Source organism: Mustela erminea, chromosome 5 (assembly GCF_009829155.1).
Source record: "Mustela erminea isolate mMusErm1 chromosome 5, mMusErm1.Pri, whole genome shotgun sequence".
NCBI classification, from domain to species: Eukaryota; Metazoa; Chordata; class Mammalia; order Carnivora; family Mustelidae; genus Mustela; species Mustela erminea.
This window is the reverse complement of record NC_045618.1, coordinates 51,787,378-52,073,343: the sequence shown is the minus strand read 5'-3', so window position 1 is coordinate 52,073,343 and position 285,966 is coordinate 51,787,378. Positions and strand designations below refer to the sequence as shown.

The 285,966-nt window shown below is 42.1% G+C and overlaps 14 protein-coding genes, 1 long non-coding RNA gene, 3 other non-coding genes and 2 pseudogenes across 32 annotated transcripts; 9 read left to right on the top strand and 11 right to left on the bottom strand.

The window, feature by feature from the left end:
* Window positions 1–13,578: 13,578 nt before the first annotated feature.
* Window positions 13,579–14,571, top strand: LOC116589926 (olfactory receptor 11H6). Its single transcript, XM_032341662.1, has one exon. It carries the CDS (start codon window positions 13,579–13,581, stop codon window positions 14,569–14,571), a length of 993 nt encoding a protein of 330 aa, XP_032197553.1.
* A 5,237-nt stretch (window positions 14,572–19,808) lies between these two features.
* On the top strand, window positions 19,809–20,789 carry LOC116589925 (olfactory receptor 11H7). Its single transcript, XM_032341661.1, has one exon. The coding sequence runs from the start codon at window positions 19,845–19,847 to the stop codon at window positions 20,787–20,789; it is 945 nt and encodes a 314-aa protein (XP_032197552.1). The 5' UTR covers window positions 19,809–19,844.
* A 19,362-nt stretch (window positions 20,790–40,151) lies between these two features.
* On the top strand, window positions 40,152–40,762 carry LOC116589924 (annotated as a pseudogene).
* A 3,324-nt stretch (window positions 40,763–44,086) lies between these two features.
* Window positions 44,087–45,056, bottom strand: LOC116590087 (olfactory receptor 11H6-like). The gene is given in 3 exon segments (XM_032341750.1): window positions 44,087–44,883; window positions 44,886–44,942; window positions 44,945–45,056. Coding segments are annotated over 3 exon segments (966 nt in total).
* Window positions 45,057–70,968: 25,912 nt separating this feature from the next.
* LOC116589923 (olfactory receptor 11H4-like) lies at window positions 70,969–71,918 on the top strand. Its single transcript, XM_032341659.1, is given in 2 exon segments — window positions 70,969–71,767; window positions 71,770–71,918. Coding segments are annotated over 2 exon segments (948 nt in total).
* A 23,090-nt stretch (window positions 71,919–95,008) lies between these two features.
* TTC5 (tetratricopeptide repeat domain 5) lies at window positions 95,009–113,817 on the bottom strand. Of its 2 annotated transcripts, XM_032343158.1 has the most exons (10): window positions 113,736–113,817; window positions 110,012–110,144; window positions 108,342–108,553; window positions 107,830–107,980; window positions 106,681–106,772; window positions 104,724–104,780; window positions 104,026–104,172; window positions 103,636–103,850; window positions 98,959–99,103; window positions 95,013–96,017 (listed from the first exon to the last, which is right to left on the bottom strand). In XM_032343158.1, exons 1-10 carry the CDS (start codon window positions 113,784–113,786, stop codon window positions 95,898–95,900), a joined length of 1,323 nt encoding a protein of 440 aa, XP_032199049.1. In that variant the 5' UTR covers window positions 113,787–113,817; the 3' UTR covers window positions 95,013–95,897. The 2 variants fall into 2 exon arrangements, with proteins under 2 accessions (XP_032199050.1, XP_032199049.1); XM_032343159.1 differs by lacking the exon at window positions 98,959–99,103 and having other exon boundaries at window positions 95,009–96,017.
* Window positions 113,818–115,037: 1,220 nt separating this feature from the next.
* LOC116590086 lies at window positions 115,038–117,738 on the bottom strand (annotated as a pseudogene).
* Window positions 117,417–125,771, bottom strand: CCNB1IP1 (cyclin B1 interacting protein 1). 2 transcript variants are annotated; one of them, XM_032341657.1, is made up of 4 exons: window positions 125,665–125,771; window positions 123,820–124,152; window positions 120,294–120,627; window positions 117,417–118,260 (listed from the first exon to the last, which is right to left on the bottom strand). In XM_032341657.1, the coding sequence occupies exons 2-4, from the start codon at window positions 124,114–124,116 to the stop codon at window positions 118,058–118,060; spliced, it is 834 nt and encodes a 277-aa protein (XP_032197548.1). In that variant the 5' UTR covers window positions 124,117–124,152; window positions 125,665–125,771; the 3' UTR covers window positions 117,417–118,057. The 2 variants fall into 2 exon arrangements, with proteins under 2 accessions (XP_032197548.1, XP_032197549.1); XM_032341658.1 differs by lacking the exon at window positions 125,665–125,771 and adding an exon at window positions 125,583–125,612.
* Window positions 125,772–128,217: 2,446 nt separating this feature from the next.
* Window positions 128,218–131,747, bottom strand: LOC116589920. The gene is made up of 3 exons (XR_004285451.1): window positions 131,368–131,747; window positions 129,932–129,997; window positions 128,218–128,498 (listed from the first exon to the last, which is right to left on the bottom strand). It is a non-coding gene; the product is annotated as an uncharacterized LOC116589920 (long non-coding RNA).
* Window positions 128,807–128,954, bottom strand: LOC116592262. The gene has a single exon (XR_004286425.1). It is a non-coding gene; the product is annotated as a small nucleolar RNA SNORA79 (small nucleolar RNA).
* On the bottom strand, window positions 131,104–131,179 carry LOC116592265. Its single transcript, XR_004286428.1, has one exon. It is a non-coding gene; the product is annotated as a small nucleolar RNA SNORD126 (small nucleolar RNA).
* A 5,288-nt stretch (window positions 131,748–137,035) lies between the features above and the next one.
* Window positions 137,036–146,287, top strand: PARP2 (poly(ADP-ribose) polymerase 2). 2 transcript variants are annotated; one of them, XM_032343156.1, is made up of 16 exons: window positions 137,036–137,173; window positions 138,194–138,346; window positions 138,653–138,723; window positions 139,329–139,379; window positions 139,599–139,695; window positions 140,107–140,182; window positions 141,082–141,184; window positions 141,925–142,084; window positions 142,368–142,506; window positions 143,787–143,850; window positions 143,928–144,062; window positions 144,441–144,568; window positions 144,720–144,819; window positions 145,218–145,316; window positions 145,558–145,682; window positions 146,001–146,287. In XM_032343156.1, exons 1-16 carry the CDS (start codon window positions 137,131–137,133, stop codon window positions 146,158–146,160), a joined length of 1,704 nt encoding a protein of 567 aa, XP_032199047.1. In that variant the 5' UTR covers window positions 137,036–137,130; the 3' UTR covers window positions 146,161–146,287. The 2 variants fall into 2 exon arrangements, with proteins under 2 accessions (XP_032199047.1, XP_032199048.1); XM_032343157.1 differs by lacking the exons at window positions 137,036–137,173; window positions 138,194–138,346; window positions 138,653–138,723 and adding an exon at window positions 138,735–139,100.
* A 4,277-nt stretch (window positions 146,288–150,564) lies between these two features.
* TEP1 (telomerase associated protein 1) lies at window positions 150,565–188,841 on the bottom strand. Of its 3 annotated transcripts, XM_032343154.1 has the most exons (55): window positions 188,552–188,837; window positions 184,415–184,999; window positions 183,112–183,294; window positions 182,669–182,803; window positions 181,767–181,928; window positions 181,189–181,350; window positions 180,799–180,876; window positions 178,901–179,025; window positions 178,544–178,701; window positions 175,335–175,444; window positions 174,526–174,616; window positions 174,107–174,296; window positions 171,401–171,569; window positions 170,590–170,748; window positions 170,332–170,409; window positions 169,215–169,345; window positions 168,878–168,937; window positions 167,823–167,981; window positions 167,068–167,244; window positions 166,725–166,845; window positions 166,004–166,128; window positions 165,095–165,208; window positions 164,883–165,000; window positions 164,535–164,729; window positions 164,241–164,416; window positions 163,987–164,143; window positions 163,698–163,877; window positions 163,239–163,331; window positions 162,843–162,975; window positions 162,549–162,699; window positions 162,161–162,294; window positions 161,854–161,942; window positions 161,490–161,604; window positions 160,808–161,048; window positions 160,490–160,613; window positions 159,539–159,663; window positions 159,314–159,413; window positions 158,948–159,103; window positions 158,590–158,802; window positions 158,184–158,337; window positions 157,867–158,079; window positions 157,102–157,262; window positions 156,753–156,866; window positions 155,675–155,782; window positions 155,177–155,309; window positions 155,020–155,096; window positions 154,785–154,917; window positions 154,515–154,651; window positions 154,248–154,372; window positions 153,056–153,199; window positions 152,805–152,904; window positions 151,549–151,654; window positions 151,239–151,444; window positions 151,012–151,116; window positions 150,565–150,790 (listed from the first exon to the last, which is right to left on the bottom strand). In XM_032343154.1, exons 2-55 carry the CDS (start codon window positions 184,973–184,975, stop codon window positions 150,668–150,670), a joined length of 7,887 nt encoding a protein of 2,628 aa, XP_032199045.1. In that variant the 5' UTR covers window positions 184,976–184,999; window positions 188,552–188,837; the 3' UTR covers window positions 150,565–150,667. The 3 variants fall into 3 exon arrangements, 2 of the variants coding, with proteins under 2 accessions (XP_032199045.1, XP_032199046.1); XR_004285756.1 differs by lacking the exons at window positions 150,565–150,790; window positions 151,012–151,116; window positions 151,239–151,444; window positions 151,549–151,654; window positions 152,805–152,904 and having other exon boundaries at window positions 153,104–153,199; window positions 154,454–154,651; window positions 188,552–188,840; XM_032343155.1 differs by lacking the exons at window positions 150,565–150,790; window positions 151,012–151,116; window positions 151,239–151,444; ... (6 more) ...; window positions 155,020–155,096; window positions 155,177–155,309 and having other exon boundaries at window positions 155,689–155,782; window positions 157,131–157,262; window positions 188,552–188,841.
* Window positions 188,842–199,488: 10,647 nt separating this feature from the next.
* KLHL33 (kelch like family member 33) lies at window positions 199,489–208,526 on the bottom strand. Of its 6 annotated transcripts, XM_032343149.1 has the most exons (7): window positions 208,362–208,526; window positions 207,328–208,100; window positions 202,789–203,713; window positions 202,506–202,673; window positions 201,853–202,401; window positions 201,305–201,370; window positions 199,489–199,664 (listed from the first exon to the last, which is right to left on the bottom strand). In XM_032343149.1, exons 2-6 carry the CDS (start codon window positions 208,079–208,081, stop codon window positions 201,331–201,333), a joined length of 2,436 nt encoding a protein of 811 aa, XP_032199040.1. In that variant the 5' UTR covers window positions 208,082–208,100; window positions 208,362–208,526; the 3' UTR covers window positions 199,489–199,664; window positions 201,305–201,330. The 6 variants fall into 6 exon arrangements, with proteins under 6 accessions (XP_032199040.1, XP_032199039.1, XP_032199042.1 ...); XM_032343148.1 differs by lacking the exon at window positions 199,489–199,664 and having other exon boundaries at window positions 200,778–201,370; XM_032343151.1 differs by lacking the exon at window positions 199,489–199,664 and having other exon boundaries at window positions 200,778–201,370; window positions 208,390–208,526.
* Window positions 208,527–220,425: 11,899 nt separating this feature from the next.
* OSGEP (O-sialoglycoprotein endopeptidase) lies at window positions 220,426–226,850 on the bottom strand. Its single transcript, XM_032343141.1, has 11 exons — window positions 226,332–226,850; window positions 224,762–224,881; window positions 224,404–224,579; window positions 222,525–222,620; window positions 222,339–222,388; window positions 222,115–222,193; window positions 221,469–221,534; window positions 221,270–221,360; window positions 220,979–221,054; window positions 220,781–220,879; window positions 220,426–220,627 (listed from the first exon to the last, which is right to left on the bottom strand). The coding sequence occupies exons 1-11, from the start codon at window positions 226,687–226,689 to the stop codon at window positions 220,588–220,590; spliced, it is 1,251 nt and encodes a 416-aa protein (XP_032199032.1). The 5' UTR covers window positions 226,690–226,850; the 3' UTR covers window positions 220,426–220,587.
* Window positions 226,851–226,958: 108 nt separating this feature from the next.
* APEX1 (apurinic/apyrimidinic endodeoxyribonuclease 1) lies at window positions 226,959–229,972 on the top strand. Of its 3 annotated transcripts, none has more exons than XM_032343142.1 (5): window positions 226,959–227,065; window positions 227,372–227,497; window positions 227,700–227,884; window positions 228,684–228,876; window positions 229,203–229,972. In XM_032343142.1, the coding sequence occupies exons 2-5, from the start codon at window positions 227,440–227,442 to the stop codon at window positions 229,718–229,720; spliced, it is 954 nt and encodes a 317-aa protein (XP_032199033.1). In that variant the 5' UTR covers window positions 226,959–227,065; window positions 227,372–227,439; the 3' UTR covers window positions 229,721–229,972. The 3 variants fall into 3 exon arrangements, with proteins under 3 accessions (XP_032199033.1, XP_032199034.1, XP_032199035.1); XM_032343143.1 differs by having other exon boundaries at window positions 226,982–227,034; XM_032343144.1 differs by lacking the exon at window positions 226,959–227,065 and adding an exon at window positions 227,073–227,222.
* Window positions 229,973–230,587: 615 nt separating this feature from the next.
* PIP4P1 (phosphatidylinositol-4,5-bisphosphate 4-phosphatase 1) lies at window positions 230,588–233,653 on the bottom strand. Of its 2 annotated transcripts, none has more exons than XM_032343146.1 (7): window positions 233,328–233,653; window positions 232,824–233,014; window positions 232,349–232,455; window positions 231,800–231,905; window positions 231,543–231,595; window positions 231,353–231,443; window positions 230,588–230,895 (listed from the first exon to the last, which is right to left on the bottom strand). In XM_032343146.1, the coding sequence occupies exons 1-7, from the start codon at window positions 233,488–233,490 to the stop codon at window positions 230,752–230,754; spliced, it is 855 nt and encodes a 284-aa protein (XP_032199037.1). In that variant the 5' UTR covers window positions 233,491–233,653; the 3' UTR covers window positions 230,588–230,751. The 2 variants fall into 2 exon arrangements, with proteins under 2 accessions (XP_032199037.1, XP_032199038.1); XM_032343147.1 differs by having other exon boundaries at window positions 233,349–233,651.
* Window positions 233,654–246,446: 12,793 nt separating this feature from the next.
* PNP (purine nucleoside phosphorylase) lies at window positions 246,447–255,283 on the top strand. The gene is made up of 6 exons (XM_032343145.1): window positions 246,447–246,679; window positions 249,540–249,709; window positions 253,248–253,351; window positions 253,556–253,731; window positions 253,848–254,038; window positions 254,624–255,283. The coding sequence occupies exons 1-6, from the start codon at window positions 246,669–246,671 to the stop codon at window positions 254,848–254,850; spliced, it is 879 nt and encodes a 292-aa protein (XP_032199036.1). The 5' UTR covers window positions 246,447–246,668; the 3' UTR covers window positions 254,851–255,283.
* Window positions 250,690–250,839, top strand: LOC116592053. Its single transcript, XR_004286285.1, has one exon. It is a non-coding gene; the product is annotated as a U12 minor spliceosomal RNA (small nuclear RNA).
* Window positions 255,284–268,678: 13,395 nt separating the features above from the next.
* RNASE10 (ribonuclease A family member 10 (inactive)) lies at window positions 268,679–272,785 on the top strand. 2 transcript variants are annotated; one of them, XM_032343139.1, is made up of 2 exons: window positions 268,679–268,971; window positions 271,208–272,785. In XM_032343139.1, exon 2 carries the CDS (start codon window positions 271,213–271,215, stop codon window positions 271,858–271,860), a length of 648 nt encoding a protein of 215 aa, XP_032199030.1. In that variant the 5' UTR covers window positions 268,679–268,971; window positions 271,208–271,212; the 3' UTR covers window positions 271,861–272,785. The 2 variants fall into 2 exon arrangements, with proteins under 2 accessions (XP_032199030.1, XP_032199031.1); XM_032343140.1 differs by lacking the exon at window positions 268,679–268,971 and adding an exon at window positions 268,984–269,180.
* The last annotated feature ends 13,181 nt before the right edge of the window (window positions 272,786–285,966 follow it).

Genomic DNA, 285,966 nt, shown 5'->3' with positions numbered 1-285,966 from the left:
AACAAAGCTGGAGGTATCATAATTCCTGACTTCAAGATAGAGCATAAATCTGTAGTAATCAAAACATTATGGTCCTGGGGGAGGAAGCAAGATGGTGGAGGAGTACCATACTGAAATATCATTAGGTCCCAGGAGTTCAGTTAGATAGTTACCAAACCATTCCAAACAGCTACAAACCCAATGGTAGATAGAAGAGAAGAAGAGCAGTAATTCTAGGAATGGAAAATTGGCCACTTTCTGGAAGGTAGGACATGCAGAGAAGTGAATCTTAAGCTACAGGAAGTTAGACCGTGGGGGGAGGGGCTGGCTAGTGACAAGCAGTGGAGCTGCAGAGCACAAAATTAGAACTTTTAAAAGTCTGCTTCACTGTGGGATGTTGCTCCAGAGGCTAAGTATGGGGTGGAGTCCTCATGGGGACAGTGTGGTCGCAGGACCCACGGGGTCACAGGAAGACCAGGGGTGTCTAAGTGTGGCAGAGACCCCAGGTATCAAAGTAGGGAAGCCAGCTACAGAGCCAAGGAGTGAGCTCTCAGCTCGGGGTTACCTTAAACCATGATCCAAGGCACAATCAAGCCACAGGTCTTCAAGCAGGGACCCCACAGGTGGCAGATCCGGGGAGACTCACCTTCTCCCTCCAGAAGCAGCAGCTCAGGAATGTGCAGCAGAAATCTGCTGGGTTTAGAGATTCCAAGGGGGAATGTGCACTAGAGATAGAAACACTCGGTCACAGGCCGGATGAGCATGGAGTGTAGCTGGAGACCAGGATGGAAGGGATTGACTGCTATTCTCTGAGGGCACACTGAGAAGTGGGGCCCCAAGCTCTTGGCTTCTCCATCATCATTCCTGTCCCCCAAAGCTCTACGAAAAGCATTCAGGGAACTAAAGCTCCTGAGAGCAAGCCTGAGCAGATTACTTAGCCCGTACCCTGGAAAGGGTGGTACAATTCCGCTTCAGGCAAAGATATTTGAGAACCACTGCAACAGGACCCTCTCCCAGAAGATCAGCAAGAACATCAAGCCAAGACCAAGTTCACTATCAACAAGAACCACGGGAAAGCAACACATAGAATTCATGGCTTTTCTCTCATGACCCTTTAGTCTTACAAAGTTAATTTTTTTTTATTTTATTTTGTTCTTATTCTATTTTTTTAACCTTTCCTCTTTCCTCTTTTAATATTTTTAACTATTTTATCTTAACAATACCTTTTTAAAAAATCTTTTTAAATTTTCATTGTTAATAGTCATATTATTTTAAAAGTCATATTTATGTATTATGTTATGTATTTATGTATTATGTATTATGTTAAAAGTCATAATTAACCTTATTTTTGTAAACATATAGGTTTCTTTTTTAAAAACATTGGGATAAAATTTCTTTTAATAGATCAAAATATACCCTAAATCTTGCACATGGCTGTGTTCTAGTCTCCAGCCTAATCACATTCTCTCCCTTTTTTGCTTCTTTTTCCAAACAACTTATCAATTCCTTTTTAAAAATCTTTTTAAAATTTACATCTTTACAGTCATATCCATCCCTTCATCTGTTTATCCTTGTTTGTGTGTGTGTGTGTGTGTGTGTGTTGTGTGTATATGTATGTATATATATATATATGTGTGTATACACATATATATATATATACACACAGACATATATTTTTTTCTTTAAAATGATGGGAGATAATTTCCTCTAAGATACCAGAATAAACACAAAATCAAGTGGATGGCTCTCTTCTATTCAACAGCCTAATGTATATTTTTTTATTTTTTCTTTTCCCCCTTTCTTTGCTCCCCAAATTTGGGTCCCCTTTGATTTGGTTAGCATATATTTTTCTGGGATCTTTGCCACCCTTTTAGTATTTTATTCTCCCATTCATATATTCTTATCTGGATAAAATTACAAGGCAGAAAAACTCACCACAAGAAAAGAACAAGAAGGAGTACCAATGGCTAGGGACATAAGCAGTATGGACATTGGTAATACGTCAGAACTAAAGTTCAGAATGATAATTATCAAGGTACTAGCTGGGCTCAAAAAAGGCATGGAAAATATTAGAGAATCCCTTTCTGGAGAAATAAAAGAACTAAAATCTAACCAAGTTGAAATCAAAAAAGCTATTAATGAGGTACAATCAAGAATGGAGTCTCTTACTGCTAGGAAAAATGAGGCAGAAGAGAGAATTAGTGATATAGAAAACAAATGATTGAGAATAAAGAAGCTGAGCAAAAGAGAGACAAACAATTTCTGGACCACAAGGGGAGAATTTGAGAGATAAGTGATACCATAAAATGAAACAATATTAGAATATTTGGGATCCCAGAAGAAGGAGGGGGCATGAAGGTATATTGAAGCAAATTACAATAGAGAATTTCTCTAATATGGCAAAGGGAACAAGCATCAAAATCCAGAAGGCACAAAGAACCCCCCTCAAAATCAATAAAAATAGGTCCACACCCAGCCACCTAATAGTAAAACTCACAGTCTTAATGACAAGGAGAAAATCCTGAAAGCAGCTCAGGACAAGAAGTCTGTAACATAAAATGGTAGATATATTAGATTGTCAGCAGACTTAGCCACAGAGACCTAGCAGACCAGAAGGAGCTGGCCTAATATATTCAGAGCACTAAGTGTGAAAAATATGCAACCAAGATTACTATATCCAGCTAGGCTATTACTGAAAATAGGAGAGAAAAAACTTCCAGGACAAACAAAAACTAAAGAGTTTGTAAACACCAAACCAGCTCCAAAGGAAACACTGAAAAGGGTCCTCTAAGTAAAGAGAGAACCTAAAAGTAGTAGACCAGAAAGGAACACGAGACAATATACAGTAACAGTCACTTTACAGCCAATACAATGGCACTAAATTCATATCTTTCAATAGTTACCCAGAATGTAAATGGCCTAAATGTCCCAATCAAAAGACACAGCATATCAGAATGGATTAAAAAAAAATCAATATGCTGTCTACAAGAAACTCAGTTTAGACCCAAAGACACCTCCATATTTAAAGTGAGGGGGTGGAAAACAATTTACCATGCTAATGAACATCAAGAAAGATGGGGTGGCAATCCTTATATCAGATAAATTAGATATTAAGCCAGAGATTATAATAAGAGATGAGGAAGGACACTATATCATAGTAAAAGGGTCTGTCCAACAAGAAGATCTAACAATTTTAAATATCTCTGCCCCTAACATAGGAGCAGCCAATTATATAAACCAATTAAAAACAAAATCAAAGAAACACATCAAAAATAATACAATAATAGTAGTGGACTTTAACACCCCCACTCTCACTGAAATGGACAGATCATCCAAGCGAAAGATCAACAAGGAAATAAAGTTTTAAAAGACACACTGGACCAGATGGACATCACAGATATATTCAGAACATTCCATCCCAAAGCAACAGAATACGCATTCTTCTCTGGTGCATATGGAACATTCTCCAGAACAGATCACACCATGGGTCACAAATCAGGTCTCAACTGGTACCAAGATTGGGTACCAAGCTTAAGATCATTCCCTGCATATTTTCACACCACAGTGCTCTGAAGCTAGAACTCAATCAAAGAGGAAAGTTGGAAAGAACTCAAATACATGGAGGCTAAAAAGCATCCTACTAAAGAATGAATGGGTCAACCAGGAAATTGAAGAAGAATTTTAAATATTCATGGAAACAAATGATAATGAAACACCACAGTTCAAAATCTTTGAGACACAGCAAAGCAATCCTGAGAGGAAAGTATATAGCAATACAAGCAATACATTCTCAAGAAGCAAGGCCTCAAGTACACAACCTAACCCTATACCTAAAGGACCTAGAGAAAGAAGAGCAAAAAAAGGCCTAAACCCAGCAGGAGAAGAGAGATCAATGAAATAGAAACCAAAGAACAGTAGAACACATCAATGAAACTGGGAGCTGGTCCCTTGAAAGAATCAATAAGATTGATAAACCCCTGGCCAAACTTACCAAAAAGAGAAAGGGCCCAAATTAATAAAATCATGAATGAAAGAGGAGTGCTCACAACCAAAATCAAAGAAATAGAAACAATTATAAGAACATATTATGAGCAACTATATGCCAGCGAATTTGATAATCTGGAAGAAATTGATGCATTCCTAGAAACATACAAACTACCAAAACTGAACCAGGAAGAAACAGAAAACCTGAAAAGACCCATAACTAGTAAGGAGATTGAAGCAGTCATCAAAAATCTCCCAACAAACAAGAGTCCATGGTCAGACGGCTTCCCAGGGGAATTCTATGAAACATTTAAAGAAGAATCAATTCCTATTCTCCTGAAACTGTTCAAAGAAATAGAAATGGAAGGAAAACTGCCAAACTCCTTTTATGAGGCCAGCATTACCTTCATCCCAAAACCAGACAAAGACCCCATCAAAAAAGAGAATTACAGACAATATCCTTGATGAACACAGATGCAAAAATTCTCACCAATATAATAACCAATAGGCTTCAACAGTTCATTAAAAAGATCATTCACCACGACCAAGTGGGATTTATTCCTGGGTTGCAAGGTTGGTTCAACATCTGCTAATCATTTGATGTGATACAATGCATTAATAAAAGAAAGAACAAGAACCACATGTTACTCTCAATAGATGCTGAAAAAGCATTTGACAAAGTACAGTTTTGATCCTTTCATGATCAAAACTCTTCAAAGTGTAGGGATAGAGGGAACATATCTCAATATCATCAAAGCCATCTATGAAAAACCCACAGCAAATATCATTCTCATTGGAGAAAAACTGAGAGCTTTTCTGCTAAGGTCAGGAACACGGCATGGATGTCCATTATCACCACTGCTATTCAACATAGTACTAGAAGTCCTGGCCTCAGTAATCAGACAACAAAAAAGAAATTAAAGGCATCCAAATCAGCAAAGAAATCTAACTTTCACTCTTTGCAGATGATATGATACTTTAAGTGGAAAACCCAAATGACTCCACCCCAAAACTTCTAGAATTCATACAGGAATTCAGGAAAGTATCAGGATATAAAATCAATGCACAGAAATCAGTTTCATTCCTATACACCAACAGCAAGACAGAAGAAAGAAAAATTAAGGAGTCAATCCCATTTACAATTGCACCCAAAACCATAAGACACCTAAAATAAACCTAACCAAAGATGCAAAGAATCTGGTCAGAAAACTATAGAATACTCATGAAAGAAATTGAGGAAGACACAAAGAAATGGAAAAAACGTTCCATGCTCATGGATTGGAAGAACAAGTACTGTGAAAATGTCTATGCTACCTAAAGCAATCTACACATTTAATGCAATCCCTATCAATATACCATAAATTTTTTTCCAAAGAAATGGGACAAATAATCCTAAAATTTATATGGAACCATAAAAGATCCCCAATAGCCAGAGGAATCTTGAGGGGAAAAAAAAGCCAAAATTGGTGGCATCACAATTCCAGACTTCAAGGTCTATTAAAATGCTATAATCATCGAGACAGTATGGTACTGGCACAATAACAGACACATAGATCAATGGAATAGAATAGGAGCCCAGAAATGGATCCTCAACTGTATAGTCAACTAACCTTCAACAGAGCAGGAAAGAATGTCCAATGGAAAAAAGTCTCTTCAACAAATGGTGTTGGGAAAATTGGACAGCCACATGCAGAAAAATGAAACTGGACCATTTCCTTACACCACACACAATAATAGACTCAAAATGGATGAAAGACCTCAATGTGAAACAGGAATCCAGCAAAATCCTGGAGGAGAACACAGGCAGCAACCTCTTCAACCTCAGCCAAAGCAACTTCTTCCTAGAAACATCACCAAAGGCAAGGGAAGCAAGGGCAAAAATGAACTATTGGGATTTCATCAAGATAAAAAGCTTTTGAACCATGAGAGACTATGGACACTGAAAAACAATCTGAGGGTTTTGAAGGGGCAGGGGGTGGGAGGTTGGGGGAACCAGGTGGTGGGTATTAGAAAGGGCACGGATTGCATGGAGCACTGGGTGTGGTGCAAAAACAATGAATACTGTTACACTGGAAAGAAATTTTAAAAAAAAGAGATAAAAAGCTTTTGCACAGCAAAGGAAACAGTCATCAAAACCAAAAGACAACTGGAACACTGAGAGAAGATATTCACAAATGACATATCAGATAAAGGGCTAGTATCAAAAATTTATAAAGAACTTATCAGGGGCAACTGGGTTTTTCAGTCGTTAAGCATCTGCCTTCAGCTTGGGTCATGATCCCACCATCCTGGGATCTAGCCCTGAATCAGGCTTTCTGCTCAGTGGGAAGCCTGCTTCTCTCTATCCCATTCCCCCTGCTTCTGTTCTCTCTCTCACTGTGTCTCTCTCTGTCAAAAAAATAAAATCTTTAAAAAGGAAAAAAAAAAAAAACTTAACAGACTCAACATCCAGAGAAAAAATAATCCAATCAAGAAATGGGCAGAAAGAAAAAAAAAAAGAAATGGGCAGAAGACATGAACATGAACAGACATTTCTGCATAGAACACACCCAAATGGTCAACAGACACATGAAACCGCTCAATATCACTTGGCATCAGGAAAATACAAATCAAAACCACAATGAGATACTACCTCACACCAGTCAGAATGGCTAAAATTAACAAGTCAGGAAATGACAGATGCTGGCGAGGATGTGGGGAAAGGGGAACCCTTCCACACTGTTGGTGGGAATGCAAGCTGGTGCAGCCACTCTGGAAAACAGCATGGAGTTCCTCAGAAAGTGGAAAATAGAGCTACCTTAGGACCCAGCAATCGCAATACTGTGTATTTACACTAAAGGTACAAATGTAGGATCCAAAGGGGCACGTGCACCCGAATGTTTATAGCAGCAATGTCCACAATAGCCAAACTATGAAAAGAACCTAGATGTCCACCACCAGATGAATGGATAAAGAAGATGTGGTATATATATGCAATGGAATACTATGCAGCCATCAAATGCAACAAAATCTTGCCATTTTCAATGATGTGGATGGAACTAGAGGGTATCATGCTTAATGAAATAAGTCAATCAGAGAAAGACAATTATCATATGATCTCTCTGATATGAGGAATTTCAGAGAAAGGGCGGGGGTTCACTGGGAGTATGGAGGGAAAAAATGAAACAAGATGGGATTGGGAGGGTGACAAACCATAAGAGGCTCTTAATCTCATGAAACAAACTTAGGGTTTCTAGGGGGTTAGCAGGTAGGGTTAGGGTGGCTGGGTTATGGCCATTGGGGAGCATATGTGATATGGTGAGTTCTATGAAATGTGTAAGTCTGATGATTCACAGACCTGTGCCCCTGGGGCAAATAATACATTATATGTTAATTTTTAAAATGTGGATGGAACTAGTATGTATTATGTTTAAAAAAAGATAAGTCAGAGAAAGACAATTACCATATGATTTCATCCACATGTGGAATTTAAGAATGAAAAAAAAATACAGATAAACATCAGGGAAGGGGAAAAGAGAGAGAATCAAACCATTAAAGACTCATAATGACAGAGAACAAACTGAGGGTTGATGGAGGGAGGTGGGCAGGCTGAAGTTCTAAATGGAGGATGGGCATTAAGGAGGGCAGTTGTGATAAGCACTGGGTGTTATATGTAAGTGATGAATCACTAAATTAAATTTTGATTTATGAATCACTAAATTATTCATAAGACCAGTATTACACTACCTGTTAACTAACTAAAATTCAAATAAAAATTTTTAAAAGAAAACAAAGCTAAAAAGAAGGAATTTATCTTATATGTAATAGAGTTTTAACTTGACAGAGAAAGACAAATAGCATATGATCTTCTTGGCAGAATCTAAAAAAACAAAACAAATGCATAAAAAATGAAAAGCAGAATCAGACCTATAAATGCGGTAACTGGTGGTTACTAAAGGGGAGGGATGGAACAAATGGGTGGATGATACAGTATGAAATGAATAAGTCATGGGAATAAAAGTTACAGCATAGGGAATGTAGTCAGTGGTATTGTAATAGCATTGTATGGTGACAGATGGCAGCTATACTTGTGAGCATAGTTTCACATATAAAGTTATTGAATCATGTTGTACACCTGAAACTAGTATTATACTGTGTGTTAACTAGCTAGAATTAGAGTAAAAAATTAAAAATTTAAAAAATAATTTTAAAAAAGAGTGGAAAATTACAAATACACTCCTGAGGCTCTTGAACCATATCAATCATATTATAAATATACAGATATTTACAAAATATTCTCATATCTAGTATCTCATCTCATTTTCATATCAGCCCTATGGAGTACACAAGGAAAAATTATGTGTCTAATATTTAAAATTTGAAATGAGCCCACCAAACTCTCACAGCTATAAGTGAAAACACTCAGGCTAGGACCAAGATTTTCTGTGTCTTATTTTTCTTTTACCACCTTGTCTTTAGGCTCAACTCTGCTCCCACCCATAAAAAGTACCCTGCTTTTATCCCAGGTCACCCCATTTCATATGATGCCTGAATAACCTTCTTCACCACTTCCCAGCCTCTCCCAGGCCTCTTTCAAAAGCCTGATGCTTAAATGCAGTCCTGCTTGTGAGATACAATCACCTGTAATTCAGCTTCTAGTGCCAGTTATCTCTACAAATATTCCTAACTCTCTCTCTAAACCATGATCGATTAATTCCTGATCCTACTGAAATCCCTCCCAAACTTAGATGCTATTTCATACACCCATTCCTTAACCCAGACTTGATCCTCTACACAGTGGTTCTCAAACATCAGCATGCAACAGAAACACATGGCAAGTTTGTTAAAACAGATTGCTTGGCCCACACCAAGTTTCTAAGTCAGAGAGGAGCCCCAGAAGTTGCATTTTAACAACTTTTCAAGTCCCTGTTGGTACAGGGACTACATTCTTGAGAACCTGCTCTATCCTTATACAACCTCACTCCTAAACCCAGTAGTGTTCTCTCCTGGAGTTCTTGTTCCCTCAGATTCTCTGCCTCATCTTGTTTTTCTCCTTCTCCCGATACCAATGTAAGAATTCTTACTTCTGGGATGCCTGGGTGGCTCAGTTGGTTAAGTGGCTGCCTTCAGCTCAGGTCATGATCCCAGCATTTTGGGATCGAGTGCCATATCGGGCTCTCTGCTGAGCAGGGAGCCTCCTTCTCCCTCTGCCTCTCCCTGCCACTCTGTCTGCCTGTGCTCACTCTCTCTGGCAAATAAATAAATAAAATCTTTTTTTAAAAAAAGAATTCTTACTTCCTGCCTTGAGCCATTTATAGTGCTAAACCTTCATTTTTACTAATATTGCATGAGTTAAGTCAACAAATTACAAATCTATTTTTATAGAAGACTAAATTTTTTAAACAAATGTGTTCAAGCTACACTTAAAATTGACAACGGAAATTCTTTACCTTTTGTTGGATACAAAAACAATTAAATAAATTACATATAAACAGAAAATTTTTAGAATTTAAGTGCTTAGAGGTTTGGCACCAAGATAAAACAGATTTATCTTGGAAAGAGAGCTCACCCTCCCAGCCCCAAACCCACTATCCCCCCCTCCCCCATCTCATACTCTCTCTCTCTCTCTCTCTCTCTCTCTATTAACCTGTCCCATTCACTCCTCTCCTCCTTCATCCCTCAGGTAGATGGGGTCCTTAAAGGAAGGATAATTCCACCAAGAGGACAATTTTCTCTGCCTCTCTTGGGTGTTTATTCTGACCTCTGTGCCTTTCTAATCAAACCACCAGGGGAAATATGCACAAATATAGGCAGAATTGGGTGCATGCCCAGAGATACATGAACACATGCTTTCCAGTGAACATGCTGAATGATTAATCCGATTCAGGAAGGACGTGTAAATTTTTAATAATGACTGGCATGAAAGATACATTTCATTTAGTTCAGAATACTAAAGGAAGGAAGTCTATGGGGCCACAAATACTGCTCTCCACTCATGAATGAGCCTTTAGGTTATTAAATGAGGTACTCTTATGGCTGAAATTTCTCTCACATCTTCCTCTTGGAGCCAGAAACACCATCAGGTATGTAAGGAAAGTCTGCCCACATCAGTGTGTCACTACTCCTATATACCCACTGCTGTCAGACTCTAAGAGCATGCTGGTTCTCCTGTAAATCTATCCTCTCTTTGTTCCTTTGTTCTTTACTAAGAACATGTTAGGTCCTGCAGTTCTCTTTTCCTAACACACTTCTGTTTGGGGTAATATATTCACATTAAGGACTCACTCTAGTATCACAAAGTTCCCACTATACAACTCACTTAGGGAACATAGGGTTCAAATCCCTTGGATGTTTTGGGGTGCCACTAAACCTTCAGTCAGAATGGAGCCTGAGTCTTGTACCACTTTGTTTCTAATATTGATCAGCAAAGTTTTGGTTGACAAATATCCTTCGTCAAGGGCAACTAAAGCAGGATGTTCTTATTTTTCAGAATACTTAATAAGTAACAAGTGGGAAATGGAAACCAAGAGAGTCATAAGCAGACTATCTTGTCCTTTTTCATTTACCAAATTTATCAAATTACCAAATTTACAAATTAACCTTAAAAATATAAATATTTAAAGGGAAAAGAATCCCTGCACTTCTCTGGGCAAGAGGCTTAAATCTCTCAAATGAGTGGCTGGGGTTATGAAGGAGGATCTGGCTTCCTTATCCATTCAAATAGAATGGACTTTCCATGCTCCTTGTTTCTCCTCACCTCTCCAACTGTTCTTTTGTTGTATCACTTGAGGTGAGTAGAAAGAAGTGGATTTAAGTTCACCCTTTGAGCTACTAATAGGTGCACTTTAATGCGGAGGAAGAAGAAATAGATGCAGTAAAATTTCAAATAATCTGAGAAGTCCATTTATCCCTTTTTCTGATCCCATATTCCACAGGTAACTAAAATTTCATGGCAGCACAAATGTCAAAAGATCCTGGATATCATGAAATCAGAGGACCAGGAAGGAGGTAAGACTTATGAGGTCTGGTTCCAAGTCCAAAATCATGAACTGGATTTATATTTCTTTTCTTGGTGACAAAAACTTCCTGGCTTGTGATTAAAGTAAATCAATTCATGTCTCATGTCTCTGTCTACTGTCTTGAAAAGCCAAAAATATCTCATTTATGTCAAAGTTGGCAATCATGTGACTCCTCTCATTACACTGATTTATCTAAATTATTATGAGCTGTAATAAATATCTTTTTGAGGCCCACAGTATGTAATTGGGTATGTGCCATGAAACACTGTTCAAGACACTACAGATGTAAGTGGCAGTCTTGATTGCTTTTATGTCGTAAGTTTCAAAAGGGGAAGAATTTTATTTTTCATGCTTACCATTGTGCCCCAGGCCTTAGCACACTGCTGGGAATATAACAGTGAATAAACATGTGTTTAATGCCAGTGAGTAAGCAAGTGAATAATGTGCTATAATTTAAATTCAACATTCAACTTTTTTTTATTATAAGCCAAGTAACTATATTTTCTGACCAAAAGTGACAGCACATGGTCTGACAAATACAAGTATAGTTATGGGGGGTATATTTGAAATTATAGCTCTCCTAGAAATTTTGATACATACAGTCATAGCTATAGTCTATTGAACTAACTTACCTGGACAAAATTTAGATTTTCATGAAAGTCATGTTTAGTCAGAGTCTTTTTTCATCATTTTCATCATTTTAAAAATATCATTAATCAAAACAGATATACAAAGTTGCCTTAGCAATAAAACCTTTACCTTCTCAGTTTGCTCCAGGTTTGATCAAATACTGAGAAGTAGACCTCATGTGCTCTGAAGATTATTTAAATGGCATAAAGATGCAATTTTGTGAGTATCTTAGCAGTAACATTAATAAATAATATGGCAAATTATCTTACATATGTAGTCAAGATATCACTAAATTTAAAATATTTAAAATAAAATGGTGGTTTCACCCAGCCAAATATCTTGAATTTTAACCAGGAAACTTTAAGACAAAGAAATAAGAGTGGATATGGGGCACCTGAGTGGCTCAGTCAATTAGGTGGCTGACTCTTGATTTTGGTTCAGTTCATGATCTCGGGAATTCTCTCTCTCTTTTTGCCCCCCATCCCTTGCTAGATAGATTAGATAGATAGATGATATAGATAGATGATAGATAGATTAGATAGATAGATGATAGATAGATAGATAGATAGATGATAGATAGATAGAGAAAGAAATAAGCCTGGATCAATAATTCTAGAGAAGTTGTTAGCAACATCCAAATTTATACTCATGTCTCAATTCCTAACTCAGCCAGTATGAGGACAATCTTTCTGGTCTCGGCATATCCTAAGATGACCTTTCTAATTCGTTATTTAATTGAGGTAAAAGCAAGATGATGAATGGAAAGTTATGGTGTTTAAGGCTTAATTCCCAGACAAAAAAAGAGAGAGAGAGAGAGAAGGAAGTGCACTGTTTTGTATACTAGACAAAATTGGCATATCCAGCTACCAGTTACCTCAAAACTCTAGCCATGATGTAGAATAGTGCAGCTTAGGGGGAAACAAGCCAGGAAAAATGGTGGTATCCAGGAAAAAAAAAAAAGTAATGTATATGGGACATAATAGCTTCCATCTGTTATTTAAGCCCCCTCATCATCACCATAATAGAAGAGGAATGAGACTTATTTTGTATAGCTTCAGCAAAGGAGAGTACTAGGATCAATGCATAGAAGTAATAATGGAGACAGATTTTGCGCAACATTAAGTACTTTGAAAGAACCAGATTTCCTCAGGAGGGAATGAGCTAAATTGTTCTACAAATCCAGATGCCACCTAAAAGAATGTAACTTAGGGCTACATAAATAATTTTCACACCATTTTACAGAATCCTGAGGTTTCTAGAGCACCTCCCTCAGAAACAGAAAAGCAAGGGAGCTCAAGACTCCCACCACATAGTTCCATTTATCTGCTTTTTATTGGACTTTAGTATGTGAAATTCTGAGTAAGAAAACAATTTTTTGCTTCATATTTCTATTCAATTTTGTTTCAAAGTAGAATATATCCAAAGTGTATACTTACATGTAGGATATCCAAGAGGCAATGATTTTAACATGTAAGATGATACGTTACTAACTCAGGCTTACAGGAATATTTGAAACGAAGTGAGGTCTGCTCTAAACCAATCTCTAAATGAGGAGTGTATCTAGGAGCTACTGCCTATTTTTGCACGTTTAAGTAAACCCCTTAAATTTCTCTGAGCCTCAGTTTTCTTTTTTTTTTCTTTTTTTTTTTCTTTTTTTTTTTAAGATTTTATTTATTTGACAGAGAGAGAGATCACAAGTAGGCAGAGAGGCAGGCAGAGAAAGAGGAGGAAGCAGGCTCCCCACCCAGTAGAAAGCCCAACGTGGGGCTCAATCCTAGGACCCCAAGATCAGAACCTAAGCCAAAGGCATTGGCCCAAATCACTGAGCCACCCAGGTGCCCTGAACCTCAGGGTTTTTTTATTTGTTAAAGAGAAGGATGAAGCACACCTCCCTACAGCTCAAAGAGTCATTTGGAAAACCAAATGAAATAATGTAAAATAAAAACACTTTGTACATTAACAAGTATATTGTTAGCAAAACCTAAAAATGTTTATTATTATTCACTCCTTAGTTACTTCTGTTTCTCTAACAGTTTTGGAATCCCAGAATACAACAATGCATTTTGTGACTGAATTTGTCCTTCTGGGTTTCCCTGGTCAAAGGGAGATGCAGAACTTTTTCTTCTCATTCATCCTGGTGGTCTATCTCCTCACCCTACTGGGGAACGGGATTATTGTCTGCATAGTGAAATGGGACAAGCGTCTTCACACACCCATGTACATCTTCTTGGGAAACTTTGCCTTCCTAGAGATCTGGTACATTTCCTCCACTATCCCAAACATGCTAGTCAACATCCTCTCTGAGACCAAGACCATCTCCTTCACTGGCTGCTTCCTCCAATTCTATTTCTTTTTTTCACTGGGTACCACAGAATGTTTTTTCTTATCAGTCATGGCCTATGATAGATACCTTGCCATCTGTCGCCCACTACATTACCCCTCCATCATGACTGGGAAGCTCTGTGTGATCCTGGTCTGTGTTTGCTGGGTGAGTGGATTTCTCTGCTATCCAGTCCCCATTGTCCTCATCTCCCAACTTCCCTTCTGTGGACCCAACATCATTGACCACTTTGTGTGTGACCCAGGCCCACTGTTCGCACTGGCCTGCATCCCTGCTCCTTCCCCTGAGCTCATCTGTTACACCTTCAACTCACTGATTATCTTTGGGCCCTTCCTTTCCATCCTGGGATCTTATACTCTGGTACTCAGAGCTGTGCTTCGTGTTCCTTCTGGTGCTGGTCGAACTAAAGCTTTCTCCACATGTGGGTCCCACCTAATGGTGGTGTCTCTATTCTACGGAACACTTATGGTAATGTATGTGAGCCCAACATCAGGGAACCCAACAGGAATGCAGAAGATCATCACTTTGGTATACTCAGCAGTGACTCCACTCTTAAATCCCCTTATCTATAGTCTCCGAAACAAAGACATGAAAGATGCCCTAAAGAGAGTCCTAGGATTAAGAACTAACCAAAACTGAGATGTTTTAGAGGGTATTATGCTAAGCAAAGTACGTCAGTCAGAGAAAGACAAATATCCTATGATTTCATTCATATGTAGAATTTAAGAAACAAAACAGATGAACACAGGGGAAGGGAAGGAAAAAATAAAATAAAAACAGAGAGAGGTAAACCATAAGAGACTCTTAACTCTAGAAAACAAACTGAGGGCTGCTGAAGGGGTGGTGGGTGGGGAGATGGGGTAACTGTGTGATGGGCATTAAGGAGGGCATGTGATATAATGAGCACTGGATGTTATATGCAACTGATGAATCACTAATATCTATTCTTGAAACTAATAATAGACTTTATGTTTACTAAATTGAATTTAAATTAAAAATGGAGAAAAAAATAAAGAAAAGCAGAATTTGTCACTTCTGACCTTAATTATTTATAAAAGCAATAAAAAATGGCTTCAGTAATTCATGTTCTGGATCATACTTAAGTAGAAGATACATTTTTCCACAGTTCCTTAGCAGTTCAAGTTCAGCTCACCAATGAAAAAGGCTAAATAAAATACTGTAAACATGCATACTTTTCTAAGTAATTACATTCTGTTATTATATGTATGTTATTTGTCTTTGATGTCTCTTCACTTGTTTAATCTTAGCTGGTGTAAAGAATGAAATGCATGCATACCTGGAGCCTTTCAATAGGTGCGTGATCTTCTAAGTTCAGAAAATATTCTTTAAAAACAATGGACCAAAGGGCTGCAAAAAAATTAATAAATCCACCCAGTAAAAGACATTTGCCATTGTGTAAAGCTGTCTTTCACACCAAAAACAGAGTAGGCTTTATACTTCCATTACGTAAAGTACAAACTCTTCCTCCATTCAAATCCCTAATTCACAACACTGCCCATTCAGTCCCTAACCCTTGCACTTCACAATAATCCAGGATCTATAAAGAACTCCTTAAACTCAACACACACAAAACAGACAATCATATCAAAAAATGGGCAGAAGATATGAACAGACACTTCTCCAATGAAGACATACAAATGGCTATCAGACACATGAAAAAATGTTTATTATACTAGCCATCAGGGAGATTCAAATTAAAACCACATTGAGATACCACCTTACACCAGTTAGAATGACCAAAACTAGCAAGACAGGAAACAACATGTGTTGGAGAGGATGTGAGAAAGGGGAACCCTCTTACACTGTTGGTGGGAATGCAAGTTGGTGCAGCCACTTTGGAAAACAGTGTGGAGATTCCTCAAGAAATTAAAAATAGAGGGGCGCCTGGGTGGCTCAGTGGGCTAAAGCCTCTGCTTTCAGCTCGGGTCATGATCCCAGGGTCCTGGGATCGAGACCCACATCTGGCTCTCTGCTCCTTGGGGAGTCTGCTTCCTCCTCTCTCTCCGCCTTGCCTCTCTGCCCACTTGGGATCTCTGTCAAATAAATAAATAAAATCTTTAAAAAAAAAAGAAATTAAAAATAGAGCTTCCCTATGACCCTGCAATTGCACTACTGGGTATTTACCCCAAAGATACAGATGTAGTGAAAAGAAGGGCCATCTGTACCCCAATGTTTATAGCAGCAATGGCCACGGTCGCCAAACTGTGGAAAGAACCAAGATGCCCTTCAATGGACGAATGGATAAGGAAGATGTGGTCCATATACACTATGGAGTATTATGCCTCCATCAGCAAGGATGAATACCCAACTTTAGTAGCAACATGGACGGGACTGGAAGAGATTATGCTGAGTAAAATAAGTCAAGCAGAGAGAGTTAATTATCATATGGCTTCATTTGTTTGTGAAGCATAACAAATAACATGGAGGACAAGGGGAGATGGAGAGAAGGGAGTTGAGGAAAATTGGAAGGAGAAATGAACCATGAGAGACTATGGACTCTGAAAAACAATCTGAGGGTTTCAAAGGGGCGGGGGAGTGGTGGGGGGAGGTTGGGGGAACCAGGTGGTGGGTATTAGAGAGGGCATGGATTGCATGGAGCACTAGGTGTGGTGCAAAAACAATGAATACTGTTACACTAAAAAATAAATAAATAAATAAATTGTAAAAATTAAAAAATAATAATAATCAATCTATATGTTCTCCCAACTGGACATCTTTATTCATAGCTTTCCCAAATCAACTGTGACAATACCACTTGTAATATGCAATAATAATGTCTTAAACATATTTTTATGCCTCTTAAGAAGCTATAGGACAAAGTCTCAGTCAGAAAATTACTAAGAGAAAATTATACCAAGAACAAATTCCATCTTTGTGCCCAAACACCATGTTGAAACAGGAAAGCCATTAGCTGAAAGGCCAATCTTCTTAAAATCAAAGTATATCCTTTTAGTTATGGCCATGCTGGAAATGAAATTAGGTGTTCCAGGAAGACAGGCTTGCTGGTTCTAGGTGGTTAAATATTCTCATAAAGCATTTCTCAAACCTTTTTACCACCAAAGAGTTTTTGGCAGAGAACATGGGGCATTTGGGGGCAATATTCCTTTTAAAGTCAAAGTTTTATCTTAAAAATAATCACTAATTATACTTTCTGTTCCATGTACATATTTGGTGTAATACAAAATAATTTTCTCTAAGTGAAACTGTCCCTTCAGGAAGACATCTAATTAGGGGCTGTGTGTATCCCATGGCACAGAATCGCATACTCTGTTTGAGAAGCACAAACTTGAGATTATGAGGTCTCCAGAGAGGCAATGTAGCACATTACCCACTAGTCACTTTAGGCCAACTTATCAGAAATACTAATGAAATCCCCGGGCAAGAAGAAAAGAAGGTCCCTAGGGAAAGGAATGGAAAGTTTAGGATCATATGAAGACATACCTCAGAATTCTCAACAATGGCTAAACTGACACATAAATTAAAACTAGTACATAGCTTTAGCACACTCTGTTGTAAATAGGCCACTAGAATCTTACAGTGCAAGGGAAGAGAAATAAGTCATGCAAAAAACTCTCACACAGGGCTTCCACATCAAGGGCAGTGAATGAGAGAATCTTTGTGACCTCCCTACGAACTCTCCCCAGGACCTGGGAAAGCTTCCCAGTATATAGGAAACATCATCTCTGATGGACTATTATGCACCAGAGGTAGGCCTATTCACCTCTTTCACATTTGTTCATTGAATATGCTCAAGAGACTGAGTATCAAGGAATATTGGTTACTCACAATTCAAAGAGATGAAATTTTCAGAGTATTTAGATCATCCTGGAACTTCCCCCAGATTAGTGCACTAAATGGTGCCCAAGTCATCCAAAGATATTTCCCTTCTCAGGAAGTGGCTGGAACACCACAAGTGATGTTATTTACATAGATATTTTGAACAAAACAGTATGGAACTAGTTCCACCCACTGGGACCAAAATCAAGAGAAAACAGGGATTTGTTTTGTTTTGGTCTTCTCTCAGCTCTCCCCTCTTTGTCCATTCCATTACTCATCTCCATCTTCAGAAGAGGTGGCATTAAAAAAAATTTTTTTAAGGACAAAATCAAATCAGTGTATATAATGAGTAATATTCACTGAGAATTTAATGGTGAATATATTAGGAATTGCCTCTTATAATCATGTTGAAAATTATTTGTGAAATTTATTTACCATGCTTTTCCTATAGCTAATAGTTATTCTGTGAGGTCTTTTTTTTTAAGAGTAGTCTATAGCTCAGATACATAGACCTAAGTCTTAAATATTTTTATTTTTAGTCAAAGTCTGTGAATCTGATTCAAGTTATTGTTGTTATTGCTCCAGGTAGTAAGTGATGCTCGCTGCATCATTGCTTTCTTGTCTTGTTGAGAAGAGAGTTCTCTTGCTTGGAAATTCAGAGTTCCCATAGTGGGGAACCATTTCTTTCTTGCACAATGATGTGTTCTATGGAACCCTGAACCAAAACAATGATCAATGCAGTTTAGTTTACTTCTTCATAATCATCCTAGTTCAAAAAATTAAAAAGAATTTATCCCCATCTTTCAACGTCATTCTCTTGGTTTCTTGTCCTCAAGACTATAATGTTCTTTGACTTAACCAGTCCAGTAGGAAGATTATGTTTGCTTCTAGATGAATAGGTTAATAGTTCACTTTATGCATTATTCATTTAGTGAAACTGCAACAACTGCTTCATTATAAGTACATTTATATTACTTAATATAACCTCACTAAATAGAAGGATTTTTTCCATTTGATTATGTTCAGTGAGTACTATAAATATTCTATACACACCACTTCTATCAAAACTGTTTTTAAGGAAAATTTTAAGGAAATATCTTGTTAAAAATTTTCTGAAATCTACCATTGTACTCTTTTCTCTGAGTTGTATTTGATTCTTAAAAAGACATCTTTGAAAAAAAAAAAAGACATCTTTGGTGATGATGTTGTAAAGGGAATAAGGGCAAGTCTTGTTTTCTATCAGAATTGGGAGTATTGTAAACTAAAGTAAAATCTTCCAAACAGTGAACTTGAAGAAAGATTTGTGACAGCAATGAGAAGAGCTTTAGAAGACAATCTCCTGGTGATTTTCATTTTCTTCCCCAATATGCTGCCAATGTTATATTGATTTTTAATGAGATATTTTAAATGGACATGAAACATGATAAATTATCGTGTGAAATTAATCATTAGGTGAATTATAGTGACTTTACATGGCTAAAAACAAAGGATTAAATACAAAATTGTAAATGAGCTTTAGTGCAATGTAAACGTCTTTAAGAAATAGTAGTAAGAGTTTACTATCTGGATATCTTTGTTGATTTTCTTCCAGCATCATGAAAAGGTGAGAGAAAATAAATGTAATGGAAACAGCTCAAGAAAATTGTGGGGGAGATTGACAGGGAGAGAAACTGTAATAATGTGAAAGTTTAAACCACTCAAATCTATAGAATGTGTCAAATACACACCTATTTTTAAATGATAGCATATGTGTACTCACATTTTGAAGTGAACTGCACTGTTATATATGAACAACTTTCACTGAAAAAAATTAAATATAAAACAAACCCTTTTTGCCTCTAACTCAAGTATTTCTTTCTACCAAAAGAAAGGTGAAATTTAACTGATTGTCAGTGGGCACAAATAGTTCAAGCAGCCTAGAATTGTACATTTACAAAGAATCAGGACGAAATGGCTCACTCAGAACAGAGCAGGATTTATTCAAGTCTTGTTGTAGGATTTTTAATACATTTGTCTGATCACTCAAATTGCCTGTCCTAAGAAAAGTTTCAAAGGTTTCAGTAGCAAAGTGACTTACCACTATCTATCTGTCTTCTCTCCACAGTCTGGATACCATGAATAAGTCAGGGATATCTACTGTGACACAGTTTATCTTGTTGGGCTTTCCTGGTCCCTGGAAAATACAGATCACCCTTTTCTCAATGATTTTGTTGATCTATATCTTGACTCTAACTGGGAATACAGCCATCATTTGTGCAGTGAGATGGGACCATCGGCTCCATACCCCTATGTATGTGCTCCTGGCTAACTTCTCCTTCCTAGAAATCTGGTATGTGACTTGCACAGTCCCCAACATGTTGGTCAATTTTCTTTCCAAAACCAAGACCATATCATTCTCTGGTTGCTTCACTCAATTCTACTTCTTCTTTTCACTGGGCACAACTGAGTGCTTCTTCCTCTGTGTCATGGCCTATGATCGGTACCTGGCCATCTGCCATCCACTGCACTATCCCTCCATTATGACTGGGCAGCTCTGTGTCACTCTGGTGTCTCTTTGTTGGCTCACTGGTTTCCTTGGACATGCAATTACTATTTTCTTCATTTCTCAACTACCCTTTTGTGGTCCCAACATTATTGATCACTTTCTGTGTGATGTGGACCCACTGATGGCATTGTCCTGTGCCCCTGCACCCATCATAGAGCATGTATTCCATTCTGTGAGCTCTCTTATCATCATTACCACCATTTGGTACATTCTTGGGTCCTATGCCCTGGTGCTCAGAGCTGTCCTTAAGGTTCCTTCTTCAGCTGGGCGGCAAAAAGCCTTCTCTACCTGTGGATCCCATTTAGTTGTAGTGTCTTTGTTCTATGGAACCATAATGGTGATGTATGTGAGTCCCACATCTGGTGACTCCGTTGCTATGCATAAGATCATCACACTGATATACTCTGTAGTGACACCAGTCTTAAACCCCATCATCTATAGCCTACGCAACAAGGACATGAAATTTGCCCTCCGTCAGGTCATTTGTGGAATGAAAATAATCCAACCTTTGTGAAAAGGTTTTGTCAAAAACAGTGATTCATTTTCTGAAAGTCAAACAGTAATCCTCTTCTTTCAACCCAAATGGACTTGGCTTTATTCATAACCATGATGGTCCTGTGTTGCAAGGCAAAATTCATCATGTTTTTTACTGTATTTTGATGCACTTATAGTTTCACAAATGTGTTTCCATGGAAAGAGATTTCCTCCCCTTACAAAGAAAAAAATAACTCTTAAAAATCTTAATATTTATTTCCAGGAAAGTTTAGACTTTTTCAGTATGCAATTTCTGTCCATACAACTTTGTTAAAAGATATTAATTATGTTGGTTATTTGCTTATATGGCTGTCTAATGTTTTGCCAAAAAGACACATAACACATAAAATGCCTTTTGTCCTGGATTTTTGGCAGAATATTCTGGTTTTCCTACAGATCATACAAATCTTTCACCTTTTATTGGATTTTGGCAGACACCCCACACATCAATATTGGTACAATATTGGTACACTATTGGTAACTTCGGTTTCACAGTTCTTACTCATTACCCTCATCAACTGTATACAAGGGGAGACTGGAAGTTTGGTATAAGCCATGAGGAAAAATATATTTGGTGAGTTGTTAGTATGTAATTACCACAAAGAAAATGGGCCATAACAGAAGCAAACTGAATTCCCACCTGTAACAGAGCAAATATAGAATACTCACCTTTAGCCTAGTTAGGGCTTATGGAAAGTAACAAACTTAGACCATCTTGAAAGGGATTTCACCCAAAAGCACTACTTGGAGAATAAAACAACCCCAAAAGTGAGTCTATATGGTGTGCATCACCAGAATCCAGGGATGAAAGAAGTCCTAAGTAGTCAATCAATGAAGAATTACCTATACCATAGAACTACAGTTTAGAGAGCACCCCACACCACCACCAAAAAAAGCGCTCCATGAGAGAAAAATCAACATACAAATTTCTGTCAAATAATAGGGCAACAATATCAGTCAAGGAAAAGCTTTTCACCTTTACTTTTCTCCTACCTGGAACCTAGAGTAAACAAAGGCAGCGTAGTCATGTGGGAGAAGAGGAGTAAAAAGGCAGAGGAAAAGAAATACATCAAGCCTGAGTCAGACCCAGTCTTGAGGAATAAGTTTTAACTTGGATAAAAAAAAATTAAAATTTTGGCTTTAGACCTTCCAGATCTGGATAAATAAAACCCTGTATTAATGCTAAAGATAATCAGAAAACTACCACATTGGCCCAAGGTATTAATCACAGATGGAGAAAATTGAACATCAGAAAATATTTGAAGTAGAAGTGGTGAGAAAAATTAAAATTCCTTTGTATTTATACCCTACCAAGTCTAAAACAAGCAATTAAATAATTAAAGTAAAAAATATTTTTTAAAATGCTATAGCCTAAAAAGAAGAAAACCCTCACCTGAAGACCAAAAGATATCTCTCTGAAAGTGTTATTGTGCAATTGGATAGGACTATATTTCAAGGTAAGTAGAGGGATCAAAAAAAGGTGGGAAAAGAATCATAAAATTTACTTGGGAGGCTATTAAGGACAAGTTTGAACTATCTACTACAGTTTTGTCTTAATTCAGCACTAATATTTCAGTGATTCAACTGAACTCATTACCTAAAGAAGGAACAAAAAGTATTTTGTATAAAATAGCTCACACGTATCTTACTACTGCAATGTATTAGAGGTTGAATATGTAGCTATACTTGTCAAACCCCTATTCTTTTGTTAAGATTTGATTCAGACAACACTTCCACTAGAAAGCCTTCCAAACATCTTCAGGCTGTGCTATGTGTCCTTCATAATGCATCTAAAATACCCTAAAAAATAAAATAAATTTCATCATTGTACTTACATTTTTTGAGGTGAGTCTATTATGTGTCTGTCTCTTCCCCCAGAGTGGAAGCCCTTTGAGGATGAGGAGAGGATCTTATCTTTTCATTCCCAGCATGTTACAGGATAATTGACAGACTTCAGTAAGTGTGTAAAGAAAGGAAGAGTTTTGGGGTTTGTTTTTTTTGTTGTTGTTGTTTTTCGTTTTGTTTTTTTGTTTTTTTAGAGAGAAAGAAAGCATGGTGGGAGGGACAAATGGAGAAAAAGTAGCAAGTAGACTCTATGCTCAGTAGGGCTCCATCTCACAACACTAAGATCATTACTGAGCCAAAACCAAGACTTGGATGCACCCAAGACAGGCACCCCAGAAAAGAAGAGTTTTTAGAATTGGATGAGTGAGTTAGTTCTTAAATCAGTCCTCACTAGTATTAAATATATTTTAGTCACAAAACCATTAACTGGTTATTTACATTTTTTAACATTTAAGGAACTTATCTATTTTAAAAAAGCAAATGCATATACATATAATGGTTTTGATGTCTTTAAAATGATTACATTATACAGACTATGTCATAGTTGCTATTCTCCTAAAATTTTTTAATTTTCTATGCAGATACAATATAAATAAATATGCCTTATTTTTTTTAAGATTTTATTTATTTATTTGATAGACAGAGATGACAAGTAGGCAGAGAGGCAGGAGAGAGACAGGCAGAGAGACAGGAGGAAGCAGGCTCTCCACGGAGCAGAGAGCCCGATGCGGGGCTCAATCCCAGGACCCTGGGATCATGACCTGAGCCAAAGGCAGAGGCTTTAACCCACCCAGGCGCCCCTCATTTTAATATTGTTTTCTTGTAGTATAAAATGGTAATAATTACTTTATATAATTAGCAATAATTAGTAATAATATAATTAGTATATTATAATATAATTAGTATATTAGTACTATATTATATAGTACTATATTATATTATAATATATACTATATTATATATATTAGTACTATATTATATAGTTATATAGTATATTAGTATACTAATATACTAATATATTAGTGTATTATAATAATTAGTATTATAATATAATTAGTATATTAGTACTATATTATATAGTACTATATTATATTATAATATACTATGTTATATATATTAGTACTATATTATATAATTATATAGTATATTAGTACTATATTAGTACTAATAATATAATTAGTAATAATAGCAATAATTACTTTATATGTAAATGGTCTAAATGCTCCAATCAAAAGACACAGGGTGGCAGAAAGGATTAAAAAAACAAAAAGGCCCAATCTATGTGCTGTTTATAAGAGTCCAAAGACACATACAGACAGAAAATGAAGGAATGGAAAAACATTTACCTTGGAAATGGAAGAAAGAAAAAAAATAGCAATAATTATATCACACAAAACAGACTTTAAAACAAAGACTTAACAAGAGACAAAGAAGGGGATTACATAGAAGGATTAATCCAACAACAGGATATAACAACTGTAAATATATATATATATATACCCAACATTAAAACATTTAAATACATAAAGCAAATATGAAGAAAAATAAAAGGAGAAACTAATGATAATAATACTCTAATAATAGAAGATTTTAATACTCCACTTACATCAATGGATAGATAATCTAGGCAGAAAATCAATAAGGACACATGATTCCCTTCATATAAAAGTTCAAACTCAGGCAAATGTCATCCGTGGTGATAGAAAATAATGGTTATCTTTTGCGGGGTGGGGAAGAGTGCAGAAGGGAACATTCTGGGATGCTGGACATGTTCTATACTTTGAACTAGATGGTGATTAAAAATTTACTGAGCTACAAAAAAAGAAAATCAATAAGGAAACAATGCCTTTGAATGACACATTAGACAAGATGGACATAACAGATATATACAGAACATACTATCCCAAAACAATAGAATACATTTTTTTCAAGTGCACATGGGGCATTCTCCAAAATAACTCGGGTGGTGGGCCACAAAAAGTCTCAATAAATTCAAAAAGACTTAAATCATTTCATGCATCTTTTCCAACCACAATGGTATGAAACTAGAATTCAATCACAGGAAAATATAAGGAAAGAACACAAATACATGGAGGCTGAATATCATGCTCCTAAACAATGAATGGGTAAACCAAGAAATCAAAAAGGAAATAAGAAAATTCATGGAGACAAATGGAAATGAAAACAATGGTCCAAAATCTTTGGGATGCAGGCAAAAACTCATCTAAGGAAAGAGATTTAGCAATGCAGGCAATACAACAAGAAGGGTACCAAATAAGCAACCTAACCTTACACCTAAAGGAGTTGGAAAAAGAAGAACAAAGCCCAAGGCCAGCAGAAGGAAGGAAATAATAAATATTGGAGCAGAAATAATTGATATAGAGACTAAAAAAACAATAGAACAGATTGATAAAAACTGAAGCAAGTTCTTTGAAAAGGCCAATAAAATTTAGAGACCTTTAGCCAGATCCCATCAAAAAGATAGGACTCAAATAAATAAAATTAGAAAGGAACAAGAAGAAATAATGATTGACACCACAGAAATACAAAAGATGATAAGAGATTATTACAAAAAATTATATGCCAACAAATTGGACAACCTAGAAGAAATGGATAAATTCCTAGAACCACATGACTTTCCAAAACTGACTCGGGAAGAAACTGAAAATTAGAACAGACCAATTACTACCAATGAATAATTAAAAAAAAAAAAAACCTCCCAACAAACAAAAGTCCAGGATTAGACAGCTTCACAAGTGAATTCTACTAAACATTTAAAGAGTTAATACCTATTGTTCTCAAACTGTTGTGAAATATAGAAGAATAAGTAGAGCTTCTAAATACATTCTATGAGGCCCCATAACTGTTATACCAAAACCAGATAAAGACACACACAAAAAACAAAACTGGTTGAATATCTCTGATAAACATAGATGTAAATATCCTCAATAAAGTATTAGCAAACTTAATCCAACAACACATTTTTTTAAAAAAATCACTCACCAACAGGAAGCACAAGATGGTGGAGTAGGAGACCTAAATGTTGCTATCCCAGGAATTCAGTTAAATAATTATCAAATTATCATTATATATTAGAATTATCATTCTGAACACCTATGAACTCAACAGGAGATCGAAGTACAGAAGAGCAGCAATTCTATGAGCAGAAAAGTGACCACTTTCTGAAAGCTAGGATGTGTGGAGATATGAATCTGAGGTGATATATGGAAAGAAAGACCATAGGGAGAGAGGCCAGAGCATAGCAAGCTGTAGAACAATGGAGCACAAACTCAGAAATTTTAGAAGTCTGCTCCACTGAGGGATGTCACTCCAGAGGCTAAGCAGGGGTTGGAGCCCTTGCTGGGATAGTGTGGTCTCAGGACCCTTGGTGGCACAGAAAGATCAGGGGTGCCTGAGTGTGGCAGAGCTCCCAGGTATCAGAAGGGGAAGCCAGTTGCAAAGATGGAGCCAAGGAGTGGGTTCACAGCTTGGGGTTGCTATAAACCTTGATCCAAGGCAAAGTTGGGCCATTACTCTTCAAGCAGGGATCCCACAAGTGACAGATCTAAGAGAATCCCTCAATCTTCCTCTAGGAGGAGTGGCGTGGGAGTGTGCTGCAGGAATCTGCTGGGTTTGGAGACTCCAAATGGGGCTGTGTGCCAGAGATAGAAATGCTCGGTCACAGTCTGGGTGAGCATAGAGTACTGCCGGAGACCAGGGAAACAGGAGGACAGACTGCTTTCCTCTGAGGGTGCACTGAGGAGTAGGGTACCGAGTTCTTGGATCCTCCAGGTGGGAGACTGAGAGGCCGCCATTTTCATTCCCATCTTCCAAAGCTGTACAGAAGGCATTCAGGGAACAAAAGCTACCCCTAGCAAACCCGAGCAGATTGCTTAGCCTGGCCCCTGACAAGGGTGGTACAACTCCACCTTGGGCAAACACATTTGAGAATCACTGCAACAGGCCCCTCCCTGAAAAGGTCAGCAAGAACCTTCAGCTAAGACCAAGTTTACTGATGAAACAGAACTGCAAAACACCAGTGCTAGGGTAATATAGCACTTAGAATTCATGGGCTTTTTTTCCCATGATTCTTTAGTCTTTCAGAGTTAATTTTTTTTTAAGATTTTATTTATTTATTTGACAGAAAGAGGGATCACAAATAAGCAGAGAGGCAGGTGGGGTCGGGGAGTAGGCTTCCTGCTGAGCAGAGAGCCCAATGCGGGACTCAATCCCAGGACCCAGGGATCATGACCTGAGCTGAAAGCAGAGGCTTAACCACTGAGCCACACAGGCGGCCCTCAGAGTTAATTTTTAATTTTCTTCATTTCTTTCTTTTTCTCCTATTTTTTAATTTTTCTTCTATCCTTTTTCAACTACCATCTTATCAATTTCTTTTAAAATCTATTTCATTTTCATTTTTACCATTATATTCTATCCATTCGTTGTATTTAACCTTATGTTGTGTGTTGTGTGTGTGTGTGTGTGTGTATGTGTGTGTGTGTGTGTGTGTGTGTGTGTGTGTGTGTGTATGTTTTTCTTTCTTTAAAATTTTGGGAGGCACTTTCTTCTAAAAGGCCAAAATATAACCAAAATCTAGAGTGTGGCACTGTGTGGCATTCATTGGCTTGATCATATTCATATTTTTTTCCCCTTTCTTTCCCCCCAGTTTTGGGACTCTTCTGTTTTGTTTAGTGTGTATTTTTCTGCGGCCGTTGTTCCCTTTTAGCATTTTGTTCTCTTATTCATCTATTCTTCTCTGGACAAATAACAAAATGGAAAAACTCACCTCAAAAGAAAGAACCCAAGGCAATACCAACTGCCAGGGACCTAATCACTACAGACATTAGTAGAATGTCAGAACTAGAGTTCAGAATGATGATTATAAAGATACTAGCTGGACTCAAAAAAATAGAATATTCTAGAGAATCTCTTTCTGGAGAAACAAAAGAACTGAAATCTAACCAAGTCAAAATCAAAAAGGCTATTAATGAGTTGCAATTTAAAAAAAATGGAGGCTCTACTTTGGAAAAGTGTGTGTAGATTCTTTAAGAAATTAAATATAGAGCTTCCCTATGACCCTGCAATTGCACTACTGGGGATTTACCCCAAAGATACAGATGTAGTGAAAAGAAGGGCCACCTGTACTTCAATGTTTATAGCAGCAATGGCCACGGTCGCCAAACTGTGGAAAGAACCAAGATGCCCTTCAACAGATGCATGGATAAGGAAGATGTGGTCCATATACACTATGGAGTATTATGCCTCCATCAGTAAGGATGAATACCCACCTTTTGTACCAACATGGACAGGACTGGAAGAGATTATGCTGAGTGAAATAAGTCAAGCAGAGAAAGTCAATTATCATATGGTTTCACTTACTTGTGGAGCATAACAAATAACATGGAGGACATAGGGAGATGAAGAGGAGAAGGGAGTTGAGGGTAATTGGAAGGAGAGATGAACCATGAGAGACTATGGACTCTGAAAAACAATCTGAGGGTTTTGAAGGGGTGGGGGGTGGTGGGAGGTTGGGGAGCTAGGTGATGGGTATTATGGAGGGCATGTATTGCATGGAGCACTGGGTGTGGTGCATAAACAATGAATTCTGTTATGCATAAAAGAAATTTTAAAAAAATAAAAATTTTTTAAAATGGAGGTTTTCATTCAGCATAATCTCTTCTAGACCTGTCCATGTTGCTAAACAATGAATACTGTTATGCTGAAAAGAAATTTAAGTTTTTTTTTTTAAAAAATGGAGGTTTTTACTAGGATAAATGAGGTTAGGATAAATGAGGCAGAAGAGAGAATTAGTGATATAGAAGACTAAATGATTGAGAAAAAAGAAGCTGAGAAAAAAAGAGATAAAGAACTACTGGATCATGAAGAGAGAACTCAAGAGATAAGTGACTCCATAAAACAAAATAATATTAGAATAACTGGGATCCCAGAAGAAGAAAGAGAGAGGGGGAAGAAGTTCTATTGGAGCAAATTATCATGGAGAAATTACCTAATTTTGGGAAAGGAAACAGGCATCATTATCCAGGAGGCACAGAGAACCCCAATCAAAATCAATAAAAATAGGTCAGCACCCTGTCATCTAATAATAAAACTTAGAAATCTGAGACAAAGAGAAAATCCTGAAAGCATCTCAGGACAAGAGATCTGTAACCTACAATGGTAGAAATAATAGATTGGCAGTAGACCTATCCACAGAGACCTGGTAGACCAGAAAGGATTGGAAAGATATATTCAGAGCACTAAATGAGAAAAATGTGCAGCAACATTACTATATCCAGCTAAGTTTTCATTGAAAATAAGGAGAGAGAAAAAGCTTCCAGGACAAACAAATATTAAAAGATTTTGCAAACACCAAACCAGTCCTACAGGAAATACTGAAAAGGGTCCTCTAAGCAAAGAGAGAGCCTAAAAGTAGTACATCAGAAAGGAACAGAGACAATATATAGTAAGAGTCACTTTATAGGCACCACAATGGCTCTAAATTCATATCTCTCAATAGTTACCTTGAATGTAAATGGGCTAAATGCCCCAATCAAAAGACACAGCATATCAGAATAAATTTTTAAAAAACCATAAATATTCTGTCTACAAGAAACTCAGTTTAGACCCAAAGACACCTCCAGATTTAAAGTGAGGGGGTGGAAAACAATTTACCATACTAATGAACATCAAAAGAAAGCTTGGGTGGCAATCCTTATATCAGATCAATTAGATTTTAAGCCAAAGACTATAATAAGAGATGAGGAAGGACACTATATCATACTCAAAGGTTCTGTCCAACAAGAAGATCTAACAATTTTAAGTATCTATGCCTCTAACATAGGAGCACCCAATTATATAAACCAATTAATAACAAAATCAAAGAAACACATAAAAAATAATGAGTCAATTATCATATGGCTTCACTTATTGGTGAAGCATAACAAATAACATGGAGGACAAGGGGAGATGGAGAGGAGAAGGGAGTTGAGGGAAACTGGAAGGGGAGGTGAACCATGAGAGACTATGGACTCTGAAAAACAACCTGAGGGTTTTGAAGGGGCGGGGGGGAGCGGTGTGGGAGGTTGGGGGAACCAGGTGGTGGGTATTAGGGAGGGCACAGATTGCATGGAGCACTGGATGTGGTGCAAAAACAATGAATACTGTTACGTTGAAAAGAAATAAATAATTTAAAATAATAATAATGAATACTGTTTTTCTGAAAATAAATAAATTAATTTAAATTAAAAAAAGAAAAGAAATAAAAAATTTTAAATAATAATAATAATACAGTAATAGTAGCAGACTTTACCACCCCCACCCTCACTGAAATGGACAGATCATCTAAGCGAAAGATCAACAAGGAAATAAAGGCTTTAAATGACACACTGGACCAGATGGACATCACAGATATGTTCAGAACATTCCATCCCAAAGCAACAGAATACGCATTCTTCTCTAGTGCACATGGAACATTCTCCAGAACAGATCACACCCTGGGTCACAAATCAGGTCTCAAGTGGTACCAAAAGACTGAGATTATTCCCTGCATATTCTCACACCACAGTGCTCTAAAGCTAGAACTCAATCAAAGAGAAAATTTGGAAAAACTCAAATACATGGAGGCTAAAGAGCATCCTACTAAAGAATGAATGGGTCAACCAGGAAATTAAAGAAGAATTTTAAATATTCATGGAAACAAACGATAATGAAAACACCACTGTCCAAAATCTTTGGGACACAGCAAAGGCAAATCTGAGAGGAAAGTATATAGCAATACAAGCAATACATTCTTAAGAAGCAAGGTCTCAAGTACACAACCTAACCCTACACCTAAAGGACCTAGAGAAAGAAGAGCAAAGAAGGCCTAAACCCAGCAGGAGAAGAGAAAACAAGGAAATAGAAACCAAAGAACAAACTCAACCACAAAAGGAAGTTTGGAAAGAACCCAAATACATGGAGACTAAACAGCATCCTTCTAAAGAATGAATGGGTCAACCGGGAAATTAAAGAAGAATTGATAAAAATCATGGAAACAAATGATAATGAAAATACAACGGTTCAAAATCTGTGGGACACAACAAAGGCAGTCCTGAGAGGAAAATATATAGCGGTACAAGCCTTTCTCAAGAAACAAGAAAGGTCTCAGGTACACAACCTAACCCTACACCTAAAGGAGCTGGAGAAAGAACAAGAAAGAAACCCTAAGCCCAGCAGGAGAAGAGAAATCATAAAGATCAGAGCAGAAATCAATGAAATAGAAACCAAAAAAACAATAGAACAAATCAACGAAACTAGGAGCTGGTTCTTTGAAAGAATTAATAAAATTGATAAACCCCTGGCCCGACTTATCAAAAAGAAAAGAGAAAGGACCCAAATAAATAAAATCATGAATGAAAGAGGAGAGATCACAACTAACACCAAAGAAATACAAACTATTATAAGAACATACTATGAGCAACTCTACGCCAATAAATTTGACAATCTGGAAGAAATGGATGCATTCCTAGAAACATATAAACTACCACAACTGAACCAGGAAGAAATAGAAAGCCTGAACAGACCCATAACCAGTAAGGAGATTGAAACAGTCATTAAAAATCTCCAAACAAACAAAAGTCCAGGGCCAGACGGCTTCCCGGGGGAATACTACCAAACGTTTAAAGAAGAACTAATTCCTATTCTCCTGAAACTGTTCCAAAAAATAGAAATGGAAGGAAAACTTCCAAACTCATTTTATGAGGCCAGCATCACCTTGATCCTAAAACCAGACAAGGATCCCACCAAAAAAGAGAGCTATAGACCGATATCCTTGATGAACACAGATGCGAAAATACTCAACAAAATACTAGCCAATAGGATTCAACAGTACATTAAAAAGATTATTCACCACGACCAAGTGGGATTTATTCCAGGGCTGCAAGGTTGGTTCAACATCCGCAAATCAGTCAATGTGATACAACACATCAATAAAAGAAAGAACAAGAACCATATGATACTCTCAATAGATGCTGAAAAAGCATTTGACAAAGTACAGCATCCCTTCCTGATCAAAACTCTTCAAAGTGTAGGGATAGAGGGCACATACCTCAATATCATCAAAGCCATCTATGAAAAACCCACCGCAAATATCATTCTCAATGGAGAAAAACTGAAAGCTTTTCCGCTAAGGTCAGGAACATGGCAGGGATGTCCATTATCACCACTGCTATTCAACATAGTACTAGAGGTCCTAGCCTCAGCAATCAGACAACAAAAGGAAATTAAAGGCATCCAAATTGGCAAAGAAGAAGTCAAATTATCACTCTTCGCAGATGATATGATACTATATGTGGAAAACCCAAAAGACTCCACTCCAAAACTGCTAGAACTTATACAGGAATTCAGTAAAGTGTCAGGATATAAAATCAATGCACAGAAATCAGTTGCATTTCTCTACACCAACAGCAAGACAGAAGAAAGAGAAATTAAGGAGTCAATCCCATTTACAATTGCACCCAAAACCATAATATACCTAGGAATAAACCTAACCAAAGAGACACAGAATCTATACTCAGAAAACTATAAAGTACTCATGAAAGAAATTGAGGAAGACACAAAGAAATGGAAAAATGTTCCATGCTCCTGGATTGGAAGAATAAATATTGTGAAAATGTCTATGCTACCTAAAGCAATCTACACATTTAATGCAATTCCTATCAAAGTACCATCCATCTTTTTCAAAGAAATGGAACAAATAATGCTAAAATTTATATGGAACCAGAAAAGACCTCGAATAGCCAAAGGGATATTGAAAAAGAAAGCCAACGTTGGTGGCATCACAATTCCGGACTTCAAGCTCTATTACAAAGCTGTCGTCATCAAGACAGCATGGTACTGGCACAAAAACAGACACATAGATCAATGGAACAGAATAGAGAGCCCAGAAATAGACCCTCAACTCTATGGTCAACTAATCTTCGACAAAGCAGGAAAGAATGTCCAATGGCAAAAAGACAGCCTCTTCAATAAATGGTGCTGGGAAAATTGGACAGCCACATGCAGAAAAATGAAATTGGACCATTTCCTTACACCACACACAAAAATAGACTCAAAATGGATGAAGGACCTCAATGTGCGAAAGGAATCCATCAAAATCCTTGAGGAGAACACAGGCAGCAACCTCTTTGACCTCTGCCGCAGCAACATCTTCCTAGGAACAACGCAAAAGGCAAGGGAAGCAAGGGCAAAAATGAACTATTGGGATTTCATCAAGATCAAAAGCTTTTGCACAGCAAAGGAAACAGTTAACAAAATCAAAAGACAACTGACAGAATGGGAGAAGATATTTGCAAACAACATATCAGATAAAGGACTAGTGACTAGTGTCCAGAATCTATAAAGAACTTAGCAAACTCAACACCCAAAGAACAAATAATCCAATCAAGAAATGGGCAGAGGACATGAACAGACATTTCTGCAAAGAAGACATCCAGATGGCCAACAGACACATGAAAAAGTGCTCCATATCACTCGGCATCAGGGAAATACAAATCAAAACCACAATGAGATATCACCTCACACCAGTCAGAATGGCTAAAATCAACAAGTCAGGAAATGACAGATGCTGGCGAGGATGCAGAGAAAGGGGAACCCTCCTACACTGTTGGTGGGAATGCAAGCTGGTGCAGCCACTCTGGAAAACAGCATGGAGGTTCCTCAAAATGTTGAAAATAGAACTGCCCTATGACCCAGCAATTGCACTATTGGATATTTACCCTAAGGATACAAACGTAGTGATCCAAAGGGGCACATGCACCCGAATGTTTATAGCAGCAATGTCCACAATAGCCAAACTATGGAAAGAACCTAGATGTCCATCAACAGATGAATGGATCAAGAAGATGTGGTATATATACACAATGGAATACTATGCAGCCATCAAAAGAAATGAAATCTTGCCATTTGCGACAACATGGATGGAACTAGAGCGTATCATGCTTAGCGAAATAAGTCAAGCAGAGAAAGACAACTATCATATGATCTCCCTGATATGAGGAAGTGGTGATGCAACATGGGGGCTTAAGTGGGTAGGAGAAGAATAAATGAAACAAGATGGGATTGGGAGGGAGACAAACCATAAGTGACTTTTAATCTCACAAAACAAACTGAGGGTTGCTGGGGGGAGGGGGTTTGGGAGAAGGGGGTGGGATTATGGACATTGGGGAGGGTATGTGCTTTGGTGAGTGCTGTGAAGTGTGTAAACCTGGTGATTCACAGACCTGTACCCCTGGGGATAGAGTATTATGCCTCCATCAGAAAGGATGAATACCCAACTTTTGTAGCAACATGGACGGGACTGGAAGAGATTATGCTGAGTGAAATAAGTCAAGCAGAGAGAGTAAATTATCATATGGTTTCACTTATTTGTGGAGCATAACAAATAGCATGGAGGACATGGGGACTTAGAGTGGAGAAGGGAGTTGGGGGAAATTGGAAGGGGAGGTGAACCATGAGAGACTATGGACTCTGAAAAACAATCTGAGGGTTTTGAAGGGACGGGGGGTGGGAGGTTGGGGTACCAGGTGGTGGGTATTATAGAGGGCACAGATTGCATGGAGCACGGGGTGTGGTGCAAAAATAATGAATACTGTTATGCTGGAAATAAAAAAAAAAATAGAGTTACCATATAAAAAAAAAAAAAAAAGAAACCAAAGAACCGTAGAACACATCAATGAAACTGGGAGCTGGTCCTTTGAAAGAATTAATAAGATTGATAAACCCCTGGCCAGACTTATCAAAAAGAGAAAGGGCCCAAATTAATAAAATCATGAATGAAAGAGGAGCTATCACAACCAACACTAAAGAAATAGAAACAATTCTAAGAACATATAATGAGCAACTATATGCCAACAAATTAGCCAATCTGGAAGAAATGGATGCATCCGTAGAAACATATCAACTACCAAAACCAAACCAGGAAGAAATAGAAAACCTGAACAGACCCATTTCCAGTAAAGAAATTGAAGCAGTCATCAAAATCTCCCAACAAGACCCCAGGGCAGGACAGCTTCCAAGGGGAATTCTACCAAACATTCAGAGAATGTTTGTATTCTTCTGAATAATAACTCCTGAATATTCTCCTAAAACTATTCCAAAAAATAGAAATGGAAGGAAAACTTCCAAACTCTTTCTATGAGGCCAGCATTACCTTGATCCCAAAATCAGACAAAGACCCCATCAAAAAGGAGAATTATAGACCAATATCCCTGATGGACATAGATACAAAAATTCTCACCAAAATACCAGCCAATAGGATCCAACAGTACATTAAAAGGATTATTTACCATGACCAAGTGGGATTTATTCCTGAGCTGCAAGTTTGGATCAACATTTGCAAATCAATCAGTGCGATATAATACATTAATAAAAGAAAGAACAAGAACTATATGATACTCTCAATAGATGCAGAAAAAGCATTTGACAAAGTATAGCATCCATGATCAAAATTCATCAGTGTAGGCATAGAGGATACATACCTCAATATCATCAAAGCCATCTATGAAAAACCCACAGCAAATATCATTCTCAATGGGGAAAACTGAGAGTTTTTCTGCTAAGGTAAGGAACACAGCAAAGCTGTCCACTATCACCACTGCTACTAGGCATAACACTAGAAGACCTAGATTCAGCAACCAGACAACAAAAAGAAACAAAAGGCATCCAAAATGACAAGTAAGAAGTCAAACTCTCACTCTTTGCAAATGATATGATTGTTTTTGAGGAAAACCCAAAACACTCCACCCCAAAACTGCTAGAACTCATACAAGAATTCAGGAAAGTGTCAGGATATAAAATCAATGCACAGATCCACATCACTTGGCACCAGGGAAATACAAATCAAAACCACAATGAGATACCACCTCACACCAGTTAGAATGGCTAAAATTAACAAGTCCAAAAATGACAGATGCTGGCAAGGATGCAGAGAAAGGGGAACTCTCCTACACTGTTGGTGGGAATACAAGCTGGTGCAACCACTCTGGAAAACAGCATGGAGGTTCCTCAAAAAGTTGAAAATAAAGCTACCCTAAGACCCAGAAATTGCACTACTGGGTATTTACCCTAAAGATACAAACGTAGTGATCCAAAGGGGCATGTGCACCCGAATGTATACAGCAGCAATGTCCACAACAGCCAAACTATGGAAGGAACCTAGATGTCCAACAACAGATGAATGGATAAAGAAGATGTGGTATATATATACAATGGAATATTATGCAGCCATCAAAAAATGAAATCTTGCCATTTGCAATGACATGACTGGAATGAGAGGGTAATATGCTGGGCAAAATAAGTCAGTCAGAGAAATACAATTCATCTTCTCTCATTGATATGTGGAATTTAAGAAGAAAGACAGAGGGTCATAGTGGAAGAGAGGGAAAAATGAAATAAGATGAAACCAGAGAAGGAGACAAATCATAACAGACTTTTAATATTGGGAAACAAACTGAGGGTTGCTGAAGTGGAGGGCGGTGGGATGGATGGGGTGGCTGGGTGATGGACATCAAGGAGGGTATGTGCTATGGTAAGTGCTGAGAATTGTATTAAGACTGAAGAATCACTGACCTGTCCCCCAAAACAAGTAATACATTCTATGTTAATTTTTTTAAAAAAAAGACAAGAAATAAGTGTTGGCAAGGATGTGGAGAAAACCCTCATGCACTGTTGGTCGGATTGCAAAGTGGTGCATCCACTGTGGAAAACAAAATGGAGGTTCCTCAAAAAACTAAAAATATAGGGCACCTGGGTGGCTCAGTGGGTTAAAGCCTCTGCCTTCAGCTCGGGTCATGATCCCAGGGTCCTGGGATCGAGCCCCACATTGGGCTCTCTGCTCAGCAAGGAGCCTGCTTCCCTCTCTCTCTCCCTACTTGTGATCTCTGTCTGTCAAATAAATGAATAAAATCTTTGAAAAAAAAACTAAAAATATAACTACCATATGATCCAGTAATTCTATTCCTGGGAATATACCCATAGGAAATGAAACAGTATCTCAAAGAGATGTCTGCACCCCCATGTTCATTGCAGGATTATTCACAATAGTCAGGACACAGAAGTATAGTATCCCTCAGTGAATGACTATATAAAGAAGGTGTAGTACACATTTATAATAGAATATTACTCAGCCATGAGAAAGAAGGAAATTTTGCCATTTGCAACAGCCACTTGACAGCATTATGAAATAAGTCAGACAGAGAAAGACAAATACTGTCTGGTGTCACTTATACATGGAATCTATAAAAAAAAAGTTTCAAGCTTGCAAAAACAGAGTAGAATGGTGGTTGTCTGGGGCTGGAGACAGTAGGGAAAATAGGGAGTTTGATAAAAGGGTACAAACTTCAACACACGTTGGTGGGAATGCAAGTTGGTGTAGCCAATTTGGACAACAGTGTGGAGATTCCTTAAGAAATTAAATATAGAGCTTCCCTATGACCCTTCAATTACACTACTGGGCATTTACCCCAAAGATACAGATGTAGTGAAAAGAAGGGCCATCTGTACCCCACTGTTCATGGCAGCAATGGCCACATTCGCCAAACTGTGGAAAGAACCAATATACCCTTCAACGGATGAATGGATAAGGAAGATGTGGTCCATATACACTATGGAGCATTATGCCTCCATCAGAAAGGATGAATACCCAACTTTTGTAGCAACATGGACGGGACTGGAAGAGATTATGATGAGTGAAATAAGCCAAGCAGAGAGAGTCAATTATAATATGGTTTCACTTATTTGTGGAGCATAAGAAATAACATGGAGGACATGGGGAGATGAAGAGGAGAAGGGAATTGAGGGAAATTGGAGGAGGGGGAGGGGTAAGGAGAGGAGTAAGAGTAAGGAGATAGTAAGGAGAGGAGGGGGAAGGGGAGATGAACCATGAGAGACTATGGACTCTAAAAAACAATCTGATGGTTATGAAGGGGTGGGAGGTGGGAGGTTGGGGGAGCCAGGTGGTGGGTATTATGGAGGGTACATATTGCATGGAGCACTGGGTGTGGTGCATAAACAATGAATTCTGTTACACTGAGATTAAATTTTTAAAATTTTTTTTTTTTTGGCCAAACTCTCTCTCCCTTTATTTTTTTTTTATTTATTTTTATTTCCAATTTTTAAAAGGGTACAAACTTCAGCTATAAGATGAATAAGGTTTGAGAATCTAAGGTATAGTGCAGTATATAATTGCTAATACTGTATTGTGCACTTGAAATTTACTGTAGTAGGACTTAAATGTACTCACAAAAAATAAGAAAGCTGTAAAGTGAGGTGGTACTTATGTTTAACTAGGTGGAACGAATCCTTTCACCACACACAGATCAGATCACCATGATGTATACTTTAAATATCTTACACTTTTATTTGTCAATTGTTCCTCAATAACACTGAAATTTTGAAATTTTTTCCTTCCAAAAAACCCTCTGAGAACCAGAAAATCCCTGAAAGTATTTAGAAAGTAAGTAGCTCCTAAGACCCACTTTTGTGTGAGATTATAGCAATGTACTCTGTGGAAGTTCCAAGTCACAACACCAGCACCACTCACTTTCTCCCTGGCATTTCAAAGAAATGTCATTTGGTCTGTTGAAAGTGTCTTGCCTAGAGTAAAATGTGCACTCAAGTCTCTCCCAGAGCACATCAGAGAGAGAGAGAGCAATACACTGCTAAAACCATGGTTGCTTAATCTGGACTCAGCAGGACTACAAATAAGACTGGCATTTTGAAAATGTGGGAGAAGACCTGGTCAAATGAATCAATGTAAGCATCAGAGGCAATTCAGAAGAGGTCCTCCATCAGGGAGTGAGGGGTCATGGAAATCTGGTAGTTACAACAAATGCTTCTGAAGTCCTCACCAGCAAGACAGTGGAATCCCGTGTGGACCTGCTGGTCTTGGGGGAACTACCAGCTTTCCCTTTCTTTTTGTTAAGATCCACATTCAAGAAGAAGAGAAAATAAGCAATTTAATAACTGCTTTGGTCGGGGGGGCGCTGGATGTCTAAGTTAAGTGTCTAACTCTTGATTTCAGCTCAGGTCATGATCTCAGGGTCGTGAGATCAAGCCCCATGTGGAGCTTGCATTTGATGTGGAGCCTGCATAAGATTCTCTCTCTCCCTCTGCCCTCCCCAAAATAATAATAAATAAAAATTAAATTAAATCAAGTTAAATTTAAAAAATCACTCACCATAATCAAGTAGAATTTTTTCCAGGGATGCAAGGATGGTTCAATATTTACAAATCAATCATTGTGATACATCATATTAATAACAGAAAGAAAAAAACATTGGATCATGATAAATGGACTCAGTAAATTCACAAGATACAAAATTAATACACAGATCTGCGGCATTTCCATACACAAATAATGGGGTAGCAGAAAGAGCAGTTAAAACAATCCTATTTAAAAGTGTACCAAATCAAAATAAATAAATAAATAAATAAATAAATAAATAAACGTGTACCAAAAAGAATAAAATACCCAAGAATAAACTTAATCAAGGAGGTAAAAGACCTGCACTCCTAAACTACAAAATGATTAAAGAAATTAATGATGATACAAACAAATGGGAAGATATTCCATGCTTACGTACTGGAAGAACCAATATTGTCAAAATGTCCACCCTATCCAAAACAATCTACAGATTCAAAGAAATTCCCATCAAAATACAAAAAAACATTTTTCACAGAATTAGAACACACAATACTAAAATTTGTATAAAACCACAAAATACCTCAACTAGCCAAAACAATCTTGAAAAGAACAAAGCTGGAGGTACCACAATTCCAGATTTCAGTATATCCTACAAAGCTAGTAATCAAAACAGTATGGTACTGGCAGAAAAATAGACACATAACAGAACAGAATGGAGTCCAGAAATAAAGCCACAATTTTATGGTCAATTAATCTACAACAAAAGAGGCAAGAATATATGATGGGGAAAAGACAGTATCTTCAACAAAGGATGTTTGTAAATCTAAACAACCAAGAGCAAAAGAACAAAATGGATGATTTTCTTACACTACACAAAAAAATAAACTCAAAATGGATTAAAGACCTAAGTGTGAGATGGGAAAATATAAAATTCCTAGAAGAAAACAGCCAGTAATTTCTTTGACATCGACCTTAGCAATATTTTTCTAAATATGTCTCCTCTGGCAAGGGAAACAAAAGCTAAATTAAACTATTGCAACTACATCATAATAAAAAACCTTTGCAGAGCACAAGTGGTGGCAATGCAAACTGGTGCAGCCACTGTGAAAAAGAGTATGGAGTTTCCTCAAAAAAGAAAAAAGAAAAAAAAAAGAAAGACCACATGATTCAATAATTCCATTGCTGGGCATTTACCCAGTGAATGAAAATACTACTAAAATGTGTATGTGCCTCTATATTTTTTGCAGTATTTATACTAGCCAAGATATGGAAGCAATTCAAATGTCCATTGAATAAAGAAGAATCAGCATACTCCCAGGAGCCACTGCTCTTCCTCTTCTCCTAAGTGGCCTGAGGTGACCTCTGAAAATGGTTCCCTATTTGCTTGATCCAGAAAACCCTACAAAATCATGCAAATCAAGAGGTTCAAATATATGTGTTCACTTTAACAACACACATCAAACTCCCAAGCCATCAAGGGTATACACATACAAAAATCCACCAAGTATCTGAAAGATGTCATTTTGCAGAAGCAATGTGTGCCATTCTGTCACTACCAACTGGAGTTGGTGGGAATGCCCAGGCCAGACAGTGGGGCTGGACAAAGGGTCAGTGGCCCAAGAAGAGTGTTGAATTTTTACTGCACATGCTTAAAAATGGAGAGAGTAATGCTGAACTTAAGGGTTTAGATGTCGATTCTCTGTTCATTGAGCATATCCAGGTGAACAAAGCCCCCAAGTTGAAGCATAGAACTTACAAGGCTCATGGAGGGCTCATGGTCAGATTAATCCATACATAAGCTCTCCCTGCCACACTGAGATGATCCTTACTGCAAAAGAGCAGATTATTCAACAAAAAAGGAGGTTGCACAAAAGAGAAAGATATCCCAGAAGAAACTGAAGAAACAAAAACTTATGGCCCAGGAGTAAATTCTGCACAGAATAAATGCAAATAAAAATAAAAAATAAAAACAGAAGAATTAGTATATACATAAAACAGAGTATTATGTAGACATAAAAAGGAGAGATCTTGTCATTTGGGAGAACATGGATGGACCTAGAAAGTATAATGCTAAGTGAAACAAGTCAGACAGAAAAAGACAAACACCATATGATTTCATTTATATGTGGAATCTAAAAAACAAATGAATAAACAAACAAAAAGCAGAATCACACCTATACAGAGAACAAACTGATGTTTGCCAGAAGGGAGGGATATTGGGCAAAATGAAGAGTGAAAAGGAATGCAAGATACAGGCTTCCAGTTATGGAATTAATAAATCACAGGAATAAAAAATACTGTTTAGGGAAGATAGTCAATGGTATTGTAATAGTGTCATATCATGACAGACAGACAGTTAGCTACACTTGTGGTGAGAATAGCACAATGTATAGAGCTGCTGAATCACTATGTTCTACACCTAAAACTAATGTAACATTGTGTATCAACTAAAATTTAAAATATATAGTTTTCAACCCATGAACAAGTTATATATTTACATTTATTAACATCTTCATTTTTCCTTGGCAAAGTTTTGTAGTTTTCATCATATGTCTTTCACATTTTTTTATCAGACTTATCTCTATTTAATGTTTCTGTGATTTGTAAATGGCATTTTTAATCAACTTCTGATTGTTACTTGTAATTGCATATAGAAGTAAAAAATTTTCCTTTATGTACCTTGTATTTTGAAATCTTGAAAAAACTTATGTAATACTTCTAGTAGCCTTTTTTTGCAGATTTCACCAAATTTTCTACATAATCATTTCATATCTGATGAATGGCAATCTTATTACTGTCAATCTAGATGCCATTTTTTCCTTTAACTTGACTACACTAGCACTTGAATAGAAGTGGTGAGAGCAGACATCTTGTCTTATTCCTGATTTTAGAGGAAGATCATTCATTTCCACAAGTATGATTTTAGATACAGATCTTTTAAAATGTCTACAGATCAAAGAAGTTGTTTCTGTCTATCCCCAGTTTGCTAAGAACTTTTCTCAGGATGGGTGTTAGTTGGAATATAGTTTCATATTTACAGGTGTATTATGTATTACTTTGATTTTTATGTACCAACTGGGGTATTTAACTACATTATCTAATACAGTTTAAATAGCGAGGTATAAAATTTGTTTTAAAGGAAATTCATAACTGGAGAGTTGACTTTTTACCAATACAAGGTCTTATGAGTCACAAATCTTCATTTTATTCTTTTGTTTTTAGTTTTTTAAAGATTTATTTAAGAGCTAGAGAGAAACCAGTGTGAAGGGGCAGGGAGGGTCCTAAATAAACTCAGGACTGGGCAAATAACCCAACACAGGGCCCAATCCCACGACACTGAGATCTCGACTTGACCCAAAAACCAAGAGTCAGATGCTCAATCAACTGCATCACCCAGGCTCTTCATTCTTTTCTTTTTAACTTAATATTTCTCTTCCTTCCTTTTGTACAATTTTGTTGATACATCAAATCCTTGGTGGAACAAAGAGGAATATATTAAATAAATAAATTTTTTAAAAGATTTTTTTAACTTTTTTTTTAATCTATTTATTTGACAGAGAGATCACAAGTAGGCAGAGAGGCAGGCAGAGAGGGAGGCAGAGAGGGAGGCAGAGAGAGAGGGGGAAGCAGGCTCCCTGCTGAGCAGAAAGCCTGATGCAGGACTCAATCCCAGGACCCTGAGATCATGACCTGAGCCGAAGGCAGAGACTTAACCCACTGCCACCCAAGTGCCCCAAAAGATTTTATATTTAAGTAATTTCTAAACTCAAATGGGACTGCATATTACAACACCAAGATCAAGAGTCACAGGCTCCATCACATGAGCCATGAGGCACCCCAATAAATGCATTTTTAATTAAACATTTTGGTAAATAAGTAGTCCTAAGTTAAGAATTGCTTAGAGTATGATTTTTTATTGAGATGGGATCTTTACTTAATTAGAAATTTTATTAAGCCTTATCCTTAGTGTATACTATTGAGCAGGCCTCCCCAGAATTCAGATAAAATACTCTTCATTGTGACCTCAACCTTCTAGATATCTAATACTGACTATGTCTCCAACCTCATGTACCATTTTCTTCTGCATGGCCAAAAGTAACCTTTATTGTCTTTGAAAACTCCATAATATACCGGTACTTATGTGGAATTTAAGTCCCGTAGGTTTCTGCATAGTGTATTCCCTTAGTTTAAAATATCACCTCACAAAAACTCTCTCTGACCATCTGATCTAAATTATGCCTTATCCTACCACTGCAATTTTTGTATACTCCATTTTTCCTTTTATATAACTTAGTATCTTTGATATTATAGATCTTTGTGTTTATCTGTTTATTGACTATCTCTCATAAATACTTAAGTTTCACAAAGGAAAGATATCCTAGAGGTAAATAAATGGATGGATTAAATGTACCAGCCCCAGATGCCAACTGATTATTTGATCAAAGAGTTGGGCCAAATCACCTGGAACTGTCATGAGATTCATCTGTTATCTTCACCTCAGTCTCTTAGAATTGCTGGCTTTTGTTCTGTCTGCTTTCACCTCTTCTGGGCTGACGGTCAACTCAACCTTCCTTCAAATGAAACTAACGCAAATTGCAATGCTCCTAAGACCTAACCTTTGCTTTTTCTTAAGATTTATTTATTTGAGAGAGAGAAAGGATGGTGGGGTAGGGAGGATCCTCAAATAGACTCCACACTAAGCACAGAGCCTAGCAGGGGGCCTGATCCCAGGAGACTGAGATCATGACCTAAGCAGAAATCAATAATCACATGCTTAGTCTTTTAGAAGTCAATTAAATTTAAAAATTTGGTTCAGTTATGACTTATAGATTGGCACTAGTTTCCTTTAACATGAGCAAAAAGGTGAATGCTCTTCTACTAGAAGTAGAGATCATTTGACTAGAAAAATTAAGTGTAAGAATGGATTCAGGTATTAAAAGTCAAAAAAAAATTATGAGATTAAGGACTATATAAATGACCACAGATAACAAGCAAGTAGTTATTGGAGGTGAGGGTAGGATAGTCCAAAGTTAAGACACCCAGGTCACTTAATTCAAGTAACCATCTATCAAGCCCTGATTTGAAGGCAAGATCTTGTTTAATTGGGCATACTATTCTCCTATATTTAACTAGGCATAAATAGATGAATTTCAGTCTGCATCTCTAGACACAAATGAATAGAGACCTACTCTGAGTCTGCATCTCTAGGTACAAATGAAGACCACTTACGTAGAAAGAAATGAGAAAAAATTTTATGATCTTTGTCCACTCATGAGTTTGCATTTGCCTTGACTAATTCCTGTGCACATATGAGTTTTTCTCAAGGCAGCTTTCATGTCCTTATTCTGGAGACTGAGGATCAGTGAGTTTATAGGTGGGGTCACCGACGAGTACAACAAGGTTACAATCTTCTGTATCCCACCTGGATCTCCAGAGGTTGGGCTAATGTACATCACCATGATGGATCCATAGAATAGAGACACCACAGCCAGGTGGGAACCACAGGTAGAGAAGGCCTTACATCGGCCAGCTGCTGAAGGGACACGCAACACTGCTCTGAGAACCAGGGTATAGGACCCAAGGACGAAGAAAAAGGTGATGAATATAATAAGAGAGCTCAATATAGAACAGAAAATCTCAATTCCAGGCACAGGGATGCAGGACAGGGCGAGAAGAGGCCCAGGGTCACATACAAAGTGGTCAATGGTGTTGGGGCCACAAAAAGGGAGTTGTGTGATAAAATAGATAGGGATCGGATAGCAGAGGAAAGCTGTGACCCAGCACAGGGCCACCAGGTTCATGCAGAGATGGTTGTTCATAATGACAGGATAATGGAGAGGCTGGCAGATGGCCAGGTAATGATCAAAAGCCATAAGGGGCAGTAAGAAGGTCTCAGTGGTGCCCATGGAGAAGAAGAAGTAGAACTGGGAAAAACAAGCTGTGAAAGAGATGGTTTTGGTCTCAGATAGAAAGTTCTTTAATGTATTGGGAATAGTTGTGTTGATGTAACAGTTCTCCAGGAATGAAAAGTTGGCCTCCAGAATGTATATGGAGTGTGAAGCCTGCAATCCAGCTTCACTGCACAGACAATGGCCCCATTCCCCATCAGGTCAGGATGTAGGACACCAAGAACAGCATGAAGAGGATGACCTGAACCTCCCTGGAGCATGGAAAACTCAGGAGTATGAATTCAGTCACTGTGCTGACTCCTGACCTATTCATGGATTCCTAAGGGGTGGAGAAGAAAAGTGACAATGACAAAGATGGTCTTATTCTTTCATCGTCAAGATTATTCCCTTTGTGGAGATCCCTAGCTCCATTAGATTCTGTTATTCCATTAGATAATAAGATAACTATACTGCTGAAGACTATGAACTTTGGAAAGTTCTTGGTATGATCAGACGTTGAATCTTTATATTCTCTTTTTTTTTTTTTTTAAAAGATTTTATTTATTTATTTGACAGAGAGAAATCACAAGTAGATGGAGAGGCAGGCAGAGAGAGAGAGAGAGGGAAGCAGGCTCTCTGCTGAGCAGAGAACCCGATGCGGGACTCGATCCCAGGACTCTGAGATCATGACCTGAGCCGAAGGCAGCGGCTTAACCCACTGAGCCACCCAGGCGCCCCATATTCTCTCATTTCTCTTTCAGAATTTCCTCATGTTCTGTGAGAAGCAGCTTGGAGAAGGTAAATGACAGTACTCACAAATGTAGCTAGGTATAAAATTCAAGTATTTCTATCTATAGATTAAGAGATATAGACCCTTGTTAGTGGATACAGAATTTCAATTACTTAAATCTTTGGAATTAGAGACACAAATGTTAGGCATCAGAAAAGGGAGAAAGGTAACAACACACAAATCTTTATGCATTTCACTGTTATTCTGGATCAGTGTTGGTGTCTTAAGGTCATCTGAACAGCTGGACAAACGGCATCACACGTACCATCTATTCTTCAGTGTTCATTGTGGTTTGTTAACTCAATGAAAATTTGAACTCCCAGACACCTACATAAAATGGCTTTCATATCAGTTCCATCTTCTACCTGCTGAATTAAAATACTTCTGTAAAACCTTGGTCTAGGTTAAATCTCTACTTATAGGCAGAAAACCTGAGCAATGTATCTGGTCTATTATTTAAGGTTTTTGAGGGTTTTGCCTAAAGTGTCACTAAGTGTCCTAGAAGGCCTCTGTCCTTCTGGTCATGGATAGATGCAGAGGCTCACAAACATCAGATACTCCTAAGCAGAGGTCTCTGGGAACCAAGAACAGTGCTGAGAGCCATAAACTGTCCCTCTGGACAAAGAGTCCCCTTCCACTTCTTCACCCCCTTTGTCACACCCATCCTACTCTAGCTGTGGAAGATTAGTGTTGTTGTGGGAAGTTGAAGGAGAATCTTTGTGAAAACTTGCTTGTCTGAGACTTAGATGTCGTGTGAGTTGCATGGTGAGAAAAACAAAACAAAGCCTATGAAATTGCCTACAATTCTGTTGTTAGTAGTTTGGTCTTACTAATTTATTTTAGGATCCCTTCCATTAATGAGGGGCAGTCATCATTTGGGCCTGAATGACCCAAGTGACATGATTGAGTGATGATATTTATTCATAAAATATAATGCAGAATAAAGATCCAGTTGCCTTTAATAAAAATATTCTGGCTGAGAATGTTTATGTATGAGTTATAAAATGCATTACTTTCCAGGTTGTATAATGCCCATAGCTTTGAGGATGATTTTGATTATTGCAATTAGTGACATAAAGCATTGGAGTCATTCAGAATTTTTCACATCACACTTCACTGTAAGGCTCCTCTTTATGACTAGATCATGTTTGGCAAAACCAAACTGTGAGTTAATTCTTCTGTAGCAGGAATTCAGAGAAATGCAGAAGCCAAAGAAACCATGGGGAAAGAGATGTAAAAGGAGGAAGTATTTGTTGGTGATTGTGTATGAGACTTACAAGGCTTTGTAAGCCATGTGGGAGTGAACCCACCACCCTGGAGTATTCAGTCATGTTCTCCCTCCTCGAGATACCTGATCATCTGCTCTGTGGCAGAGCCGAACATGGCTAAAGTCAGAGAGAGCTGAAGCTTTTTCTGCCCTGCTCTGCACAGCCACTTTGTCAGTCCTTTCCAGATGTCACTTCACTCACATGCTATTTCCCCCACAAACCTGGTTCTGACTGGATGCACTTCGGGTTAATAAGGACAGACTTTCATACTTCCTCATCCTCACCTCTCTCACTTCCCTGACTTCCAGCCTTCTCAGTTATAAAGATGAACCTCCTTACATTCTTCATGTAGTGGGAGGTGCTGCTGTTTCCACAATCACATAAAAGAAGGCAGAGCTAAAAGGCACATCTAAGAACTGTCCTATACTTGTAGGTCTTCTGAACCTACCTCCTTACAGATTTGGCAGGTGTGACTTGAATCTTCTTTTTTATCTACAGCAGAAGGAGGCATGATGGAGGGCATGGCATCCTTGGTAGAGAGCAGCCCAGAGAGGGTGCTTGCTTTGCTGGACACACAATACTAATTTAGAGCAAAATTGTCATATTTGTTGCACAACAAGAGAATTATCTATGTTTCTGTGAAATCTGTATCTGATTCCTCCTAGGGGATATAGTCTCCTGTGAATTCCAAAAGTGAGAATTTATAAGAAAGGACTGTTAGTTATATCCCTAAGATATATTCCCTCAAGAGCCCCTTGATTGGCCTTTGTGACTCCAGTTTCCCCATGGTGATCAGATACTCTAGTGCTATTCTTAGAGCACACAGTTACTTACTTTGTTGTATAAACAGATTACTTCTATGATGGTGCAATCTCTATAGCATCACCAGCTTAGCTGAAATGCAAGATTTTTGTTTATCTTCTTATTCTTTTTTATTCAGTTTTATTTGAATATTTGAGTCATTTTTTGAGTTTTACAGTCTTATCTGTCAATATCAGTTATGACATCAAAGTTCTCATTCTCGGGGTACCTGGGTGGCTCAGTGGGTTAAAGCCTCTGCCTTCGGCTCCAGTCATGATCCCAGTGTCCTGGGATCGAGCCCTGAGTCGGGCTTTCTGCTCCACGGGGAGCCTGCTTCCTCCTCTCTCTCTGCCTGCCTCTCTGACTGCTTGTGATCTCTGTCTGTCAAATAAACAAATAAAATCTTTAAAAAAAAAAAAGGTTCTCATTCTCATTCTCATTCCTGTTGTCTCACTCCATGGCTTGAAGAGTGCTATTCCCTTTTTCTGGTAACAGGCTCTCCAAATCAGGTCTGTATTTCTAGTAGGACACTGATAAGTAAATTCCATTTCATGTTGGACAGGTCTCAGGAGCAGGGACAACAGGGTATGTGATGAAATGCCAAAGTTCTAGAGATACTTCCCATTCTAGTCCTTGAAAGTATTTCAAACTATTTATAGCAGATGTCTGCAGAAGCAGATATGAACGCTGAAATTTTCTGGCTTCTTTTAAGCAAGACATTAAAAGAAGTGTCTGAAACTTTGGGTCCCCTTTTTTCTCTTTCTTTCTTTCTTTGGGTGTTGTTGACATACTACGTTATTTTAGCTTCAGGTGTAGAATACAATGATTTGATACTTATATATATTGCAAAATGATCACTACAATAAGTCTAATTAACATCTATCACCATACATAATTACAAAATATTTTCCTTGTGGTAAGAACTTTTTTTTTAATATTTTATTTAGTTGACAGAGAGAGACACAGCAAGAAAGGGAACACAAACAGGGAGAGTGGGAGAAGGAGAAGCAGACTTCCCACAGAGCAGGGAGCCTGATGTGGGGCTCGATGTAGGGCTCGACCCGAGGACCCTGGGATCATGACCTGAACAAAAGGCAGATGCTTAACAACTGAGCCACCCAGGTACCCCTTGTGGTAAGAACTTCTAAGATCTACTCTCTTACCTAGCAGTTTCCAAATATGCAATACAGTATTATTAACAATAGTCACCATGCTGTATATTACATCCCAGGACTTATTTATTATATAACTCAACATTTGAACCTTTTGATCCCCTTCACCTATTTCACCAACCCCCATCCCTCGCCTCTGGCAACCATCAGTATTTTTTCTGTATCTATGAGCTTGGTTTCAGGATTTTTTTTTGTTTTGATTTTATTTGGGGTCCCACATAGAAGTGAGGTTATAGGATATTTATCTTTCAGTCTGATTTGTTTTGCTTAGAATAATGCCCTCAAGGTTCATCCATGTTGTTGCAAATGACAAGATTTCCATCTTGTTATGGCTGAATAATATTCCACTACTACATACACACAGTGTTTTCTTTATCCTTTCAGACACTGATGGACATTTAGGTTGTTTCCACTTCCTGGCCCTTGTAAATTATGATGCACTTACATGGGAGTGCAGATATCTCTTATAGATACTGATTTCATTTCCATTAGATATGTACCCAGAAATGGAATTGCTGGATTGTATGGTAGTTCTCTTATTATTTTTTTTGTTTGAGGAAACTCCATACTGTTGTCCATGGTGGCTGTACTAATTTACATTCCTGCAACAGTGTACAAAGTTTCTCTTTCTTCACATTCTCACCAGCATTTGTTATTTCTTGTCTTTTTGCTAGCCATTCTAACAAGTATGAGACTATTCATCACTGTGGTTTTGATTTGCATTTTCTTCATGAGAAATAGACTTGTTAAATACACACTCATTAAAAAATATTCCCCCATTTTATTTTAATGAATAGTGATATAATAGTAATAAGGAAGGTAAATAGTAAATGAAATCTTATTTATTGGGGACTAAATGGTCCTAATTACTATTGAAAGAGAATGCTAAATTTATTAATATGAGTACTGTATATAAAGAGCATTGGATCATATCTCAGATTGACCTCTCTTTGTATTATAGCTCTGTCATATACTCAACTATATGATCCTTTGTATATTATTGAACCTCATTAAGCCCCAGATATTTAACTATAAATATACTAGTTCTATCCTGATACAGTTGTGAAAACTAAAAATAATAATGTATATAAAGGGGTGCCTGGGTGGCTCAGTTGTTAAGCATCTGCCTTTGGCTGGGGTCCTGATCCCAGAGTCCTGGGATGGAGCCCTGCATCAGGCTCCCTGCTCGGCGGGAAGCCTGCTTCTCCCTCTCCCACTCCCCCTGCTTGCATTCCCTCTCTCACTGTGTCTCCCTCTGCCAATTAAAAAAATAAACTCTTTTTTTAAATGTATGTAAAATACTTACTATGTGTAAATATTCAACAGATGATAGTCTTCCCCTTTTCCTTTATTTTGCATTAAACTTCATGCAAAATTTTCTCTGGAAGAAATATTTCTGTTATTCTGTTTTGTAATTTCTTACATATATGAAAGAAAAAATTCATGCATATATATATATGTGTATTTATACTCTGCCTTTTCCGCTAAACAAACAAAATATGTAAACAAAAGCTTTAAATCTAAATGAATATTTAGATTTAGATGTAATTGTATCAGAAAACCTATGTTTAAGAAAGCTTACACAAGGGCGCCTGGGTGGCTCAGTGGGTTAAAGTCTCTGCCTTCAGCTCAGGTCATGATCTCAGGGTCCTGGGATTGACCCCCACATCGGGCTCTCTGCTTAGCAGGGAGCCTGCTTCCCCCGCTCTCTCTACCTGCCTCTCTGCCCATTTGTGATATCTCTCTCTGTCAAATAAATAAATAAAATCTTCAAAAAAAAAAAAAGAAAGAAAGAACGCTTACACAAGAAAGAAAGCTATAATAGCTAACATCATACTTAATCATTAGAAACTTAGTTTTCTACTAAGATCAGATACAAAGCAAAGACATCCCCTGTCACCACTTCTTTTCAACGTTGTACTGGAAGTCCTTGTCAATGCAATAAGACAAGAAAAGAAAGTGTATACAGATTGGGAAGGAAGACATAAAACTATTGTTTTTCACAAATGACATGATTATCTATGTAGAAAATTATCTATGTAGAAAAAAGCTAGGTTCTAGCAGGATACCTAGAGGCCAGCCACAAGGAAGTTATGGCTAGCTCTCAGGAGAGTCAGGGACCTGTCCTGGCAGCGCCCCACAAAAAGCCAGATCAAACCAGGCAGGGCCAAGATGCCAAGTGCCATAAAAGGAAACCCCTGACCAAATTAAGGAGAAAAACCACAAAACCCTGCATCCCTGCCCCAGGTAATGACTATTCCACCCGCTACTTAACAACTGTCAATAAAAAATAGAAACCAGGGGCACCTGGGTGGCTCAGTGGGTTAAAGCCTCTGCTTTCGGCTCAGGTCATGATCCCAGGGTTCTGGGATCAAGACCCGCATCGGGCTCTCTGCTCAGCAGGGAGCCTGCTTCCTCCTCTCTCTCTCTCTGCCTGCCTCTCTGCCTACTTGTCATCTCTGTCTGTCAAATAAATGAATAAAATCTTTGAAAAAAAAAATAGAAACCAAACCTCCCGAGTATACATATTCCACCCCTCAATTGCCCATTCTCATATCTCAAGAGAGTACTTTTTTGCTCTAATAAACCTTGCCTCTTGTGTTGCTTATCCACTGTTTTGTGGGCATGTCCTTGAATTCTTTCTCAGTACAAGACCAAGAACCTTTGGTGACATCTCTGGGGATGGGCTGGGTCAATGCCCCAGAGCCCATGGTCTCCCCATTTCACCCAGCAACAGAATCAATTAAAAAAAAAATCCTGGAACTAATAAGTGGTATTAGGGTGCAGGCTACAAGTTCAATATGCAAAATCAATTGCTTTCCTATATACCATCAATGAAAAAGGGGAATTTAAAATTAAAAACATGATAACATTTACATTAATACCTCAAAAATGTAAATATTTACATATCTAACAAAATATGTGTTAGAACTATAAAGAGAAATACAAAACTCTGATGAACAAAAATCAAAGTACTAAATGAATGGCAAGGTACTCAATGTTCATTAACAGGAAGATCCAATATTGTCTAGATGGCCCAACTTGATTTACAGATTCAATGCAATCCCAATTAAAATTCCAGAATTTTATGAACATCAACAAACTGATTCTAAAATTTATATTAGAGGAAAAAGACTCAGAAAAGTTGACACAATATTGAAGGAGAAGAACAAAGTGGGAAGACTAACCCAAACTGACTTTAAGACTTATTATAAAGCTACAGTAACTAAGATAATGTGATACAGGCAAAAGAATAGACCAATTGTTCAGTGTAACAAAATAGAGAGCCCAGAAATAGATTCCCAGAAATACAGTGAACTGATCTTTGACAAAGGAGCAAAGGCAGTATAATGGAGCAAAGACAGTCTCTTCAGCAAATAGTACTGGAACAACTAGACATTCACATGCAAAAAAGAGAAAAATTCAGCTAGATTTGAACTTTTAAACTTTCACCAAAATGAACTCAGAATGGATCACAGACCTAAGTGTAAAATACAAAACTATCAATCTCTTAGAAGATAAATATGAAAAAACCTAGATGACCCTGGATATGGTCATACTTTTTAAATATAATACCTAAGACATAATCTGTATAAGCTGGGCTTCATTAAAACTTAAACTTTGTGGAGCATAACAAATATCATGGAGGACATGGGGAGATAGAGAGGAGAAGGGAGTTGGGGGAAATTGGAAGGGGAGGTGAACCATGAGAGACTATGGACTCTGAAAAACAATCTGAGGGTTTTGAAAGGGCGGAAGTTGGGAGGTCGGGGTACCAGGTGGTGGGTATTATAGAGGGCATGGATTGCATGGAGCACTGTGTGTGGTGCAAAAATAATGAATACTGTTATGCTGAAAATAAAAAATAAATTAAAAAAAATCTTTAACTTTTGCTCTGTGAAAGACAATGTCAAGAGAATTAGAAGACAACCCAAAGAATAGGAGAAAATATTTGCAAAAGATATATCTGACAAAGAACTGTTATCCAAAATATACAAAGAACTCTTAAAAATGCAACAATAAGGGGGCACCTGGGTGGCTCGGTGGGTTAAGCCTCTGCTTTCAGCTTAGGTCATGATCTCAGGGTCCTGGGATTGAGCCCCATATCTGGCTCTCTACTCAGTGGGGGAAAGCCTGCTTCCCCCCTCTCTCTATGCCTCTCTCTCTATGCCTGCCTCTCTATGCCTACTTGTAATCTCTGTCTGTTAAATAAATAAATAAATAAATAAATAAATAAATAAATAAATAAAATCTTTTTTAAAATTGCAATAATAAGGAAACAATCCAAATAAAAATTGGGCCAAAGATTTTAACAGACATTTCAAAGAAGACATCAAGATGAGAAGTAAGTATGTGAAAAGATGTTTCACATCACATGTAATCAGGGAAATGCATATTAAAACAATAATTAGGGGCACGTGGGTGGCTCAGTGGGTTAAGCCTCTGCCTTCGACTCAGGTCATGATCTCAGGGTCCTGGGATCAAGCCCCTCATCGGGCTCTCAGCTCCGCAGGGAGCCTGTTTCCCCCCTCTCTCTGCCTGCCTCTCTGCCTACTTGTGCTCTTTCTCTCTCTGTCAAATAAATAAATAAAATTTAAAAAAAAAAAAACAATAATTAGATGTCACTACACACCTAAGACGTCCAGGTGGCTAACAGACACAAGAAAAGATGTTTGACATCAGGGAAATACAAATCAAAACTACAAGAATCTACCACCTCACACCTTTCAGAATGGCTAAAATTAACAAAACAAGAAACAAGAGGTTAGGCAAGGATGCAGAGAAAGGGGAACACTCTTGCACTATTGGTAGAATGTAAACTGGTGTAACCACTCTGAAAAATAGTTCTATTTTTAACTTTTGAGGAAACTCTGTACTATCTTACAACCCAGCAATTGTACTACTAGGTATTTGCCTAAATTCAAAAATACAGATTTGAAGGGAACATGAACCCTGATGTTTATGGCAGCATTATCATCAAGAGCTAAACTATGGACAGAGCCCAAATGTCCACCAACTGATGAATGGATAAAGAAGACGTGGTATGTATATATGAATGTGTGTATGTATATATTTCATTCCATACAATGGAATACACACACTCACGCATGCACATACACACACACACACATACAGTGGAATATTACTCAACGATAAAAAAAGAATGAAATCTTGCCACTTGCAATAACATGGATGTGGACTAGAATATATTATGCTAAGCAAGTTAGAGAAGGATAAATACTATATGATTTCACTCATATGTGGAATTTCAAAATCAAAACAGATGAACATATGGAAACTGAAAAAAAAAAGGAGAAAGGGAAACAAACCATAAGAGACTCTTAACAATAGGGAACAAACAGGGTTGATGGAGGGAGGTAGGTGGGGCATGGGCTAAATGGGGAATGGGTATTAAAGAGGACACTTGTTACAATGAGCACTGGTCATGGTATGTAAGTGATGAATCACTGAATTCTACTCCTGAAACCAATATTGCACTGTATGTTAACTAACTAGAATTTCAATAAAAAATTTGAAAAGAAAAATCTCAAGATACTACTACACACCTATTAGAATGGCCAAAATCCAGATCACTGGTAAGACCAAATGCTGATGAGGATATGGGGCAATAGGAATTCTCACACATTGTTGGTGGGAAACAAAAATGATACAGCCACTTCAGAAAACAATCAGTGATTTCTTATAAAACTAAGCATTATACAGACTATCCAATGGAAAAAAGACAGTCTCTTCAACAAATGGTGTTGGGAAAAATGGACAGGAACATGCAAAAGAGTGAAAATGGACTGCTTTCTTACACCATATGCAAAAATAAACTCAAAATGGATTAAAGAATTAAATGTAAGACAAGAATCCATCAAAATCCTAGAGGAGAACATGAGCAGAAACTACTTTGACAATAACTATAGGAACTTCTTGCTAGATATTCCTCCTAAGGAAAGGGAAACAAAGCCTATTGGGACTTCTTCAAAATAAAAGCTTCTGCACAGTGAGAGAAATAATAAAAAAAAAACTGAAAGGTAACCTGTGGAATGGGAGAAGATATTTGCAAATGACATATCCAATAGAGGGTTAGCATCCAAAAACCAAAGAATTTATAAAACTTAACACCCAAAAAAACTAAATAATCCAATTTAAAATGGGCAGAAGACATGAACAAACATTTTTCCAAAGAAGACAAACAGATGGCCAATAGACACATGAAAAGATGCTCCACATCACTTGACATTAGGGAAATACAAATCAAAACTTCAATGAGATACCACCTCACACTTATCAGCATGGCTAAAATTAACACAAGAAACAACAGGTGTTGTCAAGAAAGAGGAACCCCCTTATACTGTTGGTGGGAATGCAAGCTGTTACAGCCACTCTGGAAAACAGTATGGACAGTTAAAAATAGAACTACCTTACAATACATCAATTGTTCTACTAGGTATTTATCCAAAGGACACAAAAATACTAATTTGAAAGGATACATGTACCCCAATATTTATAGCAGCATTATCAACAATAGCCAAATTATGGAAACAGCCCAAATGTCCATTGACTGATGAATGGATAAAGAAAAAGTGGTGTATACATATATACCATGGACTATTACTCAGCCATAAAAAAGAATGAAATCTTACCATTTGCAACAACATGGATGGAGCTGAGAGTATTATACTAAACAAAATAAGTCAGAGAAAAACAAATACCATATGATTTCAATCATAGGTGGAATTTAAGAAACAACAGAAATAAACATAGGGAAGAAAAAACAGGCAAACTAAGAAACAGACTCTTAACTATAGTAAGTGAAAGTTACTGGAAGGGAGGTAGGTAGAGGGATGTGTTAAACAGGTGATGGGGACTAGGGAGGGCCCTTGTGATGTTGGGTGTTGAATATGTGTTGGGGCCAGGTGTTGAATAGGTGTTGAATCACTAAATTCTACACCTGAAACTAATATTACACTATATGTTAACTAACTGAAATTTGAATAAAAACTTAAGAAAAGGGGTGCCTGGGTGGCTCAGTGGGTTAAGCCACTGCCTTCAGCTCAGGTCATGATCTCAGGGTCCTGGAATCGAGTCCCACATCAGGCTCTCTGCTCAGTGGGGGGCCTGCTTCCCTTCCTCTCTATCTGCCCGCCTCTGTCTACTTGTGTTCTCTGTCAACTAAATAAATAAAATCTTAAAAAAAAAAAAACTTAAGAAAAGAAAGAAATCAGGTATCAACAAAAAACATGGAGGAAACCTTAAATGCATATTACTAAATGAAATAAACCAGTCTGAAAGGGCTACAAATTGTGATTCCAACTATGACATTCTGGAAAGAGCAAAACTACAGAACAATAAAAAGATTTATACAGGGTATGAGGTGAAAAATCACCCACACAGAGGCATTTCCACTGCACTTCCCAAGATTCAAACTCTACTACTTAGGTTTGCTACGTACATTCAGCAGGAGAATGTCAGGGACAGAGAAGGAAACCTTAAAAGCATTCAGACAACAAGGGTAAAAATTCAAACAGTGAGTCGATGTGGCTGCCCATGCCTCCTACCTTGGGCTGACAAGAGTCTCTCCCTGGAGGTTGACCTGGGGCTTAGCAAAGCCAGCTCAGTCCTCCTGCACCACAGGCAATTCCCCGCCTCAAAGCCAACTCCGGAGCCTGGCGGAGAGCCATGATGTCTGTGCCTGAGCGTGGGCCCTCTTGGCGCCTGCCCGGAGCACGTTTTGGAAGCACTGGTCCCCATCTGCAGCCAGTTAGCTTCTGCTGTGGGCACACCTGCTCTTGGCACTATGGAGGCCTGCAGGCTGTTGCGCTGCTTCCTCGTTTGTTATTAAGGCACTGTGATTTACAGCCCTGAAGAGTATACTTTTTCCCCCTCCTTTTTTTCCCCTGCAGAAATAAATTGTATTATGGAGACCCAGGGGGCAAAAAAATTAATACTTGCCAAGGGTGGAGGCAGAGGAAAGATAAACAGAAGACAGAGGAATTTTAGGGCAGTGAGAATACCCTGTATGCTATCATAAGGATGGATATGTCATTATACATTAGTCCAAAACCACAAAATGTATAATACCAAGACTGAACTCTAAGGTAAACTATGGATTTGGCGTGTTTATGATGTCAATGTCCATTCATCCTTGGTAAAATGTACCATTATGGTGAGCGATGTCAATAATGGGGGAGGCAATGGAAGGGGGGAGGAGGGGTAGGTGTGTGTGTGGGGGGGGGGGGTGTCCATCCATGCAGGGGATATATGGGAAATCTCTGTGCCTTCCTCTCAATTTTGTTGTAAACCTAAAACTGCTCTAAAAAAAAAATGGATGTCTTAAAAAAAAATGCTGTCAGACTTCTGTTAGAAGATATAGTAGGTATAAATAAACACCCAAATAAAAAACACAAAAGCTTAATAAAACATATGACTTACCGTAAGGACCTATTTAGCCAGAGCAACTCCATCTTGGGTAAATAGCCATTTTGTTGTTTGTGCAGTAAAACTTAAATTGACCCTGCCCCCACCCCAGAGAAACTTACTTAGAAGCAAGCCTGGGAAACCAGTAAAATACAGTCAGCTGGTTCCTAAAAACAGAACCCAGAATACAAGGCCAGGTTGGCCAGTTCCTGATAACAGAGCCCAGATTACAAGGACGAGTCAGGCCAGGTAGAGACATCCAATCAGTAAAACACACATACTGTCTCCCTAACCACCAAAGAATGTAAACCCCACCTTTTGGGTGCCAAACTTGAGTGCCAATTCTGACCAGAGTAATAGGTCAGTTCAAACAGATACTAAAGGGTAAATTGTAATTCAGTTGGCCACCTACGTGTGACCTAACATGACTATGCAACTTTCTCTCTGTGTTCCAATCTCATTGGCCACCTATGTGTGGCCAGGCTTTTGCTCTATAAAAGGTAGTCTGTAAGATGGGGAGGGGTCACCCTGTTCAGAGGCGGCCCTGACCGGTCAGTCAATTCTTAAGCCTATACACTGGGGGTGGTCACTCTCTTCAGAGGTGGCCCTGACGGGTCAGTCTGACTTCTAATGCTTAGCGTAGAATAGAGCTTTGCATAACTTTCACCTTGTCTCAGTCTCGTTCCCCTTGCCTATCAATCTAATTTCTAATACTTATCATAAAATAAAGTTTTAAATAACTTTCACTTTGTCTCAGTCTCATTTCGTTTAATAATGGACCTAACAATACCATGACACATAAGAAACATAGGTTGGGGTACCAGGTGGTGGGTATTATAGAGGGCATGGATTGCATGGAGCACTGGATGTGGTGCAAAAATAATGAATACTGTTATGCTGAAAATAAATTTTAAAATGGGAAAAAAATACATGAAAATAAAAAAATACAATAAAAAAAGAAACATAATATTATGAGAGACAATAGATAGTAAATAAAATTTCAATTTCAGAATAAATACCTTTGAGCACCCTAGAATCTAAAGTGAAATAGAAGGCTAGATAAATTATATTGTTCTACTTATATGAGACAATATGAATTAGAGAAGAAAAATTTTACATAGGATGATACTTCAAAAAGAATTTATTCAATTAGGTTCCCCGTAGTTTTATTTAAAAATTTATTTTTACAACTTTCCTATAAAATACAATATATAGCATAAAATGCACAAAACATATGTGTAAAGTATAATGAATATAAAGCAAACATCCAATAGCCACTACCAAAGACAAGTAGGACTTCTCAAGAACTCTGGAAGTCCATTTGTTTTTTATCACACCTAATTCTCCCCCTAACTTCTCTTGTAAACTTCTTTGCTTTATACTTTTTTTTCCATCCACTAAAAAATAGATTTACCTGTTTTAAAACTTTATACAAGTGGAATATTTAATATACTCTATTTTTAAAATGTATTTCTTGGGGCACTTGGGTGGCTCAGTGTGTTAAAGCCTCTGCCTTTGGCTCAGGTCATGATCCCAGGGTCCTGGGATGGAGTCCCACATCGGGCTGTCTGCTCGGCGGGGAGCCTGCTTCCTCCAATCTCTCTCTCTGCCTGCCTCTCTGCCTACTTGTGATCTCTGTCTATCAAATAAATAAACAAAAATCGTAAAATGTATTTCTTTTTACTTTATATACAGCCAAATTCACTGTTTGAATTAACTTCTCCTTGATCAGATTTTGCTTATGTATTTTGAAGCTCTGTTGTTGGGTACCTCCTACCTTTGGAAATGTTATATCTTCTGCAAGAAATGACCCCTTTTGAACCCTCCTCCACTGTTGGTGGGAATGCAAGCTGGTGCAACCACTCTGGAAAACAGTATGGAGGTTCCTCAAAATGTTGAAAATAGAACTGTCCTATGACCCAGCAATTGCACTACTGCGTATTTACCCTAAAGATACAAATGTAGTGATCCAAAGGGGCACGTGCACCCGAATGTTTATAGCAGCAATGTCCACAATAGCCAAACTATGGAAAGAACCTAGATGTCCATCAACAGATGAATGGATAAAGAAGATGTGGTATATATACACAATGGAATGCTATGCAGCCTTCAAAAGAAATGAAATCTTGCCATTTGCGACAACATGGATGGAACTAGAGCGTATCATGCTTAGCGAAATAAGTCAAGCGGAAAAAGACAACTATCATATGATCTCCCTGATATGAGGAAGTGGTGATGCAACATGGAGGCTTAAGTGGGTAGGAGAAGAATAAATGAAACAAGATGGGATTGGGAGGGAGACAAACCATAAGTGACTCTTAATCTCACAAAACAAACTGAGGGTTACCGGGGGAAGGGGGTTTGGGAGAAGGGGGGTGGGGTTATGGACATTGGGGAGGGTATGTGCTTTGGTGAGTGCTGTGAAGTGTGTAAACCTGGCAATTCACAGACCTGTACCCCTGGGGATAAAAATATATGTTTATTAAAAAAAAAGAAAGAAATGACCCCTTTTGAATCATATAATGTCCTTTTCTCTGGTAATGTTCCTCATTATGAGGTCTACTTTGTCTAATATTAATGTAGCTACTCCAACTTTCTTTTGCTTAATGTTTGAATAGTATGTTTTTCTAGTAATTTCCTTACTATTTTTAGATTTTATTTTATTTAGTTTATCATTTTTATTTGAAAGTAGATTTCTTGTAGATAGCATATTGTTGGGTCTTCTTTTTTTTTTCTAATTTATAATCCCAGACTCTTCATTTATTTAGATCATTTATGTCTAATCTAATTTTGGATATTGTTGGATTAAAATTACCTTCTTGCTAATTGCATTCTATTTATTCTATCTATTCAGTTCTTTTTCTGCCTCCTATTGTGTTAGTTTTTATGAATCCACTTTAACTCCATCATTTCCTTATTATTTATATCTTTTTAAAATATTTTAAATTGTTGTTCTAGGATTAAAAATATTGAATCAAAATCTAACTTCAAATAATACCACTACTTAAAGTGTTGTGAGTGAGATTTACACAAGTATATCCCCAATTCCTCATCTCATCCTTTGGGCGATATTTTTTTTGTCATAAATTCTGCTTTTACTTATGCTATAAACAAAAAATATTGCTGCCATATATTTTTTTTATTCCATTCCCAATGCTTTTCATATCTTTGGTGGACTGTGTCTGTCTGGTGTCACATTACTTCTGCCTGAAAAAATTAAACATTATTCATAGTACAAGTCTACTTGGCAGTGAATTCCCTCAGTCTTGTTTTTATAAGAAAGTATTATATTTCTCCTTCATTTTTCTTCTTGGTGTGATTGTCAAATAAAAAGTATATATATTTAAGTTGTACAGAGAATTATTTTAGAGTATACAAGATGATGATTTAATATATGTATGCATTGTGAGTAAATGAGTACCACCTCAAGTTGATAACACATTTATTGCCTTTCACAATTACACTTTTGTGTGATGAGAACACTTAGGATCTATTCTCTTGGTATATTTCCAGTGTGCAATACAATACTATTCATTATAGTCACCACAGTGTATATTAATGTCCCCGAACTTAATCACCTTATAACTTAAAGTTTGTACCCTTTGACCAACATCTCCCCATTCCACTACCACCTCCATCCTTGGCCACCAGCCCCTGACAGTCACCATTCTGCTCTCTGGTTTCATGAGTTCAACTTTTTTAGGTTCCCCATATAAGTGAAATCACCCAATATTTATCTTTCTTTCTTTGGCTTATTTCACTTAGCATTACATCCTCCCGTTTCACTCATGTTGTCACAAATAGCAGAATTTCATTCTTTTTTATGGCTGAACAATATTCCATAGTTTTGGCCCTTTGGGTCTTTTGTGGTTTCAAACTTTTCATACAAAGTTTAAGGTTGTTTTTTCTACTTCTGTGAAAAAATGCCATTGAAATTTTGATAAGGATTGCTTTAGGTCTATAGATGGCTTTTGGTAGTATGGACATTATAATAATATTAATTCTTCTAATCCATGAACAGGATATCTTTCCATTTATTTATGTCTTCTTCAATTTCTTTCATCAATGTCTTAAACTTTTCAGTGTACAGATCTTTTCTCCTCCTTGATTAAATTTATTCCTAAGTATTTTTACTTTTTGATGGTTGACAGCAGGAGTGCTCCTAGCCCGTGACTCAATTAAAAGGCCATTTCAGGATCTACAGTTGGACCAAGCTCAAAGGGTCTGCCTCAGGAACATGGACTTGGCATATACAACTAGTGGCTAAAAGGGACTAGAACTGGGTTACAGGCCACTTCAAGGTCCACAGCCAGACTGAGGTTGGCAGGACTGCTACCTGTTGCACAGGCGAATGTGGCTTCTACCAGGTCCTTTGGTGGATGGCTGGTGTTGGTGGGGAGACCAAGACCAAATATGGTTTAGCAAAGTCCACAGGGAGATGGGGCTGTTTCGAAATCTGTACCGAGATTAGATCAGTGAGTTTGCCACCTGGGCAGGGGTCTGCCTATACAAAGTGGCCCTAGTTGATCATGAGATACACTGGGGTTTCACAATCTCTTTTCTAAATCCCAAAGCTCCCACAAAGGCACTTTTGTCCATGGATGGCTGCCAAATTATTGGTTCTGAGGGGGAATATGAGGCCAGCTTTACCAAAACCAAAGAAAACCACACTACAAGGGGAGCCTGGGTGGCTCAGTCAGTTGAGTGTGCAACTCTTGGTTTTTGCTCAGGCATCATCTCAGGGTCATGGAATCGAGCTTTATGTCAGGCTCTGTGTTCAGTGTGGAATCTGCTTGTCCCTCTCCTTCCCCCTCTGTCCCTCCCTCTCTGCTCCTCCCCACCCTCTAAAATAAATAAAACCTTTTAAAAAGAGAGACTATTCAAAAAGAAGACTACTGCCAATATCCCTGATGAATATACAGGCAAACATTTTCACCAAAATATTAGAAAACCAAATTCAACAACACTTTAAAAAAATCATACAGGGACACCTGGGTGGCTTAGTTGGCTAAGCCACTGCCTTCGGCTCAGGTCACAATCCCAGCATCCTGGGATCAAGTCCCACATCGGGCTCCTTGCTCAGCGGGAGCCTGCTTCTCCATCTGCCTCTGCCTGCCACTCTGTCTGCCTGTGCTCACTCTGACAAATAAATAAATAAAATCTTTAAAAAAATAAAAATAAAAGGATCATACACCATGATCAAGTGGGAATCATCCCTGGGATACAAAAATAGTTTAACATAAGTAAATCAATATATGTAATATACTACATTAACTAAATGAGGGATAAAAACCACATGATCATCTCAATAGATGTAGAAAAAGCATTTGGCAAAATATGACATCCTTTCATGATTAAAAAAAAAAAATTTTTTTTTAAACTTAAAAATGTAAGTGGAGAAAAAACACACCTCAACTTAATAAGTCATATATGATAAGCCCACAAAAAACATCGTACGCAATGGTAAAAGGTCAAAACTTTTCTGCTAAGGTCAAAAACAATGTCAGATATCCACGCTTGCCATTTCTATTCAACATAGTACTGGAAGTCTTAGCCAGAGCAATCAGACAAGAAAAAGAAATAAAAGGCACTAAATCAGAAAAAAAGGTAAATTGCTTTTGCAGATGACATGATCTTATATAGAGGAAGTCCTAAAGACCCCACCAAAAAACTATTAGAACTCTCAACAAGTTGAGAGAAGTTGTAGGATACAAAATCAAGATATAGAGATCAATTGTATTTATATACACTATGAAATATCTGAAAAATAAATAAAGAAAATACTCCCATTTACAATAACATCAAAAACAATAAAATACTTAAGAATAAATTTAACCAAGGAGGTGAAAAATCTGTACACTGGAAACTATAAGACCTTGATGAAAGGAACTGAAAAAAGAATACTGATAAATGGAAAGGTATTCCCTAATCACAGACAGAAAGAGCTACCATTGTAAAAATGTTCGAATGACTGTCCAAAGTCATCAAAAGATTCAATGCAATTCCTATCAAAATTCTAATGGTGTCTTTTTACAGAAATAGGAGTGGGGGGAAGCCTAAAATCTGAATGGAACCCCAAAATATCCTGAATATGCAAAGCAATTCTAAGGAAGAACAAAGCTGGAAGCATCACATTTCCTGATTACAAGCTACACTACAAAGCTATAGTAATCAAAACAGTACAGTATTTGCACAAAGACAGACACATAAACCAACAGAACAGAATCAAGAGCCAAGAAATAAACCCTTACAAATATGGTCAACTAATATTTAACAAAGAAGCCAAAAATACTCAATGGAGAAATAGTGTAGAATGTCCTTGAATATCAAGTTTGCATCCAAGCTACCTCAGTAACCAGCAATGCAGATTTTCTCATTGATCATCACTGTCACCTTTGCCTAAGAGTCACATTTTGAAGATCCTCAGAAGAAACCTCAATTTTTTTAAGAAAAACAAAATGTCTTCTCCCATTCCGTGGGTTGCCTCTTTGTTTTCTTGACAATTTCCTTTGCTGTGAAGAAGTTTTTGATTTTGATGAAGTCCCAAAAGTTTATTTTCACTTTGTTTCCTTTGCCTTTGAAGACATATCTTGAAAGAAGTTGCTGTGGCTGATGTCGAAGAGATTACTGCCTATGTTCTCCTAGGATTCTGATGGATTCCTGTCTCACGTTGAGGTCTTTTATCCATTTTGAGTTTATCTTTGTGTACGGTGTAAGAGAATGGTTGAGTTTCTTCTTCTACATATAGCTGTCCAGTTTTCTCAGCACCTTTTATTGAAGAGACTGTCTTTTTTTTTTTAAGATTTTATTTATTTATTTGACAGAGAGAAATCACAAGTAGCCGGAGAGAAAGGCAGAGAGAGAGAGAGGGAAGCAGGCTCCCTGCTGAGCAGAGAACCCGATGCCGGACTCGATCCCAGGACCCTGGGATCATGACCTGAGCCGAAGGCAGTGGCTTAACCCACTGAGCCACCCAGGCACCCCAAGAGACTGTCTTTTTTCCACTGTATATTTTTTCCTGTTTTGTGAAAGATTATTTGCCCATAGAGTTGAGGGTCCATATCTGGGCTCTCTACTCTGTTCCACTGGTCTACGTTTCTGTTTTTATGCCAGTACCATGCTGTCTTGGTGATCACAGCTTTGTAGTAAAGCTTGAAATCAGGTAACGTGATGCCGCCAGTTTTATTTTTGTTTTTCAACATTTCCTTAGCTATTCGGGGTCTCTTCTGATTCCATACAAATTTTTGGATTATTATTGCAACACACACAAACAGATAATCATATCAAAAAATGGGCAGAAGATATGAACAGACACTTCTCCAATGAAGACATACAAATGGCTATCAGACACATGAAAAAATGTTCATCATCACTAGCCATCAGGGAGATTCAAATTAAAACTACATTGAGATATTACCTTACACCAGTTAGAATGGCCAAAATTAGCAAGACAGGAAACAACATGTGTTGGAGGGGATGTGGAGAAAGGGGAACCCTCTTACACTGTTGGTGGGAATGCAACTTTGGAGAACAGTGTGGAGATTTCTCAAGAAATTAACAATGGAACTTCCCTATGACCCTGCCATTGCACTCCTGGGTATTTACCCCAAAGATACAGATGTAGTGAAAAGAAGGGCCATCTGTACCCCAGTGTTTATAGCAGCAATGGCCATGGTCGCCAAACTGTGGAAAGAACCAAGATGCCCTTCAACAGATGAATGGATAAGGAAGATGTGGTCCATATTCACTATGGAGTATTATGCCTCCATCAGCAAGGATGAATACCCAACTTTTGTAGCAACATGGACAGGACTGGAAGAAATTATGCTGAGTGAAATAAGTCAAGCAGAGAGAGTCAATTATCATATGGTTTCACTTATTTGTGGAGCATAACAAATAGCATGGAGGACATGGGGAGTTAAAGAGGAGAAGGGAGTTGGGGGAAATTGGAAGGGGAGGTGAACCATGAGAGACTATGACTCTTAAAATCAATCCGAGATGTTTGAAGGGGTGCGGTGTGGGGGTACTAGAGAGGGCACGGATTGCATGGAGCACTGGGTGTGGTGCAAAAATAATGAATACTGTTATGCTGAAAATAAATAAAAGAAAAAAAAGCTTTGAAAAAAAAGAAAAACATAAGACCAATGATTTTAAAAATCTCTTCTGTTTGCACTGATTTCAAATTCCCCACTCTTAGAAAGGGAAATCATAATGGAAACTGACAATTTGATTAATTCAGTCTATTAAATGGCTCCTGCCATCTTGGATTTCAGTCACGCAAGACAGTTCCTTGCCTGTTACCAACCATCTTGTCATTACAGTGGAAGACTCCAGAAAAATGCAGTAGATTTAACTTTAAAGTGACCAACAGAATATAGTTTCATATTTCTCTGTTGCAACATCACTTAAGAATTTATTCATAAACATACTCAGTTTCAGAATTTGAGTCATGGGCAAAACTTCCATTTATTGCACCAATCTCCACAGAGGATGATTCTTTTATGGAATGTAATCTCTGCAATAGAAAGTCTCCTGAGGTATTATGCTAAGTGAAGTAAGTCAGAGAAAGACAATTATTATATGGTTTCACTCATATTTGGAACATAAACAATAGCACAGAGGACCATAGGGGAAGGGAGGGAAATCCAAAGAGGGAGAAATCAGAGAGGGAGATGGACCATGAGAGACTATGGACACCAGGAAACAATCTGAGTGTTTCAGAGGGGAGGAGGGTGTGGAGAGGGTGTAACAGAGTGGTGGGTATTGAGGAAGGCACATGCTGTGATGACACTGGGCGTTATACTAACTAATGAATCACTGAACACTACATCAAAAACTTATGATGTACTATATGCTGGCTACCTAAACATAATAAAAAATACCAAAAATTTTTAATTAATTAAATAATTTTTTTAAAAAAGGAAACCTCCTGAAATTTATTCAATATTTCCCCTGAATTCTCTGTTTAGCTATGAAACAGAACTAATCTACTAGGAGCTAATCTTCTAAAACCTGGATGAACCCCAAAGACTGAAAGAGGATGCACTCCAAGGGAAACGTGAGGAAGCTACTGAAACCACTTGGGGCGAGACATTAAGTTTTAGAGGAATCCCTGAGAGGGATTAATCCTTGCAATTAAACACTGCTTTGCATGTTAAAATGTCTCAGTAAACTCCTAGAAAACAAGCTTCTGAAGCCTCCAGAAATTAAGGAAGTCCAGTGAACCACATATAATGCCCTCACCTGGAGTTTTCATCATCAAAGCCAATGAGGAGATGATGCCTTTATGTTCAACTTTATGTGTCCATTCCTCTTTCCTAGCTGAGCCAGGAACCCCATCATTGTATGTAAGAGAAAAGGACTAATTGTCCATATTATAACCACTGCTGTGATATACTACAGACTGCTTTTTACTAATTAGACATTGTTCCTCTGTAGTAGTATAGTGTGAACATTCCATATGTGAAGACAGGACATTTGCATTCATTGGGTAAAAAAGTCATGTACCCTCTGGGAAGCTTATCTGTAAAATGAACAGAGTAAGTTATCTGAATCATTTTTCCCCAATTCTATCATTCTTTTTAATTACTAAGGACCATCTTTCTGAAAATAATCTCTTTCCAGGAATAATCAGGTGTTATATTCTTCTCTCAGACTACCTGAGAAGACAGTATATCAAGTGAGGAACATGTGGAAGGAGACGATTTAATCAAACTACTATTCTTGGGGTGGCCACCCAAGAATGGTGAGTTGATTGGTTGGCTGGTTGATTGGTTGGTTGGTTGATTTCTTGTACTAGAAAGGAGGGTATGAAAAAGCTAGTCCCTTGGATTGTAGCTCATACAGTGATTTATGAATGACAAAAACATGAAAATAGCATTTTTTATGGTATAAAATGGTGTATTTTCCATTCTAATATCCCACCTATTCTTATCAAGTGTTTTGGAGGCTTTCAAGGGTGGAGTTATGCAAAATTTTATGGAGTCAGTTTAGCCCATCAGTGGTTAAAATAAAAATTGATTACTCTGGCTTTTCCATTAAGCTCCCCACCCTTTGATTATCCCATTACTTACCAACACTTTGACCAAAGATTACAGGAAAAATAATGTTTCCGCTAATCAGTTTTACAAGGTATGGTGTTAGAAAAAATGAAGGTAAGTGTGAAGTTGTTGGTGTATAATGGAGAGTGTTTTGAACTGTTATTTGCCCTAAGCAGTCATGGTCCATTTTTCATAAAGAAGGACAGGAAGCATAGATTTCAGGACCCTGGTTTCTAGTTTGACTCTGTGAACCTGGACTCCATTCCTGACCAGCAGAGAAACGAGTTTATCTATACTTCATAAATAACAGTCTGGAAATTACCTAGTAAGCACCTAATTCAGTGAAAGTGGAAAACAAATGTCTTTCAAGTTCAACATTGATGGAAAACTGGGCAAATTTAGAATATGGATTCTCAAACCTCCTTTTTATGCTTTCTTCAAAACCACCAACAAGGGACTAGTAACTTTGAAGTCCAAATCTCGTCCTTATTTGCCTTCAAATTTCTTTATCTTCCATTCCTGATGATTATAACTGGTGACTTTTAATAGATAATACAAGAGGTCTGAATTTAATAAGAAAACTCAATATTGAAAAAAAAAAAAGAAAGAAAGAAAACTCAATATTGAAACTACCATTTCTAAGACTCTTAGTGCTGTCCATTATTCATTAAAGATTACTCTGTTGTTTAAAGACATAAATCGCGGGGTGCCTGGGTGGCTCAGTGGGTTAAGCCTCTGCCTTCCGCTCAGGTCATGATCTCAGGGTCCTGGGATCGAACCCTGCATCGGGCTCTCTGCTCGGCGGGGAGCCTGCTTCCTCCTCTCTCTCTGCCTGCCTCTCTGCTTACATGTGATCTGTCTGTCAAATAAATAAACAAAATCTTTAAAAAAAAATTTAAAAAATAAAAAAATTTAAAAAAAAATAAAGACATAAATTGGAACTTTTTTTCCCCCCCCTTGGAGAGTTTAATTCACATCTGGTATCTTAGAAAGCTTTCTCTTTTTTTTTTTTTTCATTTATTTATTTTCAGCATAACAGTATCATTATTTTTTCACCACGCCCAGTGCTCCATGCAACCCGTGCCCTCTACAATGCCCACCACCTGGTACCCTGACCTCCCACACCTCCCCCGTCACTTCAAACACCTCAGATTGTTTTTCAGAGTCCATAGTCTCTCATGATTCACCTCCCCTTCCAATTTACCCCAATCCCCTTCTCTCTAACTCCCCATGTCCTCCATGCTATTTGTTATGCTCCACAAATAAGTGAAACCATATGATAATTGACTCTCTCTGCTTGACTTATTTCACTCAGCATAATCTCTTCCAGTCCTGTCCATGTTGCTACAAAAGTTGGGTATTCGTCCTTTCTGATGGAGGCATAATATTCCATAGTGTATATGGACCACATCTTCCTTATCCATTCGCCCGTTGAAGGGCATCTTGGTTCTTTCCACAGTTTGGCGACCATGGCCATTGCTGCTATAAACACTGGGGTACAGATGGCCCTTCTTTTCACTACATCTGTATCTTTGGGGTAAATACCCAGGAGTGCAATGGCAGGGTCATAGGGAAGTTCTATTTTTAATTTCTTGAGGAATCTCCACACTGTTCTCCAAAGAGACTGCACCAACTTGCATTCCCACCAACAGTGTAAGAGGGTTCCCCTTTCTCCACATCCTCTCCAACACATGTTGTTTCCTGTCTTGCTAATTTTGGCCATTCTAACTGGTGTAAGGTGATATCTCAATGTAGTTTTAATTTGAATCTCCCTGATGGCTAGTGATGATGAACATTTTTTCATGTGTCTGATAGCCATTTGTATGTCTTCATTGGAGAAGTGTCTGTTAATATCTTCTGCCCATTTTTTTTATATGATTGTCTGTTTTGTGTGTGTTGAGTTTGAGATAAATTGGAACTTTTTGTTCAATTCTTAAAAAACTCTTAAAAAGTACATGCCTAATGTAGGGGGTTTGGGGGAAGAAAAAAATGAAACAAGACAGGATCAGGAGGGAGACAAACCATAAGAGACTCTTAATCTCACAAAACAAACTGAGGGTTGCCAGGGCAAGAGGGGTATGGACAAGGTGGTCAGGTTATGGACATTGGGGAGGGTATGTGCTATGGTAAGTGCTCTGAAATGAGTAAGCCTGGCAATTCACAGATCTGTACCCCAGGGACTAATAATACATTATATATTAATATAAATAAATAAATAAAAGAATTTTTTTAAGTATATGCTTATCCAAATATTTGAAAATGTCCTCTTCCTTTCAGAAAGTAAAATTAATTCTACTAGATAAAACAAAATTAATTCTACTAGATAAAATTTTACTAGATGAAAGTGCACATACGACCCTATTCAATCTCAGAACCCTTTGTTTTTAACATCCAAAATTACTTACTAATTGAACTAAAACTTTGTACTGAAAACATCATTTTCTTTATTTTAACTTGGTAGTATCTGAATATGAAAAGTAAAACAGTTCATTTTTTGTAGCATGTGTAAAAAGCATGAAAATAAACACTTGCAATTGGAGATAATTGAAACTAATATCCTCACTTATCCTTTAGAGGAAGATATTTGATATGGTTGGTCTTTTGTGTATTTTTAAGGTGTCGCCCAACTGTTAGAGTGATATTTTTTTTTTAAATCTTTAAAGGAAAATTTAAGAACAGCCTTGAGTCTTGAATGTAGTGATGTCTATAACAATTAATTCAGTTGATTAGACTATTCTGAAAATCCCATGTCCTGGAGTAAGTTTTATATCCATGAGTAAGTCAACTAATTTCATTCTGTTGTCAAAGGTTTAACCCATCCTCACATCAGCTGTCCTCAAAATATTTGTCTTTATTCTTTTTTTTTTAACTAATTCATTTATTTTCAGAAAAACAGTATTCATTATTTTTTCACCACACCCAGTGCTCCATGAAATCTGTGCCCTCTATAATACCCACCACCTGGTACCCCAACCTCCCACCCCCCTGCCACTTCAAACCCCTCAGATTGTTTTTCAGAGTCCATAGTCTCACATGATTCACCTCCCCTTCCAATTTACCCCAACTCCCTTCTCCTCTCTAACACCCCTTGTCCTCCATGATATTTGTTATGCTCCACAAATAAGTGAAACCATATGATAGTTAACTCTCTCTGCTTGACTTATTTCACTCAGTCTTTATTCTTTTAAACAAGGTAAGCTGAGTAAGAGAAAGTGGATGACTTTGTGCATTGAAGACCCGTAATCAACATTAGGAAAACAAACCAGAATCATAAAATATCTTCTTAAGGATCAAAGAAATCAAAAAAGAAAGAAACTTGTCCAGTTGTACCACTGATGTAGGAAATTCTTGGCTGCTTTGGATCCCAGCAAAAGAACACTAAGATTTAGAACCACAATCAATTCAAAATAAGGTAAGAGGGGCACCTGCATGGCTCTATTGGTTAAGCATCTTCCATCAGCTCAGGTCATGATCTTAGGGTCCTGGGATGGAGCCTAGTGGGGAGCCTGATTCTCCCTCTCCTCCCTGCTCATGCTCTCTCTCTCTCTTTCTCAAATAAATAAATAAAATCTTTAAAAGAAAAAAAAAGATTTATTCCCACATGGTCTCAAAATATCTCATATTTTCCTGTAGAGTTTGAGGTCCCTTCTCAACAAAGGTCCCTTCTCAACAAAGTCCTTGAGACATTTAGGAAGCAAAGAAACTTTGTGTTACACTCATGTCTTTCTTCTTCGTAGGTTTAAGACCCATGAACTGGTCAGCAGCACACATTCACATAGTAACTGAGTTTGTTCTTCTGGGATTCCCTGGTTGCTGGGAGATACAGATTTTCCTCTTCTTGTTCTTTTTGTTGGTTTATGTCTTGACTTTGCTGGGGAATGGAACCATCATCTGTGCAGTGAGATGGGACCCAAGACTACATACCCCAATGTACTTTCTTCTGGGAAATTTTGCCTTCCTTGAGATCTGGTATGCTTCTTCCACTGTTCCTAACATGCTAGTTAACATTCTCTCCAAAACCAAGGCCATCTCATTTTCTGGATGCTTCCTCCAGTTCTATTTCTTCTTTTCCCTGGGCACAACTGAATGTCTCTTCCTGGCAGTAATGGCTTATGATCGGTACCTGGCCATCTGCCACCCACTGCACTACCCCACAATCATGACTGGGAAACTCTGTAGAATTCTGGTGTCTCTCTGCTGGCTTATTGGATTCCTTGGTTACCCAATACCCATTTTCTTCATCTCCCAACTCCCCTTCTGTAGATCCAATATCATTGATCACTTCCTGTGCGACATGGACCCACTGATGGCTCTGTCTTGTGCTCCAGCTCCCATTACTGAATTTGTCTTTTATACTCAGAGCTCCTTTGTTCTCTTTTTTACTATTATGTACATTCTTCGATCCTATATCCTATTGCTCAGAACTGTTTTTCAGGTCCCTTCTGCAGCTGGCCGGAGAAAGGCCTTTTCCACCTGTGGTTCTCACTTAGCTGTGGTGTCACTTTTTTACGGGACAGTCATGGTAATGTATGTGAGTCCTACGTATGGCATCCCATCTTGATGCAGAAGATTCTCACACTGGTATATTCAGTAATGACTCCTCTCTTTAATCCCCTCATCTATAGTCTTCGCAATAAGGACATGAAACTTGCCCTGAGAAACATCCTGTTTAGAATGAAAATTAGTCAAAACTCCTGAGGCAAAAATGTCCACACTTCCAAATTCTAATGATGAGTAAGTTGAAAATGTGTAAGTTTTTTAATGGACTTTTAGTTCTTACTCAGAGTAATTAAAAGCTTTTCTTTTTCCCCCAGAAGTATGCTCAGTTTAGAAACCAATGTGGACTACTAAAACCTAAATTCACTGCAATGTCAACATGCAGTGTAATTTTTCTAAAGTTCTAAATAGTGGAACTACTATACTATAGAAGTCAAACTTTCCTGAAAATTTTGCCTTCAGATTTAGGACAAGTCTAATGATTTTTACCAAATAGTTAAAGGTGCAGTGACTTTTGTAACAATTTTGTTTAGGTGTAATTGATATAGAAAAGGACTGCACGCGTTTAATGTACATTAAAAGGGCAGTAGATTTTAACTAGGCATGAGACCTTTCTATAAGTTTTAACAGACACTCCTTTCTTACCCCTAGCCTAACAATATTATCTAAACAATCTTATCCCTGTATTAAAAGAGAGGAGAAAAAACTCTCTTGGCCAGTAGGAACTCTTCCAACAAATTTTCTTAGATGTATAGTTCCTCTCCAAGTTTGAGATAAAACTTGGATACATGCTAAAAAAATCATTTGTTGATGTTTCTCTTAACAGATCGATTATTACACGTACCTTATTGTAGCATTATTTACTTGGTCACATGTATTTCCCCCTGAGAGAGCTCCTTGAGAACAGGAATTGCCGTTTTCCTTTCCAGATTCCCAACACACAGTGGCAGAAAAGAAAGCAGCCCCTGGAACTAGGGAAGTGGTCTGGCAATTATCACGTAAGTCTTGGTGTGGCCAGGAACCTGCCTAGCACTGTCAGCCAGGCCATGGTGTATAAACATGTTGAACATAAACAATTACACAGAATGGCACCCACAGACCAGGCCACTATGTGAACATGATGGATCAAGACAAAAAAAGACCACTCCACAATCACGTCTGAGCAAGAACAGTCCCAACTATAAAAAATGATCAAACATCCCCTTCTTTAGGCTAATATTAGTGGCTGCTGTCTCTTTACCAAGTAAAGCTTTAACCCAACTGCCTTTTAGATAAAAATTAAGATACCCAATCATAGACTTTTCTTTCACTTTCTGACGACATCCAGAGAAAATCTCTATTTCTTTCAATTCTCCCGTGTCAACTAACAGAAGCCCAAATCATATAATAAATCCCTTCTAACACCTTCCTTTTGGATGCCCCATGTTCCTCATGACATATGTTCTCCCTTACTGCAAAAAGCCAATAAACTTATTTTTGTTCAACTACAGGTGTGTTCCTAATGGTCTGTGAATGAGTAGGAATCAACAGTACTATGACGCCTAGCATAGAGTAAGAACTCAAAATGTTTGCTTAATACTTTTATCTCAATTTTTTTACTTATGAAAATAATAGGTAGTTGTAAAAAGGCCAGCAATAAAGAAATGTATAAAATGGTGGATTTCTCATCTTCACTCTCATCCTCACCAGTCCTTCACTCTATTCCTCAAAGTCAACATTCTCAATTCCTCTGTCCAACATTCAACACACTTCATAGTATGGCTATACCGAACCTATTTTGTTTTCTTTTCCTTCCCAAATGAACCCTCAGCTCTAGTGAGGCTCAACATCTAACTACTTCATTCTCTACCACCTCCACACTATTGCCTAGGCTGCTCTTTAAACCTGAGAAGCCTTACTTTGTCTTTTTCTATGAAACCTGACACTTAGACTCTTAGGGTCTTATTTTATAAAAAAAAAGTATATGACTTATATCTTGAAAATAAGACCTTAAAGATTAAATGAGACAATTTATATAGGGACCAGACATAATAAAAGACACATAGGAGGTTCTCAGCACATGTTTGCCCACCCCCATCATTTAAATCCAACCATGGATAATTGGCTGGTTATTCTATCAGATTTTCACTATGCTTATGAAAACCTCTGTTGCCAAATAATATACATATAAATTCATAGTTAATGCTTAAAGTGCAAACTCTAGAGTCAGAGTTTCCATATCCTGCCTTATCTGCTAGCTATGTGACCTTGGGCAAGCAGCTTAAATGCCACAATTTCAGCTACTTCACCTATAAAATAGGATGATAATAATAATAGCTATCTCATAGGATTATTATGAGTCAATATTTTTTTTAAAAATGAGTCAATACTTTTAAAGCTCTTAGTATTATGCCTGGTGAACAGAATTCAATAAATATTTTTAAATCAATAAAATATAACAGTATCTTTTAAAGTCAGTACATATAATTTTACCTCATTCTAATAGACACAGTGTGTTCCATTATATGAACATATCCTAATTTGTTTATCAATTACTCACTTAAGATACTTTATTGTAGTCAATATTTTATAATTAAAACAATGCTGCAACTAATATCCCGAAATATAAGACTTTATATAGTCATATCAGTATTCCACAAATTAGAGAAAGGATGGGCACCTGGGTGGCTCAGAGGGTTAAGGCCTCTGCCTTCAGCTTAGGTCATGATCTCAGGGTCCTGGGATTGAGCCCCACATCGGGCTCTCTGCTCGGTGGGGAGCCTGCTTCCCCTTCTCTTTCTGCCTGCCTCTCTGCATACTTGTGATCTCTGTCAAATAAATAAATAATCTTTTTAAAAAATGATAAAATAATTTTTAAAAATTAGAGAAAGGATTTCTGGGATACAAGAAATGTATATTTTTAATTCTGAGAAATATTGCTAAATGAGATTTCCCCAAATACTGTTATCTTTTCAACAAACAGTGCTGAGACAACTAGATATCCCGCAAAAGAATAAAATTGGACCCCCACCTCACACCACATGCAAAAATTAATCCAAAATGAATCAGAGGCTTTCATGTAAGAGCTAAAACTATGAAACTGCTAGAAGAAAATATAGATTTAAATCTCTGTGACCTTGAATTGTTCAATTTTTAAAGATATAACACAAAAAAATACATGCAATAAAAGGAAAAATAAATTGACTTCATCAAAATTTTTAAAATTTGTGCTTCAAAGGTTACTATCAAAGTACAAGATCACAAAATGGGAAAAAATATATGCAGATCTGGAGGACATGGGGACTTAGAGTGGAGAAGGGAGTTGGGGGAAATTGGAAGGGGAGGTGAACCATGAGAGACTATGGACTCTGAAAAACAATCTGAGGGTTTTGAAGGGACGGGGGGTGGGAGGTTGGGGTACCAGGTGGTAGGTATTATAGAGGGCACGGATTGCATGGAGCATGGGGCGTGATGCAAAAATAATGAATACTGTTATGCTGGAAATAAAAAATAAAAAAAATAAATAAAAAAAATAAAAAATATATATATATGCAGATCTTGTATATGATAAGAGGTCATTATCCAGAATATATCAAGAACACTTACAACTCAACAATAAAAAGATAAATAACTTAATTTTTTAAATGCCCAAAGATCTGTCTATACATTTCTCCAAATGAGATATACAAATGGCCAATGAGCACATTAAAAGATGCTCAACATCATTACTCATTAGGGAAAGGTAAATCAAAATCATGATAGGATACCATTTTATACCCACTAGCACAGCTAGAATCAAAAAAGACAGACAACACCAAGTATTGGCCAGAATGTGGAAAGATGTCAAAGTCATACACTGTTGACCAAAATGTAAAATGGTACACTTGCTTTAGAAAACAATTCATCAGTTTCTCGCATAAATATTGAGTTGTCATATGATCCAGCAATTTCCATACATAGGTATAAAACCAAGAGAATTAAAAAACATACTTTTGCACAAAATGGGTAAACAAATGCTCATAGCAGCATTATTTGTAATAGCCAAAAAAGTAAAATAACCTAAAGGTCCACCATCTGATGAATGGACAAAATGTGGTATATACATAGAATGGAATATTTTTCAGCCATAAAATTATGGCTGACATCAAAAGAAATGAAATCTTGCCATTTGCAACAACGTGAATGGAACTAGAGCGTATCGTGCTTAGCAAAATAAGTCAAGCGGAGAAAGACAACTTTCATATGATCTCCCTGATATGAGGAAGTGGTGATGCAACATGGGGGCTTAAGTGGGTAGGAGAAGAATAAATGAAACAAGATGGGATTGGGAGGGAGACAAACCATAAGTGACTCTTAATCTCACAAAACAAACTGAGGGTTGCTGGGGGGAGGGGGGTTGGGAGAAGGGGGGTGGGGTTATGGACATTGGGGAGGGTATGTGTTTTGGTGAGTGCTGTGAAGTGTGTAAACCTGGCAATTCACAGACCTGTACCCCCGGGGATAAAAATATATTATATGTTTATAAAAAATTAAAAATTAAAAAAAAGAAATTCATAAAAAAATATGGCTGAAATAAAATATGGTTAAGTATGATATTTGCTACAACATGAATGAACTTTGAAAACATTATGCTAAGTAAAGCATGCCAGATACAAAAGGTGACATATTGTATGATTCTATTTACATAAAATGTCCAAAGTAGGCAACTCAGAAAGATTAGTAGTTATAAAGGACTAGGCAGGAGAAAGAATGGGGAATGATTGGTAATGGGTACCCAGTTTGGGGCAGAATGGTGAAGATATTCTACCATCAGATAGCAGTGATAGTTGCACAACCTTGTGAATGTACTAAAAACTACCTACACTTTAAAAGGGTGAACTTTAGGCAATGTGAAGTATATCTCACTAAAAAACTTGTGTTAACATGCTCATTTTCCCATAGCCTCCTCAGCACTGGATCTTACCACACTTTCTCATTTGTTTGCCAATGAAAGGTGAGGTAGATACTGTGTTAATTTTCCTTATTTGAATTGGACATTAAGTACTACAAGAACTTAGAGAAATGAGATACCAGTGAATGCTGTAAACAAATGTATTGAAAGGAGGATGTTGTGGTTAATCCGTGGCTTGAAGATAGGAAGAAGAGAGAAACAATATATATTTGTAGATACTACCCCCTCCAGGAGATGGAGCTTAACTCTTTTTCCCAAAAGGTGGTCTAGACTTAGTGACTTGATTCCAAGGAATATAAGAGAAAGGGGGAAATAATAACTTTACAATGGAGAAACCTAGCAAACACAACACTGACCACATGATAAAGGTTAACATCATGAGAGTTGTCATGTGGATATAATGTCTCCAGATATGAAGTGACAAGAAGGATATTTCACCTCTGTGGTATCTTTCCCTAAGACCTGTAATCACAGTCTAATCATGAGGAAAAAATATCAAACCCAGACTGGGGACCAGTCTACCAGAAACCATACTCAATACTCCTCAAAACTGTCAAGGCCATGAAAAACAAGGAAAGACTTTGAAACTGTGACAGTCCCAAAGGAGAGAGCATAACTAAATGTAATGTGGTACCCTGAATTGGATCCTGGAATAAAGAAAGGGCATTCAGAGAGAATTGATGAAGTCCAAATAATGGATGTCTGTTATTAATAATATACCAATGTTGGCTTATTAGTTTTACCAAATGTAACATATAAGATGTTAACAATGGGGAAGATTGGGTGACTGATATATTGGAATTTTACGTATTCTTTTTAGTTTTAATTTTATTTTATTTTGAGAGAGAAAGAGCATGGGGGGGGCAGAAAAAGAGGGAGGGAAAATCCCAAACAGGCTCCACCCTTAGTGCAGAGCCCCCACACAGGGTTCCATTCCAGGCTTGATCTCACTGCCTGAGATCATGATGCCAGCTGAAATCAAGAGTCAGATGCTTGACTGAGCCACGTGGGCAGCCCGTATTATCTTTTAAACTTGTATAAATATAAAAGGATAGCAAAATAAACAGTTTCTTACTTTTTAAATTTTTTTTAAATGGCTTATCTGATACTTTTACCACCTGAATAATCTCACATAAAATGCCAAGGTCCACATGAAAATATACTGATGTACTGACAGCGTGCATGGATTCAAAATGAAAGCCTCAACTTTGGAAAACAGGAAGCTTAAGACTAGTTCATTTGTAACATTTAGTCAGTTTTATTACTTGAATCCTGAAGAATATTTATTAAGATGAGTACAACAACCTCAATTCACACTTGAGGAAAATTTTAAACATTTTCTAAAATACTTAATAAGAGAAATTTGATTAGATGTTACTACAATGTTAAAAGACCTTGTGAAGAAAATTTTAACATTACATTATCAATGACAGAAAAGGATGAGCCGAGAGATTTAAAGAATAATTATATCAGGGCTCCTTTGAGTTCAAGCCCCACACTGGGTGTATAGATTACTAAATAGATACATACATACATACATAAACAAACTTCAAAAAAAAAATAAAGAGAGTGATCACACCCTGAAGCATGATCCAACGAAGTTGGATTTTCCAAAATTCTGTTAAATAGCCAGAAAGGAGAAAAAGCAATAGATACCTTCTGCCATTTGCTACCATGTATTCATGCAAAGCAATTTTCTCATCAATGATGGATACCTAGAATTTGAAGAGTTTTAATATTTAATATGTTTTAATATATTATAAATTGTAATCATATTATATAATTTTTTTCCTTATTACATAAGAAATATAATGAATTTTTTTCACCAAAATTTATAGAACTGACTTTAAATCCCTTCAAGTTTATTCCAGTATGTCACACAAACATCATTTTCTTGGGGTACAATTTTCTAAGCATTGCCATAATGGACAGCAAATCAGTTCAGTCAAAAATTCTCTATAATGTCTTGGGGGAATTGATCAGATTCAATTCCTCCTCCCAGAACTGTTCATGAAGATGAATATATTTATAGGTTTAAAACTTAATGAACTCTCTGGAAGTTGATTCTACATCAATACAATTTGTCAATATTATGCTGATTCCTATCTCTTCTCTAGTCATTAAACATACTGTCCAAGGCAACCATCTCTATCCTTCATAATAGTACTTACAACAACCACTAATTCAATGCCCTCCTTGGTTTAATAAGATCTTTCTTGTATTTCTTAGAGTAACATTTGCCATCATTTTGAGCTTTGACTTTGGCTGCTTATTTCTTCCCAGAGACTTGCAAGATAATTAATATTAAAATAAATTATCACACTGCTCATGTCCCTTGTGCGGAAAAGGAAATCATCACTCCCTATTGATGGAAATGCAAATTAGTGCAGCCACTGTGGAAAATGGTGTGGAGTTTTCTCAAAAAACTAAAAATAGTATTACCATATGATCCAGCAATTCCATTACAGGGTATTTACCCAAAGAAAATGAAAACGCTCTTTCAGGGCGCCTGGGTGGCTCAGTGGGTTAAGCCGCTGCCTTCGGCTCAGGTCATGATCTCAGGGTCCTGGGATCAAGCCCTGCATCAGGCTTTCTGCTCAGCAGGAAGCCGGCTTCCCCCTCTCTCTCTGCCTGCCTCTCTGCCTCCTTGTGATCTCTGCCTGTCAAATAAATAAATAAAATCTTAAAAAAAAAAAAACGCTCTTTCAAAAAGGTATATGCACCCCTATGTTTATTGCAACATTATTTACAATAGCCAAACTATGATAGCAGCCAAGTGTCCATGAATGGATGAATGGATAAAGAAGTAATAGAATATTACTCAGCCAGGGGACACCTGGATGGCTCAGTCAGTTAAGCATCTGACTTGGCTCAGGTCATGATCTCAGGGTCCTAGACTCGAGCCTCGAATCAAGATCCATACTCAGCAGGGAATCTGCTTGTCCCTCCCACTCTGCTCCTCCCCCCACTTGTGTTCTGTCTCTTTCTCAAATTTGAAAAAAAAGGGGGGGGGGATATTATTCAGCCATTAAAAAGAAGAAAAGAATGAAGTCTTGCCATTTGCAACAACATGGATAGACCTAGTCAGGCAGAGAAAGACAAATACCGTATTATTTCACTCATACATGGAATTTAAGAAACAAAACAAATGACCAAATAAGGAAAAGAGACAAGTAATGGTTATGTCTTATATATGAGCAACTGCACATCAAACAGAAATGGTTTACTAAAAGCCTAGATTAACATGGTTTATCCTCAGTTACATATTTTTTATACAAAACAAGTATAAACATTACTCACACTACATTAAAAATCAAATCTAGGGACGCCTGGGTGGCTCAGTTGGTTAAGCAGCTGCCTTCGGCTCAGGTCATGATCCCAGCGTCCTGGGATCGAGTCCCACATCGGGCTCCTTGCTCCGCAGGGAGCCTGCTTCTCCCTCTGACTCTGCCTTCCACTCTGTCTGCCTGTGCTCGCTCTCACTCGCTCTCTCTCTGATAAATAAATAAAATCTTTAAAAAAATAATAATAAAAAAATAAAAATAAAAAAATAAAAATCAAATCTAGGGGCGCCTGGGTGGCTCAGTGGGTTAAGCCGCTGCCTTCGGCTCAGGTCATGATCTCAGGGTCCTGGGATGGAGCCCCCCATCGGACTCTCTGCTCAGCAGGGAGCCTGCTTCCCCCTCTCTCTCTGCCTGCCTCTCTGCCTACTTGTGATCTCTCTCTGTCAAATAAATAAATAAAATCTTAAAAAAAAATCAAATCTAAACACCTAAGGAGAACAAGGCACTATACACATTAATCTTATTAAATTTTAGCCCTTTCTACATTATCTTTATATGGGTTTAAATAAGAACATGTAAAAGTGCTTCCTTATTTTGCAATAATAAGTCCACAAAACAGCCAAGTATAGTGTCAAAAACACTAGACCTGGTTTCAGAAGATTTAAGCCCAGGGTTACCACTCACTAGCTATATACAACATTCATCTTAAAACTCTCAACCTGCTATATCCGATACTAGAGCAGATATTCAATCAATGTTTATAAATTTAATCAGGAACTAAGTCTAGGAGAACCCAGTGAAGAAGTGAAAGAGCCCTCCTCTTTGCTTGCCAACTTATGAATTTGGTTATAATAACAGGTAAACAAATAAAATAAAGGATAGAGTTCTCCCCTCACCAATTGTTCAATCATGGCAAGGCAAAGAGGAAATGGCCTGCACCCGGAAATGAGCACAAAGAGAAGGAAAGCCAACAGGGCAAAAAGACTGGTAGACTTATACTCTCACTAAGATTCTTTATCCCCTGGGAAGCAGTTTTCTCTGATCCCACTGGGAAACCATGCAATCTGCCATGCAGTGGGGCCATGACATAAAATCCCAGTATTCTAGATCAGCTTCTTTATTCATCTGATAGAATTCTGGTTATTATTTTCTATAGCCATCATGACCTGAGCATAGATAAGCTGGACCATGAAGCCATTTATCAATGGCTCATCTATCAATATGAGCCTATAAAATATGCAAAAAAAAAAGTGAGAATCTGATAGCTTAAACCTGAAGAAAAGATTAGATATGTGGGTATGTGGGTAGCTCAGGCAGTCAAGTGTCTGTCTTCGGTTCAGGTCATGATCCCAGAGTCCTGGGATCAAGTTATGACAGACTCCTTGCTCAATGGGGAGCCTGCTTCTCCCTCTGCCTTCTCTGCCTGCTCTGCCTACCACTCCCCCTGCTTATGCGCGCTCTTTCTCTCTCTCTCTCTGACAAACAACTAAAAAGGAGAGAAAAAAGATAGTTGTGATTTAGTCAGAAGACCACTGACTAACTTAATGGTATTTTATAATGAATCATGTCAAGAAAATTATATTCAACTATTATTTCATATTCCAAGGATGTTAGAAATACAATGGCAGATGAGGTATGTAATGATAGCTGATATTTTGTAATAAAGATACTTTCTGAAAGAAAAAAAAGATTTGTGTAAGCAAAAATAGAAAAACACATGTTCAGAGAATTGTAGTCAACAACAGAATAATGTATATTCATTCAAAATTTATTGTTTACTAAAAACAAATAGCTAGGGAAACAATTTAGACAGACATATTTCAGATACAGCCTACTTAGAAGAGATCAAAATCTTTTGGGAGATATTGATAATGGTTTACAAATCACTTATACATTAGATAGTAATAAGAATATATAAACACAGTTGCTTTAGTAATAAGAATATATAAATATGGTTGCTTTATCTAGAACACAATTCTCAATGAACACTGATAAAATTGTATAGATTGAGATTTCCATGTCTTTCTTGGGCTTATCCCAAGATACAGCCTTATAGCTGGTGCAGCCACTCTGGAAAATAGCATGGAGTTTCCTCAAAAAGTGGAAAATAGAGCTATCCTATGACCCAGTAATCGCACTACTGGGTATTTACCCTAAAGATACAAATGTAGTGATCTGAAGGGGCACGTGCACCCGAATGTTTATAGCAGCAATGTCCATAATAGCCAAACTATGTAAAGAACCTAGATGTCCATCAACAAACAGATGAATGGATAAAGAAGAGTGGTATATACAATGGAATACTATGCAGCCATCAAAAGAAATGGAATCTTGCCATTTGCAATGATATGGATGGAACTAGAGGGTATTATGTTAAGCGAAATAAGTCAATCAGAGAAACAATTATCATATGATCTCCCCGATATGAGGAATTTGAGAGGCAGAGTGGGGGCTTTGGGGGTAGGGAAGGAAAAAGTGAAACAAGATGGGATCAGGAGGGAGACAAATTTTAAGAGACTCCTAATCTCACAAAACAAACTGAGAGTTGCTGGGGGGAGAGGGGCTATGGAGAGGGTGGTTGGATTATGGACATTGAGGAGGGTATGTGATATGGTGAGGGCTGTGAAATGTGTAAGCCTGATGATTCACAGACTTGTACTCCTGGGGCAAATAATACATTATACGTTAATAAAAATAATAATTATATATATATATATATACACATATATTTTTTTTAAAAAAGATACAGCCTTATAGGCACATTTACCTGTAGGCTGACAACAATCCTATCATTCCGTAGAAAGGTTACAATTCAACCCTCAGAGAAGTTTTCCATCCTAGATTTCAACTGGCCTGGCCTAAGAACATTGGTAAAGGGCACTCAAAGTCAAGTCTCCTATCACTTTGCTTCTCCAAGGATGAGCTGGAACAAGGACAGTTCCCTTCAGCAGTATCCATTTGTTCAGAAAGAGGTCACATAAATGTTCTTGGGTATGCTAGAAGGAGATTAATTTATTCTCTAACATAGCTTTAAAATAATACTTTAAAAAATGTTTTTAAATGTCATTTAAAAATGTAATCCAAGAAGTCAACCCAAAAAGGCTACATAACTTTATGATTCCAACTGTATGACATTATAGAAAAGGCAAAACTGTAGAGACAGTAAAAAGACCAGCGGTTGCTAGGAGTTAGAGGAGTAGGGAAGGATGAATAAGTAGAGTGCAGAGGATTTTTAGGGTAGCAAAACTATTCTGTATGACACTATAATGATGGATACAAGTCATTATACAATTCTCAAAACTCACAGAATATACAACCTCAAGAGTGAATCCTAATGTAAACCACGGATTTGGAGTGACAATGATGTATCAGTGTAAGTTCATTGACTATAACAAATGTACCATTCTAACGCAGGATGTTGATGGTTGAGGAAGTGTGTGTGTATGTATGTGTGCATGTGTGCAGAAGGTACATGGATACTCTCTGTACTTTCCACTCAATCTTGTTGTGAATGTAAAACTGCTTTAAAAAATGAAGATTATTTTTAAAATAATCATTAAAATGTAACCCAATAATAATTATTGGCCAAGACTACACAATTAGTGTTTACTCTCTTTTAGGCAGTGACAAAAAGCAGACAAAGTAAGCTTTCCACAAGTCTTTTTGTGGTACAGAAGCAGCCTGTAGACCAAAATATAGAGGCTCAATTAGTAAGTTTTCCTTGAATAATAATTTTTTTTTCGTCTACTCATTTCTGCCATCATTCACTTGGCCCATTTGGGAAACCTCAACCAAATATCTTCTTCCCCCCTTTCCGCTAGCAAGAAGAAAAAACTTCAGGCCCAGTGCAGTAGTTGGCAATATCTTGAAGTGGTTGGCACTGTTCGAGCTGCCTCTGTGAAAGAAATGCCCAAAGGATTCCCATCCCCCCAGGCCTAATCCAAAGACCGAGTTATTTTAACAGATTGAAAAGAAACTTGAAGAATCAGAGTCATGGCAGAAGATTCTGAGGTCCCCAGGTACCAGTTTGGGACTCTGCACCAGCTCTGCTTTGGTTGATTAAAGCAGGAGTTGGAGGCCCCTGAGAGCCAATTAGAAAATAAAGTCAGTGTGAGGAAGAGAAAAAATGATTCCAGAAACTACCAATTAAATGTGAATGGATCCCACATCACCAAGGGACCATGACTCAAACTGTTGCATCAGCCAAGTTTCAGTACCAATTCCCCAAACATGATGAGGGAGCAAAAGGGAGGGAGCCAGAGGAGTTTCACACACTGGCAAGCGTCCACTTCTTACCCCAAGTGCATCCATACATGGCAAATTAAAGTGTAAATGGTATCTCTTGATTAGCCACGTAGAAAACCCAAAGAACATGCCATGAGGGCAATAGGCCCTGTAGGCTGGAAAGCAGACCCAGTGGAGTTACACAGGGTGCTGCTGACACAGCAGCCCTGCTACCAACTCTGAATCACACCTGTCAAGTCAGATCACACATGACTCATTGACCTTGGTGTAGCACAACACTACTGCCATGATTACACTCCCTCACCCCGTGCATGTAAGATACTTGATGATTTTCACACATGTTCACAAACAGCACTTCATTCATTGTCACAAAATCCCTGCGGGTTTTGTCCGGTGTGTGTTAGTATTTCCATCTAGGAATTTAAAGAAGTTAATGCTGAAGTTCAAGACAGGTGCCTAATATCACACGGATTTGCATACTTTAAGTGATGGGCCACTATGCTCATATATACATAGACTATCTCTAGAAGAAAATATGAGAAAGTGGAGCAGTTACTACAGCAAGGGAACTAGGGGTCAGGAATGGAAATGAAACTTGCTTCTGTTACTCTTTTTATGACTTTACAATTTTATAGTCTTGTATATTTAACTTCCTGAAATTAAATGAAAAAGAAAGATATAATTAAGGAGTAGAAAACCACAATCCAATTCTCTTCCCACTGCATAATGCTGCCTCCCCTGCAGGGTAAGAAGCCAGAGTAGCTTTCTTTCTCTTGTATCCTCCCACTTCTTCCCCATTCCATCACCTCCATCCACATATACATACACAAGCACAATTTTCTACGAGAAATTTCCCATTAATGCCTGCTCTGTGCAATCTTCCAGGAACTAAGAATGTGCTGAAAACCAACCAAGTGATAAGGAAAGTGAAAACATGATTCTTGCTTATAGATTGAGTGATCCTAATGATAGTTTTATTTGGAAAAAATATAGCATCTTTGTTCAATATTTTAAGAGAATAGAAATATAAACAAACACTTCAGCATAAAGGATCAAGTATAGGGGCACCTCCGTGGCTCAGAGGGTTAAGCCTCTGCCTTCGTTTCAGGTCATGATCTCAGGGTCCTGGAATCAAGCCCCGCATCAGGCTCTCTGCTCAGTGGGGAGCCTGCTTCCCCACCTCTCTCTCTCAGCCTGCCTCTCTGCCTACTTGTGATCTCTCTCTATGTCAAATAAATAAATAAAATATTTTTAAAAAATAAATAAATAAAGGATCAAGTTTAGAAAGAATGAAGGCCACAAAACCTGCCAGTACTAGGGACTGTGGCTCCCTAATACTCAACAGGCTGGCAAGTCACTGACTGAAGGGGAAGAACTCTCTTCCCTGAATATCAGGGGAGATTCCTCCACTTGATGTAGTGAGATGGGCTCCCACAAGAAGAAAAGGTGAGAGGACATATGACACAATGGCGATTGCAGCTACACACATCTAGAGACCAAACAGATAAAACTAAATTGATAGAGAACTGGAAGATATTGCCCATCCCACCACTTGCAACAATAATACTCTGTATCTACTAATCATAGATGCAGGTAGAAGGGTAAGCAGGAAAAAAAGTGCTGGAGCACTTGGGTGGCACAGTAGGTTAAGCATCCAACTCTTGGTTTTGGCTTAGGTCTTGATCTCAGGGTCATGATATTGAGCCCCCATTTAGGCTCCACACTCAGTGTGGAGTCTGCTTAAGACTCTATCTCCCTCTCCCACTGCCCTTCCCACACACACTTGTGCACCCCCGCTGCTCTCTCTCACTCTAAAATAAATGAATAAAGTATTTTATTAAAAAAAAAAGAAATTAAATTTTTTTAAAAAAAGAAAATGGTGACAGAATCCTGACACCAAGAGGCAGTCATCAGTTTGGACTACAACTCTTCTAAAGTTTGTTCATCTGTTCCATTTAAATTTATTGAGTACTTGTGTCAGGGACAGTGCTAGGATCTAAGACCATGAAAATGAGTAGCTTCAAAAAGCTCATAGCCCACAGGATTTAGCAAATAAGTAAAATACAATGTCATAAGTGCTCTGAGAGTATAAAGACAGACATATTAAAATCTGCTTCCAGTGAGCCCAGGAAGTTTTTATAAGAAATGTAACATTTAAACTGAATCTCAAAGGACAGTTAGGTACTCTCCAGTGGGGGGGACAACACATCTCAAGCAAAAAGAATCACATGTGCAAAAGTACTGAGGTATGAAAGAGCATGGAAAATTTCCAGACATTAAGAATATGTTGAGGGTGCCATGCATTAGGATTATAAGAAGAAAAGAGCAGGAATGAAAAAATATAAATAAGCAGACAAAACTTGAAGGCTGTGGCCATGTGAAGGAGTATCTTGCTGGAATTATAGAACTGTTGAAATTAAAGAACTGTTGAAAGTTTTTAAATAAGGAAATAGGGTAGTCCCTTTAACCACCACAATATTGTTCCAAGACCCCCAGTGAATGCCTGAAATCCTGGAGAGTACCAAACTCTATATACACTGTTTTTTTCCCCATATATGTACATGTATGATAGTCAAATTTGTAAGTGAGGCATTGTATGAGATTAACAACAGTAACCAATAATAAAATAGAACAATAGAACAATTATAACAACATGCAGTAATTAAAGTTATGTGGTCTTTCTCTCAAAACATCTTATTGTACACAACTTTCTTCTTGTGATGATGTGGGATGATACAATGCCGATGTGATAAAATGAAGTGAGGTGAATGACACAGGCATTGTGATCTAGTGTCAACCTACTAATGGCCTTCTGACAAGTCATCAGAAGGATCATCTGTTTCCAGACAGTGACGGATGAGGGTAACGGAAACAGCAGAAAGCAAAATCGTGGGAGCGGAAACTTGGATGAGGGGGGACTACTGTAATGTCAGACTGTCAAACAGTCTGATGTCAAACATCAGACTGATGTTTGAGAAAGGTGAAACTGTTGGCAACATTTGCCATTTCTGAAACAGTAGCAGAGCACATTAGCAGAATAGATAATCCTATAAGATCTGGAGCCAGGATCACAGGGGTCAAATGATAGCTGCCATACAGTTGGAATATCAGTATAGTTGAGTGTTGTCCTGCTGGTCTCTGCCTGTCCTATACCACAGAGGACATAAGTTAACTCATTTAAATCTCACAACATTCCTACAGGGTAGGTAGTGAAATTATCTTTATTTCACAGATGGGGACACTGAATCTCAGAGAACTAAGAAACTTGACCACAGCCTTTGGAGCAGAATAATAGTTAAGATGTCAAGTCCCGGGGCTCTTGGGTGGCTCAGGTATTAAGCGTCTTCAGACCCTGATCCCAGGGTCCTCGGATCGAGCCCCACATTGGGCTCCCTGCTCAGCAGGAAGCCTGCTTCAAACCCTCCCTTTCCCCGTGTTTGTGTTCCCTCTCTCACTGTGTCTCTATCAAATAAAATCTTTTCTTAAAAATGTCAAATGCTGGCTCTGTGGCTTACTAGCTCATAAACTTGGACAAAGTTACTATTATGATCATTATTATTAAGAAGTTTTAAAATGGGGAAAAAAGATTTCAACTATTGAGAAAATAATGAAAATAGTAATTCATTGTAGGGATGCCTGTATGTCTCAGTGGGTGAGCAACTGACTCTTGATTTGACTCAAGTCATGATCTCACCATTGTGAGACTGAGTTCCATGTTGGGCTCTGCATTCAGCATGGAGTCTGCTTGAGATTCTCTCTCACACTCTCTGGTCCTCATCCCCACTCACACATGCACACATACTCAATCTTCCTCTCCAAAAAAAAAAAAAGGTGGTCGGGGGGGGGGGGGCGTCTGGGTGGCTCAATGGGTTAAAGCCTCTGCCTTCGGCTCAGGTCATGATCCCAGGGTCCTGGGATCAAGCGCCACATCGGGCTTTCTGCTCTATGGGGAGCCTGCTTCCTCCTCTCTCTCTCTCTCTCTCTGCCTGCCTCTCTGCCTGCTTTTGATTTCCGTCTGTCAAATAAATAAATAAAATCTTTTAAAAAAATAAAAATAAAAAACCATTGCAATAATCAGACAAGAAATGCTGGACTACTGAATTAAGATAATACAAATGGAAAGAAAATAAATGAGATATTTAGGAGGTATGATTAATATATCCAATGACAGACAGCATATAAGAAATGAAGAAGAAACTGTCAGACTTCACAAGTTTCTGACCTGGATAACTAAACACACGTGAGGTCAGTTGCTAATATGGAGACAACAGAGGTGGATGCCAGAGATAAAGAGTTGTTTCACAGATTTTGGATTTAAAGTGTCTATGGCGCATACAGCCTAGTAAGCTGGTATAATTTTATCACAAGTGCTTAGAGAAACCATCTGGAAATAAATATTTGGGGAAATTGGTAATTCATTTGGTAATTGAACACATAGCTCTGAATAAACAGTGAAAGCAGAATGTTTCAAGGAAGAGAAGCCGCAGGCCACAGGTAGAACTCCTAAGGCCACCATTGTTTAAATATGGGAAGAGGAAGTGTACATGCAGGAAGTAGGACTCAGGAAGATTCTGACCTCACACCAGGGCTATGCTCATCCACAAATCAGAAACAGTGCTTATACTGGCAGCGTTCACTGCGCTCATGGTTATTCTCTCAGATTGAGCACTCGGCATTTTGTTTCACCTCTCAGTTCTTCCCCTAATCACTATAATTAGGCCTCTTTTCCATTCCCTGCAGTACCTAGTTGTAAGCTTCAACTTCTGCAACCCTTGGAGGATCCTCCTCCTGGCAGTTCCGTGTTGGATTGCACTGTGTCAGCCTGCTGAGCTGGAACTACATTTCTAAGTATCCTCTGCCCTTCACAGTTCTGGTTTGGAGTGGGCCAAAAAAAGCAATTTTCACAGGACCTACAAGGTGGAAATCAATCAGTAGTCATTACTCCGAAGGTCGTTGTGGCAAGAGGTGGTGACAGACACAGAAGTGTCAACAAGTTCCAATTTGTTCTCACTCTCCCCTACTCTGCCCTGCTCTTCTTTATAATGGACGGGCAGGCCAGTGGTGGGCAGGCCATGCAGACTGTGTTTACAGTGGAATAGCCTCCCAAAGACACCTCCCTAACTTCCCTCTGCAGTCCCATTTCAGGGGCTGGTTGTGCTTGGCTTCTCTGACTGGCTGGGGACTCCTAACTTCCTCCTGCCCTCTGACAAGTGTAGAAGGTCTAATTTGTATGATAAATCCTTTATCCCGTAACTCATAAACGTTCTGCTCCCAATTATACCATGGACTGATATATTCCATCCTCTAATTCCCTAATTTTGACCCCTATATTTCATATTCTGATAAAGAATAGCGCAATTTCCACTGTCTTTTTTTCAACATTTTATTTATTTGTCAGAGAAAGAGAGAGAGAGAGAGAGCACAAGCAGGGGGAGCCACAGGTGGAGGGAAAAGCCTCCTGGGCAAGGAGCCCAATGGGGACTCAATCCCAGGACTCTAGGATCATGACCTGAGCCAAAGGCAAATGCTTAGCAACTGAGCCACCCAGGTATCCCTCCGATTTTTTTGAAAGGCTAGAGACCACATTGACCTACAAGAGGAGCAACTACCAGAGCAGGAGCCCTGCATTATAGGCTCTTCACTCCAATAGAATACAGTTTCAGCATTATTATTCTGCATACAATGTGTCAACACCCTCTACATTAGTTGAGTATGTCCTTCTTTCCTAATCCACCATCTATCCAGCCAGCCAGCTGTCATTGAGTCAGGCAATGTCTAATCCTCCGAGGTATGTGATAATGTCTAAAGCTCAAAGGTAAGTATGAATTCGAGTCTATCCTTAAAAAGTTCAAACTATATAACCAAATATTTCTAACACAATAAAACATATGTCATATAATATAGAATGTACAAAGTGCTGTATCATTTCCTAAACATATGTTCCTAACTTTTTAATATGGTTTCCTCAGTCCTGGATGTCCTCTGTTACATTTCACATCAAATTCATAAGTAACTAACAAATATTTTGTTAAAATATGCTTAATATCTGTATGTTGGCTAATTGAATTTAAATTTTAAAAATGTTCAATATCACAGATAAAGTAATATAAATTTAAAAGAATGAAGTGTCATGTTGCCTATCAGATATAAAAAACCATACACCACGTTATGAATACCCATTCTTGTAACAGTTGGGAAGGGAGAAAATCAATAGTATGAAGATACAAATAAAATTAATAAAATGGAAAAAAACTACAAAATATGGGGGTCAAGTTCTTTCAAGAGTTGTAAGAGACAAACTGCTGAAAGAAAAGATACAAAGTATGAATAAACAATATCAGTGGACAAAAAGAGAACAAAAATTCTCATACCACAAAGAATAAATAAATAAGGAACATAATACAAATAATTTGGTAAATTTGAAAACTTAAATGAGATGGATAAATTCCAAAAAAATATAAACTATCACAATAAAATCAAGAGAATAAGAAACATTAAAGAATTTAAATCAGTAGTTAATCTTTCCATTAAAAAATGCCATGTGGTAGAAGACATGAATAGACATTTTTTCCATGAAGACATCCAGATGGCTAACAGACACATGAAAAGATGCTCAACATCACTCATCGTCAGGGAAATACAAACCAAAATTACAGTGAGATATCTCCTCACATCTGTCAGAATGGCTAAAATTAACAATTTAAGAAACATATGTTGGTAAGGATGCAGAGAAAGCGGAACAATTTTGCAGTGTTGGTGGGAATGCAAACTGATACAATCACTCTGGAAAACAGTATGGAGGTTCCTCAGAAAGTTAAAAATAGAGCTGCCCTACACTCCAGCAATTGCACTACTAAGTATTTACCCAAAGGATACAAACACAGTGATTCAAAGGGGCACCTGCACCCCAATGTTTATTGCAGCATTATCAACAATATCCCAACTATGGAGAGAGCCCAAATGCCCATCGACTGGAGAATGGATAAAGATTCACACACACACACACACACACACACACACACACACACACACACACACACAGGAATATTACTCAGCCATAAAAAAGAATGAAATCATGACACTTGCAACAATGTGGATGGAACTAGAGGGTATTGTGCTAAATGAAATAAGTCAGTCAGAGAAAAAACAATATCATATGATTTCACTCACATCTGGAATTTAAGAAACAAAACAGATGAACAGATGGAAAGAAAAAAATGGAGACAAACCATAAGGGACTCTACCTACAGAGGACAAACGGTTGTTGGAGGGGAGGTGGGCAGGGGATGGGCTAGATGGATGATGGCGATTAAAGAGGGCACTTGTTAGGATGAGCACTGGGTGTTATACATAAGTGATGAATCACTAAATTCTACACCTGAAACCAATATTACACTATAACAGGAATTTTAAAAACTAACTAGAATTTAAATAAAAATATGAAACAACAACAATAAAAAAAGTCAGGTACTGATAATTTTATATGCAAGTTTTACCAAGAAAAAGATAAACTGATTTAAAATAAACTTTTCAGGATGCCTGGGTGGCTCAGTGGGTTAAGCTGATGCCTTCTGCTAAGGTCATGATCCCAGGGTCGTGGGATCAAGTCCCGAATCGGGCTCCTTGCTGGGCAGGGAGCCTGCTTCTCCCTCTGCCTCTGCCTGCCACTCTGCCTGCCTGTATGCTCGCTCTCTCGCTCTCTGGCAAATAAATAAAGCCTTAAAAAAATAAAATAAACTTTTCAAATAAACGTGTAGAAGAAATACTCTTTACTCATTGTATGAGGCTAGCATATGTTTCATATCAAAACAAGACTAGAGGGGCACCTGGGTGGTTCAGTGGGTTAAGGCCTCTGCCTTCGGCTCACGTCATGATCCCAGGGTACTGGGATCCAGCCTCGCATCGGTCTCTCTGCTCCGTGGGGAGCCTGCTTCCCTTCCTCTCTCTCTGCCTGCCTCTCTGCCTACTTGTGATCTCTGTCAAATAAATAAATAAAAATCTTTAATAAAAAAAAACCAGACTAGATTATGTGCTTTTTATATACACTTGATCTTAGATTCTACACCTGTTTTGAGTATTTGCCATGAAAAGGAGTTATAAATTATCCAATGCTTTTTCTGCATTTAATGAGAAGGCAAATAATTTTTCTCCTTTAATCTGCTAATGTGGGAAGTAGAACACTCAACTTTCAATTAATAAACCAAACTTGCATTCTTGGTACAAACCTTCCTTAGTCAGGATATATATTTTTGTATATACTGCTGGACTCACTTGCATACAATATCTGTGGGTCATGAGTGAAATTTATTAGTTTGTGAGTTTACCCTTTTTATTAAATATTGAAAATATTTCCTTTAAGTATAGAAACAAGACCAGAATGCTTGTATTCAGCATCACTTGTATTCAGCATACTGGAGGTCATAACTACACAGAAAAGAAAAGGTAACATGTAAAAGGACTGGAAAGGAAAATACAAAACAGTCATTATTTGTATGCTGAAAACCCAACAGAGACAACAAATTATTAGAATGAGAGATTCTGAAAAGGTCACAGCTATGAAAAATATATAACAGCCAGTTGGGGGCGCCTGGGTGGCTCAGCTGGTTAAGCATCTGCCTTCAGCTCAGGTCATGGTCCTAGGATCCAGCCCTGTGTCAGGCTCCCTACTCAATGGGAAACCTGCTTCTCCCTCTCCCTCTGCAGCTCTCCCTGCTTGTGCTCATGCGTGCTCTCCCCCTCTCGCAAATAAATAAATAAAATCTTAAAGAAGAAAAAAAAAAGCCAGTTGTATTTCTATTCCCACACATAGCAAATGTAACTTTTAAAATGACACTATTTACAATAGCACTGAATACTATTTAGGAATAAATTTAATAAAATATATATGAGGTGCCTGGGTGGCTCAGTTGGTGAAATGACTGCCTTTAGCTCAGGTCATGATCCTGGAGTTCCAGGATGGAGTCCCCCATCAGGCTCCCTGCTCTGCAGGAAGTCTCCTTCTCTCTTTTACCCTTCCCCCTCTCAAGCTCTCTCTTTCTCTCTCTCAAATAAAATCTTAAAAAAAAATAAAATATATGTAAGACTTTTGTGGAAAAAGTATATAATTATATTTTAAGACATTGAAGAAGACTTAAATAAATGAAGAAAATCATGGATAAGAAGATTCAAAGTTATAAAGATGTCTATTTTCCTAAACTGATCTATATATGGAATGCAATCCCTCCCTCCGCCCATTTCCCCTCCCCCACTTCTCATTAACTCTCTCTGGGCAGTGGGGGGAATAAGTAGCTCCAGGTGGTGATGATGCAGTTGGTCTGGGGACCAGTCTTTTGAGAACCACTGATATTAAAGAAACTCTTACACTTAAACATTCAGGACATGTGCAGAATATTAATAATGTGCTACCCTGACAACAAGCCCAAACATCCTTGAACAGTAGGATGACTAAACTGTGGCACAATCATACAACGAAATATTTTCCAGCTGTGAAAACAAATGAGCTCATGGAGAGGCACACAAGGGGTTCTAAGATACTGGGGATGTTCTAGTTTATAAGCCAGGCGGACATTTTCACAGGTATTCTAATTACTCTCTAAACTACGTACACATTTGCATACTCCCCTGAACATGTACTTCATCTTAAATCTTTTAAGTTCTGTTTCACTCTACTGTAGAGGTCGTTTTTAGTCAAACAGGCTTGAGCTTTAGAAGATAGAGAGGCCCACAGCCACCCCTAGGGCCCATCCGGCGCCCCACCTCAAAATTTCCATAGGCCCTCACTGACCAATGTGCTACTCAAAACCAGGCACAGCTAAGAAAAACAGAATTCCATGGGCCACATTACCTCCTCACCTTCTCGCTTTAAATACAGCCCCCACCCACTGCCTCGAGGCAGACAGCCCCTCCTCTGCCCTCCTGCCGGCTGCTCCCTAGTGGTGTAGTCAATAAACTTATCTCCTTTCCTGCCTCAGGTCATTCTTTCACCACCTGCGCCACCAGCTTCCAACCGATGGCCGCCCCACATCTGGGGGCCCCCATCCAATGAAAACACCCCATTTAGGCACATTTTTCTACTGTCTGGTCCTAACACCAAGTATGTAAAATCACACCCAGGACTTAGGTAAAAGGGCAAGTGTGACTGGCTCTCATCTCTCTACTGACTCTAATGCACACACATCACACCACCCCCACAACCTCCCCAGTTGCTTTCAGCCTTTTCTCAACGCATTTTACATCCCTTCAAATTCCTGATTGCTCTCCCATGCCTGCCTGTAGGTCTCAAAATCAACGCCCAGAACTGCACACAAAACTCCACGTGTGGGGCTGTGTTGAAAACTCCCTGGCTACTAGATTCACTGGTACAGTCGGAAAACAGAGCTTTTTGCAACTGTGCACATGGACTACTCATACTAACTTTATCTACTAAAATTCCCAGTAAGTTTTCGCACATGATGCTAAAGAGACACCTATGAAGTTGGCCTTTTGGGACCAAAACAATGACTTCAAGCTTTTATCTTAGATTTGCCCCTTGTAACTTCTTCAGTTTTATCATCCATTATTATCATCCATTTAGCTTATTTTTATCACCCATTCTCTGAGCAGTCCTCTGAGTTTTATATTCTTTATAAAATGAATGAGTCACCAATGATACTCAAGCCAATGATCAAGAGCTCAACAAGACCGTGGTACCTGAGTGGCTCAGTCAGCTAAGTGTCCCACTTGGTCTTGGCTCAGATCATGATCTCAGGGTCTTGAGATCAAGTCCCAAGTCAGGCTCCACACTCAGTGGGGTCTGTTGGAAGATTCTCTCCCTTATTCCTCCCCCTACCGTCTCCCTCTCAAATAGATAAATAAATCTTAGGAGGAAAAAAAAACCTACTACAAAACATCACTATAACCTAAAGGAACTGAATACCTAGCTCCCTCTGGTCTTGCAGCCCAGTAACACTATTAGAATATTACTGTCCTCTTGTACCATGGTGAGGGCCACCCCTAGGGATGACAGAAGGATGAAATGGTAGGAACCTATTTCCCAGTGACTTTGTGAGGTTACCATTCCTGCCTTGGGCTGCCTGTTGTCAGAATTCTTTTAACTGAGAGAGAAATGAACTATTTTATGTGAAGAAAAAAAAGGGTGGTGTGGGGTGGCAGGGGAGAGTACAGACTGAAGTGATCCTAAAACCAAAATCCAAGCTTGGAGAGAATAAAGCCAAACTACAGTATTATTTTTCTCCAAACAAATTTAATTCTGTTCTAGCCCCAAAGAAGGGGAAGAACCTAAAGTTTAAAAATAAAAATAAAAATTGAAAAAAAAAACAAGCCATTAAAAAATTAAGCCCCCTTCCTCAGCAATAAATACTGAAATGATATATACACATGAGGCTTAGGAGGGAGGCAAGAACAAGAACCTTGGGAACACCATCCCATGGCAAGATCCCACACTTCTACCAACTCCATGCTCTTTGCCTAAAACACAGAAGAGCAATGAAAGAGGCTGCAGGGATTACACCAAGGAGTGTGTGGCCTCAGGGAGAGCTTGAACAGGATAAAAGGAGGAAAAGAAGAGACACACAGTGTCTCACAGGGCAGAGGAAAGGAAAAGTCATCATCTCAAACATCCCCCGCGGCCTGGATGAGTCACGGGGTGTAGGTGGTCCAGTTGCTAAGTGCCCGTGAGCTTCTCCTCTCAACCCGACTCCTTAGCATGCAAGTCCGGTAAGGTCATTCACACTGGGGCCGAGATGCCACTGTGGCAGCAGCCTGACTGCTGGAGCCCTGAGGCTTCCCATTCACCACCAGCAGGAGGGGTGTCTCCACACGAACACTGGAAAAGGAATAGTCCTAGAAAAGACAAACACACAGAGGCTCGTTACAGATCCTAAGATGGAAGCAACTTCAGCACAGGAATACACCAGTGGGGCTTTCTCCCCATTCCTTCCCCTCAGGACATACACCCTTACCTCTATCTCACATTAAAGAAACAAAGCTGAGCTACCATAGGGGTGTCATTTTCCCCAAGTTTTCAATCTTCAGAAGGAAGATCTGGGGAAAGTAACACGCCAGTAATACCACTACAAGAATGGAACAATTCTCTGAAAAAAGACAGGTTCTGGCAAACAGCCTAGCAAAAGGGCACCACCACCAGCTCTCACAGAATCTGCCCTTCCTGTTGTTTCCTGACAAAACCAGATACACAGAGGGACACTAGGCAGCTCAGTCAGTGGAGCATGAGACTCTTGATCTCTGAGCTGTGAGTTCGAGCCCATGCTGGATGCAGAGCTTACTTAAAAATAAAATCTTAGGGGGACGCCTGGGTGGCTCAGTTGGTTAAGCAGCTGCCTTCGGCTCAGGTCATGATCCCAGCGTCCTGGGATCGAGTCCCACATCGGGCTCCTTGCTCGGCAGGGAGCCTGCTTCTCCCTCTGCCTCTGCCTGCCACTCTGTCTGCCTGTGCTCGCTCTCTCCCCCTCTCTCTCTGATAAATAAATTAAAAAAAAAAAAATCTTTAAAAAAAAAAAAATAATAAAATCTTAGGGGCATCAGAGTGGCTCAGTCATTAAGCATCTGCCTTCAGCTCAGGTCATGATCCCAGGGTCCCGGGATCAAGCCCCCCATCAGGCTCCCTGCTCGGTGGGGAGTCTGCTTCTCCTTCTCCCTTTCCCCCTGCTTGTGTTCCCTCTCTCACTTTGTATCTCTCTGTCAAATAAATAAAATCTTTTAAAAATATAAATAAAATAAAAGAATCTTAAAACAAAAACAAAAACCCAGATACACAAAGCCACCAGTAAAAATTCTGAGAAACTCTAAGTTCAAGTGTTTGTAAGGCCCGAAATTAATCTGCCAAATATAAATTCGAGTTAACTCTCCTTTTGCATCAGCAGGAACAAACAGAATGTGTAGTTTAGACATTCTTCTAATAACAGAAAAGAAAGCTCCCTTTACCAGTTCAAATGTATTTTAAGTTATAAAACATGTTAAAAAAAGATCTTTATCCAAAAAATACTTTCCCACCAGGAGTGTGAAGGCAGCCCTTTTAAGTCAAAGTAATGAGGTGAATTAAATCAAATTTTTTTAACATCCTAACAGGAATATGGGCAATAACCAAAAAAAGAAAAAAAAAAGCTGATTTATAAAAGGAATATAAATAGTCAATAAACATCTGATAAAATGTCCAACCTCACCAATAATCAAGAAACCAAAGCAAAACAATACTGATGCTGTATTTTTCATGTAAAAGCAGCATATAACGTTTCAAAGGTTTCTCCCCAGAGCTGAGAAAACTACAAAGAAACACTCACTCACATCTACTGTTCGTAAGAACTGGTACGACATTCCAAAAATTAACTCGGCAATATGTAGCAAAAGTCCTAGAATTCTGCATACCCTTTAAAGCCAGAATTCAACCTTAAAATTCATTTAAGTAAATAATCCTGAATACAGACAGATACAAATTTTTTCACTACAGTACCTTTATGACAGGGAAAAATTAGAAATAATCTATATCTGGGGGCAGTGTATTTTTTCTGTAAATGGCCAAGTAACAGTTTAGGCTTTACGGGCTCTACAGTCTCTGTCACAGAATTATTCAACTCGAACACTGCAAAAAGCAGCCACAGACCATCATGAACAAATGAGCGTGGCTAGGTTCCAAAAAAATTAATTTGTGGACACTGAAATATGGATTTTCTGAATTTTCAGGTATCACCTATTATTATTCTTCTTCCAATTGCTTTTATTTGAAAATACAGACACTATTCTTGTCTCACAGGCCATATGAAACAGGCAGGGAGCCAGATTTGGTCAATAGGCCACCAGCTGTCAACCCCGAATCTAAATGTGAAAAATGGTTAAACAGCGACTCATGTAAGATTTCTGTGATGATGAAATGAGCCAGTACAGGCAAAAAAACTCTTAACCCAGCATCTAGCAGTCAGTTAAGTTTTCAGTAAATGTTAACTATCATCATCGTCCTTATCACCACCTCTGCGTGTCCATTTAAAACAATGTTGTAGAATATGTAAAAACACAGGAAATGTTCACAAACATTACATATACTATTCCGCTCTTTTTAAAAATATACATATGAATGTGCATATACAGATTTATGAAAAAAAAGACTGGAGGTGTACAGATGAAACCACGAAGAGTAATAACATCTGAGTGATAATATTTTGGTCCAGTTTTTAAAAAAAATGTTGTTGAGATAACTGGCATCTAACATTGTGCAAGTTTAAGGTGTAAACATGTTTATTTAATGAATTTATATCATGGAATCTGATGACCACCACGGTGCTAGCTAACACCTCTATCGTGTCATTGCTTTTTTTGTCATGGGAACAATTAAGATCCAGTCTCTTGGCAGCTCGGAAGTATATAATACTATGTTGTTGTCTGTAATCACTGTACTATGCATTAGGTCTCCAGGACACATTTATCTACTGCAAGTCTGACCCTTAAACAATATCTCCCTAATATGCCCACTCCCACAGCCCCTGGCAACTACAATTGTAGTCTCTGTTCTCCTAATTTCAGCTTTATTACTTTCCACAGAGAAGTGATATCATACAGTATTTGTCTTTCTCTGTCCAGTCCTTTTTTAAAATTCTTTTTGTTTACCAGTAGTTTCCTTTTAGTAAAAAAAAAAAAAAAATTACATGTATGCATACGTATACACACATATATATACATATATATGCATTATTTTACATATTTGTTAAAGCAAATAAACTCGGCCCCACTTTCAGAGCCTATGAGCTGGGAACAAATCCTGGCCATCACTCACTTTTCCTTTGTGCTGAATTTGGTGAAGCCGGAGGTTGGGCTCAGGAATGGCTACAGAGTCCCCAATGAGCACTCCCCAACTCTGTACCATGTTATACACCATCACTGCATAGCAAGGTCCATCTGAATCTACCAGGCCAAATGTACTGCCAGGTTAAGATGGGTTAAGGGAGGGGTGGGGAGGAAAGTGGGCAGGAAAGAAGAGCAAAAACAGTGGTTTTAAAATACCAACAAAATAAACAAATGCTTTCTCAGTTACTTAGAACACTTATGACAGGTAACCATCATCCACAACGCACATCTGAGTCCTCATTTTTCATGCATATATAATATCTTTGATAAAGATTACGCACAAGACTCATCAGTCACTTTGCCACACACTTGAGATGTATGCACGCTGGGACCATTCAAAAAATACTAATAATGAACCAGCTCAAAATGTGGCAGCTGCAACTTTATTCATGGTCTATCAATTTAACCATCATAACCTTCCAATTCTCTAAGCATCACCACCAATGTCACTGAATCCCACAAACTTTCAGTGATTACAGATCATGTGTCAAGCTTTGTGCTTAGTGAGAAGACACTGATCCAGCTGTGAGTAAGCTTACAGTCTAGCAGGAGTGAGACACTTAAACCATCACTTACAAGACAAGTGTGAGAGGTGCTAGAACAGTTTCTCCCTCATGCTGAGTTCAGTGAGGCCAAAAGTGGGACCATGGGAACCCAGAGGAGAAAGCAGGGGAGGTTTCCTTGAGAAGGAAAGCCTCAAACGGAATGTAAAGGATGAAAAATCATCTGGGTTACAAAAAGAAAACTAATCCTCAGTAGGAACAGAAAACCTCTGGGGGAATGGGAATAGGGATTACCTGGGAAGGAACACAAGAGAACTTTCTGAGGTGCTGGTAAGTAATGCGCTCTATCTTGACAGGTGTTTGGGTTACATAGATGTATATTAGTCAAAATTTAGCAAATGTACACTAATACTTGTATATTTCATTCTACATAAATTTTACATAAAAAGAAGAAAACTAAATACTGAACTCTAGTTAATGATTACACGCTTAAGTATTTAGGGGAAAGTATGTTGATCTTTGCAATTTACTCTGCAGTGCTCCAAAAATAAGATGGATTAATAGATTAATAAGGGGACATAGAGATACATGAGGAACCAAGTAAGGTATTAGTGGTAAAATATGGGTGGTTGGGTATGCGGATTTTTTTTGTTAAGATTTATTTTTTAAGGGGTGGCTCAGTGGGTTAAGCCACTGCCTTCGGCTCAGGTCATGATCTCAGGGTCCTGGGATCGAGTCCCACATCGGGCTCTCTGCTCAGCAGGGGGCCTGCTTCCCTTCCTCTCTCTCTGCCTGCCTCTCTGCCTACTGTGATCTCTCTCTGTCAAATAAATAAATAAAATCTTTAAAAAAAAAAAAAAAAAAAGATTTATTTTTTAAGATTTATTTATTTGTCAAAGAGAGAGAGAGAGCACAAGCAGACAGCGGCAGAGAGAGAAGCAGGCTCCCCATTGAGAAAGGAGCCCGATGTGGGACTCGATCCCAGGACCCTGGGATCATGACCTGAGCTGAAGGCAGCCACTTAACCAACTGAGCCACCGAGGCATCCCTGTTCACTGCAAAATTCTTTTAATTTTGCTGTGTTTGAAAAGTTTAAAATAAAATGTTGGGGGGGAAATGTGAGTTGTATCAAGAAGCAGCCAAAAAGGGGCACCTGGGTGGCTCAGTGGGTTAAAGCCTCTGCCTTCAGCTCAGGTCATGATCCCAGGGTCCAGGGCTCTCTGCTTGGCGGGGAACCTGCTTCCTCCTCTCTCTCTGCCTGCTTCTCTGCCTACTTGTGATCTCTCTGTCAAATAAATAAAATTAAAAAAAAAAAAAAAAAAGAAGCAGCCAAAGGATTATCCAGACAGACATGAGCTGTGTGTAAAGGTATGGAGGCATGAAAACAGCCGTTCTGGAACTACAAAACTATGCCAAGACAGGAACAAGAGGCACAAGCGGGAAAGTGAAAAAAGAGAATGGAAAGAGGCAGGCACAGAGCAGATTATGAAGGACTTTGCATGCTAAGCTAACCTAAGAGTTCAAACTTTATCCTGAAAGTAAGCACAGGAGTAAGAAGGGATTTTATACAGGAAATGGCATCTAACATTGTGTTGCTTCTCTACACTGTGAAAATATTTCTCCGCACTGTGGAGCACTGGACAAAAAAACAAGGAGTCCAAAGACCTGTCTGGAGAAGCAATAAGGGGCTACATTGTGTCCACAGAGAGAGGGCGGGGGGGGGGGGGGATGTATTGGACTTAATGAGTGCCATAATGCAGGAGAATGGAGAATTCCAGAACAACTTCCAGAAGTCTTAATTAAGTGACTGAGCAGAAGTGCACCACTGATTGACAAGGAAGTCAGGGTGGAGAAACGGTTTAGAGAGAAAGAGAAAGCAAGCAATTTTGGACATAGTGAGTTATACATTTCTGTTGGGAGCCCAGAGGCAGCTGGATATAGGAATTCAAAACTTAGAAATGAGGCTTGGACTGGTGATACACCTGTGAGCATTATGGGGGCAGCCACAGCCTTGGATTTATATGACATCACCAAAAGAGAGGACCTCTAAAGATGGGAAAGAACTGGGGCTCATGCCACCACTTGGTACACCCAAATTCATAACCAACACTGCAAGCAAGCCCAGCACTCTGCTAGTGAATCCAATCAAAGCCTCAGAACCCTCTACACAGTATGCTAGGCAGCCACTGCTAAGCGACAGAAGCTGGCACCTATTTGCCATCCTGGTAAAGGGAGAAAGAGGAAAGGACAAAAACAGCATCTTTCTGGACTTAGTATTTAGAAGTTAAGAAAAAGAGAAACCGAGGAGTGATAAAATATTTCCTCGAGACCCCCTAAAATCCACATTTGTCCATCTCTCCTTCTCATTCCTCTCAGTTTTCAGGTCTGCTCTAGTTAACTAAACTTTTCTCTACTACTTTCTTGCTCTTCAACTCGTGCATCTCTAGAGAATGCCATGGAGAAAGTTCAGGCATGTAACAGGAAGTATTTGGATTTGGATGAAGCAGAAAAGATATGAAAAGGAAGAGTGAGAAGGAAGTCAAAATGTTGTAAAGCCACGTAGTGGAAGCCACTGGACCAAACACTGGTGATGCTAGACAAAATAAATTCAGTAGAAAACAAAAAAAGGAAACCAGTCAACGAGGGATCAGAAAATAAGGATAATGACATGGACTAAACTGGAATTTTTCAAGAGTTAAAAATTTTCTAAGTGAAGGACACCTTGGGTGGCTCAGTCAGTTAAGCATCTACCTTCAGCTCAGGTCATGATCACAGGGTCCCAGGATGGAATCATGTATTGGGCTTCCTGCTCAGCGAGGAGCCTGCTTCTCCCTCTCCCTGTGCTTGCTGCTCCTCCTGCCTTTGCTCTCTCTCTCTCTCTGACAAATGAATAAAATCTTTTAAATAAATAAATATCTAAGTGCCTTGATGGCTCAGTCAGTACAATGTGTGACTCATGACCTCGGGGTTGTGGGTTCAAGCCCTGCACTAAGAGTGTACAGAATACTTAAAAATAAAATCTTTTTTTTTTTTAACTATTTTTTTTTTAATTTATTTATTTGACAGACAGAGATCACAAATAGGCAAGATCACAAGAAAGGAAGAGAAGCAGGCTTCCTGCTGAGCAGAGAGCCTGATGGGGGCTCCATCCCAGGATCCTGGGATCATGACCTGAGCCGAAGGCAGAGGCTTTAACCCACTGAGCCACCCAGGTGCCCCAAAAATAAAATCTTTCAATGAGTCACTGAACACTGTATCAAAAACTAACAGTGTAGGGGTGCCTGGGTGGCTCAGTGGTTTAAGCCTCTGCCTTCGGCTCAGGTCATGATCTCAGGGTCCTGGGATCGAGCCCCACATCGGGCTCTCTGCTCAGCGGGGAGCCTGCTTCCCCCTCTCTCTCTGCCTGCCTCTCTGCCTACTTGTGATCTCTGTCTGTCAAATAAATAAATAAAATCTTTAAAATAAAAAAAAAAAACTAACAGTGTATTATGTTTGCTAATTGAACATAATAAAAATAAATAAAAATAAAATCTTTAAAAAATACATATTTTCTGAGAGAATGTTCTTAACTCATTCTCTCTGCTAGACTGTAAGCACCTTCACTTGGATCCTTTACATTTCACTCCCTACCACACATATACCAGATGCTCAAAAAATATCTGTTGAATAACATCTAAGACTATCTCCCCATCAGGCCTTAAATTCTAACCTAAAGCTAACCTTCCAGAACTGCCTAGGCATACCTAAGTCCCAACAGAACGGAAAACTCTCCCTCTTCCAACTTCTGGGATCATGAAAACACAAAGAGGCAGGAGAATTTCTAGGTTTTCAATACTAAAAACAGTATTCAAATTTCAGCTATGGATGCAGGACTCCAGAGCACCAAGATCTGGGGGGGAGGGGGGGACACAGGTGATGACAAAATCTGGGGAGAGATCTGTGAAACATCTCCTAGATAATACCTGCTCATAGGACAGTCAGAGAGCGAAGCAGAACGCACTAACCTGTGACCACCAACAACTTCCTCACTGTCAGAGAAGGGCCAGGAAGTAAGACCCATTAGTTCAAAAGAATGAAAAAGAGGAAAGACAAGAGAAACTCACAAGGGGACTTTCTCCTCTGTGGTGAGGCTGAACACCACCTTTCCTAGGACCACGGCACCACTGTTCACCCCAGGCTGTAGGGCACTCAGTGGCTTGAGCTCCAGGGTCAATTTCTGCCCAGAGGCTGATTGGTAGCGCCCATCGCCACAAGGGCCTAGATGGGCTGGGCGCAAGCTTCCCAGCATGCTCTGCAACTTTTTGGTCTTCACTTTTCCCTGCAAAAAAAAAAAAAAGAAAAGGAAAAAGATAAAAAGCTATAAACTAGTTACTGTGAGAGTCTATTCCTACCCACTTCTGTAGACAGAGTCACTACAAATGAAGCTTATTTTATTCTTATTGTATTGACCCCCAGGAGAAGAAAAGCAGGATCCAGACTTTTGACACCTTTACCTTGCTCTCAAGGAGGCTGGTTAATCTATTCAGGAATTCCAGAAGTTGCTGCTCTCGTCGCCGGGGCTCTGGCCAGGCAGGGTCCAGTGCTGCAGCCCGAGAGAAGCCCTCCAGAGCCTCCCCATAATTCTCTTCATATTTATGTAACTGCACAAAAAGTAAATGGAAACCTCCCAATTACATGTGTATCTAACACAAACTATGCCAGGGGGAGTAACAGCACAATGTGCTAGGAACCTACAGAAATAAATTGTTTTCTTTCTAGTGGTTTCCCTGATCTATGAGAAACAGCCTAAAGAAAGAATAATGCTTTACATCCCTCCTCCTGGCTCAGGGGATCACAAATCCTGAAGATGGAATCGTTTCAAAGATGCTAACTTCCAAATTCGAAGCTAGTTACGCTGCATACAGTGGGTCATTCTATTTTTGTATTTATAACAAACATTTCAGAAGAGTCTCCTAAACTGTTCCTCCATCCTCTGTGTACCCTCCTGCCTCCTCGGCCCCCTCCTCTTTCCTGCCATAGACTCGACCAGATCCTAAAGTCAAACTGGGCCAACCCTCCCTTGAAATAATGTGGCTTTTCTCTCATAGTTTGTACTCAGCCCCGTCCCTATGAATACTCAGTTATTATCCCAGGCAAAGACTTAGATGTCACCTAGGTGACTTGCAGATGACCACCACCCCACAGGTCTTACCGTTGCCCTGTTCAGATGAAGATCAGGATTGCTGCAAGCTGTCCTGTCAACCTTCTCCTGTAGCAGGAGAAAAGGATGATCAGTGGATCCTGTCTCATTCTTACGGATGGCCATGCCCAACACAGCCTAGTCCTCTCCCCCTGCAAAAATTTGAGTTTCTTCCTTGTCAAAATGTTACCTATACCCATACTGTTATGCAGTAACTGGCTGAGTGGTACATTACATAGTCCCTGACACCTTAAGGAGGTAAGGGTTTGGGTGTGCGTATGAAACTTTGAATATAATTTATCCATGCAATAGTACAAAAATAAACGTATAAATGCATTTTGATTAAAAAAAATTTTTTTAATGTTGATATAATGGTATAAATGAGAAAAGCCTAGAAAAGAAATGTCATCAATTAAATGCATTTCCTGTGCCCATTAACCCCGCTCCAGATACAGGTAGAAGCATGTTTCTACATTCAAGCCCCCTTCAAAATCCACTGAAAATCAAATTCTGATTCTCTAATTTAAATAGATGACCAGAAAAACCACATGAAAGTGCAGAGAGATGTGAAGAAACTGCTATGTCCATGGCCACGTTCAGCTTATTTTTCTGATTATGTTCATTGCCTAGCACATTATAAAAGTAAAAACAACATGGATTAAAACTGTTTAAATGGGGACACCTGGGTGGCTCAGTCGGTTAAGCTGCTGCCTTTGGCTCAGGTCTTGATCCCAGAATCCTGGGATTGAGTCCCGCATCGGGCACCTTGCTCGTCAGGGAGCCTGCTTCTCTTTCTGCCTCTGCCTGCAGCTCTGCCTGCTTGTGCACTGACTCTCTCTCTTTCTGACAAATAAATAAATAAAATATTTTAAAAAAAAAAAAAACTGTTTAAATGGTTGGTTCAAACATGTTTAAAAATACAGGTTGGGTAAAGAAATCAAGAGTTAAAAGCAACAATTTAGTGGAAGCCAAATATAAAATTTTTAAAGAATACACCGTTACTATTTTTGAAAATGTAAACATCCACCAAAGTAAGAAACGAGACTAAAATATAACTCCTCTGCCTTCAAGTTCCCTGATGGAAAAAACGTCAGTCCCTCAACTACAAACATGAACAGAAGGTAGCTATATTCTCTATTCTGTCACACAGAACAAATAAGTAATACTAAGTTAAAAGGCAATTATTTAGGTCAAGACAAGCAAGAAAGCAAAAAATGAGAGATGAATATGAGACCCAAATAAAAACTGCTTAGAAAGCCAATGTGAACCTTCTTATAAGGAGTAATCAAGAGCTCAAGCCTGAAGGAATCCCCCATGTAAGCGACTGTTGATAGAAAAACAGCCTGAAAGGCCTAAGCAGAACATGAGCTCCACTGGATTGATCCTGAGGAAATGATGCAGAGTAAGCTAGACGCTGTTTCCTATTTTAAAGCTTTCATTTTTAAGTAATCTCTACACCCCACATGGGGCTTAAACTCACAACCCTGAGATCAAGAGTCTCATGCTCTACCAGCTGAGCCAGCCAAGTGTCTCCACTGTTTTTGATTTTAGCCTATGGGAAACCCAGAGTCATAGTGTCTCGTGGTTAATTGCAAGATAACACTTCATTTATACTTACGTATTAGAGCTTTCATTTTTCTTTAAACACATATACAAATATTAATAAACATTATTTTTAATATAGACTTTTTTCCCCACCACAAAAGATGAACACATTGGGATGGGTTCTGGGATTTGGTCATAAGTGCCCGCAGGAAATCCAGGTAATTCAAAGAGCTATCTAGCACTGAGGCACCCTTTAAGTAGCTGCTAATACCCCAGTTATAAGAAGAAATAAGTCACCCCGCAGACACAGCTTTGCAAAACCATGCACAGTTGATGCCACTGATTACTATCCATGTTGCTTGCTAAAGAGCCACACAGAAATCTGAATGACACTCTTGCTTCTGTTGTGACCATAAATACTTACTGCTTGGGCATAGGCACTGAGGGCTTGCTGGGAGATCTTAGGGTTCTGGCCAGTATTGAAGTAAAGAGAAAGATATGCATTCCCCAGAATATCTGAAAGATAAACAAACGGATTCTGGTTCCTCGTGTAAGGGGCTTGGAAGTCACCACTCCACCCTGGTGGACTGAAAAACCCACAACTCTTCTTGGATCCATAAGACAGGGAAGAACACAGGGCAAACTACTGCCCCTAAAACTGGAGACAGACAGGCAAACATAGGTCCTATGGCTCACCAGGGCAGAAACTCACGAGGCGCAGGAACCAGTGCTGAGGTAGGAACACCTCAACTGTAACTGACGAAGAGCTGAGGGTTCAATGTGACCAAGTCAGGGAGTCAGAAACTCCTGGGGTCCCAGGCATAAGGAGGTCCCCACAATATTGTGAGATTTACCTCCAAAAGCTCAACCAGATTCGTACAGCAAGTATCCAAGAAAAATCCCCTTCTTTCCCCTACTTCCAGCAGGGGAAATGGGAGAAAGAACTGTTACGAAATATGCTACAGCACCCTGTTCTTCACGAGGCCTGCTCTCAGAAGAAACTAGCTAACTAGAGCCTAACTAACCTAAGGAAGGAAAATTTCCATCTGGCTGTAGCCATCCATATGGGGGAGGGGAGGCACCCAGCCGCAGCCCACTCAAGCCACCCTGCCCCACCTAAGTAGGGGAAAAACCCTGAGAAACACAGTGGTGAGTCACCTCAGAGCCCAGGTTCAGGATATGACCTATTTTGGTTACCCTGAAAAGACTCTCTGAAAGGTCCCCCATCTGACAGACCCCAGTGATAACACCGTATTTAGTATACTCCAAATTCCACTGGGATAAAGAGGTGAACACAGAGCCAAAGCAGAAACCTGAGCAGATTGCACAAAAGCCCTGCCTTGCTTATGTGGAAACATAAGGGTCCTCTCTTGGACGAAAAGATCCAAGAGTTCCTAGAACCGTGGTTCATCAAAATACCTATCAGGCTTCTTCAAAACAAAGATGCCCAGGCTTGACATTAAAAATCAGACCCAATAGGTGGGCTCCAGAAGATTCTGGCATGTGTGGCCATGTTGAGAACCACTGCTCTAGAAACTTGTGGGACTGTGGGAGATCTTTCAAGAGCACTCACACCAGGAGCGGCCATCGTGGACATCCATCTGCACAGCCAACTTAGCCTGTCGGACACTGTCCATGACATGACGAGAATGTTCATCTCCAGTGTCAGTCCGCAGCTGGCGAAGCACCATGGACAGGTTTTGAAGAGAGACCTTGTTCTTGCACTGCAAACAGAGAAGACACATACACAACCTTCCTGATTCTAATCCCCTTTCCAGATCTTTTCTATCTTAATCTTCGAAATCTAATTTCTCATCTTGATTCTTAGCACTGTCTACAAGGATCAACTTGGCTGTTAATTTTTCTTCACTTCTCATCTACCCCTGAAACGGATCCCATCATCTTCTTCCTTTCTCAGTCTCTATCCCTGTTTTCCTCAGCCACGTATGCTCCCCGACTCTTCCTCCCCTCTGATTCCATTCTTCTAGTTCTAGTACAGTCCTATTCTGGTATTCACATCCTAGGGAGATTCACAGAACCAAAAGAATGTCGGCCTTCCCATCTGTGTTTCCCCAGATGGCTCACATGGGTCAGGGCTCCTGAGAAGCAGGTGTGGGCAGCCGCAATATCGCCTTTCTTCCAGTACACCTCTCCCAGCTGGTTCCAGGCTTCCACCAGCTTGGGCTCCAGCTTCACAGCCTTTGACAGAAGCTCCTCAGCCTTAGGACTGTAGTCTGGAGTCACATTCAGTGCCTTCCCAGTCAGCATCAGAACCTGTGCCTTGCCCTGGACAGAACCTAGGAGAAAGGGGAAAAGAGGAAATTGGAAAAACCCAGGCAGTCTTAGAGAAGACCAGAGCACTTTTCTCAAGAAATAACCTCAGATCAGCCCCAGGAATGAAATAGTTGAAGAAAATCTTTATGAACAAACCACTTATTGAAAGCCTATCAAGGCAGAGTAGTATGTTAGGTAATGGGGAAACAAAGAAAGTATTATCCCTACCTTGGAAAGGTTTACAATCTAGTAGAGAGGACAAAGCATATTCATGGAAGATTAAAACAACAATGAAAAGAGGCATACGCCAATAAATGGGCTTTACCAAGTGAAAAGGAGGGGCACCTGGGTGACAGTTAAGCATCCGACTCTTGATTTCAGCTCATGTCATGATCTCAGCATCATGAGATCAAGCCCCACATCAGGCTCCATGCTCAGCAGAGAGTCTGCTTGGGATTCTCTCTCTCCCGCTGCCCCTCCCTCACTGACTCCCCACCCCAAACAACATGCTTGCTCACTCTCGATCCCTCAAATAAATAAATCTTTAAAAAGGTTTTAAAAAGAAGTGAAAAGGAGAAAAGACAAGATCCTCCAGTTAAGAAAATGATGTACACAAAGACAGAGAGGCAGAAACCCATGTGGCATGTTCAAGGGAGAATAGATAGTCCAACCTGAAAGACACAAAAAGTTCCTCTGTTTTAAGTAAGTAGTCAGAGATAAGGGTAGAAGAGAAAAAAAAAAAAAAAAAAAAAAACAAAGAAAAAAATGGTCAATGAGATCTGAATACCAAATTAAGGTGTTTAGACTTCAAGCAGTCAATAGTAGGAATCTTTGAATATACTTGAACCAGGAGGCAGGAAAAAAGGTAAGATTAAATACAGGAAGTAATATTTAGAAAGATAATTGCATGATCATTACATATATTAATTTGAAAGTAAAAGAAATTAGAGGCAGAAAGGTCAGTTAAGAGATTAAGGGCTCCTGAGTAGCACAGACAGTTGAGTGTCCATCCAGCTCTGGGTTTCAGCTCAGGTCATGATCTTGGAGTCTTGAGATCGACCCCTGAGTAAGGCTCACTCAGCCAACAGGGAGTCTCCTCCCCCTCCCCCTTGCCCGTCCCCCAACTAACACACACACACTCTCTCTCTCTCTCTCACACACACACACACACAGACACACACCCTCTCTCTTTCCCCCCTTCTCAAATAAGTAAATAAATCTTAAAAAAAAAAAAAGTAGTTTAAGGAACAGTTATGTTCTTTTATTTCATGGCATCTGCTATAATCAAACTTCAGAAAACATACTTTAAAGGACTAAAAGGTAGCCATCCTACAGAGGGGCCCTCAGAAGAAATACTCTGTTGTACCATCCTGTAGCAACCACAAATGGGATACAAAAGGGTTTACAGAGGGAGGGAGAGCAAAACTCTACCGCATTTCGGTGAAGGGCAGGGGGGGTTGTACGCTCCTTGCCACTCATACCCACTACTTCCTCCATCTGCTGCAGGGTCTTCTCCATCTCCTCCCGCACATCCTGTTGCTTCCTTCCAGCATCCTCAACACGATGTGTCTCGAAATAGCACTCTCGAAACGAATACAGCTGATCCACCAGTTCCTGGGAAGCATAGGAATGGTACCATTAAGAGGAGAGAATGCCAGACACGGAAATTGGAAACTGGCTGGCCATACCAGCTCTGTTCTAGAAATACGGATCTGCTCTCTCATTGAGGAATGACACAAGAGGCAAGCAGACAGGTCTCCCAAAATGCCACAGATCATGAAGAAAAGTAGCCAGGTCCCAGACCACTCTGGTGTGGTCCCCTGCCGGTCTCAGCACCATGATGATTGTTTTCTCTCCTTCAGCCCTAGCAAGGCTTCCAGCATGACTAAGCACTTCATGTACCACAGTCAAGAGGAGGGAAACACTTTGCAACTTGAGATAAAACAGAGTTAATAAGGTAATAAGGTTATTGGTCCCCAGAGCATAGAACTTCGAAATGCACCCTTAAAACTGGACTTCCTAACAAAAACAATCCTATCCCTGATTTTTCTTATACTAGTACCTGACCTTTGCAATGATGATGACCAACACAAGAGAACCATTGCTTTCCACAACAAACAGATCAATTTAAGTTTGAGGAGCTTGGTATTTTTACAGGATTTTGTTTCTTTAAATATTTGTGGTTTTTGTTGTTTTGTTTTGTTTTGTTTTTGTCAAGTCACCTTCTGGCTCTCTTGCATTTGACCCAAGTAAATGTTCCCTTTCCTACTTTTTTTTAAAGATTTTATTTATTTGTTTCAGAAAGAGAGAGAGCATGAGAGGAGAGAAGCAGACTCCCTGCTGATCAGGGAGTCTGACATGGGACTTGATCCTGGGACTCCAGGATCATGACCTGAGCTGAAGGCAGTTGCTTAACGAACTGAGCCACCCAGGCACCTCCTCCATTTCCTATTTTAAATGCCTCTGTCTCTGAGTCTTCCTGTGACAACAAAGCCTTTCCACTATCTATTCTTTACTGAAACTGACCAGCAGCAAAAATACGTAACACAGTTCTCTCACATCTTAACTACCTCTACATCACATCCTAAACCCATCTACCTGTCTCCTTCTCACTAGGACTATCCAGGACTAAATCAGCACCATTACTTGCCTGGACTGCTGCAATAGCTTCTAACCTGGTCATCTTGTTTCTACTCTCTCCCATTCTCCTCACTGTAGTCAGGACGACTTTACAAAAATGTACATCACGTTTCCGTAGTGTAGTGGTTATCACGTTCGCCTCACACAAAAATATACATCACATCACAAACTGTTTTCCACTATAGAGAGAATAAAATCTAACTCCTAATCACAGCCTAGAAGACTGTATGATCTGACCTCACACTACTATTCACCCTGCCACAAACTTCCTCTCCCTTCACTCTCACATGCTCTCCCTTCTACAATAATCAAGCCACACTGGCTTTCACTCAGTTCCTCAGATCCAGCAAACTCAATCCCACCCTGGGGGTTCATACCTGCTATTCCCTCTGCCTGGACACTCTTTCCCTAGATCTTTGCACACCTCATTCCTCATTATCATTTAGACCTCAGTTCACTATAAACTTCTTAGAGAGGCTCTCCCTGACTACCCAAACTAAAGTAACCACCTCCTCTTCTGCCCACTGTTAATCATACTTATTTTTCTTCACAGTCCCTATCAGCTGAAATTAGGTGGCCTATACAGTAACAGTCTGTTGTTGTCTCCACCCCTAGAATGTAAGCTCCATGAAGGGAGGGTCCTAATCTCCCATCCCCCACGTTCAGAGCTATACCTGAGCGCCACAGAAGGGCTTAGGACGTGACAGGCTCTCATTAAAAAAGTTGATGGAATGGCTTAACGAATCATCCCTGTCTCTAACACTCATGTGCTACACTTAATTTAAAACCCTGCCCACAGCAAAGAAAATGGACAGTACCCTCTGTAGTAGCAATTTTTCTCAAATATTCTTTGTGTTATTTTCAGGACTCAGCCTGCAGATTCTGATTTTAGAAGTTTTAGCAGAACCCAAACACCTTTTAACAAGCACCGCAGATGACTGTAATGAAAATGGCCTGTAAAACACACTTTGAGAAATAACCTTTTATGACATTCCTTCTGTCCTAAAATGACAAGGAAATACCACCATTCCCATGGATAGCAGTATCACTATCCTTTTCCTCTCCTCTACTCCATTCCCCCATTCCATTCCTGCACCATTCCTGTCCACCCACCCCAAGATACCCCAAGGTACTTGCTTAATCCATCTACCACAAATGAGCCCAGGAAAAGAGAGTTCTCAGCAAAACTTGTAACACAATTCCTTTTGCCCTGAAATCAGCATGGCTGTAAATTAGGAATTTTAGTGAGGGTTTCATTGTCTGCTTCTAGTCCTGAAAACGAATGTGCAAAATGAATATTTGGCTTTGTTGTTTTGTTTTGCTGGAGTGAACATTTTTAATAACTTCTTGTCTCATGGAAAAATTAATATATGTAAGTTGCTAAAATTCATGCAAGTACACATAAAAAAAATACAAGGTAAGAAGTTCCTCATTATCTCCCAAACAATCTCAGGGATAACCACTGTTTAGTATACATATACTAACATATATACACAATGCTTCCAATATGGAGCCAGGACTGATTTCAGCCAGTCACATTAGGAATTCCCCAGTCACACTAGGGAACGAAATTAAATTAATCTCAGTCAAGTGGAAGTAAAATAAAGTTCACACTCTAAAAGGTGTTATTATCTTAGTCTCCTCAAAAAAACAAACAAATCTCACCAATGTTTAAACTTTTGTATTACAAGCCTTTAAGCAGGTTATAAACCTGCCACAGGTCTAATGTTTATTCCAGAGGGAGGCATCTGGCCAGCTCTGTCTGAAGGGCATGCGACCCTTGATCTCCAGGTGGTGAGTTTGAGCCAAATGCTGGGTATGGAGATTACTTCAATAAATAAAACTTTTCAAAAAATAAAAATAAAAAATAAATTCTAGGCTGTCTTAGAACACAAAGAACTCAGTTTCTGAGGTTTAAGGAAAATCTTGGGTCACTGAAAGAAGGTAAAGAGCAAACAAGCAGTTAGTGGCTACCTACCAAGTACAAAAGACTAGTCCTAGTCACAACGGCAGTCAACTCTGAACTGGGTGGAATGTGGACCCCTGGGCATCAGATGCCAAACTGGGATTGCAAGTGTGCAAAAGAATCAAAACTGTGGAGTCCTGAGGGGACTGACCAGGATACTACTGGTGCAAGCTCTTACTCTGTTTGTTGCCCATTTCAAAGCAGGTAAGCAGCGAAGAAATGGCCTTTGTGGGAATCACAACACATGATAATAGCCCCTGCAGATCTACCACACACATGTGTAGACAGACTACTTGTGACGGGTGAACGGAGGGAGAAGAAAAACCTCCCTAAGAACGTGCAAGAATAAAGTTAGGAGCAACAAATCCTCTTCCACGCGGGACTGGAACTGAGTGTAGTCAGGGCGGCAGCGCTCCTCCCCCGGCCCGGGGGGCTCTCCTCTCCCACCGCGGCTGCACCCTCAGGAGTTGTTATAGTAACCGCACTGACACATGCAGCGTCCTGCATGCGCCACGGAATTCGCTGGTACTACATAAACTGGGCTCCCCGCTTCTTCCCGAGTAACAAAGGCAAACACAGATTTTAATCTATGGTCCTACCTGCAATTTCTGCAAGACCGGCTTGACTTCCTCGTCTTCATCAGCCATCATTTCCCAGCCACTCTCCGCTTCTCCGCCCCCAACTTTGTAACCACAGAGACTCATATCCACCCCACCCCCCCGCATCGTGGAGCCAGAGCGACATCTAGGGCACTGGAGGCTTATCTGCATCTGAGTAGAAAAGCCGGTGGATTAATGGGTTTGGTTTGGGGTTTTTGTTTTTGCTTTTTATGTGTCTAGACATTATTTAATTAAAAAAATACATGGAGTAATTATACATTTAATAAATTAAAATGGAGGTTTCTGATTTCAAGAAAAAAAAACCAAAAGAAGTTTTCGTATAAGAATTACTATAAAGTTATAATGCAAATACATTTTTTATTGTAAAGAGGCATAACATTTCCTTTATGGGCAACTTGTCATTTATCCATCGTGTAATATCAAATACACATGTACTCCCATAAAATAAATATGATTCTTTTGAGGGCAAAAAGCCAAATCAAAGACAAAATTGAGGAAAAACTTGAATAGTAGACTATGAATTCTACAGAAGACAAAAGCTCTGAGTTTAAATGTCTTTAAACTCCCTAATTCCTGACAGAGTTCTCAGAATATAGTTTCTCAGTTAATGAGTAGCAAATTGACTTACTGGTTAAATTAACAACTCTGGAGCTTCCTGACAACAGTATAAAATAAGTGGATAATTCGGAGTAACTAGCTTTTGGACTTTAATTTAGTTACTTTCAAACAACATAATTTAGTAGCAAATGTTTAAACAGCCATTAGAATTGCTAAACTGTGAAATCAGCATTATTCATATCTGATCGGGTATACAAAAATCATCAATTCTTTTTTTTTTAAAAGATTTTATTTTTATTTGTCAGAGAGAGAGAGGGAGAGTGAGTGAGCACAAGCAGACAGAATGGCAGGCAGAGACAGAGGGAGAAGCAGGCTCCCTGCCGAGAAAGGAGCCCGATGTGGGACTTGATCCCAGGATGCTGGGATCATGACCTGAGTCGAAGGCAGCTGCTTAACCAACTGAGCCACCCAGGCGTCCCAAATCATCAATTTTTTCCTGAAAAAAAGAAAAGGTAGTAGAAATCCCAAAGAATAAAAAACAGACTACTAATTAGGGGTCACATTTATGAACCTAGCACCATCATTCCAGTCTTAGGCCATCCCAAGTGGCTAGGAGGAAGAGAAGAGATAAGCATGTTGGAAAAGCATAGTTCTTAATTTGTGGCCCATTGGTACTCTAAGCCAACACAGGATCTAGCAGAGAGGAAAATCAGAGGCTGGAATTTAAAACAAAAAAACTTTTGGCTCTGAGGGTAAGGAGGCACTCAAGAACAACAGAATCAGTATATCCAGAAGGCCATGCTGGAGTCCACCTCGTGAACTAGGGAATTCCTTCTTTACGTCCAAGTCCTTTTAATTTCTATAAGTTTTTTTAATCAGGTGTGCTATGTCATAATTCTGAGCCAGATACATTCCAACCACATTACCAAAAGTACATCCAAGCAGGTACTAGAGCAAGGTTATCTGCTAGAAATGTGCAAAGGATGGCTAGAAACTGATTTTCATGAAACAGCACTGCGGCAAATCAACTTAACCTAATGCCTGTAGCTCAAAGAAGATGCTCTATAATCACTTTTGAGTTTATAAACTTGTTCTTTTCCCAAATCCTGCAAACTTCTAATATTCTCAGGTTGATTGCATGTATCTTTTTGTTCCATATCTTTCTATTTATACCAAGATTATAATACCATCTTCCGCACCAAAAAAGGACAGGTTAAGACAGTGTATGCCTGTGTTGTAAGTTTAAAACCTTAAGGGAAATGTAGTACAATTGTAAGGTAATTTGTCTGAATATTTTCCAAACTTGACAGTTATTTTCTATATCAGAGGGATTTCATCATTTTGAACAGACTATATTAATAATTCTGCTACACTCAGAATGGTATCATGAAAGTCATAACTAATAAACTAATAGTATATCAGTACATTAATAGTGCTAACATATTGATAGACTATGTCTAGAAGGATAAATAAGAAACAATGACTATCTCTGTAAAAGGAAATGCGGACCAAGAGTTGTCAGTAGGTAAAGAAAATGCTTTTGCTGTGTACACTTTTGAACTTATCATGTGCATGTACTACCTATTTAAAAATAAACATAAATTTTACATAAAATATTAGTTGCTTCCACATAGACTATCTCTAAAAGAGACACAAGATACTGACAACAGTAGTCACTTTCAAAAAAGTGAAGTGAGTGACTGGGGGACAGGGTGAAAGCGAGACCTCACTCCATGCTTTGTTTTACACTTTTTTTGAATTGGTGTCATGTGACTATATTAAACTCTTCAATAAGTAACTAATTAAAAGTAGCATGTAAAAGTCCTAAGAAATTCTCTCTACTTTTTAATTATAGCTTACATGTATTTCAAACTGATCCTATAAACCCAACACAAGAAGTTTCAAAGCAGAAGTAAATCATAAATAAACATAAAATTATTTCCCCACCATTTTCTAACAAAATTTAAACTGCAGAGGGAAGAAAAATACTTTGTAATGTAATATATAAAATATGTTAACAGCTATGAAATGGGAGGAGATATTTTAAAACTTTTTAAGTGAAGACTTTTCATCCTCTTTCTGATATACCATTTTAACTTTGGAATAGAGTAAAAAATGTTTTTGAAAAAGCTTTATATTCTATACTACTAAGGAAGAAAACAGTACTTGCTATCCAATTATGTAAAGCAAAAATATTCACTTGCTTTTCTATGACTAAATATAAAATATCCTCAAATACATTCAGTATGACTTTATTACCCAAATATCAAAGGGATTTGGTATTATAGTAATTCTACTATAATTCCTCCTAACCCAATAGAAATAAATAATAAAATTCAAGAGTTAGAAAAGGTCTATAGGATAATTTAATTCAGTCCCTCATTTTACAGATTCAGAAGCAATCCCAAAAAGTTTAAATTCAGATTCAAAACCAACCTATGGGGAGAAAACATAGTTAAATCCTAGATGTTCTGCTTCTGCAACCAGTATGCTTTCAAATCATGCCACTAAAATGATGTACAGTAACTGAAAGTATTTTTCAAATTTCTTTTGGGCTTTATGTTTGTTTGTTTGCTTTTTAAGATTTATTTAAGAGAGCACATGTGCAGGGGAGGAAAGGCAGAGGGAGAGAGGAGACCTGAAGCAGACTTCCTGCTGAGTGCACAGCCAGACCCAGGGCCCTATCTCAGGACCCTGACATCATGACCTAGCGAAAATCAAGAGTCAGACACTTAACCCACTGAACCACCCACGTGGGCCAGCTCTACAGTTTAAATAAGTTGTTTGTGATAGTGATCATAAATGCTATTTAATAAAGGAAAACAAGGAATAAGTCTTTAAAGGTATTTTAATTAATATAATCTCTTGAGATAAATAACATATTGTAAATTTTCTGTGGTAAGAGTGCATCCTTAAATAAGGCACTCTGTCAGAAGGGAGGAGTCATTTCATTTTAAAATAAATGCCAAAAAATCAACTTTACAAAATAATTTTATCAATGTAAATCATTTTTTTTCTTTTTTTAATTTCTTTTCAGTGTTCCAGAATTTATTGTTTATGCACCACACCCAGTGCTCCATGCAATACATGCCCTCTATAATACCCACCACCAGGATCACCAAACCTCCCAGCCAATGTGAATCATTTTTAATTGTAAATATAGACTTAACATAAAAGCATGAAATTGTATTCTTATTCACCAACATGAGCACACTCCAAACAAATTAATACAAGGGCAAATACAAAAATACATACAAATAGATGTACATACCCAAATAACAAACTACAAAGATTCACCTGCCACTTCCTGAGACCAAAGTCTCTGCATAAATATACTGGAAAATACAGCAAAATATCAATATAAAGGAACACAAATACACACACACACACACATATGCGTAAATACCAGAACACAAAGTGACATGTAGACCTATAATATAGGTGCTTATGTACATATACATAAACACCTAGTTCAGTCAGAAATAACACAGACAGAAAACAAACAGTCATCTACAAAACATGAAAATTCAACAGTCACAATAAAATTCGGCTCAATACAATGCTCATACTTTAAATAATGGGGGGGGCCAGACCCTAAAGGGACTCCTACTGGCACTGAGTTTCTCATAAGTTGAAAATGTAATAACACACAAAGGTTGGTGACTCCTATCCTAATCAGAATAAAGATTATTTGCTAAATGAGATCACTAATAGTGAAGAGAGAAATAATTCTGTAAAGTGAGCTAAATTCTTTTTACTTTAAAGGCCCTGCTCGAGATTTGCTGCTGCTCTAATTCACGACTTGGGGAAGCAAAACTAAAAAAGCTGTTGCTGGGTTCAGGTGCTGTGGGAGACCCCACAAAAAATGGTCTGAAGTGAAAATCTCCATCTCCACCACCCTGATTTCGAACTGGTGAACTGTCCAAAGGAAACTTGGAGTTGTTCCCTAGAAAAAAATAAGTGAAAAATTTAAGCATCTATTTCTTCACAGATCTTTAGAAACAAAACACAATATTATTTAAGAAATCTTTTTTATTTAATAAATATTTTAACAGAACTCAACTCGTATGAGACTGTAAAATATAAACCTAATTTTGGATAAAGGGCTATGATAGCTCCCACTCCCTCCATGACCACAGTATATACCATATCTTCTGCTGTGACACAGTTTCCAGTAGCCATGACCTCATCACCCAAAGTAATTTGACACAATGAAATGTGTTTTTAGTAATGCTAGAACTTATAATTCATAATCTTATTCATTGTCTATGTAATCTACTTCAAAGGAATATAGTGTGTGTATAAAACCATTTGACCCAGTGCTTTAAGAATAATTTTTCTTTTGGGGCACCTGGGTGGCTCAGTGGGTTAAAGCCTCTGCCTTCAGCTCAGGTCATGATCCCAGAGTCCTCGGATCAAGCCCCGCATCGAGCCCCACATCGGGCTCTCTGCTCAGCGGGGAGCCTGCTTCCTCCTGTCTCTCTGCCTGCCTCTCTGCCTAGTTGTGATTTCTCTCTGTCTAATAAGTAAAAAAATAAAAAAGAATAATTTTTATCTTAAAGATTGCCATAAACACTCTAGAAAATATATGACAACTATGAATAATTGGCATATACTCATGATCCAAGATCAATTAGAATAACCTTAAGAAAAATCAGACAATAGATCTGATTAAATAAGCATCTAACAACTTCAACCGAGCCGTTCTCTGGCTTCTACAAGTTTTAAAGGGAACATGTAACTAACTAAAGGAAGAGTGTGGACTATATCTTCTTTAGGCCAACAACTGTAGCAAGAGGTGAAAGTAAAAAGTTAAGTGTGCATAAAATGTGGAACAGGAAAGAACTAGTAAATATGAAAGAAATCAAAATAAATGTGGATCATAACAAGTAAAAAATATCTACAGTATTAATATACAATAACACTTTGACTAAATTATAATTATGATTAACTGAAAGTTAAGCAAAAATTCATTTTTGTTTCAGTTCTTCTAGCTGATAAACTTCATCTCATTACTTCCTGCCTTTTCTAGGATATCTCCTCCCCACTAAATCTTTTTCTTCAGCCTGTAATTCAAAAAACACATATTTAGGAAAGTCAAGTACAAGAAACCTCACTTTTTTATATGCCAAAACTAACTTACATTAATAGCATTACAAAAATCTTTTGGATTCTGTTATATCAAGAGTAGTATAAAGAGAAGGACTCAAGAAGAGATACGATATTCATTGCATTTGCCAAAGCACCTAGAAAGCAAAAAAGTACTGGCATCTTCCTAGATTGTACACTTCCAGAAAGCAGGGATCCTATCTGGATAATTCTTATATCTCATTGCCTAGGATTATGTCTAGCAGTTAGCACATGAAATATGTCTGATAAATATTTGGTAAATGAAAAAATGTGAAACAAACAACCAACAATAAGTTAAGAACGGTGCACTCAGTATTGCCATGTGAAAGAAACCAAACATGGCCTTTTTGAGTGTGGGCTCTGAAGACAGTTCTTTGACCTTAAATTTACTTAAATTTTACTTAATTTACTTAAATTTTACTTAAATTTTCTGTGCTCAGTTTTCTCATCTGTAAAATAAGGATAATAATAATAATAACTACATCATAAAGTTTTGAAAATAAGAATACATGTATAACTGTAACAGTGTCTAGTATTTGGTAAACAATCAATAAATAGCAGCTAATATCATTATTATTACTGCAAGGAAATAGCTTTCCACTTAAAGTACCAATATGAAAACTTTTACTTTGGAGAGATTTTTTTCTCTGTTTACACTGAAGATGTAATTTAATCACAAGCAAATAAAATAGATAAAAGCAAAGATGCACATGTTGAGACATGGATGAAGAATCTGGAGCTTACCACCATTTTACGCCTTTGGAGTCTCCACTACCTTCCTGGAACTGTGCAGAACACAGTGTGAAAGATTTAAAGAACAGTTATTGGATATTACATATCCCTTCTTACCTAATGGAAAGCCAAAAACACCAGATTGTGCAATCATGGAAGGCTCAAGGGTACTTTCTTGGTTAGCAATAGTGATGTTTCGCAGCCTAAGGCTATCATAGAGGCCTTGGAGCTTTTGATACTGACGATTTCGCTCCATAAGTTTCTCAGATATGTCACTGAACTTCTTCTTATATTCTTCTAGCACCTTCTTCATAGAGGTGACCTCCCCCTTCATAGAGGTCAACTCTACATCCTTGCTCTGTATTTGCTGAGTATATATCTTCTCCATCTGTTTCAGATGGCCTTCGGCCTTGCTGAAATTATATTCTTGATAGAGACGCTCCTGATGTACCTGTCCCAAGACAGGAAAAAAAAGACTTTTAAGGTAATAAATATAGTTATATATTGTAAAAGTTTAAATGTAAAAGAAAAAGAAAGACTTACACTGGGATGTTATTAATTTAGCATTTAGAATCGGGTTAAGATGTACAATAGGATGGTTATTATAGTAAATAATACACTGTGTCACTAAATGCATAGGAAAAAATTCTGAAGGAATACTCTCAAACTACTACAAATATACTAACAAAAAAAGGATTTGTCTAACCTTAACAAGTGACATGTAGTCTTAAGGTTTTTAAGAAATAATTTCATATCTCAAGTAATCCATACTACAGAGAGCAGATTATAAAATAGCCTCCAATTAACCCTACCTCCTTGTACTTAGATCCTCCTTTTGAATGTGGACAGAAACTATGACTGGAATACAGGAAAAATGACAGAATGAACACACTACATAAGACTATAAAGTCTGCCTTAGCACATTCTCTCTCTTGGCTGGCTTTGTAGAAGCAAGTAGCCATATTACAAAGGGCAACAAGCCAAGTTACCAAGAGCACTTTTTGGGCAATAACCAGCAAAATACTGAGGTCACACTGAATATAAACATAGACTGTACAACCTTCACAAAAATTGACTCAATACGAATCAAGACCTAAATGTAAACACAAAACTGTAAAATTGCAATATGATAACAGAGGAGACAATCTAAATGATCTTAGGTTTGATGGTGACTTTTTAGATGCAACACCAGCAAGCACAATCTACAAAAGAAAAAATTGATAAGCTAGACTTCTGTTCTGCAAAAGACAATGTCAAGAGAATAAAAAGACAAGCCACAGACTAAGAGCAAATATTTGTAAAAGACGTTATCTCATAAAAGACTGTATACCCAAAACATACAAAGAACTTTTAGAACTCAACAGTAAGAAGCCCAATTTAAAAATCAAACTAATAAAAGATAACTGAAAAAAAGAAAATTCCTGTAACATCTGAGTTAGATATATAAAGAATTCTTATCAATACGAAAAAACCTATAGCAATTGAAATAAGCAAACTGAAACAGGCAATTCATAAAAGAAAAGTTCATAAAAAAATACAAGAAAATGTTTTCATCTAAAAGTCATCCAAGAAAGGCATATTAAAAGATGAACAAGATTCTACTTTACTCATGCTAATTGGTGAGTAGAAAGTTTGGAGAATCAAGCACCATCATACACTTAAGGGAACACAAAATAATATGGCCTAACTGGAGGGCAATTTTAAAATACTGCAATTTTGGGAACGTCTGGCTGGCTCACAGCATGCTATCTTGATCTTAGGGTTGTGAGTTCAAGTCCCACATTGAGTATAGAGAGCACTTAAAAATGAAATCTTTAAAAAATAAAATAAAATAAAATACTGCAACTTTTAAATTTTTTTATTTTTTAAAAATCTTTTTTTAAGGGTGCCTGGGTGGCTCAGTGGGTTAAGCCTCTGCCTTCTGCTCAGGTCATGATCCTAGAATCCTGGGATTGAGTCCTGCATCGGGCTCTCTGCTCAGCAGGGAGCCTGCTTCCTTCCTCTCTCTCTGCCTACTTATGATCTCTCTCTGTCAAATAAATAAATAAAATCTTTTAAAAAATCTTTTTTTAAGATATTATTTGTTTCGGGACGCCTGGGTGGCTCAGTTGGTTAAGAGCTGCCTTCGGCTCAGGTCATGATCCCAGCGTCCTGAGATCGAGTCCTGCATCAGACTCCTTGCTCCACAGAGAGCCTGCTTCTCCCTCTGACTCTGCCTGCCACTCTGTCTGCCTGTGCTCACTCTCTCTCTCTCTCTCTCTCTGACAAATAAATAAATAAAATCTTTAAAAAAAAAAGATTTTATTTGTTTCTCAGAGAGAAAGAAAGAGAGCATAAGCAGAGGAAACAGTAGAGACAGAGAGAGAAGCAGGGTCCTCACTGAGCAAGGAACCCAATGTGACTCATCCCAGGACTCTGGGATCATGACCTGAACCTAAGGCAGACACTTAACGGACTGAGCCACATAGGCATCCCCAATTATTTATTTATTTATTTAGGAGAGAGAGAGAGAGAGAGAGAGAGAGAGCGAGAGAGAGAGAGAAGAGCATACAGGGGAGGGGCAGAGGAAGAGAGAGAATCTTAAGCAGGCTCCACACTCAGCTTGGAGCCCAACTTGGGACTTGATCTCACGATCCTGAGATCATGACCTGAGCTGAAATCAAGAGTTGGATGCTTAACCAACTGAGCCACCAGGCACCCCAAAATACTGCAATTTTTACAACTTTGAAATGTATTCATCCACTTTCGGGAATTTAAATTAGCAAAAAATTAAATGTGGAATTTGATAAGAAAGCTCAACCCCACTTTTTTTTACAACGTGAAAATAAATTATGATGCAATACAACTATTAAAATTATAATTATAGGATAGTTAACTTTAAAATACTTAATAAAATATTCATAAGCATAATGTCAGCTTTAACTGATATTACCCTTACTTTTAGACAAAATACATATTTATGCACAGAAAAAGTCCAGCAATACACAAACAAATATATCAAACAAATATATCTGAGTGATGGAATTATGGTTCATTTTTTTTTCTTTCTTTTGGATTTCCAAAAATTAACCTATTACTTTAAAAAAAAAATTATTAGGGTTCCTGGGTGGCTCAGTCAGTTGAGCATCTGCCTTTTGTTCAGGTCATGATCCTAGGGTCCTAAGGTCCTAGGATCCAATCCCAAATCAGGTTCCCTGCTTAGAGGGGAGTCTGCTTCTCCCTCTGCCCCTCCCTGATGCTTGTGCGCATGCCCTCTCTCTCTCTCTCACGCACACACACACTCTCTCTTTTATACTCTCTCAAATAAATAAATAATTTTTTAAAAATTTTATTTAAAAGAATGTTTTCTATATATTCATAAAAGATGAGGGATGCTTCAGCGTCTCATTTGGTTAACCATCTGCCTTTGGCTCAGGTCATGATCCCAGGGTCCTGGGATTGAGTCCCCCATCAAGCTCCTTGCTCAGAGAGGAACCAACTTCTCCCTCTGTCTGCTGCCCCCCTGCTTGTGCCCTCTAACAAATTTAAAAAAAAATAAGATATTTTAAAAAAAATGAATACAAACACAATGAAGGAGAAACATTAGAAACTTCCACATATGCTTCAAATCACACTCTCCAGAAAAACAAGCCTAAGCACTAACCTGATATGTCCAGAAGGCCAGTGCACGGGAGCTAATGTCCAACACAATTTCCGGTCGAAGTCCTGCCAATACCATGGCTTTATATTCCTCTGATGGACTGAGTTCTGTGCGGACAATGTCTAGCTTTCCAGAAAGAGTACTATTGCAGGCAGGGCAGATAGCTGGTGACCGACTAAACTCACCACTGCCATGCTGATCACAGAAGATGTGAGAGCAGGCAGTGACCCATGCATAACCAGAGAGTTTGAGGCGACACTTGCGATAGTTACAAAGCAGCATGTCTTCACACAAAGACATAATAGAGAGTGAAGTCTCCAGATGCTGAAAAGAAGCCTAATAAGAGGTAAATGAAAAGGTGAAATAAGTCAAATTTCAATGAAATGAAATAGAGCATGTTTTCATTTTATTATGATAAAATAATGTATTTTATTGTTTGCATTTATTATAATCAATATATTGATTTCAGTGACTCAACAATATTAACTGTGCTCCTTTATATAAACCTCTAGAAAGTCCATGAAAAAAAAATGTAAAGAAAAAATTAAAGACACAAAATGATCCAAATCTTACTAAAACCAAAAATAATATGCACATGGAAAATAAAGTTTAGGAATATTTACAAAGTACAAATAAAAATTAATCTGTGCCTTTTGCCATTCCTCACTGCCTAAACAAAAAAGCCAAATTTATACCCATCCATAGTTTGCCAGAATATTTCAGTACCACTTCTCACGCTTGGCAGATATAAGTCCAGGCACCAAGTTCAGCCACTCTTTAGGAAAAAGTGTTTTTTAAGTTACAGTTTTACGTTTTTCATATACACTGATTTCTCAGATTCTTTACTTGTGTTGCCTTACCTAAAAAAGAGTAATAATATGTAGTATTAAATGGAAAATAACTTAATTCGTTCCAGCAAATGACCATTATGAAAACTGAAAATCTGAACAAAAGCTGTTTACCATCAAATAATTCACCTATTAATATAAATACTATTGAATGCTATACTCTCAGTAAAGAAGTTTGTGAAACTAGGGTACCTGGGAGGCTCAGTTGGTTAAGCAACTGCCTTTGGCTCAGGTCATGATCTTGGGAGTCTCAGAACCGAGTCCCGCATCAGGCTCCCTGCTCGGCAGAAAGCCTGCTCCTCTCCCTGACCTTTCTGCTCTCTTGTGCTCGCTCTCTCTCAAATAAATAAATAAAACCTAAAAAAAAAAAAAGTTTGTAAAACTAAATAAATACTCATAAATAAATAAATAGTCTTCTGTTATTTTTCAATATAGTGTCCACTCTCACTGGTTTTACTAAGCCAAACTGGACAGCAATATTCTGGATATACCAAAACCATACATTGTATGAAATAACTTTGACACACCAATTACACACCAAAGAAAACGTTCATATTTAACACATTTATTAACCGACAAATTCTGTCAAGAATGTTGCCTTGATTCCAAAAGGGGGAAAAAAATGTTGCCTTGGTCACATGGGTCAATGAGGGCACTCTGACACCTTTACGCCTAAGTACCCACTGAGTTAGTCTCCAACGATAAATGGCACCTTGCAGCAGGAATTATGAGGCCTATTTTACCTCCAGCTGGATAACAGGCACAGGGGAAGCAGAAGAGCTGGGAAGTTTTAAAGCTGAGAGCTTTCTCAGGCAGAGCGGAAGGTGCAGCTAATTCCAAATTTTCCCCGACTCGGGGAAAAGCCAATTCGGCAAATTTTAAGTTACTGAAGACCAAGTTTTTAAGAATTGGACTCACAGAAAGTTCACTTGAGTTCTTTCTGCTTTCTGCACTCTATAGAGAAAATAATAACAATAATAATACAAATAATATATCCAACCTGAGGGGCCCAGAAAAAGCGCGGGAAAACGCCGTCGCCTCCACAACTCTAGCACTACACGGGCGAGGATTCGCAGTACCTCTCCAGTACGACACAGAACGCATGCGTGGGGTGGCCCTGGCGCCTGCTGGGTGGGGGGCACAGGGCTTCCGGCCGCGCAGGATCCTGGGACCGTCAGGCTGTGGCACCTGGATTCAGGCACATATCCCCATGCACGCGCGTCTCAGGCGCTGTGAGGGCATGAATCCCACTGAGCATGGTCCGGGTTTCCCACATGGGAGCCCCGTGGATAGGCCACGGAGTACCCTTTACTGCCCTCAGCTGGCACAAAAAGTAACATCCTAGGCTATCCTGGGTATAACATTTGAGGTCAGAGGCTCCTGAGTAAGAGCAGGATAGGGACAGCTGGGAAGCTAACAGGGCTAGCTTGTGCGCCTGCGTATATGCGGGTGTTTGTCCTGGGAGCTCTTGGGGAGGACCGGCTGGGCAGCACAGACTTGGCTAAGTTGTCTCAAGGAAAAGTCCCAGAAATTTGAGATACCTGTACTTGGATAGTTATCACCTCCATGTTGAGGTAGATTCTGCCGTTTTATTTTTTAATCCATCTTGATAAAGACATCTTTCTAGCTTTTACACATCTTCTATATACATTTAAAGAAAATAGAACTTTTCCTTCGTTTAGAATCTGTATTAGGAACATTCATTACAGCGCCTGTAACGAAGCGAGAGGATCAGGTGTCAGCTTTTTTGAGGTGATCTGCCTGCCTTTTTTGAGGTGTCAGCTTTTTTGAGGTGCTCTCCTGGACCTACTTTTATTGTTTAAATGTTTGTGCCTGTTTTACCCTAATGCTATTACCTGTCACTTTCTTTTCTGTTCTTTGTAAACTGTGTGATTTTCTGCTCAATCTATATGAGTTCATTAGAATCCATATTGAAACTAAACTGAGAAGGGCTTGAAGGGTTCTCAGAATACAAGCCTTAATGCTGTCTTTTGTGGCCAGCCACCTGTCCAGATGATGTGACCCCATTGTGAATTAGTAAGACACAATCCAATGAATCAGCAACACAATGGATACCAAAGCTCTGCAAACCTTTTTCTGGGTAGTGAATTTCTAACCCGTTCTTCTTCAGACAAAAACCTATCCTAATTAAACAATTTTGTGCTAGTTTTCGGTCTACTTACTGCTTGCTTGTTCACAGTAATTAGAAAAGGTCATCTTGACCTCTGCATACATTTCCTAAAATGTCTTGAAAGTTTAGAGTGGTAACTTAATTCCAGTGTTACAAATTGGATTCAAACAAAATTGGGGTTTCATGTGTAAACTCCTCACATCTATTTTGGCTATCTGAGCCTTTTGTGCATTTTCTGATTTTTAACAATGCCAAATGTAGTACAACAAAAGAGTACAATCTCAAAGTTAGAAAACATAAAGCATTCAAATTTAGCCAGAACCTAATTTTGTGATCTAACTTACCTTTGTACTGCAATATGATCTCTTCTACTTCTTCATTAAGACAACTGATTCCCGAAACCTTAGTGTTCCCCACACAATTTTCCCACTAACTCAATTACAAATTTCCAACCCATTTGGCCAGAAGTTTGTAGGAGTAACATATATATATGTGTGTGTAGTATGTATATGTTATGTATGTATGTATAGTTTTTTTTTTTGCCAACATGTTTTGGCAGATAGAATAAATGGGCGCAGGGTGCTACAAAGTCTTAATATCGCAGTAATCTGGAACACCAGGACCTGAACTAGCCTGCTTCTCAGTGGCACTGTGTACTTTTCTGTTATGGCATAGACAAACCCTTCACTGGCTCTTTTCTAGAGGGCTCCTGGGGATGAGACTACTGAACTCAATCAAGGCTGAAATACAAAGACCTAACGACCAAAAAGAGCTTTTTAAAAATTTTTTTATTTTTTATTATTAAATATTAAGCATACAAAAAATGTGTGAAGAATGAACATCACTCAGCTTTTATAAAATGAAATCTTTCTCACATTTTATATTATTCCTCACATAGCCAGATTGTTTTGGTAGCCATTCTTCATTGACTCTTAATGGGTCAGGCATCATAATTAAGTAGCAAGAGTTTAATTTTTTTTAAGATTTTATTTTTTAAATAATCTTTATACCCAAGGTGGGGCTTGAACTCACAACCCTAAGATCAAGAGTCATAGGCTTTACCAACTGAGCCATCCAGGCTCCCCAAATACTAAGTGTTTTAAGTAGACTCTGTGGTACTCAGATAGTTTAATGTACCTATACATACAATTTCCATCAGAGTCAGAGTGAAAATTGAAGTCCCAATTATTACATATAAATAAATATCTTGCTGAAATGCCATTAAAATGGTTGCCATTTTCCAAGGACTTAAAAAGATTTTTGCGGACGTCTGGGGGGTTCAGTTGGTTAAGCAGCTGCCTTCGGTTCAGGTTGTGATCCCAGGGTCCTGGAATCAAGTCTTACGTCGGGCTTCTTGCTTGGTAGGGAGCCTGCTTCTCCCTCTGCCTACTCTGCCTGCCACTCCCCCTGCTTGTGCTCTCTCCCTTTCTCTGAGAATTAAATAAATAAATAAAAATCTTAAAAAAAAAAATTAATGGAGGTTTCAAATCACTTCATGTATTTTTCAGTATCTATTCTGGGCCAGGCATTACAGATAAGGAAGCTTTCCCACTTTCATGGAGTTTAGAATCTAAGAATGATAAAAGCAAGTATTTCACTCTTTCCTTTGGTGTCTCTTACATTTGTGCAAGTTGATTCTATAAGGCATTTCTGGTGAGAAAAGTCACGTTCCATCTTTAATTTGAAAATCATCTACCTTCATGCTGGAAAGAAAAAGACATTTTTAATGCTAACCTGAAATATATAAACAGCTACTCAGTAGAAAACTGATCAGTAGAAACTCATCAGTAGAAAACTAATTAAACCACTTAAAATTTAATGATTTCAGAGCATAATGTTTCAGTAACTCTTAGAATCAATTACTAGACCTCTTTCTTTCATAGTCCTAGGTCAGTGCTATTCAAACACTTTTGTGGTCAAAGGTATTTCTAAAAACTACATCCTCATGTTTTCATATCAGTTTTATTTTTCAATCACAGGTACATTCTTAATCTATCACCACCTGCTTCATAAGTGTTTGACTCCGCAAAAATCAGAAGACACTAATGGATGGCCAACGCATCCCCATGGTGCCCTGAGTGAAGACAAGTCAGCTTTGATATATGATGGAATAAAATCCCACTACCAAAATCTCCAAGCAGTGAGAGGAACAGCCATCAAAATTTATCTCCAACCATTTTAATAAATGCTTTAAGGAACATTTATAAAAATAAAGCTATTGGGGCGCCTGTGTGGCTCAGTGGGTTAAGCCACTGCCTTCGGCTCAGGTCATGATCTCAGGGTCCTGGGATAGAGCCCCACGTCGGGCTCTCTGCTCAGCAGGGAGCCTGCTTCCTCCTCCCTCTCTCTCTGCCTGCCTCTCTGCCTACTTGTGATCTCTGTCTGTCAAATAAATAAATAAAACCTTTTAAAAAAATAAAAATAAAAATAAAGCTATCAAGTTGCTCTTAATAGGAATCACTACGTCTAAATTTTTAGGTCAACTAAGAGCTGGAAGAGCCAGCTAGATAGACAAAATGAGGAATAAGATGATAAATAAATTGGTACCAAAACAAGATCAATCAACTAAATAAAATGTTACTGGGACAGTTATATAGAGATATACCCTATAGTCCTTATCACTATACTTTGCCTAATTCTAGAATGCAATTGAGTTTTGTGTGCTGAAGATAAACATAATGAGGTATAGACCAACTGGCAGAAAGATGCATGTAAGCAAAAACTGCACAGGACTTTGAAGATAAAACAGCTCACATTTTTGAGTGATTACCATATGCTTAAACAATGTTCTAAGCCCATGCATTTATTATGTAATCTTCAAAGTCAAGTACTATTCTTCTGAATCCAGTACTATTATTCTCATCTTCTAAGATATAAGGGTACTAAGACCCAGAGATGTTAAGAAACTTGCCAAGTTTACATAACTGATTACGTGACAAAAGATGGGTCTGAACCCTGTCTGACTCCAGAAACCATGTGTAATTATTATATTATGCTACCTCTCAACATCCTTAATTGACTTTTTTAAAAAACAAAATTTTCTGTAGCAACATAGCAGCTGGCCATGAAGTCATAAAGCTGAATTTTCAAAGATTCATATATATGTCAAAGTTTCTTGATTTCAGATAAGCCTTACCATAACAGAAAAATGTTGTCATCATCTATTGTATATCCAGGACTTAGAGCACCCAAGAATTCCAGCCTGGGAAAAGAAGTGAGACTCAGATCTAGTTTCAGTCTCCTGAAACTTCATTTCTGCAAAAGACATAGCCAAAACTAAAACCTACTTCAAGTGCTGATGTTACTTTGAATTACTACGAATTACTGAATTATTTGAATTATTAGCATTTCCTATATTTCCTGCCTCATATGTACCCCATTCTCTGCTGAAACATGCAGGCACAGGTAAAGGATAGAAGCCTGTTCTGCGTAGGTTCAATTATACAATACCTGAATATAGTAAAGTCAGAAAATAAAAGTTAACAAGATCACCCTTAGAATACAATTCTATAGGAAACAATAACCCCTGGTATTTGAATATATCCTTTAAGATAATTTCTGAAGTAAACATAAGTATATGAAAATGTTTAAGCATGAGTGCCTGGGTGGCTCAGTGAGTTAGGCCTCTCTGCCTTCAGCTTGGGTCATGATCTCAGGGTCCTAGGACCCAACTCTGCATTGGGCTCTCTGCTGAGCAGAGAGCCTGCTTCCTCCTCCCTCTCTCTCTGCCTGCCTCTCTGCCTACTGGTGATCTCTATCTGTCAAATGAATAAAGTTTTAAAATCTTAAAAAAGAAAATATTTAAGCATAAAAAGGGTTACACATATTGCTCTATAACTTGTTATTAATATATCATGAATACCCTAACATTTCAAGAAAGATAAACCTGTATCATAACTTTTAAATGTCCATATATTGTCACATTTTATGATCTTGGCAAAATTGACTTAACCAACTCTGGGATTCTCTTAATCTTTTTTTTTAACATATAATGTATCATTTGAGATTCTCTTAATCTTACATATAAATTAAGAAAATAGTGATAAGTTTAAAACTGCCGAGTAAAATGGTTGACAGAATTAAACCAGTTATCAGTGTTTTTTCTGTAGTGTTTGAATGTTTAGATTAAGGATTCTTGACCCTAGTTCTGCCTATCTCAAGAAGATACCACAAAAGATCAAAGCACAACAAAGTGTTGTAGTGTCAGATCTGTAATTCAAAGATTTAAGAACTACCTGGGACTGGAGGCTAGAATCCAGTAAGAATTCCAAGAAGCAGAATTCAACTCCAGGTATTTGCCCTAGCTTTAGTCTCTCAGAGCATGTGTTTAATCCGGGTGATCAGCTGAAACACGGACTTACGATGCATTTCATCATAGCAAACTGTAAATGGCTTATGAAGGGCAAACCACAACCAGCTCCTCATCTTTAAACCAAGCAAACCCTCTTAACGTAAGAACTAAGGTTTTTTCAAACTACCAAATTCTAGCTACTAAGAACATGGGGCCCCAAAACTTAGGAGGAGATTAAAAATCCAAACAAAGTAAAAATAGTTTTTTTTTTTTACACTTACCTCTGGTATCAAAAGAATCAGCTTCTATCTAGAAATTAGTTGAACTACACGATCTACCAACTACCTGAATACCAACTTTCCAGATGTATCATCTCTGGAAAATAAAAAGTAAGCAAGTAAATAAATAAAAGTTATGATTACATGACTTGAATGCACACCAGCCTACTCCCAAGTCACACCCCTATAGCCTCAAGGAAAATTAACCTCAAGGAAAACTTCATTCTGTATATTAACTTCTAGTCAGTAATATAAATTGACCCATCTATTCGGAGAACATCATGAAATGCCCAATCTCAGTATCACATTAGGGCAGGACTCTTACACAAAATCAACTTTTGTATGAATTTAAAGTTTTGGGACACCTGGGTGGCTCAGTTGGTTAAGCGTCTGCCTTAGGCTCAGGTCATAATCCCACAGTCCTGGGATAGAGTCCCACAACAGGCTCCTTGCTCAACGAGGAGCCTGCTTCTCCCTCTGCCTGCCTCTCCCCATTCTTGTGCTCTGTCTTTGACAAATAAATAAAATCTTTAAAAAAAAAAAAAAGTTTGGGGGCACCTGGAGGGCTCAGCCAGTTAGGTGTCTGCCTCCAGCTCAGGTCGTGATCCCTGGGTCCTGAGATTGAGCCCACATTGGGCTCACTGCCCAGTGGGGAGTTTGCTTCTCCCTCTCCCTGTGTCCCCTCACCCCTGCTTGTGTTCTCTCTCTTAAATGAATAAATAAAATCTTTTTAAAAATTGATTAACTGATTAATTTAAAAGTTTGGGTAAAACAGTACAATAAGACTAACCACACTCTGAAAGGATACAAGTCAACAGTCTCACAACAAGAAAACAGGTATGGAAAAAGGAAGGAGCTGTGTGCTGGCTGCAACCAGAGCTTGACAGCCATGGGGAAAATTCAGCAATATGGGGCATAAAAGGCATGGGATACTGCAACCTCTCCAAGTCCATACAGTGTGTAACTACAGAAAACCCTTGTAACCAGTCACTAAATTCACAAAATCCTTAAAAAAAAAAAAAAAAAAAAAAAAAAGGTAACCCATAAGATAAATAAGAAGGTAATCTGAGGCCCCTGCTGGCTCAGTTGGTAGAACATGAAACTCTACCTCAAGGTTCTGAGTTCAAGCACCACTTTGGGAGTGCAGTCTACTTTTATAAAAATGAGAAAGTAATCCAAAATAGTTAACATTTTTTTTCAAAGCATGTTTCAATTTCATTTCATCCAACATTGATTGTATTTAGCCTTTACTCTTGGTAAAAATTAATCACAATCAACTAAAGAAAACCTTCCTCTGACAAAGCAAAATTGTAGCGTCATTCAGAGCCCAACGTGGCCACAAGATGGCAATATAAGAAAAAGTATAATTTCTTCTTCCAACATTTGGTGTAATCTAACTTCTAGGTGAAACAGGCCGAACACAAAATTCATCACTGCAGGCAAACTTCAGACTATTCCATGTTCACCAGATTACTAACTAGAAAGTTTCTTATATTGCATTTAATGATAATTTAAAACTTACTACTAAAAATATTACAATTATATTTTTACCATGTTCCTTTTCATGCATCAATGTGAAGATTTAAAAATCTATAACCTCAGATATAATCTAGCTAGAAAGACAAGATTCATGAATATCAGTGTCCATGGGGGACACCAAATAAGCAGTAGAGCAAGCAATGCTAAGAAAAAGAACCACTGGTCACAGATGTCTTCATGAAGAAAAAAGGTACAGGTCTTGAATGAGCCTTAAAATTGTACTTAAAATAATACCATATTGTATAGTTTAAAGTTGCTAAGAGAGATCTTAAAAGTTCTCATCACAAGAAAAAAAAAATTGTACTGTCCTATAGGTAACACCACATTCATTCATTAAAATTAAAATTAAGTTAAAAACTAACTTCCTGGGGCACCTGGGTGGCTAAGTGGGTTAAAGCCTCTGCCTTTCTTGGGTCGTGATCCCAGGGATTGAGCTCCACATGGGGCTCTCTGTTCAGCAGGAAGCCTGCTTCCTCCTCTCTCTCTGCCTACTTGTGATCTCTATCTGTCAAATAAATAAATAAAGTCTTTAAAAAAAAAAACTAACTTCCTCAGTCAGGCACATTGTAATTGCTCAATCAGTAGTCACATGTGGCTAAGGGCCACGATATTGAACAATATAGAACATTTTCCACAGTAGTCACATGTGGCTAATGGCCACGATACAGAACAATATAGATCACACAAAGTTCTGTTGGACAACAGTACCTTAAAGGATGAGTATAACTAAAATATACTGACAGAAAGGAAACAGTAGCTATCATTCTTAAAAATTCCTACTTTCTATCAAGAACTGTACAAATCACTTCACTCAAACTTTACAATCTCATATTTACATGGAAATTTGAGGCTCAGAGGAGTTAAATAAATTTTTAAGGTCACCCAGCTATTAAGAGCTAGGATTTAAATCCAGTTCTGTCAATAATCCCAATTTTCACTTCACCATACCACTTCCTACATGAAATAAGAAGCAGAGCTACAGAAGATGGTTGGTTTGCTTTGGCACATATAGAGAATGCTCTAGAGGCTCAGTAGGTCAGAAAGAGACTGAGGTGTTTTAAGTACCTGAGATATGCGATCAAAGTGTTATTTTAACTCCTGTCCTAGAGTTGAATACTGTTTTAATTATGTAAAATGTTTTCAGAGGAGTAGCATATTAGATTAACCAAGGAAATAGAGACAGGAAATAAGCATTGAAGTGCAAGGTTTCTAAAGCTTTAACACTGTCTCCCTCAAAATCCCATGATCCAAGTATTCCCTACCAGAGAATAATTATATATATAATAATTATATATACACCTAAAGGTGCAACTTCTCTATTCTCACAAACCTAGATTCTGGTCTCTGTATCCTTGGCACATAACCTAAAGTTTAGCACACAAATCCTGATGTTAAACACATGACCCCTCTCCTAGGATGAGATGCTCCCTGAAGGATTCTAGCTATGCTTCAGGAAATGTCACTGTACCATGTGAAGGCCACTTCAGATTTACTGAGCATTTAGGGAGCTTAAGCAAATATTTTGTAAATACTTCATAAACTATCAATGACTCACTCATTTTGTTCCCTGTGAGAAGTAAATGCTGCCAAGTGCTGGTGCTCATGGCCAAAAGGTACATTTTACATTATGTAAACAGATGCTTCATGAAGACCTGATACAAACTCCAAATTGATAACACCAAATCATTTGATGCTTCTGCTTTAAGATTACTACCACTGCTCAGTTTTACCCTGCTCCATGCCAATTACTCAGTGCCCACTCTGTGTCTAGCATTATAGAATACAACAGGAATTTAAAGAACCTATTCTTTTTTAGATAGAAATGACACATAGACATGGGTGAGACAGAGAGAACACTTAAAGGCCTATCTTAGTCAAAGTTCAAGTACTTGCTTTATGATCCCATCAGCCTTTAGCCATTCCTACTGAGAATGTCCAAATCCCAGCCCGCTTGATCGTTAGGGCATCTATAGCAGATGTTACAGATGCTTTCACAGTGCCACTTCCGGACTGGCACCCAGGGGTCTGAAGACCCAGGCCTTCCTTCCTCCATGGATTCTGTCTTCAACCTGAAACAAAAGGAAAACAACACAAAACTTCATCTAGGAAGTAAAAGCGGACCTGTCACTTGTCATGGCTCTCTTTCAGGGATAGCTCTGTAAGACGCTGCTATCAGAACAGATTCCAAGTTTTGTTTCCCACTCACTGTCAGCTACTTTAGAAATAGTGATTGTTTTAACCTCTGAGAGCAAATAGAAAATAAAAGTGGGGAGTCCTTTATTGCTCAATCAAGACATTTATGGTGTTGGTTGGTTTCTAGTCATCACTGTGTACAAAATAAATATAAGTAACAGGAAACACTGCATGTTTAGTCCTTATAAATATATCAAAACCCACCTGAATGTAATATGTGACAAATGACCCATACACACATATGTTGGGGGAAAACAACAAGATTGTAAACTACCTAAATGTTGACCAATAAAGGTTAAATAAATTACGGTATGTACATACATTAGATTACTGTATAACCATTATAAAGAATGGGGATGGGTCCACCTGGATGGCTTATTCCGTTAAGCCTCTGCCTTTGGCTAAGCTCATGATCCCAGGGTCCTGGGATCAGGCCCTGCATCAGGCTGTCTGCTCTGTGGGGTGCCTGCTTCTCCCTCTCCTGCTCCCGCTCCCTGTGCTTGTGCTCTCTCTCCATCAAATAAATAAAATCTTTGCAAAAAAAAAAAAAAAGAATATGGATATTCTTTATTTACTCATTTGAAAATCCTAAGTGGGAAAAGGTAGATAACTGGTAGAAAATGTAAAGAAGACGGGAGGGTGAAATACATGTATTTGATTATACTTACATAAAATACCTCACAAAGGATACAAAAGAAACTGTTAATGCTATTCCTGGGGAGGGGAATTAGGTGGCCTAGGAGACTTCATGATACATGCTTTGATCCCTTTTTAATTTTGAACCATGTGAATTTATTATTTTCAAAAAATAACATAACAATAAAACTTGAGAATTACAAGGATTATGAGAAGTCTACAACCATCTATTACCACATTTCATTCCACGTTATTTCTTTCACATCTTGTACCTGGAAGAATAATGAACACCTACATTGTATTCAAACTGATATAGATCAAGGAGGAAAATGGGAACACTGAAGGTCACGAGGCAAAACGTTTTTATAAGAAGAAAGATATCCAAAATAAATGTAGTGCTTACTTCTAGAAGGTATCTTACATTTATTATAATACCAGCCTTCCTACAGTTTGATTTTCCAAAGGGGAGCCTCATCATGGTTTACTGACTCACCCAAGGTCCCTGGAGGAGTAACCTGTGGTGCTAGTATTTGATAGGCTTGTCCTGAGCTAAGACCCCTGATTTTTCTTTAGTGTATCTTAGGCTTTTTAGGGTACCCTCACTACAGTTTTTATATTTTGATGAACAAAGCTCTTTAATTCCAGGAAATCAAGTGTATCAATCTTTTCTCTTATAATCAGTGACTTTTGTCATAAGAAACCCCCCTTCCTTACCTCAAGGTCCAAATGGAGACTTGTTAAGCTTGTTCAGTGCTTGGCCCCACTCCTGACCCAAAGTCATCACATTCCCCCCCTCCCCCTTCCTCATACTCTGCTGTTCTTCAAAAAGGGGCGGGGGAGAGTAGTCTGAATTAGGTTATGAGGCCCCTCAGCCAGGGTACCTCACCTCAGCCATTGAACTCACTTTGCTGGCCGTGAGTCTGTTCCAAGCTCCGGCTAAGGAGGCATCCGCCAGGCCCTTCCGCAGGGGGTTGGGTCCATGGCATCTCCTGCCCAGTCTGCCCTCGCGCGGAGCCCCGTTCTCTGGGAACTCACCTCCCCGAAATCAGGGAGGACCCTGTTAGGGCCGCTCTATGGCCCTAGTCTCAGACCTTCCCAGGGGACATGGGGTAAGAGTGACACAAGGCACTCAGCTCGTGGCCCCACCGATGAGCTTCCCTCCGCCCTATGGGAAACGGTGGCCCCACCGAGCATTTATAAGGCTCCCGCATCTAAAGACATTTTACAATTATGGTGACTTCCCACAACGCGTAGCAACATGCAAATATCGCGGAGAGTACCGCCCCTGTCCCAAGCACGCGTCTTCTCAGCACGCACGCACGCGCGCTATGTTCCCGCCCTGTGACTCCAGGCGGGTATTTCCAGGGGCGGGTTTGCTGACAGGAGCGTTCAGGCTTCATGGCTGCCAGACGGCGGGGGACGCGCAGCAACGGGGTCGGAGGTTCGGTGCACATTGTAGGGGGCGAATACTGGGGGGCGGGGAGTCTGAAGAGGAGCGGGGCCCTCTGCTCTAGCTCCACCCCTTCCGTCACCCCCTGACCCGTCCTTGGCTATCACGCTAGTTTAGGTGCTGAACTTTTTAAACTTCAGTTTTCAGAGCTTTTCGGATTACAGAATTGTGTATAAGAGCTTGTGGACCTGCAGTAACTAACACAGTGCCAGCACTATTTTAAATACTTAATGTCATCTAATTGAAAATATTTATTTATTAATATTTATTTATTAATAATATTTATTAAGATGCATCATTATTTTATGTATCACTAAGAAAGGAAAAAAAATGCTTCCAGTTAAAACGTGATTCATTGTTTATATGTCATCCATTGTAAGATGCAGCCCAGTTTCAAAGATAGTAAAATTCAGGTCTTAGAATTGAGGAGTATTACACTCTCTCTGTGTTATGTTCTTATGTGCATCCATCCTACAATTGTGTAGGTCCATCCTACAAATTAGGTGCTATTGTTGCCCTCCTCTGGATTTTACAGTTGGGGCGACTGAGGTACAAAGAGATGAAGTAAATTCTACAAGTTTCCACAGCTGGAAGAGACCCAGCTAGGCTCTAAACTAGAGACAGATTCCAGAGCACTCTGTTAACCATTATCTCATACCACGTTGGGTAGTTTGAAGATAGGTATTGGTAAAGTTTGGGGATGCAAGTAAACAGAGATAAACAGTCTATATGACACTCATGCCTCAGGCTATGAGCTCACAAGAGCCCTGGGGCTCCATCTTATTTTATCTTATTCTATTTTAATTTGGCTAGAATAGCAATTTAGGATGTGATTTCTCAGACTATTGCCAAGAACACTGGTATGGCAGTTACTATTTCTTTGTAAATTTACAAAACCATCTTAAGCCTTTTCCTTAAAAAGATGATGTTTTTTTCAAAGTAGGATTGTGTTCAGTGGATACTCATTCTTTCTTTTGGTTCTTTGCCTATTTATGCACATGGCCTCTGTAGCATTAGATGAAGCTGGACGAGTTCATAATGGCAACACAGCTATAGAAGACCCTCTGCCTGCAAAGAAAACTCGAAGATGCCAGAGGCAGGGGGTGAAAAAGGAGCCTGTGAATGGAGGAGAGGCCAATAATAACAAAACAGAAGACAAGCAAGGTCAGCTTCAAGTGGTAGGCCAGAGAGGACATGGACTAGCAGGATTGCCTATGGGAGGGGTGAGGACAAAGGATGCCTTGTTCTTTCAAATCTTACTTCTTCCTTTCTTAAAGATATGATTAATTTTCTATCCTTTGGGCATACCACAATACAAATCTCCTTTCTTGGAATCTTCAGTTTCATGTAATTTAGACAGATTGAGACCTGGACAGATCAGGATTGCTTGGGATGGGCAAAGTTCATTATGACATGATAGTTATTTTTTATTCCCATACAAGTAGCTGTAGTATATATCTCCTCCCTCAGAGTCCGTGAAGACCTTGCTGTTAAAGGGCAAAGCTCCCGTGGATCCTGAGTGCACAGCCAAGGTGGGAAAGGTAAGAGATTCCTTTGCCCATCAATTTCTCAGAGAGCAGTTGTTCTTTTGCTACTGGGATTCCTGTCTGGAACGCTACTAGTATTCATTTTAGGAATCCTCCAAAACGCTACTAATGATTAATTTTCTCAAAGATTAAGAGATGGGGGTGCTGGAGTTTGGGGTTAATAATCAGGATTTTTTTTAACTTCTGGGGTTATCATCAGCTTTCCGCACCTCATTCTCTTTCTCAGGTAGCAAATTATACCATTATCAAGGATGATGAAACATCTTTGTTCTCATGAGAAACTGTGCTGTGGTATGGCATGAGTTACGAATGTGAAAAGGATTTGAAGAATACAGAAGAAAGGCTTCCTCTGGAGCAAGTTTCCTTTAAGTGTTAGAATCATTTGTTTTTCTGTAATTACAAAAAAAGCCAACATGTTTTTATTATAGGAATAATAGGTTATATGTAAAAGAACATGCTTTTGCAGTTCTTTCTTGGAAGGTAGATATTGGTGGCGCTGGAGAATGACACCTTGAGACAGAAGAAAATTTAGAGCATTACTAAGGCTCTCATGAGGACTGAGACTACACTAATGTCAATGTTTTCCTTCTCTCTCTAAGGCCCATGTGTACTGTGAAGGGAATGATGTCTATGATGTCATGCTAAATCAGGTAAGGGGAGGAGCTGTTCTATGTATGGGAATTTTTTTCTTGGTAATTACAGATGAGCATGTCTCAATGCCCAGATCTTTAATTCTTAAGTCCCTGATATTAGCCTTATAGTAGCTTTTTCCTTACAGCAGTTACTAGTACCTGTGACCAAGGAAGACATCAATTTATGTGGCTTCCATTTGTAAACCTGTCTCATGTTCGGTGTTTCTCTTATCATAGACCAATCTTCAGTTTAACAACAACAAGTACTATTTGATTCAGCTGTTAGAAGATGATGCCCAGAGGCACTTCAGCGTTTGGATGAGATGGGGCCGAGGTAATGACTCTTATTATTGGTTTTCTCATTTGTCATTCAGAAAGCCAGAGACAGCTTAGTGAGTAACCAGAAGATCCTCTGGGTTTAAATTGGTGGAAAGGAGGCTTTATAACCTAGGAGGGGCTCGCAAAAGGGAAATTGCAAGCATCTTCATTAATAAGTTCCCACTGGAAAAACTAAGAGCAGCCTGTTGAGGCAGGGAAGTGTCCTGCAGTTGGTCTGCTAATGCTGTTCAGGAACTGTGGCAGTTAGCAGGTAACTAATACCAACAGGATCAGTCCGCTTGACCCATTCACCTTTCCCTCTCCCCTTCCTGCCTATTTGTCAGATGCTTAAGTGGGGAGACTTTGAGAAAATTCTTCTTGGATTGGGAGGCAGGAAACCATCTTATGTGTGGAATTTATTTTGCAGTTGGGAAAATGGGGCAGCACAGCTTGGTGGCTTGCTCAGGGGACCTCAACAAAGCCAAGGAAATCTTTCAGAAGAAGTGAGTTCTAAGAAATGAGTATCAAAAAATACCATTCTTTTTCTTCCATGTATCTTCTTTAAGAATTTATAAGAAGTGTGATTTGGCCTCAATGTTAATGTGTTTCCACTGTGACATTCTATGAATAGAATACCAAACTGCATCCTTAGTTAGTGATTACATCACCTGGAACCTTGAAATTAACTAAAAACAGGGGCGCCTGGGTGGCTCCGTGGGTTCAAGCCTCTGCCTTCGGCTCAGGTCATGGTCCCAGGGTTCTGGGATTGAGCCCCGCATCAGGCTCTCTGCTCCACAGGGAGCCTGCTTCCTCCCCTCTCTCTCCGCCAGCCTCTCTGCCTACTTGTGATCTCTCTGTCTGTGTCAAATAAATAATAAAATCTTTAAAAAAAAAAAAGTACTTAAAAAAAGAAATTAACTAAAAACAGAAGAATCTAATATATTTAGCATATGACCAACCATTAAGGAAATTTGGGAAAAGTGGGTAGGATGCGAATATTCAGTTAGAGCTTTAAAAATTCTTTCACTATGATATAGAGACAGAACTTTCTGGTCTCTGGGAATCTTTCAGAGAAAGAACTCAGAAAGGGATCTTTTGTCTAAAACTCAAAGGCTTTTGTGGTATTTTGGGGCCTTTGGGAAACTCAAGAGTCCTTTTTTTCCATTTTTTATTCCCATTGACTCTAGAGCCTTTTTTTCTTTTTTTCATTTAGGGTCCTAATTTAGAATCCAGGATTTTTGGGAATTCAGATATAAGAGTTGTAAGAAATAGTTGGGAGGAAAAAAAAGAAATGGTTTGGAGATGTTCTAAGGAAACAATTATAAGCCCATTCCTAGTAGTAAGAGTTTTCTTACTTGTAAGATTTTTTATAAGACTTTTCTCACCATTGTGGATCCCACAGATTCCTTGACAAAACAAAAAACAATTGGGAGGACCGTGAGAAGTTTGAGAAGGTGCCTGGAAAATATGATATGCTAGAAATGGACTATACCACCAATACACAGGTAAACTCCAGCTGTACATTTGGGGAGAAAACTGCTTCCTCTGAACCAAGGTGAAGTCTAGCAGAATGGCTTAGATCAGGTCCCAGACTAGAACAGATCAGACAAGAACTGAGTCTTGCTATTTCCCACCTAAGCAAAGGAAACAGTTCCCTCAGGGGTAACTTTCACGGATCTTTGTAATCTTGAAAGGACTGTAGATTAAAGGTAGAATATGCTTTCTAGTCTCGTTATTTAATATGGTTCTTTTAAAATCTTTGGTCCTATTTCCAGAAGTTTAATGTATGGATTGAGAGAGGAGTAATATATAGTCACACCATGAAATAGCATTTAAAGTTGTCTTCACTTCTGGTTATACACCACATTTAAAAAAATTAATTTCAACAAGTTGAGTTGGAACCAGGATGCTGAAAACTGTCACAGTATCTGAGAAATTTAAAAATCTTAAGTCTTTTTAAGATGAGAAGATCTGAGACCTAATGGCTATCATAACATACTTAAACATAACAACTCATTAGGGGAGCCTTTTAGACTTGTTCTGGGAGTTTAACTGTGGGAGGCATAGGGAAGAGTAGAAGGTAGAATCACATCAAGTACTCTAACCAGGTTAAAAATGGGATGAGCCTGTGTTCAAGCAGAAGCTGATTGGTGTTCACCTGCCAGGGGTACTGTAGAGCCAGCCCTTGCAGGGACCTTAAAATAGATCCTTCCAGATTTTGTAATTCTCTTTTTTTCCATTGTAGAGTGAAGAAGAATCAAAAGGGGACTCTCTTAAATCCCCTTTGAAACCAGAATCACAGCTAGATCTTCGTGTGCAGGAGCTGATAGAGTTGATCTGTAATGTCCAGGCCATGGAAGAAACGATGGTAGAAATGAAATACGACACCAAGAAAGCCCCACTGGGTAGGACTTCAGATTCTTTTTTTTTTAGGACTTCAGATTCTATCCCACATTCTCTCTTTGTATTTCCTAGTTCCTTTAATAGGATATTTCATCACCTTCATGATTTAAAGCTTGTCGATACTGTGAATGAAAGAAAGGAGATCTGGGGTGAGAGGTAGTGTTGGGTAGGAGACACTGTTTTGAGAGCTGAAAGGTGGGAGTCTTTGTCGATTAGGCACATGAATACTCTTTTCAGGATAGGACCCTAGTTGTGAGTTCTGATGATCTCTGGATGGGCCTGCAGGGAAGCTGACAGTGGCACAAATCAAGGCAGGCTACCAGTCTCTAAAGAAGATTGAGGACTGTATTCGGGCTGGTCAGCATGGACGAGCTCTCATGGAAGCTTGCAATGAATTCTACACCAGGATCCCACATGACTTTGGGTAAGTCCTGTGCTGTTACACTTCTCTTTGGTCTTCTACCTACCTATATCCATCTACATCACTCAACAGTAACTATAATCTTTTTACTCTCATTTCTAATGAAATGATCATCTTAGATAGATACAGAGCCAAAATGATTTATAGATAGCCTGTGTAGTCCACTTACAAGTTTGGGATGCCATCTCCTGACCTGATTATAACCATATTTTCTGACGGAGTAGAAATTACCAAGAAAAGTAGGCCTAGATATCCAGCCAACAAGTAAAATAGCTTCAGGTGTGAAACTCCCTATTCCCTATTCAAATGACAGTAGGTATAGAAAATACATTTTATCTTTGTTGATTCTATATTCTGGTACTTTTTCTGTTTTTATTCTTTTCTTTCTTTATAGCACTCTATGACCTAAAAATAACCCTGAGTGGCCAGCAGGTCTACTTCTGTTTCTAGACAGGACTGTATCCAAGCTGTTACTTTTTGATGTTGATATATCTTATTTAAAAAATAAGATTTGGGTATTATCGCTAACAAGAAATAACAAGGGTTGGAGAGGATGTGGAGGAAAAGGAACTCTTGTATACTACTGATAGAACTGTAAATTAGCACAGCTACTATAGGAAACAGTATGGAGATTCTTCAAAGAATTAAGAGTGGAACTACCATATGACCACACCATACCACTTCTGGATATTTATCTGAAAAATATGAAGACACGAATTCAAAAAGATATGCATCCCTGTGTTCACTGTAGCATCATTTACAATAGCCAAGATATGGAAACAACCTGTGTGTTCATTACAGATGAATGGATAAAGAAGAAGTGGTGTATATATATACACAATGGAATACTACTCAGTTATAAAAAAAGAGTGAAATCTTGCCATTTGCACATGGTTGGATGGATCTTGATGGTATTATGCTAAGCAAAATAAGCCAACAGAGAAAAACAAATACCATATGACTTAATTCATATAGATTCTAAAAAAAAAAAAAATTAATAGATACAAAGAACAGACAGAGGAAAGGGGTTGGGGGTGGGTGAAATGGGTGAAGGGGGCTGCTATAAGGTGAGGGATAGTAACTGAACTTGCAGTGATGACTTTAAAATTACAAAGCTGTACATCTGAAATGTATTAAGGGAACCCATAAAAAATAATTTCATTTCTAGTCCCAGATGTCAGAATCTATACAGTGTGTGTGTTTTATCTTTAGTCTGTTACTTTTAGTCATATGCCTTTGGCCACCCTCAGGGAACTGATTATGGATTATATCTCTGTCCTTAGACTCCGTACCCCTCCATTAATCCGAACAGAGAAAGAACTGTCAGACAAAGTACAATTACTAGAGGTGAGACGTGTGAATTGGGAAGTATTACTCTGTGGTTCCAAGTCCCTACACATTGATCCTATATCTCATCTTGTCAGGCTTTGGGAGACATTGAAATTGCCATTAAGCTGGTGAAGACAGAGCTGCAAAGCCCAGAACACCCATTGGACCAACACTATAGAAAACTGCATTGTGCCCTGCACCCTCTAGACCATGAAAGTTATGAGTTCAAAGTAAGAAAAATGATCATTTATTTTCCTACTTGTAAGACTCATGCTCCTTACCCCATTGTTCTGTGACTACTCTGGTTAAGAATGAACTTTTGTTTGTTTGTTTTTTTTTTTTTGGAGAGCAGCAAGCATGGTTTATTGAGTGATAATACTAAGCTCCCAAAGGAGGGGACCCAAGAGGGTTGTCCAAGAGCAAACTTTTGTATAGAGCAGAATTTCAGTTTACCAGGAATTAGGGAAAGTAGAGCTCTTTCTCACTGTCTTGTGAGACCATTAGGGAGCAGAAAGTCTCTGATTTTTACCAGAAGCCCTGAGGTTCTTCAGTTTGGTCTGGTCTCTTGTAGATTCCACACCAGCCATTTCTTTCATTTCTTCTCACAGGTGATTTCCCAGTACCTGCAGTCTACTCATGCTCCCACACACAGGGACTATACCATGACCTTGCTGGATGTGTTTGAAGTGGAGAAGGAGGGTGAGAAAGAAGCCTTCAGAGAGGACCTTCATAACAGGTCTCAGTTTAGCTTTGGGTTTGGGAAGACATTGCTTTGCCAGAAGTGCAGTTATGGAACTTCTGGAAAATGTGAGAAAATGGCTTTTTTATCCTTATGGCCTATCTCTGCTGGAGAGCAACAGAGTACAATAATAATACTTGTTCTCTAGGATGCTGCTATGGCATGGTTCCAGACTTAGTAACTGGGTGGGAATCCTGAGCCATGGGCTTCGAATTGCCCCACCTGAGGCTCCCATCACAGGTTACATGGTGAGTAGAATCCTGGAAGGAGGCACAAGGGTAAAGGATACAATAATTTTCTTAGTCCTTTCCCCCCCCTCCCTTTTTTCTTCTAGATTAGGATTCCATAGTACCCTTCCCAAGAAGTAAACCAGCTCACTGATAACCCTGACTTTTTTTTCTTTTTTCACACCATAACATTTCTTACTATGTCCCTCTTTCTTTAAATTCCTAAAGATATCCTTTCTACCCCCTCAGAAAGCAGAGACTCACGAATACACCTGCTTCTCTGGAAAAGAATTGCAAAGGGAAATGGAGAAAGGTCTATATTGTGTTTAAGATCATGAAGCACAGGGTCAGTGGTACAGGCCTTCTTGCTAACACAGCGGGTTAAGCAGCTGACCTTCAAGTTTGTTTATATATTTCAGTTTGGGAAAGGAATCTACTTCGCCGACATGTCTTCTAAGAGTGCCAATTACTGCTTTGCTTCTCGAGTGAAGGATACTGGACTACTGCTTTTATCAGAGGTGAGATGAACATATTTATGATCTCTAGTTTATTATTAGTTCCTGTTTTTCCAGAGAGAAAAGTTTGATTCCGAACCAAGAGGTTCACCTGGGAGAACTTGAAAGGGGAGCCAAGGGCAATTTCCATTCCATTCCTGTGCAGGAGGAGGGGAAGAAAGTAGTGATGGGATTTTCTGTTTGGACTTAGAGCCATCCAGTTCTCAGGAAGATGTGGGTGTTTAAAGATCTTTTTGCTCTGCAGGTCGCTTTAGGTCAGTGTAATGAGCTATTAGAGGCCAATCCTGAGGCAGAAAGATTACTTCAGGGCAAACATAGCACCAAGGGACTAGGCAAGATGGCTCCCAGTCCTGCCTCCTTCATCACCCTGTGAGTACTCAGAGCCTGTAAAGCCAGAAGACTTCTTTTGGCCAGATAAGACTCTACTTTCGGGGTGCCTGGGTGGCTCAGTGGGTTAAACCTCTGCCTTCACTCAGGTCATGATCTCAGGGTCCTGGGATCAAGCCCCACATCAAGCTCTCTGCTCAGCAGGGAGCCTGCTTCCGCCTCTATCTCTATGCCTGTCTCTCTGCCTATCTGTGATCTCTATCAAATAAATAAATAGTTAAAAAAAAAAAAGACTCTCTACTTTCTATATTCCAGCTTCTCAGAGGCAGATATTGACACGCTTTTTTTTTCATTTGGCAGGAATGGGAGTATGGTACCCTTAGGACCAGCAAGTGACACAGGAGTTCTGAATCCAGATGGTTATACCCTCAACTACAATGAATTTATTGTCTATAACCCCAACCAGGTCCGTATGCGATACCTGCTAAAGGTTCGGTTTAATTTCCTGCAACTGTGGTGAATATTAAATAAACTAGATAAGGTCTGATCTTCAAACAAGAAAATAAGCAGTGTTGTACTCTTGAATTTTCTGATCTTTTATGTAATAAAAATGGCACAAATCTACCACTGGCTTCTTTGGGCTTTATTTCTCCAACCACGTATTTTCTTCTCATGTTCATACTTCTTCATCTTCAGGACAGGAAGTACACATTGCTCTATGTATCCCATAGCTAGCTGCAAGTTACTCAGGATCCTGTTCCTAACAGCAGAATAACCTCTGTGCCTTGAAGGACACTAATGGTGACTGATGCTTTTCCCCATTTAAGTAAATTTTTCTGCAACGTGGAGTTTGTTGGGTATTACTATTAGAAGGGTAGAGACTGGGCACCTGGATGGCCCAGTTGGTTCAGCAACTGCCTTTGGCTCAGGTCATGATCCCCGATCTCCTGGGATTTAGTCCTTCATTGGTCTCCCAGCTCCACAGGGAATCTGCTTCTCCCTCTAAGCTTTTCCCTTCTCATGCTCTCTCTCACTGTCTCTCTCTCAAATAAGTAAAAAAAAAATCTTAAAAAAAAAAAGGGGGGGGGGGTTGAAACAACTGCAGACCAGGTCTCCCACCACTTATCCTAGGACTCAGCAGATGTCCAAAAATCTGCAAGCACTTAGAGGACTTGTCACTTAAGTCTAAATACATCTCAGGGAGGAAAGGAGAGGAATTAGAATGAGTTTTGAGCTGCCTGCTCCACCTAAGAAGTACCAAAGTCCACGTCAGACCAAAGACTTCCTGATTATTCATAAACACATGCAACACAAATATATGTACATAGATACATGCACACTTACACACACATAACACATACTTACTGAGATAACAGTGAAGGTTATTTAAATGAAAACAGTAGCCTGTAACTTTTTAGAGACCAGATTACCAATATCTATCTAAGTTTAAAATATACATACCCTTTGACCTAAAAACTACAGACGTACATGTTTGTATAGATGAAGTCAGTGCAGCATTGTCATATGCAAAAGATCCCTAGATAAGGAACTAGTTAAACATACTCACTCACTGAAATACTGTGCTGCTGTTAAAACTAGACTATACACACCTCCAAAAAGTAGAAGAGAATACTTCCCACCTCATTCCATGATGCAATATGAAACCAAAATCTGGTAAAGATACCACCAGGAAAGAAAACTCTAGACCAATGTCCTTTAAGAATACAGATGTGTGGGGTACCTGGGTGGCTTAATGGGTTAAAGCCTCTGCCTTCAGCTTGGGTCATGATCCTGGGGTTCTGGAAGGTTCTGGGATGGAGCCCTGCATCTGGCTCTCTGCTCAGGGGGGAACCTACTTCCTCTCTCTCTGCCTGCCTCTCTACCTACTTGGATCTCTGTCAAATAAATAAATTAAAAAAAAAAATACAGATGTGCAATAAAATGCTACCAAGCCTAAACCAGTAAAGTAAAAAGAATTCTACACCATGACAAAGAGATTTATTAAAGGAATATGAGGTTGGTTCAATATATGAAAATCATATGACTATCTTAGGACATATGTAGGACAAAAGTCATATGACTATCTTATTAGATGCAGAAAAGGCATGTGGCTAAATCTAGCACCCTTTCATGATAAACATTCAGCAAAGAATGGAAGGGAACTTCAACCTGAAAAAGGACATCTATGAAAAACCCACAGAAAGATTGAAATAGATGAATGACTCCATACATACTGGAATGACTCCATACATTCTGGAAAGAAATGATAAATAATCCTTCCAAAAGGATTTCAATTAACATAGAAGGCTCGAAGGAAATAGAAAATCATTAGAAATGGGGTGCTGAGTGGTTCAGTCAGTTGAGCATCTGACTCTTGATTTCAGCTCAGAAGCCTACTTGGAATTTTCTCTCTCCTCCCTCTGCCACTGTCCCCCTGCACCCTCCCCCAAACGCCCCCAACACACTCTTTCTAAAAAAAAAAAAAAAAATCACAGTAATAATTGCTATAGTCAGGATCAACGGACGGATGCTAAAATTAGTGGAACAGGATAACTTTCATAGTTTCAAAAACCTACTTCAAGATTTACTGATTACTATGGTGATTTTAACATAGGAGCATAAATTCTTTGGTAATTCTCCCTCCAGGAGGTTTAGTCTCTCTCCTTTTAAGTGGGGGCTGGGTTTAATGACTTGCTTCTAACAGAGAATGGAAAAATAACAGTAAAAGAAAAATAAAGTGATCAAAATTGGGACACCTGGGTGGTTCAGTCAGTTGAGCATCTGCCTTTGGCTCACTTCATGATCCCAGGGTCCTGGGATTAAGCCCCATTTGGGGCTCCCTGCTCAGCGAAGAGCCTGCTTCTCCCTCTCCCTCTGCCATCCCCGGACTCCCCCACAACTGTGCTCTCTGACTCTTATCTCTCGTCAAATAAATACAATAAAATCTTTAAAAACAAACAAACAAACAAAAAAAAACTCAAAATGTTTAAACTATCTAAATTAGGGGCACCTGGGTGGCTCAGTCATTAAGCAGCTGCCCTCAACTCAGGTCATGATCCCAGGGTCCTGGGATTGAGCTTTGTATTGGGCTCTCTGCTCAGAGGGAAGCCCGCTTCTCCCTCTATCACTCCTCCTGCTTGTGTTCCCTCTCTTGCCGTCTCTCTGTGTCAAATAAATAAATAAATAAAATCTTAAAAATAAAATAAAATAAAATAAATTACCTAAATTAATTTTCCCTTCAACTCCCTTGGGCACATGTTTACAGTTACCCAGAGTCTCTTATTGTCACTCATAGCAATTATACTATGACCTTGCTGTACACCTATAAGGTAAGAAAGACAAAAATACCTCAGGCGGGCCTGGCCAACAAGGCTGAGTCTACTGAGCAAAGGTCAAGTTAGCCTTTTCTTAACTTTCTCCATCCCCATCCTCCAGCCTTGGATGGGGTGCTTTTGTAGAATTTTTAGAGCTTGGAAGACAGACGTCTAGGGCTTCCTCCTGTCCTTGGCCCATGCTCTCAGGAGAGCAAAAAGCAAAAGACTGAAACCAGCAACTTTCAGGATGATGCTGTGCCATGGTTCTCTGTAGCATTTCTGGGTAGTATTATAAATAATAAATTTCAAATAACCTTAATTTAGATTCTGGTCACAAGGTATGTGGAGGAGGTGGTCTAGAAGGTACTTTTAGAGCCCTTGCATGAGACACATGAGAGAAGATAGAAGCATGACCCATGATTAAAACATCAGTTGATGGAATTTCTTATATCTTTATCCTCCAGCTGAGGGAGACCATGGGGCACTAGTAGAAATAAGGGGAAAGTCTCTCAGATGATCTGTCCACAAAAACCTGGAATCAGGGCAAAGTAAGAACAAAACTCAGTACCCCTCAACTCCCCAGTTCCTCAAAATTAATTTCTTTCTCTCTCTCTTTTTTTTTTTAAGATTTTATTTATTTATTTGAGAGAGAGAGAGAGTGAGAGAGAGCATGAGAGGGGAGGTCAGAGGGAGAAGCAGACTCCCATGGAGCTGGGAGCTCAATATGGGGCTTGATCCCAGGTACTCCGGGATCATGACCTGAGCTAAAGAGAGTCGCTTAACCAACTGAGCCACCCAGGCACCCGTCAAAACTCATTTCTAATCAGAGTGCAGTGATAGTTCTCTGAGAAAACCCTACCAACTTAGAACAAAATCTTGTAAGCCTGGCTTCTCATATACGAATCCTTGAGCTTTGGGACATAGAAGACCTTGAACTTTTCCCTAACTCTTAGAAAGAGTCTCAGGAAACTTCCTCTCCCATAAGATAAAACTATAGGAAAACAAGGTTTTAGAACTTAAAAGGATCACAGTCCATGGTGAGTCCATGGGTAGGATTGTTCCATCTCTCCATTTGTTTTAATCTTCATGAACTTCAATTTGAGAGCTACACTTTTGGGGTTTCTTCCAAGAATGCAAATTACTATTACTGACAAATATGTGCAAGTCAAGTGGCTGCTGCTGCCTAGTCAGTGGCTGTGAAAGCCAGGAGTCCCATTCCACTCAGCGGCCTAGCTTCTCACTTCTCATCTGGGCAGTCAGTTCCGCACAGAAGAGGCAGCTTCTGTGGGAGGAACATAATGTTTCTCTCTAAATGCCCTGACTGGGGGGCACTTTCAACTCACTCCTCCTTTTCTTAATCTTTCTTGACTGAGATGTCTTCAGCTCTCTGTTCAAACTAAGTGCCGGCCAACATCACTCATTCCTCCCCCTGCCAGGAACGGCATCTCAGGACCCTCGGACCAGCAAGTGACACAAGACTTCTAAAGCCTGATTTCAAAGAATATCTATGAAAGAACTGGTTCCCTTTCTTGCAGTTCTAGTAAGGACTAATGTTAAATCAGGACATCCATATTCCTCTGATCCACATCCACATGAGAACACAGGCAGACTGCACTGGAGATTTTCTGACACTTTATTTTAAAAATTGAATCAAGAAAGGAGCCACTGGTGTCTTCCGGCTTTGCATCTCAAGCACAAGTGGGTGGGGCATCTTTACTCCCAGGAGAGAAAGTACACGTTGCCCAGTGTGTCTCCCACTGCAAGCTTCAGGGTAGAGTCGGGGCCCAGCCAAGGTTCCAGGCAGCTCACAGCCGCTTCACACTGGAATAGACCCAGCTACAAAGAGGAACAAAAGATGGGGAGGTGAAGGATACAAGCCTAGGGCCTCCTTACTAACTCATTTTTCTCTCACATTAATGCCTTTTATTTAGAAATAGGTTAGTTGCACATGATAGCAAGGATAGAAGAAAACAGAATTTTGATCTTTTGTACATTCTTTGCCCAAGTTTTCCCTCTGTGATGTTCTTTTAGCCCTCCTTGCACACATACACACTTACCAGCTGCATACTGGGTCTCTCCCACAGCTTAACATCTCTGTCCTTTGAAGCTGTCACCAGCAACCCAGGCAGGACATGGAGGGCTGTGACCGAGCCCGAGTGAATCTTGGAGGGGAAGGAGAAGTGATGTGCTGAGCTTTCAGTGGGCCTCCCTTTGCCAAGGAAGCATCCACCTGTCAGACAGAAGGCCTCCTCCCCTCTATTTGTGACCCATGCCTCTAACTCACCTTTCTACGCTGCTGAGTCCTCAGCTGTGAGGGTGGGGACCAGCTATCTGTGCTGCTGTCTTGCACAGATGGGGCCGTCTCTGGAGTTGGGGTTTCAGGCATTTCTGTTTTCTGCCAGAGGTTGCTTGTCTCCCATTCTCCTTCAGGGGTGCACTTGGCGAGTTTCCACAGCAACCCATCAGAGCTGGCACACAAAAATGAGGACTCTGCCATTTCAAGGACAGAGGTTAGAGCTAGGTTTCTGGCTTCATAGGACCCACCGTCACCTACAAGGCATCTCCAGACCCGTGGGTCCTCCCATCCCACTCACCAGATTCCGGTTTGGCTTGGGTTACCAACACGTAGGTCCCAGTAGGATTCTCCAGGTTTGGCTCAAACTCGAGGCTCTCTTGAAACTCTCCTGACTCCTTTTGCCTCTGTGAAAGGATGGCTCATTTTGTTCAGCCTACTCATAGCACTTGACACTATACAGCCAAAGCAACTGTTTTAGGCTCTGGGCTAGTCAGCACTTTTTTTTTTTTTTTTTTTTTTAAGATTTTATTTACTTATTTGTCAGAGAGAGAGCACAAGCAGGCAGAGGGGCAGGCAGAGGGAGAGAGAGAAGCAGGCTCTCCTCTGGACAAGAAGCCCAATTCGGGACTTGATCGCAGGATCCTGGGATCATGACCTGAACCGAAGTCAGCAGCTTCACTGACTGAGCCACTCAGGCATCCCTGGTCAGGACTTTCTTAACTGTGATTTAGACATCGTAAAGAGCGTGAACGCTTTTTTTTTTTTTTTTTTAAGATTTTATTTATTTATTGTGTGAGAGCAAGACAGAGAGAGAAAACACACAAGCAGTGGGAGCAGCAGGCAGAGAAAGAAGCAGGCTCCCCACTGAGCAAGGAGCCAAGGACTCCATCCCAGGATCCCAGGATCATGACCACAGCCGTAGGCAGAGCCTTAACCAACTGAGCCAGCCAGGCATCCCTAAGTGCACGAATCTTAAATGTACATCTCAAGGAACTTCTGCATATGTATACATCCGTGCAATCATTGCCCAAGTCAACATGTAGAACATTTCCGTCACCCTAGAAACTTGCCTTCGTGACCCTTCCCAGTCAATACCAGAGCTAACAATATTCTGAGTTTTGTCACCGTAAATTAGTTCCATTTGTTCTTTAACTTTATGTGAATGAAAGCATGTAGTATGTACTCTTTTGTGTCTGACTTCTTTCACCCGATGTCATGTCTATGAGATATGTCTGTATTGTTCCAGACACTAGTACTCACAGTGACAAGACAAGAGAGACATGAGAAAAAAAGCAATTAAGAAAACTCCTACATTGATGGTTTCCTGTGATTTTTTTTTTTTTAAACACTGGAATCCTTTTTTGTATCAGTAAAATATTACAGGGAAGCTGAAACCCACTATAGAACGCTCTGAAGTAGAGCCACTCCAGTTGAAGGAAGAGAGGGGAATTTGGAACCAATGCCTTTACCCTCCTCTTATCCTCAACCATGGCCCCAAGGTTTTAAAAGTGTTGGTCGTGGACAAATGTTTTAACACACTCAAATCAGACTTACTAAGAGATAAAGGCCTCTAGTTTCCAGTGACTGCAGGACAAACACACCATAGTCCTGATGGGTGGACAACAACATAGCACCTTCCGAATAGCGGCAGCTCCTGGTTTATAAGAAAGAAAGAGGCTGAACCCATGAACATCTCTCTGTAAGACCCCAGGGTTTTGTTCTAAGTTAGACCCAAGTTCAGGGTAACCACTAACCCACTTTTCCTTTTTCTGTAGCCTGAGCGGAAACAGCTTTTTGAATCCTACCAGATTTCAGAAGGAGCCTCCCCTGGTTTCATGCACTGTAACCGCAAACCCGCATCGGCCAAGATGAGGGAGTGACCGTCTGGAGCTAGGGCCACACCTGTCAGGAACCCTAAGTCCTCCTGCAGAACTCGGTTCAGGTGAAGACTGCAACTCAAAAAAGGTACAAGGACAAAGAGAGACCCTATTTTAGTTCACCTCTCTCAGGCTCCTTGGCTCCCCATGAATTCCTCAGGAGAGAAGTACAGAATGCGATCAATTACTTTCCCTACAAATTCTCTTCCTCTTTGTGTTTTTCTTATATCAGTATTCATCATCACCATCCCCTTACCTGCTCAAATGAGGCATCTCTTGGCTTCTTGTCTCTTCCTTCCCTCCTGACCTCCAACTGATTAATAAGCACTGTGGATTCTACTTGCCAATACCTGCCTAAATCTCTATCCCTCCTTCTCATCCCACTGTCTGGCTCGGGGCCCACACTATGTCTTCCCTGGACTAGAGCAACTGCTGTGAAGGTGGCCTCTCTGCCTGTAGTATCTCTCTACTACTACCCATCTTGCATAATGCCACTGGAGTCCTCTTCCTAAACTGCAGCTAACTATTCTCAAAATCCTTGACACTGTGCCCTCTACAGCCTTCCCCCAGTTTATCTTTTCAATCCAATTCCCCAAACCCCCCACCAGCACTCTCCCCAAGAACCCAACGTCTCAGCTGTGCCAGAATATACCATGCACTCTCATGCCTCCTTGCCTTTTGTTAATACTACTGAAACACCATTTCCTTCCCTTAAGGGTCCAGAGAACTCCTACTCACCCTTAAAGCCCAACCTCAAATAGCAACTCTTTTGTAAACTATAAATTTCTCAAATTCTGGGAATTATAGATCTCTTCCTTATAGCACTAATCACTCTGCCTGTTGCCGGTGGTTGACTTCAGTGCATATTCCTCTACTGTGCTTCCTAAATTAAAAGGTAATTTCAATCTGGTTCACACAGCCTGGCTCAGAGCTTAGCCTAAAGTAGACACTTGATAACTATTTAAGTTGACATGAAGGGGAGCCAAAACAATTTCCCAAGGACTTTTTCCCACTTACTAACATCCTATTGACCTAGTTCAGAAGTAGGGGTGGAGTGATTTGCACAAAATCTATAAGGAGACCATCGACATATCACATTGACCCAGCTGCCCCATCTCACCTGAAATTTCTGGATGTTGAACCCTCCTGCAGGTCCACGTGCCACTCACTGACCTTTTCATTAGCACTGAGAACAATCAAGGTATGTGCCGAGTACCACACCAGAGCATTGATGTGGCCTGGAGCCTGGGGAGCATGACATGTTCATCTCAGTATTCCTGAAGAGCCAGGGTTAACCCTCATTCCCTCCCAGCCACCTACGCACACCAGTACATGTACAGCTGGGGCAGAAGTCACACAGACAAGCACCGAGGTTGATCCAATTCACCTGTGCTGTGGCCACAGCCTTAGCTTCATGCCACAAAGTTAGTTCCCCAGTTCGATTCCCAGATGCTGCCACAGAACCATCGGGGGCCCAGGCCACAGCAGTGATGGCTACAGGACTCCTGGGTGTGTATGTGTCATCTGGAGAAGGAAGTAGGTGATGCATTAGAAGCTGGACCACTCCTGGGACACAAGGAGATATCAGGCCACCCTTGACCTTCATGGTCCCACTAACACACCCCTCTCTATACTGCCTCTCTCCATGCCTTCTCACCTGCTTCCTCGGGTACCTGCCAGAGCCGTACAGAACCATCCTCTGAGGTGGTCAACAGGAGGCCTGAGGTGTCTGAAACTGCAGCTGCACTGATTGGGCCACTGTGTCCCAGGAGCGTGTGTGTCTGAAACACCTAGGAGGAAAGGACGGAGGTGGGAAAGCAGGGGCTCAGCGTCATAGTTGTCCTGCTCTGCCCTCTCCACTCCATCCACCCCAGTCCTTTCAGGGAACTCACCAAGAGCGGATGCCACAACCGTGTGGCCCCATCCAGTCCAACAGTCACCACTAGAAGCTCTGACCCAGGCTGCCCAGCTGAGAAGGCACAGAGATGAAGTCAGAAGAAGGGGAAAAGCAGGGGGGAAGGGAGGAAAAGGGAACTGGCATTTCCTTACCTGCCCGGGGCTCGAGGGCAGCCGCACAGTGGCTGATAGGTCCTGAGTGAGCAGGGATGCTCGTCAGCTCCACACCCTGATGGTCCCACACTTTCAGTGTTCCATCTCGGCCCACAGACACCACATGTTCTTCCTATTCCAGAGCACAGGATCAGACCAGAATCGCACCGAGCAGGACGAGAGGAGTATGCCTCCTACCACAGAGGTGAGGGCTGAGGACTAAAGGCCTAGGAGATGTCCAAGAGTGTGGAGAACTTGGGGACACAGGCTGGGTGGCTCAGGACTGCAATCCTGCACACAGTTCAGACACTGAGCTGCCCTCTTCCTCCCCTCACACCAACCCTCCATCTCAATACCCTCATCCTGCTCTAATTCAGGCCCGAGTATCTCATTCTTTATACTTCTTTTGCCTTTGAGATTAGATACCCAATGCACCCATCTCCCAAAGCCTCCTTAGCCTTCCCAGGGCCCCCAGTGAGTTCTCTGCCACCTCCTCACCACGGCCACCACGGCGCTCACGGCACTCTGATGACCTAGGAAGTGGCCAAGCTGCTGTTGCTGTCCTGGGTCCCACAGCCCCACAGAGCCATCACTGGAGCAGGAGACCTGCACAGTCAGAGGTCAGAGGAGTGGGATTAGCAGCATGCCTCCAGCATTTTTGTACATTGACAACGCGGGCACAGGGTGGGGTGGGCATTAAGGTTGGTGATTAAGAACATTGGCTGTGCTGGGTTCAGTTCCAAGGTCCACCATCCTTTACTTTGTGACCTGTGGCAAGTTCGTCTCTCTGCGCCTTGGGATTGTCATCCAGTCAACAAGGATAGTAACAGTGTCACTATTTGCTGTGACTGCTGCGGGGCTGATGTACCTGCACCTACACGAAGGGCTGCCTGGTACGTACTGAACACTGAATACATAGTGGCTGTTGTCCCTGTTATTCACAAAATGTCAGTCAACAAACCAGACAAAGGTGAACAGCCTGCAATACCAAGGAAAGATGCAGCTGCCCAGCAGGCAGGGGCAGAGAGCAGTCTGTGACAATTCTAGTCAACTGATTCTCACTCCTTTCTCATCTCTTCCTGAGAACAAGTGTGGGAACTGTGCATGGGAAAACTAGGCTTCACCAACCTTAAATGCATAATCTTAGGGGTTTGTTTTTGTTTTTGTTTTTTGCCTTAGGACCAAAGAAAATACAGCAGTATCCTCTCACTGCAGGGATAGGTACCCTAAGCCTTTGGGGAGACAGTTCTGTGTTCTTATTAAGAATCAGGGCTCTCTTATGATTAGTGCTTCAGCCTCATCACTTATACGACCTTGAAATGTTCTTTAATCTATCTGAGCTCAAGATCCTCATCTGTGAAATAGAGATAGTACTGTCTACTTCACACGGAGTTGTAAAGACTAAATGAGGCAAGATGTATGAAGAGCTTAGTTCAATTCCTGGCACATACTTGCTCAATAAATGTCAGCTATTACTATTATTATAAACAGGTGTTGGAAGCAGGATGACTTGGGCCATGTGGTCCTCCCCCAGGAACCCTGCTGGGCTCTGTCCCACCCCCACCCCTTCCCTTACCAGTAGGTTGTCTCTGGTCCAGGCACAGCCAGTGACCCAGTCACGGTGACAGGCAGAGAAGGAGCAAATCAGAACAGGGGCTCTGGGCATCCGCACATCCCAGCAGAAGAGATTCTGGATAGGTCCCAAGACAGGGAGCAGTCAGGACCAGAGGAGGGAGTTAGGAACATCAGGGCCATTTCCGGCAAGAAAGTTTAAAGGAGTAGGGAATATTAGGGAAGGGGTGGTAGAAAGAGGTGGCCTAGGGGGTGTGGTAAAGCAAAATGCCTCGGGAGCCATGGGAAATGGACTGTTGAGGAGTCCAAGACTCAGAGGGGCTGTGGGCTCAAGGAGGGAGCCCGCGGCTCACCCGGTCCCTGCCCCCGGTAGCCAGCCTGCCTCCATCGGTGCTGAAGCTACAACAGCTCACAGGACCCTCATGTTTCCGGAGCTCAGTGTCACGGGGAAAGTCTTCTACTGTCTGTGCCAGTGTCAGCAACTGCCTTGGCCAGAGCCGCACTGTGAAATCTTCTGCATTGGAAAGAGGGAGAAAGAAAGATTCCCTGAAAGAGGACGTGAGACAGGACCCCAAAGACAAAGGCAAGCATGCTGGATGAGGGTGATGTCCAATGGCAGTGAGTCACAGGCTATGGAGTACCCGAGTGACAAGGGTCAGTCATTGTATGAGGTCACAAGACAGGAACACCAGGCACTCCCAACTCTGGCTCTTCAGCTGCCCAACTCCATGCTACACCTCGGACCCTCCTCTTCTCCTCTTCCACTATCACTTGGACCAAGTCTCCTACCTGGAGAGGACTAAGACCATTCTACATTTTCACCTCAACATCTCTCTCCTCCTCCTAAGGGAAACCCATCCCCATACACAGCAAAGTCTGAGACCCCTGGGCAGAAACTCAGAGGATTCCAGCAATTAACAGAGGTCCCAGAATCAGGGTTAGAAAACAAGAAGAAACAGTGTAGGTTGATGATGCAAGAGAAGTGCATTTACAAGTACTTTGAAAGTTTTAAAGATAATTATATGTGTGTGTGTGTGTGTTTCCTATACACATACACATATAAATTGAGGGAAGGCACAAGCATATTTGAAAGGAAGCTGCCCAATGCCCAGCAGTACCTGAGGCAGAAGCCAAGAGTTCTTTGGAGGTGGCCAGCCCCAACACGGGCTTCTGGTACCTGGACAAGAGCCAGAGGGACTGAAGGGAACCTCCTTTCAGAGTCCAGCCTTGCAGGGACCCATCTTCTGCACCACTCACCAACACCTCAGGGCTTAGCCAGACCAGTGCAGACACTGCCACATCTACTGCCTGACACTGAGCCCCCTGGGAACCTGGAGTATGAGGAAAAAGCAGAGTGAGACACTGGGAAAGGGAATTCAGGGTGGGGAGGTTCTTTCCAAAGGCTCGAACACCCCATCCCCTCTCTCTTCAGCACCTGAAGCAATTTTGTAGATCCTGATGCCATCTGCTCGGTACCCAACGGCCACCTGATCACCATCCAGGCTGAGAGCCACAGAGAGGGCAGGAGAGAGAGAAAGGGAACCCAGGCACCCCCGGGGCTGACCCAGAGATCCAGACCACACCTGAACCTGAGGGCCAAGAACAGGACTTAAAGATACAACACTTCTACCCCCAGAGCAAGAGCCAGCCCCATTAAAGTCCTCCTCCTCCCTAAAGGGCTCCCCTCTCAGAAAGCAGCCCATGCATACACTGCACCCCTCTCCCTGTAGCTTGCACCAGCGAAGCCCCTCCACAGTGTCCCCAACAAAGGCTCCACCCTCACCCAAATACCCCTGCCCTCCCCCCTCCTCCTAACCCACCACCAGCCTCTGCCACCTGACCTTGCCATCCTCTCCGGCCGTCAGTAACTGGCGCCCAGCGCGCAGGAAGAGGGCAGCAGCCACAATGCCGTGGTGGGCCGGGAAGACAGCGAGCCGGGCCCCCTCATGCCAGGACCACAGTTCTACCGTGCTGTCCAGCCGACCCACAGCCACAACCCGCCCAGGCGCATTGAACACCAAGGTACGGACAGAGGCTCCTGGGGCTCCCAGTTCCTACCCAAGGAAGTAGAAACAGAAATGTGGGGACCTGCCCTCAAAACAAGCCCAAAGTGAAACAGAATGTGGATGTCCATAATCCCGTATCTTCCACTCCTGCCCTCTTGGCCTTCCTGCCCCAGAGCTACGCAGGAATTCTCACCTTGGCAGCTTTGAGCCCGTCCACATGGAAGAAGCTGAAGCTGCCAGCCCAGCTGCCCACAGCCATCACCTGCCCCTCTGGGTGGAAAGCAACGCAGTTCAGAGGCCGGGGACATGTGTGCTGGAAGGCCAGCTGCCCACGGACTGTGTCCCACAGCTGAAGGAGAAAGAAAGGGAGAAAACTAGGTGCTGAGTACAGATACCTAAGCCTCTCAAGCCCAGAGGCCATCTTGTCCAGCCCCCTGCCCTCAGCCTCCCCCAGGCACCAGGAAAAGTCTCCCCCAGGCCAAGCCACACTAAGAGAACAACTTGCGGGGATGACTTGCATTTAGGGCCACTTTGACTACCACTGCCCCTTGGTCATTACCTTTAGGCATCCCCCTAGACACACGGTGGCCAGCAGCCGACGGTCTGGGCTTAGGCAGCAGCCAGTGATTTGATACTGGTGAGCACTGGTCTGGAGCACCCTAGCCCAGGGAGACAAAGTTAGGCTTCTGGGAGCCCCTGGCCTCCCTCCTCTTTCTCCTGCCCTGAGGGCTTCTGACAATCAGGGAAGACTCTCACTCCAAGACATGGGGGAGGGGTCCCTTACCGACAACCTTGCTGCAGGTCCCAGAGCTCCAGAAGCCCATCAAAGGCAGTAAGAAAGAGGGCACCATCCGAGAGGAATGAGCAAGAGGAGACCCCATCACAGCCACTCACCAAAGACTTCTCCTCCTATGAGAACGAGCAGGGAAGCATGCTCAGAACATTCCCCTGACCCCCAGTGTCCAGCCACTCCAAGCTCCAACCAAAAAGGAGGCCAAGGCAAGAAGGGATAGAGAAAGGGTGGCTCTCTGGCCCCACATCAGGAGCTTTGGGCCCCACTCCAGATGTGGGCCAAGCCTCGGTTCAAGTGGTGCCACATCTCCCCTATGCCCAACCCCATATGCATCCCCAAGTCACAGAAGATTCTGAGGGGTTTGTGTATGTATGCACACATATATACATATATGGCAGTGGGAGCTGATATGGGTGGGAGGCAGAGAAAGGGAGTGGCTATGGCTGTGGGACCCACTTCTCCAGCCTAATCTGCTGTTACCTTCCTTCAAGCACCCTCTGCTGCAATCATTCCCAGAAGTTTCCTGGAAACATTCTCCCCTGTGCCTTTTACTCAACTGGAATGTGTGCTCTTGCCTGTCCCGTGTTCTCCCGGAGGTATCCAACTCACTCCGCTCGTCTATATTATTCAGTTATGTTTTGGTTCCTTTTCACCTTGTATGTCTTCTCTTTCAACAAAATGGCCATTTGGTAGGCAAAGACAGGTATGTACCTGGAGATGCTTAGTACAGTACAGCCTTAGTACAGCCCTGAATGGAAAGGTATGCAGCAAATATTTGGCAGGTGTGACTGATTTAATACCAAGCCTTTGATTTTATGTGAGGGAAACGCAAGTTGCTGAATCAAACAGGGTGATAACAGACGGGGCTGGCTTGCTGAGGTCTTCAGGACAGTTTGTGAGGCTTTTTCTAGAGGCAAACTCTGCCCACCTTGAGTGTCATACCTGCCAGGTTCTCAGGTCCAACAAGTAAACCATCCCGTTGCCAGTGCCAACAGCAGCTCTTTGCCCACTGGGGGAGAGGGCCACCGCTGTGGGGGATGAGGAAACTGCCAGAGATAGGCTGGAGCTAGATAAAGAATGGGAAGAAAGGGAGGAAACCAGGATTTCAGAGAAGGAAGGGGCCAGGAATTCACACTTGCATTCCTGTGCCTGAGTCCCCTCCTCCTTTGTGACTCTGGTCTGTCTTTCTTCTCTAGTTTCAGAAAGGGCTGTGGCTTGCTCTCTGACAGGCTTCCCAGTACCCGGGGCCATGGACCTTACTTCTGCTGGCCCTCCACGGTGTGGGGTTTATTAAGCCATCGTAGCGTGTGCTGGGGGCGCCATCGCTGGAAAAGCTGTGGGGCCTGGTGGCAAAGAGGTGAGTCCAGGGGCTGGTTGGCTGCCTGCTGGGGCAGGAGCAGGGGGTACTGGCTGAGGACAGGAGCTTGCTGCCTCAGGAACGTGTGAAACATGGCAGTCTCAGCCTCAGGAAGACTTTGCTCATCTTCAGGGACAGAGGAAGCTGTGGGAAAGATGCGGAGCATCACTGGGGAGCCAGCCCATAGCCCCATTAACCCCAGTACCGAATATAGTCATATGATGTGTCAAAATGTTAAGTCTTGAAGCCTTCTGGCCCTACATCAGGAAGACCCGTTAAAAGTACAAAGCCTTAGGCCCCACTCTGGACCTAGGGAACCAGAATCCGGGAACCCAGAGATCTGTAATTTGAACAACATTTCCAGGTAATTTTAGGCCTGTTAAATAAAGTTTGAGAACCTTTGATCTAAGAGATCGGGGCAGAAGATCCCCTGAAAATCACCTCCTTACCCTCTTGGCCTTTTCGGCCTGGAATAGAAATTTAACTGTTCTTTGCATTATACCTCCCGCCCCCCACCCCCCAGCACACCCCCTGTGAACACACCGAGGAGGCCCGTATCTCAGAGAAGCCACTGACTTATCTTACCGTAGAGGGCATGGGCCTCCAGGAGCCGAGAAACCAGACCCAGTTCCAGGTGTGCAGCCACCACATGGAGATTGGTGAGGAATTTTGCAAGAAGGCCACGGTTCCCGCTCTGGAGCTGGGAAGATTGGATGGGACTCGTTAGGATGTGAAGAGGCAGGTGAGAAGGAAGAATCTAGTTTTAGACTCTGTGCAGCCAGGACCTCGACCTAGGAGCTGGGACAAAGGACATGGAGGAAGAGGGCAGGAAAACTGGATGGAGAAAGGTAGAGAGGGGTAGCGGTAGTGGTGGTCAAGGGGGAGTGGGGTCTCAGAATAGTCAAAGCAGTTGCCTGGGAGAAGGTGCCTATGGGATCTGGAGACTAACCAGGTGGTAAGGCAGATCTGCCAGGGCCTCAGGAAGGCAACTTCGGAAGGTGCCTGAGGCATCAGGGTCACAGGTCTTCCAGAGCTGAGCTGCAGGTGTGGGTCAGAGTAGACAGTGAGACAAGCTCGGTCCTGAAGCAGCTCCAAAGATTGCATGGCACAGGTCACAGCAAAAGCCATCCACCCACTGGGGTGGCAGGTGAGGGCGCTAGCCGAATGGGAGGACCAGTGGGTGGTCCTGGCTTCCAGGCATCGGCCCCACCCTCAGTCTCCCGGGGTCAGTTTGGGCCAGTTCAGGCCGAAATCACCTGCGATGAGGACGTGTGCTGTCTTCTCCAGCCCCCGCCTCTTCCCATATCGACATTTAGCTGCTGTCCTCAGGGGCCCGGCAGGGAGGCAGAGCCGGGCACCAGCACGCTCGAGAGGGCCCTCCCCTAGCAGACTGTTCTCATGTGAGGGAGAGAGGGCAGGAGAGGAGGGGAGGAGGTCTGTCAGTGAGCACCTGGCATAGCTGTGGGCTCCCGTGCCCATCCCATAGAGTGGTAAATTGAGAAGCAGCCCATTTGGAGCCTGGGAGACAGGTGTCAGGGGCTATATCCAGGGAAGGGTGGAATGAAGAAAGGCTCCCACGGGGCCCGGGCTCAAAGACAGGAAGGCACAGGAGATTGGTGGGAGTCCAAGTAGGGGCAGCTGTACCTGCGCAGACTCTGGACGAGGTAGACAAATGGGCCCATGGGGTAGGGGTCCCCACTGTTGCCAGAAGCCACTGCTTCTTCCCAGCTCTCAGCACCCCTGGGAAGTATCCGCCATGCACTCAGCACTCCATGCAACTGGTCCACGGTCAGACCTAAAAACCCCAGATCTCTGAAGGTCCCACCAAACCACAGAGTGTACCCATGCCATGGCACCCGGTCCTCCTCATACCACTCACTGAGCCAATGCCATCTAACCCCTGCACATTCCGTCTCCCACGCCACCCCAACCACTGACCACTACATGTGGCTTCAAGGGTGGCCAAGGCTTGGGGAAGGATGTCGGGGCCATGTTCTTGCTCCAGGGTGCCCAGGATGTGCTGCAGCAGCAGCGGGACAGTGGAGGGCAGGGTCCGGAGTCTCTCAGACACCTGGGAGAAGAGGAAGACTGGGCTTCAGACAGTCGGGGGAGGAGAAGAGGCAGCTTTCATGGTAAGGAGGGGAGTTGGCAGCAGGAGGAACTGTGGGAAAGGATGAGAAAAAGAAGAGAAAGCATGGGGGAGATCCACCCCAAGGCGGCACAGGATGAGGGCAGGAAAAGTAGAGGGATAGGGGTGAAAGGAGCCAAACGAAAGAATGGGAAGTGGATTAGGACTGAAAAGATGAGCAGTGAGGGTTTACGCCCCCAGCCAACCTGCTCATAGAGCGTGTAGAGCCTCAGATGATCGGTGACCAAGCGCAGGTAGAGCGGCAGAGAGGACCCCCGCTTCACCAGCAGCAGCCACATCTGACGAGACAAAGGGGACTCAGTGCAGGGAGCAGACAGCAGGGCTGTGCCTCCTCTGAGAGTCCCCAACAGGCATCACCTGATGGCCTCACCTCAGAACACAGCCATCCCTGCCCTCCGGTGCTATGCCAGACCCTCTTTCCGGAAAGCCCCCAATGGTTCAGCCTAGCGCAACCAGTAACCACAGCCTTACTCCTTCCCTCATCAGAACAGGCCCCGGGAGGCCATTCACCAGGGGTAAAAGGCTGGCTGGTATTATAAGGATTCCCAGTTATTGATAGCTTCCACTGGCACAGAGCTCCTTCAGAAACCAAGGAGCAGGCTGCACGGGGTCCTCACCCCCACCACCCCTGGCCTACATCCAACCTGGTTGTTAAAAGGTGACTCCTCCAGCCGTTTCCCGTACAGAGCCAGCTCTTCTCTCACCAGCCGGGCCCGGGCAGATGGCTCCAGGGGCCCCAGGGCCACCACATGGGCACCTTGGCTCTGCTCAAGGGTCTCCACCAGGACCGCATCAGTAGACACGCTCAGTACCAGGTGCACCTTCTGTGATATTTGGGCAAAAGGGAAAGGAGGTGGAAAGAAAAAGAGCAGGACAATGTTGGAGAGCCCCCTTCCCCACTACTGCATCCCACCCCACTTCCTTCTCACTCACCGGGGGAAGGGTCTTTGGGATCCAGTCTGAGACTGGCTGCCCATGCTGACCCACCAGCCTGTCAGCCCCATCGATGATCAGCACCAGGGCTTGGCCACTTTTCAGGGACTGAGCATACTCAGGCAGCAGCCTCTGCTGGAGCTCCCATACTAGGCCCCTGTGTGTGCAGGGTAAGGACTAGGGTCAGCAGGAGAGGAAGACATACTGGTAGTATCATATGGCATCAAGAGGCTGGGCTAATGGGGGATACACACCGGTAGGTGGTGGGGAGGCTGCTTGGCTTTTGCAGTTGGCTATGCAGATAGGCACAGAGGCGTCTGAGCAGGGTGAGGGCAAGACCCTGGTCTGGGCGGGCCCCTGAAAAGTGGAAGAAGACTAAGGGGACCACCTTAGCCCCACTGGGAGCCTGCAGGGCTGACACAAGAGATGCCTGCATGGAAAGCAAAGAGAAAACATGGTTATGTTTTCCACGCACAACTCCCTGTGGCCCACTTCCTTTGCCCAGACAGCACCCCTTTCCTCCTGCCCAGGGCTCTGAGACTATGTACCAGGAAGGCCGTCTTGCCCTGTCCCGACTGCCCAGTCACCAGACTCAGCTTCTCTCGGTGAAGCATTAGCTGCTTCACTGTGTCCCGAAGAAGGTGCGGTCGGGCTGGACTTGGTGGGCTCTGCAGCTGCTGGAAGGTGGCCTGGACCAAGTCATCATCTGGGATGGAGACTGGCTGTTCCAGCTGGGCCCTAGGCTGAGGGCATATGGGCCAATAAATGACAATATTTCTATGGCCCCAGAACCCCCAGGCCTGAAAACTCACAGAGCCCCACCGAGTTACTTCCCATCCAGAACTACCCAGACCACTCCCTTCTCCACTCACCTGGCCATAGGTGCCCCTGCTCACCTGTAGGTAAAGCTTCTGGATCATATTCCACAGGTCCTGCAGAACCAGCTGCCCAAACTCTTCCAGCCCCCCAGCATAGGGTCGGCCAGCTGCCACACCCCCCCACTCACAAGGGTAACTGTGGGCAAAGCGAGCACAAGCAGAGTTAGACAGGGCCTGGTTCCCCTCCCCATATCTCTCCCTGCAGGGGCTCTCTACCTCCCCCAGCTCACCTGCGACAGGTAAGCCCTTCCCGTCTGCTCAGGAAGCTTTTCAGTTCTGAGATCTGATGTGCAGCCTCTTCAGACTCAGAAGTAAAGTCAGGTTTCCATGTATCTGGTACAGAGCTGACCCCCAAAGAGACCCCAAGAGTGGTATACACTCAGACCCCAGCCTCTCTTCACCCCCAACCATCAGACCTGGCTGTGGTTCCCTGAAACTCCTCAAGTGGAGATTGTTGGGGCCAATTCCACGTTAAAACCTGTTAAAACCCTCAGGCCTGCCTGGGCCTACTTAGCCATAATGACTCCATGTTGTCTAGGTAGCCATTTTGTTGTTTAATAAATGCTTCAGCAGTTACTGATACCGGTTCCAGGTAACCGATGCCAAAACACATACCTAAAACAAGGCCATTTTGTTGTTTAATAAACACCTCAGCAGTTACTAGTATCGGTTCCAGGTAACCATTACTAAAATACACAGGTAGGAGACATCCAGTCAGCCAAAGCCACATATGTAGATGTCTGCAGTTGTGCCCTATAAAACTAGCCTGTAAGACCAAGGGGTGTTCACTCTCTTCGGAGGAGGCCCTGGCTGGTCAGTCTGACTTCTAATGCTTGACATAGAATAAAACTTTACATAATTTTCACTTTGTCTCAGCCTCGTTCCCCTGGCCAGTCAGTCTAACTTCTAATGCTTGGCATAGAATAAGGCTTTGCATAACTTTCACTTTGTCTTAGTCTCGTTCCTTTGATAACGGACCCAACAGAAATCTCCTGGCTTCAGAGGCAAAGCTAATGTGGTGCTGTGAGGCCAGCTATCCGAGCCCCATGCGCTCTTCCAGCCTCCCCCGTCCTATACTCTGAATGCCAGGGAGAGAAGACATGGCCACTGAGCTGAGCCCCAGACACAACAGCAGGTACCTTAGGAAGTTGGCATCCCGGAAGTAGATGAGAGCCGGGGCAGAGGGCTGCAGGCGCAGGCCCCGATCCAGGAACTGCATCACCTCCATCTCTGTCACAGAGCGGCCTGGAGGGTACTGCTGGGCCTGAGGGGAGAGGGCAGAAGACAGGTGGTTTCAGTCCCAGGTCACACTAACCCATCCCCCGAGACCTGCCAAGATCCCAGGGCTCCAGCATCTCAGTAATGTTCCTCCTTCCCTCCTGCCAGATACAAGCCAATAAAACACAGCGACTAGCTAACATTTATTGAATGCCTGTCAGGTGTTGAGCATTTTTAAAAAACAGATTTCTAATTCTCAAAATAACTCTGCAGTATAGACACCACTAGTCCTCTTTAATATATGGGGAAGTGGAGGTTGGATTACGATAAGCCATGTCCCACAAAGTCACACAGTCTGTAAATGACAAAAGGGACATCAGAATCCAGCTCTGACAGCAAAACCTGAACAGACCTTCCCTCTTACCTCTCGCATCCCTTGGCCAACTGAAAGATACTTCTCAAAGGAATCCCCTCATCTAGGACTTGGCCACTTGTGCAGTCTTCTGCCTGGGATTCACTTCAATTCTCAAGGAGATGCCTGGCCATAGTCCCAAGGTTCCTGACACCCTGGGGTTTCTCTCCACCCCTGCCCAAACTCCATTTCCTCCCCAGACCCTGCTCCAGCCCCGCTGTCTGCCTTACCCAGCGGAAGTGAGGATGGTCAGGGAGGTTGTAGTTGGGAGGAACGTAGCCATAGCGAGAGCCCAGAATCCCCACAAATAGCTGCGAATTCTCCACCTCTCCCAGACACACTTCCAGTTGTCTGCAGACATGGTTATGGAAGCACCAGATCAGGGAATTCAGGTACAAATAGGAAGGCAGAACCATGGCTCAAAGCCAAAGCAAGCTGCTCTTGTTAGCATCCAAAGAGCTCCCCCTGCCCTAAGCCCTCAGCCCTCCTTGCAACCTCCACCCTACCCACATCAGTTCTACCACACAAGCCCCTCACCCCTGACCTGGCTCCCCTTCCCTGTGGCCCCCTCACCTGTTCCTACGGGTCTCTTCCTCAGTGATGCCCCAGCGCAGGTCGATAGCATGAAGGCTGATGTGGTGGGGTGCTGCTCGGGCTTGCAGAGCTGGCAGTACGGACCGTAGCAGCAGGTCCCGCTCTCCATGCATGTCCCGGAAAGTGGAGGAAATGAAAAGCCGGATGCTGCACCATCTGGGGGTAAGCAGAGGCCTAGGCTCAGTCTAGCTAGGCTTACCCTAATGCACAAACTGGTACAAATAAGGTCTGATGGACAGCAGCAGCAGAGGGGGTGGGGTGTGCAGTAGGCCTCAGAGCCCTGGAACATAAACCCTACTTGCCATTTCTCACACACCCTCCTTGGTCAGCTGATCATTAGACACTTACTATTCACCTACCGTGTGCTCGTGACAACATGGTGAAGAAAGCACAATCATTATCTCCCTTTTACTAATCAAAAAGCTAAAGCATCAAGAAATGAAGAAAAACAAGTAGCCCAAGATTCAAGCTACTATTTGGCCAAGCTGTGATGAGAAAGCCAGAGCCTCTTCTCCTGAGCCCTCTGCCTGAGCCTGCCTCACCCTCTGACCCCCTTCCCCAGTAGAGAGAAGAGTTGGCTCACAATGTGACAACTTCCTCTGGCAGAGGAATCCCTACCTGGGAAAGAGGAAGCATACCTTGGTGAGTAGAACAGGAGCATCTCAACATCCAGAAATGCAACCACCTGCCCACTGCCTCTCCCAATTCACAAAGGCATAGAAACATAGACCAACCGAGGCTGGGAAATCAGAGCCAAGTGGCGAAGAGTGTTCTCTTCCAGTGGCCGGAGAGACAGGTCCCCTGTCTTTCCTGGGGGGGGTGGAATCTTGAATATTTTGTCCATTTGGCCCACATGTTCTAGAAGACGGGAGGCTCCACGCTCTGCAATGAACCTGACATAAATGTGACCAAATAAATAAGAGTGAATACCAGAGGCAAAATCAGATCTTCCAAGGGGGCAGGGGACAAAGATACAGCTAGGGAAGGTCACCTAATTAACCGGAGCTCCTTAAGAAGACAACCATAAGCAGTTAATGTAGACTTAAAATAACCAGGATGCAGAACCACCCAGATAAAGGAAGAGAGAAGAAACCCAGCTCTAGCCCTCCTGCTATGCATGTTTATCACGGGCTTTCTTTGGGCCAGGAGCAATTGGGCTGGTAAAGGTGAAGATTTAAGGTTAAAGATTAAGGCCATCCCAGAACTTCTTCAGCTCTGTATCAGCTATAAAAGCTACCTGGAAAAGGAGGAATGGGCATGAGTCTTCCTAATAGCAGCTGATGCCAGTGGAGGCATATAAAGGAAAATGTTGGGGAGAAAACAAGTAAGTGAGAGAACATGGAAAGAAAGACAAAGTAAAAAGATTTCTATAAATTTGGATTCTATAAATAAACTTGGCATGAGATTTCCTCTGGATCAAGAATGAAAAGAGGCCACAAACAATGAATAGAAATAATATGACCAACTCTTGAGTTGTTCCCTTAAAAACAAATAGTACAACCTTGCCCATCCTTTATCCTTCTGCCTCCTATATGTAACACAAAGATGAGGGCTGGAGCTGGAGCAGCTGTCTTGAGCCATGAGGTGAAAGCAGAATATTTGAGGATGATGGAGCAGTAAAAGGTGACTGAGCCCCTCTAACACTGTTGCTGCTATACCAGGATGGCTGCAGAAGAGCAATAAGCTTCTATATTGCTTAAAAAAAGAAGTAAAGGGAGTAGAAGCCAGGAAATCTCGGAAAGATGTTCTAACAAAACCCCAACCCCTTCAGTGCTCATTCAGTACTCACTTCAGTATCCCATCAGTGTAGCCTGAGAGAGTCACGCTGTTGGGATTCGAATCTGGTAATCTGGCAAAGGAAGAAGCAGTCACTAGCCATCAGAAACAGTGCCAGGAGCACAGAGTCACTGCTTTCTAGGATGGATACCCCAGCTGTGCACTTTGAATAGGGTTATGTGCTAGGCTGGGGCATGGAGCAAGGCTGAAGACTTCAGAGAAAGCTCTAGTACTTAGGCAGAGATAGGGACGTGCCTGGTGAGTGGGAGGGTCCCAAACTACAGTAGGGGTAGAGAGGAAATCTGGGAACCTATCTTCTGGCACTGGACAAGGAGTTAGAGCATCCTTACATGTTACATGTCCTTTGTAGGGGGACAGAAACGAAGAGGCACTTGGAATTCACATGCTGCCAGAAAAGCTGTTTGGCCTCATTTACCAGTCTGTTACACATAGTGTTGCCAAAGAGGATGACCCTGTCCACCTGTAAGATGAAAAGGAAGGGGCTGGGATCAGGAGGCAGAAGGACAGAAGAAATGCTAATAAACTCAGGATATCTAAAGAAAAGATTTCTGGGGATTAGGGGATTAGGACAGCTCTGACAGGAATGGAAATTGCTTCTCCAGAGAACACTGAGGTTGGGGGAAGCCACTACCACCTGACATGGAGTAAGGAGGAAGGGGGGAAGGGAGGAGGGCTGCTGAAGCTGGCTAATTCAGGCTCACAAGAGCTGATCGATAAATTTTTAGAGAAGTGCTTGGGTGGCTCAGATCATTAACTGTCTGCCTCCGACTCAGGTCATGATATCCAGGGTCCTGGGATGGATCCCCGCATCAGGCTCCCTGCTCAGCAGGGAGTCTGTTTCTCCTCCTCTCTCTGCCTCTCCATTTGGCTTGTGCTCTCTCTCTCTCTCTTTCTCTCAGATGAATAATGAGTAAGTAAAATCTTTTTTCAAAATTTTAAAATAATTTTAAGAATTTTGTGAGCCAGTTGTTAAACATGGCCACTACTAAACATTAAATTGTATAAACTTAAATTATATTAAAAATGAAGGCAACAAATACTCAAAACTCATCACTTCCTAATTCTTTTACTACATGTTACCATTATCTACTCTTGGTCTTATTTACATCTACTGTATCTATACTGTAGAAATACCATGTAGTGCTGTACTACTGGGCATCACTTCCCAACTCTGCTCATCGATACCATGTCAGTAGCTTGAAATCAGCTGTGATAGGAGTATTTACACCATAGAAATTAGCAAATGCTATTAACAAAGACTAATTTTTTCCAGAGAGCTGGGTGTTAAGCATTCACCAACACACCACTGGATAGGGTGCTACAGCCAGCTGGGAGTGGATGTGGGTACCGTACTTAGTTTGAAAGATGATCTTCAAGAAATTAGAGACATCGGTTGTGGAGGGAAAAGTGAAGGAGCGGGAGGGCTTCTCAGGGACTGGGACTCACAGGGACTCTTTGGGCAGCCAGGGACAGCAGGTACTTCCCAAAAGTCTGCAAGGACCATTCACCCTCTTCATCCAAATCCTGAAGAAAAGAGTCTTATGTTCCGTGTTGGCATGGGAGATCATCAGTAAGCAACAAACACCATTTTCTGCTTGGGAAATCTTCAGAACTATCTATATCCAAGCCTTTCCTGATTTATCAGGCCATGTCAAGGACTGTGTCCATTCATGCATTTTTGCTTGGTGGGGGTGGGTGTCTGACCTGGGCCTGAGCCTGGAGCATGCTGGCAGTCTTCAGGATACCTTCTTCTGCTTTAAGCACAGCAGTCCTCATAGTGCCTCCTCCACAGAATAAAAGATCCACCTGCTCCGCCCGTGCAATCATCATCCCAATCAGCAGCAGCACATAGCTTATGGGGGGCTGCTTGGACAAACATCACAGTGAGATACGGCCACCCCCCCAACCCCCACATTTTTAATGTAAGTTCCATGTCTAATACAGGGCTCAAACTCACCACCATTAAGATCCATAGTTGTATACTCTACCAACTAAGCCAGCCAAGCCAGCCAGATTCCCCAGCTCCCTTATTTAGAAACCTACCTTTACCCATCCAGCCCTGGAGGTCAAACACTCCACTGGTTGGGGAAAAGGGACAAAATCCCCAGTTAGGAAGGGATAGCTTCAGCAGCTCTCAAGAAGAGCTGGTCAGGGAGAAAGGTGGAGAAGGACCAGGATTCATGCCCAAATTGAAAACTGGGATATAGGGAAATGAAAATGAGACATACTTTGGTGACAGAAATTTAGAGAGAATTAAATACCAGCCAAATGTGAAAAACAGAAGTATTATAATGCAGGAACAGGCATTAGACAACATTCTAGGAACTGTCCCTAGGAACCAGGGTCCAATACTGAGATGCAAATGCATGCCATTTATTTCAGGTCTGAGTACTTCCTTGGGAAAACCATGTCTGGGAACAGGATACCTCTCAGGATCCCCAGCCCCTTTTCTAACCCCCAACCTTTTAATTTTTTTCTTTTTCTTCTCTCTCTCTCTTTTTTTTTTTTCTTTTACCCCTTGCAAGTTGCTCTTCCGACAGAGCCCCTCCGTCCCCATGTCCGTCAGATAGACCAAGATGGTGCGGCCAGGCAGCGGGGGCAGGTTGTGCTTCACAGAGATGTTCACGGCTGTCTCCAGGGCCTGCCGGTACCGAGCCAGCATCTCACCATCATACTTCCCCCATCTGTCAACAGAAAAGACACAAACAGAAGGGCTCAGGGGTTTCTCTACTTGCCGTTTTGAGGAAGATGGGAAGATGAGAACTTGGCACTCCAGCAATGAGTGTTTCCGCCCCTGCCACAGCTCACCTCCACTGCCGGTAGGGGAGACTGGGGCAGAACTTCCCCATTCCCATTCCAAGGGCCTCTACTGACCTTTCTCATGGCAGAAGAGGGGAGTCATCTGTGGACCCACTCTCTGAAATCGTTTGCCACACTTCCCACATAAATCCGTACCTACTTCATGAGGCAAGATTTAACTGCTACATACTTTTAATTGTATTTTAAAGAACAAATACTAACTCATATTCTGAAAACCAGCAGTTAAAGAGGAAAGAAGAGAACATTCATCCATTCATCCCACCTTTCTAGTAGAATCTCTACTTCAGGGTAACTGAATAGTTTAAATTGATAGGAGAGGTTCTTTTTAGAGTTCCAGCTAATAAATATGGGGAATGATAGAAAACTCCCACTCTAGAGTGGCTAATGAAACAACGGGTTCAGACAAAGATCACCAAAGCATGAACCATCGACTTACAGAGAAGAGATCAGGCTATAACCACTCAAAGGCATGGGTAGCATCACTATGAGTAGGACCACCAGAGCTTTGGTGTCCCCTGATCTTGTATCTTATTACAAGGCTTAAAAAAAAAAAAAAAAAAAAAAAAAAAAGGTGGTCTCATTTACAGGATACAAAGAATCCCCTATGAGAAATAGTCTTGCAAGGAAAAAAAAAGTGAATCTTAAATCTATGTAAGCCTTTAGAGTTAATACCCTCAGCACATGAAACAGAGAAACAAGTTAGAAGACACCATGAGGAGGATGACAAATCCAGAAAGTGGGACACACTGCAGGATCCCTGAAGCCAGTTTCTATAGTAAGTCAATGGCCTGAAGACAATGAAAATATTAAAAGAGATATAAGAGACTTAATAGTTAAATGTAATGCGTATGCCTTGCTTGGATTCTGATTTGAATAAAATTGTGAAATCATAATTTTGAGATGATTGGGAAATTTGAATATGGACTAGATAATAAAAGATAATACCAAGGAATTATTATAATTATTAGGTTTATTAATGACATTCTAACTACATAATAAAATGTATTAAAAGACACATGTGGAGATAGGAAAGGATGAAATAAAATTATATTATATGGCATTTGTTCATAAAACACCTTCCCAGAAAAAAGAAGAAATGGACCACTAAAAGAACTATGGTAAAATCTAGATAATTACAGAATGTGGCTAACAGTTTTATGAGAGTCCATTATAATATTCTCATTACTTGTGTGCATGTTTAAAACTTTTTTTATAATAATTTTTTTTAACATTTTATTTATTTATTTGACCAGAAAGAGATCACAAGTAGGCGAGTGGCAGGCAGAGGCAGAGAGAAGGGGGGGGAAGTAGGCCCCCTGCTGAGCAGAGAGCCCAGTGCGATGGGTGGGGGGGGGGTGCTCCATCCCAGTGCCCTGGGATCAAGAACTGAACTGAAGGCAGAGGTTTAACCCACTGAGCCACCCGGGCACCCCTATAATAATGTTTTTAAACTAGAAAATTCAGTATTCTTTACCAGTGCTATCCAACAGAATTAAGTTACAGTTAATGAAACAAAATTAAATTTCACATGTAACTAAAAATTTTTAGTAGCTGCAGGAAGAAAGTAAAAATAAACCGGAGATATTAACCCAATATGACATTTGATTAAACATATTAAACTATGTTCATTTTAACATGAAATTAATACAAAAGTTACAGAGGAGATATTTTACACCCTTTTTCATACTGTCCTCAAAATCTGGCACATCTCAATTCCAACTCGCTGTGTGTGGCTCGTGGCTACTGAGATGGCCAGCGAATGTTTGTTTTTTGGACTGGACTCCAGACTTGACTTTTAAGTTGCCCTGGCTTCAGCCATGCATTCCCTAGTAGGTTAGATGAGCCCTGCCTTTGTCTTGAATGAAGATCCTGTTGAAGCATCTAAAGGGCAGAGTGCCGGGACTTCAACAACCTTACAGAACAGGTTTTATGTCTGACTTTGAGCCTGCTCGGTGGTTATGATCTTTACATGTATAAACTAACAAACAAATAAATAAATAAAGACAGGACAAGAGAGAGAGAGAAAACAGATATCATGGAGAAGAAAAAGAAACTGAACCAGAACAGGAGCAGAGGATACTACCATACACTAAGAGAAAGGAGAATGTTGCACAGATTCACAGAGCCCCCCAGAAACCAATAAAACAATCCCAGATAATAAATTGGAGGCCTCAACATAGTTTTTTTCTCATGATTTCTCCATAGGACAACATTAAAGGCAAGGTTTGCCATGCAAAAAGTTGGAACCAGACAAGTCTGAGCCACTGGGGCAAACATATCTTCACAGAATAAAAGTTGGGGTTCCCAGATGACTCCCGAGCCCTGTAATGGTACCTCTTGTTGCCCACCCTTTGCTCCCAGATAGCATAGCATGCACAGGCACAGGCACACACACACACACCTGGCCTTTTGTATTTTCAGCTTTTCCCACTTGAGCTGCTCATATATCACGGGTATCATCATTGTTGTCCGAAGTTTCTGGCGACTTGGGTTGAAAGGATACCTCCGATAGGTCATCCAATTCTTGCTCTTTTTTGCATTTCTAGTCATTATTGAACACATCAGTTTTGTATTGGAAGGGAGTGGCAATGCTGTGTGGCAAACAGGTAAGTAAGTGAGTCAGTGTCAGTCAGCCTGTGCTCTCCTATTGTCCTCCCACCAATACCTGCCCTAAACCCTGACCCTCGGGCTGGCAAGTGTCTGAACTCTGCCCACCCCACATCCTGAGACCGGAAGGCAAGAGGCTGAAACATACCAGTGCTCCTAATTCATCTACTCTCAGACTCGGGAGACAAACAGGATTCGGAAGATAGATAATACCTTTACTTTTGAGTCGAGCCTCAAGGTTATTGATGGAGTCATGGGCATTAAGGAATCTGAATGGGAACTGCCGACTGTGGATCACCGAATTCTGGAAAGCAAGGGAGGGGTCAAGAGCAACATATCAGGGAGAATGGGGGTGGGATTAATCAGGCTCCTCAGGGACCAGGAGTACTAGATAACCACTCTCTTAGATTTGTGGGAAAATGAGGAAGGATAAAATGGATATTACAGAAGAGATACAGAAAAAAGTGGAGAAGAATAAAAGAAAAAGAAAGCTGTCAGGTAGACTATGAAAAGAAGGAAAGAAGGGAGGGATGGCTGAGTGGCTCAGTCTTGAGCATCTGCTTTTGGCTCAGGTCATGATCCCACGTACCCAGGATCATGTCCTGCATCAGGCTCCTTGCTCAATGAGGAGCCTGCTTCTCCCTCTGCCTGCTGCTGCCCCTGCTTGTTTTCCCTCTCTCTTTCTCTCTCTGACAAATAAAATCTTTAAAAAAAGAAAAAAAGAAAAAAGAGGGAAGAAGTAAAGGAAGGAGGCTGATTTCTTTAATATCAGACTCTCTCTGAAGTCAATTACATCATAAAAGCGCCTCCTCTTGGTAAATCCGTGATCCAAGGAAAGTTCTTATACTTGAACTGTCTCTGCCAGCAGAGACAGCAGATCTGTCTCTGCCAGCCTATCCATATCTCCATACCTATTTATAGCCCACATAAAATAGCTCGTGGCCAGGACCTTCCACAGCCATGAGGAAGAAGCAGCAGCATCACTGCACCCACCTCTAGTCCCCCTGCCCTCCCCCACATACCTCATGCTGGAGTCTCTGGAGTACAAGCTCGTGGTGGCGGGCACTGATTCCAACCCGCAGCAGGTTGCACAGATTCCGAAGCATGGCCATGAAGGGAAGCTTCCCATTGTCTGTGGAAGGTCAGGCACAGGGTAAGGAAAGCAGACAAAGGATGAATGAGGAAGGTCAGAGACCAGAGTAAGACATTCAGAGGCCACAAAGAAAATGCAGAACGGAGAGAGTGAGGTACTAACATACAATCTACCCTACTCAAAATGTTTCAGACATCTAGAAAGATGAAAACAGAATTGGCCTAAAGTGTGGTGCAAGATTTATATAACATTGTTTACAAGACGGCTGTTTGAATAAACAACTCCTATTGTTGCTTTGTCTGCTGGTCCAGCCACGCAATTGGGCTGAACCAGCAAAATATATTCTCTAATCTAGAGTAAAGATTTCCAAACATTTTAGGTGATGAAACATGAAATTTTCTAGTGTAAGTTTATTTATTTATAAATTGTATACATGTAGTGTAATCATCGGGTTAATATTTCCAGGCACAACATAAGCTAAAGTAAGGTTCACCTTTAATAATAATGTATATAAATTCATATTTCAAATAATCTTCCTGGAAATTTTTAAGTTTTCTGGCAAAATTCTTGTGAGATCTGATTAAATAGTCGTTATTTTTCATTGAAATAGAGGTGAAGAAGATTTGCACTAAAGCAGAATTTCACCCCTATTACTTTCATATTGTCCATTAGTTCTGTGATATTAGTGTCATTTTCAAGTCATAGTTTCTTGATAATAACGTCTTTAAGGCTTATGTCTACTTCAGATGGTTAGTTTGGTTAAGACTGAATAATAATTCTAAATCCACTTACAATTCAAAGATAAGTTTGGTAAGTCATTATGCAGAAACCAAAAGAGAGTGAGGGGCTCTGTGGACGCCCTTGTACTAGAGAAACCCTATTCTTCCTCCACAAACCTGAACTCTCATCTGTGCCATGTACCATACTACACACAGACCGAGTGACCACAGGGGCGCAATCTGTTTGGTAAATATTGGGAAAATCCTTTCCTTTCTTTCTTTTAGACAAGGGAAACCATAAGTCTGAGGTGTGATATTTTTCTTGGGTACCCCCAGAGGTGCTTTCGGACCACCTTAGAGACATGGCCTGTCAGCCCCCAGCCACGTTCCCAGGCACTAGCAGCAGCTTCTGTCAAGAGAGTGGTGGTGTCTTTTTTTAAGGTGATTTAAGTCTCATTTGAATTACAAGATAGAAGCTTCCAGCCTTCTGGAAGTCCTGCAGTTCTTGAGTCATAATTCTATTCACAAACTGTATAGAAGAATTAGGTTGTGCACACCATGCAAATGGTGGGGGACAACTCATAAACAATTACATCCTTTGTCAGTTCATAAATTGTTCTCAACTGTTGCTATGTATGAGAGGCTTTCTAGATCATTTAAATAAGAAATTAAGTCCAATATCATATTTATGATACTAGAAAATAAATTTAACCTTTATCCTTCAGACTGAGAAGTTCACTGATTTCATTCAAAAAAACTGCTAATGAGGGCACCTGGGTGGCTCAGTCAGTTAAGCGACTGCCTTTGCCTCGGGTCGTGATCCCAGAATCCTGGGATCGAGTCCCACCCATATGGGGCTTCTCCTACTCTATGGGGAGTCTGCTTCTCTCTCTCCCTCTGCCTGCTGCTCCCCATGCTTGTGCTCTCTCTTTCTCTGTCACATAAATAAATAAAATCTTTAAAAGAAAAACTGTTACTGAGTTATTAATGAGCCTTGTGGTCTCCCAAGAGGGGGTCTGTATATCTCTTTTTTTTTTTTTAAGATTTTATTTATTTATTTGACAGAGAGAGAAATCACAAGTAGGCAGAGAGGCAGGCAGGGGGTTGGGAGAAGCAGGCTCCCTGCTGAGCAGGGAGCCCAACAGGGCTCCATCCCAGGACCCTGAGTTCATGACCCAAGCCAAAGGTAGAGGCCTAACCCACTGGGCCACCCAGGTGGAGGGGTCTGTATATCTAATTACATTTTGTCTTATATTTTATTAGTATATTTATATTTTTATACACATTTTCAGATCTAGGTTTATATATTTTATGTATTCTCTCAACTACATAATTCATTAGTACATATATAAAATTGTTTAAATTATATATACATATATTGTGATGTCAAACAAAAGTTTTTTTGCAATATATGATCAAAAAACTCTGGAGTCTAGAGGATTAGACTATGGGCATTAGACTGAGCCTAGACAAATGTCACAGTTTTAATTTTTAAGGGCAGAGGGAGGAAGTACAGATGACATACCAGAATCAGCTACACATCCTGGCTGCCATCCAGGCAACTTTCTCCTGTTCCACCCAAAGTGTCAAATATTGGGGAAGAGGTTGTCAGGCATGTGTGTGTGTATGCATGTGTTTTAATGCCCATGTGATTCTCATGTCTATACTCCCAGCGACAACCACACAGTGAGAACCATGACAGATAAGCAGCTGAGAATTTGAGCTGCCCTGGGCACAATCTGCACATGGCAGTTCGCAGAGAAATAGATTTAAAAAAAAAAAAAAAGACGGGCTTCTGCAGCCCCAAAATATGAAGTCTCCAAAACCCAGTCACAAATTCTACAGCAAGATGTCTTTCAACAGAAAGATACTAACTTAAAATTTTCAAAGATGAAATAGAACTTAAGACAGACTAGAAAGAGCCTTGTAGAGTTAAAAATAAACTAACAACAGCAACAAAAAGAGACAAACAGAAGACTGAAATAACTTGGTCCTTCTGATTTAATTTTTTTTTCTCTTTATCAGTATGGGCAAATTACCTCAAAGTCCTAAATATGGGTTCCTGCGGAGATTCCAATACTCCATATGCCAATCCTACCTTGATTAGATGACTTACCCAGTATGACCTAAGTGAAATCAGAGAGAAGGTACCACTTTGTCCTGTGTTGATCAAGGCTTGTGCATCACCTAACCACATCTGGAATAACGACCTCCCTATGAAGTCAGTGCCGCTCAAAGCAGGCACCACTGGTCCGCTTGGGCATGGTCGATGGCAAAACTCACAAACCCAATCACTTTCAGTGATGCAACCCCCAGGCAAGAGAATAACTGTATCATGCCACAGAAGTTAACTCAGGGTCCAAAACGTAGAGGTGTGAATGGGGAAGAGGATGGGACTGTATGGTCAAGGTTACTCTACCAATCAGCTCCTCCCAGACAGAAGCTTTGTTCCCCCGCAGGCTCAGCTCCCGCTCCCAGGTTTCTGGCTGAGGGAGCTTCATCCGCTTCCCAGCTCTGCTAGAATCCCATGGCCCAGGAAGGCGACTTCGAGAAAACGTTTGTAGGCTGGAAGGATATCTGGAACAGAAGAGGAAAATCTTATCATTTCAAAGCCGGCCGAAAATAACACAGAAGAGAGAAAGTCAGTCAGTCAAAGCTAGTCAGTTGCGCTTGCCACTAATGTGGCTGGGGTCAGAACTATAGGCACAGGGCCATGGAGGTTGAAAAGCCACAGGGTCACCCATGTGGATGGTATTTTCAGGGTGTGTCTTCTCACCTATAGCCCAGTAGGGCTTGGACGTGCTGAGCCGGCTCCCGGATGTGCAGTCGCTGCACTAACTTCTTGAGAGTGAACATCGGCTGCTTCTTTTTCTCTGGTACTGCACTATAGGTCTCCTCAAACTGTGGAAATATCCCCCAAGTCCCACAGAAGTCATTTAATCTATGACCATGTCACTTGCTTCAGAAATCAGAACTGCAGACATCCTATACCTACGAGGTAATTTCTTCCCCCAATGTAGATCTGGGCAAAGAGTAGGAAGAGGCAGCAAAAGTCACCAGCAACAAGAACTTCTGCAGTGAGCATACCATTGTAGCTCTTTGGGGTCACTGTGTTTCATGTACACAAGATTGAACTATCAATAGTTAACACAGGATAACTGGCTTGTGAAAAACAAGATGGGGATGGAATGAACAGAGAACATCTCTTTCTTAGAGGGAGGGAAAGGAAAAAGCAGCTTTTATTTAAATCACTGAGACTTGGAGGAGGAGGTAAATGGAGGCATCAGAAAACACAAGCCACAGGGAGTGGAAAAACAGAACAAAGTTGCCTTTCTATGGTGTCTTCTACAATAGAAGAGCTAAGATTGGGATATATTATTAGAATGAAGAGAAAAGATCAGTTGACCAACTGAGAATGTTTTCTCTTATAATAATCACCATAATATTTTCCCAATAATCTATTTTAATGATGATGATGTTGGTCATAGCTAACACTTACTCAGTGCCAGGTACTGTGAGAAATATTTTAAATTCAGGGTGTCTGGGTGACTCAAGTCATGATCCTGGGGTCCTAGGATTAAGTCCCATATCAGGCTCACTGCTCAGCAGCTCTTGCTGTCCCCAACTTGTACTCTGTCTCTGTCTCTCTCTCTCTCTCAATACCTCTCTCTCACACACACACAAAATAAATAAAATCTTTTTTTAAAGATTTTATTCATTTATTTGACAGAGAGCGATCACAAGTAGCCAGAGAGGCAAGCAGAGAGAGAGAGAAGGAAGCAGGCTCCTGCTGAGCAGAGAACCCAATGTGGGGCTCAATTTCGGGACCTTGAGACCATGACCCAAGCCGAAGGCAGAGGCTCAACCCACCCAGCCACCCAGGAACCCCAAAATAAATAAAATCTTAAAAAAAAAAGAAATACTTTAAATTCAGTGACTGATTTAATCCTCACAAGAACCCAATGAAGTACCCAATGAGGCACTGCTATTATCCCTATTTTATATCTGAGGAAACAGAGGTAAGACAGGGTAAGTCATTTGGCAAAGTTTGCATAACCAGCGAGTGGTGCTGGTGGGGGGATTCAAACCCAGGTCTAATTCCTGATTCTATGCTTTTAACCACAAAGTGCAGTGCTTTATTTGTCATTAAATGCAAAAATGCTTGGTTTGGTTTTAAAACTTCCTCCAGAAGTTTTATACTTTATAAAGTATATACTTTATAAGTTTCATACTTTCTTTCTTTCTTTGGGAGAGAATGGTGGGGGGTGGAGAGAGAGAACCTCAAGAAGATTCCCTGATATGTGAGAAGCCCAACGTGCAGGGCTCAATCCCATGACCCCGAGATCATGAACTGAGTCAAAATCAAGAGTCAGATGCTTAACCAACTGAGCCACCCATGTGCCCATATTTCATACACTGTTAACTCACTTACCCAGCTGTACGTGCCACCAGTCCGTAAATAGTAAGGGAAGCAACATGGGAAATAAAAGGAGCCTTTCCCAGTGCTCTCAAACCTGACCCTACAATCACAACTGAGAACTCCCCAGGAAGTTGGAAATTGGAATATGCCTACCACATCTTGAGTATTTCTAAACCAAACAAAATTCCATTTCTAAATATTAGCTGATAAAAGGTTTTACATGCCCATGTGGAACCCCAGAACAAGGCACTCACCTTTTTCTGTTCATCTTTAAGAGGCCTCAGGTACCTCGGCCAGTGTTTTTGTGTCTCAGAAAATGGGCGCCCTGTCTTCTGTAGGGATAGGAGAAGCAATTTCAAAATGGGAAATGGAACCCATCCTTGGAGAGAGCCATTCCAATGGTTCCAAAGGTCCATCTCTGCCAAAAAGGAAGCCAGCCAAGACAGCCCTGCCCTGTCTGCCCGCTGAGCTCTACTCAGCCTTTCCCTCTGCCTTTCTCTGACTCCTTTTATACGGTAGGAACATGTCAGAGGCTTAGTGTGGGATTCCCCAGGGTCAGCAGGTTCCTTCGACCTCCTGCCCACCCCCCTTTTCCAGAGAGAAGGGGCCTAGGCTGTGAATGATCAGACTGAGCAGGGACTGACTGGGGGCCGGGGAGGCGGGCGGGGGCGACTCTTGGCCCGGTGCTTCCGAGGGTTGTACTTAGCCAGCTGGTACTCATCAAACTGGGCAAATTTGTCAGTCATAGCAGCACGCAGGCAGGCAGGCAGGGGCACCAGCTTGTCCTCCTCTCCTCCAGCCAGGTTCTGTCAGTGAGAGAGGAAAGACCCTCAGGAGCAAGACACAGATCAACCCTCTACAACAAGGCAAGACCACTTCACAGGGATAAATGAGGGCACAGAAGAAGAAGATGGTTTCCAGCCCCAGCTCTAGAGTGATCATTTCTACAGTCCTGGCTAGTTGGCAGACTTCTCTGATTCTCATCTCCCGCATCATAAACACAAGGTCCAGAATAAGACCAATTTTTCTCCCACTGTGGCCCAGCTCTTCTCAGTCATATTCTCTCTATTGGCAACCCAGCACAATCCAGGGAGAAGCTGTCCTATCTGGGAAGCAAAGCTGAGGACAACTGAGGGGAGGTGGAACTAGATGAGAATTTTCCGCAGGGATGTGATAAGCAAGGGAGAGGGAACCAGTGAGAGTCAAAGCTCAGGGAACATACCTGGTAGAACTTGGCTACCTGGATCCAATCAGAAGGTAGCTGGACAATGGCACAGAAATAGCGTCGCAGGTGGGGGCGGCAGACCGGCAAGAAGGCAGCAATGGCCAACACTTTGTTGGCCACAGTACGGATGTTCAGCTGCTGCCTGGCGTACAGAGCTGCCTGAGGGACAGGGTGGGGAAAGCTGGCATCTCAGCCACTTGTCCCAAAGCATCATGCCCCAGACAAACTCACTTGCTTAATCCACCTGCATAAAACCTTTCCTGAACACTTCACAATGTCTATAAAACAGAAAGCCCAAGCCTGCTGGCTTGGAAGGCTACATCCTCCATACTCTCGCCCTTATCCACCTTTGCAGCATGGCTTCTTCTGAGTCTACTGATCACCTTCCAAGTTAACCAGGTACTTAGAGGGCTTCCCACCACCAAGGGCCATTGAAAATTACCCAGGGTAATTTTCAGGCCACCCCCACCGCCTCCCTGTCCCCCAGTCAATCCGTGCTCAACCTGGTCATAGAAAACATCCCTCCTCCCCTGTTTCTCTTCTTCTGAAACATTCACTGCCTACTACTCCATTTGCATTTATGTAATACTTGGGAATGTTCTGCTTCCCTAACAATATCATAAGCTCCTTAAAAGCCAGATCCAAGTTTCATAATCTTCAAGGCCTAGTTTTGAGTACTTAGCCTGTGTAGTTACTAAACAAATGAGCCCTAGTATACTCTTCCCAATCTCATCTTCCCCCCAACTCCTCAAAGAACCTCAGGAACTAGCCCTCAGACTCACCCAGAGATCCTACTCCCTTCCCACAAAGCCGGCCACCATTCCCCTCCCACACCATGGCCACAGTTCTTGCCTCCCAGCTTCCAGTTCCCATCCAACCACTCCTTCACACCACAGTACCTTAAGGATGAATTCAGGCTCCAAAGGTGCAAGTTCACTACAGACTTCAAAGAGAGTACCCGAGGTCATGTCAGCTGCAGCTTCTATGTTTACCTCTGATGTCAGAGAGGAGCACAGCAGGCTTATGAGAACCATCTGAGAATTGAGAAAGAGAGGGGAGAAAGGATGAAAGAGATCATGAGGACCAACTCAAGCACCCACTCAGGCCGATTTACGAAATCAAGAGCAGAGAGAAATGACCCCCACATTCAGAAAGATGTCTGTCCAACTGAGAGATTAGAAAAGGTGATTAGGGAATGAGAAATAGGGCTGGGTGATACCCCATCCTTCCCCTGCCATCTGTGGAGGGGAACTGGTTTGGCCCTTGGTCACCACCCCTCCCACACCACCTCACACCATTCCCTCCACCATCATCAATCTCTCCCCAGCACTGGAACTTTTACCTTCTTGTCCTTAAGGGCCTGGTCAGTGGGCCCAGGATGAGATTCAGAGTCCTCAGTGGTGAGCTTCAGGACAGGCTCCTCCACCTTCTCTTCCTCTCCCAAGCTTAGATTATAAACAGGCATCTGAACCTCTACCCATTCCCTCTCTTCCGGCATTTTCTCTTCTGAAGAGGAACAAGAGCCCTGGGGATAGTGGCAGTTGATAATCACATAGACAGATCCGAAGACAGATCTCTCAAACACAGACAGATCTGAAGGCAGATCCCAGGCATAGGAGGAGTCTACATCTATCTTCCAGAACCAAAACTCCTTCTCCCTCCCCCCTCACACCCGGACATCCATCTCTCTTGGCTGACAGAGTGACCCCTCACTGTCACACACACCACCTTTCCCAATTCAACCTTCTGAGCCTTTGCTCAGACGCTCTGAGATCTTCCCCTTCTTTCATTTCCTTATTGATGCCACAGCCGAGGAGTCCAAGGCTCCTCACACACACCTCCTATAATACTATTAAGATATTCTGGATTCAGGAAAAAAAAAAAAAAAAGGCCAAGTCCCAGATCAATCCTCCAGCAACCGTGAGCTGCTTAACTTCTGAGTCTCAGCTTCTTCACTCCCTACAACCTATTTGATGGGGCCATTAGAAGATTAAATAGGGTAATATATATATGGCTCTTTGCAAATTGCAAAGCCCTAAATAAATGTAAGACGGCAATAGTAATCCTGACAATGACCCTCTGAGACAGATTTTCACCGACCACATTTTAAAGGGAAAGAAATCAAAGCTTCAACAGGTTAAGTCTTGGCCAAGGTTGTATGGCTTGTTGTTGGCAGAGACAGTATAGCCTCTGCCTCAGTCTGATACCCAAGTCCATACAGAAGAAATGTGTGTTTATCTACTGATTCTGCCCTGTATGCTAAAAGTGTGTGTGTAGATGTATACAAGTGGACACATGTTTACACCTGTACATATAGGGAAGTGGGCCATGGTATGGCAGATGTCTTCCCTGCTGGACATAAGACCTCAGAAGCACTTGCTTGGCTGCTACTCCAATATCACGCTGCCCGTCCTCCTGAGCAGAGGCTTTCTAAGGCCAGCTCTATTGTCCAGAATATCTGAACTTGATATGCGGTAAAAGTAGTGACGCTGAAGACGACAGCCCGAGGGTCAAGGGGCCCTCAGGAAGACGCTCTGAGGACAGAAGGTACACAGACACAGAGCAGCAGAGGGGAAACTGAGGCACCAAGGCTAGGGACAAAAGCATCCAACAGACATGCATGGACAAGTGCCTGGAGCTATTACCAAAGCTGTTTCAGGAGCTTTCTCTGTGGCAGAGATGGATTTCGAGGCTGTGGGGCAGCTCAGACAGGCTAGCCCCTCAGAGAGGCACTGGGCCCTAGGAGGCTCAGAGAGTGAGAGGTTGCTGATGTTCAGACTACACACATCAGCTTGCACCAGGTGAGCTCTCTGGAGACAGTGGAGCAAGGGGCTGGTAGACACAGAACTTTTTAGAACAGGGAGCATGGCCAAGCACTGATTCTCCAACGAGAGGATGTCTGGGTGGACAGAAACATGCCCATGTAGTTTCTCCATAGTCTTCAGGTCAGGAAGTGTGGCCAGGCACCGGTTTTCTAAGGAGAGAATGTCTGGGTGGGCAGATACATGCCCATGTGGTTTCTCCATGGGCTGCAGGTTGGGGAGGGTGGCCAGGCTCCGGTTTTCTAAGGAGAGGATATCTGCGTGGGCAGAGACATGCCCATGTGGTTTCTCCATGGGCTGCAGGTTGGGGAGGGTGGCCAGGCTCCGGTTTTCTAAGGAGAGAATGTCCAGGTGGGCAGACGCATGCCGGTGGAGTTTCTCCATAGCTGGACCCCAACCAGTATATGCCTAGAAGGAGAGAAAGACAGGTGATGAGCTCCTGGCTGCACTGGAGTGTGTTTGCCCTCGGAGTATGTCTTTCCCACAGTCCTCCTGGTAATCCCAGTGACCTGCAGGCAGGGAACAACCAATATTTCTTTTTCAAAGAATGGGTTCATTCTAAGGATATATTCTGAAAATATTATACAGAGAGAATGCAGGGAGCATTCTAAATGAGAGAAATAGGGGAAAGATAAGGCAGAAGCTGAAGAGCAGAGAAATTTAAAAAAAAAAAAAAAGTACTGGAGATGAAAGGGATATGTCTCCTCACAAAGGGGTAAAGGAGGCCCCTAGAGCTATTAGTGTAATCCCAACTAAGGGATCATATTTGTAATCTGGACTCTAGACTCTAAGCTCTAGAGAAACAAAAAAATTTTTTAAAGATTTTATTTATTTATTTGGCAGACAGAAATCACAAGTAGGCAGAGAGGCAGGCAGAGAGAGGAGGAGAGAAGCAGGCTCCCCCCTGAGCAGAGAGCCTGATGCCGGGCTCCATCCCAGGACCCTGAGATCATGACCTGAGCTGAAGGCAGAGGCTTAACCCACTGAGCCACCCAGGTGCCCAAAACAAATATTTTGATCAAGATGTCTATATTCAACAGCCTCAACTTCCTTGCCTCCTACTCACTGTTCAACCAACTAAGTGGCATTCTGTCCCTCCTATTCCCCCAAGGTTGTCCCCTTGGTTAACCAATGGAATTCTTGTTACAATGAGAACAAGCACATCTTGGCCCTTATCTTACCTCATCTCTCAAGCAGAATATGACACTGTGGCTCACTCTCTCACTGAAACCCTCTTTTCTCTTTGGCTGTCTTGGTGCCACTGTCTTGATTTTCCTCTTATATCTCTTACCTTCTCTTCATGAAGGCTCTTTCCCCGCCATCGCTTGAATGTTGAAGCCCCTTAGAATTCTATTCTAATCTTACATACTTTCCCAAGAAAGGCTCCACATAACATTTCTGTGCTGCAAATGCACAAAATTATTCCTTGATTTAGATCTCATCTGAGTTTCGTATTCATTTACCCATTTGCCTACTAGACATCTCCACTTGGATGACTCAAAGGTACCCAAAACTCCAGACCCAAATGTATCACCTTTCTCCCTCTCTTTCTCAACTCTATTCCATCTCCTTTCCCCTCTCTGCTTATAGAGATACGGAGTGAAATAGACTTGAGTTTGAATCCTGATGGGACCCTGAATCTACTTGGGTTGGTTAGTTGAACTCTCTGTGCCTCAGTTTCCTCATCTACAAAACTGACATAAATGCCTACCTCATAGAGTTATTATAAGAATAAATAAAAATGTACTAAGCATTTAGAACAGTGCCTGGTAATTAGTAAGTATTCAATAAATGGAAGCTATTGTTATTATCATCCAGTAAACTATCAAATCCTATTGGTTCTACTCCCTCAATGTCTCTCAAATCTATCCAATTCTCTGCATTCTGCCTGCCACCATCTTTGTTGAAACCCTACTCTCACACAGTATGTAAATTTGTCTAAAGGAGTTCCTCAGGATATACCACAGCCATGATTTATATTGCCTTGTTTATTTTACCATGATAAAAAATTATTTTGTTTGCTTACTTGCCTACTTGTTCCGGGTTTCTCCTTACTAAAATAAAACTCCCTGAGGGTCAAGGAGCTCCTCTGCATGGCCAGCATCACCCACATAACCTGGCTTTTGATCCTCTCCCAACCTCATCCCTTAGTGCTACTCCCATCTAAGCTGCAATCATACACACTCTTTTAAGTTTGTGAATTGCCAAGGTATCTTTTGACTTTGGATCTTTACACAGGCAGACGCCTAAAATACTCTTCCTTTTACCAGGAGCACTTCCTTTCCCAGCTCCTCCTTTACCAGTCCAAATTCTACTTTCTTGCCATTCTGCAGGCCTCAGTTTAATAGTCAGTTCCTCCAAGGAGCCTTTGCTGACAGCCAGCCCGTCTAATATAGGCGCCTCTATGTTCTCACAACAGCAAACCTGCTCTATTACAAAACACATTCCTTACATTGTAGTTGTCTGTTTGTCTTTCCCCCCACCAGACTATAAATTCCTGAGGACAGAGATCCTTTTTGCCTTGTTCACCAATATTTCTAAAATGCCTCGTCAGTGGGATTTAGAGGCTTTTAGAGAATCTGGTGAAAGCTGTGTAGCTTTTTCAAAGAAAAAGATGAGTATATACCATTTTGTACTCGAACTTTCAGGGAGTCCATTCATGGATCTCTTAAAATCCCCCATTAAGTGCAAATTAAGAACTTCTGCCTGGCAAAATGCTTAAATTTCTATCATGAGGAATGTATTTACTTACTTATTGGACAAGTGCTTATCACCTATTTACATTTAAGTATTTTAGGAATAAGTATGTTGTTAAGTCAATCACTTGATTGACTTAATGCACAAGAGCTTAGGGACAGGACTGCAGAATACTTCCAAGAAGACTTAGACTGACAATCCAGAACTAGAAAAGACAATGCTATCTCACCAGACACTAGTACACTACATTAGTACATCAGTGTGAACAAATTACATCAAGAGTGATGGCCTCTGTGCCCTAGTAGACTTCCTTCATGTCTTTGCACTATATAAGGAAGAGGAGTGGGAAATCTCAGAACTGACTCAAGATATATCAAAACAAAACAAAATAAAAAGTCTTAAAATAGGGATGTCTGGGTGGCTCAGTTGGTTCAGGTCATGATCCCACCATCCTGGGATCCCGTGCTTCCCCAGGAGCCTGCTTCTCCCTCTGCCTCCTGCTCCTCCTGCTTCCCCCCCCACCGACAAATAAATAAACTCTTTAAAAAAAACTAAATAAAAAATTTAAAAAGTCTTACAATAAAAACTAAGTTAACAGAAAAATACAGTTAAATATTTTTGCACCCTGGAGTTGTTTGTGAAGGGAGACTCAGCTGGACTACAACTGGAAAGTAAAAATCCCATCTCCAGTTCGATTCTCCAGAAATAACCACTGCTAACTGTTCTATATGAACAATTTCAGACACTTCCTATACATATACATGTTTATCCCCCACCCACCCTTCCCTCTTTTTTTTTTTTTTTTTTTTTCTGCAGTACACCAGGAGGACCACACTTTACACACTATTCTCTGCTTAGTAGATCTTGGAGACCTTGCCGGGGTAACACATTAGTACCGCTTATAAGCGGGCTGATACTCTCCTGCGTCGGCACACCCCGGTATTAGAAGCGACGGTCACACCATCTACTGCTCTGTAATGGCAGCTTCTCTAGAGCAGAGTGACTCATTCTCACTGGGTCTCTTTCCATGTGCTTCCATCCCCTGCCACCCCACCCCCACAGTCTCCGCCGGCTCCCCCACTTTTCCTTTCACAACCACACCCCGTCCCGAGCAGCCGGAGGACGCGGCGGCCAAAGGCTCCCTGCCGGCGCCAGGACCTCCCGGCTCTCCCGAGCGTCCGGAGGGGCCGCGCTAGGTCCTTCCCGCCGGCTCCCCACTGCCGAGCTCAGCGCCCCGGACCCCAGGCCCCGGCCGGCTTCTACCTGCACCCGGACCGTCCCCGGAACCCACGGGGCTGGCAGACGCTGGCTGACGGGGAGCGTGCCGGTCCTTGGCAGCAGGAAGCCGGGCAGGACTCTCGGCTCCGCCAGTAGGAAGAGTGGAAGCCGGAGGAGGAGCGAGCGGGGAACGCGGAGGGGACGGCGCTCGGGCGTGGACGCGGCCCGGGCGGGGTGCGGCGGCTGCCACCAGCGAGCACAAGGCCACGGGGAGCTGAGCCGCCGGCTGGTGGTCGGAACGCGTAGAGGACGCTGCAACCTCTCCCGGACCCGACTTTAGTCCCCGCCCCACTCGCGTCCCTCGCACTCCCCCTCCCGCCTCCTCCTTTCTCCTGTTGTGTCCTCAAACTCGGCTTCTGGGGAGGGATTTTGGCATGTTCTCCTCCTATCTGGGCTCTTTTGCTCTTGGTGTCAAAAATAGGTGGACCCTTCCTCCTAAAGTTACTTGGTGAGAGTGGAAATAAAAGGTGAGAGAAAGTCTAATTCCCTGTAACCTGGGGAAATGCAGTGGCCTGTTAGCAGGTGTAGATATGGAATAATTAAGGCAGAGTGAGCTGAGAGCGTGCCAGCGTCCACCTGGAAGAGATCCGTGGATTACAAAGAATCTATTTGGAGCTATCCTGAAAAGCTAAGCAGAACTTTTCCCAGAAGGTAGGACTAGGCTCTGGAAAGAGACAAGTGACCTTTAGGATGGTAATGCTAGTGCCATTTCATAAAGAGAAGAGCCAAACAGATAGTAGCAGGAGAAATGTGTTTAGCTTGGGTAGACAGATTTCTGTCTTCTGGAAAATAATCCCTTCGTTAGGGAGGTACTCTTAGTTCTCAGGTAAACACCTGAGCATTAGCTCCGACTTGGGGACATCCTGTCTTCTCAAATTATTGAGCCAGAGTCCAGTTTCTTTCCTTAGATGATTCCCTAGCTACCTGCCTTATCAGTCCCAACACTCTGTTCTTAAAACAGATAGATATTTTTATGCCTACATTTATGTAGGCATTATGAACTACAATGTATAAATAATGTATTTTACCTACACACATAATTTAAAAATTTATAAAATGTCTAAAGAGATATAAAAGAATAGAAGGAAGATGATTTATTATAAAACACTATGTGGGGGCGTCTGTGTGCTCAGATGGGTAAGCGTCTGCCTTTGGCTCAAGATTATGATCTCCAGGTGCAGGATTGAGCCCACATCTATCAGTCCCGCTCCCAGCTCAACAAGAATTCTGCTTCTCCCTCTCCCTCTGCCTCTCCCCCTACTTGTGCTCTCTCTCTCTCAAATGAATAGATAAAATATGTTTTAAAAAATAAAATACTGTGCATTTATATATATAAATATTTGGGCACAACATTCGAAAAGACAATGTGGTCCTCAGATACATGCAGCTCTATGTAGAATTACCTTGACTGTAACAGCTACAAATACAGCACGATATGGGTATGTTAGGATGGTGATTCAAATACCATAAATAGGGGTGGCTGGGTGGCTCAGTGGGTTAAGCATCTACCTTCAGCTCAGGTCATGATCTTAGGGGCCTGCGACTGAGACCTGCACGGGGCTCTCTGCTCAGCAGGGAGGCTGCTTCCCCCTCTCTCTCTGCCTACCTCTCTGCCTACTTGTGATATCTCTTTTTCTGTGAAATAAATTTATTTCTGTGAAATCAATAAATAAGATCCTTTTTTAAAATGCTATCTTATTAAAAAAAAAAGAGACAAATACCAAAATAGAGGTACTGATGTGGCATGATTTCCAAAATGCCAAATAATTTCTGGCAAATTTTCAAACAAAACAAGAAGTCATCATCCCATAATATTTATAGTAGTAGCATTCCTGGAAAGCTCAGGATATATTAAACCATATTTAAAATGCCTTATGATTATATTTAAAATAAAATAAAATCTTAATTATAATGGGTTTTCAACTACATGAGTGACTGGCAAATCATTCAAAGTTCTCAGTGATGCAGGGTCGCTTATTACGTGGGAGGGCTCTGCACAGTTGCTGAATGTCTAGCAATCTTGGCTAGACATTAATCCTGCCCATTAAACGTCTATGGATAACTGTAATAATTATGAGAGGAAAAAAAGCCTCCACAAATTTCTGAATCCACTCCCCAGGTGCATTACTGCTCATTGGAGGTCTGTCTCAAGGGGAAGGAGAGGAGTTTGGTGAAGGAACACCAGATCTAGGAAACCCGTGGGGTGCCTGGGTGGCTTAAGAGATAAAACCTCCAACTCTTGACTTCACTCAGGTCGTGATCTCAGGGTCATGAGGTTGAGCCCTGGGACAGGCTCTGTACTGGGCATTGAGCCTGCTTTACATTCTCTCTCTGCCCCTCCCTGCCTGTCCTGCCCTCCATATGCCCACGCACTCTCTCTAAACAAACAAAAAAACAACCCTAGGAGCCAGAAAGAAGAGGTCCTGCAAAGAGACTCTAATGGTGGCATATTGAGAAGGAAATAAGAGATGAAAAGAGTGGAGTGCACATATGACTTCCTTCTGAAGGCCTAAATCTCTAAGGCCTGCTCCCCTTAGAATAAGGGGAATACCTAAGATAATTGTCCCATCTCAAGGCCTCCTCCTCTGCAGCTCTCCATGGGAACTATCTGCCCTACCAGTGAAAGAACAGGATATGCAAGCCCTTCCAACTTAATCCAATGAGCTTTGACGCTTCAGATCAGAGAACTCCCATCAGATGCAGGGAGAATACCAACCGGGGCCCCCTACTTCCTGATTTACTAGGAAGATCAAGAGTTTACTTTCTGGTTAGTTGTCGCAACAAAGAAATTTAAGGCCAGCAAAGCCTAAACACTGGAACTACTGGAGATCTTTTAAAAAGTCCATAACCCAGAGGCACCTGGGTGGCTCACTTTGTTGTCTCCCACTCTTGGTTTTGGCTCAGGTCATGATCTCAGTCAGGGTTGTGAGATCCAGCCCACTGGCAGGCTCTGCTCTCAGCAGGGAATCAACTTGAGATTGTCTCTCTCCCTCTCCCTCTCCCTTTTCCATTTGGCTCAGGACTCGCACACACGTGCAGTCTCTCTTTCTCTCTAAAATAAATAAGTGAATAAATAAATTTTAAAAATCTTTTTTAAAAAATTCCATAACCCTGGCCCCACCCCAGACCAGTTAAATCACAGTCTTCTGAGTCGGACCTGGGTACCAGTAGTTTTTGAAGCTCCCTAGATGATACTAATACGCAGGCAAGTTTGGGAACTTCTGCCCCAGGGTCTTGCTAATCAAACTATGGAATTGTTGACCACTATCATCAGTATCACCTTGCTAGAAACACAGACTCTCAGCCTCCACCCCTGACCTATGAATCACAAACTATAATTTAACAAGATTCCCAGATTATTCCCACTCACATTAAACTTTGAGAAGCACTAATCTTGACAAGTGGAGTGGGCCCTGGCGTCTGTTTTTCCAAACCCTGGGGGCCAGATCTGGCAAATGGTGTTTTAACAGGCTCTCCAGGAGATTTTGATATATGCTAAAGTTTAATAACACCTGATTAAAACTGGGATTGCTTCTCACCACTCTCCACACCCCTTAAAATTTCTGATTCAGTAGATTTGGGATAGGACCCAAGAATTTGCATTTCTAACAAGTATTGTTCAGGTAATGTTGATTCTGATCTCTGATTCTGGGATCACATTTTGAAAAACACTGGTCTGGAGTGATTCTCCAGACAGAGAGACAGTAACTACCTACCCTACTGCAGTTTAATAAGGAAAGCTCCTGCGACACCTGAATTTCATATATATAGTTCATATATATTGGGCCCAACTTGATTCTGTCCCAGTGAGAGAGCCACTGACTAATCCATAAGGATATTTCAGCTGGATTTTGAGGGAGCCAGATGAATTATCTCTGCCTTGCAACAGAGAAAATCTCTCGGCTAGCAAAAAGTTTACAAAGTCCAAATGTAGTTTTTCTCTCCAGTGGACAGTTATAAATGCATATTGCCAATGTTTGTTCCATTGAGTCTTGCTTTCCTAAATTAGCCTCTTGAGTTGAAGCAAACTTTCTTCAGATTGTAGTGTCCAGACTGATTCCTTTCTGGGGCGAAGGAGTGCCATCCTCTGAGCCTTTTGAAACCCCTTTATTAAGGGCCCTCCCACCTATGAAAATTGTTCATCTCTTCTTATCTGCTTTATTGCACACTTCTTGTCCTCCCCCATTTTGATTCAACAAACACCTGCTATAATATTATATATCAACTACACTTCAATTAAAAAATTGTCTAATCTGTTAAGCATCTACCAAGTGCAAACGATAGCATGTAAAATATATAAAACATGCATTCTTCTCAAGGTGTCATGATCTCATGAAGGAGACAGACATACGCAGAAGTCACAAAATAATTAGGCAGAATTCTGGAAAACAACATGGAGGTTCCTCAAAAAGTTGTAAATAGAGCTATCCTATGACCCAGCAATCGCTACTGGGTATTTACCCTAAAGATACAAAGACTGTGATCTGAAGGGGCATGTGCACCCAAATGTTTATAGCATCAATGTCCACAATAGCCAAACTATGGAAAGAACCTAGATGTCCATCAACAGATGAATGGATAAAGAAGATGTGATATATATATATACAATGGAATACTATGCAGCCATCAAAAGAAATGAAATCTTGCCATTTGCAATGACATGGATGTAACTAGAAGGTATTATGCTAAATGAAATAAGTCAATCAGGGAAAAATAATTATCATGTGATTTCTCTGATACGAGGAATTTGAGAGGCAGGGCAGGGGGATGTTGTGGGGGGTAGGGAAGGGAAAAATGAAACAAGATGGGATCAGGAGGGAGACAACCCATAAGAGACTCTTAATCTCACAAAACAAACTGAGGGTTGCTGGGAAATGGGGGAGTAGGGATAGGGTGGTTGGGTTATGAATATTGGGGAGGGTATGTGCTATGGTGAGTGCTATGAAATGTGTAAGCCTGACGATTCACAGACCTATACCCCTGGGGCAAATAATACATTATATGTTAATAAAAATAATGTTTAAAAAAAGCTTTTATAAAAAAAAATAATAGGCATGGGGCGCCTGGGTAGCACAGTGGGTTAAGCCTCTGCCTTCTGCTCAGGTCATGATCTCAGGGTCCTGGGATCAAGCCCTGCATCAGGCTTTCTGCTCAGCAGGAAGCCGGCTTCCCCCTCTCTCTCTGCCTGCCTCTCTGCCTACTTGTGATCTCTCTCTCCATGTCAAATAAATAAGTAAAATCTTTTTAACAAATAGGCAGATTATGAAAAATGCTATATTCCACTAGGAAACAAACTATAGGTTTATGTGGGGAAGGGACTTTGAGCAACTTCCTGGAGAGATAGGACTTTGAACTGGGAAGGGCAGGCCTCCTCAGATAGGAAGCTGAGATGAGTGAGAACCTTGGGAATGTAAAGGCCACTGGTTTCAATGGATTTGTTCTTCTTTGTGAATAATTACCTTTAGACTTACAGCTTGTGTTTCTGTTCAGTCTAACTACTACCAACTTCGAAACATCATACAAGTTGTGATACACGGACAAGCACTTATTCAGTAGTACCTGACATCCCAAAGTAGCCCTCTGGGCCACCTGAAAGCTACAGAAGCCCATCAGCAGATTGCAAGAACTTTAGGGCATTTTTCTCTCTGACCCCTCTAACTCAAAACAACCCTGCGTTTTTGGTCTCTGACTGTTGACATTTACTAACACCTCTCTTCACCTTCCTGTAAGGGACTGTAAACTCTCCCTCTTTGTCTAGTCTTCCTTATCAGGTATGACAGATTAAAGTAGATCACAAATTTTTTGCTTCTCCTGTCACTGAGAATGGAGTCTGATTTTTCACTTCTTGAATCTGGGATGACTTGGTGACTTTCTGGGCCAATATATGTGCAGAAGTGTCATTCTGGGACTTTCGAGGCTAGGTCAAAGAAACTTTGCACCTTCTACCCAGGACTCTTGGAAGCCTCCCTTTGGAGGCTGCCGAGTAAGTTCAACTACCCTAAACTACCACACGGAAGAGGCCATGTACTGGAGCTTTAGTTAATGATCTCAGTTGAGTTAGTTTTCCAGCCACTCCCATGAGGGCACCAAACACGTGAACCTAGCTGTCTTGGGCATTCCAGACCAGCCCACTGACAAGCTGAATACAACCCAAGTAACCTCCATCAATGAACAAAGAACAGAAAAATCATCTAGCTAAACCCTACCTAAATTTAAGTGACACATAAAATCATGAGAAAAATGGTAAAGTAGTCGTTGTTTTAAGTCACTAAGTTTTGGGTAGTTTGTTATGCATCATTAGATAACTGGAACACTAGACCTGCAACATTTAAGGTTAGTTTACATCAGATTACATTGTAGCCAACCCACCCTCCTTAAACATCTTAAATCACATCCTAATACATTGGTTTGTGCAATAGTGACTTGCAGTAGAATTGCTTATCCTGGTAGGTAGGTTAGCTGAAGTAGATGTCAATCCAGGTAGCAAGCATCTCTGCTTGGACAAGGAGGCTCATATCTGTAGAAATGGCTACATTCCCTCATTATTCATTCAACAAATATTTCTTCATTGATATCAGATTAATCAGCATCCAAACCAACCTCTGAGATGTATGCAGTGAAGTCATGTTTCCCTAACAGCTGTATAGCCCCAGGGTTACAGTCAACAAATACAAGGAGACACTGTGGTGATCTATCAGATTCAGCACTCCTTCCCACCCTTGTGCCCTAGGATCAGTCTAGTCATTGTGTTCAGGGAAGTGACCTTGTTTCTCAGCCCACAGAGAGGTATTGGGAAGAGGTCTTAACAGATGACAGTGAATAGATTTAATATATTGTTCTGCCTTCTTCTACCTTTTGTATAAAAATGTAATATCAACTTTCATAATGTCTTGGGACATTGTTACATAATATTAGAACAAAAGAATCCATGCTGTCTAAAACTGTTAACAGGGGGCACCTGGGTGGCTCAGTGGGTTAAAGCCTCTGTCTTCAGCTCAGGTCAGGATCCCAGGGTGCTGGGATCAAGCCCCGCATCAGGCTCTCTGTTTAGCGGGGACCCTGCTTCCTCCTCTCTCTCTGCCTACTTGTGATCTCTGTCTGTCAAATAAATAAATACAATCTTAAAAAAAAAAAAAAAAACCTTTAAAACTCAGTTAACAGGTAACTTCAACACCTGCTCCCTGCATATTAGCCAACATGTGTTTGAACAGACTACACAAGTGGTCGGAGGCCATTTTGGGTGGCCACATTCTAGATATGCAGCTCTAACAAAAACTTACCCAGATTCACTACAGAAATTGCTATGGCTAGGTAATCTAGCACTTAGTATTGTCCCACAGCACTGCTCCTTGTGAGGACCTGAGAAGAGGAGTCCATGCTGTGAATCAGTTATCCTGGAGGCTCTGAATAGGGCTGGACAATCCTGCCTGTAGCTTGCTAGCCACATTTTAGCAGTTGGAGAAAAAGAGCTGTTAACACTTTCCTAACTATTCAGTTTCTCACTTGACAGTCTAAAGGGTTCGAATGACCTGCCCCAGTTGAAACAGTCAGTAAGAGAAGGAGCTAGGACTAGTACACAAGTCCCTTGATTCCCAGTCCAGACCTTGACCACAGTAATCTGCTACCTTTGACATGTCTTTAGCATTATTGCCTACAGAATGCCACTGTTTAAATGTTAAAATGAACTGCTGTCCTGAAGGCCTCTTTCTTTCTCTCTCTTTTTAAATTTTATTTACTTGTTTATTTGAGAGAGAGAGAGAGAACATGGGCAACGGGAGTGACTGAGGGATTTCCCACTCAGCAGAGAACCTGATGTTGAGCTCGATCCCAGGTTTATGATCTGAGCCGAAGATAGACACTTAATTGACTGAGACACCCAGGTGCCCCTGGAGGCCTTTTTCATGCACACATTAAAAGAGGATGTTAGCAGTTCATAAGTCTTGGAAGATGGGACCTGTCTGAGGAGTACAGACTCATGTCAAAGAGTAATCATATTAAAACAAATAAAGAGTAATCATATTAAAAACATGATCAGGAAACCTGATCTCACATAGGACTTGAGTTCTGCTTCTGGGTGGTTGGGGCATTTCATAGTAAACTTTGGATGTAAAAATAGTGGACTTGGGGGAATCTTTTAATGGTTTGTGGGAATAATGAAACCATATATGGGAATAAGGATAGTCCCAGGAGGAGTAGAATACTTGGCCACCACATTAGAGACTCTAAGATGGGTGTGGAGATGGTATAGTATAGTAACTAAATGTGCACTCTGGAGTTCAAAAGATCTGTGTCTAAATTCTACTCTGCTATTGATGAGCTGTGTGACCTAGGCTGCAGAAGAAAATAAGGTAAGGTGATATCATAAACCCTGAACTGAGTAAGAGACTGGTCCTTGAGTCTGCACTAAGACCAGATATTGCTGATAAGGTAAAACGGCCAGTCAAGGTCCTCTGTTTGAAAAGTTTCACCTGATATACTATACTCGCAACAATCCCTGGCTCAATACATCCTAGCAAATGAAACAAACTACTGGAAGGAAGAGCTTTGTGCTCTAGCTGAGCTTCTTTGAAATTCACAACTAGTATGTGTTACAGCACTTTTATATCAGACTCCTCAGAACTATGTCTCTAAGCCTCCAGTGCCATTTATACCTTTAATTGCTCCCATTTGTAGTATCCAGTAATGGGTTTCATAAATAAAACCCACCATTCTGTAGAGGCGGATCTACATTGGAGAGGTGACATAATTAAAGAAAGCAGGATCTGGGCTACCGGTGGCTCAGTTGGTTAAGCATATGCGTTAGGTTCAGGTCATGATCTCAGGGTCCAGGGATGGAGCCCCGTATCAGGAGGGAGTCTGCTTCTCTCTCTCTCTCCCTCTGCCCCTCCCCTTTGCACTCTCTATCTCTCTCACTCTCTCACTCAAATAAATAAATAAAATCTTAAAAAAGATAGAAAGAAAATGGGCTTGAATTCCTTCTACTTGAGTTTGAATACACACTCAACATTTATAAACAATATAACCTTAGGTAAATAAAGTCACTCCTCTAAGTTTCAGGGTTTTTTAAAAAGATTTTATTTATTTATTTGACAGACAGAAATCCCAAATAGGCAGAGAGGTAGGCGGGGAGAAAAAAGACTATAATCTCACTGCTAGTGACATACACATATATCGCTGCATATGTATATACGTGTGTGTGTGTGTGTGTGTGTGTGTGTATTTTTTTTTGGTCCTGTATTAACAGGAACTATGATAAATTTACACTCTTCCACATGTAGCCCCTTGATCCCAGGGGTTGGCTAAGATTTGGAATGCAGTCTAGGCCCTGAAAGAGTAGTTAGGACTTTCTTGTCTATAGACCCCAAACTGTGACGCTTGTCCAAGCCAGCCTCTTGGTCCTTATGTATAGATATGTCACCTGGAAACTGCTCTCATAAACAGCTTTCCTCCTCGTTACCTAGACTGTGCCACATACCTTGGCTTCCTGCATTTTATAAAGAAAAGTTTGAGTGACATGATCTCTAAAATCTCCTCTTTCCATTATTCCATTAAACAATCTTGCTGGGCAGTTTTCCAGTTTTCTGGCCTTGTTGCTTCTTCAGCCCTGGCTCTTTCTGGGCAAATAAGAATACTTGGTTTTGTATCTGCTAGGATTTTCACATAACTTTCACCCTCCTTTTTATCTCATTTTAAACTTTTTCTCCTCTTAAACTTTCCAGGTATCCAGGACATAATACATGTAATGTTTTTAACAGATAAAACATTGGGATAAGAAACCAGTTAGGTTTCTATTTCAGTAGCTCAGAATCACATGATGAGTCAAGTAAAGAAGATAAGGGGAGAACAAACTTAAATGATTTCAAAGCTTTGTGTATAGGACAAAGGCAAAACTGATAGTATCAACAAAGCCTGATGAATCTGAAGTCATGACAGTGGTTCATCCAAGTAGAGGTGAGGAAGGCAGGAAAAAAAATCAGACTAGAACCCAGGTTGGTTATTATGACTTTACATGGAGGAGAGGGAAGATTTCTCAAAGACAATGAACATAAAGCAAGGTAAAGGAAGAACATGGACAACCTAGAATGAGGCACAGGAGACCAAGGATCCTGGTAGTCCAATGTATTTACTGATACCAGACATCAGCCTGCATGCCCAGTCCTATCCAGGTCCTGAGTCAGTCTTGAAAAGATGGGAGCAATACAGAAATTTCATCCTTACCCACAAAGGTTGAAATAAGAGTGTGGAGGGACCTAGAAGGGGAATATCTAAAATCCTCATTATCTGATGTACCAAAGGTAAGAGTCCTGGGCCTCTACACACTCACCAAACTGTAGCTTAATCCCTGGATTCCCATGATTGACCACTCTGTGTGAGTGTTTTCCATCCCATTCCTGATTCTCACTCCACCTCCCTTCTGGGGTCTGAATCTCAGACCACTTGGCTAGGGCCCCAACCTGTTACCTGCCCTATATCAGGACTTTCTCAGTGAGGAGTAGACAACTGACCACTGTCCTGCTACAAATCAGAGGCCTTCTTCTCTCTTCTCACTCCTTCCTCAACCCAAAACCCAATAACGAGGGGGTTCCTGGGTGACTCAGCTGGTTAGGTATCCAATTCCTGAGCTAAGGGTCATGAGTTCAAACCCTGCATCAGGCTCCATACACATCTGGGTGGGATGCCTACCTTTAAAAACAAACAAACAAAATCCTAAATAGCAAAAGCTAGAGACTTCTGTAACTAACTACCCCTATCCACATACTTTTGGATCCTTGGCTGTTAGCTCTGCCTGGAACGGAGCCATGCCCTTTTGGATAATATAGCTTTCTGCCACCTCTTTGGTTGTTTTTATTTTATTTTTTTTTAAATAATTTTTTGAAGGTTATTTGTTTGTTTGTTTGTTTGTTTAAATAATCTCTATGGGGCTTGAACTCACAACCCCAAGATCAAGAGTCACATGTTACTCCAACTGAGCCAGCCAGGTATCCCCTCTACCGCCTCTTCGGATTGGAGAAGTAAGATAAGGCCCAGGAGAGTGTGCTCTCTGGAACCAGGGGAGGAGAAATATTCAGGAAAGAGCCAATTTTCAAGCCAGTCAATCCTGCAGAAAGATAAGGGAGAATGAGGATGGCCTTATATTATTAAGTGACAAGTAGATCATGGTGACTATGAGGGTAGGTGGTTTCAATAGTGTGGTGGAGATAGAAGCCAAATTACGTGGGACTTTTACATGATTTTTATAATAGAAAAACTGAGACAAGAATCATTCAATAATTATGAAACCTTTATTTTAGTCTGCCTTTGCCTACAAACCACAAAAAAAATGTTCACAGAAGTTCATCCTAAAAACTCAATCCTCATAGTTTCTCAGAACCTTCAATTTCCTTCTTCTCTGGTTTCTTCAGTCTTTCTTCCCTTTTCTCATATATATCCTACTTATCCCTTCTTATGTTCATCTATGCTCCAAACCAGAGATATAGGGGGGCAAAAGAACTTAATAATGAAACCTCAAAAAAAAAAAAAAAAAGTATGTCAAGCACCTCCAGGCCAGGATGAAGAAAGGCACAAGAGAGACTCCTTTATCTCACCCTTAGGAGCATGAGAATCTTAATGAACAATGGTAATAGAAAACTGACCTATACAAAGAACTGGCCCTTCTTTGCCCTGAGCTGCTCAGGGGTCAGAAATGGAAATACCAAACAGGAAAGACTTAGAAGAGATGTGGATGGAGGGAATATATAATTAAGTGCAAGCTACTATCTTCAGAAAAGCTCCAGAGAAGAGGGTGGGCTGGCAACAGCAGCAGAAGCCTCCAAAGAACCATCTGGAATACTGGCATTCCCTTTGCTAGAGAGACACAGGGCACTACATGTCCCACCTGCTCCTTTTCTCTGACTGGAGTGCCTTTCCCCTTTTCTGACTGGTGAGTTTCCAAGGAGTCTTCAAAATCCAATCCAAACTACACCCATTTGATGACGACTTCCTTAGCAGAAGCTTTTCCTGGGCAGAGTTCACTCCTCTGTTGTCTGAGTTTTCACGCCTCTAGGAGCGAGCGAAGAGAGGAAGGAGATAAGTGTCCCTACTCCTAAGTCCACCCACAAGTCTACCTGCTGGTCAGGAGCTCTCCAATCTCTGTGTCCTTGCGCCTCATTTAGTGCCTGGCACATAGTAGGGGATTGATCACTATGTGCGAGAAGGGAGAAGAGAAAAGAAAGAAGGAAGAAAAGGAAAGACAAGAAAAAAGGAAAGGAAAAAGAAAGGAAGAAAGAGCACGGTAGAGGAAGGGAGAAAGAAAGCATCTGACTTAACTTTGCCTGGCCAAAAAAAGGGAAATGAATCTTAAAAACTCAAGAGGAAAGAGAAAGAAAGGGGGAAAACCACTTTTCTGAGTCCTCTTTGTCTCTCACTTTTCCTCTCTTCCACCTCCTCTCACAACTTAGGACCTCATACCACAACTGTCCTGTTGTCACTCCTGATCCCTGAACTCACCTCAAAGGAAGGAAAGAAGCCAGTCAGCCTTCTGGCTTTTTCCATCCCACCCCTCAAACCTCATTCCATCCCTTTCCCACTATAGACACCTGGCTCCTTTGCCTGGGCCTCCCCTTCTTCCCCACACGCAGCATTCCCGCCTCATCTCCTGGGCAACTCAGGCTCCTTTGCAGCACCAGGTTGCCAAGAGGCTGTTAGGGGCAGCCTGAAGTGTGTGGGCTGAGGAAACGTTGGACTGAACCTGCAAGTTACCTGAGAAAGAATATTGCCAAGAGGGTTTAGGTGTCCCGGGGATTGGAGAGTAGAAAGGAGCAAGTCCTAAAAAAGGGAAGAGCATGACAATTATAGTCCTTTTCCCCACACTCCTCATACTCTTTCAGGGGTGGCCTTTCCACATTTTTCATTTTGATCCATGGGTCAGAATCAGCATTTTGCTGACTGTCCTCTCGTGGCCCCTACACACTGACTACTGGAACTTCTTAACTGTCTTCCCCACTAGATACGCTTGCCCCACCAACAATTGTGTCAGGGTCCCTAAACCTTGTAGAGCTGCTCCTGGGCCTCCTCACCTTATCCAGGCATTCAGCTGCCTCCCCCTTTTTCCAGGAGTTCTGGAGCTACCTTTTGCTCAACAGAGATCATATATACAAAAGCAGTTTGTGAGTTATGAAACATTGTGCTAGAATAAAATGCTATCGTGAATAAAGCCTTCTCCTTCTCCCCCCATCATCTGTGTCCTTCTCTCATGATATTTCTGATCCCTTCCTCCACCCCCTCAGCCCCTGCTGCTCCCCACTCACCCAGCAGGTTTGGTTTGGTGCCGCGTGGGAACCAAAGCTATGTGCTGCACAGTGGGCAGCTCCAGGATGCAGGCCGGCATCTCAGCCCGAGGCTTCGGCAGAGTTCCCAGGCAGAGCCAGCGGCCCAGGCCAGGACAGTAAGCATGGATAAGGTGGGAGAGGGCATAAGTACGGTGGCTATAGCCCCCCAGCACCAGGAGCTCCCCCTGCAGAGCTGCACCTGCAGCCCCCACATGGGGGGAGGGCAAAGGTGCCAGATGAGTCCAGCTATCAGTCCTTGGCTCATATGCCTCAAAGCTCAGTAGGTCCCCCGTCTTGCCTAGCCCACCTGCTACATAGAGCCGGCCCCCCAGAGCGGCCATGACATGGCCAGCCCGAGGTATGCCCATAGGGCTCAGAAGTGTCCCTGGCTTCTCCAGCTTGGGGTCATAGTGCAGCAAGGAGGACAGGTATTGGCCAGCACTGCTGCAGCCACCGCTCACATACAGTCGGCCCTCCAAAACAGCAGCTGCGTGGGCAAAGCACGGTGCTGGAAGGGCAGGAGCTGGCCTGAGGGAGAACAGGGCACCTGATCAGGCGAAAATCCTCTTCGGCTTCCCCTCCAAGCCCCCTAGTCCCTCCCTGATGTCTAGAAACAGCCCCTTCCTGCTCACCTCCAGACATTGAGCTCGGGGTTATATGCCTCCACAGAGTCGAGAGCAACATCACCGTTCCGGCCGCCCAGGGCATAGAGTAGTCCATCCAGGGCCACCAGGGGAAAAAAGCTCCGAGCCTGGCACAAAGGCGCCTTCGCCTCCCAGTCCTCTTGACTGGGGTCCCACCTGGACACAGTGGAATGAGAGGTGAGAGTAGTGACCCCAGGACTCTGCGGTTGGCTGGGCCAACAACTTCCCTCAGCTGCCCACCCTGAGGCCTGCTCTTCAATGGGGCCCATACCTGAGAGTTGAAGCCAGGGTGTTGGCATGACTGTAGAAATCCTGCCCCCCACACACATAGAGTTCACTTCCTGCCAGGCTCGCAGCCCCGTGCCGGAAACGCCCTGGGGCAGGCAGGGCAGGGAGCCGTCCCCACTCCACAGTTCGAACCAATCCTGTACCGCAGCAGAAGGCCCGGGCCCACCACACTCCTCGGGATGGCTGTCTTCTGGCCATGTCTGATTGGAGCCCATCTCCGCCAATCACCACCAGGGCCTGGTCAGGCTCCCTCCGCCTCACTTGACCCGGAACTGCAGCCTCCACCAGGAGCTGATGCAGCAAGTCAGGGGGCAGGGCTGGAGGCAGCCCAGCTGCCCGTACCCTCCGCAGCTCCCTGGTGGACATGCGGCCAAAGCGAACACATCGAAGGAGGGCCTTGGCCTCTGACTCCTGGGTCTCGGGGTTGGCAGCTAACCAACGCCACGCAGCCATGAAGGCCTCAAACTCCTCTTGCACGTGTAGTTCATCGCTATCCAGGAGCTCGGCCAGGCAGGCAGATGGTAAAGAAGGGAAAGTGGGGCACAAAGCCACAGCAGGCAGGTGGGTGAGGAGGTAGTGACGGGCTTTGCTCCAGAGCCTCTCTAATCCAGGGGCTTCAGCTATGGGGAACAGTGCCAGGCAGCGTGCGGGGCTGAGGCCCCGGGCCAAGGCTCTCTGGCACAGAGCAAGGCAAGAAGAGCTCTGGTACTGCAGAGCAGCTTGGGCAGCTCTCAGTAGTCCTGGCCACCTTGCCCGCACAGCACCAGAGTAGGCGAAAGAGACGAGGAGTCTCAGGTCCTGGGCAGAGATGGTATGCAGAGACACCTCTGTGCCCTGGGATTCCCTCATCCCACTCAGGAGCATGGCGCCAAAGAACTCACTGCCACAGGCCAGGGCTGCTCGGTGCACTGCAAGAAGAAACAGAGGGGAATCCAGAGTGTTGCAAATTGCCAGGCAGGATCCCAGCTTCACACCCCCAACTTGGGGCCACCACCCAAGGCCACAGGCCAAACTGTGGTGTGCAAAAGAATACCATGGGGTGCTCGTTAAAATGCAGGATTCAGGGACCCACCCCCAAAACCCCCAAAGATTCTGACTCAGTAGGTCTGCATGGAGACCCTAGAAATTTGTATCTTTACATTTTCAAGCATCCTGCATGATTCTCATGTTAGTGGCCTAAAGACACTGTGATAAACATTGCTTTAGTTTTTTGTTTTGTGGTTGTTTTTTTTTTATATCTAGGTCAATTAGAAAAAGAGCCTTGGTGGATCAAGTTGAGTAGATGCTATAGACAACATTTGCTAAAAGAGGGCAAAAAACAAACTGCAAAGACCAATGTGAAATTTATATAAGTTTGTATTGTGAGCAAAATAAAGTTCTTTCCTTTGCCATCGTAAAAGCCACTGGCTTCAGTCATTCTGTTATTCCAGTTTTAATTAGAAAATGGTACCACATGCAGGAATGGCTGTGACCTAACCTCCTCTAACTGCCATCTCCTACTTAAGGTTTCCCATTTACAGCTTTTCTCTGCACACCTCCCGCCCATGTCAGTACAATTCATGGAATCATGACCTTTTAAACTGGAAGCCTTCGAAATCATCCAGTTCTGTTGCTCCTTTTAAGAGAAGGAAACTGAATCCTACAGAAAGGAAGTGCTTTATTTTCTATCCCACAGATAAGATCTGAGCTGATCTCACCACCCAATGGCAATGATGTCAGGCTGCAAGGAGCATACTCGGGTATCCATACCCTTCCTGTCTGCATGGCCCCCGTGACACCAAACTATCCGGTTAACCAAAGCTACTAAATCACTAAACTCATATGCTTCCTAATGCAACTCAGTTTAAGATATTTGGCATTTGGCATGGAGTATCATGACCAAAGTATTTAACCTAAATCTAATCGAAGCTCTAGCTCTCAATTCAAATTTATAGGAAATTGAGAGACTAAAGGAACAAGTTAAAACCATAATGGAAAACACATACACATCTAGAAAATGGAGCATTCTACAAGCTAACTAATCCTGTTTTTTCAGCTAAGTCAAGTCCTCACAAGAGTAAAGGAAGCATAAGAGATGTGTATCTGAGCACAGCATAATCCTCAAGGGGGTCCTAGGTTGAAAGAACCAGCTCTAAAAGACGTTTTTTGGACAAGTGGGAAAATATCAACATGAACTAGATAATACTAAGGAATTATTATTCACTTCATTAGTCATAAGGAAGGTATTATGGTAATGTCCTCTTTTAAAGAGACATAGACCCAAGTATTTATTAGCAAAATGTCAGATTTACTTTAAACTTCACTGATAAATAAAGAGATGAAACAAATATCATAAAAGTGTTAACTGTTAAGGGGCATCTGGGTGGCTCAGGGGGTTAAAGCCTCTGCCTTCAGCTCAGGTAATGATCCCGGGGTCCTGGAATCGAGTCCCGCATAGGGCTCTCTGCTCAGCAGGGAGCCTGCTCCCCGCCCTCCCTCCCCCCCCCCCCCGTCTGCCTCTATGCCTACTTGTGATCTCTGTCTGTCAAATAAATAAATAAAATCTTTTTAGAAAAATGTTAACTATTAAGTCTGGGAGATGGGTGTTTGAGTGTTCATATTAATATTTTCTTAATTTGCTATGTGTTTGAAATGCTTCATAAGAAAAAAGGGGGAAATGCTATTGGAAGTGCTCTCAGGCAGGTAACAGGGCTGAACTCCCAGAAAAGCTTACAAACCTCCAGCTGCTCTGACCAACTGTGGCACATTGGACTCTCTCAAAGGACAGGTGATGTTGATGTGGCTTTCCACTATCTTTTTAAGCAGTCAGTAGTGCCTCAGTGCTTCCTGAGAAGTGATTATCAGTGACAGCTTGAGAAAATCTGCATTCCTCAAGGCAGGTAAGCCTTTTCAGTTCCCATATAGTCAACCAACCTGTAGCTCAGGGCCACAGGGAAAGGGTTATGGCCACTTGTATTCTCCCTCCTATTCATTATTCCCTAGAATTTTACATGGCAGGTTTCCACCATTAAGTTGAAATGTTTCTTAGGGAAATGAAGGCAGGGATAGAAGTACGTTTAAATTCCAAACCCTAGAGAAAACTTTATAACTATGAAATTGTAAATCCCCCCTCCAGTTACTACTATCAGAAATGATAACAAGCACACAGAGACCTGCTGTGGATTGAATCTCGCCCCCCCATCCAAATCATATGTTGAAGCCATAGTCCCCAGTGTGGTGATATTTGTAGGTGGGGCCATTGGCAGGTAATTAGGTATGGGAGTGGAACCCTCATGAATGGGATTACTACCCTTATAAGAATAGACATTAGCGAGATAACCTCTCCCTCCACCAGGTGGGGATACAGTGAGAAGGTGGCCCTCTGCAAACCTGGAAAAGAGCCCTAACCAGAACATGACCATAAGGGCACCCTGATCTTGGACTTTCAGGCTCCAGAACTGTTAAGAAATAAATTTCTATTGTCAAACCACCCAGTCTATGGTATTTTTGTTAAAGCAGTCCAAGCTAAGACTGGATGGTTTTTCCTCTGAGAGTCCCAGAAGCACTTTGAGTTCCAGTCATTCCAATGAGCAGGTCCAATGTGATTTTGGACCTGTCTTAAAGTCTGGTCTCTCAGTAAGGTATAAAAGCTGAACCAGATAATCTCTGAATCAATACCTTTTAATTTCAAATTTGTATGTGCCTGCATTCTAACTCCCATTTGTCAGATCCTATGTGTCTTTGGTTTGGTTGCACAGAAGGGAATGCATGGCCTAGTGAAAGAAGACTGGGCTATTGAATATCAGCTAATATCCCTATTCTCACCAGTTATCATCTCTTAGTTTACCACTTTCCCCCTGCACCTAGGGATAATGATACCTACTTCACTAGTTTAAAGCAAGAATGAAAAGAGAGGACGTGTGTAAAAATTCCTGGACCCCCGTACCTCACTAAGTTAGTAGAATCTGAATAATACTCAATTTATTCAACTGTCCTTAGCTTTCCTAGTGATGAACACAGTTAACTTCAAAGTGCCATGTCCTGGTAGTCTTAAGATTGTGGAAAAACAAAACCAGATCTTGTTGTTAGCTGTAGGACTCCTGTCTACCATGGTGTCAAGCACACTTAGGTGAGAGGACACACAGTGAGTTTTCCCACCATATTCCTCTGGCTTTCCTGTGTCCTAAATAGAAGATGCCAAGAAGGGCCTTTGGTTAATCCCTGTTTAAGTCAATCACTTTCTGCTTGTTCTCCTGGCTTAGACTATACTCCTAACACCAGCCAGCTGGCTGGAAATCCCTTGTTACTGGGCACAGGGAAAGCCACACGTTGAAGGGTCATCTTAAACTTGTCAGTGCTCCCAGGAAAACAACTCAGCTGCGCATGCCTCACTCTCAGTGGGTCAGGAAAGGCACCAAAGGCCACCCCCAGGGAAATTCTGACTGCAGCAGGGATCAAAACCACTGTGGTAGGGATCAAACCACCCACATCTTGCACACACATATTTGCACCTGCAGTAATGTAATGCCACCCAGGTCCTCACCTCGCAGCCGACAGCCGCCTGCTTCCAGCTCCAGGTCACACCCGACACCCTCTTTGTATAGGAGCTCAATATTGCGCAGGTTCTCCCTCAGCTCCTCCACCTGGCTGGGCGGCTTTCCGTCTTCCCTGGCACTTCCAGCCCCTTCGCATCTCCACTGGGCTGCGACCTTCACCCGCGGTGCTCCCAGAGCCTCCGCCACGACCAGCACATCTCCTCCCGGGGCAGGGCCCAGGAACCCCTCATAGGCAAAGGTCAGCACGGCCTCCCAGGCCCTGGCGGTCACATTGAGGCTGAGGGGCGGTTGTGGACCTCTGCCGCCCAGCAGCCTGTCTCGGAAGAGGCTGCTAATCGCAGCCAAGATTACCCGATGCACCCCGTATACTCGCCCAGCAACGGACACCTCTTCGTCCAGCAACAACCTCTGCTCCCGAAGCCGCTGTGCCTCCGCGAAAAACTGACTCGGGTGTTCCTCGCTGCGCAGTCCCTCCGGCTCCACCGTGTCGTCTCCGTCTTCAGTCTCTTCCTCCTCTTCTTCCTCTAGGGACAAGGCTGGAGATGGAAGGTTCCCCGGGGCCAAAGGCCTGGGGACAGTCCCTTCCAGAGGAAAGGGGGGCAAACCGGGATCCTCGTCCGGGGAAGGAGGCCAGGAAGGGGTTCTCCGGTCGGGTAAAGGGAGGCCGAGGAAGTCCTTCTGGGCAGGAAGAGAGACACTCCCGGGGTCGGAGGGATGATGTGCGGAGTCCGAGACGCTCATGGTCGGTTTCGCTGTTTTGCTGCAGGGAAAGAGAGGAGGGGTTCAGAGCTGGACCCAGAGAGGCCTGAGGAACTCCTGCCTCCAACCCGGCAACATGACAGTCCCTCTCCCTACTTCAAACCCCACTCCTCACCCCCAATCCCAAGGCTCGAGCCCCTAGGCTATGCTGTCCGACCCTGGGATTCACCAAGCGCAGCGAAGCGTGCAAGGAGCCTGTGTACGGACTCAGTACCCTCAGTGTATCCCACCCGGCTTGCCCCCAGCCCATCCCGATAGTCACCCTCCCGAGAAACCAGCGTTCCTCCTGCCTCTCACTTGAACCTTCTTAGCTTCGGACCGTATGGCAGAGGGAACTTGCCCCGCAACCGGGTCAACGGCCCCACCCAACTAATTATAGCCGGTGCTGGCGGGCTTGGGGACTGGGCTCCAGGCGCCCAAACTCTGACATCCAATCCCCCGGGGTTCGTCCCGAGATGACCTCCTCCCTTCCACCTGTAGGTCACGTCCTTGCGCTGAGCGAGGCAAATTCAGAAGCCAAGGAGGATGCAGGGATGGGGGAGTGAGCCAGGCTATAAAGGCTGCGTTCACCGGACGGGTCTAAGGGGTGGAGGGGTGTGGAGGTCTGCGCAGACCTGCGGGAGCATGGGACCAGAAAATCGAAGGATGTGTTTGGGGTCAGTTCTAGGGTTTGGCTGTTGGTTTTCCTGTGCACGATAAAGCTAAGATTCTGGAGGGAACAGTACTGACATGAAATGCACACATAACCCGGCTGGATCCACCCAGGGCAGAGGTGAAGGGGAAGGAGTCAGGGATACCTACCACCGGTGATCCACCCCACAGCTTAGGATTTCCTCCCTGTCCAGAAGTGGGGTCAGTGGTGAGAAAGAGAAGCCCAACCCTGCCTGTTCAGAGAGTCAGGGTGAGTCTAATCCTCACCTAGATCCCTGGGATGAGGACCCAACAGTGGAAGGTGGGGTGATCTCAGCTGCTAGGGGGAACCAATGTTCTGGGGGGCCATGAGCATTTTCACTGGGGTGGGACACCAACAGCTGCTCCCTCTGTCCAGGATAACACCTCTTTCTTACTCTGAGACCCCTAAATCTGGAGGTTTGCTACAGTTCTAGGTATCTTTATGGGGAAGAAATATAGGGAATAAGACAGCAATGCCTCTTCTTTCCCCCCTCCCTGGAAGATAAGGATGGGGGTTTGGGGCGTGGCTGCTGGGGTGGATTAGCTGACCAATAAAAAGATTTGTCCAGTCTGATTCAACCAGGGAGCAAAGCATGACTGTTCCTCACACTGCGGTGATAGGATGGCTTTCACATCAGGGAGGGGTGAGACCAGACTTGTTCCTCTTTTCTCTCCTCTCTGGTGGCACTATTTCCTATTTAAAGAAGCCTGGGTCCAGCACTTGGCGGTTCCATCTGGATCACCTTCACTTTGCCTAACAAGTCATGGCTATGAACAAGGCAGTTTTCACAGAGATCTTTTCAAACCTGCTCCAGGTAATGTTCATCCCCTTCTTTGATATGCCCTTTTCCCAAATCCGCTGACCATCAGCCTGCACTTTTTGTGACTCCAGCCTGGACAAGTCATTTTAAGAATCAGGTGGAGGCATCAAATCAGTCAATAAAGTCTCTGCCCTTCAGGGAGCATGGGTGCAGCTACCTAACACAGATCTGGAAAATGAGTTAGTGTTGGTGGGCCTGGTGACCCTGACAGTCCTTCTATGCTTGGCAATGGGCAGTGTGGAGTGGAGGTCTAAGGCAATGGCCACGGAGTCAAGGTGAGGGTAAGAGTAACTGAGGGGATGGCTGTAAGAGCTGGACAGATCTGGAAAGGGCCAAATGTGAGGAGATATGGAAGTGTGTGTGTGTGTGTGTGTGTGTGTGTGTGTGTGTGTGTGTAGCTGGCAGAGCAGATTCTCAGGGACCCAACCTGAAACTGCGCAGATTTGCTGGAACAGACTCCATATGACAACTCTTTCAGGGAAAAATAAGGATGTATTCTAGGGATCTGCTAGGATGAGCACTAGACAAGACTACCAGATGAGAAATGCCATTTCCAGCTCCCAGATTTTCACAATCTTGAGATCCACCCTTCTAGTAAGGGAAGGGACACTTTGAAATTTGAGGCAAGAGGGAAAAGGACACCCATTTAGCCAGACTCCTTTATGGGAAGAGGTCAATGGGAAACGGAACTTAAGAGGATGGGAGAAGAGAGTGAGGAAGTGGGAGTGGGAGCTCTTCCTTCCCTACCACTCACTTCTCCTTTTTTTTTTTTTTTTTAACACCCATGGTATTCCTCCAAACAATCTTCCTGATCCCCCTCTTTTTAAAAAAATATTTATTTATTTGACTTTGAAAGAAAGCACAAGAAGGGGCTATGGGAGGATAGACTCCCCTGCTGGAAGTCAGAGGAGCAGACTCTCTTGCTGGGTCCCAGGACCCTGTGTCAGGCAGACGCATAATCAACTGAGCCACCTAGGCGCCCCCCACCCCAATCCTCTCTTTCATCAACTATCTGCTAGAACATTCCTCCCCACAAACCCCACCTGACCAGCCACTTTCTTCTTTGGGTGCCCAGGTGAGACAACCAGAAGCTGGCTGAGAAATGTATTAAAGGGAATGCATGCCTCAAAATGTCACCTCCCCCCAGAGCAGGGCACCTCATTAGCCCACATCTCCCCAGAAAAGACCCCATGAGTTCTGATTCCGTCTGTCATTTGCAAGTCCTATAGGTCCCTGGGCTGACTAATTTACAATCTTGCCTTATTTGTCCCAGCCTAAGTCACTGACAGTAAACTGGATACAGGTGTTATCTTGCCTGAATGAAGGGAAGCCGGGACTTGTCCCCTCCAAAACCCAGTTTTTCTCTGTTCTTTTACATAAATAGTGTTTTCTTGGAAAATATGGTCCCACAGTGGTGAGGTCCACCTTCCTTCACCATTTCTTCCCATCCCTCATTTCACTAAAAAATTGTGTGGTGGTCTTTGATTATCAAATTTGGTATTCCCGGAGCATCTGGATAGCTCAGTCGGTTGAGTGTCTGTCTTCAGCTTGGATCTTGATCCCAGGCTTCCGGGATCAAGCCCTTTGTGGGACTCCCTGCTCAGCGGAAAGCCTGCTTCTCCCTCTGCCCCTCCCCCTCCTTGTATGCCCTCTCCCTCTCTCTCAAAAAATACATAAAAATCTTTTTTTAATTAATAAAATAAAATTTGGTATTCTCCCCACCCCAGCACCTTCAAACAAACTTCCATTCCCCCTTTTGGCACTGATGGTACCTACATAGTCCTACTGCTCTGTGATATGGTTCTCTCCCCACAAAGGAATGTCTGTTCCCAGGCTCATTTCCAGGCTCCTGTATGACTGGAGAAGCTCCAGGAAATATGACCGACGTGGGCGTGCGGATGGGAGCTGCCTGGGGCCAGAATACCAGTGTGGCTAGGATTTCCACAGTTAGGCAGAACAAGGGTCCTGCCTGTATGCGCTCTCTAATCACCATCAGGTGAGTGAACCTAAGGAGGAGATGAGAGAGAGAAACTTGACTTAGTCCATCGCGGGCCAGAGTAGGTGCTCAAAAACCAAGAATGACCTAAGGGGATTTATGTGGACGGGGTAAAACCTTCAAAGATAGTATAAAATTTAGTATGTCAAGCAACTTCTGGGAAAGCTAGGTGAAAATATGAGGGGAATGCACTGCGTTTGCAATGCACTGATTTCTGCCTCTGCCTGCCCTTCTCAGGCATGAGCATGGATGGTGTCTGTCTCTGTCCCTCTCATGACTGCCCTTAATCTTCAATGCTCTTCTGTCCTCTGTCCTTTCCTGCTTTGTTTCAACCCCTGAAGTCTTCCAGGTTAATTGTTATCTTACCAAGAGTCTTGGAGGAAAAAGGAGAAAATGTAGGTAGAGTCTAGGGCTATCCTAAGAGCATAATTTTTGGAGGATGAGGAGTACAAGAGGGTTCCAACTCAGCAACCAGTAATTAGATGACAATGTAGGGAGGTGATGATTGTGGTTGGCCAGTGTTTAAGAGATAGTCCAAGCTCGTATAGAAAAATTCAAAGTCTGTTTGTATATCAAGGCAAAGTTTAGGGAGAATAACTCTCTTCCATCTGCCTCCCATCTTTCCATCCCTCATTTACCAGGTGTCTCACTGCACTCTACTCCCATCCTTTCTTCCCCTTAAGACCCCTAAGCTCCCTCAACTCTTTCTTCTTTGCTCACTCCCTCTTACCTCTCGAAAGGAGAAGGGGGCAATCACTCTCTTCCTGGGACTGTTCCCCGGTGATTGCCGTGCCCTCTTAAAGTAGCTCTGCCAGAATAAACTATACCCAATCATCGGCTTTTTGGGAAAGGCTAAGGCAGGACCCATGAACTATGTGAGGCTATCTGTTCACATTCCTTATTGCTGTAGTATTTATTCTTATTGGTGAGTACTCCTCCTCCACTCCCACACGGGCCTTCATTAATCACCTGTCCCCTCCTGCCCTTCACTGCCCTACCTCTGACTTTTAGGGCTTGGCCCTGACACGCCTGTTTTCTTTATCTCTAGTTCTGAAAGTGGAAAAAAAGTCTGCTAACTCCGTGGTGGTGTGCATGGAAGTTGCGGTGACGAGTAGGGAATAGAGTATGAGGGAAGGAAGCCAGAATTTGATGTCCTTGTCTCTCTAAACCTCAAACCCATGATTTATTTGCAGACCGACCTCCTGACCTTACATCTCTCCCAAAATTGATCTGTACATCACCCCTATCATCTCCAACTTTTCCTCTGCTCCTATGCCCTTGTCAACTTTGTCTCCACGCCTCCCTTAGGTGGTTGCCTGGTTAGTACGGGCACTTGTTATCATGGGGTCAGGTCCTGGGTTAGGAGGACCTGGGAGAGTTGGAGGAGCATCCTTGGGGTACAAGAGTGGGTGGCACTGAGGTTTGGACAAAGGATAGGCGGCATTCACTCCCCTCTGCAATCTGGTGCCCTTCTTTCCATCGGTACCATCCCTGGCTCTCCCTCCTGGGCTTTGCTTTGCCTGCTCATGTTCCTTCTCACTTGGTGGGCAGTACTCATTGCTATGTTGCTTATCCTTCTGCTCCTGCTCTATACATTCTACAAGAAACCTGGTAAGTGAGCAGGCCGGTAAGGGGATGAGGAAGTGAGATACAACTCAAGGTGGACACCCATTAGAAATCCAGAACTACCAACAGTAACTCATTCCCTCTCCTGCCTGAGAAATGAGGCCCCACCTCTAGTCATTCTGCAACCCACCTTCCTCAGCAGTTGTGAACTGGAGCTCTTCAGTCCAGGCGGGCACCTATCACATGGCTCTGTCCTATTCAGTAAGCTTGAACAGTGTGCAGGACCATGTCAAGAACTTCTGGTGAGGGAGTCTCTAGACCAGGGGTTGAACACTGGTGGCCTCTGGACTGGAGCTTAGCTGTACAAGTTTAGTTCAGATCATACAGAATTTGCAATTTTTTAAACTAATTGCCAATATTTAACATGCAACCGGTAGTTTGAGGCCTCCATCCCATGGGACACACTCACTTGGAGCCAAGTAGTTGCTGCCCCACAGAACAGGACAGGTATTCCTATGTTTGTCACAGTTCTCACCTGGTACACTTTAGTCTTTGCTCTTATATGTCTGATTCTTACAGGCTTTTGAGTTTCTAATTGCTGCTCTAGCGATAAAAGGAAACCAGCTTTCCCAAATCCAGGAGAGGAAGGGTAGAGAGAGTAGGCCTCCTTGAGGAAGGATGCTCCCTGGCAAAGCAGACACCACAGGAATCAGGGTTCTCAGCTTCCCTCATTGCGCTGTGAGATGGAAAAGCCTAATATTCTTGGTTTCTCCCTATAATCCTCTCTAAAATCCCCCAGTGGGTGGGGAGGAGCTGATCTCTGTTCCTTGCTGAATTTGGGGTTTCTTTTTTCTGCAGCTGAAAGGCTTTTGAAGCCTTTGTGATATTGGTATCACAAAGTGGTATTGTGATCTTATACCAGAGAAGCAGAAGCAAAAGAACCACTAAAGGGGGAAACTGAAACGTACTTCTTTCAATATTCCTGTTCCTTCGGGCCACACCTCTGAGCAGGACTTACAGGTGAATCAAAGTAGGTATACAGGAACAGGGCCAGCAAATAGGGAAACTGTCTGAGAGTAGGAACTGACCATGGTGCTCACCTGTCCTCTGCTTTCTTCCTAATTGTGTAGTCTGAGTGGCATGTATCTTCATGAAGTCCTGCAACAACATTTCCAGGATGCTGCCCTCATAGTCATGAGTTTGGCGAAACTCCAAACCACAAAGCAAATACTCCAGGGCAGAGCTAGTCTCAAGGCTAGGTGGCTGAGAAAGAGGTTCCCTTTCTCACACTGCCTTCTGTAACAGGAGCCTACCTCTGATCCTTTAGTCAGCCTGCTCTGGGGACCTATATATGACTCAGTTGGATGCTGTCCAGGGGCCTGACAATCCCCCAGTGTCTTCACTTGTGGAAATCAGCAGCAGACACTGACCCTGTACTGCCAATAGGAGACTTGGGAGAGACTGAGCTAGGAGAAGTCCACAATTCGGGACTCAAGGAGCCATGATTTTAGTCTCTTGGTTTTACAAACTGTGAGGCTATCTTAAGAAGCCTCAGCCAAGAGCCCAAGCTCCCTAAAGAAGTCTCCTACTAAGCAGAACCAGCTGGGTATATAGGGCTAAAAAAGGTCACCCTCCGAGATCCATTCCATCCCACAATATTGATAAAAACTTACAATACCCGAGGCTAATACAAAATAATATGCTTGATTCCCATTTACCAAATTAACTCCCCAAGCCTAGAGAGGCAGAGATCATTCTTGTCCTCAAATATATTCATGGAGAGGAATTTACCTTTCTACCTGTATCCCAAACACTCTGTCTTCTACCCCCAAATTTCTGATTATAAATGTCCATGTCTCAGTGTATTTTCAAACCATTTATGGGTCGCTCCTTGTCAATGAAAAAAGTGTTTATCAGCACTTTCTACTTAGTACGCAACCAGTAACTTACTCTTTTCCCAAGTGCATATAATCCCAATTTGTTTTATCTTTTGGCCCAAGTCTTACTTGATAGTCTTTTATTATCTCTGGTTTACCTCCACAGCAACTTACTCATTCATTCAGCAAATGCTAACTGAATGTCCACCCTATTCTAAGTACTGGGAGATTACACATCAATGAATAAAACAAGATAAAAATCCTTCATCTCATGGAGTTCCTATTCTAACGGGAGGAGTCAAACAACAAACACAAATAAAACTATTAGGTGAGGGGTGCCTAGGAGGCTCAGTGGGTTAAGCTTCTGCCTTAGGCTCAGGTCATGGTCTCAGGGTCCTGGGATTGAGCCCGAATCTCTGCTCAGTGGGGAGCCTGCTTCCCTCTCTCTGCACACCTCTCTGCCCACCTCTCTGCCCACTTGTGATGTCTGTCAAATAAATAAATAAAATCTTTTAAAAAAACCTATTAGATTAGAAGGTGATAAGTGCTATGAAGAGAAATAAAACAGGAAGGGGGCTAAAAAGTGCTGGAGGAGTGTAATTTTAAGTAGGATTGTCAGAAAGTCCTCACTAAAGAAAGAAAAAACACAGAGCAAAGACTTAAAGATTATGAGACTAATGGAACAAGCTCTAGCTGAGGAAGAGTTCTTGAGCAGAGGGAGCAACAAGAATGAAGACCCTGAGGGCACGTGCACCTGAACATTTCTAATAGCAATGTCCACAATAGCCAAACTATAGAAAAAACCTAGATGTCCATCAACAGATGAATGGATAAAGAAGATGTGATATATATACACAATGGAATACTATGTAGCCATCAAAAGAAATGAAATCTTACCATTTGCAACAATGTGGATGAACATGAGGGTATTATGTTGAGCAAAATAAATCAATCAAAGACAATTATCTTTTTTTTAAACAACTTTTTTTTTTTTTAAAGATTTTATTTATTTATTTGACAGACAGAGATCACAAGTAGGCAGAGAGGCAGGCAGGGAGAGGAGGAAGCAGGTTCCCTGGGCTCAGTCCCAGGACCCTGGGATCATGACCTGAGCCAAAGGCAGAGGCTTTAACCCACTGAGCCACCCAGGTGCCCTGAGAAAGACAAGTATCTTATGATCTCCCTGATATGAGGAATTTGAGAGGCAAAGTGCGGGGTTTGGGGGTAGAGAAGGAAAAAATGAAACAAGATGGGATCAGGAGGGAGACAAACCATAAGAGACTCACAGAACAAACTGAGGGTTGGCTGGGGGTGGGGAAGGTGGTATGGAGAAGGTGGTTGGGTGAGGGACACTGGGGAGGGTATGTGCTGTGGTGAGTGCTGTGAAATGTGTAAGCCTGATGATTCACAGACCTGTACCCCTGGGGCAAGTAATACACTATACCTTAATTAAAAAAAAAAAAAAATGAAGACCCTTGAGGGGCTGGCAGATCTTCAGTGTTTAAGGAAAAACAAAAAGGCCACTATTGCTGGAACATTATGATCAAGGTGAATAGCAGGAAATGAGGTCAAAGAAGTAAGTGGGGAGATGCAGGGCAGATCATGGAAGGTGTAACAGACCTTTGAAGGACTCTAGCTTTTACTGCAATACAGCAAGACACAGAGGGTTTTGAGCAGCAGAGTAACATAATCTGGCTTTTATGGTAATACCATTCACTGTGGCTGCTGTGTTGAAAATGGAGTTTAAGTGGACAGTGGTAGAAGCAGATACACCAGCTACTGCCACAACAGAGACAGAGAATTCTGGCTTGGTCTACGGTGGGAGCAATGGAAGTAAGAAGAAACAGGATTCTGGATATATTCTGAACGTAAAGTCAGTGTGATTTGATGAACTGGAGGAGATGAAAAACAGGTGCCAAGTAACACCAGGGCACTTTGATATGAACTAGAAGGATGGGGTTGTTGAAGTCAGCAGCAAGAAGATGGGGAGGAAAATAAGTTCAGTTTTGTGGATGTTAAATTTGAGATATCAGGCATCCAAGTTGAAATGCCAATTGGCAGCTAAATATTCAGAACAGAAGTTCAGGTTGGGGCTAAAAAATTGGGAGTCACCCACATTGAAATGGTTTTAATGTAGAAGACTGGACAAAATCACTGAAGGTATGTGTGTACAGAAGCAGTCCAAGGACTGAACCCTAGAGTTACTAGCTTGTGAAAATGAAGAGAAACCATCAAAGGAGACAAACAAAGAGCAGTCAGTAAGCTAGGAGGCAAACCAGAGACTGTGTCCTAAAGCCAAGTAAAGAAAATGCTTTTTCTTTACTTTTTCTTTACTTGGGAGGGAGTGTCAAAAGTTGCTGATAGCCTACATGGGATGAAGCTGAATAGGCCATTAAAGTTAGCTATGTGAAGTCACTGGTGACCATCATAAGAACAGCCATCGATGGGGACACCTGGTTGGCTCAGGTCATGATCTCTGGTTCCTGGGATCAAGCCCCTGCTCAGCAGGGAGTTTGCTTCTCCTTCTCCCTATGCCCCTCCCCCAACTCAAGTACACACGTGTGTGCTCGTGCTCCCTCTCTCTCCCCGTCCCTTGCAAATAAATACAATCTTATAAAAAAACAAAAACAAACAAAAAGACAGCCTTGGTGGAGTGGACTTCTTCATAGGGAGTTGGTTGCGAGGAACTGGAAACAACTTTTTAAGATGTTTTGCTATAAAATGGAGCAGAAAAATGGGAAGCAACTGAAAGGGGAAAATGGGTGCAAGAGGCAATCATGTGTTTTCAGATGAGGAAAATGAAAGCATAACTGTGTGCTGAGAGGAAGATCTAGGAAGAAAGGGAAATACAGACTCTACAGAAAACGAGAGAGAACTGAGAGATGTCCTGAAAGGCTAGAGGATGGGATGGACCATCAAAGTAGTTGGACAGGAGCATGGACAGTTTCAGCATGGATTCTCAATGACATTTTAGCCTAGGGAATTCTTTGTGTGAGGAGCTGTTCTGTACACTGCAGGGTATTTTGCAGCATCCCTGGTCTCTACCCAGTAGCCCTGTCTCCCAGTTGTGACAACCAATGTCCTCCAGGGAGCAAAATCAATCCCAACTGAGTATATAGTAACAAGTATTTTTTTTAAAAAAAAGATTTTATTTATTTGACAGACAGAGATCACAAGTAGACAGAGGCAGGCAGAGAAAGAGAGGAGAAGCAGGCTCACCGCCGAGCAGGGAGCCCGATGTGGGGCTCGATCCCAGGGCCCTGGGATCATGACTTTAGCCGAAGGCAGAGGCTTTAACCCACTGAGCCACCCAGGCGCCCCTACAGTAACAGGTATTAACAGTATACTGCTAATACAGGAACAGAAGGGAAAGCAGAGTACATTGGAATAAATACTGGAAGGTGGTTGGATGTAGTGGTGGGAGCTCATGAATGTTCTGATAGTTTCTATCTTCTCACTAAAATAGGAGCCAAAGAGTGAAAATCAGGGGAGACACACATTTGAGGGGCTAGAAGGTATAAAATGGTTACTGGAAAGAAGGCAAGTGAAAGGACTAGGGTATACTGTGAGGTGGCATAAGTTTCGGGATGATGCATTTAAAGCAAGACGAGTTAGCCTGGCTGTTTTTCGCTAGCCCTTTCAGCTGCATGGCTCTAGGAATCAAGTATGTGAAGAGTTGAAGTGGGACAAAAGCAAGAAGGGCAAGAGAGGTGAGGGCATTTGTAGTGAAGTGCTCATAACTGGAGTTCAGCAGGAGGGGAATGAAGACACACAGGGGATGAGGTCAGTGGAAAGGAAAATCAAAAGATTGCAGGGCCTGGTAAAGAGATGAATTGTTAGACTCAGTGCACTAAAGGAAATGATCTGGAAAGACAGGAGGATGTCTGAGATTGAGATATGGTGGGGCTATAGGTCTAGACTAGGACCAAGGGAATGAGTGGTCACAGGAGGGGCAGGGGGACAGATCATGGGAGCAGCACAGAGCTGAGACCAGATTATTAGAAGGATGATCCACATAGGTACTAAAATCGAGATCTGGTTTTTTTTTTTTTTTTTTAAAGATTTTATGTATTTATTTGATAGAGAGGGAGAGCACGAGTAATGGGGAGGGACAGAAGAAGAGGGAGAAGCAGACTTCCCGCTGAGCAGGGAGCCCAGCTCGGGACTCCATCCCAGGACCCTGGGATCATAACCTGAGCTGAAGGCACATGCTTAACCAACTGAGCCACCCAGGCACACCTAAAATCAAGATTTAACAGGAGCGGCTATGGCATGGTCTAGTCTAATAAATGACATGTGTTTCAAAGCTAAGGTGTGGTAGGGATGAGAGGGACAACACAGAATGAGGAAAAATGAGGACACCCCCCCACCACCTCCAGGGTCAGTGGTACAAAGGATGTGGGGGAGAGAAAACAGCACCACTAGAGGCGGTAGGAGAAGCAGAGTCCTCAGGAGAAACTGGGGCTCTGAGCAGGAATGTAAAGAGAACTTTCAGAAGAGAGCTTGAGGATATAGGAAATTTTACAAATAACCAGCTATTAGTTCCAAAGAGCACAAAAGGATTTCAGGAGAAACAAACAAACAAAAAGGCGTGGAGAGTAATGGTTATTAGAGTGCAGAGCTGAAGGTGCCTTGGTAGTTTGCGACTTCTCATGGTGACTAACAAACAAGGTAAAGCCCACGATGACATTAGTTCTGGCAGCTGGGGCAGGGAGGGAGGGATCCAGGGCACCCCTACAGGCCTGCCCCTGGAAGTGTGTGGAGTATGTAGGAGTAAGTGCACGGAGAACAGTTTTGCTCTTTAGTTACAAATTAGTACAAAATGAGACCTGGCTCCCGGGTATTTTAAGGCAAGTCCTAAGAACCTACCTCAAAGAATTTAAATGAGATGACAAACACAAAGCAGTTGGCATGAAGCAGGACACTAAAATAGTATTAGTAATGATACTATTATTATTAAGAGGATGTTAGAAGAGCACCTAAGATGGCCCCTCCAGGGCTCCTGGGTGGCTCAGTGAGTTAAGCCTCTGCCTTCAGCTCAGGTTCATGGTCTCAGGGTCCTGGGATCGAGGCCCACATCGGGCTCTCCGCTCAGCAGTGAGCCTGCTTCCTCCTCTCTCTCTGCCCACCTCTCTGCTGACTTGTGATCTCTCTCTGTCAAATAAATAAATGAAATCTTTAAAAAAATATATATATATATATATATTAAAAAAAATTTTTTTAACTTCATTTTAAATTTTTTTAACTTCCATTTTAACTTCAAAGCAGCAGCCCTGAACAGTCGGCCAAGGCTCTGCTCTGACCCTTACCTCCCTACCCACTCACCCCACCAACAAGAATTTATCCAATGCCAACCCTGTGTCATTCTTGATTAACACAAGCCAATCACCAACATACAAAACCAAAAACAGTTTATTGCTGAGTCAACCTGAGGTTCAAACGATGGGAGACAGGAGTCCATAGCCTTGCCAGGACACTCAGGTCAGGACAGAGATTAAGGCCCAAGTTCCCGTAGGCTCCACTTAGGCACTACCTACTCTGATCCTGTTAACCTTGTTAGTCCCTCCAAGTCACTTCTACTTCATCTGTCCGATACCTGTGAAAAAAAAAAAACACAGAAAACCTGGTGGACAGCTACCCCTTAGAAGCTTCCATTCTTCTCTACCCTCATGATTCTGGACCTTCTTCCCTGCTGATTTTTGCCTACTTCCCATATAATTCTATCTACCCCTGCAAGGAGGATACACACCTCTGCGTGATCCCAGAATCACTAAGGGGGGTCCTGTGTCCTGCCCGAAACATCTCCCAGCCAGCCTGGGCAATCATGGCTCCATTGTCAATGCAGAATCTAAGACGAACAAAGACATGAAGTTTGGGATTCAAGGGTGAAGAATCATAGTAATTGGAGGAAAAAAAGAAAAAATCAAGAAAGGGAAAGGGCCTTTACCTCTCATCTGTGGCAAAAAGCCGGGCTCCACGTTCCTGGCACATTGTCTCCATCATTTCCTGTAGCCTCAAATTACCTGTGAGGAGGTAGGGGTTAGGCAGCCCTTTCTGCATGGTCAAGCTATACACCTCATGTGTGTTTACTTACAATTATGAAGTAGGGGTTTGGGGACAAGCTATGAAGCAGAAACTTCTAATTTTCCCAAACCCTTAAGAGATTTAGACTAGCAGGAGGAAGACACTAATGTCCAAGAACAGGAAAGAGGCGCACGCACAGTTCAATGATACATACACCCCACACCTCCCACGATGAGGGCCTCCTGGGAGCCACAATGTGCCATGGCTCGCTCTGTGATCTCTACCAGCATTGCAAACACGGTTTCCTGTGGGAGACAGATAAAGTGAGAACAACAGAGGGGATCCTGGTTCTGTTCTACTACGTAAAAGCTCCTCCAGACCCAACTTTCTCTCCCGGCATTTTATCCCATTACCTGCAGAGAGAAACATAAATCCTCAGGAGTACACTCGCCTGTGGCCAGCATCCGCTGGGCTACATCCTATAATTAAAGAAAATAAATAAATAAATAAATTATGGTTTAGGGATGATGTGAGAGCAAAAATTAGTGTGCCTGGAGGATCACTGTATCTCACTACAATTCCACTTACCAGCATGTCTACACCGCACTTTGCCTTTCACTGGCACTGAGCTATGGAATGGGCAGCATTTATTCGGGATTCAATCACAAATGTCTGCCCTGGCACCCCCTTCCCTCCCAACCCCTTACTCGGCTTAACTTTCTCCCTAATGCTTATCATTATCTGACCCTTTTTATTGTGTTATTATCTTCTGCCCCCACTTGTTACTTTGTCACTACCACCCCCCAAGACAAGTAAGTGCCAAGTACAAAGAAATTTTTGTTTTGCTCTATGCTGTACTGTACAAAGAAATTTTTGTTTTGCTCTATGCTGTACTGCTACTGCCTGGAACAGTGCCTGGCACACAGATGTTTAATAAATATTCGCTTAATGAATTTAGTCAGCATCATTAATACAGACAGGAAATACAATGGTGAGCAAAACAGATACGCCTCATTAAAAAGCATGGCAGTGCTCTCTCTTCACCTGTCCCACACTCACCTCAATGAAAGACAGTATCCCCGAGAATGAAACGTCCATCCCCTTCACAGTATATGGCAGCTCAACTAGCTTCTTGCCTCTGTGTGGGAGTGAGCGTATGAGGCACGAAGGCTTTAGTCAGCTGGCTGCTCAACCTCCAAAGTGCTCCCAAACCTCCTTACTGTATGTAGAGGGAAATCCCGGAAGACCCACCAGTTAGCCTTCTCCCTCTTATGTTCCCTTACCGCTTTGCCATCTGTTCAATATTGTAGCCTGGACTGGGGTCATTGGAAATCTAGCAGAAGGTAAAAGAGGAAGGAATCAGATATTCAGAAAGCGTAAGAAACTAATTCACTATTTCCTACTTCCATTTCCATGGCTCCCCAGAAATTTATCCATACCTTGTGTTTTCTCTAGCCCCAGTGGCTTACCTTCAGCACTCGAGCAAAACGATCCAGACAATTACCCACAGCAATATCGATGGTTTCCCCAAAGATGCGGTAACGATGTTCTGAATATGCAATCACCTAAGGGTGATGAGGATGTCCATGAAACCTCAAGTCTGTAAAGAGGAGTATTTGGCTTTGGGGAAGAACATAGCAGAGGATCAACGTGGCCGCTGCAGCTTCCAGTAAAAATGGAACAAAAGAACTCACCCAAACCCTGAATAGGTACCTTCTCATAGCTCTTATCTCAGAAGTTTATATGTACCTTGAGGATTCCCAGAGCAGGTTCCTAATCTACAGAAGGCACCCTAGGTCAGGGTAGAAGCAATTCTCATTTCAAATACATTTTTCTAGCTTGGAGGTTCCCAATATAGCCTTTAAAGGCAGTCTTGACACTATGGACTAAGCAGGCTTTCCGGCTTGGAGGCATGGAACCAGAGTCCTTCTAGACTATGCTACCAGGGCAGTGTTATTTGGAAACAACACAAAAGGCAGAGTTGAAAACCTCCAAAAATCCTATACTGGATCACACTAATAACACACCCAACTCAGCATGGCAATCAACTTATGTTCATTCTTCACATATGACCAGCTTCTACCAGAGAATATTTACCACCCACTGACACGTATATTTCTGACAGTCAGTGTTTCCTTAAGACCATAAGAAGTCCTTTCCCTTTCTGATGCTGCTAAGGATTTCCTTCATTCTGATATAGATTGTAATCTGCTGTTAAAAGGCTGGCCACAAAAGGGAAAGGGGAAAAAAAATTCTGCCTTTCTACTTCTGTTGTCTACTTCCCTACCCAATCATCTTCCTGTTTTCCCACCTTAACACATTTCAAGGGGGAAGAAGAGAAAACCATCACTGCTTCTCTTCAGTAACTCTTGCAAGCCTCCATTGCTACTGTGCATACCCCAAGTCCCTAATTTTGTATGCCATCCTTCAGGCCCCTGCCAGCTATATGTCCTCTACCTATAAAAGTTCCCACATCATTTTTATAGGAATATGTCTTCATCCTTAATAACTATGCCACAAAATAAAGTTTTAAGCCTTTCATTAGCTGGGGACGATCACTTTTTCTCAAAATAACCCTGTCAGGTGTTCCGTGGGAAAGAAAGACTAGAGTTCTCCAATCACAACCGAAAAGGGTCTTGCGTGGTACTCCAAACAACTCTGGCTTCACCTATAAACTTAAAATGCCTTCTACCACTTATAAAATGTTTTTTAAATTATTTCTGTTTCACACTCTTAAATTAACAACTTCTATTTACTACCAGTAAAGTAAAACAAAACATGAAATTATTGTGAAGAAACAAATCACATAGTGCCCCTTAGTTTTAATTGCTAAGATATAGAGAAAAAATAAGCTTCAGATTAACAAAAGAAAGAATCCTTTCATTACTTTGAAGGCTTCAATATTTACTATTCTTTTTTTTCTAAATTGGAAATTTCTTATCTTTATAACCACATATATAAAAACCATGTAAGGGGCGCCTGGGTGTCTCAGTCACTAAAGCTTCTGCTTTCCACTCAGGTCATGATCCCAAGGTCCTTGGATCAAGCCCCACACTGAGCAACCTGTTCCGGGGGAAGTCGTCAGCTTCCCCCTCTCCCCTGCTCATGCTCTCTCTCCGTCTCTCTAATAAATGAGTACAATCTTTTAAATAAATAAGTGCCATCCAATATCGTGATCATCCTGTCCAAATCTGCAATACTGCAAACTTTCTTGTGGGTTTTCTAGTGCATAACATTTTAGGTTCAGATGAGTCCAGCTTTGTTCTCGCAGGTGCCACACTGAGTACATGAAAGTTGCTGGCACAGTGCCTTAGAAATTACGAGGGAACGATAGAGTACTCCAAATACCTGTGTGTTTCCTCCACTGACATACAGCACAGTTGGGCTGGTGGCTCCGGTGATAAGGCGGCCCATCTCAATGTGGCCTATACAGTGGTTCACGCCCAGCAATGGCTTATTCCACAGCTGGGCCACAGTGCGGGCCACAACAGCCACAGAAACCAGTGGGGCACCCATGCCAGGGCCTAATGGGACAGAAGAGGGAGTTAGAATCCTATGGATACTGGAAAAAACAGAGCTGGGGAAAGTAAGGGATGCAAGAGGTGAGGTAGGGGTAGTGGTGGTAGGAAAGGAGAGCAGCGGGCTATTCTAACCTAGCCAGGCTCCAGGTATATTCTTCCATTGTCAACCACTATCCCAGCTATACCTTTGGTGTAGGCAATGCAATCAATATCCTGGGAGGTTAATCCAGCCTCTGTCAGTGCCTCCTGTAGCAGGTCCAGGATAACAGCTCGGTGATGCCTAGCAGTATCACCCGGAAGGAATCCTAGGAGATGGACACAGGTCAGAGATCACAGGGTTTTTCTACAGCAAAGGCAGGTAGACTTGCCTATGGTTTTGCTATAGATTCCCTGATCCAAATTGCAATTCTCTACTATTCCTAAATAAACCCATTTTACTGGCAAAACAACTGACTGGTTTTTTTGTTTTGTTTTGTTTTTAACATTTACACAGTGTAGGAAGAGTCCCTTTCACTCTCCTCAAGCATCTTGTCTTCCAGGTTTTCAGATACACTCTTTCTAGCCTGTTCAGCTAGGCTGACCAGCTCTCCAGAAATGCACTTCTTCATACCCAACTCCTACTCAGCCTTTAGGACTCAATTCAAGTGAAAGCTACTTTTCACTTCACCCTTTGGTGATCTTCTCTGTGGCCCTACAAACCCCATACACAATCACATCTTTATACTCTACATACCATTGGACATATAACAATTAGAGCATTATAATTACTTGTAGTTTCCCTAGTTTAACCATGAGCATCGTAAAGCACTGGCTATTTACCTTTGTAATCCTGGTGCCAAAATGCCTAAAGGAGTGACAACTAAACACAAGATATGTATTTTCTAACAAGTAACCCATCACAACATCATCATTTCAGGGAGGCTTTGCAGGTATATGCAAGTCAGTTGCCTTCTCCTTTATATGCAGGAGTTTTAAGGGATGGTGGATAAAATACAATGTAAGAGGGGCGCCTGGGTGGCTTCAGGCAACTGCCTTTGGCTCAGTTCATGATCCTGGAGTCCAGGACTCGAGTCCCACATAGGGCTCCCAACTCTGCGAGAAGTCTGTTTGTCCCTCTGACCTTCTCTCCTCTCATGCTCTCTCACTTTCTCTCTCTCACATAAATAAACAAAATCTTTAAAAAATTACAACATAATAACTTAGAAATAACATTTGTTAGATGAGTTGTAACATGTTTAGTAATTTCACTTATTTCTCAAGACCCAATAATGCAGATATTATTATTTCCATTTAAAGAGTCAGGAACATAAGCCCCAAACCAAATACTGAACACGAATATTACTGTTCCTAACACCCAAGGTGGAAGTCTCTACACTCCTTCTCATTCTAGATAATTCTGATTGCAACTATTATACTGTTCATCATACTGCAAAGTTTTGTTCTTAGGTCCAACTCCAGAGCGGTTCCTAATATCTACTCTTGTATCTAGCACCCAGCTGACGATTAGTATATAAAAAGCACTCAATAAAAGCAAAAGAAACCCAGAAGATACAGGTCCAAGTGCCTGTGACTCTTCTAACCATCAGCCTGTCATGTTCATTCTGTCACATAATCTCAGAGATTCGGAGCAAAAACCTCTATAAGCGGACAATGCGCCCCACGCCCTACTTTGCCAGCCAGCGCTCAGATGGAAGGTGCGGCCGGGCCGAGGAGCGCGCGGCGAACTCTCGCCCCCCCGCCCCCCCCAACACGCACCGGTGCCCGGAGGCGTGACGTAAGTCCGCCGCGGATTCGCCAGCACCGCGCCATCCCGGACCACTCCCACGCCAATCTTGTTCGCGCTGCCTTCAAACCCTAGCACCGCCGGCATGGCGGAGACTGAGAGAAAACGCCGGCAGGGCTGGCTACCACCAGGCCGCGCCGGACCGCGGATTCCGGAGCGCGCAGGAAGACTCAAAACGCCAGGTGCCAGGCAGAAACGCGCACCGGGACGGGCCCCAAAGGGCTCCAAGGCTCGCACGCCCGCGCCAGCCCCACCCCCGTCGTCCCGGCGACCCAACAAGGCCCCTTCAAGGATCTGTCCTCCTAACTGCCAGGGACGCTGAGCCGGCATCTGCTCCTTACATTCCTAGCCATTCCTTTACTTCTCTCCCGTGGTCCAGCCCAGACACCTCCACTGATTTTTTTCCCGCTCTTGCCCAGCACGGGGAGTCTTCGGTCGGGGTGGTAGAACGAGTCGTGCATCTGGCACACCGTAAACAGCCCAAGAATGAAAGGCTGGGGCCTTCAGTCCCTGGGAGACTTGGAGGCGGGGAGCGGGAAAGGCCGAGCCTCTCTGTCACGTGGCCCCAGACGACCAGCCACACGCGCTCCTCTGCCTGAGGCGGTGCTCCCCGGGTCACGTGACCGTTCCCCTTACCCACGTGGGGGCACAGCGTGCAAGACTCTTTGTGCTCGGGTAAGGAGGAGCCAGGCTGGCATCGGAGCAGGTCAGATACTGGGTTGGTCTTGTTTGCCGAGCAGAGGGGCTTCCCGGACTCTGATCCGCAAGCCTAAATCAAAACCCTGAATTAAGGCCCTCGATTGGCCGGAGGGCGGATCTCACGAGGACTGCACAAGGCATCCTGAAATGATCTAGTCTTGTGGGTGAGGGGCTGAAGGGCCTGTGGTGCATGGAGGCGGGGAAAGGATTCAGAGATAATCTGGTTTGAGAGGCGGTACCTAGTGCGGGGGCGCCCGAGGGAGGAGTCTTTTCCCAAACCTTAGCTGACTTCACGACCTCTTCCTGTCTGCAGGGAATACGGTAAAAATACTGCTTCGGTGGGCGACGTGGTACTGGTTCAGAAAGGCTTTCGTTACAGTGATGCCGAAGCGTGGGAAAAAGGGAGCCGTGGTAGAAGACGGGGAAGAACCCAAGATTGGTAAGAGAACGAAATGAGCCCCTTATCCCTAGAGGCTGCTGTGGGGGTTTCTGATTCCTTCAGTGAACGGGAAGTGGGAACGTACTCAGTGTGTTCTTGCAGATTGTAAAAAAGTCGTAACAACTCTCAGTCGGTCTATAGTAAAGCGGATCGAAGTTGCTTTTTGTCAGCTTTTTATCATAGTGTATTACTTATTTTGTAGAGCCAGAAGCCAAGAAAAGTAAGGCGGGAGCAAAGAAAAACGAAAAAGAGGCAGGAGAGGGGCCAGTCTTGTATGAGGACCCCCCAGATCAGAAAACCTCGCCCAATGGTAAATCGGCCACCCTCAAGATCTGCTCCTGGAATGTGGATGGGCTTCGAGCCTGGATTAAGAAGAAAGGTTTAGATGTGAGTGAAATTCAGGGAGGGGGAAGGGACAGTCTTTCGTAGTGAACGATCCACCTTAACATTTTAGTCCCAACGTGTAAGTTTTATTTTCCCTTTGTGTGTAGATTTTTTTTTTTTTTTGGTGAAAGTTAAAAAGAGGAGCTTCACCAAGTTATAGAACTACTGTATTTTTGAGAAATGTCCAATTTTTCAACTCCATTTCTATAGTTTTAATTAATGGCTTCATCTCTTTGCCATGCACCTTGTTTTTGGACTTGCTTCATTTCATCTCCAGTAGGTCTTCCATTTAAATTATGGTTTAGGAGTGCCTCGCTAGTTGATTTGGGGCGTCGTGAGTTGGAGCCCCACCTGTGGCCTGGAGTTTAAATTTTAAAAATATGCCTAAAAATCTTAACTTGGCTCTCCATTGCCTATGAAAGAAATAGCGTCTCTTCAGCGGTATTGCATGTAATACTCATTTTTTCTTTTAGTTGCCAGTTATAGAATTTAGCTGTTACACTTACTAGACTTTTTCTTTAAATATTTTATTAGAGTGCACAAAGGGTTGGGGGGGCAAATGGAGAGGGAGAAGCAGACGCGCCACTGAGCAAGGAGCCCAACCCTGGGCTCATCCCAGGACCCTGAAATCATGACCTGAGCTTAAGGCAGATGTTTAACTGAGCCACCTAGGTGCCATGTTCTTATTAGACTCTTAAGCATAGTGATTGTGTCTAAGCAGTGTAGTTCTAGTACTTGGCACAGAGTCTTCAGTGAATATCTGAACTGATAGTACTTTTTCTACTTTTCATTTCACTCACAGTGGGTAAAGGAAGAAGCCCCAGATATCCTCTGCCTCCAAGAGACCAAATGTTCAGAGAACAAACTACCAGTTGAACTTCAAGAGTTACCTGGACTATCCCATCAGTACTGGTCAGCTCCTTCAGACAAGGAGGGGTACAGTGGTGTGGGCCTGCTTTCCCGCCAGTGCCCCCTGAAAGTCTCCTATGGCATTGGTGAGACCCTGTTCATTCCTAATCCCTGAGCTCTTACAATCCAACGGCTAATACCCTACTCCAGCCCCTAATGTGAATTGCTTTTCCTTTTCTTACACTTTTTTTTTTTTAAGATTTTGTTTATTTGACAGCAATAGAGGGAACACAAGCAGGGGGAGTGAGAGAGGGAGAAGCAGGCTTCCTGCTGAGCAGGGAGCCCAACATGGGGCTCAGTCCCAGGATGCTGAGATCATGACCTGAGCTGAAAGCGGATGCTTAACAACTGAGCTACCCAGAGGCCCCTTCTTACACTTATTTATGCTGATTTTGTTTCATCATTTCTGTAGGTGAAGAGGAACATGATCAGGAAGGCCGAGTGATCGTGGCTGAATTTGATGCATTTGTGCTGGTAACAGCCTATGTACCTAATGCAGGCCGAGGTCTGGTACGCTTGGAGTACCGGCAGCGCTGGGATGAAGCCTTTCGCAAATTCCTGAAGGGTTTAGCTTCCCGCAAGCCCCTTGTGCTATGTGGGGACCTCAATGTGGCTCATGAAGAAATCGACCTTCGCAACCCCAAGGGAAACAAAAAGAATGCTGGCTTCACTCCACAAGAGCGTCAAGGCTTTGGGGAATTACTACAGGCCGTGCCACTGGCTGACAGTTTCCGGCACCTCTACCCCAACACGGCCTATGCCTATACCTTTTGGACCTATATGATGAATGCTCGATCCAAAAATGTCGGTTGGCGCCTTGATTACTTTTTGTTGTCTCACTCTCTGTTACCTGCATTGTGTGACAGCAAGATCCGTTCCAAGGCCCTGGGTAGTGACCACTGTCCTATCACCCTATACTTAGCACTGTGACACCATCCCTAAATTACTTTAAACCTGGGAAATAAGCCCCCCAATTTAGCTTTAAAACTTAACCTCCCCAAAACATCTTTAAAAACTGCTCTCTAGAAATATGTGCACTGTATTTCCCTTCTAACAATACAAATCCTTCAACCAGCCTACTACTGATGCTTTTCTTTAAACCTCCCAATTTTTTTACATTAAAAAAAGCTACTGATGACTTCCTTTGAACTGTCCACATGAAAATAAAGAGCCATAGTTTCAGCCTTGCTGTCTTTGTATTCTACCCCTTCATAGGGCTACAAATTCCCCTCGTTTTTTACATATAAAGATAAACAACTAGAAAAGGATAGTCATGACCGTATTTATTTACAAGCACAGGATGAATCCCTAGCCTCCCCCAAGACAGCAACCCTACCCAGCCCAGTTAAATACTCCAACTAGGGGGTAAGGTTGGAAGGAGGAATTAAGGGAAATACAGGACTAGGGGAATATACCCCACATTAAATAGTTATATACACATCAGTTCCTGTGGTTCTGTACAGAGCAGCGGCTGACCCCACCCCCCCAGGACACGGAATGGGGGGAGAGGAGACTGAGGGTACTGAGGCCAGAGCCAGCCCCTGGTGAAGTGCAATAGCAGCAGCAAGGTCCTAATGGTGCACAAGAGGGAGGGAACCCCCAGGGCTACCCACCCCCACCCTGCCCTGGAATGTTTAAGGGACAGGAATGGCTCTCAGGGAGCATATTAGGAAGGACAAGGCTAGAACCCTCTTCTGGGACCCAGGTTTAGGGGCAACATTCTGTCTATTTCACCCTAAACAGCAGCCCTTGGAGGAAAGCAGATGGCCAGCAGTGGTCTTCTCTACCCCTCCAAACCTAGGTGAGGGCCTGGTTCCTTCCTACCTCTCCCCAGGGAAAAGGAAGGCAGCTGCTTGGCTCCCTTTACAGAAGCCGAGGGAGCCTTTTACCACGGTTCCCTTTGTAGTGTCACTGTCCCCACCAGGGAGGGGCCAGGCACAGTCTGTGGGTTGTCATGAAGCTCAGGAGAAGTTCTGGACAGGGTGGCTGACCTTCATACAGGCCCAATAGAGGGCCCGGCCCAAACACAGCACAGCCAACAGGATGACAAATGCCCAGGCTGCATAGATGCCTCCATATCTCCGTGCATGCTTCCATGTGCCAAACTGATGAAGAAGGAAGATGGGGTTACTGTTGATCTCTTAACATTTTCTAGAAATCATAGTAACAGACTGGGAGTTTCAATCCCTGGTTCCCTATCCATGTGTATCCATCTTCAGGGACCTTCTTAGACTTGTTCCGCTCCCTTCCCCTAGGCAAGTACATAAGTTATACAATCCCAGACATCTGTCAGTTTTTCTGACAGGTGAGCCAGGTTTCCTTACAAGAACTCTAATTTAACCCAATTCTCCACTGCCCTATCTTCTGCATAAAGAAGATGGCTGATTTTTACTCCTACAGTAACAATGAAGATTATCAATTACCTTCAAGTTCAGTTCACCTACACATTAAAACAAAACCCCCTCAGTTAATCTTTCACTGTTTTTAAGGTAGCCATTTCCCAAATCTTAGGCTATGGAGATGAGGCTGAAGACTGAGAGGGGCTGGATCAAGATTACTCACAGCAAGGCCAGTGGCAGTGACGGCCAAGAGTAAGCCAAGCAAGAAGCAGCAGATACATCTCTTTCGTGGATATCTGCGCCCAATAGATGACCTGTGGGGAGGCAAACAAATGGATGTTTGCAAAGGCCCTGCAGATTTTCCCACATATGTCAACAATTACTCACTCAACAATGCCACTCCAATCACTTACACTTTCCTGCAGTGAGGGCAACGGGCCAAGGTTCGGTCTGTGAATTCTGTCCACTATGGAGAACAAAAAGGGGAGAACCAATTAATAGAAGCAGGGCCATGTGTGATGAAGGCCTTGGGGCAGGGGAGGGTAGGAAATGAACAGAAGGGAAATTAGAACAAGCCTTTTTAGGATTCATTATCATAACTCAGAAATACATTCATGATTACTTCTGTTTCTACCCCTCCTTCCCAAGACTTCCCAATATTCCTCCTCACCAGGAAAGTATTCTTGCAATGTCCACAGATAACCCTGACACCCATAGGTTGTGGTTCCGGACTCAGAGGTCCTGGATGCACAGGCCCCAGGTTGATGATTCTTTTGCTGTAAAGAAGAAAATGACTACGTTTAAATAACTTTTAATCCTAAAGGTCCCCACACTATCCCTCCTCCACACCCTCCACTCCCGGCCTAAGTTCCTCTACTTCTCTGTACGTGTACTATACCCCATACCACCCCAACCCTATCCCCAGGGATTTGAGGAATAACACAATTTAAACTTCAGATCTCTAATTTCTCTTTTATCTCATGATAATTCACCCAGCTCACTAGACTATTTCCTATAAGACACCATTTCACCCCGATCTTTTTATTGTCAGATGTGAAAGATGTCTATAATATTCTAAAAGATACAACAGTCCGCAGTATTTTCCTCTTTCTAAATAAACATGAGGCTCTTTCAACTCAAGGTTCTCTGCAAACATTCATCCCTTTTACGTCTTTCCAATTTTTCCCACTGATGCCCTTCTCCACTTTATGTCTCTTACCAGTAAGGCCGAGGGCAGGCAATCCGCTGGGAAGTCACTTTGCAGATAAGGAGACAGTTACAGGGGCAACGAACATATTTTTTCCCTGGAGGTGCATTCTTGATTGGCTAGAGAATAATGAGGATATCGGTAAGCAAACCTCTAATTCCAATCCCTTCCATTTCCTCCAAAAACACCTTCTGAGGAGAGATCAGAGAAATAAGATTTTAGCCAGGACAAACAGATGAAATTATAACACGAGATTCACAAATAAAAACTAGGCTTAAGTATCCAGAACAGGTATGAAGGTACAGGATGGTAAACATTATCTTCAGTTGAGTGGCTTCTGGGGAATTGACAGTGTGAGACTTCTGGAACTGAAACCGGGGTTTCATGACTAGCACTTGGCTAACACCTGAAGGTCAGGGTCTAGAATCGAGGGATCAGAAAGCGGATCTAGGAAACAGGGCCCATTTCATAGATATGTATAACTCACAGTGGCTTCATTGCAGACGCCGCATTTGACTACATGCTGATGCATCTTGCCTTCCACGTTGATGAGAGACTGGCAGACTCGGCAGGTGATCATAGGGGCACTCCCACTGTCCGGGCTGGTCAGAGGGGAGTAGGGGGGCGGGTCCTCCCCAGGCAACACGGCGGGGTGTCCCTCAGGGAACGGGGGAAATGCTGAAGAGGAAAGTAAAAAGGAGGGTGGCATCACTTGAAGACACCTCACTGATGCTCCAAAGGGTCAAGGAACTCTTTTTCGTCCGCAACCCTGCTGACCTAGCTCGGCGGGCTTCTTATAATCCGTGCTTCCCTAGAAGCCCCTTCCTTTCCCAAGCTCCTTAGCAATTGCGAAAGAAAAAGACAGCTTCACCCAGTCACAGGTGCAGCTGCTCCGCACCTGGCGCTGGGGCCCCGCCTCCGCCCCAGGCCCCGCCCCCTCCCTCTGCTAGAGAGTACCCCCCGGGAACACCTCGGACCCGCCCCGGCTTACCCTGGGGCGGGGCATGTTTACCGGCTCCGTAAGGTGGTGCGGAAGGGGTCAGGCCTCCCCCGGGCCCAGCCCCACTCCCGCCCGGCCCCACTAATCCGTTGCCGCCGGCGCCACCGTCGATGGGCTCGGAGAGCAGCGGGGATCGCTCTCCGTCTGCCGCCATGGCCGCCGCCGCCACCGCCTCCTGCTTCGGCCAAGGATCCGGCTCTCTCCGCCGCTGCCGTCTCCGCAGCCACCGCCGCCGCCGCTACCGGGTCCCCAGGGCGCCTGCGCGCCTCGCGCCCAGCTCGCCCCGCAACCAGTGGCCCACCCCGCCCGATTCCGTCCCGCAAGCACGTGATAGGCTATCCCCGCCCCGGCCGTGCTGTTATTCGTGGCCACAAATCAATTCTTGGTCCTGCCAAGGCAGCTCTTTTTTTCCCATTGGGGAGCGCCGCGGCAACGTCAACTGTCACATGATCTCCCGGAGGCCGCTGGGCCTGCAAAAACTGCACGTGACGAGAGGTTCTGCGAGCCATTGGAAGCGTGGCCATCGCGTTACCTCCAGACCAGGAGGTGGGGCTAGGCGGCTTCAGCGGGCTGGTCACGTGTTTCAGGAAGCCGCGCGTCCTCTGTTACGCGCCCACAGTGGGCGCGGAATCATTGCTCCTTATTGGCCCAAAGATGCCACTAAAAGACATCTCCTCTTTGCGGTTACAGTTGGTCTCCCATTGGCTGGCCTCTCTGGTCCTGTGACCCGTGGGGTGCAACTGTATTGGTCCGAACTTTGGTCCAGAAGCCGGGGGCGTGGTTGAAGGAGCGGGCAGTGAAAGTGACAGAGCTGGGGCGGAGCTGCAAGAGGAGGGAGGTCGGTGGTGCTTAGGCAGGCTGCAAAGACACCTGGAAAAAGTTGGGAGTAAAGATGTACCAGTACGAAATGGATTGAAACGTTAAGGTTACCCAGCCTTTCTCGCTGGAGTCACTTCTGGAACCAAACCCAAGCCTGGCTTCTCCAGGAACCTGCCTTGCAAACTCCACCTTCCCACGCCTCATCCCTGTTATGAATTTACCTCTTTAATGAGTCTGGATCTACCACTACAAAGATATCTCATGTTTTACTCCATTTCTTGACCCGATTAAGTATAGGGATATTTTAATTACTTTGTCTGACAAGATGAGACCGTTTTTAGACTAGTCACAACTTTGCCCCAACCAGGATACTGCTAATGGAGGTTATTCTGACAAGTACTGGAAAAGCTCCTGAGCAGCTCGGGCGTTTAAACATAGAGCCAATCCTACTCACTCTCCGGTTCATCCGTATTCCTCCATACTCAATTTGCATGGCTAAGACTACAGGTCCCCTCCCCCTAAACACCTGTTTCCGAAAGAAGTCTTATGAAATCTTTCCTAAGCTGAAGTAAATAAAGGGAAGAAACAATTATCATTAATTATTATGGAAAATTTTTTGAGTGGTCCCAAACGCCCAAAATAATCTCTCTTAGGCTTTTCTGATACAGTAGGACACATCTTGCTAAGATATGAACAAAATACATAGAGAAAAAAAGCACAGAGCTTCAAAGACACAATTCAAATCTATGGTGGCTTCATGCTGAGTGTAGTTCCCAGGGAAGGAGCTGGGTGGTGCCACTTTCCCTTCTAGACGTGTTGCCTCCACCGGAGTCAGCGGCGGAACAGTGAAAGCTATTTTCCTTTTTTTTTTTTTTTTTTTTTTTTTTTTAAAGCTAAAAGGCTCTTCGGATTTCTTACGCTTAGGGAAAACATTTACAGGCATACCAAGTTTTAGGGTGCTTGGCTTTAATGCTCGTCGCGGGTATTGCGGTTTTTTACAAACTGAAGATTGTGGCAATCCGGTGTCAGGCAAATTTATCAGCGCCATTTTTCCCACAGCATTTTTTCACTTCGTGTCTGAGTCACCTTTTGGTAATTATACAACATTGCAAATTTATCCATTATTATTATATTGGTTGTGGTGATCTGTAATTAGTGATTACAACTTGCTGAAAGCTCAGATGATTAGTTAGCCTTTTTCTTACCAGGTGGGAAATTTTATTTCTTAATTGGATGCCTCATGAAATCCATCCTTCCAAAAGCAACAGTAATAAATTATGACATTATGAAATTTTCAAACATATGAGCTACTTATTAACAAATGATTAAGCCTCATTACTGAAATATCTTGCGTCAGTATACCAAGAGCTTTTGCCTTCTCAGTTACTTGTTAGGTGGAAACAGATCCTAGGAACATTAAATCATTTCTTTATGTTCTGTCTTGAATGCACGTTTGCACTGGCTTTACCTCCTTTGAATTATAACTTTCTATCTCCAACTATGCCGTGTTGTTCCAAAAATATATTACATTTAAATTTTTATGTCCATCTGTATTTTCTTTTGTAGATTTTGATGACAAGGTATATATATCTTTGGGTTTAATTTTTTTTATTAATGGTTAGCATTTTTAGCAGTATTTAATCAAGGTAAGTACTTTTTCAGATATACTGTTGCACACTTAATAGACTATAATATTGTGTAAACATAACTTTTATACACATTGGGAAACCAAAAAACTCACTTGAATCACTCTATTGTGGTATTATCATTGTTCCAATGGTCTGGAACTAAACCTGCAATATTTCTGAGGTATACCTGTACTAATGTAGGTGTTTCATAAACCAAAGTGGCATAACTTGAACTTGCAAAAAGTAGGGGACACCTGCAATTTTCAAGCCTACCAAAGTGCTCTACCAAATGGGTACCTAAACAGCAGGATCCCCCCACATCTTTCAACTTGATTGGGTGTTTCAGGTTGGGCAGGTTCAGAAGTCAAGGTGAGTGATCCCTTGTTATGTAAAGAATAGTTTAGGAGGATTTCTTTAATTATGTCAGTGTAGGATGAGTTGACTATTATTCTGGGATTAATGATGGATGATAGAATAAAAGTCTTTGTTTCAGGTGTTACTAAAGTAATTTCCTCTAATTAAGCAAGTACAGTTGGGAAGGACCCCGTTGTCATAGGATGAGGAAATACTGGGAGACAAAGACACAAGGTAGTACCAGCTCATGGTGGTGGTAAATATCTGATTGAGACAGATGGGCAATTTTAGCTCAGATCTATTAAATGTAGAGGATCCTTGACTGAAAACCATGCTGGAATGGCTGTGTCTCTATCACACAAGGAACGTAGCCACACTGAGTTTCCCCAGGTCATAGCTCAAATGGTAATTGCCTTACATCTGGGAGGTGACAGGGAATTGAAAAGACAACTCCAAGGACCATGGCCAGGTTAGCCAGAAGCCTCTCCAATGAGCCTAACATTGAAGGAAGTACAACCCACCCCAAATACGGGATGATAAAGGAATCGCTGCTGTCCTAGCACTTGTGGCTGCTGCAGGAGCTGGAGACTTCACCTGGGTTCTGATCATTAGACAACTTTCCCAGGGCAGGTTCTACTTAGATGCTGGTATCCTCCCACCACCCAGGCCCCACATACACCTAATGAACTAAGGAACATCTGGATTCAAATGGGGAAGGGACTGGAGCTCTACAGGGGGACAGGCCAGTCTGCTGCTCTTTATAGTGTTTCTGGCACACAAACCCAAGTGTTCACTCTACAGTGTAACAGTGTTCATTATTTGTATGTTAGTTATACTTACATTCCAAAACCTGTCCTTTTATGACTCTCTCAACCTTCACCAAAGTCATATTTGATATCTGTTTATTTTTTGTTATAGTCAGTTAACCAACATATATTAGTTTTTGATGTAGTGTTCAGCGATACATTAGTTGCATATAACAGCAACTGCTCATCACAACACGTGATGCCCTCCTTAATACCCATCACCCCGTTACCCCATCCCCCCACCCCCCTCCTTTCTGTAACCCTCAGTTTGTTTCCTGGAGTCCAGAGTCTCTCATGGTTTGTCTGCCTCTCTAATTTCTTCCCATTCAGATTCCCCCCAGCTTCCCTTGTGGTCTTCCATACTATTCCTTATGTTCCACATATGAGTGAAACCATATGATAATTGTCTTTCTTTGTTTGACTTACTTTGCTTAGCATAATCCCCCTCCAGTTCTATCCATGTCAATGCAAATGGTGAGTATTCATCCTTTCTGATGGCTGAGTAAAATTCCATTGTGTATATGAACCACATCTTTTTTTAAAGATTTTATTTATAGATTTTATTTATTTATTTATTTGTCAGAGAGAGAGAGAGTGAGAGAGAGCACACACAAGAAGCCAGAGTGGCAGGCAGAGGCAGAGAGAGAAGCAGGTTCCCTGCGAACAAGGAGCCCAATGTAGGACTCAATCCCAGGACCCTGGGATCATGACCTGAGCTGAAAGCAGCGTCTTAACCAACTGAGCCACCCAGGCATCCCATTTAAATATTTTATTTATTTATTTGACAGAGATCACAAGTAGGCGGAGAGGCAGGCAGAGAGAGAGAGAAAGAGAAGAGGAAGCAGACTCCCGGCTGAGCAGAGAGCCTGATGCGGGGCTGGATCCCAGGATCCTGGGATCATGCCTGAGCCGCAGGCAGAGACTTTAACCAACTGAGCCACCCATGCATCCCATGATGAGATGTAAATGTTAACCAGTAAGAAGCATGTTCTGTTGGAGAGGAATGTCCAACAGAACATGCTTGTGAACAGGAATGTGAGGCTTTGATGGGAGGTCTGATGGAATAATCCCTGAATATGTCCTGCTTAGATCCTTTTCAATGCCGGATTCACCTCCATCCATATATGTGTGGAACAGAACTAAGGAAGGACAGTGGTTCTCTAAGTGCTCTCACAAGGAAAACTGCCTTATAATAAATTCCTTTGGGACTTGAATTCCAAGGAGCCATTACTTAATCTGCAAATGGACTCATCATCTAATACCTACAGTTCTGAGTATAGTCCTTTAGGAGAAATCTAAGGCCAATAAATTGTTTCGCCCTTAGTGACATTACAATCTGTAGTGGTGGGAAGATTCATAACTATAAAGCAAGGCAGTAATTTGTGAGAAGGGCCATAAAAGAGGTGGGAAAAATCCCTGCTGGCATGGAGGAAAGGAATACTTCTTGTCTTTAGCTGTCTATTGCAAATAATGAACAACCCCCAAACAAAGTGATATGTGTTTTCTCCTTGTTATTTTGCATGTTGGCTGCATGGTTCTTTCGCTCGTCTCACCTGGGCTCATTCATGAATACGTAATGGGTGACTGGAAATAACAGAATGGTCTAAGATGGCCTTACTCATATGTCTAGCAACTGTATGTGCTGGCTTGCTGAGGCTTCTTTTTTTAAAAGAAAGATTTTATTTATTTATATGAGAGAGAGAGATAGCAAGAGACAGCATGAGCAAAGGGTAGAGGGAGAAGCAGACTCCTTGCCCAGCAGGACTTGATCCCAAGACCCTGGGATCATGACCTGAGCCGAAGGCAGAGGCTTAACCCACTGAGCCACCCAGACATCCCATCAATTTGTTTTATAAAACATGTATAAGAGGGACACCTGGGTGGCTCAGTGGGTAGGGCCTCTTCCTTTGGCTCAGGTCATGATCTCGGGGTCCTGGGATTGAGCCCCGTGTTGGGCTCTCTGCTTGGCAGGGGGCCTGCTTCCCCCTCTCTGTCTGCCTGCCTGCTTGTGATCTCTCTCTCTCTCTCTCTCTCTGTCAAATAAATAAATAAATAAATAAAATCTTTAAAAACAAAACCCACCCAGACTGATTTAACAATAAAAAGAATGTTTATTCACACACACACACACACACACACATATATGTGTATGTGTGTGTGTGTGTGTGTGTGTGTGTGTATGCAATATTCACCAAACAGAGGTAATACATATTTGAAGTCTGGTGAGTTTCAATATTAACTGAGTTCTAATAGAAAGGGATGCATAGGTGGAAGAAAATACAAAAGAGAAATAATTTTATGTGTCAGGAGGAGTAAATTCAGCATTTTGAAAGATTTTTACAAAAGGAGCATTCGAGGGCGCCTGGATGGCTCAGTGGGTTAAGCTGCTGCCTTCGGCTCAGGTCATGATCTCAGGGTCCTGGGATCAAGGCCCGCATTGGGCTATCTGCTCAGCAGGGAGCCTGCTTCCTCCTCTCTCTCTGCCTGCCTCTCCATCTACTTGTGATTTCTCTCTCTCAAATAAATAAATAAAATATTTTAAAAAAAAAAGGAGCATTCGAGATAGAGAAGACTTTGAAGATTTCAGTTGCTTAACATAAGCCAATGAGATACCATGTGGCTACTAATGTGATCTTTGTTCATTCTATGAGCTGTGCTGAGATAGTGTTGAAATTATGGGAGTCTGAATTATTCTGTAGTCTTCATGGTTCAAGGCATATGTGGAGATTTTTAATTTTTGGTTCTGGGTGCCACATCCTAAAGGATAAACCTGGATAAGAATATGTCAAGAAAAGGATGGCCAGGAAGGTGGAGAATATGTCCATGATATTCTATACGTTTGGTTGCCATGTGATTGTCTGAACTGGGATGTGTTGGGAGAATGAAAAAGGGCTCTTGAGAAAAATTATCCCAAACTTGGAAACAAAGCAAGAGAATGATGAAATATTCTTTTCACATCATACTGGGAGTTTACCCAAATACATTTTTTGTTTGCCTTGCAAGTTCATTGCAAATTTTGTTTGACATTACATGGTGTCAGAAGTGGGCCTGCTGAGTGTCTCACCTCCCTTCTCTGTCTCTACCGTAGATTCAAATAAGGTACGTACAGAGTCCATCTTGCTCCTTTAACTCCCCAGTGGTCCCAGTCAGAGTCTGCTGAGTCCTCTTGTAATCTGAACTTTTAAGTTTGAGGTTTGGCTTTATTGGAGTGTCCTCTGTGGCCCGCTGTTGTTCTCAGTTTCTCTTGAAAAGGGGAAGTTTGCTTTCTGAAGCAAGGCTGCTAGGCACCGTTCTGGAAATAGTGCTGGTTTTAAGTACAAGAATTATGGGCCCTCATCCTGCAAATTCCTATCTGTCTGGACAATGATTACCTGGGATGATTTAAAATTTAATTGGCCAACTCGGAGCTCCTTCAGGATTCCTAAATTAGTTTATCTGTGCAATCAATTAGAGAAAGGATATAAGGCTAAACAACAACCCGAATGGGAAGTTAATTTTAACTAGCATTTCAAGGCCTCAAAACGTGTTAATGACTCAAAAATTCCTTCTTTCTAGGATAGTAGTTCTAAACTAAGGCAAATTCTGAATTATCTCGGAGATTTACTAAACTAGAAGAATCCTCTGCTGCTCCATCCCTCCCTCCCTCTGCTCCACCCCTGCTTACCTATACACTATTCCTGTCCCTTTGCCTGCTGAACTTCCTTTCTGTAATGATTATCTGGAGGCTCCTCAGGACGGAACCCCCCCTTTTTCTTTTTAAGATTTTACTTATTTGTCAATGAGAGAGAGAGAGAGAGCACAAGCAGAGAGAGCTGTCGGCAGAGGGAGGAACAGGCTTCCTCCTGAGCAGGGTGCTCCAGGTGGGACTCCTTCGAGGATCATGACCTGAGCCCAAGGCAGACACTTACCCAACTGAGCCACAGAGATGTCCCATGATGTACAGGCCTGCCATGATGTACCCCCTTTTAAAGTTAAGCCAGGAGATGACATCTTAGGGCCCCAGTTCTCTCATTCTCCTAGGACTAAAGCTGAACTCTTTTGGAGCTATTACCAAGCAGTTCCCCAACCCTAAAGAAAACCCTACTGGGTTTGCTAGAGAATTCTTGATTGTAGTCCAAATTTATAAGCCAGGATTCTTTTTTTTTTTTTTCATTTCATTTATTTATTTGACATAGAGAGAGATCACAAGAAGGCAGAGAGGCAGGTGGGGGGTGGGGGGCAGCAGATCATGACCTGAGCCAAAGGCAGAGGCTTAACCCACTGAGCCACCCAGGTGCCCCAGGATTCTCTTTCTCTTATCAGCTCTTTCACGTGTTAGTAGATGAAAGACTTGGCAGAGAATGGAGGCAAAAAGATTCTTTATTGGACTTCCCCACAAAAAGGCCTTAGGCGTGAAGGAAGCCTCAAAATTAGCTAAAGACTCCACAGAAAGCTTCCCATCATTCTTCCACCCCATTAAATTCTGCTTATATTGAAGGTTTGTAAGAGGAACCTGCAACTCAGATCAAAAACTGGAACTTAACTGCACTGCTATGCAACCAGCCTCATGACCGAGTTAATTACTGCCAGGCAGCTCTGGTGGGCTATTCAAAATGATACCAAAAGGAAACCCACACAAGCCCTAAATACTCAAATAGAAGCAAGCCAGGTTACCAGCCTGCAATTACAGCAATTGACTAAACTTTCTTACCAAACCCTCCAGGCAAATCACCCCCTTAAGGGATTGCCAGTACTGCAAAAAACCTCAGCATTGGATGAACTGCTTCAAACTCGAGAGGCTATGACAAGATTGTTAGCCCTCAAATTTCACGGCATCTTTCCCAGGAAAACAAGCCACCCTCCAGGTCAATCCTTTGGAGGAGATAGATTTCGCTGTGGGAGATGAAGTGACCAAAGCTTGTGGACACTGGGCAACGCTGTCTGTCCTTAACCCCATCCGCCTCCTCAGAGTCCTGGAACTACTCAAGTGCTGAGAGTTTCTAATATACCTATAACTGTTTTAAAATCATTACCAGTCCCTTTTCAGACGGGTTTCATCCAAGGGACTCGACAATTCATTTTAGTACCTCAGCAGCTATTCATCCTTTAGGATGAGATGTCCTTGAGGCCCATGAGGCACACATATCTTTTCCCAAAAGAGGAAAATATTTCCACATTTGAGCCTGATGAAAAACCTCAAGAGGATTTCCTGCCATTCTTTCTCTGCCAGGTGATGAAAACTCTCATGACCGTTTAACACAGAGGAACCAACTTTTAACCCCTTGAATTGATAAACAGGAAGTGCCTCTCAAGAATGCCGAATTAGGGGCACTTGGGCTCATTTGGTGAAGTGTCTGACTCTTGATTTCAGTTCAGAGCATGATCTCAGGGGTGTGAGATTGAGCCCCGAGTAGAGTAGGCTCTACATTCAGCGCCAAGTCTGCTTGTCCCTCTCCTGCTGCTCCTCCCCTGCTCACACTCTCTCTCTCAAATAAATAAATAAATAAATAAACAAATAAATAAAATTTTAAAAAGAAAAAAATAAGAATGCTGAATTAATCTGGTTTACTGACAGATCCTACTTAAAAGGTGAAACCAGTCACTACTGAGCCAGTGATGCCGTAATATCCTTAACTGAAACCACTGAGGCTAAACCCATACCAGAGGCCAGTTCTGCTCAGCAGGCAGAACTCTCTGGCAATACCTACTGCCTATTTTCTAGGTAAAAATAAAGCTGCTAACATCATATCAATAGTAGATAGGCGTTTGGTATTGCTCGTCGTTTTTGTATACTCATGGTTCTGGTATCTGGAAATAAAGGGGGTTTCTTGACTTCTGAACAGAAAATGAAAAAAAAATTTTTAAGATATATTTGATCTTTAAATGCTACCCAACTGCCCAAATCTCTTGGTCATTAAAATTCCATGACACTCTAAGACAAACATGGAGAAAAGCAAAGGAGATCATTTGGCTGATACAGCTACTACCCCAGCTGCTTTAAGTCAGTCCCTACCCTATCCCTTACCACTTGCAACGTCCGTTTCTCCTGAATTTGTTGACAAATTTGTTTGGCAAACTAGAAAGAAATGAACAGAATAGATTGTAAATTTGACCCCAGGTGAAATCTATGGATAGGTTCTAACAATTTTCCCTGATTGCCTATAGAGATATGTCCTGCAATATGTACATGATTTGACACATTAGAAAACCGATTAGATGGTTTCATGGGGTAAACAATACAACTTGAAGTCATTACCAAAAATTATCAGGGGTCCATTGGTAGGTCAGTCGTTAAACGTCTGCCTCTGGCTCAGGTCATGATGCCTGGGTCCTGGGATCAAGCCACATGTCTGGTTCTCTGCTCAGTGGGGAGCCTGCTTCTCCCTCCCTCTCTGCCTGCCTCTCTGCCTACTTGTGATCTCTCTCTGTAAAATAAACAAATAAAATCTTTAAAAAAAAAAAAAAAGGCTATTCCTACCTGGGGAGTCCCTGCTGAACTTCATAGTGGTTGGGGATCTCATTTTACTGACCTAACCATAAACTCACCCTCTAACACTGTTCTAAATTTCATAACGAATTACCTGCCACCCCTTTGCAAAAGAGTCTTTCAACTAAGCTCTGCTATCAAAAGAAGCAGTCATCTGGCTGCTTGAACAAAACAGACCTCTGGTTTTCTCCTATCTTACCCTCCATACCTACAAATGAGTCTATAGATAATCAGACTTAGAAAGAAATATTTTGTGCTCCCCATATCCTATGGGATATATGTAGGCATTTGTTCATGCCTACAAGTGGCAACCTTGGACATTTTACTGCCTAGATGATGTAGTCTTTGAATATTATTGAAATCTGGAGCCAATGGCCAGGAAACAATTCTTGAGATGTCTTTGGTGCAAACAAGTGATTTTATGAAAGCACAGGGACAGGACCTGTGGGCAGAAAGAGCTGTTGCACTGGGGTTATGAGGAATGGTTGATCATATACTTAGGAGTTGGGGGAGGCAAGGAAAAGGGGAGGTGTCCAAAAGGACTTTGATATGCTATAGAAGATTCTCGGGATGCTAAAGGCCTTGCTACTGTCAAGCTAGGCTTGTTTTTTCTTCTAGTAAGTCATCAACCTTAAGATAGTTGGGAATTTCCTGGATTAATGTCATACTCTGCCCATCTCAGGTTCTTGTCAATGGGCTGCAGGTCAAGAAGAAACTTAATTTTGTTTACTTTCCTTTCTGTCCTGGTTTCCCACATCACTCAAGGAAGGGAGGGTGATGTTACAGCTCCAGGAAACTGAGTTATGGGTCTCTGGGAGGTAGGCTATTGATAAGAATGCTCTTTTTCTTGTAAATCACTAAGACATTGGTAAACTGATGGAGACTCATGTCTTGCAAGACGGTGATCTCTATTAAAACCATTTGTTTTTTCCTTCCCTTAGTTTTAGGGCAGTCAGGAACCAGGAGTGCCTGAGGAACACAGATCCCACTTGGGGAGAGGTACATTGTGGGGTGTCAGCCTATGCTTTGTCCTCAGCTTGCCTTCTGCTCCCTCATCATAGTCAGAGAATGACAGGACAGTGTCTCCTAGAATATCTAGTTTCTCCCTTCACTGTATTTCAGTTGGTTACATGGATCTCTCCTGCCCTAAAGACACTCACCATAGAAACAAGAGAACTCTTTCCATTAAATGATTTCCATTAAACAACCTCCCATGGGGCACCTGGGTGGCTCAGTGGGTTAAAGCCTCTGCTTTCAGCTCAGGTCATGATCCTAGGGTTCTGGGATTGAGCCCCGCATCGGGCTCTCTGCTCAGCAGGGAGCCTGCTTTCCTTCCTGCCTCTCTGCCTGGCCTTGATCTCTGTTTGTCAAATAAATTTAAAAAAAAAAAAAAAAAAAAAAGACCTCGCAGATGACTCCTACAAATAGGAAGATCATCACTCTGGACAATCGCTATGGACATCCTGTATTATAGGATACAATCCTAATGAAGGTATGGATTTCCTTAGAATTTCATGATTTTTTTTTCTGGCAGGTCAAATGAGGTCATGATTAGGAATCTGTCCTGGATGGTTAATAGAATAGCCAGATCCACTGTGAGGACCATTAGAGCACAGTGGTCTCTAGATTCCCTTGCTTGAGTTGTACCAGATGACAGAAGAGCTTTGGATTACTTGCTGGCTGCTCAAGGAGTCTGTGCCATCCCCACGACTTCGTGTTGCACCTAGCTTAACACCTCACAAACAGGCTCAGTTGAAAACCACCAAAATACTTAAACTTGTCATCATTAAAAGAATTCTTTTCAGTCCTCTAAGTCAGTTTAAAGTTTTCTTTCAGTCCACTTTTCAGTGGACTCCCCACAGGACTTGGAGCCCTTCTAAGATCTGGATTACAAATAATCATACTTATTATTATACTTACATGCTCCTTTTTAATTATAATTAAATCAGTGATGCTTGTATTTCTCACTGTTGTTTAGCCATTCAAGATGTCAAAATTATGGTCACACAGAGGTTTAAAATGATCAACCTACAGCTAACCATTGGCAATCCCTGAAGACAAATCAACTCCACGGACTTTTTTTTTTTTTTTTTTTTAACTCCATGGACTTTTAAGATGAGGACAATGTCTAAGACTTGCTTCTTAAAAACCTCTTTGTTGCTGTGACTGTAAGCTCTCCATGACATTCATCATCTATAACATTTCATTTCCCCTCCTCTTTGGGACATGCATGACCTTTTAGGAATGAACCTTCTGAGCTAGGTGGGTAACAGATGACCCAGTGGTTGATCATCAATGCTTTCCAAGGAAAGATGTTGGTCAAAAGGGAAAAAATATGAAGTGGAAAACCTGGAATGGAATCACTACTGTCAGGAAAAGTGGAACCAGGAAGCTTTTAGGGAAGTGGGGCTTATGTAGATCCATCTCTACACAGAGCATAAACTTTAAATATAGTTCGTTGCCAAACTGCAACGTCTTGGCTTCTTGCAGCCCCGGAAAGCAAACTGGAAATTCAACGGAAATTAGACTCTCTTAGACAATCCTAATTTGGCAAAACAATTTATGTAAATCTTCTTGGAATTCCCCGCCCCCCCCCTTTTTTTTTTAACATTTTCCCTTCGGCGGAGCACAATTTGGTTTTCCTCCCAAATCCAAGTCTCCCAATTTGCAATTCCTAAGACCCCCAATAAATTTGTGTTTGCCTTGCATCCTCGTTGCAAATTTTGAACCAACTCAGATACAGGCTCACTTAATTTTATTCTGCAGTTGCAAGATATAAGGTTTAAATTTTTGTCTTTTCAAAACTCTCGCGGTTCGCTCTAGACACAACCCGGAATGGAGTTACAGACAAAGGGTTTCGGCTTGTAACCTGGCTTGTAACCCTCTTCTCGAAGAGGCTTGCTTGAGGGAAACTTCGGCCTTGCAAACGGAAGTGGGGGCTGGGATGCAGTGCTAGAAGCCTCCAGCGGGTGGGGTGGAGCGAGGTCAGGTTCCGTGCAGGGAGAACTCAGATTAAGTAGTTAGCCCAACCTCGGGCGATTGAATCTGGGTGTGTCACCATGGAGATGGGGCTGGCTTTGCGTGTTCGGCTGCCATTGGCTGGGGACTCCGGGCTGGGCTGAGAGCCAGCTGCGAGTAACTGCATTGACTGGGCACAGCGCTCCCGGCCGGTACAGCTCAGCCCTACGCGGAGCGGCTCAGCGGACCGCATCCGAGAGGCCAAGGGCGGTCTCTTCCACAGGGCGGCGGCGGCGGCGCCATGGAGAAGCGGTGAGACGGACACCAGGCCCGGGGAATCTGGGAGGGGGAAACTGCTGTCCCCGAGATGTGGAAGCCCGGTACCGGGGCCCCGAGGGGGCCAAGAGGGGGAACGAGTGCCCTGGAAATGCAGAGAGGCCTGGCGGGGAGCCAGGTGTCGCGGCCGCGCGGCGCAGCACTGGGGTGGCAGGAATCGAGCAGGGCTGGCGTCACCCGAGCATGAAGGGGACCCGTGTAGTGTAAATACGGTGTAGTCTACTCGGGAAAGGAACCGGTGTGTTTGTGTGGGTGTGCGCGCGCGCACTGAGATCCAAGTGTCAGGCGGGCGTACGCCCTGTCCCCCAGCCACCCTGACACGCGTACCGGGAAGAGGTCTTCCCACCCCGTGTGCTTTTCACAGATGTGCGTTGTAGAGTCTAGGTAAAGCTGCGAGTTTTTTTTTTTTTTTTTTTTTTTTTTGGTGACCGTTTTCAGAGGAGAGATCCTGAAGTCCCACACAGCGCCTCCCTTCCCTTCAAATTGGAGATCCAATTAAAATAACTTCGAGTCCCGGCGCCTGACTGGCTCAGGCGGTAGAGACTCTGTGACTCTTGATCTCAAGAGTCCTGAGTTCAAGCCCCACCTTGGGCGTGGCGCCTACTTAAAAAAAAAAAAAAAAAAAAAAAGTTTAAGACTTCTAAAATTTGAGAGAAAGAATGCGCGCAGGAGCAGAGGGGAGAGGTAGAGGAACTGGGAGGAGCTGAGTAGGGAGCCCTCGGGGAGACTAGATTAGAGGACCCCGACTTCATGGACTGAGCCTCATGATCCGAATTGAGACTCTTAACCGACTGAGCCATCCAGGCGCGCGCCCCACCTCCTTTTTTTTTTTTTTTTTTTTTTTTTTAAGGAGGTTGGGGATGGAGTTTCCAAGGAGAGAAGGAAATCCTTACTTATTGAACTGAGCAAAAGATTGCCCATTCCTCCCACCTCGCACCTTGGAAAACTCTGCTTTGGTTCCAGAAATTGCATTCCAAGTCACCAGCATTGGGGATCACGGTAGCTCTTGGATGCACTGAGATCCAGGATGTTCTTGGGGGACTGATGGCCCATGAAGAAGTTGTATAAACTGTTGCTAGATATGCTAGATGTCCAGGGCTTCTCACTTTCATTTCTTTTGCACCTCTTGGGGATTCTATTTGATGAACCGTTTCATTGCTTCTTTGCATCATCCTGTGGCCCCAGCCTCATTATCCACCCCACCCCCCATCCTTTATCCAGTTACTACCCTGAGAGTAGCCTGTTCAACTGTAGAGTCATATGGTTTCAAAGCCTCTGCTTTTAAATAAAAGATTTCCTTTGAAGGTTTGGTTAGCTGTCTTCAGCTCTGTCACATCTCAGTCCCAGTCGCAGCCCTCGCTCCCCTGCCACCCCATCTTTGTTTTTTTTTTCCAGTTGGGTGTTTGAGAATTGGATTGGAATTGTGAGAAGAATTCTCAGTTGGTTCTTGGGTATGCGTGGGTTCTGAGTAAGTGTCTATGGTTAGGTCTTTGAAGAGCAGAGAACCTTGGTGAAGAGTAGGGTGATAGGAGAGAGCAGGGTGGAGAACACAGATGGGGAAAGTGGGAGAAAGGTTCAAGTGCTGTGGTCCTGAACCTTGATTTATGGAGTGTAAGGCCTTTGGAGCTTACTGATAAGTTTCTAAATCATTTTCAGACTGCACCTGTAAGACAGGTGGGGCTGATGATGTTCCTTTGCTTTATACTTGAAACACAGGTTATTTGCTTAAACAGGCAAAATTGAGACTAGAATCCAGTTTGAGTTTGCATTCCTCTAGACCATAAATTCCTAAACCTGGTTTTTGAATCAGAATTACCTAAGACACTTCTGTAAAAAATACAGATCCTTGGGACTCTCCCCAGAATTACGGATCTCTAGGGGTGGGCTTACAGAATTTGTAAGCAGCTGCTGTTGAGAAACATGAGGCATTTAGTTCTGTTGGAGCTGTTGACAACCAAAGCTGCTTTTTTGTGCTTAATCTGGTTGCTGGTGGCAAGTTACCCTTTGTAATTCCATTGAACAGGATCTGTGTTGGTCTGAGTATCCAGGCAGTATGGATGTGGGGGAAATAACTAGCACATTTTTTTTTTAATTTATTTGACAGACAGAGATCACAAGTAGGCAAAGAGGCACGCAGAGAGAGAGGAGGAAGCAGGCTCCCTGCTGAGCAGAGAGTCAAATGCAGGGCTCGATCCCAGGACCCTGGGATCATGACCTGAGCCGAAGGCAGAGGCTTTAACCCACTGAACCACCCAGGCGTCCCTGGCACATAGATTTTTATTAGGAGTGTTCCCATTGCCTTTTATCCCTGCCCACAGGGTAGTCTTAATTACATTTTGAGTATCCTCAGTGATAGATTGGATAGAAGGATTGTATTGGGCTTGTCACTGCCCTAAAGAAGTCTTAATCCTGAGACCCAGCCATTTTAGCCTCCTTGATTTGATTATTTTACTGTACTTCTCTGTAGACTCTATGGGCCCTTCCTCTCTAAATCTTTGCCGTAGAGAGAGATACTAAACCTGCCAAGGGTAGCAAAACTGAAGTTGGAGCTTGGGGTCAGGGTGGAAACATAAGTATCATTAACTTTTGCCAGGCTCGGGAATGAGGAGGGAGTTTCCAGCCAGACTTTCTCTGGGTGGGTCTGATTCAGAAAGAGGAGTGGGTGGGTACTTAGTGTGGTATTTCCTGAGAGCAAGGATCCCCCCTCTGGGGCTGTTCTTTGTCTAGCTTCTTTGTCCCCTACCACCCTGCACACCTCCCAGCCTTTTTGCACGGAAAGTCCTTAGTCTGTGTTGGGTTGGGAGAGAAACTTACCTTGATTTTCCTTTTCTCCTAGATTTACGTATGATGATTATCAGGAAACGAGTAAATGGCTTCTGTGCCAAACCAAGCACCGACCTCAAGTGGCGATTATCTGTGGCTCTGGGCTAGGGAATCTGGCCAATAAATTAACGGAGACCCAAAGCTTTGACTACAGCAAGATTCCAAACTTTCCCCAAAGTACAGGTGCTGGCAAGGGGTGGGGAGGAATTGGACCAAGGGATACTGATGAGAAGGCGTGCTTCTTTCATGCCTGCACCTGCTTGGCCTCTACAGCATTTGACTAAGGACAGCTTGTTTAAGAGAGGGGGAAAAGAGGAACACCTGGGTGGCTCAGTTGGTTAAGCATCTGCCTTTGGTTCAGGTCATAATCCCTGGGATCGAGTTCTGCATCAGGCTCCTTGCTCAGTGGGGAGCCTGCTTCTTCCTCTGCTTGCTGCTCCCCCTGCTTGTGCACGCGCTCTCTCTCAATCTCTCTGTCTTTAAAAAAGGGGGGGTGGTGGTGGAAAGAGACCACCATGAATCAGAGTGACTTTAGAAGGAAATCCCCCCAAAAGAAATTTTGTAATAGACAGGGCAGGTGTGTGGCAATGGTACCACATGATGACATATTTCCAGTGGTGTAATGATTCTGAATTTCATAAAGCTTTGCAGCATCTCACTCCCATGCTCCTTACCCCCACACACTATGTAGTCACTGCATCTGCACAGCCCCTCTCATTTCTTTTCAGTCTGCAGATTAAATGGAAAGAGTAGTGCTCCTAGGGACAGTCAGGGAAGCCCTACCATTCCCAATCTCCCCAGCTCTAGCTCCTGTCCCAGGATAAGGTGCACACTGGTGCCCAATAATAAATGAACACGCAGACTGCCATGTTCTTGTAGACAAAATACACAGATAATGCATGGATACGCAAGACCTGATTGACACTCACCCTTTGGAAGGGGAAAGGAGCTGATGTCCCCTATGTACATGGAGCTCTGTGGGGTCTGAGGATGGCATATCCAGCATCTTAATAGCAGCTAGAAAACTCTAAGCCTACCCCTCAGAAAAGAGGCAGGTAGGGAGTACTTGTTGGGCTCATGGGTAGAGTATGCAACTCTTGGTCTCAGGGTTAGGACTTCGAATCCCCTGTTGGGGAAGAGTTTACTTAAAAAGGGAGGAAGCCATGCCTTCAATTTATGAGTAAGGAAAATAACAATTCGGGGTGACGCCCAAATCCTTACTGCTAACATGGGATGGATTTTTGAGTGGGTAAAGATTGCACCTGAGGTGACGCACCTACTTTACAAGATGCCTGAGAGTCGCGATCTGCTCCTGCTCGTCCCCTTTCACACTGAGAGTAGGCTCATATGAAAGTAATAAATGAGGCTGGGAAGTTTCTATTACTTGTAAGTAATAAACTGGATTAACCTTCAGGGTTTAAGCCCCCCCACCCCCAACTGTGGGCAACTCCTGGAGCGGCCGCGCACTTCCCTTTGCTACTCTCCCATGTTGGCTGAACCTCTTAATTTACTGACATTTTCCCATTTACTACCTATGAAACTCTGTTTTCACCTGTGGTTCATGAATTTTAGGTTAGTGACCTTAGCCGGTTCTCTGGGGGGAAAAGAGGGGAGAGCGGATAGACCAGGTAAAATAAGGGCAAGAGTGGTTTATTTGGTTTACTTATTAATTCTCAGATAACTAATATCCATTGATTTGTTTACTCATGTTTTATTTTATTTTATTATTATTATTTTTAAAGATTTTATTTATTTAGTTGACAGAGATCACAAGTAGGCAGAGAGGCAGGTAGAGAGAGAGGGGGAAGCAGGCTCCCTACTGAGCAGAGAGCCCGATGCGGGGCTCCATCCCAGGATCCTGGGATCATGACCTGAGCAGAAGGTGGAGGCTTGAACCCACTGAGCCACCCAGGTGCCCCTTACTCATGTTTTAAATTCCTGTCTTCCTTCCCCTTTTCTCTAGGAGTTAAGACTTTGCACAGGTATTTTTCAGACCCTATGAAGCAAGATTGGGAGACCAGAGCACAGAGGTGGGAATGGGGGGTTGGGGAAAGAAAGATTAAAAAGAGGGGGAGGGTAGGGCATCTGGGTGGCTCAGAGCCACCCAGACTCTGACTCTGACTCCTGGTTTCAGCTCAGGTCTGATCTCAGAGTTGTGAGATGGAGCCCAGAATCCTGCTGACTTTCAGTGGGGATTCTGCTTAAGCCTCTCTCTCTCTGACCCTCCCCCTGTGCGCCCTCTCTCTCAAATAAATAAATCCTTTAAAAAAGAGAGAGAGGGAAGGCAAAGGGCAAAGTTTTCTAAGGGAGATGGCAATGACATTGGCTCCACCTGCCCCCACCCCCCACCCCAAGAAGGGTGCCATACTAAGTGATAAGTGGATTCATTTTTCTTTATCAACCTATTTTTTTATACTTTCGTTTTCCTAGCTCTGTTATCTCTGCTTTATTACTGGCAGGTTTTTTACTTTTTTTATAAGCTCTTCTGTCTCTGACCATCCATCAACTTTTCCGCTTGATTTTTGGTCCCTCTCTCACACCACCCATTCCCTCTTGGTTAGGTGGTCTAGTCCATTAGAGGAGAAATGCCAGAGAAGGGAAATGGTAATAGTGGTTCTTATGTCTGTGTGGGGAGTTATTTGGCACTCCCACATCCCTGCAGGCCCCATTAGGGGCCTGTATTCCTACACGATGGTTTTGTGGGTCATAATGGAGGTGACTTAGATGGGTCCAAACTCTGCCCATTTGCCTGCTGGTCAGTAGCCTCTTTAGGAAGCTAGAATATACCATGAGCTCCCTTTTAAGAGTCAATTAAACCATGGTTTAGTTAGGGTAAGAAATAAGAAGAGGGGTACCTGGGTGTCGCATTCAGTTAAGTGTCTGCCTTCAGCTCAGGTCATGATCCCAGGGTCCTGGGATTGAGCCCCTTGTCAGGCTTCTTGCTCAGTTGGGAGCCTGCTTCTCCCTCTCCCTCTGCCTGCCGCTCCCCCTGCTTGTGCTGTGTCTCTCTTTCTCTCTCTCTCTGTGTCAAATGAATAAATAAAATCTTTAAAAAAGATTTTATTTATTCATTTGACAGGGAGAGAGAGAGAGGTCACAAATAGGCAGAGCAGCAGGCAGAGATAGAGGGGGAAGCAGGCTCCCCGCTGAGCAGAGAGCCTGATGTCGGGCTTGATCTCAGGACCCTGAGATCACGACCTGAGCCGAAGGCAGAGGCTTAACCCACTGAGCCACCCAGGCACCCCATGAATAAATAAAATCTTAAAAAAAAAAAAAAAAAAGACATTTTGAGAATTTTTAAATTTTTGGAAAAGTAATATGTAATGACTACATTTACTGCAGTCATTATTTCCCACTTTTATTTTTTACTCACTTTCATTCTCTTGTGGTATGGCCTTCTTATCCTTTTGAAGTTTCTTTAAAAAAAAAAAACCCTCCTTCTTTTCCTTTGCTACATGCATGCTTCACATTGAACATTCTTACTCCCATAGCCCCAATCTCAAGATGTATTTATATGCTTATTTGTAGGCTTATGATTGACTTATTTCTGTCTCTGCCAGACTTCGGCTTTCTGAAAGCAGAGAGAAGAATGTTTTCTTCGGCTTAATTACACCTTCACATGTTGGGCGCAATGAGTTGGCTGGTAGTGGGTGCTCGCTCAGTGGATATGTATCCTATGAAGGCATCACCCCATTCTTTCTCCTTTCTGTTTTGCATACAGTGCCAGGTCACGCTGGTCGACTGGTGTTTGGATTCCTGAATGGCAAGGCCTGTGTGGTGATGCAGGGCAGATTCCACATGTACGAAGGCTACTCGATCTGGAAGGTAAGTCAGGTCAAAGCCTGGATGGATCTGGAAGGAGGGGGAGAGAGTTCTTAATCCTATTTTATTACCTAGATTCCTGGGCTAGATGGGTTTTAGGCCTTTCCTTTCTCTTCTTTCCTGATCTGTATCTTGCCTATCTGTGTGAGTGCGTTGGTGACATTGTTAAGAACACTTTTTATGGTCTTTTGTCTTGTGCTTTGTAAGGTGACATTCCCAGTGAGGGTCTTCTACCTTATGGGTGTGGACACCCTAGTGGTCACCAATGCAGCTGGAGGACTCAACCCTGAGTTTGAGGTCGGAGATATCATGCTAATCCGTGATCACATCAACTTACCTGGCTTCAGTGGTGTGAATCCTCTTATGGGGCCCAATGATGAAAGGTGTGTATCTTGCTTTGTAATTTTTTTTATAGCTGGGTAAGGTTTAAGGATTTGTCTGGAAATCAGGAGAGGGCTCCTGTGGTTCCAGGAATCTGAGATTCTAACCTGTGCTCTAGGTTTGGACTTCGTTTCCCTGCCATGTCCAATGCCTATGACCGGGATATGAGGCAGAAGGCTCACAGTGCCTGGAAACAGTTGGGGGAGCAGAGAGAGCTAAAGGAAGGCACCTATGTGATGCTGGCAGGCCCCTCCTTTGAGACTGTGGCAGAGTGTTGGCTGCTGCAGAAGCTGGGGGCAGATGCTGTTGGTGAGCAGGGGAACTTTGGCTGGAGGCTCGAAGAGGGAGGGGCGTGGTAAAAATAGGGATGGAAAGGAGTAAAAAATGATAGACCTCAATGGTAAATTGGGAGAGGATCTAACTTAAGGGAAGATTGAGTTAAAGTGATTTGAAAGGTGTTGAGATTTGGTGTCTTGTCAGCATTAAACCTCCCCATCCAGCACCTAGGGCTTTAACAGCCATAATGCTAATGACCCATCCATGATTCCATGACTACTTCTAAAGAGTATTCTAAAAAAATAGTATTATAGACCACTTTGTGTACCTCTGGCTGGAAGATGGAACCTCATCCTTAGAATTGACTTCAGAATAACCAGAAACAGATACAGAAGTAATCGTAGTGTTTATAAGTGATGTGTAAGGAAGGCCCTCTGAGGCCCCACTCACTGAAGCAATACAAAACAACCTAAGCCAGATAGGAAATTAGCTGCTTCTCTGGATGATTTTTTGAGATACTAAATTGTCAATGAGGTAATGAATGGAGATGAGGCCAGAGGGTGAGGAAAATAGTCCTTTGAGGGTCCTGATGGTTGATTTCCTCTCTCTCCTCATCAGGCATGAGCACAGTTCCAGAAGTTATAGTTGCAAGGCACTGTGGACTTCGAGTCTTTGGCTTCTCCCTCATCACTAACAAAGTCGTCTTGGATTATGAAACCAAGGAGAAGGCCAATCATGAGGAAGTACTGGAGGCTGGAAGACAAGCTGCAGAAAAGTTGGAACAGTTTGTCTCTGTTCTTATGGCCAGTATCCCACCACCTGCCAAAGCCTGTGAGCTGGAGTGATCTGGCCTTTCCCTAATGGGACCCAAGTAGCTGCTGTCTACTTTGGTCCCTTGCTGGGGGTCACGTGCCTCTGCTTTTCAGTAGTAGGAGAAAGGAGAGGAAGATCCCTGCCCTTCACCTTCACCATTTCTCCCACCAGACCATTCTGCAGAGGCTTTTTTTATCGTTCCCTCAAATCATTTATCAGTTCCCTACCTTCTTCTTCAGGAGCTAGAGCCCAGCCCTTGCTGTGTCTATGGCGGGGGTGTGACTTGGGCTGTTGAACTTGGCACAGTAGCTACTGCTGTCCTTCTGATGTAATGCATTCACATTCCTGGGGACTCAGTTCTGACTCCTCCAAAGCAGGAGAGCCCCCCGTAAGGGCCATCACAGTCCAATACCCCTAGGACTTTTGTATTCCCATATTTTGAGAATAAAAAGAAAGATGAAATAATTCCTTCATTTTTATGTGGTTTGGGATGAGGGTAGGGGCACAGGCCCAGTTTGGCATCAGAGGTTGAGATCCCATGTCTTGTGTGACTATCTGCTTCTAAGACAAGTGGCGAAGAACTGAGATGGGTGGTGTGTGACTGCATGGAAGCATGAGGAGAGCCAAGACGGGAAGATACAGATGTTAGAAGGCAAAGAAGGAAGGGCTAACATCTGGCACAAGACGGCCCCTTTCTTCAGACCAGTCTTGCCTCTGTCCTTTGCCTTCTGATTGCTTCATGCCCTGTCTACACTCTGATGAATATCTGAATTGCTTCACTGGTCTCAGCTGTTCCACAGTTGGCTATTTTCTTCTTATGCCCTGATGATATTTCTTGTTGGTTTCTTTCTCTCCCTTACCCTAACTTGTGCCATAATTAATGGCACCCCTACATTCCCTCTCTGCATTCTGGCAATGCTGTGGCAAATACCTCTTTCTCTGCTACCAGTCATCCCGCTGCAGGTTCGAGTCCTGCCAGCGCCAGGCAAACCTGTGAAGTTAGCTCGTACTTCACTTCTCTTTGAGCACCTCCTTCTCTCCTATTGTTTCATTCCTGGGTTCTAATCTTTCTCTTCACTTTTGCTTGCTCAGAAAACCCCAGTGACCCAACATCCAGGCATTTGCTGGTTCATTGCACTATTCTATGCACTCACCAGTTTGCATTCAGCTGGCCGGTGAGTTGCAAAACCACGCTACTCTCCCAGACCTCTTTGCCTTTTGAGGAAAGGTGGAATTGGATGAGCCACTAATAGTAGTGAATGTCAGTTGTCCATTGAAAACTTTTAAAGCCTCTCAAATCATCCTTTGTTTGGTAACTGACCTACCTACCTGAACCCAGCACAAAGAAAAAGTATCCTGGAATGGCCCTGTCCCCACTCTCTATCTCATCTATTTTTTGTACATCCACTGGCTCTAAACCCTACCTGGACATTCAGGTACTCTGCTGGTGTATGCCATGCGCCCGTGAGAGAGCTGGCTTAGAGGAAAGTACTGTGTGTCCTTCAGATACGTATGTTAACTGTAACTTGTTGATCTAATGAGATGGTTCATAAACATTTTTTATCAAGTTAGTGAATTATAACACCCTCAGCCAAGAAAATATTAAATTAAAAATATAAAAGTCCTCTTAACTGCCCTTCAATCTTAAGAGAGATGCATTTGTGAAACCATTAACTGTTAATACAAGATGATGTAAAATGTGTACAAGTTACATAAAATGGGAGCCCAACGGATATACCCGTTGTATACTCTGGACCTTAAGGATTGGGTTGTTTCATGAAAACTTTGAGTTTAGCCCTAAAGGATGGAAGGGAGGAAAAGGTTTTCATAATCAGGTAAGCCAAAGCACAGAGCTGTAAAAAGTACTAGACATGTTCATGGGTCATTGTCACAACAAGTATAATGAGGACAGAAAACATGAGGGTTCTAATGAGACACGGGCAAACATACTTGGAGGTTAGAAAGGGAAAGCGTTTGTTGCTTGGTTTTCCTACCCCTGATCTGCCTCATCGTGAGAGGGCTTGGGAATGAGAATGGTGCCATCTAAAAAATAGGTCCCAGAGGATTCAAATGGAATTGTTAGACACACCTTTAGCCTTTTAAATGTAGTAGATGGGTTTGCCCATTTACCCTGTAAAGGGTGTCATGTATTTAATGATAAAATACTAGATTCAAGGGCTTCTGGGTGGCTTAGTCGATGAAGTGTCTGCTTTCCGGCTCAGGTTGTGATCCCAGGGTCCCTCCCTCTTCCCAGGTTGCCTGCTCATGGGGGAGCCTGCTTCTCCCTCCCTCTATGCCCCTCCTCCTCTCTCAGATAAATAAAATCCTTTTATTTTTTTAAAGATTTTATTTATTTATTTGACAGATCACAAGCAGTCAGAAAGGCAGGCAGAGAGAGAGTGGGAAGCAGGCTCCTTGCTGAACAGAGAGCCCAACATGGGGCTCAGTCCCAGGACCCTGAGATCAGAACCCAAGCCAAAGGCAGAGGCTTAACCCACTGAGCCACCCAGGCACCCATATAAGTAAAATTTTAAAAGAAGAATAAAAGCAACTTTATTAAGTTAATTTATGTATAATAACATTCATCCATTTAAAGTAAATAATTGATTGGCGTTTAGTATTTTCACAGGTCAGTATAATCATCCCCATAGGAAATCAAGACTATTTTAAGCAACTCAGAAGGAAACCTTGTACATTTTAGCTACTATGCCCTCAACACTCCCTAGCCCAAGCAACCATTAGTCTAGTTTCTGCTCTATAGATAGAATTATCTTGGACCTTTATATGAAGGGAATTGTATATACAATCATGTGGACTTTTATCTGGCTTCTTTCACTTAGCTTGTTTTCAAGGTTCTTCTGGGTTACAGCCTCTGTCAGTACCTCGTTTCTTTTTATAACCAAGGAATAGTCCATTGCATGGGTACACTCTATTTTATCAAGTATCTTCAAAGTGCCAACCAACTCAACCCAAACTGAATGGATCAGTTTAGGTGAGCAAGAGAATAAAGCAAAAGTCAAGGAAGGTAGGTCTGGGAAGAGAACCCAGAGAAGGGTAGTTCTCAGAAACCGTCTGTGATGAGACTTACTCTCTAGAGGTGCCTGCAAAATAGATTTAAAAGAAAAAGATTTTATTTATTTGAGAGACAGAGCACAAGCAAGGGAAAGCTGAGGGGCAAAGGGAGAAACAGACACGGGGCTCAATCCCAGGGTCCTGAGATCATGACCTGAATGGAAGGCAGATGCTTAACTGACCGAGCCACCTAGGCACCCCCCAAAATTGATTTTCTTTAATCTCAGGATAGGTGTCAAAACACACATTTCAAGGCAGGCTTTTCTGCCCTGGCCATATCATGGTCACCTTTATCAACACCAATAATGTTTATTAATCATGTACTTTGTACAGAACATTGTCCTACAAACCATGAAATAAATTGGCAAAAGGACAAAGAGCTTCCAATCTAAATCGGATATTGGATACGTGGGTTAAAGAAAAGCTGAATCATTTGTGTCCTCTACACCTACTTTTAGTCTTTTCCTATGATGTCACTATTTGGAAAATTTTTGAAAAAGGAATAATGTGTGAAAAGTAGCCTGTGCTAAGTGCCAATGATAAAAGGTACTACAGGGATTCAAAGGGAACCAGCATGGGATGAGGAGTGGGAAGGGGCAGCGAGACTTGAGTTAGGCCCTACAGGAAAAATCGGTGAAGAGGGTTTTGCACTTGAGGAATGTTTGATCACTGAACAGAACAAAATGGCAAAATTGAAGAAACCATGTGTGGGAACAGTGGGAGATAAGTGAACAAGGCTAGATTGTTCAGGGGTCCAATTCCAGGCTAAGGAGTGAAAATCTTCATTTAGGCAAAAAAAAAAAAAGAAGGCTTTTTAAGTAGGGACTGATGGGTGAAAATCATGCTACTGTTCTGATGGACAGAAGCCAAATTGGAAGCAGAAAGGGCTGTTTTGATGGTAGAAAGAACTTCCACCCCAAACTTGCTGAATACAATAGCATCACCGGTAGCATTAAGTATTTAACCAAATTGGTCTTTTGTAGTGCTTAAAAGACTACACTGTTATAAAATAAAATGTAAAGGTAAAAGTGCAAGCAATTTAGCAATGAAAATATACACTTAAGTCAAATTAGTGGTTTTCATTTTTTTTACGTTAAAACTTTGAGCGCATAGTTAAAAACTTAAGCAACATAAGATGCATACAGTGAGGGGCGCCTGGGTGACTCTGTAATTAAACATCTGCCTTTGGCTCAGGTCATGATCCCAGGCTCCTGGAAGCCGGGAGCCTGCTTCTACCTCTACCACTTCCTCTACTTGCGTTCCCTCTCACTGTCTCTCTCTCTCTGTCTCTGTCAAATAAATAAATAAAAATCTTAAAAAAAAAAAAAAAAAGTTGCCTGCAGTGAAGTTTCACTTGCATCCTGTCCTCCATCTGCCTTTCCTTCCCCACCCCACTGGTAACCACTTTAGTTTTCTGTGCATTCTTCCAGGATTTATAAAAAATATAAGCAAATGTAAATATATGTTCTCATTTTTACCTCCTATTATCCATGGAAGGTAATAGGTTATATACATTGTCCTGCATCTTGCTATTTTCTTTCTTCGTTCTCTTTTAAGATTTTACTTATTTGTGAAAGAAAGAGATTGCTGTTTTATGTCTTGAGATGTTTTGCATGTACTATACACGTATCAGTGTGCTTTTTTGATGACTAGGTCAGCACTGTCAAGGATACATGTCTGTCACCTCAAGTTTTTTTAGAAGCAAAGGAAGAATATGGCCTTGATGTTTTTTAGCCACTGTCCAGGCTATTTGTTGATCGCCAATAGGAATAGAGACCCAGATAATACCACCTGCCATCCCTTTAAAACAAGAAGGTCGGGGAGAACAGAACTGTTCTTTCTGTGTTGTGCCCTCTGTCTAGATCTGATTTGGCTTAGATTTGCATTTTTTTTCTTTGTAAACAGGCATCTGCTCTTCCTAACTACTTTGTGTTTCTAAAGGATATCGTTTGAACAAACACTGGCTCTCTGCCTGGTGTTTCTGTTATTGTGAACTTGGACTCTAATGAAAATGGAATATTTCCAGTCCTTAGCCTTTTTGCCAGATTTTTTGTTTTGGACTCCATTAGACTTGACATTGTTTGGAATGAATCTTTATTCTCTGGTATTTAGGTCGAAGACCCCCCCTGCCCCTTCCATTTGGTTTTCATATTCAATTCACATCCATTCTGAGTTTTTTCATTGTGGGAAGCTTACTATCTCAACAGCCACTCTCTCTTTTTTTCTTACTTTCTATCTCTCTCTCTCTTTTTTTTAAAGACAGGATTTTTTTAAAAAAGATTTTATTTATTTGACAGAGAGAGATCACAAGTAGGCAGAGAGGCAGGCAGAGAGAGAGAGAGAGAGAGAGAGAAGCAGGCTCCCCGCTGAGCAGAGAGCCTGATGCGGGACTCGATCCCGGGACCCTGAGATCAGGACCTGAGCTGAAGGCAGCAGCTTAATCCACTGAACCACCCAGGCACCCCTGCTGTCTATCTCTTTGTTACTCATTTTTAAAATGCCATTTTGTTTGTTGGCTATTTGATTTTGGCTTTAGACTTCCTTTTTTCTTATTCTATTTTGAAGGGTCCGAGAGATGCCTTATGCAGCAAACCCCGTCCTGCAGTGGTATTGTGTATTGTGTAACCCTTAGACACATGACGAGTCTCCATCCAAGGAGGGGCTTTTGGCAGTCACATTCGTTTATGAGACAACTAGGGTGGACATAGTCTAATGTGACCCTCACTTACTTGGGAGTTTTCGGTAACAGTGCACTCTTCTGGTAAAGACATTGGAGTCAGGATGTTTGTAGTCCCATCTGAGTTGGAAAATGTGTTCATTTCTCTGATTGAGCTATTTTTTGCCCTTTGGATAAATAATCCTGCTTGGTTTTTCTTCAAAGGATATCTGGGTCAGTTCTTGTCATCAGTCTGCACCTAGTAGGGCATTCAGATAACCAGAACTTTGACCTGATGATCCTGCATTGCATTTGTTTGTCCATTTTTTCTCCATTTATTTTGAACTTTGTCCTTTTATAATGAGATTATTAAGCCAGAAATGCTGGCGTGTGTGGGTGTGCATATGTGTGCATATATGCATATGTGCAAAACCCAAAATTATCAACTTATAAACTCTTGTCTGTCCATGAAAACTTGAAAAAACTTGAAGTTTCCCAATGTCTCAGACAGGGCACTCTTCAAATGTAAGTTTCTGGGCTGCGCCGCAGGGAAAAAGATGAACACACAAGGAAGGTATGTTTATTCACTTATGTTCCAGAGATTAAGGAACAGAGAAGAATGAGACAATATACCTGTCTTTGTGGAGTTTACCTTAAATTGGGGGAGTCAATTTACAAATAAATACAAATGTAAAGAAATCTAAGGAAATGGTAAGGGTTAAGAAAAAATAAAGTGAGGGAATGGATAGTAATAGAGGAAGGAAAGGCAAGTTAAAACTACAGTGAGATACCATTTCACACTCAGCAGAATGGCTACAATAAGGCAGACATTAACCAGTGTTGGCAAGGAGACAGAAACAGGAACCGTCATGCATCGCTCACTGGTGGAAAGGTAATAGGGTGTTGCCACAAAACAGTTTGGCAGTTGCTCAAGAAGTTAAGCACAAAATTACCATATGACCCAGCAATTTCACTTCTAGGTATCTACCAAAGAGAAATAAAAACATAACCACCCAGGGGTGCTTGGCAGGCTCAGTTGAAAAAAAATTAAAAAAGAAAAAAACTATATCCATTAAAGACTTACACACAAATGTTCACAGCAACATTAGTCATAATAAAAAATGAAATAATTGGTGAACAAAAAAATATATATCCATACAATGTAATAACATTCAGCTATAAGAAGAAACAAACTACCCACACTGTTCTTGTCATGGATGAACCTCAAGAACCTGCTGAGTAAAATAATTAGATACAAAAGAGCATGTATTCTATGATTCTGTTTATATGAAATTCCAGGAAAGACAAACTTGTGGAGACAGAAAGTAGATAGTGGTTTCCTGGGGTCCAGGGTGGAAATGGAAATGAAACAAGCATAAGGGATCTTAGGGGATGAGAACAGAACAAATGGGTGCATTGCTAGTAACGCTACTAAAAGTCACTGAATTAGGGCGTTTCGGTGGCTCAGTGGGTTAAGCCTCTCTGTCTTCAGCTCAGGTCATGATCCCAGGGTCCTGGGATTGAGTCCCACATCAGTGCTCTGCTCAGCAGGGAGCCTGCTTCCTCTTCTTTTCTCTCTCTCCGTGATCTCTTTATGTCAAATAAATAAATTTTTAAAATCTTTAAAAAAAAAAGTCACTGAATTGTACACTTGAAATGGGTAAATTTTATGATATGTAAAATATACCTCAGTAAAGGTTTTTTTTTTTTTTTTTAAAGAAAGTAATAAAAGGGCAAGAGATTTCAAGTGGGTTAGTTTGGGGAAAGCCTGAGGAGCTGCCATTTGACCAGAGGCCTGGGTAAATAACTACATGGCCATGAAAAATAAGGAGACTTGGTAAGTTTCTGAATTCTTGGTAATGATGTGTGAGTCAGCAAGAAGGAGACATCATTTAAGAATGTTTATTTCAGTTTTAAAAAAGCAGAATCTAGGGGCGCCTGGGTGGCTCAGTGGGTTAAAGCCTCTGCCTTCTGCTCAGTCGTGATCCCAGAGGCTTGGGATCAGCCCCACATCGCATTGGGCTCTCTGCTCAGCAGGGAGCTTGCTTCCCTCTCTCTCTGCCTGTCTCTCTGCCTACTTGTGATTTCTGTCTGTCAAATAAACAAATAAAATCTTAAAAAAAAAAAGCAGAATCTAGGAATTTGTTATGGATTACAGAGAGTTTAATAATAAAGAAAAAAGCCTTATTTGGATATTCAGAGTAGAACATTAAAATAGCATCAACATTGAAATAGACATTAAAACAATATTCCAGGGGCACCTGGGTGGCTCAGTGGGTTAAAGCCTCTCCCTTCGGCTCAGGTCATGATCCTAGGGTCCTGGGATCGAGCCCCGCATCGGGTTCTCTGCTTAGCGGGGAGCCTGCTTCCCCCTCTCTCTGCCTGCCTCTCTGCCTACTTGTGATCTCTGTCTGTCAAATAAATAAATAAAATCTAAAAAAAAAACCCCAAAAAACAAAAAAACAAAACAAAAAACCCCAATATTCCAAACAAATAACTGCAAATTTCCCGTATTAGTTCCTTCAGTCCCATACAACTAATTCTTATTCTGCTAGATCTTGCGTAAGCAGTCCCATGAAGTTGTTTGCTAATTGACCAAGAGTTCTGGAAATTTTGGCTCAATCCACTGGTTTGGTATGAAAGTTGTCTAAATATTATTAACTCAAAAACCTGTCCTTAGAAATCTATGCTTTAAAGGGCCAATGGCTTGAAGTATCTAGTACAGTCCTTTTTCACAAGGCTCTGACACCACCTTTTATCAAAGACACAAATTCTCATTGGTATTTATAACGGAGCCTTCAGGCCAGCAATAAACAAAAACTACCTATGGGTGACAGAACCTTAAAATGCCCGTGGTTAGTTTATAGCTGATAATCTTCAGATGTGAAAATGTAGGAAGTTTCATAATAAGAATAATGCACCTCACAAGGAAATTTGGTTGTTTCTTTGGAATGTAAAACAGTAATAAAAGCCATTTCAAAAAAAACTTTAGACAATATGTCTTTAAAGATAGTTAAGCCTATTTCAAAGTAGTCAGTGCGTGTTACTTGTGCTGATTGATAAAAATGGATGAATGTAATATTTATAGAAAATGCAACCCAGAATATTACTGAGCTGGCGTCTTTCCTAGCAGAGGTGTAGGATTTAGATATAATTTGGGGAGTTCGTTCTGTAAACTTTGTTGGTTCTGGAAGTTCCTGTCGCACTAGAGTAGGGATGGTTGTGGTCTGTTTTATTGATCATATGTTATTAGCAAAACCCCTCCAACATTACAGAAGGTGCCAAAATCACTCAGTTAGAAAGAACAGGATGCAGGGCCATAACTCCCCAGAGGATCATCTACTAAACGGAACCAGGGCTAGACAGGGCCTACACCAGACAAGCCCAGACCAGGGTGACTGCAGAAATTAGAGGTGACAAAGAAGTATAAGGATGAAAGATCTGGGGTCACTTGAGTGGCTCAGCTTGTTGGACATCTGCCTTCCCCTTGGTCATAATCTCAGGATCCTGAGATCAAGTCCTATGTCAGGCTCCTGGCTCAGTGGGGAATCTGCTTCTCCCTCTGCCTGCTGCTGCCCTGTTTGTACTCTCTGACAAATAAATCAATAAAATCTTAAAAAAAAATAAGAAAGAAAAAAAGAAAAGAAAAATCCAGCACCAGTTAGAAGGGTTGAGTTCTATGGATTTCACCAGGTTTATGTGAGTTCATTTTATAAATGTGAATTATCATGATTCTTACTAAGAACCGAAAATATCCATCTTATATGAGATACATATTTTTAAGATTGTTTGGGGCATCAGTGATAACCAGTTGTTCTCTAGATCCATGAGGAAATGACTTCAATAGGACCAGACCATCAGGGGCAAGATAGATGGGATAAAAGAAGGAACAACTGGTGGGATCCTATAGGTCAGAGTCCTGCCCCCATTCTACTGCCTCCTAGCTATGTGGCCCGAGGCAAGTCACTTACCTCGAGATTACTGTAAAACAAGAGAAATAATTTTAGTTCCTTTTACTTGTTGAGGAAGTTGTAAGGGTCATATAAGGTCATTTAGGTGAAAGTAAACTAAAATGCAAAGCCATCTGATTAGGTCCTCAGAAAGCCTAAATGCCACCATTGTATGAATTGAAAGGAAAGGCACTTCCTCTGGGTGAAGTCAGCTCTGCACCAGTTTGCACAGTTTGTTGCACAGAGCACAGTTAGGTTCTGGTCTCTACGTACTGCATGGCTGGCCACCCCGAGCACAGAGTAAACTTCAAAACAGTTTCTTTCTTCCTTCCTTCCTTCCTTCCTTCCTTCCTAGATTTTATTTATTTATTTGACAGAGATCACAGGAAGGCAGAGAGGTAGGCAGAGAGGGAGGGGGGAAGCAAGCTCCCCGCTGAGCAGAGAGCCCTGAGGTGGGGCTCCATTCCAGGACCCTGGAATCATGACCCCAGCCAAAGGCAGAGGCTTTAATCCACTTAGCCACCCAGGCGCCCCTGTAGAACGGTTTCTGCATGGGAAATGACACTGCGTGGGAGCACCAGGAAGCGTTCCCTAACAAGATGATTGCCTGGTCTCCTCCATGGCTAGGTCCCTTTGGGTTTCGTGGGTCGGGCTAAACCAACACCAGGCTCTGCACACTCCTGAGCACTCTGCAGTCCTAACGGAGGTCCTTGTTTGAGCATAGGGTTATCTCAAGTAACCTGTCTGTCTCTGAAAAATGCCTCCCACCCCACTGGCCCCACTCTGAACCTAGGTGCATCTGGAGGGCATGTGTGTGATGAAAACCCTGGGGAAAAAAGGCAATGGCTCGTTTGGGACCCACATCAAAGTTGAATTCGTAGTGAATTGATGTTCACTTTCCCTTCTTTTGTTTTTATGTTTCTCATCCTGAGAAACTCCTCGTAGTTTGGAGAACATCCAGCTGGAGGCTGAGCTGGTTTCACACCCATCCAGTCAGCTGTCACTAGGCAGAAGCAGCTGCCACTGCAGGGTGAGGGAAAAGCTCCCGTGTGCCCAGTGGAGGAGTGTGCTGACCATTGCTAATTCTTGCATAACCAAGTGCTTCTCAACCGCATCCCCAAATCCGGGCTTTCATAGCAAAGACGCTGTACCTCCCTTTCACTACCCTGAGGTGTGATTCTCAGATGCAATCACAGGGATTCACACTTACCCCCAGGCAACTCGTCTTTGGAGTCCGAGCACTCAAACATCGTTGCTCCAACAAGTCTTGCCTTTCACTCCTGCATTATTGGTTTTCTTCTCTGCTTAGTCTTTATTATCTGTAAACAAGCTGTTGTTGTCTTTTCTTAAAAACAAAACAAAGTAGAAAACCAACCTTCTCTTGACCCTTATGCCCTTTCAGTCTCATACTTTAGATACCTGTTCATATGCTGATGGCTCTGAAATTTGTAGCTCCAGCTCACACTGGTCTGCTGTACAGTCTCCTATAGTCACTATATTTAACTACCGCCTGACATCTCGACTTGAAAATTTAATACGGGTGTTGAATTTAACATCCACACAGGGCTGAGTGGGGTGGAAGAAGACCACAGGCTAGATATCCTGTGTAAATAACCGTGTAGGTAAGGGTCCTATGTGTGCAGACATGTGTTTCTCCATACTGTTAGTAAACCATCTATAATGAGGCTTGACACTTAATATAAGTGTTTATTTTGCAAAAATTATTGGTTCATAGGAAGTTGCCAAGATAACACAGAGAGCTCTAATGTACCCTTCACCCGCTTCCTCGTGATTACATCTTACGTATCCACATGATGTGTGAGATTGACAGTAGCATAATGTGTGTGTGTGTGTGTGTGTGTGTGTGTGTAGTTCTGTGTCTTTTTATTTTATGTGTTGATTTATGTAGTCACTGCTGCAAACAAGATACAGAATGACTTCATCACCACCAAGATTTCCCTTGTGTGGGTGTCTGGCTAGCTTAGGCAGTAGAGCGTGGGACTCTTGATCTTGGGTCCTGAGTTCGATGGGTGTGGATATTACTTAAAAACAAAACAAAACAAAACAAAAACCCTACAAAAGGACCTCCCTTGTAGTACCTCCTTAGAGTCACATCTGTGTCCTTACGCCCACCATTCAAACCCCTGACACTGTTCTCCATATTGCATGGATGTCATCTAAATGGAGTTATAGGGTACACGGCCTTTGATGTTATTATTTCTTTCATGCAGCGTAATACCTCTGAGATCCATGCAGGTGATTCGGAGTGTCAGCAGCCCATCTCTCTTTACTGCTGAGTAGGACTGCGTGCTGTGCATGCCTTCCAGTTTGTTTAGCCCCTCACCCAGTGGAGGACATGTGGGCTGTTTCTAGTGTGGGCTAATACAAATGAAATGCTGTTAACATTCATGTACAAGTTTCTGGGTGGACATATGTTTTCATTTCTCTGAGATAAATGCCCAGGAGTGTGATTGCTGAGTTGTAGGATAAGCATGTAGTTAGTATTTTTAAAAAATCTGCCAAACTATTTCCCAGGTAATAGTACTATTTATATTCCCATCAGCAATATACAAGAGATCCAGTTTTTTCGCATCCTTGCCAGTGTTCCGTATTATCACTACTTTTTTTTTTTTTCATTATAACCATTCTGATAGATGTGTAGCAGTGTCTTCCCACCGAAGGTCCCTGGACTTGTTTCTCTGCAGTCCTGTCCCACCTGGTATTCTGCTGCATGAACTCAAGTTGCCTGGTCCTCCTTGGACTCTCAGTTCCATCTCCTCGTCTCGAAGACTGAGAGGCTCCGTCCACATCCTGGTCTCTGTGCCATCTGGCCCAGAAACTCTCCACAGGGAGTAAGTTGGAGGAGTAGGCTCATCCCTTTGTTTCCCCTCTCTCAGTGATCGCTGGACTTCATCACCTTTGTCCAATGTGTTAAAAGTCTATTATTTCATATTATTTGCCCATTATTCCAGGAGTTTTAGGCAAAATCCAATCACTGTTCCTCCATCCTGACTACAAGTGGAAGTCCATTACTTTTTTAAGTCCACATTTTATTTTATTTATTTTTTAAAGATTTTATTTATTTGAGAGAGAGAGGGTGAGAGAGTGCACATGAGTGGGGGTGGGCAGAGGGAGAGGGAGAAGAAGGCTTCCGGCTGAGGAGGAAGCTCAATCAGGTCTCCCTTGATCCTAGGACTCCGGGATCATTACCTGAGGGAAAGCAGACAGCCAACCATCTGAGCCACCCTTTTTATTTTTTTTTAAGATTTTATTTATTTATTTGACAGAGATCACAGACAGAGATCACAAGTAGGCAGAGAGGCAGGCGTGGAGGCAGGTGGAGAACAGGCTCCCCGCTGAGCAGAGAACCGGATGCGGGGCTGGATCCTAGGACCCTGGGACCATGACCTGAGCAGAACACAGAGGCTTTAACCTACTGAGCCATCCAGGCGCCCTTTATTTATTTATTTGAAAGAGAGACAACAGAGAGTGGAAGAGAGAGTGAGCATGAGGAGGGAGGGGGTACTCAGGAGAAGATTCTTTATGTCCTCTTCATGTTACCGGTAGACCTCACTGGACTGAATGGGCAGAATGGGCACCACCACAAGTAGATGGTGAAATGTAATAAACGCCTAGTGTGAAGTAAGTGCTCAGTATTGTTTAGTTGTTGCTATTATATTCCTAAATTATCAACGTCAGCACTGCAAAAGGCCAGCCAAGTGGACGCTGCCAATCACAGAGGCAGCTCCCAGACCACTGTTTGAAAACTCCTGCCTGAATGACAAAGCAAAACATCCTCCTAAAGAATTTTGTTTATGTCCAGAAGGGGTTTTTATAGCTCCTCAGTAATCTCCAGAGTGATTTAAAAAACATCTTCTGCTGTCACTTTTAGCTAAAGACGTGAATAGGATCAGCATTGTTACCCTCCCGGTTTTTCTCACCCAGGCTACAGGGACTGGTAGTGATGGTGCTGCTTTGGATTGGTCTCATCTAGGGCTAAATTACCAGGTTTGCAAAATGTGGATGTTCTGATGGGAATGTGGATCTTGGTTGGGTTGGAAACAGGGAGAAGGGAGTGGAGGGCAGTGCTAGGCTTAAGGTACTTGCAAATTCATGGTTGCTTCAAATATTCCAATGTTCAAATGAAGTCATGATCCAAGTCTAAAATGTAAGAAGCAAAATAACCATGTTGGAGAGTTGACCCAAATAAAGGCCAAGGATCTTGACGTGCTAGAAACTAACAGGAAAGGGCTGAAGGATGTACATGTGGAGAATATTAAACAGTGACTTGATCTGAGCTTCATGGTAAGGTCAGGCTTCAGTAAAGCTCAGGATAGTGGGTGGAACTCGGGAGTGGGACAACTGACCAGACAACACTGTCTGCAGTGTCCCAGGCTAGAGCGATTTCCTGCCTTGGATATCTGTCTGTCCAAATAGACTTACTTCAAAGTGTCTGTGGGAGCAGAGAGAATTGAGTGAGTGTTTATCAGTGCTGGTGGGAGGAATGGATGGTGGGTGGGCTTGGGAATTAAGTCTGGGTTTAAGAGCACAGGGACCGGCAGAAACCAACCATTTTTCTACAGACCAGCATCCAGGGCACTTTTCAGGAAGAAGGAAACCCTGGGAGGGAAGAGCTTGGGGAACAGGAGAGCACAAAAATCTCTGAAACTACTTAGGTGTGGAGGTAAGTCCTTGTAGTGTTGAGTGCCCCAGGGAACAAGACAGGAAGTTCTTCTTTAGAAAACATTTTTTTAAATATCGAAAATTTTCAACTTTAAAGGAAAGTTACAATGATAATACGAAGAACTCCTGAATATCCTCTATCCAGATACATAATTTTAAAAACTTTTCCCACACATTAACAAAAATCATTTTCTTTCCTTCTCTGCAAACTCATGTATACACATACATGTAATCTATATTTTGAACGATTTGAGTGTAGGCTGCGTACAGTATGCCCCTTTGTTCCATAATATTTCAGGCTTCATTTTTTTTAAAGAACAAATACACCCTTTTATAAAGTGGGGTTTTTTTTAGTTTTTATATTTTAAAGGATTTTATTTATCTAATTGACAGAGAGAGACAGTGAGAGAGGGAACACAAGCAGGGGGAGTGGGAGAGGGAGAAGCAGGCTTCTCACCAAACAGGGAGCCCAATGTGGGGCTCGATCCTAGGACCCTGGGATAATGACCTGAGCCAAAGGCAGACGCTCAACGACTGAGCCACCCAGGTGCCCCAAAGATACTCTTTCTTTTTTTTCCCAAAGATACTCTTTTAAATAATCATAGTATAATTTTCAAATTCAGTATAGCAAACATTGATATAATCCTATCTATTCCACAGACTATATCCTAGTTTATCAATTGTCTTGATGTTCTTTACAGAAATCTTTTTTTTTTTTTTTTTTTTCTGGGAGGAAGTGTCTTTGATAGTGGGATGAAACTGACCTCACAGGACAAAGATACATGTTTTTTCCTCTCAGCACTCATTGGGGTCTTTATTAGTAAGGGAATCCCAGGAGGTCAGTTTTGGAGTTTGGGGGACTTTTTTTGTTTGTTTGTTTCATTCTTATGCCATTTCCTCCCTAAGAGTACAAAACTAATCAGCAGGAAATACCCAAGTGCTAAGAGATCTTTAGTAGTAAAAGAGTTCTGGCATTGATACCATGCATGTAGCTTTAACAGGGTCCCGAGATGTGAAATTGGGCATTGCCTCCCCCTCAAAGCCCCACCTGTCCCTATCATGTAGCCTCTGCTTAGGGCTTAGGAGTAAGAATGGACCATAGTGCTTTTTCTATTTCTTTTTATCTTTTGAGGGGAAGGATGAGTAGAGAGGTTTTTTTTTAACAAAAATTAATTTGGGATAAAAATAGAGAGATAGTCTCCTATGGCAATTCTAGTCCTTTACTGAGAATAAGGTTTTCTATAAGAATTCCTCTTAAAGGGGCCCCTGGGTGGCTCAGTCAGTTGAGCTGCTGCCTTTGGCTCAGGCCATGATCCCAGGGTCCTGGGATTGAGGTCTGCATCGGGCTCGCTGCTCTGCAGGGAGCCTGCTTCTCCCTCTCCCTCTCCCTGCTGCTTTGCCTACTTGTACTCCCTATCTCTCTCTGTCAAATAAATAAATAAATAAAACCTATTTATTTATTTGACAGAGAGATCACAAGTAGGCAGAGAGGCAGACAGAGAGGAGGAAGCAATCTCCCTGCTAAGCAGAGAGCCCGATGCGGCGCTCGATCCCAGAACACTGGGATCATGACCTGAGCCAAAGGTAGAGGCTTAACCCACTGAGCCACCCAGTGCCCCAGATAAATAAAATCTTTAAAAAAAAAAAAAAAAAGAAAGAATTTCTCTTAAGGAAAGTATGACACTGTAATTGCTTGTCTTCTCAACTATTCTCTTGGGTTATTTGGAACTAATATTTGTGTAGGAGCCACTTTAGGTCAACTTTCCCCACTGATTCCCCATATGCAAACCAATTTCAGAACTGCTTCTCCTGGTCACCTACACATTATTACACAGCAACAGGAATGTTGTGGGGAGGGACCAGAGAAACAGGAAAAAGACAAGAAAGAATCTCTGCCAGGAGGGTAACGCTGAGGAGGGAGGAGACCCCGAAGACTATGGAGTCAGTGTTTAGTAGGGAGTCTAGGGCCCCTCCTGGAGCCAAGTTGCATCTCAAAGTCAGCCCTTCTTTATCCCTTCCGCCCTCCAGGAAAAATGAAGCTGACTCTGGTGCAGATCTTCTTTATGATGTTGCTGCTCCTGCTGGGCCTGGGACTTGGCCTGGGGCTGGGGCTGCAGATGGCTGCAGCAGTCCTACAGGAGAGCGATCAGACCCTGAGCGAGCTGTGGTCCAGTGACTCCGAGGACAAGACCAAGGCCACTCAAGGAGAGGGCAGCCAAACTACAGAAACCTTGCTGGTTAGCAACAAAGGAGTGGTGCAACCGGGCTGGTCTGAAGACACCGTCCTTGGGGAAGACGAAGTTCAGGGAAGCAAGATGCTCAGAGCTGAGCCTCTCCTTCCCAGCCACAAAGACTACCTTAGGTCTGACTTGATGACCAGGGAGTGTAACAGCCTGATGTCACACAAGCTGAAGGAACACAACCGCACGTGCATAAGCCAGTACACGTTCATCCACGAGGATCTGGATACAGTCAAGGCTGTCTGTAACAGTCCTCCAGTTGCCTGTGAGCTCAAGGGGGGCAAATGCCACAGAAGCTCCCGTCCTTTCGATTTGACGCTCTGCAGGCTGTCCAAACCAGGCCAGGTCCCTCCTCACTGCAATTACCTCACTGTCATTTTTGAAAAGTATATTATTATATCCTGTAATGACTCGAAGTTCCAGATAACGTCTGGACAATGAAACAACTTACCTTCTTCATCCTTCCTCTTCACCCTTCTCCTCTTTCTCTTCCTTTTCACTTCTCTCTCCTACTGGTTTCCTCCTCCCTGGTGTTCTGGATAAAAAGGTTCTGGGAAGAGAGGCTGGCCTCCTCTGGATCATTCTCCCCTGAGAACACAGGGCTTCTTTTCCCCCAGGCTTCACCCAACTTGCAGTTCGTTCCTAGGGCTAGAGGTGAAAGAATAGGATAACGATCTGTAGTGTCTCTAGGTCTTCCCGTCTGCCCTGCTCTGGGAGGAGATAAGTGAAGAACTGCTCTAGTTTCTGTGGTGACTCTGGTCCTCAGCCTGTTTCCCAGTCCCTTTGTCTTTGGGTGTGGACTGTAAGAGGTTGACGCATCCTCCACCCACGTCCTTCCCTGCTGCAACCATCACAGGAACCTCCTGGGCTTTCCACACGCACCTGTGAGCTGCGGATGGAAATGAGTGACTCAAGCTGTGACTGCACCTGGTAAACCACGTGGGTCAGGTTTTTTTCTTGCAGCCCTCGAAAGAGAGGACTAGTCGTCGGGCTGTGCTGGGAAGGTGCTGAGTGGCACAGACAGAGCTAGAACATGTGATGGGGCAAGGACAGTGCTCTTTCATTTGACCCTTCTCAACTTTTTTCTCTCTCCTCCCATCTTCTACTATCTGCCCTTTTGTCTTGCTTCTTTTTCCATCTCTTTGTTTTTTTCTTTTACATACCCCTCTTACCGCCAACCCCCTTCCTCTGTTTTCCTTTTCCTCTACTTTTTGGGCGCTCCCTGTTCGTTCTCTGAATCCCTTTAGAAATTCATTCAGCCACTTAAGTGTCAGACTCTAGATTTCAGCTTGGGTTACGATCTCAGGGTAGTGGGATTGAGCACTGCCCCCCAGCTCTGTCCTCAGTGGGAATTCTCTTCTCTCCCTCTGCCCCCATCCCCTGCTTGCAAGCACGCTCTTTCTCAAATAAATAAATTCATCTTTAAAAATAAAGAAATTCGGGCGCCTGGGTGGCTCAGTGGGGGTTAAGCCGCTGCCTTCAGCTCGGGTCATGATCTCAGGGTCCTGGGATTGAGTCCTGCGTCGGGCTCTCTGCTCAGCGGGGAGCCTGCTTCCTCCTCTCTCTCTGCCGGCCTCTCTGCCTACTTGTGATCTCTCTCTGTCAAATAAATAAATAAAATCTTTAAAAAAAATAAAAAATAATAAAAATAAAGAAATTCATTCAGCCAACATGGATGATTTATGCTATGCCAGTTAAGAAGGTGCAGGTCCTATAGTCTAAAGAGTCTGGCATAGGGAGTTGAGGGAGGACAGAGAAAGAGAGCTCTTTCCAGAAGGTTTACTTATGTCCAGAAGTGAGACTGGTGCTCACTTCAGGTGCTCAATGATGCAAAATGAATGGGGTCAAGAGAGTCTTATTGTCAGTCATCACCTCTTCCCCCTTTTTGCTCTGCAGAAGAACGTTGGTGAAAGGATAATTTCAGCAGAGAAGGGGTTGAATCTATTCGTGGAGCAGAAAAACTATGAGTTGAATAAATAGAGGATGGAAGTGGCTGCCCTCAGCCCATTTCCTCTGAATTAATTTCCATCAAGAAATAGTGTAGTGAGACATGCATGGGTGCAGAAGGGAATCCAAGAAAATTGCTGTGTGACTTAATTTTGAGATTTCCTCACCCTAGGGGGTGAGGCTGCTCTGCTTCATTCTTCTAGACAGTAACACACTCCAGAGTTGGGGACATACATACTGAAGACTGGGCGGTGGGGGGTGGGGGGTGGTGGAGATTGGGCTTACCCTGATCTGGCTTTCACTTTCCTGTTCTTTCTTCATTTATTCTCCAATTTCTTCTGTCCTTCCTGTTCTCCCAATCAGGCAACCGTTAAATGTGTTGCCTCTGGTATCCTCTCAGACTCCCGTGGTTCAACATTTCCCTTTAGACCTCTCACTCTCGTCTTCTGGCAGTAATAACCTAGAAGGAGCAGTGTTGCTGGGCAGGAAGTATGTCTGCATCTGCAGGGGCCCTGACCTTTAGAGGTGGGAGGGGGTGAGGAGAAGGGCACGAACTGTGGCCAAAGCCAAGGCCAAGGTCAAGGCTGGGGCAGATTCCTATTCTTCCTGATGCAGAATCCCTTTCAGGAGAAACAAAAGGTTATCTCAGGCCAGAAAGAAAATAAAAAATGAGGAGGGGGGAGAGGAGAGAAGAATGGATGTCAGAGAAATCAGCCTCGTTGGGAATTTGTCCAGAGGGTAAACCAAAGGCATTAAGGAATGTGCAAGTGTGTAAGGGTGACTTCATCTTTACCAAAAGCCAAAAGATCCACATTGTCTGGCTCTAAATATTAAGAGATGGGATTAGCTAGGAATTAAAGCCTGTATTGTCTCATTTGTAGAGAGGTTGCGGCCAGCTTCTCTCCTTCGGCGCTCCCACACCGTCCTCGTCTCCTCCTCTAGTCTCCACTTGGGACACTCTCGGGGGTCAGCCTCTCGACTGTGGAGACTGTCTTAGGAAAGCAACTCACAAAACCCTCCTTGCTCTTCGGGCTCCCGGTGGTTTACGCAGGAAAACACAGCATCTGTGACCCACAGAACAAGGTGACAAGACACACCCCACCCACCCGGGACAGAAAATTAACTCATAGTAGTCCAAATGCTGCCTCATTCACAAAACTGTCACCAACTCCTTCAACTCCAGTGTAGCTCCATCCTTACCCTTTCAGTCACATGCATTAGCCCTGTAACAGGTCCTTGGCCCTTACCTACTGTTCCTAAATCCTAACTGCTCTGAAAGCTGAAGGGGTTTCTTTCAAAGTGGCTCCAAAACTCCTTTAGATGCAAAATCTGACTGAATTAATGGCGCAAGCCTACTTATTATCTTTATGCTTCATTTATGCTGTATGCCCATTACACATTTCTTTGAGGAAATGTCAGAGTTTGTTTATGAACACTGCTTCAGATCCACTCCTCTAGGGATGTTTAAGCAATATCACCCACGTACGTACACACACACTTACACATTATTGCTTTTGAAAATCTGAAAAATTTTAAGTTTCAAAATGCATCGGCCCCAAAAGTTTTAGGTAAGGGATGTGGACTTGTATACACAATTTAGTCAGCCCTTATTTAATTTCAGTAAACAATATATGGCCTAATGAAGTCATAAGCATCTCTGTAGAAGCAACTATATTGTAAGTTTCTGATTTATTTTTCTGATTTTTTTTCTGATTATTTATTTGTCAGAGAGAAAGAGAGAGAGAGAGAGCGAGCTAGTGCGTAAGCAGGGGGAGGGGCAGCGGGAGAAGCAGGCTCCCTGCTGAGCCGGGGAAGGAGGTGGGTAGTGGAATGCGGGACTATATCCCAGGACCCTGGGATCATGACCTGAGCCAAAAGCAGGCACTTAACCAACTGAGCCACCCAGGTGTCCCATTGGCACATTTATTGATCAAAGATTACCTGCTTGTTGATTATCTAGAACCTTCTCACAAGTTATAAAAATTGTATGAAACATAGAATTATTCAAGAGGAGCAAGTTTTCGGACTCCTGCCAAATTCTGTGCAGTCTGTTTCACATTTCAGAGGGCTCAGTGTGTTCTTTTCCTGGGAAGCAGGAAGGAAACCATACCAGTACGCAGGCACTCTACCAGATGCTGTCACGTACTTGGTTTTGCATAATTCCTGTGAAGAGGTGATAGTAGAGGGGCGCCTGGTGGCTCAGCGGATTGAGCCTCTGCCTTCGGCTCAGGTCATGATCTCAGGGTCCTGGGATTGAGCCCCGCATCGGGATCTCTGCTCATTGGGGAGCCTGCTTCTCCCTCTCTCTCTGCCTGACTCTCTGCCTGCTTGTGATCTCTCTGTCAAATAAATAAATAAAATCTTAAAAAAAAAAAAAAAAAGAGGTGATAGTAGAGTAGATTGGCTCCATTTTGCAGAAGAGAGTAATAAATAGGCTTGGAGATGCCAAGTTTATCTTGACCAAGATCACCCAATTTATGAATGGTTGATCTGTCATGTAAATAGAGTGCTCCTGCCCTTCCCCCTATTTGCTGCTTCCTGATTTCTGGAACCCGTCAGTTTGCTCTCCTGGACTCCAAATGGTGACATTCAACTCTAACTAGAGTTTAGGGCCAGGATTCTGGATTCTTTGCCTTTGTGATAAGCACTTATGTACTAGTAATGAAGGATAGTCGGAAGAAAAGCAGGCAGGGACAAGGGGCCCCCTGCTCTAAAGAGGAAACCACCCTTAAAAGGATTTTACATCACCCTGGAAGTCTTGCAGGATTTGCTGCCTTTAGTGCCCATAGTTCTTGGTCACGCCGCAGACCAGACAGAGTGGTGGGCAGCAAAGCAAAGTTTACTGAGCAAGAGTATAAACCTCTCAGAGAGGGAGGGGGCCCCAGAGGGTTGCCCCCCTCTCCAGAGTTTCTCAGCTTAGGGGTTTTTAATGTGGAACTATCTTAAGTATTGAGGGTGAGTTACAAGGAAATAGCGTTCTTGTCAATAGCTTAACTCCCAGAGACCCATAATTCAGTTTCCTGGAGCCCTAACATCACCCTCCCTTCCTTGAGCGATGTGGGAAACTGAGGCAGAAGGGAAAGTAAACAAAATTAAGTTTCTTCTTGACCTGCAGCCCATTGACAAGGACCTGAGATGGGCAGAGTATGACATTCCTCCAGGAATTCCCAACTGTCTTAAGGTTGATGACTTACTAGAAGGAAGTACAACCCTAGCTTGACAGTAGCAAGGCCTCTAGCATCCCAAGATTCTTCTATAGCATATGAAAGTCCTTTTGGACACCTCCCCTTTTCCTTGCCTCCCCCAACTCCCAAGTATATGATCAACCATTCCTCACAACCCCAGCTCAGCAGCTCCTTCTGCCCACGGGTCCTGTCCCTGTGCTTTCATAAAATCACCTGTTTGCACTAAAGACGTCTCAAGATTTCTTTCTTGGCCGTGGACTCCAGACCTCACCAACGTTCCCAAATGACATCAACGTGCTGCCGTAGGTGAGAAGGGCCGGTTCTTGGGAATCATACAGTCGTGGCACGAAATCGAAGCTCTGCTGTGACCACAGCAGTTGTGACCACAGATAGTAGCTGTAGGCTCTCGGAACCTCAGTTCCTTACTTGTAAAATGAGATGAAACCTACTTTATAGGGCTGTTATGAGGATTGTGTGAGACCCGATGGCCCGTAGTAGGCTTCAGCAAATGACGGCTTGTGGGAGGCCCCGGTAAGGCTTGAGACGAGGACCAAACCAGGCCCTGACTTGTGCCTCCTTTAAAGGCTGAATAGCCAAACAAAAGGCTTAGGTCGATAAAGTCGAGTAGCACTGAGAAAGGGTCTGTGCTATGTGTTGTGCGCTCGCCTACATGACTTCCCACACGTTTGCTAGTCAGATAGAGAGGATTTGGCCGGGGTCAGAAATTCTTGGCTGGTCCTTGCTGTCCTTGCACGGGCTATAGACTACACCATTGTAAGATTGTGCTGTGCTTACACAAACTATGTATTGAGTAGCCTTGAAGTTAGTACATCTGGCGCTAGAGGGTCTGCTATTGGTGCTTGGGAAATAGATAATAGGAAAGCTCGAAAGGTTTTCTGTGCATGTTGTAAACTCTTTAGTAATCAGCTAAAAATAGATACTTTCTTATGATTGTTTCTGTTAGCTATATAATGCCTTGCTGCCTTGAATAAACTCGGCACTATTGGACATACTCCTTGGTGTTCCTCCTGCCCCTATCTCTTTGTCTCTTAATTTCTTTTCACCATCCTCTTACCCTCACGTTCCTGATCGATTTGTTGCGCTGGCCGTGACAGCGGCTGCATTTGGTGGTGGTGTTGCTGGGTTCGCTTCCCACAGAGAGCTCCTAAGTTCTTTGACAGGATCTCCCTGGTAGCAGTGCTATGGTACAAAATGTAATATCAGCACAGCTTTCAATTTGGGGCACATTGGCTAGTATGTGGATATGTGGGGTCCTGTAAAAACTCCTCAAATTTCATTTGAAATTTGGGTGGCTACGAAATTTATATACTTGGGGCTAGTGCAATCCTTAGAACTGAGCAAATAGGGCCCTTGCCCTGGGCGTAGCCCTTCAGGGGTACCCTACCCTTTGAAGTGCCTTCCACATAGGAAGTCCTCTTGCATCTGGTACTGACTGACTGGTCAGGTGCCCTGAGCTTGAACCAGCAGCTGTGTGGGCTTACATCCCATTTCTCCCCGTCAGGGCACTGTTCCCCATGGATAGAGCCAACTGGCCACTCCCTAAAAGTTCTGAGACTTGCACATATGCAACCATCCTCAAGTCCTGAAGCCAAGCCCAGGTTCCAGAATGGTGGCCTGGGAAGTGGGTCACTGTCTGGCAGGCATAGTATTTCCTTTGTAGGATTACATGAATGTGGGTCACCAGAATGGTGCTCACATATGATTTTGGGTTGAAACACATCCTGGACACAGTATGAATTTAGGATTCTGGGTCACCCGTGGTCACTACTGACTCTTGACGTTGAGAGCATATGTGGGAGGCTTTCATTCATTTCTGTTCTTACTGTTCTGCTACTTCTGGCCTACAATACTTGAGGATGGCAAGGAGCAGTAAGCGGGAGAGTAAGGTTCTTATTTCCTGGAATCGAAAAACGGGTCTTGCAGACAGAGGAGAGTGAGTAAAGGGATGGAGCTTTAGTAAGCAAGGATGCAGAAAGAGCTCTCAGAAGCGAGAGGGGTCCTGACCAGGGTGCCCAGCAGGGCTTTTCATCTCTGGCCTTTAATTAGAACTTTACCAGGAAACTTGCCACTGGTTAGGTCAGTGGGCTGGGGCTAAACATGACGCTTGTACATTGTGTGAGAGTCTTTGTTTCTTGTTACATTTGTTTTGTTAGGTCTGGTTAATCTTTATAGTTTACTTCTCCTTTGAGGCCTGGTAATTTTTTGTGGTTATTTTCTGTTTTCTGTGGTTACAGCGTAATTATGAGGAAAACATTTTAACCGTAGCAGTTGGACACAGGGCTGGTTTCCCTTGGAGTTGGGACAGAGTAATCTGAATTTTTCTTTCTGATCTTTGTTTTTGTTCTGTCTCCATGTCTACATACCTAAAAAACCCTCAGAGCTTAGTTGGGGCCCCTCTTCTTTCCCTACCTACAGTTCCATCCTTTCCCTATTCAGCAGCACACGGTCTTCACCCTGTCAGCCCCCCACATTGGCACCCAGCGTGTTTACTCCACCGTTTGCAGCCTCACACCATGTGGAGATGGGGGTAGCTCCTCCTGTCTCCTGTAAGGACTTTTGAGACCATTGCTTTGCAGTGCCCGTGGGGCACTTCTGATCAGTGTCTTCTCTCACCTCCGATTGATAGACGATGATGTGCTCTCTTGGGTTGGCCTTCATGAAGGTAAATGATACTCCTTCCTTATACAAACAGGACCACTGTTCTTACTTTTCCCCTGGACTCCTTGCCTATCATCCTTGCTGATGGGTATGTGTAGAAGGTAGGAGTGAGTGTAGTGAGAAGTTAAAAAAGCGTTCACATTCTAAGAATGCAATGATTACAACCTGTAGAGTTCAAGAGAAGATATTGTGGGAGGATGCTTTGTTTTATGTTTACACTATAAAATTCTGAATGACAGATTCTACATGACCAGAAAATGGATTATCATTCTCATTTTTCTTCATACTTTTGGTGCCATGGGCTGAATACAGGTCACCCCTAAAGTCACATGTTGGAATCCTAATGCCCCATGTGATGGTATTAGAAGGGAGGACCTAAGGTAAGTGACATGGAAAACAAAAGCAAAAGAAAAATTAAATTTCCTTACTACTTACAACCCATTGACAAGTCCTTGAAATAGGCAGAGTGACATTCCTTTAGGGACACAACTGCCTCAATGTTAATACTTTGCTAAGGGCAAAAGGCAACTTTAGCCCAACCCCCAGGATCCTGTAAGTCTACTTTAACCTATAAAAATTCCTCTGGAAAATTCCTTTATCTCTACGCCCCAATATACATTTTGGCGATTATCCTGCAAGCATATGACCCACTGATATACATTTGAAGGGTCTTATGCCTGAGGGTTTACTAAACAGTAATAAATGATCATTTCCTAACAATAGCAGGATCCTGGAAACCTTGTTTCCAAAAAACCTGGGAGCCTTATGCTATCCTTAACCTTCTCCCAACTTCAAACTATATAATGGGCCTCTCCTCATGACCCCAGGGCAGCTATTTCTGCCCACAGGTCTTGCTCCCTGCTGGGCAAGGAGCCCTATGTGGGCTTGATCCCAGGACCCTGAAATCATGATCCAACCAAAGGCAGATGCTTAGCCAACTGAACCACCCAGATGTCCCCATCTCTGACCCTTTATTAAGACTTTGCCAGGAAACTTACTGGTGGTTAGGTCCGTGGCCTAGAACTAGAAATGACGTTGGTACATTGTGTGAATTTTTGTTTCTGTGACATCTGTGATATAAGTATGTATTGCTAGGTCTGGTTAATCTTTATAGTGAACTTTTCCTTTGAGGCCTAATTAGTTTTTGTGGTTATTTTTATTTTCTGTGGTTACAATTCAATTATAAGGAAAACATTTTAACCCTAGTAATTGAGATAGGGTGGTCTAAATTTTCCTGATCTGTTTGTTCTGTCTCAGCATCTGCATACATGAAATGCCCTCAGAACCTAGTCAAGGGCCTCTTCTTTCCCTCCCTAAAGTCCCATCCTTTCCCTATTCATGAGGATGCTACAAGAAGTCTGCAACCCAGAAGACAGCCCTACCCAAACATGCTGACACCCTGAGCTGGGACTTCCAGCTTCTAGAACTGTGAGGAATACATTTCTGTTGCTTATTCAACACCCAGTCTGTGGTATTTTGTTATAGCCACCTGGAGGGATGAAGCTACTGGGTAAGACTTGCATTTGTGGTTAATGTTAACAAGGTAAAGTAACAGGGTAAACTTGGAGAGAGTCACTGGAAGCTGATGTGCATGGGCAGCCGGGGTGAGGGGGCGTGTGACACAGTGTCGTGAGTCAAGATATTGCCAGCACTAAATCAACAGGGTAGGAAACTGCAGTGGCTGGGAGTGCTACATTGGTTAAATTCAGGCAGGTTTTGAAGAGTCATGACATTGTACTTCCTTTCTCTTATGGTGGAAGAGGTAAAATTAACTAAGAATGATACGTTTGGCAATAAAGAACACAATGAAGTAGTTCCTAGATCTAGCAAGACCAGACTGATGTGGGAAACAAAGGTAGAAAGAAATGTAGATTAAAATGTCTTTACACCAGCAGCCCAACAAATACTTGAGGCAGGCAGAGTATAATCCTCCAGGAAGCTCCCAACTATATATATATTTTTTAAAGATTTTATTTATTCATTTGACAGAAAAAGATCACAAGCAGGCAGAGAGAGAGAGGAGGAAGCAGGCTCCCCATCAAGCAGAGAGCATGATGTGGGACTCAATCCCAGGACTCTGAGATCATGACCCAAGCTGAAAGCAGAGGCTTAATCCACTGAGCCACCCAGGCATCCCAGCTCCCAACTATCGTAATGTTAATGCCTTGCTTGAGGGAAAAACAATCTTCATTTGACAATAGCAAGGACTCCAGGATCCTGAGAGTCTTCTTTAGTGTTTGAAGATCCTTTTGAAACCTCCCTTACCTTTACTTCCCCCAACCCCAACGTTTATAATCAGTCACCCCTCACAACCCCTGGGGCTATAGCTCTTTCTGCCCTTAGATCATGTCCTTTGCTTTAATAAAACTGCCTTTTTGCACCAAAGGCATCTCAAGAATTCTTTTTTTAAAATTAACATATAATGTATTATTTGCCCCAGGTGTATAGGTCTGTGAATCGTCAGGTTTACACACTTCACAGCACTCACCATAGCAATACCCTCCCCAATGTCTATAACCCAGCCACCATATCCTTACTTCATCACCCCTTGTTTTGTGAGATTAAGAGTCTGTTATGGTTTGTCTCCCTCCTGATTCCATCTTGTTTCATTTTTCCCTTCCTTACTCCCCAAACCCCCCACTTTGACTCTCAAATTCCTCATATCGGAGAGATCATATGATAATAGTTTTTCTCTGATTGACTTACTTCGCTTAGCATGATACCCTCTCGCTCCACCCACATCATTGTAAATGGCAAGATTTCATTTCTTTTGATGGCTGCATAGTATTCCATTGTATATGTATACCACATCTTCTTTATCCATTCATCTGTTGATGGACATCTAGGTTCTTTCCATAGTTTGACTATTGTGGACATTGCTACTATAAACATTCGGGTGCACATGACCCTTCGGATCACTACCTTTGTATCTTTAGGGTAAATACCCAGTAGTGTGATTGCTGGGTTATAGGGTAACTCTATTTTCAACTTTTTGAGGAACCTCCATGCTGTTTTCCAGAGTGGTTGCACCAGCTTACATTCCCACCAGCAGTGTAGGAGGGTTCTCCTTTCTCTGCATCCTTGCCAACATCTGTTGTTTCCTGACTTGTTAATTTTAGCCATTCTGACTGGTGTGAGGTGGTATCTCATTGTGATTTTGATTTGTATTTCCCTGATGCCAAGTGATGTGGAGCACTTTTTCATGTGTCTGTTGGCCATATGGATGTGTTCTTTGCAGAAATGTCTGTTCACGTCTTCTGCCCATTTCTTGATTGGATTATTTGTTCTTTGGGTGTTGAATTTGATAACTTCTTCATAGATTTTGGATACTAGCCCTTTATCTGCTATGTCATTTGCAAATATCTTCTCCCATTCTGTGAGTTGTCTTTTGGTTTTGTTGACTGTTTCTTCGCTGTGCAAAAGCTTTTGATCTTGATGAAGTCCCAATAGTTCATTTTTGCCCTTGTTTCCCTTACCTTTGGCAATGTTTCTAGGAAGAAGTTGCTGCAGCTGAGGTCAAAGAGGTTGCTTCTTGTGTTCTCCTCAAGGATTCTGATGGATTCCTATCTTACATTGAGGTCTTTCATCCCTTTTGAGTCTATTTTTGTGTGTTGTGTAAGGAAATGGTCCAGTTTCATTCTTCTGCATGTGGCCGTCCAATTTTCCCAACACCATTTGTTGAAGAGACTGTCTTTTTTCCATTGGACATTCTTTCCTGCTTTGTTGAAGATTAGTTGACCACAGAGTTAAGGGTCCATTTCTGGGTTCTTTATTCTGTTTCATTGATCTATGTGTCTGTTTTTGTGTCAGTACCATACTGTCTTGATAAATACAGCCTTGTAATAGAGCTTGAAGTCTGGAATTGTGATGTCACCAGCTTTGGTTTTCTTTTTCTACATTCCTCTGGCTAACTGGGGTCTTTTTAAGGATTATTTGTTCCATTTCTTTGAAAAAAATTGATGGCATTTAAAAAAAAGATTTTAATTATTTATTTGACAGAGAGAGAGATCACAAGTAGGCATAGAGGCAGGCAGAGAGAGAGAGAGAGGAGGAAGCAGGCTCCCTGCCGAGCAGAGAGCCCGATGCAGGACTCGATCCCAGGACCCTGAGATCATGACCTGAGCCACAGGCAGCGGCTTAACCCACTGAGCCACCCAGGTGCCCAATTGATGGTATTTTGATAGGGATTGCATTAAATGTATAGATTGCTTTAGGTAGCATAGACATTTTCACAATATTTGTTTCTCTTGTAACTAATAAATGATACATATTTTGTGGTAAATGTACTTTGAAACTATGCAAGTATTTCATTCCTAATCACATTTTCAATGTACTTATTTACTTATATCAGTAGGGGCTCATAGTTTCTTGTTTAATTTAAGGAGTTATATAGCCTGTCCCTGAATTAGTCAGTGGAAGCCCTTTAAATCTGGCTTCTGGGTGCTATTGCCATGTCCCCATGATTCTTTAGGCACTTCCCTGCTTTGAGAAACAAGAAGATGGTCCAAGCTTACCTTATATTTTCCTTGCCCTGGAACCAGTCATTTCTTCAAAGACGCCTGGTTTTTTTTCTGTGGAGAACAGAATTTTGTGTGTTTGTGGTTGTTGGGGTGAGAGAGCTCCAAGACTCTGTCAGTGGACAGAGCTTGGGAATACAGCAAAGAGATCCAAATACAAACACACACATGCAGACTCACACACACACAGTTACATGTGTGTTATTTATATATTTACATGGAAAACCATGAGTTCACACCAATACCTCCAATTCCAGTCTAACCCCACGGGGCTCATATTAGTTTTCTCCCTTTCTGTATTTATATCCTCATTTCCATATTTATAACCCTCTTCCCCCATATTTTCTTCAGTATTTTTACTTATTTGTTCAATCTCCACATATGTAACCAGTCTTCCATAGCTGCCGCTGTCCCCCTTCCATGTGGATGTCCGTTGCCTACTCTGACTCTGACACTCTGTGCCAGGCTGCCTTCCTACATGGATGCTCCCCATTTCAGTTACCATACCCAACACCAGGTCATCCTCTGAGTGGCTGCTCAAGCTCTGACTCTTCATGCTGGATTTTCCCCCCATCATACCTCAACCTAAATCCCTCTCACCTCCAAATGGATGTCCCATTCACCTGTCTCGGGCTCTGACTTACATTCTTCACACTGGCCCCACCCTCCTGTGGATGCCTACCTTGGTCTGCCCCGTCTAATAGTTTCAGGAATAAACTGTATAGGAAGGGAAGAAAGTGGAAATAAAGGGAGGAATGTGAAGAGAAGGGAAGGAAAGGGGAAGAGATGGGGAAATGAGCAAAGGAAAGGAAAGAAGTTCTATTTGTTGAAAATTCAAATTATGCATTAGCATTTTCTGGATTTTAAAAATGTTACTTCGAATATATTATTTCATTAATGAAATATTATCTATTTAACTATTTCCCTACTCTTGGACACTGAAGTGACTTCCACTGATAAATAATTTGCACAGATACTTTTCCTTAAGAAAAATTCTTCTGATAGGAATTATTAAGTCAAGAAGTATAAATAATCTTAAAGTTGTATGGACTTTTAGGTTTTCACACCTTCCCTTTCAGTGAAGTGGTACTTATATCCCCACCTACCAGTACACAGGCTGGGCCCATGCCAACTATATCCTTTGCATAATTTGGCATTATCTTTTATTTTAATCTGACAGTTTGATAGGCAAAATGTAGCTTCTCATTATTAACTTTGCATATCTTTTACTGAACATATTAACTTCTCATTATTAACTTTTGCATATCTTTTACTGAAACATATTAATTTTGCATATCTTTTACTGAACAGGCCATTTCTAAATAAATTCTTAATGACTCAGTGTCTCCTCTTCCCTGAGATTCTCTCCACTGCATGACACAAACCCTCATGAATCTGATTTTTGCACACACCCTCTTGATAGTCTGTAAACACAAATTAAAAACTCTTTAGATTTGAGTGGATTGTTCATGATGACTGCGTGATGTCTTCAGTCATGCACTCAGCATGTTGAATCTGGGATTGTTTGGGAAGATATCCAGGGAAGATATGGTTCAGGAATTTCTCCTAGAGAAATTTTCCTGCTCGTGCAGGGTGCTCCTCGACTCACCCAGATTCCCAGAGGGAAATTACAAATAGTGCTCAGTTTGTGCAAGCACTGTGGACGTCTCATTATTCACCCATATTCAGTCTGGCCACACGCCCTTTCATGGGTCATGCCAGCATCAGTGTTTACTGTAAGAGCCTATTTAGCCAGAGAGATTCCATCCGGTTAAACTCCGGTTAAACAGTGATTTTGTTGTTTAAGCAGTAAAACTTAAACTGACCCTGCCCCCCGCCCCTCTCAGGGAACTTACTTAAAACAAGTCTCAGAAACCAGTCCCAGGTAACAAAGCCTGAAGACAAGGGTGGGTCAGGCCAGGTGGAGGTATCCAATCAGTGGGAGCACATACCAAGGAGTATGGGCCTGCCCTCTGGGCACCTTTTGGGCGCCAATTCTGACCAAGGTGATAGGCTAGGTCAAATATCTACTATAGGGTAAATTGTAATTCAATTGGTCACTTATATGTGACCTAGCATGACTGTGCAGCTTTCTCTGTGTGTTACCTGTGCGTGGCCAGGCCTAACCACATGGCCTTTGCCCTTAAAAGCTAGTCTGTAAGGCAGAGAGAGGTTGCCTCTTTGCAAGAGACGGCCCTGGCCGGTCAGTTTGATTCTTG

Coding starts and splice junctions, on each gene's coding strand:
- LOC116589926 (XM_032341662.1), top strand. CDS start 13,579: ATGTTTATTATTATTCACTCCTTAGTTACTTCTGTTTCTCTAACAGTT.
- LOC116589925 (XM_032341661.1), top strand. CDS start 19,845: ATGAATAAGTCAGGGATATCTACTGTGACACAGTTTATCTTGTTGGGC.
- TTC5 (XM_032343158.1), bottom strand. CDS start 113,786: ATGATGGCTGATGAAGACGAGGAAGTCAAGCCGGTCTTGCAGAAATTG. Junction 106,773..107,829: donor CCACGATGGCCGCTCCTGGT/GTGAGTGCTCTT, acceptor TTTATCTTTCAG/ATATTCTGGGGAATGCATAT. Junction 99,104..103,635: donor ACAGAGGAGAAAGTCCCCTT/GTGAGTTTCTCT, acceptor TTAACCTGGCAG/TACATTTGGCCTGGTAGATT.
- CCNB1IP1 (XM_032341657.1), bottom strand. CDS start 124,116: ATGTCTTTGTGTGAAGACATGCTGCTTTGTAACTATCGCAAGTGTCGC. Junction 120,628..123,819: donor TGGCCTTCTGGACATATCAG/GTTAGTGCTTAG, acceptor GTCTTGGGACAG/GTACATCAGGAGCGTCTCTA. Junction 118,261..120,293: donor TGTTTTTGGCTTTCCATTAG/GTAAGAAGGGAT, acceptor ATTTTTTTCTAG/GGAACAACTCCAAGTTTCCT.
- PARP2 (XM_032343156.1), top strand. CDS start 137,131: ATGGCTGCCAGACGGCGGGGGACGCGCAGCAACGGGGTCGGAG. Junction 140,183..141,081: donor AAGGAAATCTTTCAGAAGAA/GTGAGTTCTAAG, acceptor TGGATCCCACAG/ATTCCTTGACAAAACAAAAA. Junction 145,317..145,557: donor GACTACTGCTTTTATCAGAG/GTGAGATGAACA, acceptor TTTGCTCTGCAG/GTCGCTTTAGGTCAGTGTAA.
- TEP1 (XM_032343154.1), bottom strand. CDS start 184,975: ATGGAGAAACTCCACCGGCATGCGTCTGCCCACCTGGACATTCTCTCC. Junction 156,867..157,101: donor CTACCGGGGGCAGGGACCGG/GTGAGCCGCGGG, acceptor GGACCTATCCAG/AATCTCTTCTGCTGGGATGT. Junction 150,791..151,011: donor AGAGACCCAGTATGCAGCTG/GTAAGTGTGTAT, acceptor TCCTCTTTGTAG/CTGGGTCTATTCCAGTGTGA.
- KLHL33 (XM_032343149.1), bottom strand. CDS start 208,081: ATGAGCGTCTCGGACTCCGCACATCATCCCTCCGACCCCGGGAGTGTC. Junction 203,714..207,327: donor AGGCGGCTGTCGGCTGCGAG/GTGAGGACCTGG, acceptor TTCTTCTTGCAG/TGCACCGAGCAGCCCTGGCC. Junction 202,402..202,505: donor CCCGAGCTCAATGTCTGGAG/GTGAGCAGGAAG, acceptor GTTCTCCCTCAG/GCCAGCTCCTGCCCTTCCAG.
- OSGEP (XM_032343141.1), bottom strand. CDS start 226,689: ATGCCGGCTCAGCGTCCCTGGCAGTTAGGAGGACAGATCCTTGAAGGG. Junction 224,882..226,331: donor CGTCACGCCTCCGGGCACCG/GTGCGTGTTGGG, acceptor TCCATCTCCTAG/GATTCCTTCCGGGTGATACT. Junction 222,389..222,524: donor GTTTTGCTCGAGTGCTGAAG/GTAAGCCACTGG, acceptor ACCTTCTGCTAG/ATTTCCAATGACCCCAGTCC.
- APEX1 (XM_032343142.1), top strand. CDS start 227,440: ATGCCGAAGCGTGGGAAAAAGGGAGCCGTGGTAGAAGACGGGGAAGAA. Junction 227,885..228,683: donor TTAAGAAGAAAGGTTTAGAT/GTGAGTGAAATT, acceptor TTTCACTCACAG/TGGGTAAAGGAAGAAGCCCC. Junction 228,877..229,202: donor GAAAGTCTCCTATGGCATTG/GTGAGACCCTGT, acceptor TCATTTCTGTAG/GTGAAGAGGAACATGATCAG.
- PIP4P1 (XM_032343146.1), bottom strand. CDS start 233,490: ATGGCGGCAGACGGAGAGCGATCCCCGCTGCTCTCCGAGCCCATCGAC. Junction 233,015..233,327: donor TAAACATGCCCCGCCCCAGG/GTAAGCCGGGGC, acceptor TTTCCTCTTCAG/CATTTCCCCCGTTCCCTGAG. Junction 232,456..232,823: donor GCGTCTGCAATGAAGCCACT/GTGAGTTATACA, acceptor ATTATTCTCTAG/CCAATCAAGAATGCACCTCC.
- PNP (XM_032343145.1), top strand. Junction 253,352..253,555: donor AAGGCTACTCGATCTGGAAG/GTAAGTCAGGTC, acceptor GTGCTTTGTAAG/GTGACATTCCCAGTGAGGGT. Junction 253,732..253,847: donor ATGGGGCCCAATGATGAAAG/GTGTGTATCTTG, acceptor CCTGTGCTCTAG/GTTTGGACTTCGTTTCCCTG.
- RNASE10 (XM_032343139.1), top strand. CDS start 271,213: ATGAAGCTGACTCTGGTGCAGATCTTCTTTATGATGTTGCTGCTCCTG.